At 45.7% G+C, this 288,358-nt stretch overlaps 2 protein-coding genes across 9 annotated transcripts in view; both read right to left on the bottom strand.

Annotated features, from left to right (window-relative positions):
• Nucleotides 1-26,553, bottom strand: part of MND1 (meiotic nuclear divisions 1) — a 205,729-nt gene extending 179,176 nt beyond the window's left edge. Inside the window, exons 1-4 of one of the 3 annotated variants that reach the window (XM_073576387.1) lie at nucleotides 26,310-26,553; nucleotides 20,692-20,757; nucleotides 11,964-12,018; nucleotides 9,053-9,201 (exon numbers count right to left, since the gene is read on the bottom strand). In XM_073576387.1, the coding sequence (XP_073432488.1) occupies nucleotides 9,053-9,201; nucleotides 11,964-12,018; nucleotides 20,692-20,757; nucleotides 26,310-26,312 (273 nt within the window). In that variant the 5' untranslated portion in view covers nucleotides 26,313-26,553. Of the gene's footprint in view, nucleotides 1-9,052; nucleotides 9,202-11,963; nucleotides 12,022-20,691; nucleotides 20,758-26,309 lie in introns of all 3 variants that reach the window. The other 2 variants (XM_073576386.1, XM_073576388.1) reach the window with 2 other exon arrangements.
• A 51,600-nt stretch (nucleotides 26,554-78,153) lies between these two features.
• TRIM2 (tripartite motif containing 2) lies at nucleotides 78,154-283,550 on the bottom strand. Of its 6 annotated transcripts, none has more exons than XM_073576382.1 (12): nucleotides 283,336-283,550; nucleotides 140,429-140,607; nucleotides 139,506-139,743; nucleotides 134,212-134,363; nucleotides 133,700-133,880; nucleotides 132,153-132,876; nucleotides 119,612-119,715; nucleotides 97,625-97,792; nucleotides 95,249-95,417; nucleotides 94,835-94,905; nucleotides 90,289-90,429; nucleotides 78,154-78,903 (listed from the first exon to the last, which is right to left on the bottom strand). In XM_073576382.1, the coding sequence occupies exons 2-12, from the start codon at nucleotides 140,560-140,562 to the stop codon at nucleotides 78,751-78,753; spliced, it is 2,235 nt and encodes a 744-aa protein (XP_073432483.1). In that variant the 5' UTR covers nucleotides 140,563-140,607; nucleotides 283,336-283,550; the 3' UTR covers nucleotides 78,154-78,750. The 6 variants fall into 6 exon arrangements, with proteins under 6 accessions (XP_073432483.1, XP_073432485.1, XP_073432481.1 ...); XM_073576384.1 differs by lacking the exon at nucleotides 283,336-283,550 and adding an exon at nucleotides 190,926-191,030; XM_073576380.1 differs by lacking the exon at nucleotides 283,336-283,550 and adding an exon at nucleotides 163,751-164,095.
• Nucleotides 283,551-288,358: the final 4,808 nt, after the last annotated feature.

Here is a 288,358-nt window from a genome sequence, read left to right as displayed (position 1 = left end):
TGCTTTCAGATGAGGTAGCAAAAACCTGCTGATAGATTCCCTTTAAGACCTGTTCATTTGGGAAGAGGCCTTGTGGATCCGCCTTACAAGATAAGCCATAATAGTTTTAGCCAGTGTTATACAGATCAAAGGCTGGGAGAAATGAAACACTACCTACACCCCTTGCAGTGAACATGGAATTGAAGCAGGTTATTTGATTGAAAGCGGATATGGAGTGTGTTTACAGATTAATTAACAAGTAGCTGACAGTTGTTGCAAGGGAAGACTTTGACTGTGTGCATCCTCATTACCAAAGAGATGCTACTCAAGATGAAGATACCTGAACTAAGGCAGCCAGCACAGCTCCATATTAGAGACCTCACATAACAATGGAAGTACAATATTTTCCCATTGATAGATCCATGATCAGGGAGAATATTAGCACCTGTGGGATTCAGTTGCAAAAGTTTTGGTAGCTGGCAACCCACTGGAACACAATATCTCCCTGAAGTATGGATAGATCATACCCATGTATGGTATGCATAGAAAGCTTGAAGGATGTGTGGCAAGAAGACTGCTATATTGTTTCTCTAGGTCTAGAAGGTTCTTGGGGGAAATTATGACCGACAGCAAAGGATGGCCTAAAACTGGAGTAAAGTTGAACCTAATCAGCCGTCCCCAGCCTAATCCCCCTATTACCTAAGCTGAGGGAGGATGCGGAGTCTGGTACACCCTTTTCTTAACATAGTCTACCAAATATCAGTCAGACCTCAGGAGAAGTAATGAGCATTGCAGATTTGGCCATATTTCCTGCAGCGTTCTCCTCTGCCAGAAGCTCTCACAAAGCATATTCTTAAGATGCATCTTTATTTTTTCCCCTTTTATTTTATACTATTTTTGCCTGTATGTCTTTTTGTTATTTCATCTTTTGGAATCTTTCTAAGCATTGTACTTTTTTTGTATATTAAATCTAAAATGTAAGAAATGTGTTCCTTGCTGCCCTAAATGTACCCACAAACCCTGGAGAGGGCGAGAATAGCTTGGTTGTGTTACTCGCTATATGCCAGAGTTCAAGAAGAGTACGCATCAAGTGCGTGGGAAAGCTGGGTGGCGCCTGTACTAATGTGTCACCCAGTGCAGGCGTCTCGCTGCCCTATCAAAGGCGAGTGGTGTCATCGAATAGTGTGGTCTGGATGTGAGAACTGGCTGTGGGGCGCGCTCAGCTCATTGTTAGCCTATTGTGATAGGTGAGCAGACGAGTGTGGGAAGCGGAGTCCCCCTTTACAGTAGTATCTGAGGCACATGTGTCATGAGTGAGTGGTGTTCATGACACATTGGTGGCAGAGTCAGTGGTGTTCATGACAGCCAGGAACAAGTTAGAAAAAGTCAGACATTCAAAATCACTTTTTTAGCAGACACGTCTTCAGTCAGTCATCACATAACTTCAACTGGAATATAAGACCACGTTCACACTTTCAGTATTTGGTCAGTATTTACATCAGTATTACTAAGGAAAACCAGGAATGGAACAGTCAGAGGAAAAGTATAATAGAAACACGTCACCACTTCTGTATTTATCACCTACTCCTGGTTTTCGCTTCCAAACACTGAGGTAAAAATCTCAGCAAATACTTAGGGTGTGAACGTGGCCTTAATTTGCTCTTAGTTTTAGGGTACGTTCACATGGTCAGCAAACGCTGCGGTTTGGACACTGCATACTAGTGCAGCGTCCAAACCGCAGCATCCAGATGTTACAGCATAGGGATAGATTTCAAGAAATCCCATATCCACTATGCGTCCACAGACGGCCCCGGTTTACCTGCGGAGACGGACATGCGGCGCGTCTTTCCAGACCGCGACATATCTATTTATGTTGTGGAGACGCGAGGCTCTGCAAGAAAAACGTCACCCATAAATTGGATTGGACGCACTGAATCTGCACAATTCAATGAACATATGCGGAATCACCAGCTTTCAATAGACGGCAGCGCTTTGGACGCAGTGAACATGTGCTGCGTCTAAAGCACTGCAAATTACTGACCGTGTTGACATAGCCTTAGAGCGGATCTGTCCTCAGATTTCACAATGAAAACTTTATACCTTATAAAATAGACTCTAAGACATGATGAGGTTGTGTGCCTACTGTAAAGCATGTCAGAGTGGCCACATAATCCTTTTTAAAGGTTTTTTTCTCCCCATATTTAAATGAGCAAATTTACATCCAACTTGAGCTGTCTAATTTAAAGTAAGTACACCAGTCTCATTGAGTAACACTTTAAAAGAAAAAAAAAGTAGTCTGGTGACAGATCTGCTTTAAATTTTATTTTTAATAGATTTAAAAGAAACTATCATTCTGGGAGAGACTAAGCATAAGGTTTTTCCTTCTTTGGAAACAGTTAAAGCTTAGTGACATGCATATCGCACCATTCAGTGCTCTGTTCAACTGAGGAGCCATAACAGATAGGACAGATCATCTGGGTACGAAAGTCGTAGTTACTCACCGGTTAACGGTGTTTTTCGGAGACCATGACAGCACCACCTGAGAGAGGGGATCCGCCCTCCAGGAACAGGAAATCCTACAGATACATAAGGGCGGCACCTCTCCCACGCATCAGTTGGTTTACAGAGCACAAGAGGACTACAAAGGTTAATAGCAAAATTTATATACAATACTCTTACATGACTATTAATTACCCGTGTACATATAAGAGGAAGAAGTGCACACCCAAATTAAACTAAAGGGAGGGAATATACGGGTGCTGTCATGGACTCTGAAAAATACCGTTAACCGGTGAGTAACTACGACTTTATTCGGTCGTCCATGACAGCACCACCTGAGAGAATTACAGAGAGTAATAATTACTTTAGGGAGGGACTACAGCCTGCAGAACCCTGACACCAAAGGAGAGGTCTGAGGAAGCACCCAGGTCTAGTCTATAATGGTTGTAGAAGGTGCTCGGAGAGGACCAAGTAGCTGCCTTACATATCTGGTCGATCGAGACCTCCGATCTCTCTGCCCAAGAGGTTGCCATGGCCCTGGTGGAATGCGCCCTCCGCTTGCCAGGGGCCGGTTTGCCTTTTGAGGTGTATGCCAATGAAATGGCCTCCCTAATCCACCTCGCTAGCGAGCTTTTTGAAGCCCTAAGGCCCTTTCTAGTGCTCTGATAGGAAATAAACAAGGCATTATCTTTTTTCCAGGGTCGGTAACTGCCAGGTACTCTAGGAGACACCTCCTAACGTCTAGCATGTGCAATTTCCTTTCCTTATCGTTCGTGGGATTAGGGAGGAAGGATGAAAGAACTATCTCCTAAGTTTTATGGAAACTGGAGGCTACTTTAGGCAGGTATGCTGGATCAGGTGTAAGAATTACCCTGTCGTCCCTGAATTGTATGTAAGGAGGAAGTCTAGATAATGCCTGGATGTCACTAACTCTCCGGGCTGATGTCAACGCTACCAGGAGAGCCACTTTAAGGGACAGGTTTTTTGTGGAAGCTGATGAAATAGGCTCAAACGGGGCCTCTGTCATGGCCGTAAGGACTAGGTTTAGATCCCATGGCATAAATTTATTTTTCACTACCGGTCTGGACCTGCCTGTTACTTTAATAAACCTATTGATTCAATAGTTACTGGCGATGTTGCAGTTGAAAAGCGCCCCTAGAGCCAACACCTGTACCTTAAGGGTGCTGGTGGAGAGTCCCATGTCCAGACCTCTTTGTAAGAACTCTAAGATCTGTGCTATGGGAGTGGACTGCCCAGCTACTACCCCTGAGCCCTGAAGGAATCTTTTCCAGATCCTAACGTAGATTTTGGTTGTAATCGGTTTCCTGCTTTTGAGCAGGGTGTTAATTAGGGCCAGTGAGAAAACTTTCTCCTTTAGTACTGCCCGTTCAAAATCCACGCCGTCAGATATAGGCCAGCTACCTGAGGATGGTAAACTGGGCCGTGGGATAGGTGGTCTGGGATGTTTGGTAGGACCCAAGGGTCGGACACCGACATGGTCCTGAGGCATGAGAACCATGCCCTCCTGGGCCAAAACGGGGCGATCACTATAATCCTTGCTTTGTACTTCCTGACCTTCCTCATCACCAGGGGTAGAAGAGCCAGGGGAGGGAAGGCGTATGCTAGCCCGAAGTCCCATTTGACCAGAAGAGCATCTACTGCCAGAGGATTCTCCCTGGGATTTAGAGAGCAGAACCGAGGCACCTTCCTGTTCTCTCTGGTGGCGAAGAGGTCCACTTCTGGCTGCCCCCATTTTTCTACGATTCGGTCGAAGATGGACGTATTCAAGGACCATTCCCCTGCTTTAGAAGGTTGCGGCTTAGTTAGTCTGCTGTGGTGTTTTCTTTTCCTTTTATGTGCAAAGCTGTTAAAGACAGGAGATGTTGCTCTGCCCATTGGAACAGCCGTTCTGCTACCTCCATCAGGGGCCTGGAACGAGTCCCACCTTGGTGGTTGATGTAAGCCACGGTGACCTGATTGTCGGAGAATATTCGAACATGGTGACCCTATAGATACACAAAAAGGTTTTTGACTGCCTGCTCTACGGCTGTTCGCTCTTTCAGGTTGGAGGACATTCCCAACTGATGGCATTCCCACAGGTCCTGGATCAAGATTTCCCCCATGTGGGCCCCCCAACCTGTAGGGCTTGCGTCTGTGGTGACTACCCGGGTTACATTATATTCCCAGGGCACCCCTCTGGCTAGATTATTCTCGTCTAGCCACCACTCAGGGGATCTCAAGGTATGTTGGGACAGAGTCAACTGGCCTTCTAGATAACCGCCCAGGATCTTTTGATGGCGTAAAACCTCGCCCTGTAGAACCCTTGTATGGAACTGGGCCCATCGGACCGCGGGAATGCAGGATGAGAGAGAACCCAGGAGGGACATTGCTTTCCTGAGAGACATGGTAGGGCTATTGGAGGCGTTCAAGACCTGCTGACGTAGGCAAACTAATTTTTCGGGTGGAAGACGACACTCCTGATTCTGCGAGTCTAGGGTTAAGCCCAAGAACTGCTGGACCTTCATGGGCTGTAGGCAGGACTTCTTAATGTTTAATAGTCACCCTAACCGCTCCAGAGCTGATTTCGCTTTTTGCAATTGATCCAGACAATGGACAGCTGTTTTGCCTACAATAAGGAAGTCATCCAGGTAAGGGATTACTAGGATGTTTGCTTCCCGCAGATGGGCCATAACCTCTGCTATAACTTTAGTGAACACCCGGGGGGCGACTGCTATACCAAAGGGAAGTGCGACATATTGAAAATGCTGTAACGACCCCTGTAAATGAACTGCCACTCTAAGGAAACACTGATGAGATGCATAGATGGGTATATGGTAATAAGCATCTTTTAAATCCAACACACAATAAAAAAAATTTCAAACAGTAATTTTATTGTGGAACTGATCGTTTCCATTTTGAAAGGTCGAATGACCAGGTATCTGTTGAGTGCCTTCAAATTGATTATGGTCCTGTAAGAATTATCTGGTTTACGGACCAAAAACAGGGGGGAGTAGAAGCTTTCGCCCTTCTCCGCCTCTGGTACCTTTATCAGTACTCCTTTCTGACATAGGTCAACAACTTCGGTCTCTAGGACAGTCTGTTCCGCCAGGGAAGACCTGAGCGGGGTGACCCTAAAACTGTTCTGGGGGACACAGGCAAATTCTAGCTTTAGGCCTGAGGCTATCAACCCCAGGATCCAGTTACTGCTTGAGATCCGCGACCAGGCTTGGCAGAAGGCCGATAGTCTACCTCCCACCGGCCGAGAAAATCTCTTCCTAGCAAAGGGACGTCTATAGGAAGGGGTGGGCAGGGAAGGGAATTTCTTTTTATCGTCGCCAGCCTTCTCCAGGAGTTTATCTAGGACGGGTCCGAATAGATATTCCCCCTCACACGAGATGGAGCAAAGCCGGGATCTGGCCTGGATATCCCCGGGCCAGCATTTCAGCCATATAGCCCGTCGGGCTGCATTTGATAGCCCTGCGGCCTTGGCCGCCATTCTTGCAGAATCTGCCGAAGCGTCGGCTAAAAAGGCTGCCGCATCCTGGATGGTAGGTAGGGTTTTCAAGATAGATTCCCTCCAGGCTCTGTCCTCTAACTGCATTTCCAGCTGGTCAGGCCAGACCATCATAGATCTGGCTGTGCAGGTAGCTGCTACTGCCGGTCTCAGGGCGTCAGCTGACATTTCCCATGTGCCTTTCAAGTAGGAGTCCGCCTTTTTATCCAGCGGATCCTTTAAAGAGATCATGTCATCAAAGGGGATAGCGGATTTTTTGGACGCCTTAGCCACTGCTGCATCCAATTTCGGGGCTGTCCCATTTATTTACCACGGGGTCCTCAAAGGGATATCGCCGTTTAAAAGCTGGTGGTAGGGAGCCTTTCCTTTCTGGTTTCCTCCATTCCCTATTAATCAAATTTTGGGCCTTGTCGTTTAACGGGAACGACTTACGTTTCCTGGGGTCTAAATCCCCGAACATTAGGTCCTGCGCTGACCGTTCTGGTTTTGTATCCATTACCCCCATGGTAGCCCTGACTGCCTTGACTAGTTTGTCCACTTGTTCCAGACCTAGGCAGAAATGACTGGCGTCTTCCTCTGAAGAGGACGCAGACGTGGAGGGCTTCTGAGGAGTCTTCATTTCCTCTAGGGTCAGCTGAGAGCCTGACCCTGAGAAACTTGCTCTCTTTCTCTTCCTAGATGACTCCCCCTGGGGTACGGATTTTAGGGCTTTAACCTCCATCCTGATAATTTCCCTTAGACTTGTAGCGAAGTCAGGGGTTTCTTCCGCCACCCACAGGAGGGGGGACAGAGTAAGGAAGTATGCCTGGTAATTTTTTGGGACTACGCCCCCCCCCTTTTTTTTTTTTTTTTTTTACCGTCTGCATGACTGGCACAGCCTTTTAGGGTAGGCATCCGGCAAGGGGCATTTGCAAAGGGCGCATTCCCTGTTTTTTGCCTTGCCAGCGCATTTCTTCCCCTATAGGAGGAAAACATAAGGGGGACACTGCATCAGGGCACATTCACGAAGCTCTTACTCTGAGCAGAAGGCGTAGGTACCGGATCAAGGGGGGGGGGGGGGGGCCAGCTGGATCCTCCAGCCTGGAGGAACTTCTATGGCCGGATTGTCCAGTTCGTTTTTTCTTTTGCTGGGAGCTGGTTTGGGACCTCTCTGAGGTACATTCCTGCTCTCAGTCCAACTGGGCCACGGGAGCCTCCGGCTCGTTCATTCCTGCACCTGAGCTGAAGCCGCTCTGCAGTGCTTCTGTGCCCTTTTCTTCCCCCTGGCAAACCGGGTTCACAGGTGTCATGGCCAGGGGCTGATTCTCGCCCCCCCCTTTCCCTCCGACGTCCATGGGTACTTCCCCCCGTGCGCAGCCCCCGCCGCTCTGTCGGGATGAAAAAGCTGGCCAGCATCCGAATTCCGGTCTGGCGCTACTTGCCCTGCCCCCTGCCAACCGCGTCACTTCCGGTCTAAGGGGACGCGCAGGCCACCAGCGCCATGGCGGCGCCCGACCCCGCACAGTGCTCCACACATGCCACCGAGGCACAGCCACACGCCCAGACCGCACCAGCAGGACCAAGGACCGGGGTCCAGGGGGAGGATCCATACTTACCCGCCGGCGCCGGCCCAGGAGACGGGCATCCGCCGGACCCCGCTCCCACCTGCCCCGCACACTGACATGGAACCCTACCTGGGCCACCGTGGCGCTACCAGGGGACTCCGCACTGCCCGAGGTAGGAGACCCCCCCGCTACCTGAGTCGGACAGCCGGCCTGGGGATTCCTTCATCCATGATGGCATGATCTGTAGGGAATCCTGTCCTCCAGGAACAGGAAACCAACTGATGCGTGGGAGAGGTGCCGTCCTTATGTATCTGTAGGATTTCCTGTTCCTGGAGGGCGAATCCCCTCTCTCAGGGGGTGCTGTCATGCACGACCGAATAAACACTGTGTAATATACAGTGTATACTGTGACAAAAATGCAACGTTTGACCAAACAATTAGACTTTCTGATGACTTGTGTGCTTTTTGTAACTAAAGTATTTCAGAATGACAGCATAATCCTTTTTGACAATTTTTTTTTGGTTATTTCAGTCTACACTTCACATGAATGAAAACAGTCTTTAAAAACTTGTTGCACAAATGAATATGCTGCTAGTGTAGTATACTCCAAACTCTATGTATCACAAGTCTACAAATAAAATGTACAACAAAGAAAAGGAGAATCAGAAACCTGAGAATATGTCATGTCGGAAAGGGAAAGTGAACAGTACCTTTCTGATACAAGCTGTACAGGGTCGCTTTAAGATTTCTGAAGATACATTTGTGTACACTTAGCTCAAAACTACAAAGTAAACACAAATGTGTAACGGCACCACAGTCATACAGTACAACAATCACTTGGTACGACACACATTATTTGAAGTCGCTCACAGTTTAAGGCTGGAGTCACACCAACCATTAAAAAAAATCGGTGCGATTTTAACGGTACGAAATTGCACAAAGATTTCTTGTCCAGGGATCCGTCTGTCATCCCATTTTCCAGCGATGAACCGATTTTATTCGCATCTAAGCATCAAATTGACATCCAATGTCAATGCCTGATGCTCTTTCCTGTTGACCTGGAGAAGTCTTGCGATTTAATCGCAAGTCACACGTGTGGTGCGTTTTCAATGTGATTTTTAATCGCATCCATAGACTTGCATTGGCGAATCCGATCCGAAAATCGGTGACAATCGCAGCATGCTGCGATTGTCTCGGTCCGAGGAACGGATCCGATAAAAAAACGCATGATGGGAGCAGCACCACTGAATAACATTGGGACGAATGCAATGCGATTTTTTTATCGCATTGCATTCGTCCGATTTTATCGCTAGTGTGACTCCGGCCTAAGAAAATAAATTGCTTCTTAAATATTAAAAATGATTTAAAAAAAACCAAAACACATTACATGTGGAAACAAATATGTTGGTGCAGGCAGTGTGAATGTGTCTCAACACAGTGCTTCCTTAATGTACAATAAAGGAGAACCCAAAAAAAGTCCACAATCTGTGCAGAATATGTCATACGTCAGAATTACCTGGCTTTCCAACATCTCCAGTTTTCGCTTTCGCGCATGAAGAGCCTTGCTGGGAAAGGCCCAAAAATAATTGGAAGTTCCAATGCGCTCCGAATCTACCATTCCATCATCCACCAGGCTTTGCAGGACATCCTTCACGGACATGGAAGCTGTCACCAATCATAAATCTATTAGCCAGGGACATGTATACAGGAAGTAATGCTAATGCAGCCCACTGACTGATATCTCCGCATGGCTTTATTATCCCACCTACGACATATCATAGTGCATTTTATGCATTGAATAAATTCTATTACACACGAAAAATAGGTTGGGTTCATGCATTTTAATGGAGCAGTTTATGCCAGTTTGTCGCCCATAAGATCCCAAAAGTCACAAAATGCACAAAAACTCACTTTTTTACACAACACTGGGCAAAAGCTGGGAGAGTGGGAGGAAGAGTACCATCTATGCCCGTACATAGGAGGTGGAGAATTAATTTTGTGACCTTCGGACAATCTAAAAGTGTGCAAGATGCATAAAATGCATAAACCTTTCCAATAAATTTGGCACAATTTACCCCATTGTTCCTTATTACTGGCTTGGCACATGAACTATCAGTCTTAATAAATATGCCCCACATATTTTTGGGGAAAAACACCACTGCAGTGTTTGATACAGTTTTGGAGCTACAGTCAGAAGTGGATCCAGCAAGAAGCAAAAATGTTCATCCTTCCTCTAATTTCTATTCTTTTTAAACACACTCTGGCCTTTGGATTAAAAACAGCATCAAAAAGTACAGTGATATCTTTCCTACCAACCTAAAGTAGTCATATGCAGATTCGCATGCGGCTTTGGTGCAGAAATTTCACTTGGAATCTTATATTGTGTTGTAAGTGGCTCTGTTCCCCAAAATCACAACACAAACTGCATACATTGTTAAATAGGCTGTAAAACCTAATGAGGTTGGACATGTACTGTAAAGCATGGGTGAATGGCAGCATAATCCTTTTAAAATACACACACACACAGGTGCTTCTCAGAAAATTAGAATATCATCAAAAAGTTGATTTATTTCAGTTCTTCAACACAAAAAGTGAAACTCATATTATAGAGTCATTACAAACAGAGCGATCTATTTCAAGTGTTTATTTCTGTTAATGCTGATGATTATGGCTTACAGCCAGTGAAAACCCAAAAGTCATTATCTCAGTAAATTAGAATAATTAACAAAAAACACCTGCAAAGGCTTCCTAAGCGGTTAGAAAAGTCCCTTAATCTGTTTAAGTAGGTTCCACAATCATGGGGAAGACTGCCGAGTTGACAGATGTCCAGAAGGCAGTCATTGACACACTCCAAAAGGAGGGTAACCCACAAAAGGTCATTGCTAAAGAAACTGGACTGTTGCTCAGTGGTCTAAGGAGTTGTTTTCAGATGAAAGTAAATTTTATATTACATTTGAAAATCAAGGTCCCAGAGTCGGGAGGAAGAGTGGAGAGGCACAAAATCTAAGGTGCTTGAGGTCTAGTGTGAAGTTCCCACAATCAGTGATGGTTTTGGGAGCCATGTCATCTGCTGGCGTAGGTCCACTGCGTTTTATCAAGACCAAAGTCAGTGTAGCCGTCTACCAGAAAATATTAGAGCACTTCATGCTTCCCTCTGCTGACAAGCTTTTTGGAGATGGAAATTTCATTCTCCGGCAGGACTTGGCACCTGTCCACACTGCCAAAAGTACCAATACCTGGTATAAAAACAACAGTATCACAGTGCTTGATTGGCCAGCAAACTCTCCTGACCTTAACCTTAAAGAGAATCAATGGGGTATTGTAAAGAGGAAGATGAGAGACACTAGACCCAACAATGCAGACGAGCTGAAGGCTGCTATCAAAGCATCCTGGGCGTCCATAACACCTCAGTAGTGCCAAAAGCTGATCGCCTCCATGTCACGCCACATTGATGCAGTAATTGATGCAAAAAGAGCCCCGACCAAGTACTGAGTGCATTTACTGAGCATAAATTTTAGTAGGCCAACATTTCGTATTTTAAAATAATTTTTCAAGCTGGTGTTATAAAGTATTCTAATTTACTGAGATAATGACTTTTGGGGTATCATTGGCTGTAAGCCACAATCATCAACATTAACAGAAATAAACACTTGGAAGTAGATCACTCTGTTTGTAATGACTCTATATAATATACGAGTTTCACTTTTTGTATTGAAGAACTGAAATAAATTAACTTTTTGATGATATTCTAATTTTGTGAGAAGCACCAGTATATGTAAGGGAGTCAGAAGGCATAGTAGTCAGCAGTATGTGTAGTCTACTGCTCTATTAAGCGCACACAAGCGACTTTCGGTCCTTTTACGGTGTGTGAAGAAAATGCACTGCAAACAAGCAATTTGTTTGACGAAATCTGTAAATCTGTGTGTGAAAAAAAAATTGCGCATGCACAAGTTTCTTCTGTGTGTGCAGGATGAGATACGTCCACTCAAGTCAATAGGTGCGCAAATCAATAAATAATCGGACGCTGTTAAAAAGTGGATTGCATATGGATTGCACAGGGATGACAAGTGTGAAAAAATATCACCCGTGTTTTGCAGATGAAACTGACAATTTTTTATATTCTTGTGTGAACATAGCCAGCGTGTAATCCAAATTCTGAAACGGTTATATGCCCATTTTGACCTTAGTCTTCATCTATACCAGTACCCTACATCTTCCCACTGACCACTTGAATCTTTTGAATCTTGGTTTTAATAATTCTAGTTGGAATAAACAATCACATGTAATATAATCTGAAACTTATTTTTTATAATCAGTATTTAAAAATGGGAGATTCAGAAAACCAGCCTTCAAACTCTCACACTTCATAGGCAAAGAGTACACCCACAAGTGACATAAAAACAGTAGAACAATGTCCATTTACTTACTAATTCCCTTCTGCTTTGGGGCAATTTTTTCCAGGTCCTTCAGTTGGAATACATCCTTCTAGCAGAAAAAAAACATAATGGACAAACATAGGAGTAAATTGCACATTTTTGTCTAGTCTAGTGTACCAACACACATATAGCACATCTGCACAACAAGGCTCCGTGCATAGCATGCCGCCATATCATGCTCAGCGCTGGCCAGTATTACAGCGCGGCTGGGGAGTATACAACCATGATTAGGAGGAATTACAGAGAGACACAGAAGTGTCTAGGTGCCCTAATATAAAATTAAGCACATGAGGCCTAGAGCAATGATCACCAGCACTGTAATGCTATAACACTGCGTCTTTGCAAAGTGTTTTTTTATGCACATTAAGAGTTGCTTTTTATAGCATCAGCAAAAGCTAGATTTCAGAAATCTCATGCACACGCTTGTTTTTAGTTTCCGATGTATACAAATATCAAAAGACTGACCGTCACTTCCTAAACAGATAACAGGTGAGTACGGTGATTACTATGAGTAGCCATCTCCATATATAACAAATAAGGTAGAGCTCTGTAGCAGTATAGCGTGCAAACATGAAATATACGAGAGGAGTCCTCACAAGATAGGTCACAGCAGAGAGAATCGCCTTATTGCGGCTGCTGGGTACACATGAATTGGCCACTTTATGAGCTAAGTATTCTCAATTTTTCTCATTTTCTAGTGCAGTAATGCAATTCAAATTTCATATATTTAATGTTTGCATGCTATAGCGCTACTTTACTTGAATTTTATTTCCTGACTGAAATGGAAAGGTGAAATGTTTTTTGTTTTTTTTTTTTTAAATCTGCAGTATGTCCATTCTTTCAGTGTTTTTTTTTAACCATAGAAAGCAAAGTGCAAAAACGCTCACGGGGAGAGCGCAGCTGATCACGTCGGGTGTCAGCTGATTATCACAGCTGACACCCGGCACTATGTGTCAGGGGCGGTCACGTTAACCCCGGCACACTGCGATCAAACATGATCGCAGTGTAACTGGGGTTTAGGGAAGCATCAGGAGGGGGCTCCCTCCGTGCTTACCTGAGACCCCCACAGTAGCACGATGTGCAGCGCTGCTGCGGGGGTCTCCTTCCCTGAAGGTCCCCGAATCCAAAATGGCGGCGGGGACCTTCGGGGGCCTGCAGGGCTCAGCGGCTTCCTCATGCCTGCAAAGCGCCAGCATGAGGAAGCCTGCAGCACTGCCTGTGACAGATCGCTGATCTGTCACAGCGATCTGTGATGTGACAGATCAGCGATCTGTCACATGACAGTTATGTCCCCCCTGGGACATTGTAATAAAGTTAAAAAAAAAAAAAAAAAAAAATCGCTAATTAAAAAAAATAAATATTCCCCAATAAATTCATTTTTTGAAAATAAAAAAAAACAAAACAATAAAAGTACACATATTTGGTATCGCCGCGTAACGACCCGCTCTATAAAACAGTCCCACAAGTTAACCCCTTTATTGAACCCCTTAAAAAATAAAAAACGAAGCAAAAAATAAAGCTTTATCATCATATCGCCGAACAAAAAGTGCAATAACGCGCAATCAAAAGACGGATATAAATAACCATGGTACCGCTGAAAACGTCATCTTGTCCCGCAAAAAACGAGTCGCCACACAGCGTCATCAGCGAAAAAATAAAAAAGTTATAGCTCGCAGAATAAAGCGATGCAAAAACAATTTTTTATATAAAATTGTTTTCATTGCATAAAAGCGCCAAAACATAAAAAAAGACATAAATGAGGTATCGCTGTAACCGTACTGACCCGAAGAATAAAACCGCTTTATCAATTTTACAGCACGCGGAATGGTGTAAACGTACCCCCCCAAAAGAAATTCATGAAACGCTGGTTTTTGTTCATTCTGCGTCCCAAAAATCGGAATAAAAAGCGATCAAAAAGTGTCACGTGCCCAAAAATGGTACCATTAAAAACGTCAACTCGTCCCGCAAAAAATAAGACTTCACATGACTTGGTGGGTCAAAATATGGAAAAATTATAGCTCTCAAAATGTGGTGATGCAAAAACTATTTTTACAATAAAAAGCGTCTTTTAGCGTGCGACAGCTGCCAAAAATAAAAACCCGCCATAAATAGTAAATCAAGCCCCCCCGTTTTCACCCCTTTAGTTAGGGAAAAATAATAAGAAAAAAAAAAAAATGTATTTATTTCCATTTTCCCATTAGGGCTAGGGGTGTGTTGGGGTTAGGGATGGAGTTAGAATTGGGGGGGTTTCCACATCAGGAGCTTTCCAAATGCGACATGGCGTCCGATCTCAATTCCAGCCAAAAACGTCAAATGGCTCTGCTTCCCTTCCGAGCTCTGCCATGCGCCCAAATAGTGGTTTACCCCCACATATGGGGTATCAGCGTACTCAGGACAAATTGCACAATAACTTTTGGGGTCCTGTTACTCTTGGAAAAATAACAATTGGGGGTGAAAAGATCATTTTTGTGGAAAAAGTATTAAGTTACGTACCGGTAACGGTATTTTTCGGAAGCCCATGACAGCACCACGAGAGAGGGGATCTGCCCTTTAGGAACAGGAAACCTACAGATACAAAAAGGGCGGCACCTCTCCCACGCATCAGTTGGTTTACAGAGCTTGAGAGGCTACCATGGTTAGTACACTACATATAATATATACAACCTATCTACCCTATATAGCAGAAATATATATATATTTTTTTACACCATCTCCCACATACCGTAAATTGTGGACAATCTTCTAAAGGAGTGCACCCCTATATGTGAACAAGGGAGGGAACTAAGGGTGCTGTCATGGGCTTCCGAAAAATACCGTTACCGGTACGTAACTTAATACTTTATTCGGACTCCCATGACAGCACCACGAGAGAATTACAGAGATGTAAACTAATTTAGGGCGGGACTACAGCCTGCAGCACCCTTAGCCCGAAGGTGAGATCTGAAGAGGCACCCATATCTAATCGATAGTGGTTAAAAAAGGTGGAAGGAGATGACCAGGTGGCCGCCTTACATATCTGATCAATTGACACTCCAGATCTTTCTGCCCAAGATGATGCCATGGCACGAGTGGAATGCGCCCTCAGGTTCTGCGGAGCCGGACCTCCACCTGCTGTGTAGGCAAGAGAGATAGCCTCCCTAATCCACCTCGCTAATGTGCGTTTTGATACCCTACAACCTTTCCTGGGACCTTGGAAGGATAGGAATAATGCATTCTCCTTCTTCCAAGGATCCGTGGCTGCTAAATATTTAAGTAAGCATCTCCTAATATCTAATGCCTGAAGTTTTTGCTCCTTAGGGTTGGTCGGATTAGGGAGGAAGGAAGGCAGAACTATCTCTTGTGTCCTGTGAAATTGTGATGCTACCTTGGGAAGGTATGCTGGATCTGGCCTTAGGATTACTCTATCCTGTAAGAACTCTGTGTAAGGGGGCAATCTGGAAAGTGCCTGTATGTCGCTCACTCTACGTGCGGATGTTATCGCCACTAGAAAAGCTGCCTTAAGAGATATAATCTTTAATGAGGCCGAATCCAGAGGTTCAAATGGTTTTTCTGTCAAGGCCGTAAGGACTAAATTTAAGTCCCAAGGTACACATCTGTCTTTGTGTATGGGTCTCGATCTAGCCGCTGCTTTGATGAACCTTGCTACCCAATAGTTATTGGCAATATCACATGCAAACAAGGCCCCTAAGGCTGAAACTTGTACTTTTAATGTACTTGTGGAGAGACCCAATTCGAGACCCTTCTGGAGAAATTCCAGAATATGTTTCGTGGGAATTCCGTCTCTGGCGTCAAACTGAAGGGTGGACAGGAATCGCTTCCAGGTCCTAGCATAAATGTTAGTGGTAGTCAATTTCCTGCTTTTTAGGAGGGTATCAATTAACTTCTTGGAGAACACTCTATCCTCTAACAGTGACCTTTCAAAGACCACGCCGTCAAATGGAGTCTCGCTACTTGTGCGTGGCTGACTGGCCCCTGGTAGAGGAGATCCGGAAGGTTCGGCAGCACCCAGGGATCGCATACAGACATGGTCCTCAACCATGCAAACCAGGTCCTCCTGGGCCAAAAGGGGGCAATTAATATGACTCTTGCCCGATCTTCCCTGATCTTCCTTACTACCAGAGGTAGAAGATTTAATGGCGGGAAGGCGTATGCCAGAGAAAAGTTCCATCTTATCAGGAGGGCGTCCACTGCTAGTGGATTTTCCCTGGGATTCAGAGAGCAGAACGATTTTTCTTTTCTGTTTTTTCTGGTGGCAAGGAGGTCTACCTCTGGCCGACCCCATCTGCGGACAATCTGGTGGTAAATATCCCTGTTCAAAGCCCATTCTCCTTGCTTTAGAGCCTTGCGGCTTAGAAAGTCTGCCTTTACGTTGTCTTTCCCTCTGATGTGGAGCGCCGTCAAAGATAGAAAACTTCCCTCTGCTATTTGAAGGAGACGTTCTGTTGTCCGCATCAGGGCGTCGGAGCGGGTTCCACCTTGGTGGTTGATATATGCTACCGCTACCTGGTTGTCCGAGAGTATCCTCACGTGATGGCCCTGTAGGTACATAATGAGTTTTTTGACTGCCTGCTCTATCGCCAATAGCTCTCTTTGGTTGGATGAGATCTCCGTATCCGAATCCCACTGTCCCTGTACCACTATGTCCCCCATATGGGCCCCCCAACCGAAGGGACTAGCGTCTGTGGTTATAACACGGGTTATCTGCGTTATCCAGGGCACCCCTGAGGCTAGGTTCTCATCATCGAGCCACCATCTAAGCGATGTGACAGTCGAGGGGCTTAGCAACAGTTGACCTTGTAAGGAGTGTCTTAAGGCCCTGCTATTAAATAGGACATCCTTCTGAAGGGCTCTAGTATGGAATTCTGCATGGATAGGTACATGATAGTACGCATCTTTCAAATCTATGACTGCCATAAAACACCCTTTAAACAATATTTTTATTGTCGTATTGATGGACTCCATCTTAAAAGTACGGTTCACCAAAAACTTATTAAGGAAACGTAAGTTAATGATCGTTCTAAATGTCTTATCAGGTTTTTGGATCAGGAATAAGGGAGAGTAGAACCCTTTTCCTCTCTCAGCTTCCGGAACCTCTATCAAGACGTTTTTCTGGCATAGGCTCAAGACCTCCGCTTCTAAAGCTGCTTGTTCAAGGGGTGAAGATCTTAAAGGAGTGGATTTAAAGGTATCCCACGGGACCTGGGTAAACTCCAATCTAAGCCCGGTGGATATTACATTGCGCACCCAGTCACTATTTGTAATCTGTGACCATGCCGGAAGGAAGGATGATAGTCTACCTCCCACGGGAATTGCTAGTCATTGATTCTGTCTCTTTTGATCTCTAGACGAGCGTCTAAACATGTAGCCCGTACCTCTTCTCCTTCTATCTTCCCATCTGGGACGGTCTCTAGTAGGCGAAGAATTGGGCCTTCTCCCCAGACGGAATCTCCTTCTACCAAATGGGCGTCGGTAGGATGTAGGCCAGAGATTTGGGAATTTTTTCTTGTCGTCCCCAGCCTTCTCAAGCAGTTCGTCCAGGACTGCGCCGAACAAATATTCCCCCTCACACGGAATAGTACAAAGCTTCGCCCAGGGCTCTACGAGCCGCATTAGAGAGACCTGCTGCTCTGGCTGCCATTCTTACTGCATCCGCCGAGGCATCTGCTAGGAAGGCTGCTCCCTCTTGGATTGTTGGTAGGGCCCCAAGAATTGTTTGTCTTGACGTACCCTGTTTTAATTGTGACTCCAACTGGTCCAACCAGACCATCATGGACCTGGCTGTGCATGTTGACGCCACTGCTGGTCTTAAGGAACCGGCTGCCATCTCCCAAGTATTCTTAAGGAAGGTGTCTGCCTTCCTGTCTAGGGGATCTTTAAGGGATCCCATGTCCTCAAAAGGCAGCGAGGATCTTTTCGATGCCTTTGCAATGGCCGCATCTAATTTGGGGGCCTTGTCCCAAGTATTTACTGCCGGATCGTCGAAGGGATATCTGCGTTTGAGGGCTGGTGGTAGCGACCCTCTTTTATCCGTTTTTTTCCACTCTCTGTGGATTAGATCCTGGATCTTCTGATTTAACGGGAAGACTCTATGCTTCCTCTGCTCCAGCCCCCTGAACATGACATCCTGCATGGATAATTGGGGCTTAGGCTCCTCCACTTCCATTGTCCCTCTGACTGCTTTGACCAGCTTGTCTACCCGGTCAAGAGGCAGACAAAACCGCCCAGAGTCCTCTTCTTCTGAGGAGGACGAGGGAGATGAAGCCTGGGAGTCTCTACTTCTCCTCCATTCTGCCGAGGAATCGGACTCCACCGGGACCCCGCCCTTTATAGTTTCCGGCTGGGACAGTGACTTTAGGGTTTCCTTCATTTCTGCCCTAACAATGTCTCTCAAACTCGCTGCTACCGCGGGCGACTCTTCCGCCACTGTCTGCTGAATACAGGGGGGGCACAATCTTTTGGGGCATGAGTCCGGTAATGGGCATGCACAGAGTGCGCATTCCCTGTGTTTAGTTTTACCTGAAGCCTTCTTCCCCTAGAATAAAGCACAGAAGGGGGGCCCAGTCACTGAGTGAACTTTCACGAAGATCACTTACCAGCGCCACAATCAAGTACCGGAGGATGAGGGGGATTCTTCTCAGACGATGCTCCTGTCTGCTTAGAGGAGCTTTTATGGCTGGACTGGTCATTTCGTCCCGCACGTTCACTGTCACGTGACTCTTTCTTTTTCTGCTTGACCTGCCGAAGGTCATCCAGGGGCGGCAGAGATGTTTGTCGCTGCTGCCGTCGTTGCTGCTGCTGCTGACGACGCTGCCGCTGCTGCTCCTGCTCGCTCTCCATTACTGCTCGCAATAATGTGGCCAAGGCAAGGCACCCTGCCCGGGTCCTGCCTATATACCCCTCCTCCGGACAGCAGTATGCGTGCCGCGCCCCTCCCCCCCTAATAGGGCTCCCTTCCCCAGCTGGCGCCGCACCGGGCCGGAGAGCCGACGCTCATCGGCGCTTGCGATGGGCGCCGCCATCTTGTTTTTTTCGCGCATGCGCAGTGGCGCCGCCGACCCGGAAGCACCTCCTCCGGCCGCCCCTGACGTCACCGCGACCCCGCCCGACCAGAAGTCACGCGGGACGCCCGGGAGCTTCGGGATACCGCGCTCCCCGGTCGCAGCGTCCCCCGCAGCGCGCCAGCCACCGCACCAGCGCCGCCGGATCCGGGGGCCCCCGGGGGGAAACATACTCACCGGCGGCGGCCTTTATTCTGGAGTCGGACATCCTCCGGACGCCGCTCCCTGCTGACTACGCCACCGCCGTGCTACCCATCCTGGGCCACCGTGGCGTCTTCCAGGGATCCGCACCAGGCCGAGGTAGGAGACCCCCCCGCTACCTGTATCGGCCGGCCGGCCTGGGATCCTGGTCTTCTGTAGGATCCCGTCCCTTCAGGAACAGGAAACCAACTGATGCGTGGGAGAGGTGCCGCCCTTTTTGTATCTGTAGGTTTCCTGTTCCTAAAGGGCAGATCCCCTCTCTCGTGGTGCTGTCATGGGAGTCCGAATAAAATATGATTTTTTTAATTGTACAGCTGTACGTTATAAACTTCTGTGAAGCCCTTGGGGGTTCAAAGTGCTCACCACATATCTAGATAAGTTCCTTGGGGGGTCTAGTTTCCAAAATGGGGTCACTTGTGGGGGGGTTTCCACTGTTTAGGCACATCAGGAGCTCTCCAAACTTGACATGGCATCCGATCTGAAGTCCAGCCAATTTTGCAGTGAAAAAGTCAAACGGTGCTCCTTCCCTTCCGAGCTCTGACATGCGCCCAAACAGTGGTTTCCCCCCCACATATCAGGTATCCGCGTACTCAGGACAAATTGCACAATAACTTTTGCAGTCCAATTTCTCCTGTTACCCTTGGTAAAATAAAAAAATTGAATCTGAATTAATTTTTTTTGTGAAAAAAAGTTAAATGTTCATTTTTTTAAGCATTCAAAAAATTCCTGTGAATCACCTGAAGGGTTAATAAACTTCTTGAATGTGGTTTTGAGCACCTTGAGGGGTGTAGTTTTTAGAATGGTGTCACTTTTGTGTATTTTCTATCATATAGACCCCTCAAAGTGACTTCAAATGTGATGTGGTCCCTAAAAATAAAATGGTGTTGTAAAAATGAGAAAACTTTTAACCCTTATAACTTCCTAATAAAAAAAATTTGTCTCCACAATTGTGCTGATGTAAAGTAAACATGTGGGAAATGTTATTTATTAACTATTTTGTGTCACATAACTCTCTGGTTTAAGGGCATAAAAACTCAAAGTTTGAAAATTGCAAAATTTTCAAAATTTTCCGTTTTTTTCATAAATAAATGCAAGTTATAGCGCAGAAATTTTAACACTAAAGTGAAGAAAACTATGTCACGAGAAAACAAACTCAGAATCGCCTTCATCCGTTGAAGCGTTCCTGAGTTATTACCTCATAAAGGGACAGTGGTCAGAATTGTAAAAATTGCCCCGGGAGTTAACGTGCAAAATACCCTTGCTAGTAAATAGGTTAATAACTCTGCAAAAGACCTCTCTGGGGTATGTGCAGACAGGCATCTTTTTTCTGAGTTTTTGGAGCAGAAACTGTTAGGAAACTGGACTTTATTTTTGGAGGACTTGAAAAATTTCTGCTCAGAAAACTCAAAGCCTTATACAGCACAGCTGAATTTCTCACACACAACCACAACAAAACTTACAGATTCAAAAAATATTTCCATCATCTTAGTCCTTTTCTCTTCAACACTAAGTCCTCTTTTCTTAGACTGAAAGAAAACAAAATACCATATTTATTAGCAAATCCGTCACTACAGACTATTATACAAGGCACATCAAAGGCTCAGGAGAGGAAGCTGCTGGTGATTAGGGCTGTGCAGCCATCTGCCCTGCCACAGATCATATGCCAGGGAAGATAACATCACTGGCACAGTTCTGGGAGCATTATAGCCAACACTGATACAGGGGCATCATTTAATGGGCGCCTGAGTGTGGCACTGATACATGGGCACCAGCGCTACAGCATTGACACCAGGACATCAGGGTTACAGCACTGATATTGGGGGCTGGGGAGCAGCACTGATACATGAGCGTCGGGCTTACAGAACTGATACCTGAGCACCAGGGAGTGGCACTGATAAATTGGCGTTTTGATTACAGCACTGCTATTGGGGTGCTGGTGAGCGGCACTGATACATGGGTGCAGGGGTTACAGCACTGATATGGGGCGCCGGGGAACAGCACTGATACATGGGCCCCAAGGAGCAGCACTGATATAGTGGGGAAAATAAGTATTTGATACACTGAAGTTTTCCCACTTACAAAGAATGGGGGGGTCTGTAATTATTATTGCAGGCACACCAACTGTGAGAGAAAGGATCTAAAAATAAAAACCAGAAAAATCACATTGTATGATTTGTAAATATTAAATAGCATTTTATTGCATGAGATAAGTATTTGATCACCTACCAACCAGCAAGAATTCTGGCTATCACAGACCTGTTAGTTTTTCTTTAAGAAGCCCTCCTCCTATTATCTGTATTAATTGCAAATGTTTGAACTTGTTACCTGTATAAAAGACACCTGTCCTCACACTCAATCACACTCCAACCTCTCTACCATGGCCAAGACAAAAGAGCTGTCTAAGGATACTAGGGACAGAACTATAGACCTGCAGAAGGCTGGGATGGGCTATAGGACGGACAATAGGCAAGCAACTAGGTGAGAAGGCAAAAACCGTTGGCACAATTATTAGAAAATGGAAGAAACACAAGATGACTCAAGCTTCCTTGGTCTAAGGCTGCATGCAGGATCTTGCCCTGTGGTGTAAGGATGATTCTGGGAAAGGTCAGAAATGAGCCCAGAACTACACAGGAGGACCTGGTCAATGACCTGAAGAGCGCTGTGACCACAGACTTAAATATTACCATTAGAAACACATCCCGCTGACATGGATTCAAATCCTGCAGTGCACGCAAGGTACCCATGCTCATGCCAGCACATGGCCAGGCCTGTCTGACGTTCACTAATGACCATCTGGATGATCCAGAGGAGGCAAGAGAGAAGGTCATTTGGTCAGATGAGATCAAAACAGAACTTTTTGGCATTAACTAACTTCACGCGACAAGTTTGGAGGAAGAAGGATAAGTCCAACACCAAGAACACTGTCCCCACCATGAAGCATGGGGGGGAAAACAATACTTTGGTGGTGCTTTTCTGCAAAAAGGACAGGAGGACTGCACCGTACTGAAGGGAGGATGGATAGGGTCATGTATCACGAGATTTTGGCCAATAACCTCCTTCCCTCAGTAAGACCATTGAAGATGGATCGTGGCTTGGTCTTCTTGAATGACAATGATTCAAAAAACACAGTCAGGGTAACTATGGAGTGACTCCGCAAGAAGCATTTCATGGGTCCGGAGTAGCCTAGCCAGTCTCCAGATCTGAACCCAATAGAAAATCTTGGGAGGGAGCTGAAACTCAATATGGCCCAGAAACAGCTCCGAAACCTGAAATATCTGGAGAAGATCTGTATGGAGGAGGGGGCCAAAATCCCTGCTGCAGTGTGTGTAAACTTAGTCAAGAACTACAGGAAACATCTGACCTCTATGATTGCAAACAAAGGTTTCTGGACCAAATATTAATTTCTGTTTCTCTATTGTATTAAATACTTATTTCATGCTATAAAATGCAAGTTAATTATGTAAAATCATACAATGTGATTTTCTATTTTTTATTTTTAGATTTTGTCTCTCACAGGTGAAGTGTACCTATGATAAAAATTACAGACCTCTCCATTCTTTGTAGGTGGGAAAATGTGCAAAATCGGCAGTGTAACAAATACTTATTTACCCCACTGTACATGGGCGTTGGGGTACATCACTGATATATGGGCGTCCAGGAGCGGCACTGATACATGCATGCTGGGGTTACAGCACTGATCCTTTGGCGCAAGGGAGCAGCATTGATACATGGGCACCAGGGTATTATGGCTAACACTGATACAGGGCATCAATACATGGGTGCCGGAGTGTGGCACTGATATCTGGGCGTCCAGGCACAGCATTGATACATGGGCACCAGGGCATTATGGCTAACACTGATACAATGCATCAATACATGGGTCCTGGAGTGTGGCACTGATCTATGGGCATCCAACCGATACATGGGCAGCGGGAAGCGGCACTGATACTTGGACGTCCGCGAGTGGCACTGATACATAATGATGGAGTTACATCACTGACCCATCAGCACTGGATTGATACATGGGCATCAGGGCTTACACTGATACAGGGCATCATTACATGGGTGCCGGAGTGTGGCACTGATACTTGGGCAGCGGGAAGCGGCACTGATACCTGGGCGTCTGGGAGCGGCACTGATACATAATGATGGGGTTACAGCACTGACCCATCAGCCTGGATTGATACCTGGGCATCATGGCTAACACTGATACAGGACATCAATACATGGGTCACGGAGTGTGGCACTGATACATGGGCATCAGGGAATTATGGCTAAGGCCTGTTTCACATTTCCGTTTTTAGGCGTCAGTCATAATCCGTCAACCACTCCACATACCAGACCCCTGCCCTTCCCTAAAACCTTCCTCTCCAACATCACTGAAGGAGAGCTTACTCATCTCCTTTCCAAATCACGCCTCACCACCTGTGCACTTGACCCCATCCCTTCCCACCTGCTCCCCAACCTCAACATGATCATTCCAGCCCTAACCTATCTCTTCAACCTATCCCCAACTTCTGGTACCTTCCCCTCTGCCTTCAAACATGCCACCATAACACCCATCCTCAAAAAAAATCAAACCTTGACCCAACTGCTATGCCCAGCTATCGCCCCATATCACGGCTCCCTTTTGCTTCCAAACTCCTTGAACAGGATTGTCCATGCTCAACTTTCCTCCCACCTCTCATCTAACTCCCTCCTTGACATCTTGCAATCTGGCTTCCGCCCCCACCACTCTACTGAAACTGCCCTGACCAAAATTACTAATGACTTACTCACAGCCAAAACTAACAGACAGTTCTCCATCCTCCTCCTTCTCGACCTGTCCTCTGCCTTTGACACAGTTGACCACTGCCTACTGCTACAGATTCTTTCTTCCCTTGGCATCAAAGACCTTGCCCTGTCCTGGATTTCCTCATACCTTTCTGGCCGCAAATCTAGCATTTCCCACTCCCACACTTCCTCCTCATCCGACCCCCTCTCTGTTGGAGTCCCCCAAGGCTCTGTCCTGGGGCCCCTACTTTTTTCAATCTATCCTCTTGGCCTAGGACAACTCAAAGTCCCATGGCTTCCAGTACCACCTGTATGCGGACGACACTCAGATCTACCTCTCTGGCCCAGATGTCACCTCTCTGTTGTCCAGAATCCCGGAGTGTCTATCAGCCATATCCTCCTTTTTCACCTCTCGCTTCCTAAAACTCAATGTAGACAAAACTGAACTCATTATCTTTCCTCCATCTCACGTATCTTCCCTACCTGATCTATCTATTATGGTAAACGGCATCAAGCTCTCTCCCGCAACTGAAATCCGCTGCCTCGGAGTAACTCTCGACTTTGCCCTGTCCTTCAAACCACATGTCCAATCTCTTGCCACCTCCTGTTGCCTCCAACTCAAAAATATTCCCAGAATCCGTCCCTTCCTCAGCCCTCAATCTACTAAAACTCTTGTACATACCCTCATCATCTCCCGCCTTGACTACTGCAACCCTCTCCTCTGTGGTCTCCCTGCTAACTCTCTTGCACCACTCCAGTCTGTCCTCAACTCTGCTGCCCGACTAATCCACCTCTCTCCTCGCTACTCCCCTGTCTCTCATCTCTGCAAATCCCTCCACTGGCTCCCAATTCACCAACGAATCCAGTTCAAACTACTAATACTGACCTACAAAGCCATCCACAACCTTTCCCCTCCCTATATCTCTGAACTAATCTCCCAATATCTTCCCTCACGTAATCTTCAGGCTGTGTGCACACGCTGCGGATTAGGTGCGGATTCATCCGCGCAGATTTTGTAAAATCCGCAGGTCAAAAGACCTGCGGTTTTACCTGCGGATTGCTCTGCGGTTTTTCATCTCCTCAATGGAGGAGATGGCAAACCGCAGGGGAATCCGCAGAAAGAATTGACATGTCAATTCTTTCTGCGGATTGAAAACCGCAGATAATCCGCGCGGAAAATTCCGCACCGTCTGCACTGCGGTTTTTGATTCCCATAGGGAATCATGCTACTGTACACCGCAGCAAAAACTGCTGCAGGTCCGCAGCGGCCAAAACCGCTGCGGAACCGCAGCAAAATCCGCAGCGTGTGCACACAGCCTCAATCCTCCCAAGACCTCCTACTCTCCTCCACACTTATTTGTTCCTCACACAACCGCCTCCAAGATTTCTCCCGAATATCCCCTATCCTCTGGAATTCCATGCCTCAACACGTCCGATTATCCACCACCCTCGGATCCTTCAAACAGAACCTGAAAACCCATCTTTTCTGGAAAGCTTACAGCCTGCAATAACCATTCTGCCGCCTCACCACCGCCTGAGCTGTTGCCTCATCCCTACCAGAGCTGCTGCACCCCCGACCTTGTCTCTTCCCCACTATCCCATAGAATGCAAGTCCGCAAGGACAGGGTCCTCTCCCCTCTGCACCCGTCTGTCATTGTAAATTTGTTTACTGTTAACGATATCTATAATTTTGTATGTAACCCCCTTCTCATGTACAGCACCATGGAATTAATGGCGCTATATACTGTAAATCTAATATATAAAGCTCAATGTATGTGTGTATGTCCGGGATAGGCATCTGCACCGTCGCAGCTACAGCCACAAAATTTGGCACAGTCGCACGTCTGGACCCCGAGAGCGTCCTAAGCTATGTTGTGAGGCAAAATTTTAACCCCGCGCGTTCCAATTCACCGAACATTCCAAAGACATAATGATAGGGAATTTAGATTGTGAGCCCCATTGGGGACAGGGATGATAATGTGTGCAAACTGTAAAGCGCTGCGGAATATGTTAGCTCTATATAAAAATAAAGATTATTATTTATTTAAATCCGTCAGATCCGTTTTTTTCCCCAAATGGCGGATTGTGACTGACGCCTGCAAATGGAAGTGTGAAACAGCCCCAACACTGACACAGGACATCAATCCATGGGGGCCGGACACTGATACCAGGGCACACAGGTAGGAATTGCTTGCTGCTCCCTACAATGTAGTTGGATGTACTAGTCGCTGTGGGTGACCGCTCTGCTCTGGCAATTTGTGGAAATGACAGAAGTTGTAGGCGGGAAACTACCTCACACACTCACCATGCTGCCAGCAGTCACTCCTATCACTTATTAGCCGGGGAGTCACTGCCGAGAACACTGACGGAGGGGCGGCGGCCGGGGGACCACACTGCTGGGTGGGCACTACACGACGTCACACCAGGGAACAACCGAGAACACCGAAAACACGGGCACTGATGACATCACGATCACATGACCTGTACCACGTGACCGAGAGCCGACGAATTCATAGTCAGAGCCGGTGATACAAAAAGAGAGAAAAGCCCGAGACGATTAGGAAGTATAAGCAATTGTCACACGGACATACATCGCCCCCTACAGCTTATCTTATGTAACAACACCTCCATTTATTATTAGCCATCCCACCTCACATCCACTACACACCATCCACCGTATACACCTCACATCCACTACACACCATCCGCCGTATACACCTCACATCCACTACACACCATCCGCCGTATACACCTCACATCCACTACACACCATCCACCATATATACACCTCACATCATCCACCATATACACCTCACATCCACTACACACCATCCGCCGTATACACCTCACATCCACTACACACCATCCGCCGTATACACCTCACATCCACTACACACCATCCGCCGTATACACCTCACATCCACTACACACCATCCGCCGTATACACCTCACATCCACTACACACCATCCACCATATATACACCTCACATCATCCACCATATACACCTCACATCCACTACACACCATCCGCCGTATATACACCTCACATCCACTACACACCATCCACCGTATACACCTCACATCCACTACACACCATCCGCCGTATACACCTCACATCCACTACACACCATCCGCCATATACACCTCACATCCACTACACACCATCCGCCATATACACCTCACATCCACTACACACCATCCACCGTGTATACACCTCACATCCACTACACACCATCCACCGTGTATACACCTCACATCCACTACACACCATCCACCGTGTATACACCTCACATCCACTACACACAGTCCGCCGTATACACCTCACATCCACTACACACCATCTGCCGTATACACCTCACATCCACTACACACCATCCACCATATATACACCTCACATCCACTACACACCATCCGCCGTATACACCGTGTATACACCTCACATCCACTACACACCATCCACCGTGTATACACCTCACATCCACTACACACCATCTGCCGTTTACACCTCACATCCACTACACACCATCTGCCGTATACACCTCACATCCACTACACACCATCCACCATATATACACCTCACATCCACTACACACCATCCACCGTGTACACCTCACATCCACTACACACCATCCACCGTGTATACACCTCACATCCACTACACACCATCCACCGTGTATACACCTCACATCCACTACACACCATCCACCGTGTATACACCTCACATCCACTACACACGATCCGCCATATACACCTCACATCCACTACACACCATCCGTGTATACACCTCACATCCACTACACACCATCCGCCGTATACACCTCACATCCACTACACACCATCCGCCATATATACATCTCACATCCACTACACACCATCTACCGTGTATACACCTCACATCCACTACACACCATCCGCCATATACACCTCACATCCACTACACACCATCCGCCGTATACTGTACACCTCACATTCACTATACACCATCCGCCATATACACCTCACATCCACTACACACCATCCGCCGTATACACCTCATATCATCCACCTATACACCTCACATCCACTACACACCATCCGCCATATACACCTCACATCCACTACACTCCATCCGCCATATACACACGTGGTTAAAATTGTTGGTACCCCTCGTTTAATGACAGAAGAACCCACAATGGTCACTAAAATAACTTGAATCTGACAAAAGTAATAATACAGTCATATGTTAACGTTTGGGCACCCCTATTAATGTTTACCTTTTTTCTTTATAACAAAGCCACCTCCCTGCAGGACCCTGCGGCTATCTTGTTGTCGGGGGTCTCCATGGAGACCATCAGAATAACATGTCCCTTTTGTCACATTATTTTCAGGAGTACCATCATTTCTGTCCAGGTCTATTTCACAAGTTTTAGTTTTTATTTAAATTGTGTAGCAGCATGGTTGAAATGCAATGTCTGACTTTCATTTGTTCATTTTCATAGAGTTTTTATTTACAGTCATATGTTAAAGTTTGGGCACCCCTATTAATGTTAACCTTTTTTCTTTATAACAATTTTGGTTTTTGCAACAGCTATTTCAGTTTCATATATCTAATAACTGATGGACTCAGTTATATTTCTGGATTCAAATGAGGTTTATTGTACTAACAGAAAATGTGCAATCTGCATTTAAACAAAATTTGACCGGTGCAAAAGTATGGGCACCTCAACATAAAAGTGACATTAATATTTTGTAGATCCTCCTTTTGCAAAAATAACAGCCTCTAGTCGCTTCCTTTAGCTATTAATGAGTTCCTGGATCCTGGATGAAGGTCTTTGTGACCATTCCTCTTTACAAAACAATTCCAGTTAAGTTTGATGGTGGCCGAGCATGGACAGCCTGCTTCAAATTATCCCACAGATGTTCAATGATATTCAGGTCTGGGGACTGGGATGGCCATTCCAGAACATTGTAATTGTTCCTCTGCATGAATGCCTGAGTAGATTTGGAGCGGTGTTTTGGATCATTGTCTTGCTGAAATATCCATCCCCTGCGTAACTTCAACTTCGTCACTGATTCTTGCACATTATTGTCAAGAATCTGCTGATACTGAGTTGAATCCATGCGACCCTCAACTTTAACAAGATTCCCGGTGCCGGCATTGGCCACACAGCCCCAAAGCATGATGGAACCTCCACCAAATTTTACTGTGGGTAGCAAGTGTTTTTCTTGGAATGCTGTGTTTTTTAGCCTCCATGCATAACACCTTTTTGTATGACCAAACAACTCAATCTTTGTTTCATCAGTCCACAGGACCTTCTTCCAAAATGTAACTGGCTTGTCCTAATGTGCTTTTGCATACCTCAGGCGACTCTGTTTGTGGCGTGCTTGCAGAAACGGCTTCTTTCGCATCACTCTCCCATACAGCTTCTCCTTGTGCAAAGTGCGCTGTATTGTTGACCGATGCACAGTGACACCATCTGCAGCAAGATGATGCTGCAGGTCTTTGGAGGTGGTCTGTGGATTGTCCTTGACTGTTCTCACCATTCTTCTTCTCTGCCTTTCTGATATTTTTCTTGGCCTGCCACTTCTGGGCTTAACAAGAACTGTACCTGTGTTCTTCCATTTCCTTACTATGTTCCTCACAGTGGAAACTGACAGGTTAAATCTCTGAGGCAACTTTTTGTATCCTTCCCCTGAAAAGCTATGTTGAATAATCTTTGTTTTCAGATCATTTGAGAGTTGTTTTGAGGAGCCCATGATGCCACTCTTCATAGGAGAATCAAATAGGAGAACTACTTGCAAGTGGCCACCTTAAATACCTTTTCTCATGAGTTGATACACCTGGCTATGAAGTTCAAAGCTCAATGAGGTTACAAAACCAATTTAGTGCTTCAGGAAGTCAGTAAAAAGTAGTTAGGAGTGTTCAAATCAAGAAAATGATAAGGGTGCCTATACTTTTGCACCGGTCAAATTTTGTTTAAATGCAGATTGCACATTTTCTGTTAGTACAATAAACCTCATTTGAATCCAGAAATATAACTGAGTCCATCAGTTATTAGGTATATGAAACTGAAATAGCTGTTGCAAAAACCAAAATTGTTATAAAGAAAAAAGGTTAACATTAATAGGGGTGCCCAAACTTTAACATATGACTGTAAATAAAAACTCTATGAAAATGAACAAATGAAAGTCAGACATTGCATTTCAACCATGCTGCTACACAATTTAAATAAAAACTAAAACTTGTGAAATAGACCTGGACAGAAATGATGGTACTCCTGAAAATAATGTGACAAAAGGGACATGTTATTCTGATGGTCTCCATGGAGACCCCCGACACCAAGATAGCCGCAGGGTCCTGCAGGGAGTTGGCTTGTCTACGCCTGCTAAGAGCAGGACCTGAGAAGCCTCCTTCCCTGCCTGTCAGATTGCTGATCAGATACTCAGCAGTGCTAAGAGTCAGATCAGCGATCTTACATTATATAGTAATTTTCCATACTGGGACAATGTAATAAAGTTAAAAAAGAATTATGTGTAAATATATATATATATATATATATATATATATATATATATATATATATATTTTTATTTTTTTTTTATTTTTTTTTAAATCCCCAAATAAAGAAAAAAAAATATTTTACCAAAAAATACAGTAATGTAAATTAAAAAAAATGAATTACACATATTTGGTATCGCTGAAAAAACGCGAAAAAAACATAAAAAATTATATAAATGGAGGTATCTCTGTAATCAGTCTGACCCGAAAAATGAAGCTGCCTTATCAATTTTACCACAAGTGGAATGGTACGAAAAATAAAAAAAAATCCTGAATTGCTGGTTTTTGTTCATTCTGTCTCCCAAAAACCGGAATAGAAAGCGATTAAAAATTGTCATGAGCCCAAAAATGGTACCAATAAAAACGTCAACTCGTCCCGCAAAAAACAAGCCCACACATGACTTTGTTGGCCGAAATATAAAAAAAATTATAGCTCACAAAATATGGTGATGAAAAAACTAGTTTTTGTAATTAAAAAAAACCTGCAGTGCACCCAAACAGTGGTTTTCCCCAGGCCCGGATTGACAGTCTGCTCAGGCGGGCAGATGCCCGCTGGGCCAGCGGCTCTGAGTTTCAAAATGGGTTGCTGGCCCTTTAAATTTTCTGCACGGGCCCTGGTGCGTGCCTAGGGTATGTGCAGCTCCTGAGCGCGGCCCTCGTCAGTGTGGAGAAGCAGGAGAGCTCGCACCAGGGCCTGTGCAGAAGTTTGAAAAGCCTGCCGCTGCCCTCTCCTGAAGCTTTCCCTCGGGCTTTGTTCCTTCCTGTTCCTTACCAAAAAGTTATATTTTGATCTCATCTGACCACATGACCTCTTCTCATGCCTTTGATCTCATCTGACCACATGACCTCCTCTCATGCCTCCTCTGGATCATCCAGAGGAGCATTGGCAAACTGCAAACGGGCCTAGACATGTGGTGGAGTGAGCAGGGGGAACTTGCGTTCCCTGCAAGATATTACTCCATGACGGTGTAGGGAAGTGGACTGACCCATGAACCTGTCTGCAGCAGGAGGGTAAAGGTACAGTGCGCTTGACTTGGACTGCTGTATATGAAGGTGGGAGACAGCTGGAGATAGTAAAGAATGGTGAAATACTGGGTTTGGACACTAGGGGGAGACCAAGGACAGCAGAAACAGAAGATGGTGTAGTACTATAGTTTGGCCACAAGATGGGAGCAGGGAGCAGTGAGAGAAGGGCTTAAAGGGAATCTGTCACCCTTTTATTCCCCTATTGGCTGCCGGCATAGACATGGGGGGGGGGCTTATCTACAGCATTCTGTAATGCTCTAGATAAGCCCCCGATGTAACCTGAAAGAGAAGAAAAACACGTTATATTATACTCACCGAGGTGGGCGGTCCGGTCCGACGGGTGTCGCCGTCCCGTCCGGCGCTTCCTTTCTTCATGCGATGACGTCCTCTTCTCCCGTCCTGAAGTGGCTCCTGCGCAGGTGCACTGCTCTGCCCTGTTGAGGGCAGAGCAGAATTCTGCAGTGCGCAGGCGCCGGACCTCTCCCGACGCCTGCGCACTGCAGGCTACGAAACCGCAGAGTCATGGGGGCGGAGTTATAGGAACTCTAGAGGGGAATTCCCAGGGAGGAATATATAAGAAGGGGTAGAGAGTTCCAGAAGTCAGTCCAAGGAGAGGAGCTCAGGAGAGGAGAAGACCGAAGAGAGAGGTGGACAGAGAAGAAGCTCCTGAAGGGACTGATAACAGAGACGGTCAGGGGGCTGGCCAGGAGACAGGAGAAGCCCCAGAACAGAGAAAGCCTGGGGTACCATAAACGGACGAACTCGGACAGGGGAAGCACTGTGGCCGTGGGCCTAATGGCAGCCACAGTGAAAGAACCGCGAGGGACGTCACTGTAAAGGAAAGAGAAGGTGCAAGGTACCCGGGCCTGTGTGCGGAAGTGTTGTGCAGCTGCTGTGTGGTGCTGCGGTCATCAGTGGGACGGCCAATAAAGAGGACCTGTTGAACACACTTCAGTCTCTGTCTCAAGACTGTTCTCGGCGGAAAGTGGACCACCCACCAGTCGGCGCACGTACCTACAACGGCATAGTGTGTTACTAATGGTAATGCTTGAGACTGTGATCCCAGCTCTCCTCAGGTCATTGAACAGGTTCTCCTGTGTAATTCTGGGCTGATTACTGACCTTTCTCAGAACCATCCTTACCGCATGAGGCAAGATCTTGCATGGAGCCCCACACTGAGGAAGACTGACAGTGATCTTGTGTTTCTTCCATTTTCTAATAGTTGTGCCAACAGTTGTTGCCTTCTCACCAAGCTGCTTGCCTACAGTATTGTCCTATAGCCCATCCCAGCTTTGTGCAGGTCTACAATTTTGTCGGTGGTGTCCTTAGACAGCTCTTTGGTCTTGGCCATGGTGGAGAGGTTAGAGTGTGATTGACTGAGTGTATGGACAGGTGTCTTTTATACAGGTAACAAGTTTAAACAAGCGCAATTCCTACAGGTAATGAGCGCAGAGTAGGAGTGCTAGTTAGTACTCAGTAGGTAATCAAATACAGGGGCGTATCTAGAGGGGGCAGCCGGGGCACTTGCCCTGGGCGCAGCCGGCAGGGGGCGCAGTCCGGGCCGCCTAATGCAGCGGTCCGCAATGTCCTCCCTGGCGGCTGTGTTCTGCCGCCCCCCTGGCCTGAGAGTCGGCAGTTCTCTGTGTCAGCTGTCAAGCTGACAGCTGGCGCAGAGAAGGTGCGCGTGCCGGCTCCCAGGGAACAATTGTTCTGGCATCAGTACAATTGCAGCTCTGACCGCCGGGCCAGAGCGACGTCAGTAGCGTGACATGTCATGTGATCACGCTGCTGACGTCACTCCCCGGCGCCCAGAGTGAACGCTCAGCGCTGGTGGTAAGTGTGCTCCAATGTGGAGCTGAAGAAACCACCGAAGATGGGGGGATGGGGTTAATGTGTGGGGGGTTAAGGAGTGGGGATGGGGTTAATGTGTAGTGGGGTTAATAAGTGGGGATGGGGGTTACTGTGTGGGGGGTAAAGAGTGGGGATGGGGGTTACTGTGTGGGGGGTAAAGAGTGGGGATGGGGGTTACTGTGTGGGGGGGTAAAGAGTGGGGATGGGGGTTAATGTGTGCGGGGTTAATGAGTGGGGATGGGGGTTAATGTGTGGGGGTTAATGAGTGGGGATGGGGGTTAATGTGTGGGGGGGTTAAAGAGTGGGGATGGGGGTTACTGTGTTGGGGGTTAAAGAGTGGGGATGGGGGTTACTGTGTGGGGGGTTAAAGAGTGGGGATGGGGGTTACTGTGTGGGGGTTAAAGAGTGGGGATGGGGTTAATGTGTAGTGGGGTTAATAAGGGGATGGGGGTTAATGTGTGCGGGGTTAATGAGTGGGGATGGGGGTTAATGTGTGGGGGGGTTAGAGAGTGGGGATGGGGGTTACTGTGGGGGGGTTAAAGAGTGGGGATGGGGGTTACTGTGTGGGGGGGTTAGAGTGGGGATGGGGGTTACTGTGAGGGGGTTAATGAGTGGGGATGGGGTTAATGTGTAGTGGGGTTAATAAGTGGGGATGGGGGTTACTGTGTGGGGGGGTTAATGAGTGGGGATGGGGTTAATGTGTGGGGGGTTAATGAGTGGGGATGGGGGTTAATGTGTGCGGGGTTAATGAGTGGGGATGGGGGTTAATGTGTGGGAGGTTAACATAGTAACATAGTAATTAAGGTTGAAGGGAGACATTAAGTCCATCTAGTTCAACCCATATCCTATCCTAACTTGCCCTAACATGTTGATCCAGAGGAAGGCAAAAAAAACCCATGTGGCAAACAGTAAGCTTCACATTGGGGAAAAAAATTCCTTTCAGACTCCACATACGGCAATCAGACTAGCTCCCTGGATCAACGCAACACTAAGGAAACTAGTGTATATACCCTGTAATATTATACTTTTCAAGAAAGGCATCCAGTCCCCTCTTAAATTTTAGTAGGGAATCACTCATTACAACATCATATGGCAGAGAGTTCCATAGTCTCGCTGCTCTTACAGTAAAGAATCCACGTCTGTGAGTATGCTTAAACCTTCTTTCCTCCAGACGTAGAGGATGCCCCCTTGTCCCCGTCACAGGTCTAAGAGTAAAAAGATCATTAGAAAGGTCTTGGTATTGTCCCCGCATATATTTATACATTGTAATAAGATCACCCCTAAGCCTTCGATTCTCCAAACTAAATAACCCCAAGTGTAATAACCTGTCTTGGTATTGCAGACCCCCCAGTTCCCTAATAACCTTGGTCGCTCTTCTCTGCACCCGCTCCAGTTCAGCTATGTCTTTCTTATACACCGGAGACCAGAACTGTACACAGTATTCTAAGTGTGGTCGCACTAGTGACTTATATAGAGGTAAAATTATGTTCTCCTCCTGAGCATCTATGCCTCTTTTGATGCATCCCATTATTTTATTTGCCTTTGCAGCAGCTGCCTGACACTGGCCACTAAATGTGAGTTTGTCGTCCACCCATACACCCAGGTCTTTTTCAGTGACAGTTTCGCCCAGTGTTTTACAATTAAGCACATAATTATACATCTTGTTCGTTCTACCCAAGTGCATGACCTTACCTTAATCCCCATTAAAGCTCATTTGCCATTTATCAGCCCAAGCTTCTAGTTTACATAAATCCTCCTGTAATATAAAATTGTCCTCCTTTGTATTGATTACCCTGCAGAGTTTAGTGTCATCTGCAAATATTGAAATTCTACTCTCTATTCCCCTTACAAGGTCATTAATAAATATGTTAAAAAGAAGCGGGCCCAAAACTGACCCCTGTGGTACCCCACTGCTAACCGTGACCCAGTCCGAGTGTGCTCCATTAATAACCACCCTTTGTTTCCTATCCCTGAGTCAGCTCTTAACCCACCTACACATATTTTCCCCTATCCCTAATGAGTGGGGATGGGGGTTAATGTGTGTGGGGTTACTGAGTGGGGATGGGGTTAATGTGTGGGGGGTTAATGAGTGGGGATGGGGGTTATTAAGTGGGGATGGAATTAATTTGTGGAGGGTTAATGAGTGGGGATGGAATTAATGTGTGGAGGGTTAATGAGTGGGGATGGAATTAATGTGTGGGGGGTTAATGAGTGGGGATGGGGGTTAATGTGTGGGGGATTTGGAGTGGGGGGGTACATAATGTGTTGGGGGATTTGGGAGTATGGATGGGGGTTAATGAGTGGGGATGGGGGTTATTGTTTGGGGGAGTTAATGAGTAGGGATGGGGTTAATATGTGGGGGATTTGGAGTGGGGGGGTACATAATGTGTAGGGGGATTTGGGAGTGGGGATGGGGGATACTGTGTGGGGGAGTTAAAGAGTGGGGATGGGGGTTACTGTGTGGGGGGGTTAATGAGTGGGGATGGGGTTAATGTGTAGTGGGGTTAATAAGTGGGGATGAGGGTTACTGTGTGGGGAGTAAAGAGTGGGGATGGGGGTTACTGTGTGGGGGTAAAGAGTGGGGATGGGGGTTAATGTGTGCGGGGTTAATGAGTGGGGATGGGGGTTAATGTGTGGGGGGTTAATGAGTGGGGATGGGGGTTACTGTGTGGGGGGTTAAAGAGTGGGGATGGGGTTAATGTGTAGTGGGGTTAATAAGTGGGGATGGGGGTTACTGTGTGGGGGTAAAGAGTGGGGATGGGGGTTACTGTGTGGGGGGTAAAGAGTGGGTATGGGGTTAATGTGTGGGGGGTTAATGAGTGGGGATGGGGGTTAATGTGTGCGGGGTTAATGAGTGGGAATGGGGGTTAATGTGTGGGGGGTTAATGAGTGGGGATGGGGTTAATGTGTGGGGGGGTTAAAGAGTGGGGATGGGGGTTACTGTGTGGGGGGGTTAAAGAGTGGGGATGGGGTTAATGTGTAGTGGGGTTAATGAGTGGGGATGGGGGTTAATGTGTGCGGGGTTAATGAGTGGGGATGGGGTTAATGTGTAGTGGGGTTAATAAGTGGGGATGGGGGTTACTGTGTGGGGCGTAAAGAGTGGGGATGGGGTTATTGTGTGGGGGGTTAATGAGTGGGGATGGGGGTTAATGTGTGCGGGGTTAATGAGTGGGGATGGGGGTTAATGTGTGGGGGGTTAAAGAGTGGGGATGGGGGTTACTGTGTGGGGAGTAAAGAGTGGGGATGGGGGTTACTGTGTGGGGGTAAAGAGTGGGGATGGGGGTTACTGTGTGGGGGGGTAAAGAGTGGGGATGGGGGTTAATGTGTGCGGGGTTAATGAGTGGGGATGGGGGTTAATGTGTGGGGGTTAATGAGTGGGGATGGGGGTTAATGTGTGGGGGGGTTAAAGAGTGGGGATGGGGGTTACTGTGTGGGGGGTTAAAGAGTGGGGATGGGGGTTACTGTGTGGGGGGTTAAAGAGTGGGGATGGGAGCAGGGAGCAGTGAGAGAAGGGCTTAAAGGGAATCTGTCACCCTTTTATTCCCCTATTGGCTGCCGGCATAGACATGGGGGGGGGGCTTATCTACAGCATTCTGTAATGCTGTAGATAAGCCCCCGATGTAACCTGAAAGAGAAGAAAAACACGTTATATTATACTCACCGAGGTGGGCGGTCCGGTCCGACGGGTGTCGCCGTCCCGTCCGGCGCTTCCTTTCTTCATGCGATGACGTCCTCTTCTCCCGTCCTGAAGTGGCTCCTGCGCAGGTGCACTGCTCTGCCCTGTTGAGGGCAGAGCAGAATTCTGCAGTGCGCAGGCGCCGGACCTCTCCCGACGCCTGCGCACTGCAGGCTACGAAACCGCAGAGTCATGGGGGCGGAGTTATAGGAACTCTAGAGGGGAATTCCCAGGGAGGAATATATAAGAAGGGGTAGAGAGTTCCAGAAGTCAGTCCAAGGAGAGGAGCTCAGGAGAGGAGAAGACCGAAGAGAGAGGTGGACAGAGAAGAAGCTCCTGAAGGGACTGATAACAGAGACGGTCAGGGGGCTGGCCAGGAGACAGGAGAAGCCCCAGAACAGAGAAAGCCTGGGGTACCATAAACGGACGAACTCGGACAGGGGAAGCACTGTGGCCGTGGGCCTAATGGCAGCCACAGTGAAAGAACCGCGAGGGACGTCACTGTAAAGGAAAGAGAAGGTGCAAGGTACCCGGGCCTGTGTGCGGAAGTGTTGTGCAGCTGCTGTGTGGTGCTGCGGTCATCAGTGGGACGGCCAATAAAGAGGACCTGTTGAACACACTTCAGTCTCTGTCTCAAGACTGTTCTCGGCGGAAAGTGGACCACCCACCAGTCGGCGCACGTACCTACAACGGCATAGTGTGTTACTAATGGTAATGCTTGAGACTGTGATCCCAGCTCTCCTCAGGTCATTGAACAGGTTCTCCTGTGTAATTCTGGGCTGATTACTGACCTTTCTCAGAACCATCCTTACCGCATGAGGCAAGATCTTGCATGGAGCCCCACACTGAGGAAGACTGACAGTGATCTTGTGTTTCTTCCATTTTCTAATAGTTGTGCCAACAGTTGTTGCCTTCTCACCAAGCTGCTTGCCTACAGTATTGTCCTATAGCCCATCCCAGCTTTGTGCAGGTCTACAATTTTGTCGGTGGTGTCCTTAGACAGCTCTTTGGTCTTGGCCATGGTGGAGAGGTTAGAGTGTGATTGACTGAGTGTATGGACAGGTGTCTTTTATACAGGTAACAAGTTTAAACAAGCGCAATTCCTACAGGTAATGAGCGCAGAGTAGGAGTGCTAGTTAGTACTCAGTAGGTAATCAAATACAGGGGCGTATCTAGAGGGGGCAGCCGGGGCACTTGCCCTGGGCGCAGCCGGCAGGGGGCGCAGTCCGGGCCGCCTAATGCAGCGGTCCGCAATGTCCTCCCTGGCGGCTGTGTTCTGCCGCCCCCCTGGCCTGAGAGTCGGCAGTTCTCTGTGTCAGCTGTCAAGCTGACAGCTGGCGCAGAGAAGGTGCGCGTGCCGGCTCCCAGGGAACAATTGTTCTGGCATCAGTACAATTGCAGCTCTGACCGCCGGGCCAGAGCGACGTCAGTAGCGTGACATGTCATGTGATCACGCTGCTGACGTCACTCCCCGGCGCCCAGAGTGAACGCTCAGCGCTGGTGGTAAGTGTGCTCCAATGTGGAGCTGAAGAAACCACCGAAGATGGGGGGATGGGGTTAATGTGTGGGGGGTTAAGGAGTGGGGATGGGGTTAATGTGTAGTGGGGTTAATAAGTGGGGATGGGGGTTACTGTGTGGGGGGTAAAGAGTGGGGATGGGGGTTACTGTGTGGGGGGTAAAGAGTGGGGATGGGGGTTACTGTGTGGGGGGGTAAAGAGTGGGGATGGGGGTTAATGTGTGCGGGGTTAATGAGTGGGGATGGGGGTTAATGTGTGGGGGTTAATGAGTGGGGATGGGGGTTAATGTGTGGGGGGGTTAAAGAGTGGGGATGGGGGTTACTGTGTGGGGGGTTAAAGAGTGGGGATGGGGGTTACTGTGTGGGGGGTTAAAGAGTGGGGATGGGGGTTACTGTGTGGGGGGTTAGAGTGGGGATGGGGTTAATGTGTAGTGGGGTTAATAAGTGGGGATGGGGGTTACTGTGTGGGGGTAAAGAGTGGGGATGGGGGTTACTGTGTGGGGGGTAAAGAGTGGGTATGGGGTTAATGTGTGGGGGGTTAATGAGTGGGGATGGGGGTTAATGTGTGCGGGGTTAATGAGTGGGAATGGGGGTTAATGTGTGGGGGGTTAATGAGTGGGGATGGGGTTAATGTGTGGGGGGGTTAAAGAGTGGGGATGGGGGTTACTGTGTGGGGCGTAAAGAGTGGGGATGGGGGTTACTGTGTGGGGGGTTAATGAGTGGGGATGGGGGTTAATGTGTGCGGGGTTAATGAGTGGGGATGGGGTTAATGTGTAGTGGGGTTAATAAGTGGGGATGGGGGTTACTGTGTGGGGCGTAAAGAGTGGGGATGGGGTTATTGTGTGGGGGGTTAATGAGTGGGGATGGGGGTTAATGTGTGCGGGGTTAATGAGTGGGGATGGGGGTTAATGTGTGGGGGGTTAAAGAGTGGGGATGGGGGTTACTGTGTGGGGCGGTTAAAGAGTGGGGATGGGGGTTACTGTGTGGGGGGTTAAAGAGTGGGGATGGGGGTTACTGTGTGGGGGGGTTAAAGAGTGGGGATGGGGGTTACTGTGTGTGGGGGGTTAATGAGTGGGGATGGGGTTAATGTGTAGTGGGGTTAATAAGTGGGGATGGGGGTTATTGTGTGTGGGGTTAATGAGTGGGGATGGGGGTTAATGTGTGGGGCGGTTAGAGAGTGGGGATGGGGGTTACTGTGGGGGGGTTAAAGAGTGGGGATGGGGGTTACTGTGTGGGGGGGTTAGAGTGGAGATGGGGTTACTGTGTGGGGGTTAATGAGTGGGGATGGGGTTAATGTGTAGTGGGGTTAATAAGTGGGGATGGGGGTTACTGTGTGTGGGGGTTAATGAGTGGGGATGGGGTTAATGTGTGGGGGGTTAATGAGTGGGGATGGGGGTTAATGTGTGCAGGGTTAGTGAGTGGGGATGGGGGTTAATGTGTTGGGGTTAATGAGTGGGGATGGGGGTTAATGTGTGTGGGGTTAATGAGTGGGGATGGGGTTAATGTGTGGGGGGTTAATGAGTGGGGATGGGGGTTAATGTGTGTTGGGGTTAATGAGTGGGGATGGGGGTTACTGTGTGGGGGGTTAAAGAGTGGGGATGGGGGTTACTGTGTGGGGGGGTTAAAGAGTGGGGATGGGGGTTACTGTGTGTGGGGGGTTAATGAGTGGGGATGGGGTTAATGTGTAGTGGGGTTAATAAGTGGGGATGGGGTTATTGTGTGTGGGGTTAATGAGTGGGGATGGGGGTTAATGTGTGGGGTGGTTAGAGAGTGGGGATGGGGGTTACTGTGGGGGGGTTAAAGAGTGGGGATGGGGGTTACTGTGTGGGGGGGTTAGAGTGGAGATGGGGTTACTGTGTGGGGGGTTAATGAGTGGGGATGGGGTTAATGTGTAATGGGGTTAATAAGTGGGGATGGGGGTTACTGTGTGTGGGGGTTAATGAGTGGGGATGGGGTTAATGTGTGGGGGGTTAATGAGTGGGGATGGGGGTTAATGTGTGCAGGGTTAGTGAGTGGGGATGGGGGTTAATGTGTTGGGGTTAATGAGTGGGATGGGGGTTAATGTGTGTGGGGTTAATGAGTGGGGATGGGGTTAATGTGTGGGGGGTTAATGAGTGGGGATGGGGGTTAATGTGTGGGGGGTTAATGAGTGGGGATGGGGTTAATGTGTGGGGGGTTAATGAGTGGGGATGGGGGTTAATGTGTGGGGGGTTAATGAGTGGGGATGAGGGTTAATGTATGGGGGGTAAATGAGTGGGGATGGGGGTTATTAAGTGGGGATGGAATTAATTTGTGGAGGGTTAATGAGTGGGGATGGAATTAATGTGTGGGGGGTTAATGAGTGGGGATGGGGGTTAATGTGTGGGGGATTTGGAGTGGGGGGATACATAATGTGTTGGGGGATTTGGGAGTATGGACGGGGGGTTAATGAGTGGGGATGGAATTAATGAGTTGGGATGGGGGTTATTGTTTGGGGGGGTTAATGAGTAGGGATGGGGTTAATATGTGGGGGATTTGGAGTGGGGGGTACATAATGTGTGGGGGGGTTTGGGAGTGGGGATGGGGGGTTATTTAATGTGTGAGGGATTTGGAGTGTGGATGGGGGTATTTAATGTGTTTGAGGGATTTGGAGTGGGGAAGGGGGGATTTAATGTGTGTGGGGAGATTTGAGGACACAGAGTATGTATGAGTAAACAGTATGGGGGTTGGGTGCAGACAGTATGGGGAGCGAACGGGTTAATGTATGTGGACACAGTATCGGGAGTCAGGGGTATGTGTGCGGGGGTAAATATATGATGAGACAGTATGGTGAACAGAGGGATGTTAGAGGAGGGAGGGGAATAGTGTGAGGTGACAGTATATTGCAGATATTTTTATTTAGGGGTATTATAATGACACTTCTATCTTTAAGGGGATCGTGTGGAGATTTGCTGCAGAAGACCAGAGAAGATGGAAGTCTGCAGAGATGGCTGTGGATGAGAAAACTCATCATGGGGTCTGGACAAGAAGAAGAAAAGGAGAACGACTCCAGAGACGACGTCATCTATAAGGTACCTGGATGTAAATGTTATTTGTGATACTGACTTATTCTCATGTTTTTATTTGTTAGGAACATTAAAGGGGTTGTCCAGGTTTGTACAGAGTCTGCAGTCATTCTATGTGACTGCAGACTTCTGAATTCTCACAGTGCTCACTGAACGCTGTCAGGATTCTCTCGTGCCGGTAATTTACATACATGCAGTCACATGCTGACTAGACATGTGTGCCCTCACTCAATGAAAATGAACGGAGCAAGGCCGGGCACGTCTAGTCGGAATGTGGCCAGAGGTATATAAATCACATGCTTGTGCTGACATGACTGTACAAGGGAGAATCCTAAAAGTGTGCAGTGCATTCGTTGTGAGAATTCAGAAGCTGCAATGTCAGGACTCAGCTCTGCAGGTTCCAGTAGTCATCACACGGACACTTCACTCATATGCGATTTTCATACCTGACAACGAGCTTCTCTTCCTGCTTTCAGTTTTTTACTGAACATTGAGAGCATTAGGGAGAGCAGCTCGTGGGTACATGGCTAAGTGTGCAAGTCGCATATGTACTTGGTGGGGGGGCGCCGAACCAAATTCTTGCCCCGGGTGCCAGGAAGCCTAGATACGCCTCTGATCAAATACATATTTCATGTTATAAAATGCAATTTAATTATTTAACCTCTTAACCAGAGGTATTTTTGGTTTTACATTTTCCCCTTCTTCTCAGAGCCATAACTTTTTTATTTTTTTGGTCAAAATGGCTATGTGAGGGCTTCTTTTTTGGGGGGACGAGTTGTACTTTTGAACAACACTATTGGTTTTACCATGTTGTGTATTCGAAAACGGGAAAAAAATTCCAAGTACAGTGAAATTGCAAAAAAAAGTGCAATCCCACAGTTTGTTTTTTTTACCCATATTCGCTAAGGGTATGTGCACATGTGCGGAATTGCTGCGGAAAATTCAGCGGCAATTCCACAACTCCCTGCTGCGAGAAATTTGTGGGAAATCCACATGAGGAATTCCCCCATAGGGCCTATGGGGAGTGCATTATGCTATATAGTGTCCTATGAGGAGTACATTATACTATAAAGAGGCCTATGGGAAGTCCATTATACTATATAGAAGCCTATGGAGAGTGCATTATACTATATATGTCACGGTATGTCTGGTTCTGCGTGACGCGACCCGACGATCGGTTGGTCACAAAACCACAAGACAGACAAGGGGACACCGGGGAAACAATTATAACGGCAGGCCCTATAATAGGGAAGGGGGAAGTGGACACCTCCTGCACTCCCTAAGGAAGAGCCCTGAACTCTCCTCACGTTCCCTATACAGGTTCTTTCAACCTGTCGTCGATCACCAGGATACCTCAGTCCCTCACTTGCCCTGTGTAATGAATGGAAGCGGAGGCAGAGATGGTGAAGTTCCCATTCATTTTTTATTTTTAAAGTGGAACCTCGGGACCACAGTCCGGGGGGCTCCGAAGGGGGCGTTACTAGTGAGCCCCGGGTACCCGTAAGTAAAGCCCCTCGAACAGGGCCAGAATGGAATACCCGGAGGACACAGGTGCTACCTCCAGTTAGACCCCGAACACGTGGCAGCTATCCCAGCGGGACCAAAAGGGATAACAGTTAGTTACAGCAGAGTCCGTAATGATACGGGTCCTGGATCCGGGTAGTTGGTAAGGAGTCGGTTCCAGTAACCTTCACACAATCCTTGGACTCGGATGGCTGTTGGCGGAACGAGATGGCTTTCGCCCAGATGGTTGCAGATATAACCAGGAAGCACAGGATACTGATACTCTGTGGAGACAGATAGCATTAGACAATGCACAGAGACTGCAGACACAGCACAGACAGATTAGTATGAGAACCGGAAGTAGCAATGATTGATACTCGTTGCTCCGGCGCTCTCCCTCTGGAGGAGAGGCCAGAAATAGCAGCCTGTGCGCTGCCATTGGAGAATTGCATTTTTTGAAAAATGCACGCCGTCCCTTTAAGAAGGCAGGAGAGCAGGCGGGTGGGCCCTAATAGCTCTAGTTACAGATAAGCCGACAGGATGCCAGGAGGTGGAGGCCGGAGGGAGGCCTGCATGCGGAGCAGCAGCATGGGACCCAGAGGAGGCCAGCTGCCGCCTAAGGACAGCGTGCGTGGCTGGAGGTGAGTGCCCAGAACGGAGGGCAGCGGCAGACCTGGGCGCAGCGCCAGGACGGGGACCGGGTGTAACACCCTGCACCTATCCCTTACTAGGGAACTGGCAAGTGCGGACACTGGTCCTCACCGCTGTACTAGTAAAACACCAGGGAAAACAACAGACAGGGAAAAACAAACAACTTAGCTTTCTCTGCTGCCAATGCTCCTGAGGCAGCAGAGTACGGCACCCAGACACAGCTTCCAGTAGAAACACCAAGGCTCCAGATAAGCTGCAACAGCACTGCTCCAAATAGGTCCTCTCTTCTCAAAGGTTGGTTAGTGAATGACCAGTATTACCAACAGGGAGCAGCAGCAGCAGCTGACGACCTTTTATAGGAAAGAGGGGGGAGGTCACCACCTGCTGACTAATTAAACATGTAGTAACACCAGCGGCCTCCGGGGGCAAAAACCCAGCAGCTGACTAACTACAGTTGTAGTAACACCAGCGGCCACCGGGGGCCAAACTCCATATTAACCCCCGAGGCAAGAAGGAAAGAGGTTCATATAAGAGAGTCCAGACTCTGCCACAGATCTGAAAATGGATCGCGACAATATAGAGATTTATGGGGAGTGCTTTATACTATATGGAGTCCTATGGGGAGTGAATTATACTATATGGAGGCGTATGGGAAGTGCATTATACTATATGGGGCCCATGGGGAGTGCATTATACTATAGACCCTATATACTATATACCCCCAGAGCCATTCCTCCCGACTTCCCAGCCCTCCACCTCCAAAACCAACTTCTCCACCATTACAGAAGATCGACTCTCCACTCTACTCTCAAGATCACATCTCACCACCTGTGCACTTGACCCGATCCCATCCCACTTCATCCCAAACCTCACCACAGTCTTCATCCCAACCCTAACCCATCTCTTCAACCTATTACTAACAACTGGTGTTTTCCCCTCAAGCTTTAACCCCTTCACCCCCAAGGGTGGTTTGCACGTTCATGACCGGGCCAATTTTTACAATTCTGACCACTGTACCTTTATGAGGTCATAACTCTGGAACGCTTCTATGGATCCCGGTGATTCTGACATTGTTTTCTCGTGACATATTGTACTTCATGTTAGTGGTAAAATTTCATTCAAATAACTTGCGTTTGTGAAAAAAACGGAAATTTGGCAAAAATTTTGAAAATTTCGCAATTTTCCAACTTTGAATTTTTATGCCCTTAAATCACAGAGATACGGCACACAAAAAACTTGATAACTAAGATTTCCCACATGTTTACTTTACATCAGCACAATTTTGGAACCAAAATTTTTTTTTGTTAGGAAGTTATAAGGGTTAAAAGTTGACCAGCGATTTCTCATTTTTACAACACCATTTTATTTTTAGGACCACATCACATTTGAAGCCACTTTGAGGGGTCTATATGATAGAAAATACCCAAAAGTGACACCATTCTAAAAACTGCACCCCTTAAGGTGCTCAAAACCACATTCAAGAAGTTTATTAACCCTTTAGGTGTGTCACAGGAATTTTTTTGAATATTTAAAAAAAAAAAATGAACATCTAACTTTTTTTCACAAAAAAAATACTTCAGGTTCAATTTTTTTTTATTTTACCAAGGGTAACAGGAGAAATTGGACTGCAAAAGTTATTGTGCAATTTGTCCTGAGTACGCTGATACCTGATTTGTGGGGGGGAACGACTGTTTCGGCGCATGGCAGAGCTCAGAATGGAAGGAGCGCCGTTTGACTTTTTCAATGCAAAATTGGCTGGAATTCAGATCGGACGCCATGTCACGTTTGGAGAGTCCCTGATGTACCTAAACAGTGGAAACCCCCTACAAGTGACCCCATTTTGGAAACTAGACCCCCCAAGGAACTTATCTAGATATGTGGTGAGAACTTTGAACCCACAAGGGCTTTACAGAAGTTTATAACGTACAGCGGTACAATTAAAAAATCATATTTTTTCCACAAAAATGATCTTTTCACCCCAATTTTTATTTTCCCAAGGGTAACAGGACCCTAAAAGTTATTGTGCAATTTGTCCTGAGTATGTTGATACCCCACATGTGGGGGTAAACCACTATTTGGGCGCATGGCAGAGCTCGGAAGGGAAGCAGCGCCATTTGACGTTTTTGGCTGGAATTGAGATCGGACATCATGTCGCGATTGGAAAACCCCTGATGTACCAAAACAGTGGAAACCCCCCACAAATGACACCATTTTGGAAACTAGACCCCCTAAGGAACTTATCTAGATGTGTGGTGAGCACTTTGAACCCCCCAGTGCTTCACAGAAGTTTATAACGCCCGGGCGTGAAAATAAAAAATTCGTATTTTTTCCCCAAACATGATCTTTTAGTCACCATTTTTTTTATTTTCCCAAGGGTAACAGGAGAAATTGGACCCCAAAAGTTGTTGTCCTATTTGTCCTGAGTAAGCTGACACCCCATATGTGGGAGAAAACTACTGTATGGACACACGTCAGGGCTCGGAAGGGAAGTAGTGACGTTTTGGAATGCAGACATTGATGGAATGGTCTGCGGGTGTCATGTTGCCTTTGGAGAGCCCCTAATGTACCTAAACAGTGGAAACCCCCCACAAATGACCCCATTTTGAAAACTAGACCCCCTAAGGAACTTATCTAGATGTGAGGTGAGCACTTTGAACCCCCAAGGGCTTCACAGAAGTTTATAATGCCAGGGCATGAAAATAAAAAAATCGTATTTTTTCCACAAACATGATCAATTAGTCCCCATTTTTTTTATTTTCCCAAGGGTAACAGGAGAAATTGAACCCCAAAAGTTGTTGTCCAATTTGTCATGAGTACGCTGACACCCCATATGTGGGAGAAAACTACTGTATGGACACACGTCAGGGCTCGGAAGGGAAGTAGTGACGTTTTGGAATGCAGACTTTGATGGAATGGTCTGCGGGTGTCATGTGCGTTTGGAGAGCCCCTGATGTAGCTAAACTATTGAAACTCCCAACAAGTGACCCCATTTTGGACACTAGACCCCCCCCCCATGGAACTTATCTAGATATGTGGTGAGCACTTTGAACCCCCAAGTGCTTCACAGAAGTTTATAACGCTCGGACGTGAAAATAAAAAAATCATTTTTTTCCACAAAAATGATATTTTTGCCCCCAATTTTTTTTTTTCCTAAGGGTAACAGGAGAAATTGGACCCCAAAAATTGTTTTGCAATTTGTCCTGAGTAGGCTGATACCCTACATGTGGGGGTAAAACACTGTTTGGGCGCATGGCAGAGCTTGGAAGGGAAGGAGCACCATTTGACTTTTTCAACTCAGAATTGGCTGGAATTGAGATCAGACGCAATGTTGCATTTGGAGAGCCCCTGATGTGCCCAAACAGTGGAAACCCCCAATTCTAACTCCAACACACCCCTAACCCTAATCTCAGCCCTAACCCTAACCCTAGCGGAAAAATGGAAATAAATACATTTTTTTAATTTTATTATTTTTCCCTAACTAAGGGGGTGATAACGGGGGGTTTGATTTACTATTTATGGCGGTTTTTATTTTTGGCAGCTGTCGCATGCTAAAAGACGCTTTTTATTGTAAAAATAGTTTTTGCATCACCACATATTGAGAGCTATAATTTTTCCGTATTTTGACCCACCGAGTCATGTGAGGTGTTATTTTTTGTGGGACGAGTTGACGTTTTTATTGGTACCATTTTCGGGCACGTGACATTTTTTGATCGCCTTTTATTCTGATTTTTGGGACGCAGAATGAACAAAAACCAGCGTTTCATGAATTTCTTTTGGGGGAGTGCGTTTACACCGTTCCGCGTGTGGTAAAATTGATAAAGCGGTTTTATTCTTCGGGTCAGTCCGTGACCGCCCCTGACACATAGTGCCGGGTGTCAGCTGTGATAATCAGCTGACACCCGGCCGCGATCAGCGGCGCTCACCACGTGGGCGCCGCTGATCGCGGTAGACGTACTATCCTGTCCATGGGCATAGGGGCCCGGGTCACATGGACGGGATAGTACGTCGGATGTCAGGAAGGGGTTAAACATGCCTCCATCACACCTATCCTCAAAAAGCCCTCTCTTGACCCATCCTCTGTATCTAGCTATCGCCCTATATCACTTCTCCGCTATGCCTCCAAGCTACTGGAACAACACGTCTACCTTGAACTGTCCTCCCCTCTCTCTTCTTGCTCCCTCTTCGACCTCTTACAATCTGGCTTCCAGTCACACCACTCCACTGAAACTGCCCTTACTAAGGTCACTAATGACCTCTTAACCGCCAAGAGCAAGCGACACTACTCTGTCCTCCGCCTGGACCTGTCGGCTGCCTTTGACACAGTGGACCATTCCCTATTATTACAGACCCTCTCATCCCTTGGCATCACAGACTTGGCCCTATCCTGGATCTCATCATACCTAACAGACTGGACATTCAGTGTCTCCCACTCACACGCCACCTCCTTACCTCGCCCCCTATCTGTCGGAGTCCCACAAGGTTCAGTCCTAGGACCCCTGCTCTTCTCCATTTACACCTTTGGCCTGGGACATGGCTTTCAGTATCATCTCTATGCTGATGACACACAGATCTACATCTCTGGACCAGATATCACCTCCCTACTAACCAGAATCCCTCAATGTCTGTCCACTATTTCATCCTTCTTCTCCGCTAGATTTCTGAAACTTAACATGGACAAAACAGAATTCATCATCTTTCCCCCATCTCACATGACCCCCCCAACGAACCTATCCATTACAGTAAATGGCTGCCCACTCTCCCCAGTCCCACAAGCTCGCTGCCTCGGGGTAATCCTTGACGCTGATCTCTCCTTCAAACCACATATCCAAGCCCTTTCCACTTCCTGCTGACTTCAACTCAAAAATATTTCACGAATCCGTTCATTTCGCAACCAAAAATCTGCAAATACCCTAGTCCATGCCCTCATCACCCCGCCTTGACTACTGCAACCTCCTGCTCTGTGGCCTCCCCTCGAACACTCTCGCACCCCTCCAATCTATTCTAAACTCTGCTGCCCGACTAATCCACCTGTCCCCCCGCTATTCCCCAGCTTCTCCCCTCTGTCAATCCCTTCACTGGCTCCCCATTGCAAAGAGACTCCAGTACAAAACCCTAACATACAAAGCCATCCACAACCTGTCTCCTCCATACATCTGTGACCTCGTCTCTCGGTACTTTCCTGCATGCAACCTCCGATCCTCACAAGATCTCCTTCTCTACTCCCCTCTTATCTCCTCTTCCCACAATCGCATACAAGATTTCTCTTGCGCATCACCCCTACTCTGGAACTCTCTACCACAACATCTCACCTACCATCGAAACCTTCAAAAAGAGCTTGAAGACCCAACTCTTCCGACATGCCTATAACCTGCAGTAACCACCAATCGACCAAACCGCTGCATGACCAGCTCTACCGTCGCCTACTGTATTCTAACCCATCCCTTGTAGATTGTGAGCCTTTGCGGGCAGGGCCCTCTCTCCTCCTGTACCAGTTATGACTTGTATTGTTTAACATTATTGTACTTGTTTTTATTATGTATACCCCTCCTTACATGTAAAGCGCCATTGAATAAATGGCGCTATAAAAATAAATAATAATAATAGAGTGTCCTATGAGGAGTACATTATGCTATATAGAAGCCTATGGAGAGTGTATTATACTATATAGAGATCTATGGAGAGTGTATTATACAATATAGAGATCTATGGGGAGTTCATTATACTATATGGAGGCCTATGGGGAGTGCATTATACTATATGGAGGCCTATGGGGAGTGCATCATATTATATAGAGGACTATGAGGAATGCATTTTACAATATGGAGGCCTATGGGGAAAATATACTATACAGAGGTTTATAGGGAGTGCATTATACTGTATGGAGGCTTATGGACTGTGTATCATACTATATAAAGGCCTATGGGAAATGCATTATACTATATGGAGAAATATGGGGAATGCATTATACTATATAGAAGAATATGGGGAGTGCAATATACTGTATAGAGGCCTATGGAGAGTTCATTATACTGTATAAAGGCCTATGGAAAGTGTATTATACTATGTAGGGGCCTTTGTAGCGTGTATTTTACTGTACAGAAGCCTATGAGGAGAGTATTATACTTTATGGAGAACTATGGGGAGTGCTTTATACTATATGGAGGACTATGGGGAGTGCATTTTACTATATAGAGGCCTATGGGAGTGCATTATACTATGCATTAAGGCCTATGTGCAGAAGCCTATAGGGAGTACATTATAAAATATGGAGACCTATGGGGAGTGCATTATACAATATGGAGGCCTATGGGGAGAGCATTATGTGTGTGTATGTGTGTATCATCGACAATGTCGTCAAAATGGTTCCCATGGTGACGATGATGTCATAATAGGTTGCAATGGTGACAGTTATGTCATAATAGGTTGCCATGGCGGCGATGATGTCAGAATGGTTGCCATGGAGAAGATGTCATAATGGGTATATGGGCACGGAACTATGGGATGAAGGATGTGTGATGGGTATAAGGGCACGGGACTATGGGATGGAGGATATATATGATGGGTATATGGATACTGGACTATGGGATGGAGGATATGCATGATGGGTATATGGATACTGGACTATGGGATGGAGGATATGCATGATGGGTATATGGATACTGGACTAAGGGATAGAAGATATGTATGATGGGTATATGGATACTGGACTATGGGATGGAGGATCTGCATGATGGGTATATGGATACTGGACTATGGGATGGAGGATATGTATGATGGGTATATGGATACTGGACTATGGGATGGAGGATATGCATGATGGGTATATGGATACTGGACTATGGGATGGGGGATATGCATGATGGGTATATGGGTACTGGACTATGGGATGCAGTATATGTATGGTGGGTATATAGATACTGGACTATGGGATGGAGGATATGCATGATGGGAATATGGGCACTGGACTATGGGATGGAGGATATGTATGATGGGTATATGGATACTGGACTAAGGGATAGAGGATATGTATGATGGGTATATGGATACTGGACTATGGTGTGGAGGATATGCATGATGGGAATATGGGCACTGGACTATGGGATGGAGGATCTGCATGATGGGTATATGGGCACTGGACTATGGGATGGAGGATATGCGTGATGGGTATATGGGCACGGGACTATGACATGGAGGATATGTATTATGGGTATATGGGCACGGGACTATTGGATGGAGGATAATCATTATATTTTGTTATAACTAAGTTAGTTACTGTGCCTAGGCAACGCCGGGCTCTTCAGCTAGTTATACTATATGGAGGCAATTTAGGGGGCTATCATACAGTGTGGGGATTACAGTGAGGGGGCCATCATACGATGTTGGAGCTAATGTGGGGTACTTGTACAGTGTGATGGCCATCTACAGTCATCAAACAGTTTGGGGGCAACTAAGGAGTCAGTATACTGTGTGGGGGCATTATACTGTGTATAGGAGAGCATCATACTGTGATTAGGTGAGTTGTATAGGGGGAGACTCCTAACATTATTAAGTGTTAAGTGAGCACTTGTTATAGGGGCACTCTGGTTATTGTGACTGTCAAAGGGATACACAAAGGGAATTATTACTTTCTAGGGGCAAAAGTGGGCACTGTTTTCTAGGGCACTTGCATATGGCATTAATATATTTTAGATGTTTGTTTTACCATCTAGAGGCCACACAGTACCACATAGTATGTATAGTTATAGGGAAACATATGGCGGCAGCAGCGGCTCAGTACTGGGGTATCAGCAGGATAAGGAGTTTGTGCAGGTTGAGGATAGAGGGGTCGATGCCTAAAATGTGAGAAATCAAATGTGTTTGTTGTAATTGTAAGGCAGCCAGGGTGGTAGTCGTGGTAACAGGCTGTACGGTTCCCACATCCTGGCGCCCCACAGATGAACTACAATGTCTCTCCTGCTGTGTGTGTAGTAGAACACTCACGACAATCGCTGAAGTTGTCTGTCATTCCAGCTTCAGATCCACGGTTCTCACAAAAAGCTTCAGAGTCACAGTCCTTTTCAAACAGTTCAACTTTACTAATACAAAGGGCACTCATCACTTTAGCAGCACGATTCACACAGAGCCACATATCCTGCGCTTTCCCTTCCTTCCGGGCAGACTCTATTCTTCCTGTAATCCCCCTCTCTTTTCTCCCGGCAATCCCTGCCATCTCTTTGGACAATCTGTGTCCTATCCGTGCTTTCCTTTTACCTGCTGTCCCGGCAGCCTCCTTGGACAGTCCATGTCCCATCTGTGCCTTCCACGTCACCAGCTCCCTGTCAGCCCCTCGGCCGGTCCCAATTGGGAAAGGTGCCAGGAACGCCATTCTCAGCTGCTTCCGCCCCGGTCTTGGACCCTGGATCCATCCTGAGTTTGATTCTGTTGAGCTGGTACCTGACTGTACTACTCTCCAGCCTGGGGCCCCTTCCTGCCGCAGCAGCTTTATCCCCATGTCCTGCAACCGTCTGCTCACTGCTTCTCACACACCCTGCCCTGGTTAGTCTAGAAAAAATATGTGAATTGTCATGCTCCTTTATGATATGGATTGGCTTTCCTTACAAATGCTATCAGATACTTCTGCAGATATTTTTTTTGACCTATGTCTATTTTATTTATATTATCTTTAGAGTTTTATCTGCATAATGGTATGACACTATACACAGTAAATACTTAAGATAGATATGTACAGTGTTATCTATATATATATATATATAAATAAAGCTGAGTGTGTGTGTATGTATCGATGATGTCATAATAGGTTGCCATGGCGACGATCATGTCAGAATGGTTGCCATGGCGACAATCATGTCAGAATGGTTGCCATGGCGAAGATGTCATAATGGGTATATGGGATGGAGGATGTGTGATGGGTATATGGGCACGGGACTATGGGATGGAGGATATGTATGATGGGAATATGGGCACTGGACTATGGGATGGAGGATATGTATGAAGGGTATATGGGCACGGGACTATGGGATGGCGGATATGTATGATGGGTATATGGGCACGGGACTATGCAATGGTGGATATGTATCATGGGTATATGGGCACTGGACTATGGGATGGAGGATATGTATGATGGGTATATGGACACTGGACTATGGGATGGAGGAAATGTATGATGGGTATATGGGCACGGGACTATGGGTTATAGGATATGTATGATGGGTGTATGGGTAAGGAACTATGGGATGGAAGATAATCATTATAATTTGTTATAACTAACCACAGTTAGTTACTATGCCCAGGCAACGCCGGGTTCTTCAGCTAGTGATATTATATTTTTGGGCATAAAGGTATTCACATAATTTTTTCTGGCTAACACGGTACCACAACATAATTGTATTGCTTAATAAAATTCTTTACATTTTTCTAGTCCTGCTCATCATTACTGGCACCCCTTTTTTCATAGACTGTACAATATCTTCAGAAATAAATGGAAATGTACCACAGTTATATCCTTAGGATTTTTTAACTAGTGGTCCAAAGTAATACAATAATAAAACATTGTTTTTCAACTTACTGTACATGTTGCAATTTCAAAGAAGAAACAGAATGAACAGCATGTGCAGCAATAAGGCACCCCTAATTAATACTTGGTTGCACACCCTTTGGCATTGATGACAGACTCCAAATGTTTCTTGTAGCCATATATAAGCTTCTTCAATACAAAAAGGGTGGGGGAACAAGAGGCGCAATAGTGCCCTATCACTAGTGACACTACGATGTGAGTGGTGTAATGCAGTTCCACTCACCTATTCCAGTTGTGTGACCCACAACTGGCTTGAAGACATAACACAGTATCAGCTGCTACAGGACCTCCACCGACCACTCCAAAGTGGAAAAACTGCCAGAGAATATGGGAAGCAAGATGTGCCACAGTCCGCGCTGCTGAATCCACAAAATCACCTGGGATGCAAGATGTAGTAACAAAGTACTTCTTTATTCCTTCCTACGCGTTTCGGCGCCCTTCCTGGCACCTTCCTCACTTTGTTGAGGTAACATTTCATTGCTGGCCATTCTAGAGCAGTCCATTTTTTCTTTTTCAACCATCCCTGTGTACTTTAGGTTGTGTGCTTTGGGTCATTGCCTTGCTAGAGGACCCATGATATTCAACTCAAACCACTGGGTACGACACTTAATTCTAAAGTCTCTTGCTAGTTCTCTGATTTCATGATTCCTGTGATACGGTCAAGGTTTTCACTACGAGACACAGCAACCTAACCCCACAGCATTATGGATCCTCTACCATGCTTAACTGTTGGTGGTATGTTCTTTTACTTATAAGTTTAATTGCACCATCTGTAAACAAACTTGCATTGTACTGCTAAAAGCTCTTTTTGTTTCATCTGTCCACAGAACATTTTCCCAGAATGATTGTGGTTTGTCAAGGTACTCTTTGACATAGATCAGTTATTCCTTTTTCGTCTTTTCTTCAGCAATGGTTTCTTCCTTGGCCATCGCACATAAAGCTCTGCTAGGTTTAGTGTGCGGTCTATAGTATTTGTTGAAATTATAACCCTAGACTGTTCCAGGTTGGCCTTCAAGTTTTTGGATATTTGACGTGTTGTTTTTTCCACCATTCGCACCAACCTTCGAAAACATCTATTTAAATTTTTCTCTTTCCCCACGTCCAGGGAGGTTCTTGACAGGTTACATGTTTGGCAAACTTCTTAATAATATTGCACATTGTTGAAACTGGGATACCAAGGTCTTTGGAGATGGCCTTATACCTTTTGAAAGTCTTGTGTTTGCTAATAATAGCAGTTCTGATGTCCTCAGACAGCTCCTTTGTCTTCTCCACTGTGACAATGGAACAGGGCCTAATAAGTGGCTTTATAAAACACAGGCTCACCAACAATTAATGATGGGTGTTTCTCATTTGTGATTTACCATAGGCAAGTCAAAATATGTTTCCATACTAATTTAATGTAAAGGTTGCCAATACCAGTGTCACAGCAAGCTTTAGGTTTATCTATTTTTCCCTCCCATTGTTTTTGTTTTAAATTCTTGTTCACCATTTTCTCTTTTGTATTTTACACGATTGCTCTATACAAAAAATCTGTTTCACTCGATTCATTTTTTAGGAGATATTCCACATTTTGTACTAATTGTTATTGGCACCCAAGAAGTTTGAGTAGGACTGTATAAGGTTCTCTGTGTACAATCTTTTGTAGATCTTAAGGCCCTGTCACACTAAGCGATATCGCTAGCAATATCGCTGTAACGTCACTGGTTTTGTGACGCAGCAGCGATATTGCTAGCGATATCACTATGTGTGATGCTTACCTCCGACCGGCTCCCCCGCTGATTATCGCTGATCGCGCGAGAATGGCCTGGGCCGTTTCTCGTCGTCAGCTTCCTGCTGGGCTTCCTGTGGCGCCGACGAGCGACGCGTGGACGCGGGCGGGAGGACGTCAGGATCGCCTCGCCTGACAGGTAAGTAGCGACCCCCGTCCCCTGCTATGTCGCTGGTGAGATCTGCCTGTGTGGCAGCTCACTAGCGACCACTTAGCGATGCACCAGCGTTCCATATCGTTGTGCATGTTACACCATTGTAGGCATTTACTACAGGCCGCCTGTGCAAGCTGAAGATATGGATGAACTCTTTATGCATCAAATGGCCAAGTTCTCCAAAAAATATGACATAGTTGTCATGGGAGATTTCAACTATCCAGACATTTGTTGGGAATCTCTCTCAGGCAAAACTAACAGGTCAAGGAAATTCTTATCCTCTCTTGCTGACAACTTTATCTTCCAAAAGGTAAAGGAGAAAACAAGGGGAACTGCTACCTTGGATCTAATCCTTATAAACAGGGAGGAAATGGTTGAGGAGGTAAAAGTGGCTGGGACCCTAGGAGGTAGCGACCATGCTATTTTAGAATTTTGGATAACTAGAGGCGGAAGACCTGTGAAGACTCAAACGTCAAGGTTAGATTTCAGAAAGGCAGATTTTAAGGGATTCAGAAAGAGAATTGGAGGGATCCAATGGCTGGATATCCTTAAAGACAAAAATGTCCAGGAAGGATGGGAAATCTTGAAAAATGAAGTTCTCAAAGCACAGTTGTTAACAATTCCGAAAAGAGGGAAGAATAGGAAGCATTTAAGGAAACCAGGATGGATGAACACAGAACTTAAGCACATGCTAAAAAGGAAGCAAAAAATGTTTATAAAATGGAAAGGAGGCATATCTAAAGAAGAATATAATGCTGTCTGCAGAACCTGCAAGGCACAAATCAGATTAGCTAAAGCTGAAAATGAATTGAGGCTTGCAAGAGATGTCCAAAGCAATAATAAAGGATTTTGGGGATATGTCAAAAGTAAAAGAAAAGTCAAAGATGCTATAGGATTTTTACAGGATGAAAATGATGAAATGGTAAGACAGGATGTTGAGAAGGCTGAACTTTTAAATTCCTATTTTGCATCTGTTTTCTCTCAGAAAGGAAATGTAACATCAACTGTTATTCACTGTCCTATTAAGGGAATAGAAGAATCCAGGATATCTATAAACAGAAAGATAGTGAGGAAACACTTAGCTAACCTAAATGTATTCAAGTCTCCAGGTCCAGATGAATTACACCCCAGAGTACTGAAGGAGATAGCAGAAGAAATTTTTGAACCCCTCTCCATAATCTTTGAAAATTCTTGGAGAACAGGAGAAGTGCCAGAAGACTGGAGAAGAGCAAATGTTTTTCCTATCTTCAAAAAGGGGAAGAAGGTGGACCCAGGCAACTATAGGCCGGTGAGTCTGACTTCTATACCAGGAAAGATCTTTGAACAAATTATTAAACAACATGTATGTCAGTACCTGGATAAGAATGAAGTGATTAAACAGAGTCAGCATGGGTTTGTAACTAATAAGTCATGTCAGACTAATTTAATTTCCTTCTATGATGGTATTACTGATTGGGTGGATCAAGGAAATGCTGTAGATATAGTATATCTTGACTTCAGCAAAGCATTTGACAAAGTCTCTCATACAATCCTTATTGAAAAAATGACTAAGTATGGAATGGACAAGGCAACTGTTAGGTGGATTCATAACTGGCTTAGTGATCGGACCCAAAGAGTGGTCGTAAATGGCTGCACATCCAGTTGGAAGAATGTCTCAAGTGGGGTACCACAGGGCTCTGTCCTGGGCCCTGTATTGTTCAACATCTTTATCAACGATTTAGATGAAGGAATTGAGGGTAAACTGATTAAATTTGCTGATGACACAAAGCTAGGAGGGATAGCTAATACTAGAGAAGAGAGAGAGAGGATTCAAAAAGATTTAAATAAACTGGAGAAGTGGGCAGCAACTAACAGAATGGTTTTTAACAGGGAGAAATGCAAAGTACTACATCTGGGCAATAAAAATGATAAAAGCATATATAGAATGGGAGGAATAGGGCTAAGTGACAGCACATGTGAAAAAGACTTGGGTATACTAATAGATCACAGACTGAATATGAGTCAACAGTGTGATGCAGCAGCAAAAAAGGCAAATGCAATTCTAGGATGTATTAACAGAAGCATACAGTCTAGATCACGTGAAGTCATTATTTCCCTCTACTCCTCTTTGGTCAGACCTCATCTGGAATATTGTGTCCAATTTTGGGCACCACATTTTAAAAAAGACATCAACAAACTGGAGCAAGTTCAGAAAAGAGCGACCAGAATGGTGACCGGTCTGCAAACCCTGTCTTATGAGGAAAGGTTGCAGGATTTGGGAATGTTTAGTTTGCAAAAGAGAAGACTGAGAGGAGACTTAATAGCTGTCTACAAATATCTAAAGGGCTGTCACATTGTAGAAGGATCAACTTTATTCTCATTTGCACAAGGAAAGACTAGAAGCAATGGGATGAAGCTGAATGGGAGGAGACACAGATTAGATATTAGAAAAAACTTTTTGACAGTTAGAGTGATCAATGAGTGGAACAGGCTGCCACGAGAAGTGGTGAGTTCTCCTTCAATGGAAGTCTTCAAACAGAGGCTGGACAGACATCTAACTGGGATGATTTAGCGAATCCTGCTTTGAGCAGGGGGTTGGACCAGATGGCCCAGGAGGTCCCTTCCAACTCTACGATTCTATGATTCTATGATTTAATTGTGACAGTACCTTAAGTCACGTTCTGTGTCTATTGTTTTCTGAGCAATGTTTTTGTCATTTATGACTGTCAAGATTATAGTTTGTGTAATGTAAATTGTGTATTTAACCCTTAAAGACCACCGATACGCATAAAAACGCCAGTTGTTAAGGGGACTTATTCCATCATCAGTGTTTTGAAACGGCGATCGGGAATAAGTCTATAATGCGGCCCAGTGGCTGAAATTCCCGCATGTGACAACTGTATATCATAGAATAATTGAATTTTAGAGTTGGAAGGGACCTCCAGAGTCATTGCGTCCAACACACTGCTCAGTGTAGCGCAGGATTCACTAAACCATCTCAGACAGATATCTGTCCATCCTCTGTTTGAATACTTCCATTGAAGGAGAACTCACCACCTCTCGTGACAGCCTGTTCCACTCATTGATCACCCTCAAAGTCAAAAAGTTTTTTCTAATACCTAACCTGTATCTTTTCCCTTTCAGTTTCATTCCATTGCTTCTCGTGTTTCCATGTGCAAATATTCACTTACAGTGGTTCTACAGTGAAAACAAGTGCGGATTATAAGACGCACTTTTTCCCCCAAAATTTATAATGCGGATATACCTTACCGGCCGCGGTGGAGCAGGGTCGCTGATGGAGGATGAAAGAGTGTAGCCTTGCTGCAGGCTAGGATGAGGGAGTGCTAGGATGAGGGAGTGTTCGGATGTGCAGTGCTGAGATCTCATCTCCCAAGATCTTGGTACCAAAATCTCCATCTGCGCATGCGTTGCCCCGGCAGCCATTTTCCCCAGAGTCCACCGCATAGGAAACAATGGAACTGCGGGGGCTCTGGCCTTTCACAAAATGTCGGCAGAGCCCCCGCACCACCGGAGACACCGTGCAGCAGCGGGCACCTGCAGTGGCGTGCCACACATCGGTACACCCTCTCATTCCAGCCTGTGGCCTGCAGCAACGCTCCATTCTTGCATCCTCCAGCGGCGACCCTGCTTCACCGCAGCCACCACCCCCGGTAAGCAATAAGACGCATTGGTTTATAAGATGCACCACCATTTTATTAAAAATAGTTTTTTTCCTATTTTTCTCCTCAAAATTTGGGGTGCATCTTATAATCCGGAGTGTTTTATAATCCGCAAAATACTTTAATCACCAATCCTAAGGCTACGTTCACACATTCAGTATTTGGTCAGTATTTTACCTCAGTATTTGTAAACCAAAACCAGGAGTGGGTGATAAATACAGAAGGGGTGATGATGTGTTTCTATTATACTTTTCCTATGATTGTTCCTCTCCTGGTTTTGACTTAAATACTGATGTAAAATATTGACCAGATATTGAATGTGTGAACGTGGCCAAAGGATAAGTGATAATAAATGATTTATTTGTTGGGGGCCCGACTGCTGGGACCTGCACCGATCTGCAGCCTTTAATCCCCATTAGAATGGAGCAGCATGTACGACCACAGATTCGTTTATTCTATAATTGGCTGCACTTGGCTTTTTCTGGAAGCCCCCAACGAGGATGAATGGAGCTGCGGTCAGACATCCAACATCTGCTGCTCCATTTTAAAATGGGGATAAAAGTTCCCCATTCTTTCAATCAGTGCAGTTTCCAATGGTTGGATCCCACCGATCAATAAGTTATCACCTACCTAACTTGTGGATCCATGATAATTTGTTTTCATCAAAGAACCCTTTAATGCAAACTACCATAATTATACATCCCAGTTATGGTGTGCGCACAGTAGACGTGCAGGCGCCTGTGTTTTACAGTCAACCCTCCACTATAGCAGGGTTAATGGCTAACAGATATTTGCATATAGCTATAGGGTGGACCCCATTCACGTCAGTCTGACACTGCCTGTAAAGGTTCTCATCAGTGATGTTCTCGCTGATCGCAGTCATTCACTTTCTCTTCCATTCGGCCCAGAAAGTCATGATCACGTCTTCCATTTATAACTTATTCCTTCAAAATGTAACACAGAAACATCTTTGGCTCTTTTTTTTTCCAGGACTCTCCTCACATTCCACCTCTACACAAAACACATAGTGCTATGACCAGTCCCCTACACCAGGGGTCTCAAACGCGACTGGGTATATGGCGTGCACATAAAAAAATTCGAATTTGATGGGTCACATTCTTTGCAAGATGAGATGATATTTTTAGTGCTATTTTTTTCTATACAGCATTTGATTTTCACATTTTTGGCTTGCAATGTATTTAATGTCCTTAAATGGCATTAACCGTATGGGTTATGGTGCAATTTTATAACTTGGGTCATTACAGATGTGGCGATAACAAACGTTCACTTTTCCGTTTACTTTAGTTTGTACATAAAACAGCATTTTTAGTGGCGATAGTTTTCAAGCATTTTTTTTTCTTTTCTTGTCCCCCAATTGGCATCATACAGTAATAGTCTTACAATTATCACCATATAGTAATTCTGGCCAACATCTTGTAGCAATTTCCCCCATCCTGGTCACCATCTTAGAGTAATGTCCCTCAGCCTGATCCCCATCTTGCAGTAAATGTCCCCCAGCCTGGAACCCTTCTTTCAGTAATGGTCTCCCAGCATGTTCCGCATTTTGCATTAATGGTCCACCAGGCTGGTCCACATCTTGCACTCTTCAGCTGTTCACAAAAAAAAAAAAAACCTGTCACAATCACGCGCGGCTGGACACAGCTCCCCCAGCAGGGCGGATTTAGATGACACGCGTGACCCTGGATACACCGCCTCCAGTGGGGCGAATTTAAATAAGACGTGCAGCTGGATACGCCGCCTCCAACAGGCGAATTTAGGTAATACACGTAACGCATCAATCTGGAAACCCCGCCTCCAGTAAGGCGAATTTAAATAAGGGAAACCTGGGTAACAATAACAATGGTGGCCCTGCGATAGGGAGTAGGGACGTGGAGACATACCTGCACTCCCCTGAGTCAATGTCTCAACAGTCCTAATGTTCCCTAGGCCGGTTCAGCACCGGGCTTGTCATGGGAAGCCTAGGTAACTTTAGGCTGAAACCCCGGGGCCCCTGCGGTGTCCCTCAGACTAGGGGAAACCCTGTCTGTCCCTCAACCCAGGGTTTACACTGAAGGTGTGCCTGCCTGGGCCTCCACCCTGTCCTTGCCTCCTGTCCAGCCCTAAGCTGAACCCACCACCCTCCACCCAGTGAGGAGACCAAACACCAGACCCCACAAATAAGTATGGACAGGGATAACGGAAATGCACCACACCGCGTACACACAAGGAATACAGTAATGTTCAAGGGCAACCAAATAATACAACACAGGGAGGCAAAATGGCAACAATGGAATATACTACACCAGCAAACGTATGCTCCTTAAACCACCACTCCAGACCGGTATCGCTTAGCACAAGGCAAGAGCTATAGTCGGCGACGCCCATAGTCACACAGGTCAATTTAAAGACAGAGGGCGTGGCTAAGCCCTCAGCCAGAATGACAACATGGTTAACCCAATCCAAGCCGGATCAGAAGATCAACCAGCGCCGCTGAGAACCATGTGGTAGGATGGGGTATTACCGCTGTCTGCCGGACACCCTGGTGTGAACAGTGTCCGACATGACAGTACCCCGCCTTCTACGAGGGACCCCAGGAACCTCACAATGTCGAGGACCCGGCTTGTCCGGATGGCGGCGATGAAACACTGTAATCAGTCGGTCCGCATGTATGTCCGAGGCCGGCACCCAAGTCCTCTCCTCAGGACCATAGCCACGCCAGTGGACCAGGTACTGTAGGGTGCGACGCACTACCCGAGAGTCAACCACCTTGGACACCTCAAACTCCAACGTGCCATCCACCAAGACGGGAGGTGGTGGCACGGGAGAAACATCAACAGCACCCACGACTTTCTTAAGTAACGCCTTGTGAAACACATTATGTATCCTGTATACGGCCGGTAACTCTAAACGAAATGCCACAGGGTTGATAATTGCGGAGATCCTAAATGGACCAATGAACCTGGGCCCCAACTTAAGCGATGGTATTTTGTTTGATGTTCCTAGTAGACAACCACACCCAATCACCCACACACAGGTCCGGACCAGGCACACGTCTACCGTCAGCCACACGTTTATACCTAGAACCTACATTCAGCAAGCGCTGCTTTACTCTCCTCCAAACGGATAACAATTGTGCTCCCAACTGGTCCTCCTCAGGGACGCCCGCAGAGCTCCCTTGGCGCAAGGTACAGAATTGGGGATGTTGACCATAAACACAAAAGAAAGGAGATTCCCCAGACGATTCCTGATAATGATTGTTTATCGCGAATTCAGCCAGAGGAAGAAATGCCGACCACTCTTCCTGATTGTCAGACACAAAACAGCGTAAGTATTGTTCCAGGTTTTGGTTCATACGCTCAGTCTGCCCATTCGACTGAGGATGGAAAGCCGATGAATGAGACAATTTAATCCCTAGGCGTGAACAAAAAGCTCTCCAAAATTTTGCCACAAATTGTGTACCTCTATCAGATACAATGTCAGACGGGACACCATGAAGTCTGACCACCTCGCGAATAAATACCTGAGCAAGGGTCTTCGCATTGGGCAAAGATGGCAAAGCAACGAAATGCGACATTTTAGAGAACCGATCAACTATTACCAGAATGACCGTGTTCCCAGCCGAGGAGGGCAAATCCGTAATGAAATCCATGGAAATCTCAGTCCATGGCTTACTGGGCACAAGGAGAGGATGCAATGTGCCAGCAGGACGGGAGCGTGGTGTCTTGGCCCGTGCGCACGTGGTACAGGCTGACACATATGAGGCCACGTCCTGCTGGATTTTGGGCCACCAAAAACGACACGATACAAGTTCCAGAGTTCCCTTAACTCCTGGGTGACCCGCCAGGACAGTATCGTGATGTTCCCCTAACACTTTTAAGCATAGGTGTAGTGGCACAAATGATTTATTAGGAGGCAGATCCGGCGGTACCTCCTCCTGAGCATCAGCAATCTCTGCCTCAACCACTGTCGTGAGAGCCGAGACCACAACTCCCTTTTGGAGGATAGGCACCGGATCCTCACGTGGCTCTTCACCCGGAAAACATCTGGACAAGGCGTCCGCCTTAGTATTCTTAGAACCTGGTCGGTATGTCACAAAAAAATTGAACCGGGTGAAGAATAACGCCCAGCGAGCCTGTCTGGGGGACAGGCGTTTAGCAGACTCTAAATAAAGCAGATTCTTATGGTCTGTTATAACAGTAATCTGATGGACAGCCCCCTCCAAGAAGTGTCGCCATTCCTCAAATGCCAACTTGATGGCCAACAATTCCCTGTTACCAATATCGTAATTACGCTCGGCCGGCGACAGTTTCTTGGAGAAGTAGGCACACGGATGCAATTCGCCCAAGGATGGACCCTGAGACAGTACCGCCCCCACTCCAACCTCAGATGCATCCACCTCCACGGTAAATGGTAGGGAGACATCAGGCTGAACCAGGATGGGAGCTGAAGCAAAACTGTTTTTGACGAATTCAAACGCGCGGACAGCATCCTCAGACCAGTCAGAAAAATTGGTACCTTTTTTAGTCATGTCGGTGAGCGGCTTAGCAATCATAGAAAAATTCTTAATAAATTTCCTATAATAGTTGGAAAAGCCCAGGAATCGCTGAAGCGCCTTGAGATTATCAGGCCGATCCCACTGCAGCACCGCTTGCACCTTAGCGGTGTCCATTTTAAACCCTGAGGCGGAAATTACATAACCCAAAAAAGGTAATTCTTGGACGACAAATACACATTTCTCAAGCTTGGCATAGAGCTTGTTTTCCCTGAGCAACTGCCTAACATGCTCTATGTGTGCATCACGGTCGCGTGAGTAAATAAGAATGTCATCAAGGTATATAATAACAAATTTCCCCAAGAGATGAGAAAAGACATCATATATGAAATGTTGAAATACTGCTGGCGCGCCTGTCAACCCAAATGGCATCACCAAATTCTCAAAATGACCCTCAGGGGTATTAAATGCTGTCTTCCATTAATCATATTTTGGCATAGGTGGTTTCCTTCATTGGAGACTGCCCTTCCCGTGGTTGTTCCTTCCCGGTGAAAGACCTGGCTAGTCATTGCTTGCGTTGAGAAACATGTGATGGTGTCTCCGCGGCTTCTGTTTTGCATGTTTTACATATTTCCCATAAGGGATGGGGGCAGTGCTCTAGAATCACTGCGTTGAGAAACACGTGATGGTGTCTCCGCAGTGTTGGATGTTGATCTCCATGAGGTCAATCATCCTCATTTTTCACAGTCTTCTACTAGGCATTGCTCCTACTAGCCAGTTTCCTACTCCACACTGATGAGGGGCAAATACCCCGAAACAGCTGTCTCTGGATGGATACCATGTTTTGGCATAGGTGGTTTCCTTCATTGGAGACTGCCCTTCCCGTGGTTGTTCCTTCCCGGTGAAAGACCTGGCTAGTCATTGCTTGCGTTGAGAAACATGTGATGGTGTCTCCGCGGCTTCTGTTTTGCATGTTTTCCATTCATCCCCTTGACGGACTCTTATGAGATTGTACGCCCCCCTGAGGTCAAGCTTGGAAAACCATTTGGCACCAGACACCTGGTTGAACAAATCGGGTATCAGTGGCATCGGGTAGGGGTCACGAACCGTAATCTGGTTGAGTTCCCTGAAATCCAGACACGGGCGTAATCCGCCATCTTTCTTCTTGACAAAGAAGAACCCCGCCGCCAATGTGGATGATGAAGGCCTGATGTGCCCTTTGCTTAGACTTTCTGCAATGTATTCTTTGAGAGCTTGCCTCTCAGGACCTGAGATATTAAACATCTTGGCTTTTGGTAACTTGGCCCCCGGTTTTAACCTAATGGCACAGTCATAGGGTCGGTGCGGTGGCAGCGCTGAACAACCTCTTTCAGAAAATACATCAGCAAAGTCCAGCAGTGGCTCCGGAATGCTGGGAGTCACAGCGGAGATACACGTGGCCAGACAACTCTCCTGGCAGTATCTGCACCACTGAATTATGTCCTGGGTTTTCCAATCAATCACCGGATTGTGCATAGACAACCATGGAAACCCCAGAACTACCTGAGCAGGTAAATTACTGAGCACCTTACACATTACCCGCTCAGAGTGTAGGACCCCAATGTGGAGTTTTACATCAGCCACAAACTCTTTCATCTCCCCTTGTGAGAGAGGGGAGGCATTGATGGTAACCTCCCGGATAGGATTAGGCAGCGTCTCCACCTTAAATCCCGCAGTACGCGCAAACTTTTCATCAATGAGATTAGCGGCTGAACCACTATCTACAAATACAGTAATCGACAGCTCTTGGCCCCCGATAACTACCTCGGCAGGGAGCATACACTGGGAGACCACCACGGAGGATATGCAAAGGCTCAGACTAGACTCCTCCAAACCCTCTGAGCCTAGCAGTTTTCCGCCGGCACGTCTTTCTTAGGTACCTGGGGGCAAGCATTAATAAAATGTCCTTTTTTGCCACAAAAAAACAGACCCCTTGCTTTCTGGGCAAGGGACATTTATGCTTGTTATTATGTGTATGTGATATACCAGCGATCTGCAGATCTGCATAGGTTCCACGGATTCACCCGAGGCAACCTCACCAGAGACTGCCCCTCCCCCCACAGGCAACGTCTCCTGCGACCTCTGACGAAAGCGGCGATCAATGCGTACTACAAGCACCATAGCAGCCTCCAGAGAAGCGGGAGTCTCATACATTAGCAGAGCTTGTTTAACCCTTTCAGAAACCCCATGCAAAAATTGACTCCTTAGTGCAGGGTCATTCCATTGCGTGTCCACAGCCCAGCGACGAAATTCCGTACAATAATCCTCCGCCAGTCGCTCACCCTGGAGTAGAGAGCGTATTTTAGACTCTGCTAACGCCAGTCTGTCAGGATCGTCATAGATTAAACCCAGAGCAGAAAAAAAAAAAAAAGGTCTACGGACTCAAATGCAGTTGAATCAGAAGGTAGTGAAAAGGCCCATGCTTGTGGATCACCACCCAGCAAGGAAACTACCAAGCCCACACGCTGAGCCTCATTTCCTGAGGAGAGTGGATGCATGCGAAAATACAATTTGCAGGATTCACGAAATACAAAGAACTTACAGCGATCACCAGAAAAATCGTTCAGGGAGAGGTAACTTAGGTTCAGCTGCCCTGACTGCTGCCTCAGTTTACACAGCAGGAACTGACAGGCCTTGATGCTGGACCGCCCCCCTCAGTTCAGTGACCTGTATGGAGAAAGCCTCCAGCTGCTTGGTTATGGAGACTATAGGATCCATGGTAAATAATTCCTTTTTTTTTTTCTCTTCTTTTTGGGCCGACTATAATGTCCGGGCTTGTCATGGGAAGCCTAGGTAACTTTAGGCTGAAACCCCGGGCCCCTGCGGTGTCCCTCAGACTAGGGGAAACCCTGTCTGTCCCTCAACCCAGGGTTTACACTGAAGGTGTGCCTGCCTGGGCCTCCACCCTGTCCTTGCCTCCTGTCCAGCCCTAAGCTGAACCCACCACCCTCCACCCAGTGAGGAGACCAAACACCAGACCCCACAAATAAGTATGGACAGGGATAACGGAAATGCACCACACCGCGTACACACAGGGGAATACAGTAATGTGCAAGGGCTACCAAATAATACAACACAGGGAGCCAAAATGGCAACAATGGAATATACTACACCAGCAGCCGTATGCTCCTTAGACCACCACTCCAGACCGGTATCGCTTAGCACAAGGCAAGAGCTATAGTCGGCGACGCCCATAGTCACACAGGTCAATTTAAAGACAGAGGGCGTGGCTAAGCCCTCAGCCAGAATGACAACCTGGTTAACCCAATCCAAGCCGGATCAGAAGATCAACCAGCGCCGCTGAGAACCATGTGGTAGGATGGGGTATTACCGCTGTCTGCCGGACACCCTGGTGCGAACAATGTCCGACATGACAGGGCTACGATCAGGAACCTCAAAACCCTGACTCGCCCTGCACCTAAACCCTCACTAGGGAATTGGTCGGTGCGGAAACTAATCCCACCACTGCACTAAAAACACATAAGGAAAAATGACAATACAGGGGAACACCACTTAGCTTTGCTCTGTTGCTTACGCTCCCAGCAACAGAGCCACCACCTGCGTGCATCTTTTCCTCCAACCGGATCCATCACCATAGTGCAGCCTTGGAGCAAACAGAGTCCACCACCTATGTGCAGCTGTCCATTAACAGAGTCCCGAAAATGAGTCCAGCTTCTGCCAAAAAGTCCAGCTTTCAGCAACTAAGTCCAGCATGCTGAGTGCAACTCTACACCATAGTCGCCACTCCACCAAGCCATGCAAGCACTTCCTGCTGACACCATAACTGCGACTCCACCACGCCATGCCAGCCCTTCTTGCAGACACCATAATTGAACTCCACCAATCCATGCCAGCACCCCTTGCAGACACCATCTCTGACTCCACCAATCCACTCTAGGACTCTCTCTGAGCTGCCCGTGACTTTCCTCTAGCTCAATCCTTCACCCAGGCTTGCTTGCAAATGAAGACCTATCACCAACAGCGATTGATACACCTGACACTCTAGCATTCACACCTGTTACTTAATCACATGCACAAACTAAGGTAACCTAAGTGCAATGACCCTAATGGCCACCGGGGGGAAACTACAACTGAAATCACCACAGTGCAATAATCCTAATGGCCACCGGGGACAAACCCACACTTTGGCACACAGCCAAAGGAAAAAAAGGTTGCTTTGTGCATTTAAACTGTCAGATCCACTTCGGATCATGACAAAACCTCAGCCGTTAACCCCTTAGTGTGCTGGAGCATTTTGCCCCAGGTTCACGTCTCTGAAGCAAACAACCTCAGTGATACACATCTCCCCTCCAGTACTTTGCCAGTGACTGTGTCATGTCCCCCACATAGTATTATTGTCACCACAGCCCACCGAAAAAAAATGTAATACCCAATTTATCTGTCCACAGTCTCCTCTTCTATCCTGTCTTGTAGATGCAGTGACATCATTGTACCGACCAACATCCCCTGCATGGCGCCGGCCTCCAGCAGGCCAAAATTGTCCCGCGGCCTGCTGGTGTAAGGGACAGAGCTGTTAACAGTACCGGCGTCTTGTTGATGTGGCCCATGGCCGGACCAGCAGATCGGACCTGCCCATTCCTGTCAGTAAACCCTTTTTCACATGTTGAGAACAAAAGCGGTTGTTTGGTTTACGAAACGATGTAATAGAAACTACCGTAAATAATCTTAAATTAGCAGTGGCAGATCCAAATATTCAACCTCAGTAGAAGAGATTTGGTGAGTCAGATGGATATTCCAGTCAATAAAATTGACCTACAAATCCATCGAACCTGGTTATCAAGTTGATGCTTAGCATCTGTGATGTACACATCACTGGCCCTTTTTCTGGGCCCCTTGATCATGAAGACATTTCTTTTAAAGGCTGTAATAGCTCTTTTGTGATGTTCTGCACTCTCATTTGATCTAATCTGTGATCCCTGACATTTTGCTTAGGATCTGCCTTTTGTTTTCTTCCAATAATTCAGGCACACTATACAGAAATCATTAGTTACAATCCAAATATTTATTGACTGTTTGTGTTATATCACACAGGAATATCAGAAGTAAATGGACAATTTGTTGCAAGAATATTTCATCTTTATACAAATTCATGTAGTTTAAAAGGAGCCATGAAAGAAAATAAATTATATACAGATGTGTCAATTTCTACTTAATGGTGCAGGTGGCACATTAGCATCATTCTGTTGTAAGACCATATCTACAGTGAAAGATTTTCATCATCAAACCTAAGTTTTGATATCAGACTTAATACATCCCTCTTATAGATACTTATGCAGTCTTTCCAGCATTATGCACTTTGACGAGAAGGTAAGGAGATGCCTTTTGACTACAGATACTATTAAAAGGATCCCAAATCTACTCCATCCCCTCCTCCTCTTCACAAATATGTACGCATTGACGAGTTTGTACATAGTAGTGTGAGCATACAGCAGAGCACTCATTTGGGGGACTTCGGATCCCCACACTAGTTGGGATTCTTAAAGATAAATATTTAGCACTGACAAATGACAAACCTTCTATGGAAAACTCCCTTTAAGATTACATAAAACTGCTAACAAAATAGCTGCCTATAGAAGTGACAGCACTAACAAAGATGGCCATATACCTTGTATAGATGATGTTCTCCTCTACGCCACCATAAACATCCATACTTGGATTATCATTGTGTATATGGTTCAAGACAAAGACGTCTGATCGTACCCATCAGGTAGCTTTAAAAGGAATATGTCAGCAGGTTTTTGCTACGTCAAAGAAGAGCAGCCTGATGTAGGCAAAATGACCCTGAATCCAACAATGTACCGCTTAGTTTACTGGGTGCAGTGGTTCTGACAAAATCAGAGTTATTAGATTTAGCAAAGCAGCAGAGCTGAGAAAGCTAACCCCACCCACACCAGGTTCTGTATGTACACAGCTATAGATAGTGAGCTGGTTATCAAAAATTGGGGCGGAGTCGGACCAAAACCTGCGACACCCATCGGACCGGACCGCACTGGACCCCCCACTCACCCGGGTGAGTATAATAAAACTTATTTTTTCTTATCTTGCAGGTCGGACTGGGGGCTTATCTACAGCATTCTATAATGCTGTAGATGAGCCCTGAAAGGCAGTGGCCGTAACTTATATTGATCAAAACTGCTGATAGGTTCCCTTTAAAGTCCCCAACAACTCATGCCTGGTTTACGGGATCTGGCCATCTTCAGTGCTCCTGCACTTCTGTAATGTTGCAGAAGCAAAGCTGCTTGTGCTAGCTGCCTCGGAAAGCACACAGTGCAGGCCATCAGCTTATCCATATTTCCTACCTCAACCATTAGGAGCAGACAAGCAAGACGTAAGAGAGGTAAAGGAGCAGTGCGGTCCTGTCAATAAGATTCAAAGTGAGACAACCCCTTTAAGAGAGGCATAACATGATATGCTTTGCATGAAGGGTTTCTTTCATTCACATGATGCCCCTAAACGTAAAAATAATATAGATAAATAAATGATCAAAACTTCTAAGTATCTAATCTTATGGAGCTGTTCACTTTAAAATTTTAACATAAGCAAGACATAAAACATGGTCTATAATACAACAAATCTTAGCAATCCTTGTAATAATCTGATAAATAAGTTAGGTCATTTTCTCTTATGAATTTTAACTATTTGATAGGTTTTAACATAGACGATATTAAAGTGCATTTTTAATATACTGCGCAAAATGATCAGGCACAAATTTTGTATTGTATATATCATAAATAATATACATGACATTTAAAAACGGTACAGCGCCTCATGATATACCATAAAACCCCACTTAGGTCTTTGGAATTATAAAGCATTAGGAAATGTGCTAAACTGGAAATATTTCATGTGGCGTTTTACTTAGCAGGAGAAAATTATGACATTAGGGTAAAATCAGGCCCTGTATTGGATTAAAAACACATGTGACATGCACAAATGTGAACAAGTCGGTCGGACAGTGTTCATACCACCCACTGACTGAAACACAAAAAGAAAACACAGAATGACAAATGTGCAGAAATAACCTGCAGGAACAAATATGACAGTAGTCAGCAAGTGCTGGTAAAAACATGGCAACAAATACAGGGTATTTAGTCGATACTTTTTTTGCAAAAAAAATGTATACCAAGCTACTCCACCTCGTCAAGGTAACCCTTAATGGAGCAGTCCCCATCTAATGTATTTAAAACCTGAACATATGAACAGTGTCTAAATGAACAGGATTCAGACAGGCGCTTCCTAGTATGGGCACGTGGTGTCTTACACCACGTGCCCATACTAGGAAGCGCCTGTCGGAATCCTGTTCATATGTTCAGGTTTTAAATACATTAGATAGGGACTGCTCCATTAAGGGTTACCTTGACGAGGTGGAGTAGCTTGGTATACATTTTTTTGCAAAAAAAGTATCGACTAAATACCCTGTATTTGTTGCCATCTTTTTACCAGCACTTGCTGACTACTGTCATATTTGTTACTGCAGGGTACTTCTGCACATTTGTCATTCTGTGTTTTCTTTTTGTGTTCCTGTATTGGATTAGCATGATTTTTAGGTAATTTTTAGTGACGAGAGAACGTGTTTGGATAAGGTGTTATCCAAGCATGCTTGTGTGCCAACAGCATATTCGAAAAATATGTTTGAGTCCCCGCAGCTGCATGCCTCATGGCTGTTAGGTAATTCCTGTATGTGTTACGGCTGTCGAACACCAGTGAGACATGTAGTCGTGGGGACTCCAACACATACAGTGGGGAAAAAAAGTATTTAGTCAACCACCAATTGTGCAAGTTCTCCCACTTAAAAAGATGAGAGAGGCCTGTAATTGACATCATAGGTAGACCACAACTATGAGAGGCAAAATGAGAAAACACATCCAGAAAATCACCTTGTCTGATTTGGCAAGATTTATTTTGCAAATTATGGTGGAAAATAAGTATTTGGTCATTAACAAAAGTTTATCTCAATATTTTGTTATATATCCTTTGTTGGCAGTGACAGAGGTCAAACGCTTTTTGTAAGTCTTCACTAGGTTGGCATGCACTGTTGGTGGTATGTTGGCCCATTCCTCCATGCAGATCTCCTCTAGAGCAGAGATGTTTTGGGCCTGATGCTGGGCAACACTTTTGAAATCCCTCCAAAGGTTTTCTATGGGGTTGAGATCTGGAGCATGGCTAGGCCACTCCAGGAAATTCATATGCTTCTTACGAAGCCACTCCTTTGTTGTCCTGGTGGTATGCTTTGGATTATTATCATGCTGAAAGACCCATCCATGTTTCATCTTCAATGCCCTTGCTGATGGAAGGAGGTTTTCACTCAAAATCTCACGATACATGGCCTCATTCACTCTTTCATGTACTCTTTTGGATCAGTCGTCCTGGTTCCCTTGCAGAGAAAGAGCCCCAAAGCATGATGTTGCCACCCCCATGCTTCACAGTAGGTATGGTGTTCTTTGGATGCAACTCAGCATTCTGTCTCCTCAAAACACGACAAGTTTTGCTTCTACCGAACAGTTCTACTTTGGTTTCATCAGATCATATGACATTCTCCCAATACTATTTTGTATAATCCAAATGCTCTCTAGCAAACTTCAGACGGGCCGGACATGTCCTGGCTTAAGCAGGGGGACACGTCTGGCACTGCAGGATCTGAGTCCCTGGCGGCGTAGTGTGTTACTGATGGTAGCCTTTGTTACGGTGGTCCCAGCTCTATGCCGATCATTCTTCGGGTCTCCCTGTGTGTTTCTGGGATTTTGGCTCACCATTTTTGTGATCATTGTGACCCCACGGGGTCAGATCTTGTGTGGAGCCCTAGATCAAGGGAGATTATCAGTGGTCTTGTATATGTCTTCCATTTTCTTATTATTGCTCCAACAGTTGATTTAATCAAACCAAGCTGCTTGCCTATTGCAGATTCAGTCTTCCCAGCCTGGTGCAGGGCTACAATTTTGTTTCTGGTGTTCTCTGACAGCTCTTTGGTCTTCACCATAGTGGAGTTTGGAGTGTGACTGTTTTAACTTATCAGTATAAAAGACACCTGTCCACAACCTCAAACAGGTGCCATTACTACAGGTAATGAGTGGAGGACAGAAGAGCCTCTTAAAGAAGAAGTTACAGGTCAGTGAGCCAGAAATCTTGCATGTTTTTAGGTGACCAAATACTTATTTTCCACCATAATTTGCTAAATAAATCTTGCCAAATCAGACAAGGTGATTTTCTGGATTTGTTTTCTCATTTTGACTCACATGATTGTAGTCTACCTATGATTTCAATTACAGGCCTCTCATCTTTTTAAGCGGGAGAACTTGCACAATTGGTGACAGACCAAATCCTTTTTTTCCCCCACTGTATTCAGAACACGCCAAGTCAGTTGCTTAGCACACAAGAATACTCGGACAACACCTTACCGAGCACGTTGGCTCATCGCTAGTCATTTTCTGTAAATATATGGATAGAAGCAGAGATACATTTCTTGTTAGGTCTCAACTGTGGTGTGTAATACAGTGTTTAACTCTTCACATTGTGAATGTAACCCCCAAATCCCTCCCGATTCTGCTGGCCCAAACTTTTGGCACTGCAGAATAAATGCCGATGGTGCTGCAAGTCCATTCAGGAGTATCACAGTGGTTGGAGGAATATTCCAGTGTTACTTTGCCAGTGTATAAAGGTCGTCTGTCAGCTCGGCCGACAGGACTGTTAAATATTTGAGAGCCTCATAAAATAAGAATTAAACTATTATCTCATGGATTTTCTAGATCAGACAGCTTTTATTATACTAAGGAAAGAGCTTAGGAAAAGAAAATTTCATGATGGACATGAAGTACAAAAATGTAATTAAATAGACCCAGGTATGAATGGGTTCCTACTACATATCATATACGGTACATAATTACCTGTGATAATGAGAATTAAAGTACCGAATACCAATAAAAAGCTTTAAGTGTTTGTCTAGGATTAGAGAAAAAAAAAAGTACATTGTGTCTTTATATTACAAACTCCTTTTTACTAATCCAGGAAACCTCCCAACAAATCCAGGTGATTGGCAGGGCCATAAATGCATTTACTACGGAGTGGATCAAAAGGAAATTATTGCTGAATTAATTTCCTAGTTATAGCTTTGGTTTGGCCACTAGGATCAGAAGTTTGTTTTAAAAGAAGGCTATTCTCATCTTGAGAGACCATCACCTATCTTTAGGAGCAGTGATTACTTACTGATTGATGAAGGCCCAACCACTGGGACCCCCACTGTTCCCAAGAGTAGAGTCTCTACAGACCCCAATCTGAACAAAGCAGCAACCAGACATTCATTCTGTATGGGAATGGTGAAAAAAAGCAAAGATGAATATGCATGGCTCTGCAATGCCCCTTTCTCAGGATCGGCAGGGGTCTCCGCCTGCAGAATCACATTGGTCAAGTAATTATCTATCCCATGGTTAAGTTATAACTTCTAAAAATGGGAATAACCCTTATAAGAAAACGTCTCGGTCACACAATGCAGCAGAAACCTCCGTGTGTGTGGCATTTAGGTTAGGTTCACATGTTGAGTTTTTGACGTTGCATATTTTTGAAACAATGCAATTAATCTCTTGCATAACCACTTAACGACCGCCGATACGATACGCCTTTTAACTGTGGCAGTTAAGGGTACTTATTTCTCAGCGCCGTTAAAAAGCGGCGCTGAGGAATAAGGGTATCGCGCCCTCGACGCCAGAATTGCTCCTGGGTCTCGGCTACTGGGGGTAGCCGAGACCCCAGAGAACATGATTCGGGTCAGTTTCTACCGACCCCGGTGTTTTGATCGCCGTTATTCACGGAAAAAAAATCCGATTTCACATTTATTTCTCTTTCCTCTGTTGTGATCTAGCACATCAGAGGAGAGAGAAGTGGGGTCCTCCGAGTACCCTTGGTATTTGCGATGTCCCCTGGTCCCTCTGGCTCTGTCACCCGGAGTCTCCTTCCGGGAAAAAAAAATAGAGGGTGCGTGCGCAGTGTGCCCACCAAGATCAGCCAGCCGGCATCCGGCAACAATAGGAGATTTCTCCTATTGGTTCATTTTGATCACTCTGATAGGGTCTAAAATGTAAATCAAACCCCCCTTTATCACCCCCTTATTTAGGTAAAAATAATAAAATAAAAATTTTTTTTTCCATTTTTCCGTTAGGGTTATGGTTGGGCTTATAGTTGGGTTATAGCTAGGGTCAGGGTTGGGGCTAGGGTTGGGGTTAAGGTTAGGGGTGTGTTGGGGTTAGGGCTGTGTTAGGGTTGGAGTTAGAATTGGGGGGTTTCCACTGTTTAGGCACATCAGGGGGTCTCCAAACGCAACATGGCACCCACCATTGATTCCAGCCAATTTTGCGTTCAAAAAGTCAAACTGTGCTCCCTCCCTTCGGAGCCCTGCCATGCGTCTAAACAGTGGCTTTCCCCCCACATACGGGGTATTGGATTAGTCAGGAGAAATTGCATAACAATTTTTTTGCACAAGAAAGCTTTATCAGCATGCACAAGAGACCATAAAAACACAGCAAATACACAGAAAAAAAATGCAACAAAACCTGCTTTTTGTAAGAAGCTTCTTTACTGCCAAAAGAGCAGGTTTTACCTGCAGAAAAAAGCAGCAAAAACACAGTGTGAACATAGCCTTGGAGCTTTTAATTGCAGTGCCAAACAAACTGTTCTACAGAAATGTCTTGGAACGGCTTTTAGCAGAAAAAAATAAGAATTTCCACTAGATTTTGAAAGAAGAATCATTAGGGAAAGATTTAGGATTTTGGATGCAATGTCTGACATGAGGATTACTAACGATGATGTAATCCTGCATAAACCTCCATATAACCCAGATGCTCTGGTATCGGAGAATCTCAATCAAGCAACAGTACATCAACAGTAGCATCCTAGATGGGTCTTGTATATAGAGGTTTTAAATTTTTTTCTTCATTTCTTGATCGCACTTCCAAAACAATATAAATACTGCAGTCAGCATTGGTTTTGTTGTAATAGGATGTTGTTCGATGGCTGGTATTGATGAGAGTGTGTAATAGACCATCATTTGCAATGATAAATGGCAGCTCACTTGCACCTGTATTGCTCTGCAGTCAAACTGAATGGATTAATGCAGACTATAGGGCCAGAAACTCTAAAGCTATTCACATTGTGGGGTAAGCTTTGGCACTTCTTACAAAAAAGAAAAAAAGAAAAAAAACCTCAGTTAAATATTGAGTTTTATTACAGGCAACGTCCCAAGGGAAAAAAAATACGCAAATTAGCAGTCTTAAAGAACAAAAAAAAGATTATTTTATATATATATATATATATATATATATATATATATATATATATATATATATATATATATATATATATATATATATATATATAGCCAAGTTCTGAATAGGAAAGTAGTCTATGCTATAAAATGTGACCCTACAATGAGCCAGACAACAGGACTAGCGATAAATGGGTCGTTTGTTGTGTTCTGAAATTCATGTGCTAGTAATGAAGCTTAAAGTGTACCTACCACAATTCTGTGACTGCACTTTTAGTTTAGAAAAGAATGGGCAGCCTCAGACAGGTGATTTTTCGAATATTACTTCTTAACAAAGTGTTCACAAAGATCCCTAACAATTGGCATAAAAGACGCGAATTTCCATAAAATTTTGAGTCTGAATTTTTGGAGTTGTGGGATCTCGACATACATAACCCCTCACGGTCCTCCTCAATGTGAAAGAGCTAGAAACCATGTGTTTATCAGGAGAGGTCACTCTTTGTACTAACCCAGAGCTGTTGCATACTTAGGAGTTAAGGGCCTGTCGCACTAAGCGATATCGCTAGCAATATCGCTATAACTTGTGACGTTATAGCAATATTGCTAGCGACATCGCTGTGTCTGATACTAACCTACAACCCGCTCCCCCGCTGATTATTGCTGATCGCGGGAGAACGTCCAGGACTGTTTCTCGTCGTCAGCTTCCTGCGGCACTTCCTGTGGAGAGACGAGCGACGAGCGTGGACGCGGGCGGGAGGACGCAGGATCGCCTGGTGTGACAGGTAAGTAGCGACCCCCGACCCAGCGATGTCGCTGGTGAGACCTGCCTGTGTGGCAGCTCACTAGCGACCACTTAGCGATGTACCAGCGATCCTGACCGCGTCATATCGCTGGTCGGGATCGCTGGTACATCGCTAAGTGTGACAGTACCTTTAGTAAGCGGCAGTGCTGGGATAGAGCAAAGATAACAGCAGATCTTGGTCTTTTAATTTGAGGAGGATAATGGGATGGTAGAGAGATCCTACTCTGTATGCTAGGATCCCACAACCCAAATATTTAGACCCAACATTTTGCTAGAAAGTTGGGTCCTTTGTGCTGATGTTAGAGACCTTTGTGGCCACTTTTGTTAACAGGTGATATTTAGAAAAATTGTCAGTCTGAAGCTGCCGACTTTTTTTAAGGGGTAAGCTCAAGTTATTAAATTGCTTTGGTTACGGTAATTATACAGCATGAAGATGAGCTCATTTACAATTGACTTTTGTATCTGCGTTCAGTCTCCTGCGGTGAGAGCTTTTATCTGTCATAGTGTAAAGCTGGTTTCCATGAAGCTCAGCCAGCTGTGTTGCCCAGACCCTGCAATGCTGATACATTCCAGGAGAGGAGTTAACGCCTAATATCTCGCCACCTCTCTCCAGCTCAATGATTTATACACAGCAATTAGCTGGACATCTCACTCTCTCCTGACAAATTTCTGTTATAAATCTTGCAAAATCACCAGCCCAAGGCATTGGTTTCTCCAAAAAGCAGGTCTCTTAATCTTGGCTCTCATCTCTGACTTTCCCAGAGCCATGTGTGTGTGTTCTAATGTCCTGTTTATATTACATATTCCAAAACAAAATCACAGATGGCAGAATGTGTTACAGCAGAACTTGTGCTGAGCGTTATAGTTCTACTAATACTACAGTTCTGCTACTCACCAGAAACGTTACTGAAGGAGTTGAGCCTAACCTGCCAGACACCAGAAAGTAATGAGACTGTGTAGCTCTGAGCTGCCCAAGAGACAACTTGATAATATCCCTTTAAATAAAAAGGGCAGCCTCAGACTAGTAATAAGTAAAGTTTTCTCGGACAAATATTTTTAAGCTCCATTTGAAATGCAGAATATGTTGATATCCAACTTCAACTTTTGGATTGTTAAAACCAAAGCATTCTGCTGGCCATTATAAATACCATACTAGTACTGTGTCAACCCCCTCCAGTTAAAGATTTTAACAAGTGTTTACAAAAGCCATATTATATACAAATCCGAGAACTTTTGTTACCTTTTTCTCTTTTAATATGTCATTTGACCCATTAGCACAAGTCAACACTCTTATGGCTATTAGTCCCATACAAGGCTTCACTTTACCATTCACTTTTCCACGAATTGGAATAGGAGACCCCAAAGAGTCTACGTAAGGAAGTCTTACACTGGGAAGAAAGCATGCAAAGTTTCCAGTTTATCATTTTTTTGGTATCTATGGACATCAATCAATAAGGCATAGATCCGTCGCTAATCACTGAATTGTATCCATCATAGGATGCACATTCCTCAACATTTATCTGAAGTTCTATATTTACTATTTCATATTAAAAAGATGAAAAAAGATGCATGAAATGAAACAGCATATACTTCATGATGCTTTATCAACGTACCACAAGATTAATAGAAGTGTACATAAAATGCAAATGGCCGTGGAGAGAAGACCTAGGTCATTATTACAAATGTGACAACAGTTTGTAAAGTTTTTTAAATACAGGTGTACATTTAATATGTTACATTAATGTTAAGTAAGACTAAGTTTTTTCCTATGTTTAAATACAATACCTACCAGGATACACAGAGATAAAAGACTTCTGGAGTTTAGTGCTGGGCAAATGATGCATGAGAACAACTAATGATAGAATGGGTGGCTCCACCAAGGAGCACCAGGTCCGTGAGTTCATTCCCTAAGAGGTCAAAGACCTAAGTGCACAAGATGAGCATTTTTACATTTATGTGTTCAACGTTTCCAGTAAACCGCTGATGGCATCCTATTGAAAGTTGACTTCAGTGTGCAGCAATGACGCAATCTGACACAGACACGAGCTATCGCCAAAAACGTAACCCTGATCACATGAAGATTAATGGAAAGTCATTTGGAGATCACTTCCATCCAATCTTGCTAGAAGTTCCATTGGTTTATATGGAGTCCAGTATATCCCAGAAAACGATGGCCGTCCAGTTACTGTAAGTACCGGTAAACTTTAAAACAGTGATTTCCAGAGTCTGCTACAACAACATGGCCATCTGACGTCAGAGCCAGTCCTTGTGGACCATACAGTGGGTCAGCAGAAGTGTTGATGTAAGACAAAAATGATCCGCTGCCATCAAAAACCTAAAGCCAAGAACAAAAATTATTAACTGGTGGGTAAAGTAACTTCCCAAAATCTCTACATATAAACAAATATTCAGGATTGAGAGTCCTCAGTAGTTGATACCTTTTAATGGCTAACTGAAAAGATGGTAACACATTGCAAGCTTTCGAGACTACTCAGGTCTCTTCATCAGGCTAGACTAATAAAAAATCTGAAGTCACATATTTACGCACAATACAGCCTAGAAAAAATGCAATAGATAAGACAAGTGATGTGAAGCAGAACTATCAATATGGGAGAGGGAGAAACATAAATATAAACATTGGACCAGTTCATAGATAAGGAGTCCGGATGTTTTATGGTCCTCTGATTGGGGTCTAGTTCTGTGTTGCCCCCACAAGGTTTTAAAAGGAAATTCCTTTATTGATGTAAAAAGACATAAATCCATGCGACACATTCATTCCAGCACTGAGAGTGTCAAAGTTCGTCATAAATTTGTACTCCCAAACTCGTCTCTCTCTCTCTGAGAATTGAAGTTACCTTTCAATACCAGTAATTTCATATCCACGCTGCTGTGATCAGGGATACAGAAATGTTTTGCCACAGGTAGATCCATTCTTTTTTCTCTTATTGTGTGACGATGAGCATTCATCCAAATCTGGAGGTGCTAAGGGGAGCTGCACGGAAATTACAACCTTTACTACAAAAAGATGCCCGATTAAAATCCATTTTTCCAGACCCCCCACTGCTGTGTTTTAGGCAGCCCCCAAATTTAAGAAGCATCATAGAAACCACTGGAGCCATAGGCGGAGGAGGACATGACTTGGGGATGGGTGGACCTTTACTCCTGCAGCTTTTTGGTATAGTGGTGTAGATTTTTAAGCACGAGGGATGTTGCTTTAAGAGTAAGAGGCACAGTATGTCTGTGCCTGGGGGGTTACTGTGAGGAGGGTGGGGCTTATATAGAGCAGGAAATCTGTGTCTCTCCCTCTTTCTTACACAGGATGAACAGGAGGAAGCATGTCTGCAGTGTCAGGGAGTATAATACTGGGTTATCACCTCACATGACAGATGATAGGAGCACATTCACCTCAGACATCATGTACCAGTGTAGTATCAGCTCCTACATTATGTATGGGATCAATATTACCTCAGCAATTCATGCAGCTGCCATGTCCCTCATGTGCATGCTACATTTTCCTCACAGACTGTGAGACAACTTCTGTGTGACCTCCCTGCAGACATGTTTGATATACTTCTCTGCATTCACCTCAGACATCATGTACCAGTGTAGTATCAGCTCCTACATTATGTATGGGATTAATATTACCTCAGCAATTCATGCAGCTGCCATGTCCCTCATGTGCATGCTGCATTTTTCCTCACAGACTGTGAGCTTCCGTGTGACCTCCCTGCAGACATGTTTGATATACTACTCTGCATTCACCTCAGACATGGTGTAGTGTGTACTAGGGTAGTATCAGCTCCTACATCATATCGGGGATCAAGATTACCTCAGCAATTCATTTAGCTGCCATGATCCCTGACTTATTGCAGAGGCAGCTTTTGTGTGTCCTCCCTGCAGACATTTCTGATATACCACATTACTGCTGTATTATACAGTCTTCATGAGTTCTGGGTTTATGTATGATAAGACAGAGCGGGGACACATCTGCCATTACTATGGTGGAGCTGGGCAGTCACATGTATTAGAGACACTGGTGAGAGGAGCAGTCGGGGGATGGTATATGTATGATGATGAGAGGCTGCACTTCATGTTAGTGCACTGTATACTGACCCTGCTGTGTGCGGATTATCCCCCCTTCCCAGTTATGGAGTCTGATGATCTGTATGTGATCTCATCTCTGTTACATACTGTGAGGCTGGGTGTGCAGATCCAGTGTAACCAGGTTACTCACTATATGTGGTATATGTGTAAAGGCTCTATTCCTGTGCTGTATACTTAACCTGTACCACAGGTCTGTATACATGATATCACTCCTCACTCTGATATATACGGATCATGCTGTGTATAGACATCCTGTGTCTCCAGGTCATTTTCCTGGCTGTACATATAATCTGGACATGACTTCCAGCTGCTTGATTTCTGTAGCTATTGCTGCCTTTAGTCCTCCCCCTCGTATGTTGCATGATGAGAGTGTACCCACCAAGAGCTTATTTTATATTACCTAAGGCTGGTTTCACATTAGCGCTTTTTAAGCGCACGCACGGCCGGGGGTAGCTCCGCCCCCGAGCCGGCTCTCTGCCCGGCGTGCCCGCCCCTTGCTTGTAGCGCCGCCTCCTAGCGCACAGCGGCGCCTGCGATCGGCGCACCCTATCTTTAGCATAGGGTGCGCAGATCGTGCGCAGGCCGTGCGCTAGTTGCGCTTTGACCTGCGCTGCGCACTTTTGACGGTGCGCCGTGCGCGCCAAAATCAAACTTTTCGGATTTCGGCGTGCTCGGCGCACCGTCAAAAGTGCGCAGCGCAGGTCAAAGCGCAACTAGCGCACGGCCTGCGCACGATCTGCGCACCCTATGCTAAAGATAGGGTGCGCCGATCGCAGGCGCCGCTGTGCGCTAGGAGGCGGCGCTACAAGCAAGGGGCGGGCACGCCGGGCAGAGAGCCGGCTCGGGGGCGGAGCTACCCCCGGCCGTGCGTGCGCTTAAAAAGCACTAATGTGAAACCAGCCTAAGATGGTGGATAGAACAGGCCTGAATGGATTATGTTTTATCATGTGTAAAATAAATAATCGAGGAGTAACTCGGCACATTTGAGTGTGCACTAATAACTCTGCACATGGCGGGCAGTGAGTGGGCACTAATAACTCAGCACATGGCGGGCGGTGAGGAGGCACTCCTAGTGTGAGGCTGCACATTGCTCTGGAGGACACCTCATGGGGCCAGTTTTCAGCCCTGTCTCTTGTCTATTGTATGTAGTAGGGTGACTGGGATACAGAACTTGCAGTTTTCTGCTCACACACCTATGGCTGCAGGCAGCTTATATTAGACCTACATATTTCTAACCATTTATGCGCAGCTGGTGATTAGAGTCTGTCTGTAACTGCTGTAGAGGAGCAGGCGGCTTGTCATTTATTGTTACAGCATATAACACAGCATTGCCCATCTCTGTCTATTTCTGGACCTTATGATGGGACATTTTCCATTATTAACCCGTTGTATACCTTGGTTGAAAACCTGCATGGTTTTCACCCTCACTTATCCCACATCTTGTGCGGTTGGAGGGGTCCTTGAAGTTGGTTAAATATGGTCTGGGGGATCCATTAGGATATGGTTTACTCCTTTTGGAATTCAATATGGTTCTGGACCTGGTGAAAGGTGGAGGGGAGTTTCGGCAAGAGTTTGTCGGATCCCCAGGAAATTCAAGTGAGCATTGGAACCCTTGTGGCTATGGTGCTCCCGAGCTAGTGGGGTAACGGCTGGGAGTAATTGTTGGTACATTTTATGTTTGATAATCACCAGATTTGGGAGCTTCAAGGACTCCCCCCAGCGTGTTAATGTTATTGATGCTTTGATGTTTATTTTATGTTTATTTTAATAAGAACATGAATTTAAAATTAAAAAAAAAAAAAAAAAAAAAGTTATTTGTTTTCCTTTTAGTGGGTCCTTGGAAGTTATTTATAAATTGGTCAATAGGGGTAACCATATTAAGTATGGACCTCTGGGGTGGGGTTCTTGGAGTTGACGCTGAATCAGCGAAAAGGAATTGGAAGTTAAAATTCTGGATCTGGCTTTTGGTTACGGCTCTGGACGGGTAACTCTGGACGGGGTGTTACCCGGGAGCTTTTTGTGGTTGGACTTCCCAGAACGGGATGTTTGGTGCCCTCGAGCTGGTGGTTTATGGCTGAGGGTAACGTGGATTTTTAAGTTCCTGTGTTTTTGCCAAATATTTATCCAGAATTTTTGGGGCTCCAAGAACCCTCCCCTCATGTCGTATAAGATTGTGTATTTAATACTTATTGAAAATGTTTATGCCATTTGTTAATAAACTGGCCGCTGACCACCCCTGGGTTTGGAAGGGTAACCATTTCAGGTATGGCACCCTGGTTTTGAGGGGTAATCATCTCAGGTATGGCCCCCTGGTGTGGAGGGGGTAACCATCTCTGGTATGGCCCCCTGGTGTGGAGGGTAACCATCTCGTGTATGGCCCCCTGGTGTGGAGGGGGTAACCATCTCGGGTATGGCCCCCTGGTGTGGAGGGGTGACCATCACGGTATGGCCCCCTGGTCTCCAGAAGCATTTATATTTTATAGGACCCTGTTAGGGTAAAGTCCCTGGGGTCATGGCAATCATATTTTGCATGCCTTAAGTAGAAATTGGCTCCTCTGAGCCAGGAACAGCGGCTGGAGGGGAGAAGAGAACAAGGTTGTCGTCTGGACAATGCAGTTATCTAGTGCATGAAACTGAAGAGCAATGTACCTCATCTGTGTGCCCTTGAGTCAGTGGGAGTGACTAAGGGTAAAGTAATCAAGTGCATTAACATGAAGGGCAATATGCCTATTCCCGATGCCCTTGAGCTGGTGGGAGCGGCTAAGGGTATAATCAAGTGCATTAACACAAAGGACAGTATGCCTACTCCCGGTGCCCTTGAGCCAATGGGAGCGGCTAAGGGTAAAGTAATCAAGTGCATTAACACAAAGGGCAATATGCCTATTCCCAATGCCTTTGACCCAGTTGGAGAGGTCAACAGTAAATGTTATCAAGCGCATGAAAAACAATTAACAATGGTGTGACAGTTTTATTAATAATGCCTTTGTAGACTTTTTCTGCTTTAGGTTTATTTAAATTACTACTTCCAGATATTCTGAACGTTATTTTGTGGTCGGTTATAATGTTGTTATATTGTGTATAGTTTTTAATTACTCCCCATTTATAATATCCTTCTATTGATATGTTCATCACTTTTCGGGTAGTGATAGTAAGTGGTTTAAGAAATTTTACTGAACAGCTACTGTAAATAATGGTGGTTTCTAGAACTAAAATCTGTGATTTGGTGAATTATTAGAGCTGGCTACAATACGTGCGGTATAATAGTTTTTTGAGGCATGACAGATGTCATTATACAGGTATTCAGATTGTGGCTACGACCTTAATTATGGTTTACTTTCCACATTCCCCATTATGGGATTCTCATTGCAGGATGTTTAGCATCTGCTATTTTGCTGTGGTTACCGTATTATCGATCATACCTTGGTAGCATGGCATTGATAAAATTAATCTGTCGGAGCTCTGGAATTTTAATTTTATTACTTGTGTGCACAGACTTTCCATAGCATGTAGAAATGGTTGATGACTTTGTTAGGCATGGTTGATGGGGGTCGAGTCCATTTAACCCCTTAACGACCGCCGATACGCCTTTTAACAGCGGTAATTAAGGGTACTAAAACCACAGCGCCGTTAATTCACGGCGCTGTGATTTAAGTGAATAGCGCCCCCCAGTGTCGGATTTTCTCCGGGGTCTCGGCTGCCAGGGGTAGCCGAGACTCCAGAGAACATGAATCGGTCGGCTTTTACCGACCCCCGCTTTTGCGATCGCCGTTATTAACCCTATAACGGCGACCGCAAAAAAAAAAAAAAAAGCCGCGATTTTACATTTAATTTCTCTCTCCTCTGATGTGATCGCACATCAGAGGAGAGAGAAATAGGGTCCCCGATCCCCCCCCGGTACCTCTCCGTGGCCCTCAGTCCCCTCCCGGTGGTCCCACGTCCCGCCGGCATACTCCGATGGGCGCCGCCATCTTGAAAATGGCGGGCGCATGCCCAGTGCGCCCGCCGGGAATCTGCTGGCTCCGGCTGGCAGATTCCATTCATTATTTTGATCACTATGATAAACGATCATAGTGATCAAAATAAAAAAAAAAATAGTACATAACCCCCCCCGTTTATCACTCCCTTATATAGGCCAATATAATGAAATAAAGAAAATTTTTTTTTTTCAGTTTTCCATTAGGGTTAGGTTAGGGTTAGGGCTAGGGTTAGGGCTAGGGTTAGGGTTAGGGTTGGGCTAGGGTTAGGGTTGGGCTAGGGTTGGGCTAGGGTTAGGGTTGGGCTAGGGTTAGGGTAGGGTTAGGGTTGGGCTAGGGTTGGGGTTGTGCTAGGGCTAGGGTTAGGGTCACGACTAGGGTTAGAATTAGGGTTAGGGCGAACTAGAATTAGGGTTAGAATTAGGATTAGGGATTAGGGTTGGGATTAGGGTTAGGGGTGTGTTGGGGTTAGGGTTGGAGCAAGAATTGAGGGGTTTCCACTATTTGCCAACTTTGGGGGTCTAAAAATTGGGGTCTAAAAAAATCACTTTTGTGGAAATAAAAAAAAGACTTTTTATTTTCACGGCTTTGCGTTTATAAACTTTTGTGAAGCGCTTGGGGGTTCAAAGTGCTCACCACACATCTAGATACGTTCATTAGGGGGTCTAATTTCCAAAATGGGGTCAATTGTGGGGGGTTTCCACTGTTTAGGCCCATCAGGGGCTCTGCCAGCGCAACATGATGCCCGCAGACCATTCCATCAAAGTCTGCATTCCAAAATGGCACTCCTTCCCTTCCGAGCTCTCCCATGCGCCCAAACAGTGGTTCCCCCACACATATGGGGTATCGGCGTACTCAGGACAAATCGCATAACAACTGTGCGGGTATGATTTCTCCTGTTACCCTTGTAAAAAATAAAAATTTGGGGGCGAAAAGATCATCTTTGTGGAAAAAAATAGATTTCTTATTTTCACGGCTCTACGTTATTAACTTCTGTGAAGCCCTTGGGGGTTCAAAGTGCTCACCACACATCTAGATAAGTTCCTTAATGGGTCTAGTTTCCAAAATGAGGTCACTTGTTGGAGGTTTCCACTGTTTAGGCACATTAAGGGCTCTCCGAACGCAACATGGCATCCGATCTCAATTCCAGCCAATTCTGCGTTGAAAAAGTCAAACTGCGCTCCATCCCTTGCGAGCTCTGCCGTGTGCTGAAATAGTGGTTTACCCCCACATATAGGGTATCGGCGTATTCAGGAGAAATTGTACAACAAATTTTGTGGTTGATTTTCTCTTTTAACACTTGTGAAAATAAAAAAAATTGGTTCTGAAGTAAATTTTTTGCAAAAAAAAGTTAATTAATTTTTTCCTTCCACATTGCTTTAGTTCCTGTGAAGCACTTAAAGGGTTAATAAACTTCTTGAATGTGGTTTTGAGCACCTTGAGGGGTCTAGTGTTTAGAATGGTGCCACTTTTGGGTATTTTCTGTCATGTACACCCCTCAAAATGACTTTAAATATGATGTGGTCCCTAAAAAAAATGGTTTTGTAAATTTTGTTGTAAAAATGAGAAATCGCTGGTCAACTTTTAACCCTTATAACTTCCTAACAAAAAAAAATTTTGCTTCCAAAATTGTGCTGATGTAAAGTAGACATGTGGGAAATGTTATTTATTAAGAAATTTGTGTGACACATCTCTCTGATTTGAGGGCATAAAAATTTAAAGTTTTAAAATTGCAAAATTTTCGCCATATTTCCATTTTTTTCATAAATAAACAAGACTTATCGAAGAAATTTTACCACTAATATGAAGTACAATATGTCACGAAAAAACAGTCTTAGAATCAGCGGGATCCATTAAAGCATTCCAGAGTTATAACCTCATAAAGGGACAGTGGTCAGAATTGTAAAAATTGGCCTGGTCATTAAGCTGCAAACTGGCTCTGTCGCTAAGGGGTTAAGGTGTCAAATGGCCTCTCTGGTGGCGGTTTAGGAGTCAGGTGGAAGTTGCAGGCAAGTTAAGGTGGACTCATTTTAACTAATAGAGGATGTAAAACCTCATGGTGGTGAACAGGCTCGGCTTTGGTGGCCAGCCTCAAGGACATTGTAATGGTAACGTCAATCAGGGGCGGGCACAGTGGTTAAGCACAGGAGTGAGGATAATAGGGTCATTGGTGCCCTGAAAGTTTACTAGCTCTGCTTGAATGGCCAGCCAGTGCGTGCCGCCCCTTTATGGCTGTCTGTCCTGGTTCGGTATGTCAGACAGCTGGGGATATCACAGTACTTGTGAATCCCAATGTACTAGCACTTCACCTGACTCCTACTGTGATTGTTTTAATCCTGTGATTTAAATAAAGTTGTGGCCATTTTGACAACCAAAATAATGTGTTGTGTTTTTATTCTAGTGCCTAGGTTTACTGTAGTTATGGTGGTTTTAAGATGGAGTGGGGGTCCATCCCATTTCCATAAGTCATGTCAGAAGCTCCCTGTCCTCTCCAACAGCTGCAGGAACCTTTCCTTGCAACCAGAAAAAATGTAAAACCTGTCCATTTATAATGACCACGGACAAGATAAAGATCCCCAACTCACATCAGGACTGCAAGATCCCAGGTACTTTCACCTGCATTACATCTAATGTGGTGTACTTAATTATTTGTACTAAATGTCCAACTGGGGGTCTGTATGTGGGGAAGACAGGGCAAAAACTGAGAACAAGGATGAATTCTCATCGCCACACAATAAGAGAAAAAAGAATGGATCTACCTGTGGCAAAACATTTCTGTATGCCTGATCACAGCAGCGTGGATATGAAATTACCGGTATTGAAAGGTAACTTCAATTCTCAGAGAGAGACGAGTTTGGGAGTACAAATTTATGACGAACTTTGACACTCTCAGTGCTGGAATGAATGTGTCGCATGGATTTATGTCTTTTTACATCAATTAAGGAATTTCCTTTTAAAACCGTGTGGGGGCATCACAACACAGAACTAGACCCCAATCAGAGGACAATAAAACATCCGGACTCCTTATCTATGAACTGGTCCAATGTTTATATTTATGTTTCTCCCTCTCCCATATTGATAGTTCTGCTTCACGTCACTTGTCTTATCTATTGCATTTTTTCTGTGCTGTATTGTGCATAAATATGTGACTTCAGATTTTGTATTAGTCCAGCCTGATGGAGACCTGAGTAGTCTCGAAAGCTTGCAATGTGTTACCATCTTTTCAGTTAACCATTAAAAAGGTATCAACCACTGAGGACTCTCAATTCTGAATATTTTTCTATCTACTGGCTAACACGGTACAAAAGATATACATCTTTCCTGTACATATAAACATATTGTATATATGGTATACAGCATATACTGTACATCTTTAAAAGACAACCCTCATCATTAGGGCTCATTCCCACATCTGATTTTCACAGGTTGCACTCATACCTACGATGTGCTATTGAGTTGTGCACATGTCTGATTTTTTTTCCACGGACTGACTGATCAGCGGAAAACTTTGGAGCCATGTCCAGTTTTGAGCCGAGGGTCAAGTTAAAATTGGCAATGCGAGTCAATGAAAGACATTGGAACATACTCGGATAACATTCAAGTGCACTCCAATTTTTCATAAAACTGTAAGAATGGAGAAACTTTTTTAATTTCTAGACCGTACGATAAAAATGGATCAAACTCAGATCAAATTAATTGGTCTGTTTTTTTGTATGTGGAAATATCGGATGTATGAATGAACCCTTAAATCAGGAGAAATTAGTTTAGATTTCATCTCTAGATACATTGAGGAAAACCAAACTAAATGAATTGGAGTATAAGTTGGTGTACATGCATCGTGTAGATATATACTGGTTTTTATTAAGGGGAAACGTGTAAAAGCCATCACACCAGCGACAAGGTTAATCAGACCAGTCCTAACCTCTCGCATTAAAACCTACAGTGATACAATGAGTCTAGTGGTGGTAAAAAGTTTCAATACATGAACTCCTTTAAAAAGGAAAACTGTCAAAAGGTTTTTCCTACCTCATCTGAAAGCATGATGCAGGGACAGAGACCCTGATTCCTGAGATGTATCACTTAGTTTACTTCCGCAGAAGTTGAAATAAAATCAGTTTTCTCTGCTGCAGGTGTAGCAGTGCTCAAATGCTGAGACCTGTATAACCCCGCCCATACCGATTGGCAGCTTTGCGTGTAAACTGTATATTGACAGAAAGCTGCTAATCTTTGATGGGGTGGGGTTACACAGAGCAGTTGACTAGGAGGCACGAGATAACTAGTCAATTACTGATAATCTATTGTTTATAAAACAATGGATTTTATTTAAAACAGCACACAGCCAAACCCAGTAAGTGACACATTGCTAGAATTAGGGACTCAGCCCTTACATCATGCTGCTCTCAGATTACATAGTAAAACAGATTCCATTTTTGACGCGATTGTAATGTAACTCTGGGATATTTCTAACCGATTCTTGTCCATGTAACATAAGACCAATTCTAGCATTGAAATTCAGGAAACTAAATGCAAGTTTTGAAGGTGCTCCGTACACTAAATCACTAAATACTACATGCAATGACAAAGGAAAAAAACTGCTGCTTATTTACTGGACTATGAAAAAAAAACCTGTGTGTTTGTATGAAATCAGGAGCATGTAGAAGTACCTACCCCTGCCCCATCATAGCCCTGCACAAGAGAGATATAATACAGTAATGTGCATGAGGTCTAACCAGTGACTAAAGGGGATGGGCAGAGTACGGAAACGGAGGCTCAGCCATCAGCAGCAGAGTAAGCAGTAATATCAGAGAAGGGGACACTTAGGCTGTGTGCACACGCTGAGGATTTTGCTGCGGTTCCACAGTGGTTTTGGATATTGCGGTGTACAGTACCATGATTCCCTATGGGAATCAAAAACCGCAGTGCAGACGGTGCGGAATTTTCCACGCGGATTATCTGCGGTTTTCAATCCGCAGAAAGAATTGATATGTCAATTCTTTCTGCGGATTCCGCTGCGGTTTGCCATCTCCTCCATTGAGGAGATGAAAAACTGCAGGGCAAAACCGCAGAGCAATCCGCAGGTAAAACTGCAGGTCTTTTGACCTGCAGATTTACCTGAGGATTTTACAAAATCCGCACCTAAATCCGCAGCGTGTGCACACAGCCTTATGACAACAATAACGTGCAGCCATTGTATTATTGCATGTAAGGACCTATAACGAAAGAAGCACCTTAGAAAACTACATGTGGGGAACTGGAGTCCTTGTATTTTAAGTAAATCTTGTAGCTCATTTTATTTTGCAAATTACAAGCACTTTTGCAACCACATCGTTGTCATAATGTAGGGTTCACAACTGGAACAATTATATCTTCCATGTGAATAAACCATAATCATTGCAGACCTTATGAAATATTACAAACACAAATCTAACTTTAAATTTGATTTTAAATTTGCACGGGTAAATGAGAACAGGTTAAATTAGTTTTGCATGTGTCCTGGGCAATCATTGGATTGCTTGCCCATTAGCCAGGGTTTTTCTAGATTTCCTAAAAATGTATTATCACTCAATATGCACGAGCTGTAATGGTAGGTACCATATGTAGAATCCTTTCTGAAACCCGTGGAATAATATCGGAGCTCTTACCTGTATTCGGCTATTTCCCCAGTCAGCTACTATTATATTTCCATTAGAATCCACAGCCACTCCAGTTGGTGCATTAAACTGACCATTGCCTTCTCCATTTGATCCAAACTTCAGGATAAACTCACCATCTTGATTAAATACCTGTAGGTGAATCAGAAAAATGTCACCAAGAAGTCACAGGTCCAAGCTGGTAAACTTTAGTATTCACTCTCAATCTAGTAGTTTGCGAGTATGGTGTAATAACGCGCAGTGTTCTGTACCCCCAGCACATGTATTTAAACTATGAATATTTAACAATTTTTGTTTTAATGTGTTATTACACATAGGAGATCTCAACCTAATGGTTTAGCGAAAATTGCTGTAGAATTATACAGTAGAAGCACCTGAAATCCAAGTATTTTACTTACTACAAACCGTGGCAGAGCGCCTGCACTTTGTAAACGCACCGATATGAATCGTAAAGCGCTGCGGAATATGTTGGCGCTATATAAATAAAGATTATTATTACATTATATAATCTCATCCACAGACTGCAGAATGTGTCTGTTCGGTTGTTGACCTGCGGTGTAGATTGAAGTCTGAAGCATTTTAATTTCTGCTGCAGATTTTCACATCAGATTTTATCTTTCGAAGCAATAATACTGCAGCAAAATCCATGCTAGAGACAAACTTCAGACCCTTTTAGGGAAAGAAACCATACTAAATTTACCAGGGACTGTCAAACACAGATCATTCTTCCCACAATATAAAATATTTGTATACTGCAAACTGCTCTGATAGTACAAACTGTACAGAAATATGTTACTCATTACGTTTCCATTCTTTTCAGTACATCAAGACCAACGTTGTACATGGCAGTCTTAAGAAGGGGTTGTGTCGAAGTCAGTGGTGCCCGATTCATAAAAAAGCACACACTTCTTAATGAATCAGGTGCATCTGAAGAGTGGCGTGTACCTCCGTGTGCCTCGACACAAGTCTGGTGCAAAATTTCCAGCGTAACGTATGTGCTAGTCATGAATTAGACGACGCTCCGGCATGATGCCCCATTTCCGTTTCCATACCACCCCAACGAGAAGACACCAAAAGTCCCAACATTGTTGAGCAACATATCAAAAAGCGTTTTACAATAATTTTCTGCCAAAAACACTTAAAATATAAACTCTGATTCATCAATCTATAATCTCATCAATCTATAATCTCAACTATTTTTATTTTTTTATTTTTATTTATTGGCATGGCTGCAGACTACAATAAATATCATACATACAGTACATCTGCAAAGCAGCCGTAAATACAAACAGTTGGAAATTTTAATCAAGACCATTAACATCCAGTATTCACAATAAAAACAGTTACAAAACATGGCCTAAATTCCCAATTTCCAGTTTTTATTAATTCTCTCATAGCCTCACACCCCCTAATTGGGATCTAAGGAGCCAGGGACCCAAGGGGATGACCTCCTTTCCATACACCCAGCTACCGAGATGGAGATGCTCTTCATCGTCATTGTTGGTTGAGGCCACATGGAGGACAGAAGTACCCTCCCTATCAGAGGAGGATTGAAGCAAGGACTAGACATCTCCCACAATATGTTTCACTGGCAATTAATAGCCAGCTAGTCCAAATGTCTACAGTACATCAATGCTACCTGACTCCTAGCAGGTTATATAACATGGGCAGATCCACCAGTGCAGATTGCCATAGGTGTGGGCAAGAGGCAGCAGATTTTATACACCTGATGTGGTATTGCTCTCCTATTACACTTTTGGAAAGAGGTTCTAGCTATCCTCATCAAGACCATACAATCTTCTGTACAACTCTGCCTTAAAGGGGTGGTCCAAAGGCAAAATATTTTTCTTTTAAACTCCCTATTTAGTCCCATAATCTAAGCTCTTTTCTGATATACTTGCTTTAAAAATGCCCTACTATTCCCCAACTACACTGTCTTAACTGCTTTTGTATTTTTTTTTCCTACTTCCTGTCTGTTGAAGATTTGTTTGAGTATCCCCAGTGCATGCTGGAATACTCAAACTAAGCAACAACAGAGGGCAGAGTCACAGCCTCTGTCCCCTCCCTGAAACAAAGCATCATCAGTGTCGCTCATTTCAGGGGCTGTGCGGTCCCCGATTGTCTCCGAGGTGTAATGTCTCCCCCCCCCCCGCCTCGTAGAATGAGAGCAGTGTCTGGTCTGTTGTCTGCTTAGATGAATAGCAATAAACCGGCAGCAGAGCGGTGTCACTATGCCCGGTGTGCAGGAGGACTAGCACCGCCCCCAGGGGGCAGGATGGGGGGGGCTGCACAAGGGGGAGACACTCTGGGACCAGACACTGAAACGAGCGTTACTGATGCACCCTGATGATGTTTTGTGTGAGTATCCCAGTATGTACCATAGATATGCAAAGAAATAATAACTGGACAGGAAGTAAGAAAAAAAATACAAAAAGCAGTTAGACTGTGTAGTTAGGTAATAGTATGAAATTATTAAAGCAAGTATATTAGAAAAAAACTTGGACCACCCCGTTAAGGTGTGTTTATTAGGAATCCTTGATGCGGGGACCTGGCCTCACTACCTTTGCTCTCTACTCAGGGAATCATTCTTTTTGGCTCACAAGGTTATCGCCATGATATGGATCGATAGAAGGACACCACGAATTTGGTAAATACTGCTGCTTCCTATGAGAGGGCGGTACATACAAATAGACATTGTCCTCAAAAATGTGATAAGGTATGGAAGCCTTCGTTTGATTCCCCTTTGACTAACATTAATCCCCAGGTGATGAGGAGTGTTGTCTCATGATAAAGGGTGTGATATTTGGTGCAGGACATGGGAATCTTATGGTTTTGGTTGAGATATTACACCAACGGTATGTTATGGGCAAGGTTAACTTTGTCAAACAGTATTAATGAGCAATGAGAAATGCTGTTTGTTCTATGATGTAACCTTGCTGTGTTGTATGATCTTCAATAAAACGAGTTTAAAAAAAAAATGGTTACAAAAGCGTATATTTAAAAAAATAATAATTTTATTGTGGTAGTCAAACAAGTCTCCAAAATTCATATGTGAGATCATTCAGCTTTTTTAGAGCAATCAGCACAAAAAGTACCAATTCACCACTTGTATTGTATGTTGACAAGGCACAGATGTGCCATAGGAAAGTTAAGGTTTTCTGTAATACGTGCCTTCAATGATTCATTGTGGCTTGGCCCTCATGAAGAGGTTTGAAAACCTTGAAGAGGGTTGACATAAACCTCACTCATGCTTCACCTTTGTGTGTGAAGGTACCTCGGGCAGTGCGATTGTGAACCACCATATTTTCCTCATTTATTGGGTTGTATCCCATTGGTGGTAGCAGCCCTTACATGCTTCTATAGAAGTTGTGACTTTCAAAACCCTATCAGGTGAGCGTAACTAAAATATTTTACACCACTTTGCTACCAGTTAAGACCCTATTTGCCCTTTTTGTTTCTCCAGTTCCATTGTGAATACTAGGCACCTACCCCACAGATGTTTGGTGGGTCAGTAAGTATCCGACTTATTAACATTTTGCACCGCCTTTATCATGGGGACCTGCTGCATCCTGTTGTGCATGTGTATGGATATGGTACTGCATGTATGGCTGCTATTTTTTCATTGACGTATTTCATGCAATCATGGTAACTCCATACCCCCAAACAGAAAGGGGGACTTTGAAAAATTTTGGGCCATACCCAAAGTCACGATTTCATTCTTCTCTGGCCACAAAGAATATTATAAAGTGATGAACAACCCCTTTAAAGCTGCATTTACAATACCACTAACCATTCCGTTGTCCATTATAGGACAGCTAGGGATGGATTAATCAGCCAAGCCTATAATGAGCTCCATCAATTTTCTGCTCAGATGTCAATCGTATTTCCAACCAAAGTTCTTGTTCTTTTAGGTCCATGCTCAAGCCGTCTGCTTAGCAATAATCTGCCCTCACACTACAGAATGTCACAACTCCGAAAACACCACAATATGCTGCGGACCATGGGCAGAGAGGAGCATCTTAAAAGGAGCTGTATTCACAGGTAACTCCTTAGAAGATGCTGACCATAGCGCAGCAATGCCTAGCTTAAAGGAGGAGTTACAAGGGGTGGCCGGGACCAGGACATTGCCTTGAGTGGCTGGGACAGCAGAGCAAAGACCAAAATCTGGGATGGTTTGGAACTATGGGTAAAGGCCCCGTCTCATATAGCGAGATCGCTAATGCGCAACAGCGATCTCGCTACATGTGACACGCAGCAGCGACCGGCCCCCATGATGGATATCACTGATCGTGCAAGAATGTCCTGGGCCATTTTTTCGGCATTGGCGTCCCGCTGGCCAGCATGCATCGCTATGTTTGATCGCTGGATGGTTGCTGCGTCGCTGAAGAGATCGGCCTGTTTGGCAGCTTACTAGCTATCATTTAGCGACGCACCAGCGATCCCTACCAGGTCGTATCATTGTCGGGATCGCTGGTGCATCGCCATATGAAACGGGACCCTAAGTCACAAATAGCAGAGCTTGGTAAACATACATTACCTTAACTGAATGGTTATGGAAGTCAGTCACAATGATTTCATTATTGCTATTGACAGCAGCAAAGTGGGGTCCTGGAGAAGTGGAGAATGAGATAGATTGTTAACATCCTGCACACACAATTATAGTAGCAGTCCTATACAATGTGATTGATTTACTAACGTTCAGGTATATGGAGCACTTTTGGCAGTTAATACACAAGACATGAAACATTCTGCAAGAAAACCAGCTACGACCTAAGGTAATCGGTCTTGGTGCTGGAGGGACCCAGAGGTTGGCCCGCCACCAGTCAGATTAAGAGGTCATATCCTAGCAATATGCCTCAACATTATCAGACTGATACAATGAAATAAAATGGAAGTCATCATAAGAGTGTACAGCAGATGAAAGTAGAGCTAGATACTACTCCAGGCATACCTGCAAACTGCTTGTCTCCATTTCCTCGGCTTCCAAACCTGGTTACTATTTTACCATTTGGCTGAAAGATGAACACACAACATGCCTTGTTGTCGACTACAATGATGTGTCCATTGCGATCAACTGATACTCCTTTGGGACCCATCAATTTTCCTGATCCAATTTTTGTCTGTTAAGTAAATGCAGAACCATCAACACAAGGAAACAAGAGTTTCTGCTTCTTTATAAGAGAGCAGTGCCTTTACAGGGAAGCGGTCGGCAGGATTTCACCCCTAAACTAGTTACATGAACATGTAGCTTTTCTAAAGACAAGTCCAGCAATATATTTACATGGCCAGTCTGTTCCTCCATTACAGATAAATCAGCTTTTGAATGTATATGCAAATGAGACAGTAGAGTTGAAGCCTCTGACACTATTCCCCACCCTGCGCCGCCCCTTCTTGGGTGACTTATTGGCTATCTTGCATGAAGTCACACAGAACAGAGGCAGTCAAGCAGGACGAGGCGGCGTTGGGCAGGGAATAGAGCTCGAGTGACAAAGGCTTCAGAATTACAAATCGTTTTTCAGCCTTATTTGCATATCAAGTAAAACACTGATTTTTCAGAAATGGAGGAATGGACGGTCTACATAAAAGTGCTGGACTGGTCTTTGAATGAGCTATAAGAACTTATAAAATAGTTTAGGTTGTGAAATTCTAGTGACATATTCCCTTTAAGGACTTCTTGACATATTGGCACAATTGATCTATACAAGAGTCCCATAGACTCAACATGAAAACCAATTGCTTTACATAGGAAACAGAGCGTGACAGCCAAATACATGAAGTTTACATCATTAAGGGGGTTGTAAATTAGAAAAATGCCATTCTTGTCTTAGGGATGTGTCTGATATTGTGGTTCGACAACATTCATCTAAGTAAGAATACGCTGCAGTGCTAGACGTTGTCTATGGGCAGGAGGAATGCTGTTACTGGAAAAAAGCTGAATTTTTTATGGTCTTTAAAATAAGCTATAGCCAAGATTATAAAGTAGAAGCTTTACATGATAAATGATCGATCTACAAAAAAGTAATGATTGAGATTAGGTTTAATAAGAACCTGTGAGGTCAGAATTTCCTATCCAGATAAATGCAGGGTAGACGGGGGGGGTCATAATAAACATCCAGATCATGTCTAGCATTAAGCGATGAATGAAGAACATAAAAATTGCACTTTCCAAGAGAGGGTACAGCGGTTCTCTAATCATGCCCACTGTTCAGTTGATCGATGTCCCATGCAGCACAAGTTTAAGATGAGTGGTCCAACAATCAAATGAGCAATGGGCATGATTAGAGAATAGCTGATCAGTGCTGTGCCCTGTCCGATCGACTGCAACAAACCGGGGTTCAGTGAGATATTGTTGTTTTATCCTTTCACTGCGGAAGGCGACCTACACAGAAATGATCTGGATGCTAGTTATAACCCCCAGCCTGCTCTGCCTTTTTCTAGATGGGTAATCCTGGCCTGACAGGTTCCCTTTACACTATTAAGGACAATGACGGACTGCACACTTCTTAACGTATAAATATGTTCTGCTTTAAAACAGTGCAGAAGAATATTTGCTTAAAAGGGGGAACAGGTCACCAGGTTTTTCCAATATGACTAGAGATGAGCGAATATGTTTGTAAAAAGATCACAGAATCCGAATGGGCCATAAACCAGATCCAGACCAGAAGACGCTTGTTGGACCGGAACGTCCCGTAGGAGAGTATAATGAAAAGTCTTTTTTTTGTGTTGCTTTGCCAAGTGGGAACAGATATACAGCACAGGGCTTAAAGGTCCTGGCCTTACGTCACACGGGACAAATCTGGTGACAGGCTCCCTTTAAAAGAATGGCGCATGTAGATCTGCACGGTTATGAATGCAAGCGTGCAGGTTTACATTGCATCACCCATCACTTCTCATATGCACTTCTTATAAAATGTGTTAGTAAGAAAGCTATGCAATACACAGTTCAGTGGGACTAAGTGCATGGACAGCTTTCCCATCACTTGGGGAACGATTATTGTATATAAATAGATATTATATTTTGTCCATTCTGCTAACCCAAAATTATCAAAGAAAAAAAAAAATGTCATTTAGGCTCTGTTCACACTTGCATTTTGCTATGCAGTTGTAATAATTTGTGTGGATCGGTTTCCAAATTAATGCAAACTGAAGCAGAAGTGCGCCACTGGTTATGATGGGGCCCGACTGATCTTGGTTGTGTGCAGAAAAAAAAGAACTCAAAATCGTAGGTGTGAACAGAGTCTTTCGGTAACATCTTGTTGTGCTTACGCTCCCACAAGCTTCAGCAAGTGCAATAAATATGATGTCACTAAAACTATAGACAGTTTACCTTGAACTTGCCATCACTGGAAAATATGCTGACCCACTTATTATCATAGTCGGCAATAATGATGTCGCCACTTGGGTGCACCGCCACTCCGGTCGGCCTCTGGAGCTGTCCTGGTGATCTTCCTCGAATGCCAAAGCGGCTTTTGAATTGGCCGTCATTTGAAAATATCTGCAATACAAGTAATAAAAAAAAAAGAACATTGCTGGCGCTTTTCTACCAAATACAAACCGATTACTACAAGGATTCTCTAGCTAATGTATCTGCTCTTCTGTGCCATGAATCTGTACATTTAAAAACAAAAAACATCCATACATATATTTTCTTGTATTTCTTGCATTTTTGGTCACATTTGCCTAACAGTTCCAGGTGGTTTTCCTCAGATACTTAGTGATCTCTCCTGTGATGGAGTCTCCGGTCTCATTATTTCAGCTTATTCTCATTGTAGCATATTGGTTTTATCTTTTCTGTATCTGGTGTTTTTTTGGCATTATTGAATAAAAAGTATTTCATTTTGTTATGTGCCGGTCCAAGCATCGTTTTTACTTCCTTGATACATTGACAGAATTGCATGAAAATCTTCAAAATGTCTGACATGGGGAAAACGTTACAGAAAATCGGGATATTATGGTGGACAACAATTCTACCCAAGAACAGATCGTGCCCCGATATAGCTGAAGAGGTGATGAGGAGGGACAAGATGTACAGTGTAAGGGTATGTGCACACGGTCAATAATCGCTGCGGGTGGGACACTGTGTACCTATGTAGCGTCCAATCCACAGCATCTAAATGTTACAGCATAGTGGATGGGATTTCAAGAAATCCCATGCCCACTCTGCGTCCAAAGATGGACATGCGGCATGTGCTTCCAGACCACAGCATGTCATTTTCTCTTGTGGAAACGCTAGTGTCCACAAGATGAATCTCACCCACAGAATGTATTGGACGCGGTGAATCCGCATGGTTCAGTGATCACATGCAGATTCACCTGCGTTCAATAAACAGCAGTGCTTTGGACACAGAACAGGTGCTGCTTCCAAACGCTGCCACTTCCAGATCGTGTGCAGCGGGTCCTATGGGGTATGTAGTTTCCCTATGGTGCACATACGAGCAGCATATTAAAAGGTTAAGTTCCCACAATGAGTTTCTGACACTGTGTATTTTCGCTGTTCAAAAAATACAGAGCATCTTATATTTCCAGCAAAGTTGATGTGATCTATGGACATTTCATACCCACTGTGATTTTTTTTTAATTTTATGCTGTGTAAAGTGACCTGTGGTGCATTTTTAAATCCACAACACGTCAATTTTTCTTGTGGGTACGCTGAGTTTTATATACGCATTTTCTCCATAGACTTGCATTAGATGCAGAAAATGTGCAGGTTAAACCCTTAGTGACCACCAATACGTCTTTTTACTGACCTGAACCCCATATAGGTGACAATCCAGCAGCTGTCGGCTGTCCACTACAGCTGACAACTTGCTGTATCACAAACGATCAGTGTTGGTACCATCCATATCTGTTTAACCCCTTAGATGCTGCTGTCAATAGTGACTATATCATTGTGGTCAACAGAGTGTGGGGGATTCCTCTTTATCCCCATCGGCACCCTGAGATCATGATTGTGTGGTCCTGATGTTTGCCATGGCAATTCACAGGAAAATAGCATCCTTAGGCTCTGTGCCCATGCTGCGTTTTTGCCGCTGCGGAAACGCTTAAAAAAGGCATTCCCATGCAATCCTATGGGATTCCGCAGTTGCTGTGCCCATGCAGCATGTCCATTATTTATGCAGAATTGAGGCGATTCCGCCCCCGTAGGATTACATTGAAATGCTCACTTTACGCATGTGGCTATGCACACCATGCGTGAAGTCAGCGCTTCATGTGCAGATGTTATCCAGGGTCTAGAGGAGAGGAGACTCCATATTCCTGTAAAAGATCGAATTAAAATAAAAAATAGGGAGACCGCTACGTCATCAGAGGTCATTCACACAATGCATTCTTGGGAACGGAAGTTGCCGCCAGCACCGATGACGACCGGAAGCCGAAAGGGGGTAAGTATATCCCTATTTTTTATTATTATTTTTAACATTCTTTTACTATAGGCAGTATGAATAGTAAAAAGCTGGTCACACTTGTCAAGCACTATGTATGACAAGTGTGACCAACCTGTCAATCACTTTTCCAAGTGACGCTTCAAATCGCTTGGAAAAGCGCTAGCATTCTGCAAGCTAAAAACCACTATGGTTACTTACCGGTAGCCGGTTTTTCCAGAACCCATGACAGCACACCTGAGAGAGGGATCCGCCCCACCAGGACATACTAAAATATAAGGGGCGGCACCTCTCCCCCGCTTCAGTTGGTTACAGAGCATTGAGAGGACTTCCCGGTTAGTCACATGTTTATCTGACACCACATCACACAATTACACCCTACTAACGTGCACACCCATACGGTGAAAAAGGGGGGGGGGGATATACGGGTGCTGTCATGGGTTCCAGAAAAACCGGCTACCGGTAAGTAACCATGGTGGTTTTCCCTTCACCCATGACAGCACACCTGAGAGATTTTTGGAGCCTTCGAACACCTTAGGGAGGGACCACCGCTTGCAGCACCTTTCTACCAAAGGTTAAGTCAGCAGAGGAGGATAGATTTAATCTATAGTGCTTAAAAAAGGTTGAGGGTGAGGCCCAGCTAGCGGCCTTACAGATTTGCTCAATCGATACCTCTGCCTTTTCAACTCAGGAGGTCGCCACGGCTCTGGTGGAATGAGCCTTGATGCCGTCAGGAATCGGAACGCCACTAGCTGAGTAGGCTACACTAATGGCCTCCCTAATCCATCAAGCAATAGTCCCTTTTGTTACTCCATAGCCCTTCCTGGCACCCTGGAAGGCTACAAATAGGGACTGACTAGTCACTGATATATACCCTAAGAGGGCTCTTTTAACATCTAGTTTGTGGAATTTCTCCTCTCCTGGGTTTTTTGGATTCTCACAGAAGGAGGGGAGGACAATCTCCTGGCTATGGTGGAAATCTGATATGACTTTCGGTAAATAAGCAGGGTCTGTTTATAGGGCAACCCTGTCCTGGTACACCTGGGTATAAGGTGGATTAACTGAGAGGGCCTGCAAGTCACTTACTCTACGGGCCAATGTAAGGGCCACTAAAATAATGGTCCTTAGGGTGAGATATTTTACTAGCAGTTGCTGAACCGGTTCGAATGGCTCTTTCGTGAGAGCTTCTAACACCAGGTTTAAATCCCATGGAGCTATTCTTGGTAATGGAATTGGTCTAGACCTATGGCAGGATTTAATGAATCTGGCTACCCATCTGTTTGCTGCTATGTTGCAGTTATATAGAGCGCCTAGTGCTGACACCTGTACTTTAAGGGTATTTACCGCTAGGCCTAGCTGTAGTCCTGCCTGTAAGAATTCCAAGATGGCCTTAATCGGGGGTTTTTGGTCTAACGGCTTCCCCAGGAACTGCAGAAACTTATTCCATGTTCTACCGTATATGTTGTTACTGCCTTTCTACTTTTCATCAGCGTAGCCACCAACCCAGGAGAGAACCCTCTATTTCTTAAAAGTGACCTTTCAAATTCCATGCCGTCAGATGGAACCCCTTGACTTGCGTGTGGAATACTGGACCCTGAGCTAGCAGGTCTGGAATCTCTGGTAGTATCCATGGATCTGAGAGGGACATAATTTGCAGTAGCGAGAACCAGGGCCTTTTCGGCCAGAACGGGGCTATTAAGATTACTCTGGCCTGATCTTCTCTTATTTTCTTCACCACTGCTGGGATTAGAGCTACTGGAGGAAAGGCGTAACCCAGTTTGAAATTCCACGGAATTTGCAAAGCGTCAACCGCCCATGGTTTTTCTTTTGGGTTCAATGAACAGAATCTGTCTGTTGCTTTTGTTGGCAAAGCGGTCTACTGCAGGCTCTCCCCAGAGTTGTACTATCTTCTGGAACACTAAGTGATTTAGGGCCCATTCTCCTTGCCTCAATGTGTTGCGGCTTAGGAAGTCGGCTTGTACGTTTTCTACACCTCTTATGTGTAGTGCCGTTAGGGAGAGTAGATGTCGTTCTGCTCTGTGAAAAGTTTCGTTGGCCTCGTCCCTCCCTAGTGGTTGATATACGCCACTGTCACTTTGTTGTCCGACATGATCCGGACATTGCGGCCTTCTAGGCTGGGAATAAAGATTTTTAAGGCTTTGTTTACTGCCCGTAGCTCTCTTAGGTTGGAGGATGCCTTTTGCTCTTGGGGTCCCCAGGGTCCCTGGGCTGCCTGTCCCCTTAGGTGCGCCCCCCACCCCGAGGAACTTGCGTTCGTCAGGATCACATCGGACACCGGTCTGTGCCATAATGTTCCTGCTACCAGGTTGGCCCTGTCTAACAACCATCTGAGAGAGTTTTTGACCTTTAAGGAAAGCTCCAGCCTTCCTTCCAAACGCCCTCTTAGCGATTTCTGTGCTGATAGGATTTTTGCCTGCAGTTGACAGGTATGAAACTGTGCCCATCTGACCGCTGGAATACAAGCTGTCAGGGTGCCTAGTAAGGACATCGCACCCCTCAGGGTCGTGAGAGGCTGGTCTAGGGCTGCCAAGGTCATATTCCTCACCTTTTCCACCTTGGCCTCTGGCAACAGACAAGTTTGTTGTTCTGAGTCCAGGATGAACCCTAGAAATATCTGCCTCTTTAGGGGTTGTAGTCTTGACTTCTTGATATTCACCATCCAGTCAAGTCTCTGTAGGGTATTTGTTACCCTTTCCACCTGCTCTGTGCAGTGATGTTCCGAGTTGCCCACTATTAGAAAATCGTCCAAGTAGGGTATTATAATTGTGTTGTGGATTTGGAGGAAGGCTGTCATCTCTGCTACGACTTTCGTAAACACTCTCGGGGCTATGGATATGCCGAATGGAAGGGCTCTGAATTGAAAATGCCTGAGGTTGCCCTGGATGTAGAGAGCTATCCTTAAGTATTTTTGGTACTCTGGATGGATCGGGATGTGGTAATAGGCATCCTTTAGATCGACTACGGCCATAAAACAATTGTGGTGTAATAGCTTTATGGCCGAAGTTACCGACTCCATTTTGAAGGTCTGGTTTTCTATCCATTGATTGAGGCCTCTGAGGTTTATAATCGTCCTGAATAATAGGTCCGATTTTTTTTTTTATTAGGAAGAGGGGTGAGTAGAACCCCCTTCTCTCCCGTCCGCTTGGGACTTCGGTCAGAACGCGTTTGTCTAGCAGACTTAAGATTTCTGACTCCAGGGCCAACTGCTCTTCTATCCCCTTCCTGACGGGGGTCACCACAAATGATGCTCTCGGCCATTGAAAAAAAAAAAAAAGGGATTTTGAGGCCTTTTATTTTTTATAATGTTTAAGATCCATGCGTTGGAAGAGATACTTTCCCAGGCCTGATAAAAGAGCATCAGTCTCCCCCCACCGGGATCCCGGCGTCATTGAGGGGATTTTTTTTTGCGGATGAAGTGGCTCCGCCGAACATAAATCCAGACTCCTTCCTTTTGTCCTCCCATCTTTTCCGATCCCCCGGAGGACGGCCCCTGTTGAATTTTCCTCTCCGAAAGGATGGCCTTCTTTGATCTCCTGGAAACCCTTCTATCACTTGCTTTTTCCAGGATGTCGTCCAAATTTTTTCCAAATAGAAATTGTCTATCACATGGAAGAGAGCACAACTTAGCCTTTGATTGTAGGTCTCCTGGACAGCCTTTAAGCCATAATGCACGCCTTGCGGCGTTTGATAATCCTGCTGCCCTCGCCGTCAGTCTCATGGAATCAGCAGAGGTGTCGGCCAGAAAAGCTGCTGCTCCATGTAGAAGATACATATCCACCAGAATTTTTTCCCTCGAAACTTTGGATGCGAGTTTTTCTTCCAGCTGCTGTTGCCAAATCATTAAGGATCGTGCTGTGCAGGTGCCGGCTATTGCCGGTTTCAATCCTCCTGCCGCTGCTTCCCATGTATGTCTTAGGTAGGAGTCTGCTTTCTTATCTAGCGGGTCTCTCAGTACCCGAGTCTTCCAGAGGCAGGGCCGATTTTTTTGGATGATCTAGACACTGCTGCGTCAATCTTTGGAACTTTGTCCCATATTTCCGTGTCCTTAGGCTCAAAGGGGTATCTCCTTTTTGAGAGGAGGAAGGAAGGCTTCCTGATCTCTCAGCTTCTTCCATTCTCTTTTAATGAGTGCCTGGATTTTCTCATTGACCGGAAAGGTGCGCTTTTTCCTTTCCTGTAAAATCCCCCCGAACATGACATCTTCTAGGGACTTAGTCGTTTTCTCCTCCTGTAGGCCCATGGTCGTCCTAATGGCTTTAAGGAGAGCATCCGTATCCTCTACCGGAAAACACGGCTTGCCCCCCCCCCCCCATATCACTATCCGAGGAGGAGGAGGACATGTGTTCGGCCTGATATTCAGCCAAGGAGGAGTCTGATGAAGAAATAGGGGAGTCTCTCCTACTCTTTTTCTTTTTCTTTAATAACACTTTAAGTGAGCCTTCCACCTCAGACCTGATGACTGATCTGAGGTTAGTTGCCAAGCTCGGCACCTCCTTCGTCATAGTTCGCTGGATACAGCTGGCGCAAAGGTCCTTTTGCCAATCTCTCGCTGGGGGCTCCGACATATGGCACACTCCCCATTTCTTTTGCTCCCTGCTTTTTTGGCTTTTCCCTAAGGAAAAATAACACACAAGAAGGACCCTATTAACATTAGTCTAGCATTCACGGAGATCACTCACCATCCAGAAAGTAGGGTACCGGACTCCGAGGCTGTGTTGGAACATGTGGCCTGTGCTCTCTCGACCTCGAGGAATCCCTCGATCTGTGGCTCGGGCGACTGCTGCTTTTGCCGCTTGAACAGCTGCCATGCTTCTGAGCGGAGGTTTGCGATGCGGGCAGAGACGGTGGAGACGGTGAATGTTCCTGATGTGACCCCATTGTATTACCTGGCCGCCCTGCCGCCCGTCCTCCTTTAAATAGGTCCGTCCGGTGAGTGATTCATCTTCCCCTCCCCCTGCGACCGCCGCCATTCTTCTTAATGCGGCTGGCGTCGCACCAGGCACCATCTTGCCGTCACGTCTGTGACGTCAGCCTGCGCGCTCCCAGGGTGCCCCGCGCCGCTGACGTCAGAAACCGCTCCGGGCTCTCCCTGTCGTGTCCGAGGGAGAAGGGTCAGGCGCGCGCAAGGGGAGGGAGGCACAGAGGAGCGCCCCGCTACAGAGGCCGCCTAGTCGCACCCGCACAAACCCGGGGCCTGCAGGAGGATCCCCGGGGACTGCGCTTCCAGGCCACCGACGGCCGGCGCTGCAGGTAAGCTGACCTGCTCTTCCCGCGCCGGGACAGCCCTGGGTCCTATTTCATCCATGACAGGCACCGCCGCTGTCAGACTGGGATTCCGTTCCAGGACAGGAACCCAAATGAAGCGGGGGAGAGGTGCCGCCCCTTATATTTCAGTAGGTTACTGTCATGGCGGGGCGGATCCCTCTCTCGGGTGTGCTGTCATGGGTGAAGGGAAAACGCTTGTGTTTTGCGGTAAAACGAATGCAAATTCCGCATGTGTTTTACCCACGGCGGGGAGTTGCGGAAATGCTGTGGACATTTCTGCAACGTGGGCCTAAATATCAAAACCAAAGCATTTTTATTTAAAACATGACACCAAGAAGAGACAAAAAAACGAAGATTCTAAAACGTGATAAAAATATGTGCAAAGAGCACACTCAAAAACGCAAAGAAAAAACACAAGTAACCTCAAGCCACACTGACAGTCACTAATCAGTTTTGCTCATAAAAGAAAAAAAAAAAAAGTTGGAGGTTTTACAAACATCTATCAAACATTGTGTGAAATACAGAGGGCACAAGGATGTCAGTGCGCTGTCTGATATTTTCATGGACCCCTAGGCTTATATTGGAGAGCTTGATCAGAGGCGCTAATCAAAATGGGACTTTTTTTTGTGGACCACTCGTTAAGCAAAAAATAGACGGACATGTAAACAGCTGTAGACTATAAAAAGGTATTTTTTCTATCAGTGAAAAACATGGATAGAACTTATACAAGTAAGGGCTCGTGCAGATGAGCGCATATGTGGCGCCCCTGAGGCTCAGCCGCCACAGAGGTACTGCACCTTAACCTATGGTGTAGTGCCCCACCATCCAGGTAAGGTGGGAACTCCTTTCCACGCTCCAACACTCACACCCCACACAACACAGTAGTTCAGCAAAGCCACATTGCGGCTCTTGCATAGAGTGTAGCGGAGCACCTTTGGTGGCTCCCTGCTTGGAACACTAAACGTGCTGGGAGGTGGGTGGAGTTAGAATCCATAAAAGAGCGGGGAGCTTGAGAAATACAGGTAAGTCCGTCAGGTCAGTGACAGGAGGTTGGAGAGAAGGAAGCCACTCGGAGAGGAGTGGGGATCCCTGGAAGAAGGGATGGAGGAAGGAGTGCTGCAGCTGCCTCAGTGATCTGAGCCAGCTGGCACAGGAAAGGAAAGGAGGAAGAAGGACATTGAACTGTAACCTAAACATCCATAGGAAAGAGAGATTAGTACGGAACGAAGGAGTAAAAGAGAACAGAGAGGACGTGGGTTAGAGGAAGGACCCTGCCTATAGGTTCTAAGCGCAAGGCCGGGGCCCGGTCCCTGAGGTTGTATGGACACTTATGGTTCTGCAGCAGACACCGGTGGAGTAGTCGCCTGTAAATGCACTACTCCCATCTAAGACTTGAGGCACAACAGCAACTTGGATAGTGAGCCGGGACTCAGGAGAAGGGAGTCCCCGAAGCAGGCTACAGCTGTCTGCCATACAAGTAGAGTTCTTGGGAATATCTGTCAGGAGGAACTCCAGCGTAAAGCCCCCATTACACACTGCGATATCACTAGCAATATCGCTGTAATGTCACCGATTTTGTGACGTTGCAGCGATATTGCTAGCGATATTGCTGCATGTGATACTTACCTCCGACCGGCTCCCCCGCTGGTTATCGCTGATCGCGCGAGAAGCTGCTGGACCATTCCTCGTCGTCCACTTCCTGCGGCGCTTCCTGCTGTGACGACGAGCGACTCGTGGAGCCGGGCGGGAGGACGCAGGATCGCGCCTCTGACAGGTAAGTAGCGACTCCCGACCCCTGCGATGTCGCTGGTGAGATCTGCCTGAGTGGCAGCTCACTAGCGACCACCTAGCGATGCACCAGCGATCCTGACCGCGTCATATCGCTGGTCGGGATCGCTGGTGAGTCGCTAGGTGTAACGGTACCCTAACTCAGTACTAGGAGATCTTCACACTTAAAGGCGCTATAGAGGAGACGTTCAGAAAGGTACATGTTGGCGGAGTGTTGGAGGGGAGCCTTCCTTCTTGCCTGGAGGTTGACTGAGTCTCTGACCCGGAGGACACGGCCTGGAGGCAGGCACCTGTGTGTACTACAGACTGAGTAAAGCGTTGGAACTACAAGCCCCGGTGTCCTCCATTCATTATTCCGCCAACACACTCAACACCGCTACATCTGTGTGCCAGCTTCCACACCGTCTGCGCCTCTCCTCATCCATTACACCTACACTGCCCTGGGGCTACAGCTCCACCTGTGGCGAGCTTCACCATCTTGGCTGCACCACACCACCAGCCCCAGAGGATCTGTATGCAGCGTCGGCCTAACATCCTACTTGCCGAATACCACAGATGGCGTCCCGAACTATTCATTTAAGCTACATTACCAACCCCGCATTGATTTGGGCGCCCAGAGCCACGGCCTGGGTCACCGGTGCTGTGACACATCCCCCTGACACCGGCCCAGTACCGAGTGCCCCCGCGGCCTTGGGAGGGCGGCCCACATATTCGCTCAGTGTTTGATCCTACAAAACAATAGATTGCACTCAGAACAATGCTAGTCTATGGGGCTGTGCACTTGTCAAATTTTTATCTTGTACAGAGAATGTCTGAGGGGAAGAAAAACCACCATGGTTACTTACCGGTAGCCGGTTTTTCCGGAACCCATGACAGCACCACCTGAGAGAGGGATCCGCCCCGCCAGGACAGGAACCTACTGAGACATAAGGGGCGGCACCTCTCCCCCGCTTCAGTTGGGTTACAGAGCATTGAGAGGACTTCCCGGTTAGTTACATGTTTAATCCAACACCACAACACTCAAAACACCCTACTAATTGTGCACACCATACAGTGAAAAAGGGGGGGAATGTACGGGTGCTGTCATGGGTTCCGGAAAAACCGGCTACCGGTAAGTAACCATGGTGGTTTTCCCTTCACCCATGACAGCACCACCTGAGAGATTTTTGGAGACTTCGAAACACCTTAGGGAGGGACCACCGCTTGCAGCACCCTTCTACCAAAGGTTAAGTCAGCAGAGGAGGATAGATTTAATCTATAGTGCTTAAAGAAGGTTGAAGGTGAGGCCCAGGTAGCGGCCTTACAAATTTGTTCGATTGATACCTCTGCCTTTTCAGCCCAGGAGGTCGCCACGGCTCTGGTGGAATGAGCCTTGATGCCGTCAGGAATCGGGATACCACTAGCTGAATAGGCTACACTAATGGCTTCCCTGATCCATCTAGCAATAGTCCCTTTTGAAACCCCATAGCCTTTCCTGGCACCCTGAAAAGCTACGAATAGGGACTGTGACCTCCTCCACTGGCTAGTGGCAGATATATATTCTACGAGAGCTCTTTTAACATCCAGACTATGGAATTTTTCCTCCCCCAGATTTTTTGGATTTTCGCAAAAGGATGGAAGAACAATTTCCTGACCCCGATGGAAATCTGACACTACCTTGGGCAGATAACTGGGGTCTGTTCTTAACACTACCCTGTCCTGAAAGACTTGCGTATAAGGAGGATTTACTGAGAGAGCCTGTAAGTCGCTTATCCTGCGGGCTGATGTGAGGGCTACTAACAGGATCGTTTTTAGGGTCAAAAACTTTAGGGGTAGCTGATGTAATGGCTCATACGGTTCTTTTGTAAGGGCTTCTAACACCAGGTTTAAATCCCAGGGGGCTATTCTAGGTATTGGAATAGGCCTAGCTCTATGGCAGGATTTAATAAATCTGGCTATCCACCTATCTGATGCCAGTTTGCAATTGTAGAGCGCCCCTAGTGCCGACACCTGAACCTTAAGTGTGTTTACTGCTAACCCCATCTGCAACCCAGATTGTAAGAACTCTAGGATGTCACTAATCGGGGGTTCTTTCCCTAACGGCTTACCCAAGAACTGTAGGAACTTATCCCATGTTCTGCCGTAGATGTTAGTAGTCACCGGTTTCCTGCTTTTTAGCAGAGTGGCCACCAGCCCAGGGGAGAACCCCCTATCTATTAAAAGCGACCTTTCAAATTCCACGCCGTCAGATGGAATCCTTTGACCTGAGCGTGCAATATTGGACCCTGAACTAGTAGGTCCGGGATTTCTGGCAGAACCCAAGGATCGGAGAGGGACATCTTCCGTAGCAGAGCGAACCAGGGCCTTTTTGGCCAAAATGGAGCTATTAGAATCACCCTGGCTTGATCGTTTCTGATTTTTCTTACCACAGTCGGGATCAGAGCTACTGGGGGGAACGCGTAAGCCAGTCTGAAGTTCCACTGGATGTGCAATGAGTCCACTGCCCATGGGTTTTCCCTTGGGTTTAGAGAGCAGAACCTTTCTGTTTGCCTGTTGTGCTTGTTTGCAAAGAGGTCTATCACCGGTTCCCCCCAAAGCTGAATTAACTTTTGAAAAATGGATCGGTTTAGCGCCCATTCTCCTTGCCTCAGGGTATTGCGACTCAGGAAATCTGCCTCTATGTTTTCTGCCCCTTTTATGTGTAGGGCTGTCACGGAGTGTAGGTGATCCTCTGCACTGCTCAGAATGTCTGTTGCTGCTTCCATTAAGGAGTGTGATCTTGTCCCTCCTTGGTGGTTGATGTATGCCACTGCTACCTTGTTGTCCGACATGATGCGTACATCTCGACCCTGGAGTAGCGGAATGAAGTGGTTTAGGGCCTTGCCCACTGCCCACAGTTCTCTCAGGTTGGAGGATGCCTTCCTTTCTTGATGTGTCCAGGAACCCTGACCTATGAGGCCCCTTAGGTGTGCCCCCCACCCCGAGGAGCTTGCATCTGTTAAAATTATATCTGTCGCCTGTCTGTCCCATGGTATTCCTAAGGTCAGATTTGTCTCGTTCAACCACCAGTTGAGAGAGTCTCTGGTTTTTAAGGAAAGCTCCAGCTTTCCTTCCAAACGCCCTCTTAGCGATCTTTGTGCTCTTAGTATCTCCCCCTGGAGTTGCCGGGTGTGAAACTGAGCCCACCTGACCGCCGGAATACAGGATGTTAGGGTACCTAGCAGGGACATTGCTTTTCTTAATGTCATACATGGTTGGTTTCGGCCCGCCAAGGCCAGATTTTGCACCTTCTCTATCTTGGACTCTGGGAGCAGACACTCTTGCCTTTCTGAGTCCAGTATAAATCCTAGGAAGGTCTGCTTCTTTAGGGGTTGTAATTTTGATTTTTTGAAATTGACTATCCACCCTAACTCTTGCAAGGTGTTGATCACCTGAGTCAGCTGTGCTGTACAGTGGTCCTCTGAACTGCCCACTATAAGAAAATCGTCCAGGTATGGTATTATGACCGTATCGTGAATCCGGAGAAAGGCTGTCACTTCCGCTATGACCTTGGTGAAGACCCTCGGGGCTATGGATATGCCAAACGGAAGAGCCCTGAACTGAAAGTGCCTTAGTGTGCCCTGAATATAAAGCGCTACCCTCAGGTATTTCTGGTAATCTGGATGGATAGGGATGTGATAATACGCATCCTTTAAATCGACTACGGCCATGAAGCAATCTTGATGTAGCAGCTTCACTGCCGTAGTTACTGATTCCATCTTGAAGGTCGGGTTCTTTATCCATAGATTGAGGCGTCTGAGATTTATGATTGTCCTGAACGACTGATCCGGTTTTTTTATTAGGAAAAGGGGTGAATAAAACCCCTTTCCTTCCTGTAAGCGTGGCACCTCGGACAGTACCCGCTTGTCTATCAGGCTCAGGATTTCTGTTTCTAAGGCCAGTTGTTCTTCGGTCATCTTCCTCATAGGTGTGATGACGACCACGGATTTTGGCTGACGAATAAAGGGGATTTTCAGGCCTTCTTTTAGGATGCTCAGAATCCAGGTGTTGGAGGAGATCTTTTCCCAGGCCTGGAAAAAGAGTGCCAATCTCGCTCCTACTGGAATACTGGCGTCACTGTGGTGACTTTTTGGAGGTGGAGGTGCCTCCACCAAACATAAACCCTGATTCTTTCTTCTTTTTATCCTCCCATCTTCTTCTGTCAGCGGGAGGACGCCCTCTATTGAATCTCCCCCTCCGAAAGGGCTGTCTCCTCTGATCCATAGGGAATCTGGGGAAGCCTTTTTTCTTATCGCCTGCTTTCTCCAGAATATCGTCCAAGTTCTTGCCGAACAGGAATCGGCCATCGCAGGGGAGAGAGCACAATTTGGCCTTGGACTGAAGGTCACCCGGACAGCCCTTAAGCCATAACGCGCGTCTAGCCGCATTTGATAGTGACGCTGCTCTGGCTGTCAATCGCATAGAGTCCGCCGAGGTATCTGCCAGAAAAGCCGCTGCCCCGTGCAAGAGATACATGTCTGATAAGATCTTCTCTCTTGGGACCCTTGACGCCAGCTTCTCTTCTAACTGCTGCAGCCAGATCATGAGGGAGCGTGCCGTGCAGGTGCCCGCTATCGCCGGCTTAAGACCTCCTGCTGTCGCTTCCCATGCGTGCCTCAAATATGAGTCCGCTTTTTTGTCTAGCGGGTCTCTAAGAACCCCTGCGTCTTCCAAGGGCAGGGCCGACCTTTTGGAAGACCTGGACACCGCTGCATCTATTTTTGGGACTTTGTCCCATATTTCCGTATCCTTGTATTCAAAGGGGTATCGTCTCTTAGAGGCGGATGGAAGGGCCCCCGATTTTTCAGGCTTTTTCCACTCCTTCTCAATAAGCGCCTGGATTTACACGTTTACTGGAAAGGTTCGTTTTTTCCTCTCCTGAAGCCCCCCAAACATGACGTCCTCTAGGGTTTTAGCCGCCCTTTCTTCCTGTAGGCCCATTGTGGTTCTAATGGCCTTTAGGAGGGCATCTGTATCTTCTACAGGGAAACATGGCTTACCCCCTGTGTCACTATCTGAGGAGTCTGAGGAGGAGGATTTTTCCGCCTGAGATGATACTGATGCGGAATCTGAGGGGGAACTAGGGAAATCCTTCCTGCTTTTTTTCCCTTTTTTCAATAAGGACTTAATTGAGCCTTCCATTTCTGACCTGAGGGCAGATATTAGATTGGCTGCGAAACTAGGCGCTTCCTCCGCCATAGTCCGCTGAATGCACGAAGCACAGAGATCTTTTTGCCAGTCTCTTGCTAGGGGAGATTTACATATAGCACAATCCCTATTGTTCTTCTTGCTTCCTGCTTTTCTGGGCCTTTCCTACAGGGTGAAGCATACAATAGAAAAACCCCCTATTAATATACTGCTGACATTCACGAAGATCACTCACCACCCGTAATCAAGGGTACCGGATTTGGAGGCTGCGTCGGAGCACCTGACCCGCGCTCTTTGGACCTTGAGGAGTGCCCCGACCTGCGGCTGGGGCGACTGCTGCTTGAATGGCTTCCATGCTTTCTGCCAGAGGGCTGTGAGGGAGGCAGGGACGCTGAACGTTCCTGCTCGGACTCCATCTTGCACCGCCGATCTACAGCTGTCTTTCTCCTTTTAAATTGCATGCCTCCGCCTGGTGAGCGTCTTCCTCCCCTCCCCCCTGCGACCGCCGGCCCAGCGCTTCAGAAGGCCAGCCGGCGTCGCACCCGGCGCCATTACACCGTCGCCTTCTGCTGACGTCAGCCGGCGCACCCAGCATTCCAAGCGCCGCTGACGTCAGCGGCCGGAAGACGCCAGCGTCTCTCCCCTACCACGGGGATCGAGATGCGGCGTGCGCGAGGGGAGGGCGGCGCGGTGGGGGCTTCCCGGAGCCACCGGGATCCCATCCACGCCCGCACGAACCCGGAGCCCCAGGGACTGCGCTTCCAGGACCCGACGGCCGGCGCTACAGGCAAGCTACCTGTTCTTCCCGCGCCGGGACGGGCCTGGGTCTTTATCTTTCTCTTCGCCCATGACAGGCACCGCCACAGTGGGATTCCTTCCAGGACAGGAACCCAACTGAAGCGGGGGAGAGGTGCCGCCCCTTATGTCTCAGTAGGTTCCTGTCCTGGCGGGGCGGATCCCTCTCTCAGGTGGTGCTGTCATGGGTGAAGGGAAAACAAAAAATTGCTGTATGCCCAAGTTTGATCTGATATTTGTATTGTACTCGGCTATGCAAGTTGTCGAGTCCATGGAAACCATAGGATGACATCAGAGCGCAGTCCGATTTCCACAGACTGACGGAGAAAAAAAATAAATATATTTTCCATTCTGTCTTCTCATCCAAGAGAATGTGGTCACACCATGATCATACTCTGATCAGAGCTTGATCTCGATGTCATTTGGATAATCGACCCGATTCTCCCGGATGGGAGGATACATGCTCATCTGCATTTGCCCTAAATCTAAAGTCTGAATGAGCCCTTATTTGTATATTGCCATCCGGTGAGTTAACCCCTTACCTACAATTGACGTAATATTCCGTCCATGTGACCATGGACCTAATTACCATGGACGGAATATTACGTCATCGCGATCAGCGGCGCCCACGTGGTGAGCGCCGCTGATCGCGGCCGAGTGTCAGCTAATTATCATAGCTGACACCCGGCACAATGTGTCAGGGGCGGTCACGGACCGCCCCCGACACGTTAACCCCTTGCACACCGCGATCAAACGCGATCGCGGTGTACCGGGGGTTAAAGGGAAGCATCGGCAGGGAGGGGGCTCCCTCCGTGCTTCCCTGAGCCCCCCACGGCAGCGCAATGTGCAGCGCTGCTGCGGGGGACTCCTATCCTCCAGGCCCCCGAATCCAAGATGGCGACGGGGGCCTTCGGGGGCCTGAGGAAGCTGGCTTCCTCAGTGCCTGCAAAGCGCAGGCATGAGGAAGTCTGCAGCAGTGCCTGTGACAGATCGCTGATCTGTCACAGTGATCTGTGATGTGACAGATCAGCGATCTGTCACAGGACAGTGATGTCCCACCTGGGACAAGGTAATAAAGTAAAAAAAAAAAAAAAAAAAGTGTTAAAAATAATTTAAAAAAAATCGCTAAATAAATTAGTTAAAAAAAAAAAAATATTCCCCAATAAATCCATTTTTTGAAAATAAAAAAAAAACAAAACAATAAAAGTACACATATTTGGTATCGCCGCGTCCGTAATGACCTTCCCTATAAAACCGTCCCATTAGTTAACCCCTTTAGCGAACCCCTTAAAAAATAAAAATAAAAAACGAAGCAAAAAATAATGATTTATTATCATACCACCGAACAAAAAGTGCAATAACGCGCGATCAAAAAGACGCATATAAATATCCATGGTACCGCTGAAAACGTCATCTTGTCCCGCAAAAAACGAGCCACCATACAGCATCATCCGCAAAAAAATAAAAAAGTTATAGCTCGCAGAATAAAGCGATACAAAAATAATTATTTTTTATATAAAATTGTTTTCATTGCAAAAAACCGACAAAACATAAAAAAACGACCTAAATGAGGTATCGCTGTAACCGTACTGACCCGAAGAATAAAAACGCGTTATCAATTTTACCGCACGCGGAACGGTGTAAACGCACCCCCCAAAAGAAATTCATGAAAAGCTGGTTTTTGTTCATTCTGCATCCCAAAAATCGGAATAAAAAGCGATCAAAAAATGTCACGTGCCCGAAAATGGTACCAATAAAAACGTCAACTCGTCCCGCAAAAAATAAGACCTCACATGACTCGGTGGGTCAAAATATGGAAAAATTATAGCTCACAATATGTGGTGATGCAAAAACTATTTTTACAATAAAAAGCGTCTTTTAGCGTATGACAGCCGCCAAACATAAAAACCACCATAAATCGTAAATCAAACCCCCCGTTATCACCCCCTTAGTTAGAGAAAAATAATAAAACTAAAAGAAAATGTATTTATTTCCATTTTCCCGCTAGGGTTAGGGTAGGGTTAGGGCTAGGGTTAGGGCTAGGGTTAGGGCTAGGGTTAAGGCTAGGGTTAGGGTTAGGGCTAGGGTTAGGGTTAGGGCTAGGGTTAGGGCTAGGGTTAGGGTTAGGGATAGGGTTAGGGCTAGGGCTCAGATTAGGGTTAGGGGTGTGTTGAGGTTAGGGTTGGAGTTATAATTGGGGGTTTCCACTGTTTGGGCACATCAGGTGCTCTCCAAAGGCAACATGGCGTCTGATCTCAATTCCAGCCAATTCTGCGTTGAAAAAGTCAAATGGTGCTCCTTCCCTTCCAAGCTCTGCCATGTGCCCAAACAGTGTTTTACCCCCACATGTAGGGTATCAGCCTACTCAGGACAAATTACAAAACAACTTTTGGGGTCCAATTTCTCCTGTTACCCTTAGGAAAATAAAAAACTGGGGGCAAAAATATAATTTTGCGGAAAAAAATGTTTTTTTTATTTTCACGCCCAGGCGTTATAAACTTCTGTGAAGCACTTGGGGGTTCAAAGTGCTCTCCACACATCTAGATAAGCTCCGTGGGGGGTCTAGTTTCCAAAATGGGGTCACTTGTGGGGAGTTTCAATAGTTTAGGTACATCAGGGGCTCTCCAAACGCACATGACACCCGCATACCAATCCATCAAAGTCTGCATTCCAAAACGTCACTACTTCCCTTCCGAGCCCCGACGTGTGCCCATACAGTAGTTTTCTCCCACATATGAGGTATCAGCGTACTCAGGACAAATTGGACAACAACTTTTGGGGTCCAATTTCTCCTGTTACCCTTGGGAAAATAAAAAAATGGGGACTAAAAGATCATGTTTGTGGAAAAAATACGATTTTTTTATTTTCACGCCCGGTCGTTATAAACTTCTGTGAAGCACTGGGGGGGTTCAAAGTGCTCACCACACATCTAGATAAGTTCATTAGGGGGTCTAGTTTCCAAAATGGGGTCACTTGTGGGGGGTTTCCACTGTTTAGGTACATCAGGGGCTCTCCAAACGCAACATGACACCCGCAGACCATTCCATCAAAGTCTGCATTCCAAAACGTCACTACTTCCCTTCCGAGCCCCGACGTGTGCCCATACAGTAGTTTTCTCCCACATATGAGGTATCAGCGTACTCAGGACAAATTGGACAACAACTTTTGGGGTCCAATTTCTCCTGTTACCCTTGGGAAAATAAAAAAATGGGGACTAAAAGATCATGTTTGTGGAAAAAATACGATTTTTTTATTTTCACGCCCGGTCGTTATAAACTTCTGTGAAGCACTGGGGGGGTTCAAAGTGCTCACCACACATCTAGATAAGTTCATTAGGGGGTCTAGTTTCCAAAATGGGGTCACTTGTGGGGGGTTTCCACTGTTTAGGTACATCAGGGGGTCTCCAAACGCAACATGACACCCGCAGACCATTCCATCTAAGTCTGCATTCCAAAACGTCACTACTTCCCTTCCGAGCCCCGACGTGTGCCCATACAGTAGTTTTCTCCCACATATGAGGTATCAGCGTACTCAGGACAAATTGGACAACAACTTTTGGGGTCCAATTTCTCCTGTTACCCTTGGGAAAATAAAAAAATGGGGACTAAAAGATCATGTTTGTGGAAAAAATACGATTTTTTTATTTTCACGCCCGGACGTTATAAACTTCAGTGAAGCACTGGGGGGTTCAAAGTGCTCACCACACATCTAGATAAGTTCCTTGGGGGGTCTAGTTTCCAAAATGGTGTCATTTGTGGGGGGTTTCTACTGTTTTGGTACATCAGGGGCTTTCCTAATGCGACATGGTGTCCGATCTCAATTCCAGCCAAAAACGTCAAATGGCGCTGCTTCCCTTCCGAGCTCTGCCATACGCCCAAATAGTGGTTTACACCCACATGTGGGGTATCAGCGTACTCAGGATAAATTGCACAATATCTTTTAGGGTCCTGTTACTTTTGGAAAAATAAGAATTGAGGGTGAAAAGATCATTTTTGTGGAAAAAATATGATTTTTTAATTGTACTGCTGTACGTTATAAACTTCTGTGAAGCCCTTGGGGGTTCAAAGTTCTCACCACACATCTAGATAAGTTCCTTGGGGGGTCTAGATTCCAAAATGGTGTCATTTGTGGGGGGTTTCCACTGTTTTGGTACATCAGGGGTTTTCCAATCGCGACATGGTGTCCGATCTCAATTCTAGCCAAAAACGTCAAATGGCGCTGCTTCCCTTCCGAGCTCTGCTATGCGCCCAAATAGTCATTTACACCCACATATGGGGTATCAGCGTACTCAGGACAAATTGCACAAAAACTTTTAGGGTCCTGTTACCCTTGGAAAAATAAAAATTGTGGGTGAAAAGATCATTTTTGTGGAAAAAATATGATTTTTTAATTGTACCGCTGTACGTTATAAACTTCTGTGAAGCCCTTGTGGGTTCAAAGTTCTCACCACATATCTAGATAAGTTCCTTGGGGGGTCTAGTTTCCAAAATGGGGTCACTTGGGGGGGTTTCCACTGTTTAGGTACATCAGGGGCTCGCCAAACGTGACATGGCGTCCGATCTGAATTCCAGCCAATTTTGCATTGAAAAAGTCAAACGGCGCTCCTTCCATTCTGAGCTCTGCCATGCGCCGAAACAGTGGTTCCCCCCCACATATCAGGTATCAGCGTAGTCAGGACAAATTGCACAATAACTTTTGCAGTCCAATTTCTCCTGTTACCCTTGGTAAAATAAAGAAAATTGAACCTGAAGTATTTTTTTTGTGAAAAAAAAGTTAAATGTTCATTTTTTTTTAATATTCAAAAAATTCCTGTGACGCACCTAAAGGGTTAATAAACTTCTTGAATGTGGTTTTAAGCACCTTGAGGGGTGCAGTTTTTAGAATGGTGTCACTTTTGGGTATTTTCTATCATATAGACCCCTCAAAGTGGCTTCAAATGTGAAGTGGTCCCTAAAAATAAAATGGTGTTGCAAAAATGAGAAATCGCTGGTCAAATTTTAACCCTTATAACTTCCTAGCAAAAAAAAATTTTGGTTGCAAAATTGTGCTGATGTAAAGTAAACATGTGGGAAATGTTATGTATTAAGTTTTTTGTGTGCCGTATCGCTGTGATTTAAGGGCATAAAAATTCAAAGTTGGAAAATTGCGAAATTTTCAAAATTTTCGCCAAATTTCCGTTTTTTTCACAAATAAACGCAAGTTATTTGAATGCAATTTTACCACGAACATGAAGTACAATATGTCACGAGAAAACAATGTCAGAATCACCAGGATCCATGAAAGCGTTCCAGAGTTATGACCTCATAAAGGTACAGTGGTCAGAATTGTAAAAATTGGCCCGGTAGTTAACGTGCAAACCACCCTTGGTAGTGAAGGGGTTAAAGTTGTACATAACTTCTTCATATGTGCACTTCCACATAAATAATGGAGTAAATAATTATAGTGACTCTTCTGTGTAACGTGGTTAGAGATATATTCAAGGTAAAAGCAACAATCCACAGAAACTAGTGAACTACAATGATTTGCGCAGTGAGATCCTAACCATTCCTGCAATGTCCGCAGCCAAATAAACAGTGGAAATTTCCACCCTATGCTGAGATCAGAATCTGCAATGAGTCCCTATCCTGCGGCATTACAGCGGAGCGACATCTGCAATAATGAGCAAACAGTGCGACATACAGGCCATAAATCAGCGGCTGGACTGAAGCTAAAACCAATGCAAAGACTAACAAGCGGATGGTTTTCTCATGTAGAATTTCACAGCTCCTGGTTCCACCACCGCTGTGCACTGACATTGGAGGCTCCCATACCCCACAGTGTCAGTGGGATCCACCAACTATCTAATGGGTATGGGGTCCTCCTAGCTCTTCCCCGCACATTCATGTGTTTGGCGTCAGCCAAGAGACCTCCATGGAGTAATGTCTGTTAAACACAGCAGTATCAGACCAATTGCCCCTGAACGGAGACCACTTTACTCTCCCCCCTACAGACAATGTAGCAAGGGAAAAAAAAATCAGGCATTTTGGATGTAAAATATTCAAACTTTTCTTCATTGGGGAAACAAATTAAAGAGGACTCGTCATCAGGTCAAAAGTGGCCAGTTTTTGCTCCAATTTTATGCCTGCCGGCTCTCCTGAGTATTCCAGTGGAGGTTTTTGTTTTTCTTTTTATACCCACCATGTGGTTAAAGCGATGTAGGCCTCTTCCTCTTTGTGCTAATTTCTATGTTCTTTATCAAGGAGAATTGAGGGGGCTTAAAGGACTATCTGGGGATGTGTCTTTAGGCTGCCCTGCATTATTACCTGTAAGAGACACCCCCGTGGTAAAGACAAGAAAAAGTTACGCTAACTAAAAAAGCCCATATCTCTAGATCTATATGACAGCTTGAGAAATAATCGAAAACAAACGCTCCAGGGGGAACACCACAGCTCAATTCACTGTGTCTGCTGCTGGGTACTGCAGATCAGCTCCAAATCATTGCTGTAAAAACTAATCTGCAGGAATCAGCAGCGGGCACTACACAATCTACAGAGCTGTTGTAGGTCACTCCATACATTGCTTACATTTGGCCACCAGAACGGATATATGCTGTTCTTTGGGGGGGTTACGAGTGTTGGGTCCCACTGAGACTAATGGTAGGTCATCAATATAAAATTATTGGAAAACCAAATTAATCCATATTTAGCTGGATCTAGCAAGGTTCTGCAAATATATATTTCTTCTGTATGGGCAGCATATTGCATTATCCCCCCATCTGTCCTCTCTGCTATTTCTCTTCCATCCTGGAGATCAAAGCTGGGAGGAAAATTGACATGTTGCTCCAGTCAATACTACGAGAGGACATATAGGAATGCAGAGTTCTTTTTTAAAAATAAATAAAAAAATAAAAAAAAACACACCTGAACACATTGGTTGTTGCTATCCGCAATCAATATCTTGCCATTGGTAGATGCAGCAACCCCTTGAAGATTAGTAAATTCACCCTTATTTCTCCCTTTTGTACCTAAAAGTGACAGAGAAAACAAAAATGTGGTAAAGTAACTGTAAAAACTTATTACAAATAATTTTCTCTACTATATACCTTTACAAGTTAAAGACAACATACAACTTTAGGAGGGGATATCCAAATGAGCCATTTATGAGAAGTTATATTGTTGTGCAGAAGATGAAAAGAAAAAAAAAAAAAAACCACTTTCACACAGGGCCCTGTAGGTTTGGATTTCTTTTTCCCTTAATAATCATAAAATGTTAGCGCTAGAAGGGACCTCCTGGGTCATCATGTCCAACCCCCTGCTCAATGCAGGATTCACTAAACCATCTCAGACAGATGTCTGTCCAGCCTCTGTTTGAAGACTTCCATTGAAGGAGAACTCACCACCTCTCAAGGCAGCCTGTTCCACTCATTGATCACCCTGTCAAAAAGATCCCTAATATCTAATCTGTATCTTCTCCCTTTCATTTTCCTTTCCCTTTCCATGAGAAACCACCATGGTTACTTACCGGTAGCCGGTTTTTCCGGAACCCATGACAGCACCACCTGAGAGAGGGATCCGCCCCGCCAGGACAGGAACCTACTGAGATATAAGGTGCGGCACCTCTCCCCCGCTTCAGTTGGTTACAGAGCATGAGAGGACTTCCCGGTTAGTCACACGTTAATCCAACACCACATCACACAAATGCACCCTACTAATCGTGCATACTCATACGGTGAAAAAGGGGGGGAATATATGGGTGCTGTCATGGGTTCCGGAAAAACCGGCTACCGGTAAGTAACCATGGTGGTTTTCCCTTCACCCATGACAGCACACATGAGAGATTTTTGGAGACTTCGAAACACCTTAGGGAGGGACCACCGCTTGTAGCACCCTCCTACCAAAGGTTAAGTCAGCAGAGGAGGATAGATTTAATCTATAGTGCTTAAAGAAGGTTGAAGGTGAGGCCCAGGTAGCGGCCTTACAAATTTGTTCAATCGATACCTCTGCCTTTTCAGCCCAGGAGGTCGCCACGGCTGTGGTGTAATGAGCCTTGATGCCGTCAGGAATCGGAACGCCACTAGCTGAGTAGGCTACACTAATGGCCTTCTGGCAATAGTGCCCTTTGAAACCCCATAGCCTTTCCTGGCACCCTGAAAAGCTATGAAAAGGGACTAGGACCTCCTCCACTGGCTAGTGACAGATATATATTCTAGCAGGGCTCTCTTAACGTCCAAATTATGGAATTTTTCCTCCCCTGGGTTCTTTGGATTTTCGCAAAAGGACGGAAGGATAATGTCCTGACTTAGATGGAAATCTGATACTACCTTACGTAGATAAGTGGGGTCTGTTTTTAATACCACCCTGTCCTGAAAAAATTGTGCATAGGGTGGATTCACTGAGAGAGCCTGCAAGTGTCTTACTCTATGGGCCGATGTAAGGGCCACTAAAATGATCGTTTTTAGGGTGAGATATTTTAAGGGTAGTTGTTGTAGGGGCTCATATGGTTGTTTTGTAAGGGCCTCTAGTACCAGGTTTAAATCCCAAGGGGCTATCCTAGGTATTGGGATAGGTTTAGACCTATGGCAGGATTTAATAAATCTGGCTACCCATCTATTTGCTGCCAAGTTGCAGTTATAGAGCGCACCTAGTGCAGATACCTGAACTTTAAGTGTGTTTACTGCTAATTCCAGCTGCAATCCTGATTGTAAAAATTCCAAGATGGCACTAATCGGGGGTTCTTGTTCTAACGGCTTACCTAGGAATTGCAGGAATTTATTCCAAGTTCTGCCGTAGATATTAGTAGTCACCGGCTTCCTACTCTTTAGCAGGGTGGCCACCAACCCAGGAGAGAACCCTCTATCCATTAGCAGCGACCTCTCAAATTCCACGCAGTCAGATGGAATCCCTTGACCTGAGCGTGGAATATTGGACCTTGAGCTAGTAGGTCTGAGATTTCTGGCAGAACCCAGGGATCTGAGAGGGACATCATTCGTAGCAGAGCGAACCAGGGCCCTTTTGGCCAAAATGGGGCTATTAGGATTACCTTGGCTTGATCGTTCTTGATCTTGCAGACTAATGTTGGGATCAGGGCCACTGGGGGGAAACGCATAGGCTAGTCTGAAATCCCACGGAATTTGTAATGAGTCCACTGCCCATGGTTCTTCTCTTGGGTTCAGTGAGCAAAACCTCTCTACTTGCCTGTTGTATTTGTTGGCAAAGAGGTCTATCACTGGTTTCCCCCAAAGCTGTTATTTTTTGAAAAACGGACCGATTTAGGGCCCATTCTCCTTGCCTCAGAGTATTGCGGCTCAGGAAATCGGCCTCTATTTTCTGCCCCCTTTATATGCAAGGCTGTTAGGGAGTGTAGGTGCTGTTCTGCTCTGTAAAAAATGTCGCTCGCTGCCTCCATCAGGGAGTGTGATCTTGTACCCCCTTGGTGGTTGATGTACGCCACCGTTACTTTGTTGTCCGACATGATCCGGACATTGCAGCCCCTGAGTAGGGGAATAAAGTGACTTAGGGCTTTGTTCATTGCCCACAGTTCTCTCAGGTTGGAAGATGCGTCCATCTCTCGAGGCCTCCAATAACCCTGGGCTACGTGACCCCTCTAGGTGTGCCCCCCACCCCGAGGAGCTCGCGTCTGTCAGTATTATATCGGTCGTCTGTCTGTCCCATGGCATTCCTGAAGCCAAGTTTGTCCTGTCTAGCCAACAGTTGAGAGAGTCTCTGACCTCTAAGGAAAAGCTCCAGTCTTCCTTCTAAACACCCTCTCAGCGATCTTTGTGCTGATAGAACCTCCCCCTGAAACTGTCGGGTGTGAAATTGAGCCCACCTGACCGCCGGAATACAGGACGTCAGGGTACCTAGTACAGACATCGCGTTCCTCAATGTCATGTGAGGTTGGTCTCGGGCAGCCAAGGTCACCTTCTACACCTTTTCTATCTTGGTATCCGGTAGCAGACAAACTTGCTGCCCTGACTCCAGGATAAATCCTAGAAAGGTCTATTTTTTTTAGGGGCTGTAGTCTCGACTTTTTGAAATTTATCATCCACCCTAGTTCCAGTAGAGTGTCAGTCACCCGGCTCAACTGTGTCGTACAGTGGTCTTCTGAGCTGCCCACTATTAGGAAATCGTCCAAATAGGGTATTATGACCGTGTCGTGAATTTGGATGAAAGCTGTCATCTCCGCTACAACCTTGGTAAAGACCCTTGGGGCTATGGATATGCCAAATGGAAGATCCCGGAATTGGAAATGCCTGAGCAAGCCCTGGATATAGAGAGCCACTCTCAAGTATTTTTGATAACCTGGATGGATGGGGATGTGATAGTATGGATCCTTTAAATTGACTACGGCCATAAAACAATCTTGGTGTAGTAGCTTTATGGCTGTAGCTACCGATTCCATCTTGAAAGTCTGATTTTTTATCCACCGATTGAGGCCTCTGAGGTTTATGATTGTCCTGAATGACTGATCTGTTTTTTTTTTATCAGAAAGAGGGGGGAATAGAACCCCGTTCCCTCTTGTATGTTCGGTGTTCGGGACTTCGGAAAGGACCTGCTTGTCTACCAGGCTCAAGATTTCTGATTCTAAGGCTAGCTGTTCTTCTATCGCCTTTCTGATAGGGGTAATGACAAACGTTGCTTTTGGCTGGGAAATGAAGGGGATCTTCAGACCTTCTCTTATGATGCATAGGATCCAGGTATTGGAAGAGATCTTTCCCCAGGCCTGAGAAAATAGCGCTAATCTCCCCCCTACCGGAGTGCTGGCGTCATTGTGGGGATTTTTTTGAAGTGGAGGTGCCTCCACCAAACATAAATCCGGACTCCTTTTTCCTTTTATCTTCTCATCTTCTATCCGCCGGAGGACGACCTCTGTGGAATCTTAATCTTCCTCTCCGAAAGGGCGGCCTTCTCTGGTCTGCTGGGAATCTGGGAAAGCCTTTCTTCCTATCACTTGCTTTCTCCAAGATATCATCTAGATTTTTCCCTAATAAAAAACGACCATCGCATGGGAGAGAGCATAGTTTAGCTTTAGACTGTAGGTCGCCAGGACAGCCTTTAAGCCACAACGCACGTCTGGCGGCATTTGATAATCCTGCCGCTTTGGCTGTCAACCTCATGGAGTCCGCCGAGGTGTCTGCCAAAAAAGCTGCTGTCCCGTGCAGAAGATGCATATCTGCCAGAATTTTATCTCTTGGGACCTTTGACACTAGTCTCTCTTCTAACTGCTGCAGCCAAATCATTAGGGAGCGTGCCGTGCAGGTGCCAGTTATTGCCGACTTCAATCCTCCTGCTGCTGCTTACCATGCATGCCTTAGATAGAGACCTGCTAAACAAAAAAGCGGATTCCTAAGAACCCCTGAGTCTTCCAAGGGCAGAGCCGATTTCTTGGAAGACCTGGACACCGCTGCGTCGATCTTTGGGACTTTGTCCCATATCTCTGTGTCATAGAATCATAGAATCAGAGTTGGAAGGGACCTCCTGGGCCATCTGGTCCAACCCCCTGCTCAAAGCAGGATTCGCTAAATCATCCCAGTCAGAAGTCTGTCCAGCCTCTGTTTGAAGACTTCCATTGAAGGAGAACTCACCACTTCTCGTGGCAGCCTGTTCCACTCATTGATCACTCTGTCAAAAAGTTTTTTCTAATATCTAATCTGTGTCTCCTCCCATTCAGTTTCATCCCATTGCTTCTAGTCTTTCCTTGTGCAAATGAGAATAAAGTTGATCCTTCTACAATGTGACAGCCCTTTAGATATTTGTAGACAGCTATTAAGTCTCCTCTCAGTCTTCTCTTTTGCAAACTAAACATTCCCAAATCCTGCAACCTTTCCTCATAAGACAGGGTTTGCAGACCGGTCACCATTCTGGTCGCTCTTTTCTGAACTTGCTCCAGTTTGTTGATGTCTTTTTTAAAATGTGGTGCCCAAAACTGGACACAATATTCCAGATGAGGTCTGACCAAAGAGGAGTAGAGGGAAATAATGACTTCACGTGATCTAGACTGTATGCTTCTGTTAATACATCCTAGAATTGCATTTGCCTTTTTTGCTGCTGCATCACACTGTTGACTCATATTCAGTCTGTGATCTATTAGTATACCCAAGTCTTTTTCACATGTGCTGTCACTTAGCCCTATTCCTCCCATTCTGTATATGCTTTTTTCATTTTTATTGCCCAGAAGTAGTACTTTGCATTTCTCCCTGTTAAAAACCATTCTGTTAGTTGCTGCCCACTTCTCCAGTTTATTTATATCTTTTTGAATCCTCTCTCTCTCTTCTCTAGTATTAGCTATCCCTCCTAGCTTTGTGTCATCAGCAAATTTAATCAGTTTACCCTCAATTCCTTCATCTAAATCATTGATAAAGATGTTGAACAATACAGGGCCCAGGACAGAGCCCTGTGGTACCCCACTTGAGACATTCTTCCAACTGGATGTGCAGCCATTTACGACCACTCTTTGGGTCCGATCACTAAGCCAGTTATGAATCCACCTAACAGTTGCCTTGTCCATTCCATACTTAGTCATTTTTTCAATAAGGATTGTATGAGAGACTTTGTCAAATGCTTTGCTGAAGTCAAGATATACTATATCTACAGCATTTCCTTGATCCACCCAATCAGTGATTCCGTCATAGAAGGAAATTAAGTTAGTCTGACATGACTTATTAGTTACAAACCCATGCTGACTCTGTTTAATCACTTCATTCTTATCCAGGTACTGACATACATGTTGTTTAATAATTTGTTCAAAGATCTTTCCTGGTATAGAAGTCAGACTCACCGGCCTATAGTTGCCTGGGTCCACCTTCTTCCCCTTTTTGAAGATAGGAACAACATTTGCTCTTCTCCAGTCTTCTGGCACTTCTCCTGTTCTCCAAGAATTTTCAAAGATTATGGAGAGGGGTTCAAAAATTTCTTCTGCTATCTCCTTCAGTACTCTGGGGTGTAATTCATCTGGACCTGGAGACTTGAATTCATTTAGGTTAGCTAAGTGTTTCCTCACTAACTTTCTGTTTATAGATATCCTGGATTCTTCTATTCCCTTAATAGGACAGTGAAGAACAGTTGATGTTACATTTCCTTTCTGAGAGAAAACAGATGCAAAATAGGAATTTAAAAATTCAGCCTTCTCAACATCCTGTCTTACCATTTCATCATTTTCATCCTGTAAAAATCCTATAGCATCTTTGACTTTTCTTTTACTTTTGACATATCCCCAAAATCCTTTATTGCTTTTAACATCTCTTGCAAGCCTCAATTCATTTTCAGCTTTATATAATCTGATTTGTGCCCTGCAGGTTCTGCAGACAGCATTATATTCTTCTTTAGATATGCCTCCCTCTTTCCATTTTATAAACATTTTTTTCTTCCTTTTTAGCATGTGCTCAAGTTCTGTGTTCATCCATCCTGGTTTCCTTAAATGCTTCCTATTCTTCCCTCTTTTCGGAATTGTTAACAACTGTGCTTTGAGAATATCATTTTTCAAGATTTCCCATCCTTCCTGGACATTTTTGTCTTTAAGGATATCCAGCCATTGGATCCCTCCAATTCTCTTTCTGAATCCCTTAAAATCTGCCTTTCTGAAATCTAACCTTGACGTCTGAGTCTTCACAGGTCTTCCGCCTCTAGTTATCCAAAATTCAAAAATAGCATGGTTGCTACCTCCTAGGGTCCCAGCCACTTTTACCTCCTCAACCATTTCCTCCCTGTTTATAAGGATTAGATCCAAGGTAGCAGTTCCCCTTGTTTTCTCCCCTACCTTCTGGAAGATAAAGTGGTCAGCAAGAGAGGATAAGAATTTCCTTGACCTGTTAGTTTTGCCTGAGAGAGATTCCCAACAAATGTCTGGATAGTTGAAATCTCCCATGACAACTATGTCATATTTTTTGGAGAACTTGGCCATTTGATGCATAAAGAGTTCATCCATATATTTAGCTTGCACAGGCGGCCTGTAGTAAATGCCTACAATGGCGTCCTTTCCATTGTTCTGTCCTTGTATTCTTACCCAAACAGTTTGCACAGAACTCCCAGTCTCTGAAGCTTCAATCTCTGTGCAGATATACGCGTTTCTAACATACAATGTGACACCTCCTCCTCGTTTATCAAGTCTGTTTCTTGCAAATAAGTTGTATCCTTCTAGCCTTGTATTCCAATCATGTGTATCATCCCACCAAGTTTCAGTGATTCCAATGACATCATATTTCTTTTCCTGTGTTAGTAGTTCCAATTCTCCTTGTTTGTTGCCCATGCTTTGTGCATTAGTATAGAAACATTTTAGTTTGTGATTGGTTTCTCTTTCTCCAATATTTTTATTAATTAGATTCTTTTGTCTTTGTTCTTCCTTTTCACTTCTAATAGCAGAGTTCTCAATAGCATTTGACAGGTGTATAGCTTTTTCTGGTCTTTTGCTTCCCTTCCCATGTTGTTCTAGTTTAAAGCTCTCCTTACAAGTGTAGCAAGGCGACTTCCAAATACATGTTTTCCAATCTTCGTAAGGTGCACCCCATCTCTAGCAAGTAGTCCATCGTATAAGTAGTTCACTCCGTGATCCAGAAATCCAAATCGTTGCTGACGGCACCATCGACGTAGCCAGTTGTTCACCTGCAGAATCTTATTCCACCTCCTTGTTCCATGGCCATCCACTGGGAGGATGGAAGAGAAGACCACCTGCGCTCCCAGTTCTTTCACTTTCTTGCCTAAGTCTTCAAAGTCTCTGCAGATGGTTTCCAGGTCGTCATTTGTCCCCACATGTAGTAGCAGGAATGGGTATTCATCTGTAGGTCTGAAGAGTCCTGATATCCTGTCAGACCCATCTTTAATTTTTGCACCTGGAAGACAGCACATTTCTCTTGAAGTTATATCCGGTCTGCAGATAGCGACCTCTGTTCCTCTCAACAGGGAATCCCCCATGACCACCACTCTCCGTTTCTTCTTCACAACATTTTTCTTTCTCCATCCAGGAGGACTCTGAAGGCGTACAAGGTTGCTGTTTGTTGGCAAAGTCTTATCCTGATGTATTTCTTCATCGTTTTCCTGCGTGAGAGCCTGGTACTGGTTTATGAGCAGTATGGGTGCTGACTGCCTCCTGATCCTCCTGCTTCTCTGGGTCACATGTCTCCATTCCTCTGTTTCTTCAGGTGCACTTCGAATTTCTTCTCTTTCTGTAACATGAAGAGATAATTCTGGTCTGTCCAAGAACTCTTCACCTTCCTTAATGATCTTCAACGTAGCTAACCTCTCTTCGAGATTTTGCAACTTTTCCTCCAACAGGGACACAAGCTTGCATTTGTGGCATGTGAATTTTGGCTTTTCCACTGGTAAGTCTGTGAACATGTAGCAAGAAATGCAGCTCAACAAATGGCTCCTGGCATCTTCCATATTGAGATTTCTTAAAAACAATGAAAGATGAGCCAAAATTTTCCGATTTTCCGATTTCCTCTTTTCAGCTGCAACGGCCAAAACCCAGTGATCGTTGAGCTCGCGGAGACTCTTCACTTATCCCAGAAGGCACTGGGAATATGCAAATGATCTCAAGACTCTTCCCCTGGTTTTCCGATTTTCTCTTTTCAGCTGCAACGGCCAAAACCTAGTGATCGCTGAGCTCGCGGAGACTCTTCACTTATCCCAGAAGGCACTGGGAATATGCAAATGATCTCCTCAAGACTCTTCCCCTGGGAAGGGTTACCGTCTCTTAGAGGAGGAGGGAAGAGCCCCAGATCTCTCGGGTTTCCTCCATTCTCTCTCGATTAGTGCCTGGACCTTTTCATTAACTGGAAAGGTCCGTTTTTTCCTCTAATGTAATCCCCCAAACATGACATCCTCTAGGGATTTAGCCGATTTTTCTTCCTGTAGGCCCATCTTTGCCCTGATGGCCTTAAGGAAAGCATCCGTGTCTTCTACCGGAAAACATGGCTTACCCCCCGTGTCACTGTCTGAGGAATATGAGGATGGGCGTTCGGTGTGAGACAAGGCCGAAGAGGAGCTTGACGGGGATCTAGGGGGATTTTTCTACCTTTTTTCCCTTTTTTCAATAAGTTCTTAATTGAACCTTCCATCTCTGACCTAATGGCCGATATAAGGTTGGCTGCGAAACTAGGCACCTCTTCTGCCATGGTTCGCTGGATGCAATTGGCGCAGAGGTCTTTCTGCCAGTCTTTTGCTAGAGGGCTTTTACTTATGGCACACTCCCTATTGTTCTTCTTACTCCCCGCTTTCTTGGGCTTTTCCGGACTCGGAGGCTGTGTCGGAGCACGTGATCTGTGCTCTCTGGATCTTGAGGAGTCCCCCGACCTGCGGCTGGGGCAACTGCTACTTGAGCGGCTTCCATGCTTGCAGCCGGAGGGCTGTGAGAGAGGCAGAGTCGGTGGAGACGGCGATCGCTCCTGCTCAGTCTCCATGTTTGACCCCCGCCATGCCGCTCTCCTTGTTTAAATAACCGCCTCCGTCCCTGGTGGGTGTCCCCTCCCCTCCCCCCTGCGACCACTTCAGAAAAGCCGGCCGGCGTCACACCCGGCGCCATGACACTGTCGCCTAGCTGACGTCAGTCGGCACGCTCGTGATACTCTGCGCCGCTGACGTCAGCGGCTGGAAGACGCCCGCGGCTCTCCCCCGCTAGGTGCTCTGGGAGAGCGAGACCGTGGGCCCGTGCGGGGGGAGGGCGGCGCAGTGGAGCCTCCAGGAGCCGCCACATACGCCCACACGAACCCAGAGCACGAGGGGTCACCGGGGACTGCGCATCCAGGACCCCACGGCTGGCGCTACAGGCGAGACCCCTGTTCTTCCCGCACCGGGACGGGCCTGGGACCATTCGCCCATGATAGGCACCGCTGATAGTGGGATTCCCTTCCAGGACAGGAACCCAGTTGAAGCGGGGGAGAGGTGCCACCCCTAATATCTCAGTAGGTTCCTGTCCTGGAGAGGCAGATCCCTCTCTCAGGTGTGCTGTCATGGGTGAAGGGAAAAAAGAGAATAAGGATGATCCCTCTACACTGTGACATCCCTTCAGATATTTGTAAACAGCTATTAAGTTTTCTTAGCCTTTTTGGCAAGCTAAACATTCCCATATGCTTTAACTGTTCCTCGTAGGACATAGTTTGCAGCCCGCTCACCATCCTGGTAACTCTTCTCTTAACTTATTCCAGTTTTTCAATGTCTTTTTAAAAATGTGGTGTCCACAATTTTATAGATGAGGCCTGATCAAGGAGGAGTAGAGGGGGATAATAAAGACCTTCATTTAAAAAGTGCATTTTGTTTTTACTTGTGTTATCTTTGTCTAATATTAAATGTTTTAAATCACCAAATTTAAAGTGTGACAAACATGCAGAAGAATAGGAACTCAGGAAAGAGGCAAACACTTTTACACATCACTGTGTGTGTGATAATATATTTACATTATAAACACAAACGCATCTGGTCCTTAGAAGGTGTTAAGAAGTAGGTAAATAACCTCAGGATTCCAAAATCATGTGACAAATTATATTGTGTCATTAATTATCAAAACTAAGTCAAAATGCAGAAGTAGTGTGAAAAGTACACTGTTACTACTTCCATAGGAAATAAAGATATTAAATAGCACCTAGATACAGCTAATCAAATACCCTTGATGAACTGTTCATCAGCAAATGTGACCACTTCTATAAAAGAAATAGTTTTGGAAGTTGCTGGTCTGGAGCATTCAGATGTGTATTAACACAATTCCAAAGAGGAAAGACATCAGCAATGATCTTAGAGAAACAATTGTTGCAGCTCATTATTCTGAGATTGGTTATAAGGGTTTGGCATAAAAAATTTGAATTCATCATTCTTCAGTGAGAAAGAAGATACATAAGCACAAGTGAAAAAACATCAAAACAATTGCCATTTTTTCCAGGAGTGGATGACCATGCAAATTCTTCAAGGCCAAACCATGCAATGCTCAGAGAAATTGCAAAAAGAAGAAGGAAAAAAAAAAAAAAGAGCTACAGCTCAGACTCTAAAGGCCTCAGTTAGCAAGCTAAATGTTCAAGTGCATTACAGTACAATTAAATAATCTGAACAACTATGGCTTGTTTGAAAAGGTCAGCAGAAAAACTCTTCTTTCCAAAAAGAACATGGCAGCAAGGTAAATGTTTATAAAGTTGCATATCAACAAACCACAAGACTTCTGGAACGCAATGTTGTTTGGACAGAAGAGACAGAAATTGAGATGTCTGGCCATAATGCCCTGCACAAACATTTTGTAAAGACACAACACAGAATATTATCACAAATGTGTCGCAATAATTGTCAAGGTTGGTCAAGGAGGGGTGATGATTTGAGCGTGTCTTGCAGACACGGGACCTGGGCAACTTGCAGTTATTGAGTCAACCATGAACTCCTCCGTATAGTAAAGTATTCCAGCAAAATATGTGAGGCCATCTAACCAAAAGCTAAAACTTGACTGACACTGGGTCATGTAACAGGACAATGATCCCAAGCACACCAGCAAACCTACGTCAGGATGACTGACTAAGAGCAGAATCAAGGTGTGGCAATGGCCCAGTCACAGTCCAGACCTCAACCCAACTGAAATTGCTGGAACCTTAAGAGAGCTGTGCATAAATGAATGCCAACAAACCTCAATGAACTTAAAGGGAATCAGTCAGCAGGTTTTGTTATGTAATCTGAAAGAAGCATGATGTAGGGACGGAGACCATGATTCCAGTGACACAATACTTCATTTACTGGGTGAAGCAGTTATAAAAGAGTCTCAGTTTTCTCTGTTGCAGATTTAACAGAGCTGTTTACAATGTACACAGAAAGCTGACAATCAGTGGTGTGGCAGGGATATACATGGTTAAAGTGACAGAAATCTGCTAATAAGTGGTGCAGGCATGGATGGACTACAGAGCATGAGGCAGCTTGTCCTGTTGTGATAATCTCCTGCTGATAAAACACTGGCTATATTGAAACAACAAAACACTGCTCAGCAAGTGGCTCATCACTAATCAAGGTGTCTGCTCCTACATCATGGTGCTCTCAGATTACAAAGCAAAAACATGCTTAAAAGATTCCTTTATTTAAATGAACCACTCTGTAGAATTTACTAGAAATTAAAGAACTGAGCATTACATCTTACATGCGGTCTAAAATCAGCCAAAATACACTATTCTGCTTTTACATTTGTTTGACATGGATCAGGTGATCCTGGATTTAAAAACTTTGTTTTCTTATGCAGTAAATTTTTTTATTAAAATCTACAGTACTTTGATAGTTCCGCTCATGCTCGTAAATATAACCAAATAGTGGAATAGTCTTATAGAACCCGGCCATGTAAGCAAAGGACCACACGGGTTAGAAGAGCTGCGGGTTTTACCTGCAGATATTGCTACTGTGGTTGCATTTTCAGTTACATAATTCTACATTGCTCATGACACCCTTCACTCCAACAAGGTAAATTTTACATAATACCTAAATGTAATTATTCTAAAGGGCACATGTCACTTACCTACTCTGAATATTAAGTCATCCTCTATAGGGTTCTCTTTCCTCTTCCCGGTGCTGTACATACTCGCTGGCCTCTTCACTGCCTTCTGTTTGACGTGTCCACTGCCAGGAGACTTCACTCTCCTCTTCACCCCCTCTGTTGTGGGGGACACATCGGCCGACTTCACCACCTTCAGTTTAAACGGGCTTCCTTTAATATGCTGATCGTAAAGCCTCAGAGACAGAGTAAAGTCACCTTCCTTTGGAATTGTAAACAAATATTCATAGGTGCCATTTTTATTGTCTAGAATCTCCCCGTCCGTGACACTGCCATCGGGCGTGAAAAGCTCCGCTGAGATATAGGCGCTCCCAGTCTTGCACAGTTCACCATCCTTGTCCTTTGTAGTAATTGTAACAGACATAGGCTGGCCCACCACACTCTGTCTCAGACCTTCCCCGGTGGCCACCGTTTCAGAAGCCACAGCGTTTGTGGTCAGTATAGTTCCAAGATTGTGAATAGACTTTTTCAAACCTTCAGTTTCCACAATGAAGTCCAGTTGGTCATTCTCATGAGGATGTAACGGGAAAACCTGCTCCGCCAATTCATTTAGCTTATCGCTCATCTGTTTCTTCACTAGTAAGACCTCCGTCTCCGTCCCATGGTTAAGTGCTTGTGCTGTGAAAGTGCTACAACTCTTAATACTATCCTGCCCTTCGATTAATGTGTCTAGCTGGGCCTGGAGGACCTAAGAACAAAGTGCAGAATGCAGTAGTTAATTATTTGACTAGTCAGAAACACCCATCACTAACACATACATGCTGTTACATGTGACTGGCCACTACCAGACAAGACTCTTCACTGATCAAGAGTTACAGATTATATACAAAACTTAGATACGTGGACAAAATAAAGCTGGCCACACACTTCTAATAGTTGAACAGCTCGATAGGTCATCAGCTGAAGCCCATCTCCACCATCTCTATACACATGCACACTCAGTACAGCTTGACCGATGTTATTTTAGTGGGGAGAAGAAAATGAGCTGCTATTAGGCTAATTTCTCTTAACATTTGACATTGGGGAGTCAGGACACATTTTAGATGTCCCCTCTGCCTGAAATCACGTAGCACAGAGGCCATCAGTCAAGCTGGAGGCTAAGGTGCTGGTCAGGGAATAGAGCTGGAATGGCAGAGGCCTCAGATCTACAAATAGGTGTTCAGCCTTATTTGCATATTAAATCAAACCCCGATTTTCTCAATAACTGAGGAATGGACTGGCCATATAAAAGTATTGCAAGGCTAGGCATGCGCATATAAATCATTTTGGGGGTGAAATCCTACTCACATGGCATCCGCTGGATGTTTTCCAGGTCTTATGCATAGCCAGCAGGCACCTTTCATCTGTCCTTTTAATTAGAACAGGACGCATGCAAGATGCAATGCTCGTTGTGCGCGACACCTGGAAAGTGGCCACCAGACAGGTCAGTAGCACCCGCAAAAGTGAGAAGAGCAGGTTAACCCTTTAACGGATTTTACACTCATACAACTTCATTAAAATGAGTAACATGCCTTATGCTTCAGCCCATAGTTCACTTCTAGCTCCATAAGTAAGACGCTTTTCCGGACATTTAGGGTTTTCTGCAAGTCCTCAAAGGTGGAGTGAATTTCATCCACTATGCTGGACTTCTGTGCCGCGAGCTGATTGATGATTTCTGATACAACCTGTAATGCCGAGTCTATTTCTGGTAATCTGAAATCATGGAAAGAAATGTAATAATAAAATAAAGAGGTATACATATATCTAGTAACCAATACATACAAGCCAGCCATGGAGAAATAGGAAATTCCAGAAAGTAGAGGTACGGTATGCATTTCTCTCTCTTGCACAGCCATGGTCTACAATGTCAGTGACAGAGTTAAATTGTGACTTACATCCAATTATTTACAATGTAATGGTAATTGCTTTTGGCAAGAAATGCATTTATATATGGCCAGGAACCAAGACCCAATGCTCCAATTAATGCCATCATGCTGCCGAGCACGATACGAAAAAGCAGGCCTTCTCCGAAAGGAACAGATACCTCTTCTTGACGGCATCCAGCTGAGCCTGCAGCGCTGCCTTATGTTGCTCCACCACATCTTTGAGGGGCACAGTCGGGTGCTCGGCGTGCTCCCCTCCAGTACAGTCTTGGCACATAGCAGTCTCACAGGACTGGCAGTAAAATTCCATAACCTGCGGCAAAGAGAACCAAGTGGAAAAATATTTACTATTCTTAACCCTAAAAAAAAAAATCAACACGCAGTTCTGACAGCAATGAAGTTCCCACATCAAATCTACATCGATCTAATGTAACAAATACGGAAGCTCAGATTTTACAGAAATCCTTTTTTCCCACTGCAATACATTTTTCTTTCTATAGTCCAACCAAAAAAGAACTGAACAACAAATAAATCATCAATAGCAATAATACACAACAGCTAGCAGGCATGAAGGGAAAATTAAATGGCCATTGGAATAAAGTGACCACTATTAACGGAAATGTGTCATTAGAAATTACCTATTGCTAAAACATACATTTATCATAATATTTACCCAGTGGCCAGTTCGAAAATTGCGAGAAAAAAAAAAATAATCTAAGTCTTGCAATTTTCAAACTGGTCACTGGGTCTTTTTAGACTCCGACTTATGTTCTTTCAGAAAATACTCATGTATATTAACAGCAATAGACCCTATCTTTTGCACTGTGGCATCTAATGAACATGTGCAAAGGTCATTGCAAATGGAGGGGGAGCAGGGTCAACTATGACATTAAGTTTTGCGAACGGTGGATCTTTTGTAGTGATGAGCAAACGCGCTCCGATGCCAACAGTGTCTTTGCCGTGCTCGAAAAATATGTTGGGAGTCCCCGTGGCTGCATGTCTCGCGGCTGTCCGACAACCACAATAGATGCCAAGATTACACTTGGTTAGCACATGAGCATGGTCAGATAACACATTATCCAAGCACGTTGGCTCATCACTAAACCTTTATCAGCTGTGTATAGAGGTGTATATCATCACTATCCTGTCTGTGAGGAGTCACAAATACTCCCAGTGACCAGTATAAAAATGTAAAGCATTTTTTTTTAAATACGGATTTTGGATTGCCAATGGTTTAAAATATTTTTGTAAAAAAAAATAAAAATTACATATATCATACACTCACTTCAAATAAAACCTGATTTAAATGATAAGTCCAATAGGTCATATTCTGATTAAAAGTTACCTTTAAAATTACAGAGCACCTAGATATATGGCTCATCAACTAGTTTTCTTCCATCATGGAATTACAGAAGCTGCAACCATGATAATAACTGTACAGTGGGTACAGAAAGTATTCAGACCCCTTTAAATTTTTCACTCCGTTTCATTTCAGCCATTTGGTAAATTCAAAAAAGTTCAATTTTTTTCTCATTAATGTACACTCTGCACCTCATCTCGGCTGAAAAGCAACAGAAATGTAGAAATTTTTGCAAATTTATTAAAAAAGAAAAAAACTGAAATATCACATGGTTATAAGTATTCAGACCCTTTGCTCAGTATTGAGTAGAAGCACCCTTTTGAGCTAGTACAGCCATGAGTCTTCTTGGAAATGATGCAACAAGTTTTTCACCGCTGGATTTGGGGATCCTCTGCCATTCTTCCTTGCAGATCCTCTCTAGTTCCATCAGGTTGGATGGTGAACGTTGGTAGACAGCCATTTTAAGATATTTCCAGAGATGCTCAGTTGGGTTTAGTTCAGGATTCTGGCTGGGCCAGTCAAGAATGGTCACAGAGTTGTTCTGAAGCCACTCCTTTGTTATTTTAGCTGTGTGCTTTGGGTCATTGTCTTGTTGGAAGGTGAACCTTTGGCGAAGTCTTAGGTCCAGAGCACTCTGGAAGAGGTTTTCATCCATGATCTCTCTGTACTTGGCTGCATTCATGTTTCCTTCAATAGCAACCAGTTGTCCTGTCCCTGCAGCTGAACAATAGCATTATGCTCTCACCACCATGTTTCACTGCTGGGATTGTATTGAGCTAGTGATGAGCAGTGCCTGGTTTTCTGCACACATACCGCTTAGAATAATCACCAAAAAGTTCTAATCTTCATCTCATCAGACCAGAGAATCTTATTTCTCATAGTCTGGGATTCCTTCGTGTGTTTTTTAGCAAACTCTATGCAGGCTTTCATATGTCTTGCACTGATGAGAGGCTTCCATTCAGCCACTCTGCCATAAAGGCCCAACTGGTGGAGGCCTGCAGTGATAGCCAACGTTGTGGAACTTTCTCCCATCTTCCTACTGCATCTGTAGAGCTCAGCCACTGTGATCTTGGGGTTCTTCTTTACCTCTCTCACCAAGGCTCTTCTCCCACGATTGCTCAGTTTGGCTGGACGGCCAGGTCTAGGAAGACTTCTGGTGGTCCCAAACTTTTTCCATTTAAGGATTATGGAGGCCACTGTGCTCTTACGAAGCTTGAGTTCTGCAGAAATTCTTTTGTAACCTTGGCCAAATCTGTGCCTTGCCACAATTCTGTCTGAGCTCCTTGGCCACTTCCTTTGACCTCATGATTCTCAATTGGTCTGACATGCACTGTGAGCTGTGAAGTCATATACAGACAGGTGTGTGACTTTACAAATCAAGTCCTATCAGTTTAATTAAACACAGCTGGACGCCAAAGAAGGAGTAGAACAATCTCAAGGAGTATCACAAGGAAATGGACAGCATGTGACAAATATGAGTGTCTGAGCAAAGGGTCTGAATACTTATGACCATGTGATATTTCAGTTTTTCTTTTTTAATAAATTTGCAAAAATGTCTACATTTGTTTTGTTCAGTCAAGATGGGGTGCAGAGTGTACATTAATGAGAAAAAAAAAAAAATGAACTTTTTTGAATTTACCAAATGGCTGCAATGAAACAAAGAGTGAAAAATTTAAAAGGGGTCTGAATACTTTCCGTACCCACTGTAGCTCACCTATCTCTAGCTACTTGCAGAACCATTTATGTAGATATCCGGTTTAATGGTCCTAAAAATTCAAATTGATTCTTGCCAATTCTTCCTCCATAGGAGACATACATAATGAGACTGCTCAGAGAATCATGACCCTGGTTAGGATATTATAATACCCTGAAGTCTAATAATATTTACATGCACTAGTTACTTTTTACTTCTGCAGTTGGATCTAATGAGTAACCACAGCTGCTGGGACCCGTCCAAGGCTCCAACGCTGTAAACATGAAACACTAGAATTAGCATTTTGTTAATAATTAAAAGGTCAAATAGATTAGGTGGGTTCAAGTAACAAGATTGTACAGATGACAAGCAGAATTACTTGTGATCCTATTTAATCGGCTCCTTTCACTTCCTTCTGCTCATTGTCCATTCACTGGACACTACAGACAGGAATCCAGACATGCAGAACACAAGCTACATTTCATACAGTCCATTGCAACCCATTTAAGTGGAAAGATAACAGTTACCGAGCCAGTAATATCGCAAATTGGAAATCTTCAAAGAATTACTAAAGATCAGTTATCAAACGATCAATTATTACCATCACCATAAAGTCCGTTAATTACCGTGAATGACTGTTCCTAGTAACAGGCTGATGATCACCCGACTAATGGGCAAAATGTTGGGGGAAAAATTTTTTTTTTTTTTAGCAAATCAAAAAGATAAATCATCCTTCACATGTAGCCGGTTGGCGGTCATATATACGGTATGTTGCTCATGACTCGGATGTCGGTGGTTTTCACATACATGTTCTATCCATGGATTTCACTGATAGGAGACGTACTCATTATATATTGATATGTTCACATATCCATCTTTTTTTTTGTGGACTGAGTATCTGCAAAAAATAAAAATCAAGGAAACCGGGCCGTCTATTGGTCCGAGAAAATCACAGACAGCACACAATACAGATGACAGTGTACGATCCGTGTGCTGTCCATGATTAACATTATAACAGATAGGAGAAGCTTTGTCATGTATTCATTTTTCATACGTGAAAATCACTGACAGTAAGAACTGGCACTGGTGCATTTTTTTTGTGTGAAACATCTCAGACGCCTGAATGAGGCCTTAGGATGCAATCAGATGGTCCAATCTCAGCCCATTAACAAGCACTGATTGACTTGTATGTAGCCAATCATCGCTCATCTACTAGCCTGTTTACACGAGCTGAGAACCGCTGAGAATGATCGTCCTGTCCCGATACAACACGTTACCGGCAGCACATCCTCCGCTTATATGGGGCAAAGTGCTGCTGATAAAAATGGTTTCCAATCAGTTGGTGAAGTGTTTTATTCATTTGTCCAGTGATTACCAGCATGTTTATATGGGACGGTAAATCGGAATCCAGTATTCCTACAAATGCTTGATCACCATATACCTTTTTTTTGCCCTCAAAATGCTGCGGCCACTTGTTACATAACTGTAGAAAAAAATTACAATATAAACCAAAAAACGCCACTAAATGGAACGCAATGATGCATTTAAGACGTTATTTATGCAGCTCAATTTTACTTTTCCAATTAAATGTACCAGAAACAAATGGGGAAGATTTACTAAGGGCAGAGAACTAGAATCTGGGATTGAAATGCACCAAAAACTGACAGCTTGGACTTGTGATGATGTATTTAGTTCATAAAGGATTAGGCTACTTTTACACTTGCCGCTGTTTTTGCGGCCCGGTTTTGCAAAAAAGTTTGCAAATCGCCGTGTTTTTTTTCCCCAATACTATGTAAATGGTATTGGGAAAAAAAACGACGGTCCGCAAAACCGGAAGTGACAGTGCGCCGCAAAAACAAACTTGACTTTCAATGGGGGTCGTGTCCATACACCGTGAAAAAGATGGAGCAAGCTCGATTTTTTATCACGGCCGTACAGCACACGGCGCGCCCTGGAATTTTTGCGGGCCGATTTTGCGGCTCCATAGAAATGCATTGGGGGGGGGCGCAAAATCGGTCCGCAAAAACACGGCAAGTGTAAAACCAGCCTTACTCAGACTGGAAACACTTCTCGGCTGTGATGAGGACATGTTTTCTGGCTCTGGATATAATCTGGAATGTTTTATCCACTGGCAGCAATGCTTCCATTTACTTGAATTGGACAACACTTGAATCATCTGCACTTTACAGGTAGACGGAACTATAAACACTGATGAGGCCGCAGCGCTATCAGGAGTGCCAGCCGGAGCCCCTTTAAACAGCTAATCGTGATGGTGCCGAGGATAGCTGCACTGGGAGGATCCATCTCACCTTTGTACAGGAACAAGTGCATCATTGCCCCAGACACAAATCATACATAACATGTAAAAAGTCGTCAATCCAATCATACAGAAAATTTCTTACATTTCCATCGTGATTTGGACAGGACAAAGGTTTTCCAGCAGCAACAGCATTCACTGTCTCCAAAATGGAGGACTCTTCTATACCATTATCTGGACTCCGCTGCAGCACGTCCATCAGGTTAGTGATGAAGAAGTTATTCTGTAGCGCAGACACACCCTTCTCGGGGAGAATCGAGGTCTGGCGGCAGACTGGGCACGAGAGGGTCAAGCTGTGAGCTGGAATGTAATTCTGCAAACACCTGGAATGTCATAGAAAGAACACCACAATCATTACACATTGTCCAGAATCCAGGCAACAGGGACACTACCTCCAAATACTCTCACAGCAGAGTTCACTTTATCAACATAAGGCGTATAATAATAAACCAGGGGATAATTAGATCCAGGATAAACTAAGGAAAATAACCATCAAGATCACAGGTCAGCAGGACGCCTGAGTACACACCTCTTTCTACACAAATGCTTGTCAGCAGAAGTATGCCAGTGACTATGACCAGCTCAGAAGTCCTGCATAACTTCGCCGATTCCTTTTATTATGAGATGGATCCTAAGAGTGGACCCCCCACCGGTGAGCTGAACAACTGGGTGCCATTCTGATAGTTTCACAGATTTATAGACTTGGAATGGCAACTTTTATCCGATACCGATCAATATCGGACAAGGCTACTTGATTTTGTGTAGGCCACTTGGTCTGAGAGGGAAAATAAAAGGAGATGTGAACTTCCATAGACTATCATAGGTATAAGTGCTAGCCGTGAAAAATATGGCGAGCACTAATACCAGAAAAACTGACCTGAGAATGAGCCCCTAACCTGTAACTATTGACAATGTCTAATGTTTAGTATGATAATTCTACAAGTCTGAAGTATATCTGAAATTAGCAAGAATAGTAAAGATCAAAAGAAAAAGCATCAGGTCATTTACCTCTCACAAAATGTGTGGAGACAAGGAAGTACTTTGGGATTTTTGTATCGGTCGAGGCATATACTGCAGATCAGAAACTGCTTGTCAATCTGGCGCACCACAGGGCTAGGGATATTGGAACCTTCACTGGCCATCCTAGACCACTGACATGTGGGTTACGTTCCCTTCCACCTTGCACACTAAAAGGAGAAAAAAAAATCATATTACATAAAAGCAAACATCTCGTTTGGGCACCAACAATGAACACATGGAAAATGAGAAATTCACAATATCGCAAATTGTGCCTTCACATGTGCTGGAATCAGTAATGCCTGACATCATCATAATGCAAAATCACCACACATGGAAAATGAGCAAGGTTAACAAATAACGCCATGTTTATTTAGGACTCCTTATTTTTAGTGCCGTTTTGCATAAAACGTGCACATTATCACAGCACAGCCTGTCTGTCCCAATAGATACTACAGAGTAGCAATCGGCACGAAGGTGTGCAAAAACACATTGATAATGCAAAGGCGGCAACTTTCTGCCCGTCAACTGTGAGGTTCTCATTCATGGTCATTCATGTTCATTAGATTCCCCGATCAATATTTTAGCTGTGATTTATGGTTTGCAAAGTCATTAGTGTTGATCGAGCAGTGACGTGGTCAGGTGATCGGTCCTCGAATCAAGCACATCGGACACTCGGATATACTCGACAAGCGAGCATAATGGAAGTGAATGGCAAACTCGAGCATTTTTCTGGAGGACAGAAAAATGCTCTCTCTCTGCACCCGGCTCAGATAATTTACGTACGGGGATCAGAACCCTCAAACACCACACAATGCCCAGCACTGCTTGCTGCTCGATCGAGTATCAGTGCCAAGCACGTTCGCCCATTACTAAAAGTTACTTTCTGAAGATACACTGTTTAAAATGTGTTCTATGACTTTGGGCCACTGGGGGTGTGTGTGTGTGTGTGTGTGTGTGTGTGTGTGTATACACACACACACACACACACACACACACACACACACAGTACAGACCAAAAGTTTGGACACACCTCATTCAAAGAGTTTTCTTTATTTTCATAACTATGAAAATTGTAGATTCACTCAGAAGGCATCAAAACTATGAACTAACACATGTGGAATTATATAATTAACAAAAAAGTGTGAAACAACTGAAAATATGTCTTATATACTAGGTTCTTCAAAGTAGCCACCTTTTGCTTTGATTACTGCTTTGCACACTCTTGGCATTCTCTTGATGAGCTTCAAGAGGTAGTCACTGGAAATGGTCTTCCAACAGTCTTGAAGGAGTTCCCAGAGATGCTTAGCACTTGTTGGCCCTTTTGCCTTCACTCTGCGGTCCAGCTCACCCCAAACCATCTCGATTGGGTTCCAGTCTGGTGACTGTGGAGGCCAGGTCATCTGACGTAACACCCCATCACTCTCCTTCTTGGTCAAATAACCCTTACACAGCCTGGAGGTGTGTTTGGTGTCATTGTCCTGTTGAAAAATAAATGATGGTCCAACTAAACACAAACCGGATGGAATAGCATGCCGCTGCAAGATGCTGTGGTAGCCCAACATTGTCACCAGCAAAACACACCTACACCATCTCCTCCATGCTTCACAGTGGGAACCAGGCATGTAGAGTCCATCCATTCACCTTTTCTGCGTCGCACAAAGACACAGTGGTTGGAACCAAAGATCTCAAATTTGGACTCATCAGACCAAAGCACAGATTTCCATTGGTCTAATGTCCATTCCTTGTGTTCTTTAGCCCAAACAAGTCTCTTCTGCTTTTTGCCTGTCCTTAGCAGTGGTTTCCCAGCAGCTATTTTACCATGAAGGCCTGCTGGACAGTCTCCTCTTAACAGTTGTTGTAGAGATGTGTCTGCTGCTAGAACTCTGTGTGGCATTGACCTGGTCTCTAATCTGAGCTGCTGATAACATGCGATTTCTGAGGCTGGTGACTCGGATGAACTTATCCTCAGCAGCAGAGGTGACTCTTGGTCTTCCTTTCCTGGGGCAGTCCTCATGTGAGCCAGTTTCTTTGTAGCGCTTGATGGTTTTTGCCACTGTGACACTTTCAAAGTTTTCCCAATTTTTCGCACTGACTGACCTTCATTTCTTAAAGTAATGATGGCCACTCGTTTTTCTTTATTTAGCTGCTTTTTTCTTGCCATAATACAAATTCTAACAGTCTATTCAGGAGGACTATCAGCTGTGTATCCACCAGACTTCTGCACAACACAACTGATGGTCCCAACCTCATTTATAAGGCAAGAAATCCCACTTATTAAACCTGACAGGGCACACCTGTGAAGTGAAGACCATTTTCTGTGACTACCTCTTGAAGCTCATCGAGAATGCCAAGAGTGTGCAAAGCAGTAATCAAAGCAAAAGGTGGCTACTTTGAAGAACCTAGAATATAAGACATATTTTCAGTTGTTTCACACTTTTTTGTTAATTATATAATTCCACATGTGTTAATTCACAGTTCTGATGACTTCAGAGTGAATCTACAGTTTTCATAGGCATGAAAATGAAGAAAACTCTTTGAATGAGAAAATGTGTCCAAACTTTTGGTCTGAACTATATATATATATATATATTTTATTTTTTTTTTGGGGGGGGGGGGGGGTTTCGACCCCCTGGAACTTTTCAACCTTTTCCAACATTCATGCTTCAAACATAAAGATGCCAAATGTAAATTTTTGGTGAAGAATCAACAAGTGGGACACAATTGTGAAGTTAAATGAAATTTATTGGTCATTTAAAATTTTTGTGGAAATTCAAAAACTGAAAGGTGGGGCGTGCAATATTATTCATCCCCTTTAACTTAATACTTTGTTGCGCCACCTTTTACTGCGATTACAGCTGCAAGTCACTTGGGGTATGTCTCTATCAGTTTTGTACATTGAGAGACTGAAATTCTTGCCCATTCTTCCTTGGCAAACAGCTCGAGCTCAGTGAGGTTTGATGGAGATCGTTTGTGAACAGCAGTTTTGAGCTCTTTCCACAGATTCTCGATTGGATTCAGGTCTGGACTTTGACTTGGCCAGTCTAACACCTGGATACGTTTATTTGTGAACCATTCCATTGTAGATTTTGCTTTATGTTTGGGATCATTGTCTTGTTGGAAGACAAATCTCCGTCCCAGTCTCAGGTCTTTTGCAGACTCCAACAGGTTTTCTTCAAGAATGATCCTGTGTTTGGCTCCCATCCATCTTCCCATCAATTTTAACCATCTTCCCTGTCCCTGCTGAAGAAAAGCAGGCCCAAACCATGATGCTGCCACCACCATGTTTGACAGTGGGGATGGTGTGTTCAGGGTGATGAGCTGTGTTGCCTTTACGCCAAACATATCATTTGGCATTGTTGCCAAAAAGTTCGATTTTGGTTTCATCTGACCAGAGAACCTTCTTCCACATGTTTGGTGTGTCTCACAGGTGGCTTGTTGCAAACTTTAAATGACACTTTTTATGGATATCTTTCAGAAATAGCTTTCTTCTTGCCGCTCTTCCATAAAGGCCAGATTTGTGCAGTGTTTGACTGATTGTTGTCCCATGGACAGACTGTCACACCTCAGCTGTAGATCTCTGCAGTTCATCCAGAGTGATCATGGGCTTCTTAGCTGCATCTCTAATCAGTCTCTCCTTGTTTGAGATGAAAGTTTAGAGGGACGGCCGGGTCTTGGTAGATTTGCAGTGGTATGATACTCCTTCCATTTCAATGATCGCTTGCACAGTGCTCCTTGGGATGTTTAAAGTTTTGGAAATCATTTTGTATCCAAATCCAGCTTTAAACTTCTTCACAACAGTATCACGGACCTGCCTGTTGTGTTCCTTCGTCTTCATGATGCTCTCAGTGCTTCAAACAGAACCCTGAGGCCATCACAGAGTAGGTGCATTTATACGGAGACTTGATTGCACACAGGTGGATTATATTTATCATCATTAGTCATTTAGGACAACATTGGATCATTCAGAGATCCATAATGAACTTCTGGAGTGAGTTTGCTGCACTGAAAGTAAAGGGGCCGAATAATGTTGCACGCCCCAACTTTCAGTTTTTGACTTTCCACAAAAATTTAAAATAACCAATAAATTTAATTCAACTTCACAATTGTGTCCCACTTGTTGTTGATTCTTCACCAAAAATTTACATTTGGTATCTTTATGTTTGACGCATGATATGTGGGAAAAGGTTGAAAAGTTCCAGGGGGCCGAATACTTTCGCAAGGCACTGTATATATATCAAAATTAAAAACAAAGTCTTACATTTTCTGCATCAGATATTGAATGAATATACAGTTATAAACAGTTACAAAGATAAGGGGCAAAAAGGCTACATAATAGAAGGACTGATGGCATAAGTTTTTTCACATCCTTACTACACTGTCAGTATATTTTTGTGCATTTATTACAGCCCAATTACTATTCCAGTCTGTGATTATTATTATTCTACTTGTCATTTCAGAAGTCCAATTCTCAATACATGGGATGAGTAAGACGGGTTATATTCTGGAGTATAGAAACATAACCTGGATATTTGAGTAGATAAATGGCGATCAAAACAAAGTCACAAGTTGTTCTCCATAGTCATCCCTCCCACATATATTAGTTGTTCTTTCATTTGCAGGCAGGTTGCCATTTCCAGCCACTGAAACTATGAAAAGTTCATTATACTCATTATACCCTTATATAAAGGGAAAACTTGTTCCCCCTCCAACCACACAGAGTAACTGTCGTAGAAATGACAATGCCTGCCTGTGGCCAGACGGACTTAGAAAGATCTAAAGTCATTTCAATGGAAGCACCCAGGAAAAACCAAGACGTAAGCAAAGAACACAAGTGCAGATTGCCGTCTAAATACCAATTTCTACAGAGAAATGGTGATCTAAAGAATTTTCTAACCAACATGTCAAATGTAATCTAGAAATTTAGAAAAAATAAATAAAAGTTAGATATTAAAGTTATTACATTGCCAAATTTAGAAACACTAGCGTGGATACGTATCGGGAATATTTTCATGGTCATAATATAGTAAAAAAAAAATTGAAAATGGGCCTCCAAACAATGTTACATGTAGTGCTGTGACTCTTCAGTGTAAGATCACAGTAGAACAATAAGTACCATTTCACTTTTCTTTCATTTAGATAGCAGGAATAGTGTTGCACGCTGTGCTATTTTTCTGCCAAATGTGGCAGACCCTGAGGCAGTGAATGGTTGAGTAAAGATGAATAGCCAGTTATTTTGGACTCTCCTGAATACTGTAGTTCAACTCCATGTTGTGTCACATACTGTAGTTCTTTGCTTTTATCAGTTATCCATTTATATAAAATATTACCCAAATAGCAGTCCCCTACAATGAGAAACCAGGGCCTACATGGATACTCTGTCCGTCATGGTGTCACTCCTGAAAAAGTTTTAGGCTGGCCATACACATGATAAATTTGTGCCGCAACTAACGATTTTGAACATCCATCCGATATATTGTGATTTCTACACAATAGAAAAGACAACTACATGGCCAACTTTTGCCTATGTTCATACACTGTTGAATCACTGGGACAAAACAAATTATTGGCGAATCATATACTGATGAAAATTAAACTTTTAAACATAGTATTAAAATGGATGAAAATTAAAGAAAAATCTACATGTTAATACTGTTCCTCAAGGATCGGTTCTAGGCCCCCTCCTCTTCTCCTTGTACACTGCCCCTATTGGTCAAACAATCAGTAGATTTGGTTTCCAGTACCATCTCTATGCTGATGACACCCAATTATACGCTTCTTCTCCTGACATCACGCCAGCCTTTCTAGAAAACACTGGCGATTGTCTAAACGCTGTGTCTAATATCATGTCCTCACTATATCTGAAACTGAACCTGTCAAAGACTGAACTCCTGGTGTTTCCTCCCGCTACTAATGCACCTATACCCAACATTGCTATTTCTGTGTGTGGTTCCACTATTACTCCCCAGCAACATGCCCGCTGTCTTGGGGTCATACTTGATTCCGAGCTTTCCTTTGCCCCCACATTCGATCACTGGCTCGCTCTTGTCATCTGCACCTCAAAAACATTTCTAGAATTCGACCTTTTCTTACTTTTGACTCTGCAAAAACTCTTACTGTTTCTCTTATTCATTCTCGTCTCGACTATTGTAACTCTCTTCTAATCGGTCTCCCTCTTACCAAACTCTCCCCTCTCCAATCTGTCTTGAATGCTGCAGCCAGGATCATATTCCTCACCAATCGTTACACCGATGCCTCTACCTTGTGCCAGTCATTACACTGGCTACCCATCCACTCCAGAATTCAGTATAAACTTATTACCCTCACCCACAAAGCCCTCCATGGCTCAGCACCACCCTACATCTCCTCCCTTGTTTCAGTATACCACCCTACCCGCGCCCTCCATTCTGCTGATGACCTGAGGTTAGTATCCTCAATAGTCAGAACCTCCCACTCCCGTCTCCAAGACTTTACACGTGCCGCGCCAATTCTTTGGAATGCACTTCCCAGGTCAATACGATTAGTCCCCAATCCCCACAATTTTAAGCGTGTCCTGAAAACGCATTTATTCAGACTGGCCTATCGCCTCAACACATTAACCTAACCTATCCCTGTGTGGCAGAGCCAAAAGTTTTACCATAACCAGGTTCCCAGCATCATGTTCCCACATGCTTTATGCATCCATTAGCCCTCTGTGTCTGTACTGTTACACACTTAACATTATGGCTGGTCCATACAATCAGAGCAACTGTTACCACCCACCTTTCGTCTCTACCTCTTTCCTCATAGACTGTAAGCTTGCGAGCAGGGCCCTCACTCCTCTTGTTATTTGTTATAATCTACTGTATGTGATTATTGTTATGCTGTAATGTCTATTGTCTGTACAAATCCCCTCTGAAATGTAAAGTGCTGCGGAATATGTCGGCGCTATAAAAATAAAATTTATTATTATATTATTATTATTACTGTACTTTTCACAAAAGTCTGCAGTCACTATGTAGACTTGTGAATCCTCTCAAACCATGCCAGCAGCAACAAGTGGTCATGTGACCACAAGTATGAAATATGCGTACTTCCAGACACATTCCAATTAGACGTGCGTGTCAACGCACAATACAAGTCAATTGAGCGAGGCCACACATGTCTAGTTAGAATGTGGCTGGAAGTAGGCATATTGCACACTTTTGGTCACATAACCACTCATTCTCTCAGAGTGACCACAGACTTTCGTGATAAATCTGGATAACCCTTTTAAAGGGAATTTGTCAGTAGAGTCAACTCTCCTAAGCAGTCTATATGGACATACAAGTCATAGAAAGTTGAACACAATGATACCTTGTTATCTGTGATCTGATGCCTTACTCCAGAGAAATCAACATTGGTGTTATTATGTAAATGAACTGTTAAGATCTATGGGCCGGACACTGATCTGCATGAGAATCTGCCTCCAGAGCTTATTTTTAATGAAAGAAGGCTTTAGCAGTTTGAAACATTTAGATCAGGAGAGCAGACTGTCAGCCACTACATGAAAAAAAGTTGCTATGATTAAGGGTCAAATATGATCCGAAACGCGTAAGCCTACACATGCTTTTATCATCATTGGAATTGCATTTTTTAATTATGGATTAAATAAAGGCTTTTCTTAATTTTTTCACATTGTGTGCTGGAACTATAAAAAAAACTTTTTTTTCATTGAGCATTTCTCCCAGATGGGGATGGATCCACTCCGTGCACCGAGATTATGGAAAGGAGGACTGGGCAGGCTGAACCAGGTGAGCTGAAGATCTATCCTACATTGTTTGTCAGCCACTACATGTCTCAGTAACGCCACCGTTCATTTAAAATAATCTCTGGAGGCAGAGTCTCATGCAGACAAGTGTCCGGCCCATAAATCTTAACCGTTCATTTACATATTAGGATAAATATGGATTTCTCAGGAATAAAATATCATATCAAGATATAATGTTATTCCATTTTCTATGACCTACATGCCCATACAGACGACTTAGGTGGGTTGATGCTGTTTACAGATTCTTTTTAAAAGGAACCCACAGCTTCCCAAGGCCTCTCAAACCGCCACCATTTGTTGCTACGAAGATAACTTTACTAACAATCCCATTTTATCGTCTTATTGATTTCTTCATATGCCAAAAATCAATGTATAACTGCGGTGGCGATAAGCTAATAAGTAGGCGACTAGTAGTGGGGGTGTTTTCCCCAGACTAATCACGTTATCCCTGGGGATGTACAGTTCGCTGATGAAGTCAGGGTGTGAACACCAAGCTTACTGTGCAGAGTCAGGAAGGCGGAAAATAATAAAAGAACTGGTGGTGACGCCATTGTTGCACGTCACTCACACCCACAAAGGATTAATAAAATTATCATTCTGGGTAAAAACGCACCCACAACCAGTCATGCAGTAGTGAGCATATCACCAAATTTATAAAAGTGATTTTTGGCATATGCAGTAATCAATAAGAAAGTATGCTTGAAGGATTTGATGGTACCAAAGCACTCATGCTAGCAGGTTGAGGGGCCTGGGGAATCTGTCATGTTCCCATTAACTTGGGTCAACTAGCCACTCCAGTCCTTGAGCGATTCGGTTTAGTCTCTAGGATCTCACTAGCACTAAACTAAAGTTTGGACCTTATAGTAGTAGTCAACCAAAACTTGTATGAATTGTTTAGTTTATTACTATGGAATGTGAGATTTTGTCTGTGAACTTACCCTTTCAACTGTATAGTAAAAATTGCTACAGTATATGTTGGTGTTATATAGAATTACAAATATTATACCACTGACAAATTGTTGATGTACCCTGTAATCTACATTGCTTTAGTTCAATGCCTCACCCAAAATGACAAGCACCTACATTATCATTTTGATTGTATAGCAATAAGGCTTACGTTTCAAACAGATAGCACATGCATACCCCATCCACGTTACATCTGTGTGCCATCTATTAATGACATTGGCCATGTGAATTCAGCCTTATGAAGAGACGCCAATATTTATGTACCGTGCATTTGTATTGATAACCGGATGACAATAGCGCGTGCAGAATGGTCACATTAAGAAGTGGTGCAGAGGTGTTTCTCTTTGATGTGTCATATAGCCATGACATTCACAAATGCCAAAACATGTGTTCAGCAAATATCCCATGACCCATATACTGTATACCAGTCATACAATTGAATAGAAAAAGGAGATTGGGAGACCATTCTTTTGTGATGACCTACTTCTGTGAGACTGCACACAGTCAGAGCTGTACTCCAAATAAAGCACAGATGTCATGAAAACATATCAGATAGTGTAATTTTATAAAACCATACAAAGATTTGTTCCATCTCATTAGGCCTTCGGTTGCTGAGTGCAGCCTTCCTTCTGCTAAACTGAGATATGCAGGCTCCTGACTTCTGGGACACCAAAGCAGCCATCTAAACCACTGAACCAAGACAAGTGAATCTCCTAAATAATTACATTCTATGTCAATTTTCCAAAACGTGAATTACAAATTTGTTTAAATTCCATTCTCCCATCTCATTTATTCTGTTACATAAAGGATCCTCCCCTCGCTCAGCTCTTCCCGGCAGTTAACAGTAAAACCCCCATATGAATTAGATAGCTGTCGAAAGAACTGAGCCATCTCCACGGAGTCTTCCACAAAAAAAAAAAAAAAAAACCACTTGGCTCAGCCGGAGCAGGCAGTCCTGTGTTCTCTATGACAGAGATAAGGATCAGCCATTGGAAAGAGTCCATAGGCCTTCATACATATTAAACTGTCACCAGATCCGCTCATTATTGTAGCAACCCAGCCGGCATTACTGCATGGCCTCCCATCCCCCACACACCAACTTACTCACTGCTCCAGGCCTTACTGTGAGTTCTGTCTGCTGCCGGCTCCATGCTGTGTGCCTCTTGCTTCCTGCCTGCTCTCTGCATGCTTCCTGGCTGTGTGCATAGAGGGGCGGCGCCGGCATTCTCTGGTTCTTATGGAATCAGTGTGTACCTGCCTAATGTGCTCCCGGCCAATCACCAAGAGGCCTCTAGTATTTAGGACAGCTCCACCCAGTTGAAACTGCCTGAGCAACACCTTTACTCAGGTGTCTTGTAATTGAGTTGCCAGGTCCTGTCCTGTGTTTCGCCTTCCCTGGAGGCTTGATTCCTAGTCCTGTATCTTGTACCTGTCTGTCTGCTCTACAGGAGGCAGAATATCCTGGTCTCTGTGTCCTTGTTCCTAGCCTTGCCTTGTACCTGTCCGTCCGCCCTCCAAGAGGCAGAATATCCTGGTATCTGTTCCTAGCCTTGCACCTGTCCTTGCTGCCCTCCAGGAGGCAGAATATCCTCGTCTCTGTGTGTTTGTTCCTGTACCTTGTCTCTCAGTCTCCTTGTCTGTGGCTCCTTTCCCTGTTGTGTCTTTCCTTGTGTCCTCTCCATCTGCCTGTGCTCTGCACTCTCGCGGATCTGCTTTGTTCTGCTTCTGCAGAACCTCTTGCTGCTAACTGCAGCTCCTCTCCGCAGCCTTGCGGTTCTTCTCCAGTGTGAATAGGTCCAAACCTGTTCCCTCTTACCTGTCTATATTTCCATCCTTCCCGTACCAGTACCTGCACTCCTGTGTGAAAGTCTCTACTTATTCCATGTACAACTGCTTCCTGCCAGAGTCCCTGTGCCTTCCCAGTCAGCCGTGCCCGTCGTGCTCACCTGCCTGCCTTGTCAGTCGCACCTGTCCTAGCATTCTGTTCCCCAGTGGGATCAGCAGCCACAGCCAGACCCCACCCTGGAGAGGCACCTGGCAGCTACCTGCCGCACAAGCCTGACCTCACCATCAGAGGCTCCAGTAAAGACCGAGCTAGCTGCATTAGTTACGTCCCTTCCAGCATAGTCTGGTCTGTGGCACAGTGGGTCCACAACCCCCTCGCACGCGCCAATTTGGCAAGGCTCGAGCGTGACAGTTATCAAAGGGTTTGAGTAACTTTAGACTTACGGTATATGTTTGGCGCCTTAAAAGGGATTATCATGGTGATCAATTCTCCCAAACCACTTATACTGCCATGTAGTTTCTTGAATGAAAAGCCAATCTATACATTTATAAAATCCACCACGTGATAAACTAAAATATCCATGTTATCTTTTAAGGGAAGGTGGTGGGTAAGTTAATCATGACAGATTCTCCATACAGTAAAAGCATTCATTTTCATTTCTCACCGAGAACAGAAACATGTCTAATTAATATAGCATTTACATTAATAAAGGGGTATTCAACTAGTTTTCGTGAAGTTCCACTTAGCTGAAAATGTATTAAAGTTAAAAGCCTAAGCTGAATGCCAAAAGCGAAGAAGCCTGGTTAGTAACCATTTCTAAAAATCAAAATGTATTTTTGTTACTGGGAAAATCAAAACCAAACCCCAAAAATCATTCAGACTTGAATCTATATTCCAAAAGTGATTCAGACCTTAGATCAGACACCTAAAATTCATTAGTAGTGCATGTGAGGGGTCTCAGCCACACCACAGCCGTCACACAAATCTAAAGTTTATGGGTCCGGTCCGGCAGAATTCTGGAGTAAAACAAGTTGCAACATTTTTGAGAGGTTTGAAGTTGCACAAAAACTTTTGTGACTTGAAATTTTTAAACCAATCATGGCCACCTCTGCCAAAAAGAGTAGAAAAAGGCATGGCGAATCCCGGCCCGATGCATCTAATTCATTATGAGCCACATACCACTCATTGAATTAAGTGCATTCTACTCCAGCGCTGCCTTAAAGAAGCATTCCCATTAAGTTTTGTTGTTTTTTTTTTCAATAATTCTGTATATATGTGCATGTGATGTAGTTTGAATATTAATATACTCACCTACCGCCGCCTTCTATGGGATCCAGCGCCATTCTGTTCCTTTCAGTGGTCTTACAGCTCACTATTCGAGAGTCGGAAATCTTTTACAATGTAAGCCTCTGGAGCCCGTCCTGATGCTCCTATATTATAAAAGCCTTTTCTGAGTCACACAGAGCGGTGACGTCACTCAGAAGAGGAGCAGAACGATGCTGGATCTAAGAGAAGGTGAAGGTATGCGAGTATATTAATACACGATCACCAACTTTAATTTCTTTTTTTTTACTTTTTCTGTACAGCTCAAAAACACCATGGACAGAATATTTTTTATGGACATATTGTAAAACCATAATAAATCATTATGATTAAATGTGACATGTCTACAGCCATAATTCTGATATGAAGACATCAGCTGCATTCACTGTAAAGTGATAATTACAGTCAAAATATTATGTACAAGTTTTCACAGCTTTAAAAGAAATCATGGACGCCTTCAATTTTTTTTCTTTTATGGACTGGGTAAAAAAGTGCCCTATTTTTATGGACTGCCATGGAATTTCTGGACGTTTGGCAATCCAGTATTAGTACACTGAAATGTGAACATATACACAGATGTAATGGGAAAACAAAACAGAAGTCGTAATCCATTTCTATTTGGTTTTCATAAAAGCCAAGGACTTCTCCAGAACCATCAGTGATGGCGGAAATAAACAATTTCTTCCTATTTGGGTTTCAGTAGAAATCAATACTGGTCGTTACTAAATGATAAAAGGGAAGGAGTTTTTAAAGGGAATCTGTCACCTAGATTTCACCGACAAAATATTAATATGTGCATGTCGCACGTATTGCTCGACTTGTCTTTAAAAGAGTTAAATGCACATATAAATAGTTTGGAGTGAAATCCTGCTGACAGATTCTCTTTAATAAATATATGTAGCATTTTTTTTAATTTGTGTGTTATTTTTAAATTAATGGAAATATTACAATTTAACTTGCCCACAGTAAATGGCTTCCCCTCTACTGAACATCTCCGGGAAAGAACATAAAAAGTTCAAAAGTCCTGAAGATAAAAGCAAAGTAGAAATTTGTATTCTGAAGAGCGGCCTTGTGTGCTCTATATTCATTTAGGGAATAAAAAGCAGCATAGCGGCTATTTAGTCATGGCGAGCCTGGAATCCGGCTACTGAAATACAGCCGACGAGCTCACATTTCTACCCACAGAAGGTTATTCATTGACTGAATAGTGAAAAATAAAAGGGCATATTACATTTTATTGTATAATAATCCCCAAGAAGGACATGAAAACTGCAGTATTTTTGGTTACTCCAGTATTCTTTTGAACTTTTCTTAAACAACTAATGACCCCTACTTCACTGTTGGGCACCAGAGCTCATCTTCTTTGAGGGACAGTGGCATAGCATGGGTAGTCAGTCCTTTGGGCAAGGCAAGTATTTTGTGCCCCCTACCCCAAGAACCTTTACCATTCCAAGTACCGTACCTTCCACCTTAGTCTGAGTGCCCAAAATCCAGAACTAGCAGCACTTTGGATGTTCGATGCATCCAAAGCGCTGCCTTAAATTGAGCCCAGGTGATTCCTCATGTGTTCTCTGAACCGTGCGGATTTACCGCGTCCAATACATTCTATTGATGCAATATTTCTCCGCAAGAGATATCGATGTGCTGCGGTCTCAAAAGACTCGCCGCATGTCCGTCTCTGCAGGTGATCCGCGGGCGTCTGTGGACGCAGAGTGGGCATAGGATTTCTTGAAATCCCATCCACTATTCAGTAACATCTGGCCACTACGGGTTTGATACTGTATAAGAACCCAGGGTCCAACTCGCAGCAATTCCAGATCGTGGTCACATACCCTTAATCCCCAAGCACATTTTTTTTTTTAAAAATAGTAATGCAAAGCATAATGAAAATTAAACAATGGAGAGAGCCAGATTCTCACACATGGCCTTCACCTTTCTTAAGTGCTAACTGGGGGTAAAGGGGACTTCCATTATTTACATGGGTTTAGGACCCACTATCTTAGGTAGTTATGGCATATAACTGATTGATTATGGGGTCCATGTGGATTCCCCCCCCCCCTTTCTAAAATCTGACAAAAAGGATCCCAGTGGGGTCCCTTTGTTTTTGTTTCCATTACTAATGCAGCAGAACCTTTTTGCACATGAATTCCGGTTGTCTTGCCAGTTCCTCAGAATGTTGGCCCAGAGATGTCTGGCAGTGGCTCTCTCAGAAAAAAACAGGAGTTCTCAGAAAAGTTAGCACTCCTATATATAGGAGAGACAGGCAAAATAGTTGCTGGCTGAAGTCACATTATGAGAGGTTTAAGGGCAACCCATCACCAGCAAAATCTCTAATAACCAGCAGTTATGGGCTTAATCTGCAGGTTAGTAGCGTTACTAACCCGCCCGGCACCTGCACGTAACCAAACGATGTGGGGAGAGAATGAGCTTTATTCCCCTGGCCACAATGCAGAACCAATGTCAGTCAGTGCTGTTGGTGCGGTTACAGCAGCTCTGACTGAACCAGTGTCGGCGCCACTTCCATGACTGAAACCAAATGCTGCCGAAAGAATAAAGTTGATTTTCTCCCTGAAGCATTCGGCTAAGTACGGGTGCCAGACAGGTTAGTAACGCTACTAACCTGCAAATTAACGGCATTTTTTGCTGACGACAGGTTTCCTTTAAGGCAATACAAATTTACATGTTAATTAAAATTGCAGCCTTCACACACTATACGGTACGTAGACCGCTCCTGTGATTCCTAGACAGATTGCTCTGCATAAGACATGGATAAATGCAACAGACAGAGATTGCTTTTGCTGGTGTCCATCCACGGATAAAATTCAGCTCTGCCAGAGATTCACTGGGAGAGAGAAGGGATCTAATTTTATGAATTACACAAACCCATCTGTTACACATATAAGGGTCATTTAAAGGTGTATCATTGCCATCTGGAATCAGAAGCACACTGCACAATTCTGTGCACATGTATTCCTGCACTTCCAGTGTACAGTAATCATCTACAGAAAGCCATCTCTGACCTTTGCCGCATTTCTAGGTACTGTTACTATCATGGTCATATTATGTATTGGTGAAGGATGAATCACATTAAATAGGTTGTCCAACCCCGAAATCCCAAAACAATTTTAAAGCTAATCTGTGCTGTAATGCGATATGCAACACCCCAATAAATGTTGTTTTTTAGTTTCTGCCTTTTGTTCCTCCTGAATTTCACTTTATTCCCTGCACGTCTACCAAACTTGACAGCTCCCTATGGTTTATCTAATATTACAGCCAGAGCTGGCCCCGCCTCGCCTCAGTGTCCAGCACTGGCCTCTGCTCACTCATTGGTTGCCAATAGTGATGAGCGCGTATGCTCGTTACTCGAGATTTCCGAGCATGCTTGGGTGGTCTCCGAGTATTTTGGCGTGCTCGGAGATTTAGTTTGTGTCGCCACAGCTGCACGATTTGTGGCTGCACGATTTGCGGCTGCTAGACAGCCTGAATACATGTGGGCATTTCCTAACAAACAGGCAAAATCCCCAAATGTATTCAGGCTGTCCAGCAGCCACAAATCATGTAGCTGCCGCGACACAAACTAAATCTCCGAGCACGTCCAAAATACTCAGAGGACACCCGAGTAACGTGCATACTAACTTTTCACTAGCTGTCAGTAATCTGCCTAGCAGTGACCTCTCATCAATCCAGTATTGGAAATAACAGCACTATCTGGTCTGTTGAAAGTAGCACAATCACTACACTTCACATCCATAGTGGTGACAGAGCTTCATTTGTTACCACATCACATCCCCAGTGGTGACAGAGCTTCACATGTCTCCACATCACATCCACAGTGATGACAGAGCTTCACATGTCCCCACATCACATCCACAGTGGTGACAGAGCTTCACATGTCTCCACATCACATCCACAGTGGTGACAGAGCTTCACATGTCTCCACATCACATCCACAGTGGTGACAGAGCTTCACATGTCTCCACATCACATCCACAGTGGTGACAGAGCTTCACATGTCCCCACATCACATCCACAGTGGTGACAGAGCTTCACATGTCTCCACATCACATCCACAGTGGTGACAGAGCTTCACATGTCCCCACATCACATCCACAGTGGTGACAGAGCTTCACATGTCTCCACATCACATCCACAGTGGTGACAGAGCTTCACATGTCCCCACATCACATCCCCAGTGGTGACAGAGCTTCACATGTCTCCACATCACATCCACAGTGATGACAGAGCTTCACATGTCCCCACATCACATCCACAGTGGTGACAGAGCTTCACATGTCCCCACATCACATCCACAGTGGTGACAGAGCTTGACATGTCCCCACATCACATCCACAGTGGTGACAGAGCTTCACATGAGGACACATAACATATGAGTACTGTAAAGAGTCTATAATGATGTGTGTATATATCTACATATATACCACTTTTTATGGAGAGAGACTGGGATTTAATACAATTTAGGGAATCTGTCAACTGAAAAAATGCTATTAACCTGCAGATATGGGGTTAATCTGCTTGTTAATAATGTTCTGAACCTGTCCGGCGCCGTCACTTACAGCTCTGCTGCCTGGAGGAAATTAACTTTATTCCTCCCAGCAACTTTCCAGTTTCAGGCACGGGCTCAGTCACCAGCACTAGATGCAGCTGTCAGTGAGGGAGGCGCTGTTACAGCCACCGCTCTCTATGCACAGAATGGAGACTGAAACTGCACCAGAGTCGCCCACATGACTGTAACCAGAACGTTACTGTGAGGAATAAGTTACCGTAATTAATTTCCATCCGGCAGTGGAGCTCCAAGTGTCGGTGCTGGGCAGGTTCAGAACACCTTACTAACCTAGATATGGGGTTAATCTGTGGGTTGAGTTTTTTCACGTGAAAGGTTCGCTTTAAAAGGTAAAAAAAAAAATAAAGTGTGCAAGGGTCAGGACAACTTCATTTATTGTTGGTTAATTTACCTGTAGTTAAAATTTCCAACCAAAGTTGAAAAGACGGCTTTGCCATAATCCATTCATCTTTGTTCAATAAGTTGGCTTGTTCAAGCCGTGTAGTATAGGCTTCACTAAGGGCAGGGTACATGTAATGTATATGCTCTCAACTGAGAGAATCGGGTCTATTATGCAAATCAGAGCTTGATCATAGCATGACCTGATTCTCTCCGTTCTGTCAGTCCGTGGAAATCTGACTGCACACAAATGTCATCGGAGTGCAGTCCAGTGTTTTCCATGGACTCTTTGGTTGAGTGCGATCTGAATATCGAATCAAACTAGGACATGGTACAGCCCCATAGAATAACACTGGCCCGAGTGCGATCTGATGTTTTGTCAGATTGCACTTGGACTGATAATACAGTAGTCTGCACAAACCCTAAAGGTGGAAGTATAAGCTCTAAATTCTGCCTCTTATGACCACTTTAGCTTTTCTCAAAACAGTAAAGGGTCACCTTTTTGTGTCATCAATGACAACCCTTCAACCCTACTGCAGTAGTTCCTTAAAGGTGTGATCTTTTGTAAGGATGGCTGGCAGCCTCCATACAATGTCCCAGCCCCTGGGGAGCAAGTCCACCAGTGACACAGAGCGCGGCATGGCCTGAGATCATCAAGTCCAATATGGTCCACATTTACAACCCCATTTGGCAAGATGTCACTTGTAAGGATATAGTCTATGTGCAGCCAACTACTGGTAGATTTTCTGTAATCTGGGTTTCTAATTCTCTAAGCAACCGGCATATGGTCGCAAACACCCTAAAGACAATCCTATCAGAGGGAAGCAAGGAAGGAGAGTAACTTGAAAGCCTTTTCTATCCTCAATAGGAGAAAGAACTGTGTTTAGATCTCCTCTTGCTGTCAGGATACGCTGGGAGTTGTAGTTTCAAAGCAGCTGGCGCATGGAAGGTTGCCGATCATCCCTGATCTAGATTCTTAGAAATCCCATTAACAATGTGACATCTGGCCACTGCCTATGGCAAACACAATCAGGTTTAGAGTGGATCCGATAGAGAGCGAGGATAATAGAAAGACTTAGGCCATCTTCCAACTCGGCAGATTTTGATGCATATTTCACCCTTTGAAACAAAGAAAAATCATTGGCTGAATAGGACATTCACTGGAATGGGATGTAAATTACAGAACTCAGAAATGTCCACTAATTACAGTATATACCGTAACTGCGGGTGTTCCGCTTTATACATTGCTTACATAAGTCTTCAACCGAAGCGGATGTCAGCTGATTGGTGGGGGATCAAGCGCCCCCACCAATCTCATAATGATGACTTATCCTATGGACATGGAAGCAGGTTACTAGGATGCTACACAGACAAGAACAAGGCAGAAGTAACCAGCTTAATGGGTCGCCCCGTCGCTGGCTTCACCCAGGGTTGTGGGGTACTCGATACCGGGCTGGTGTCAGGGGGATGATGTGTCACAGCAGCGGTGACCCAGTCCGTGGCCCTGGGCCCCAATATCAATGGCGGTGGTGTTTGGTTGTAATGTAAAGTTCGTGACGCCACCTGTGGTATTTGGCAAGTAAGATGGTAAGCCAGCGCTGCTTGCAGATCCACTGGGACTGATGGTGTGATGCAGCTAAGATGGTGTAGCTCCCCACAGGTGGAGCTGTAGTCCCAGGGCAGTGTATAGGTGCGATGGAGTAGTAGGGGCACAGAATGGTGTAGATGTTGATACCCCCAATGTAGCGGTGCTGATGCGGGAATGAATGGAGGACACCAGGGCTTGCAGTTTCAAAGCTTTACTCACAGTTCGTAGTGCACACAGGTGCCCACTTCGGTACCGTGCCCTCCGGGACAGAGGCCCAGCCAACCTCCAGGCAAGATATGGCTCTCCCCGCCAGCACCCCTCCAACATGTGCCTTTGCTGAACGACTCCTCTATAGCGCCTATTGGTGTGAAGAGCTCCAGCACCTTGGTTCTCTGAAGTTCCTCCTGTCAGATGTTCCTAACAACTCTCTCACTTGTATGACAGACAGCTGTAGCCTGCTTCGGGGACTCCCTTCTGCTGAATCCCGGCTCTCTATCCGTTTCGCTGTTGTGTCCCAAGTCTTGGATGGGAGTAGTGCATTTACAGCCAACTACTCCACCGGTGTCTGCTGCAGAACCATAAGTGTCCATACAACCTCGGGGACCGGGCCCCGGCCGTGCGCCGAGAACCTATAGGCAGGGTTCCTATCCAACCCACTCCTCCTCTCTGTTCTCCTTCCACTTCGTTCCGTACTTGTCTCTCTCTCTCTTATGGAAATGCAGGTTACAGTTCTACGTCTCTCTCTCTCTCGTTCTTCCAGGGACCCTCACTCCTGTCTGAGTGGCTTCCGTCCCGACTGACCTTCTGTCAGCCTGTCCTAACTCTTTCTGACAGCCCCCTAAGGGACTGACCTTGACTCCCCTCTGGGAGACTGACCTGTAATTCTATCTTTCCCAGTCTTTTTATACTAACTCCATCCACCTCCCAGCACATCTCGTGTTACGAAGCAGGGTTCCACGAAGGGTGCTCTGCTACCCCCAGCCTGAAGCTGCTAAGTGTCCCTGCTGAACTATCCTGTGTGTGGGATGCAGCTGTTCGAGTGTGGCAGGGAGTTCCCACCTTACCTGGATGGTGGGGCACTACACCTTAGGAGAAGGTGCAGTACCTCTGTGGCGACCGAGCCTCAGGGGTGCCACACTAACACGGATATACAGTAAGGAGAGGGGAATTTTGTAGCAAGCAAATTATTCAAGTATAGAATATTAAGAGTATACAAAATTAGCATAGATGGCAATCAGCACACAATAACACTTGCTGCAGTAATCATCCTCTTTGTCATAGTGCGACATTCACTACAATAAGAACACCACTAAAATGGTTCTCCAACACGGCTCACTTAAGTTCAGGCCCCAACGAGGGTCACCGATGTTTCCCGCTAGGCCGCAAGTCCTTCTATCAAAGTCAAATAAAGCTCTATGGGCCCTTCTCATACTGTCTATCCCCGTCATGTCTGCTGCACAGCACCAGACCAAACCCTGTAGCGTACTTTAACATTGGAAGCAACGGACGTCTACTTCTCAATTGTGGTCCGCATCCGGTCCTTGGTGCTTGACCTGTGACCGTCGTCTATTGGACCAGGATGGACAAGTGCTGAGCCTCGGATCTTCAATGGTGCAGTCTGGTTCATGGGTCTTGACTGCTGACGACAGTACCCCACTCACTAACTCACAACGCCCTGCTGGTTTAGCCCTCCAAGCACATACCAGCGTCTTGGCCGTGACGTCACTCTCCGCACACGTCCTGCTGGTTTCACTTATTGGCCCCAATCAGCTTCCCGCCTTGTCACTACGGCCTTTTATAATCGGAGAGCTGATTCACAGATGTCACCTGACACAGTGCTCCTTCTAGACCTGTCCTTCCCGAAACCCTCTGCCCTTCTCTTGGCTCCATTTGAGCAATAGATGGTGATTTCCAATCACAAATACTGCACAATGCTGGGGAATCTTATCTTCCACGTCACAGCCTCTTACAGAGAGGCCACAGAAGTGTTGATCATGGACTAACTCATTAATTTACAGAAGTTTCTACAACAAAATCTGTCTTGCGTGAATCCTCCCTTATGCTACCTTCATACAACCATTTGTATGGCATTAAGAAATTTATACAAAGAGGAACAAAGATAAAAGACAAAAAAAAAAAAAATAATAATTCTAAGGCCTCTTTTACACATCAGTATTTTTGATCAGTATTTCATCAGTAATTGTATGCCAAAACCAGGAGTGTCTCCAAAATAAGGAACAGGAGTCAGTCTTTCAATTATATTTTTTTCTCGGTAAGTTCCATTCCTGGCTTTGGCATCCAAAACTGATGCAAAATACTGACGTGTGAATGAGCCTTAAGGCTGGGTATGAGAGGGGAGTTGGAGAACGGAGAATAAAACCAAAATGATAATGCACTGGCTTGCACACCGATTATTGGATCAGTTGATCAGAACGGTTTGTTGAACACTTGAACATCAAACAGACTGTATATACGTTTTTCTGAACGAGCCCTAATTCTGGAGTCTACCCCCACCAGATTTCCCCGCAAACCATTAGGAATCCAAATCAAAGTTAAAATGAGTAACATGAAGATTTTGATGTGGATTTTGTAGCAGATTCACTATAGATTTCACCTATGCTTTAAAGGAGTAAAATCCAGTGTGGAATTATTTAGGGGTATGTGTGACACGAAGCCCTTTTCAAGCAGATTCCATCTAAAAAAAGCATAGCAGAAAATGAATATAGTGCACAGCAACGTTAAAAAGGTATTGCAGTGCACATGTTCAGCCCCTAGCCACTAAATTGAAAAACAAAGCAGGGATGCTGGCAGCAGAGCAATCGTGAAAAATGACAGCGAAGCCACTTCAGGAAAAATATTGCCGGTGTTTTCCTGAATCAGCTTGCCTAGAAAAACAAGGCCGAATGAAGACGTCATGCACACATACCCTAAAAGAGGAAAAACCTTCAGAAATGCTACCTTTTTGGAGTCTTAGTTCCTTACTAATTTTTGAAAGTTGTTTAGAAGAGACATTTTTTTTGTACCGTATATTTCACACAGTGCTTTGAACTTTTGACTAGACAGTGCCAAGTTTGGAGCATGTTCTACTGCAAAGTACATATCTATTTTATGCAGAGTTTTTCAAAATTTCATCTGCAAAAATAAAAACTCAACAAAATGCATTTTCTTTGATATGAATAGGAAGAGTATTCAAAGAGGTTTTAATGCTGATTTGAGTAGATCCAGTTAAAAAAATCCTCCTAAAAAACTGTGTGTGATTTTTGTAGGTGTTTAAGGAGTGGACACAAAACTGCTCACGAAAAAAAAGTCTTCCTACTTGTTTCTAGGGAAAAATGACTTGCTGTTTCTGTTTAGGCTTTTGAATGTCTTTGAAATGCTTCAGACGTTCAAAAATGCTTCAAACTAGGCAAAGTCCAATCAAAAGGCTGCAAAAAAAACCACAAGAAAAAAAACCCAGCAAAAACACTTGAAAAACTGTTCCAGGAAAATAAAAAAATAAAAAAACTCCTTAAAGAACAAGCAATTCCTGAAGCAATGTCACTAGAAAATGTGTGTTTTTTTTTATCAGACTCAGAAAGATTCAGTGTGAACATACCCTTAGGGTGAATTCCCATGACTGTATTGTAGGCCTCATTCAGCCATCCCGTCCTTTTCTCATGGACACAACATGTGCCCATTATAATCGGTGGGGCTACTCACAGAGACGGGTGGGTTTTTTCTGGCATCCCAGATGAAAGGGGCCAATACAAGTCTTCGGGCCCGTATTTAACATTGCAAAGTACAGGAGATGGTCGGTATCAAACCGTCAAAACAGACACACAAATCAAACACTCATCCCAAACACAGATGACACCAGCACCATTTTCTCATGTGTGCGTTTAAACACGGACGTGTGAACGAGGCCTTAAAGTCAGTTATGAGGCCAGAATGCCCACAGTTCTTCGGACCTGGACTCCCAGCTTCATAAGCACACATGAGGCTGTTAGTGGAGGTCTGGAGGGCTATGGCAGTGAACCGTACCCAGACTGTAGAATATAATCGTGACTGCACCTTTGGGGGGGGTGCAGCTGAAATTTCCGTTTATCGCGTTCAGGTGCATGCAAAGACCGACTAGACAAATCGACATTCACTGGACAGAGTCCAATTTAGCTTCTGTTCAGAAATATATTTTGGCTTTCTGTCTTTTTTTTGGCTTGGCATCCATCACAGCCTTCTTTCCTACCGTATGCGCTAAATGGAAGGAGAAAAAAATGCAGTGTGAAAAAAGCCTCCGAATGCAATACTCCACATGGTAAAGGCCCAAATAGCTCCTGGCGTTTAATGGGTTAAGGAGCACACATTTTAAGACATCTATGCAATACTGGAATTTCAGTCCAACGTTGCTTTACAAATCCCAATAAACCTTATTAATGCTACATCAATATTATGTAATACAAACATAATGTGTACCCAAAGAAATTCCGCAGGCTTCCCGGGGAATGCAGTGGAGCTGCCAAGAGCTTGTCATCTTGGGTAGGCCAGCTGCCTCCCACCCAAGCACATCACTGAGTCAGGATCCCAAGGTCAGGGGGCTGCTCTCACCATTCATTTCCAAGCTATTGTGACTAGGGAGGCTTCCAACAATCCCCTGTGCCTCCAGATTCAAGACAGGCAATTAAAAGAGGGAGGGGTGGCAGTCCCCGGTGAGGCCGCTTTTTGTTTGCAATGTTTCATAAAAATAAACCATATAGAAAATCCATCCCCGTACGTCCATACATCCACTCCCTCCACGGTATGGTCGGATGAAGGCTTTTACGCCCCCCCATCTACACATATCTCTATTAGACCAGACAGGCAGGTGCACTGACGAAAAACCCATTATCTATTAAAATTGCAATGTCACCCAAAAATCAGTAACCTACCCATCGTCGCAGAGAAATGCAGCCGTCAGCAATCAGCCAGTGCAGCAATCCTATCGGACATACGCCGTATGGAGAATCCCAGGGGATTCAGCATAACTATTGGGGCTACAAGAGACGCAGAGATGGGGCAGGGAAAAAGAATCACAGTACCAAAGCCATGTCCATAGCGGGGGACTCCATTAACGAGAGAGGTATAGCAGTGACGTACAGGGAAAACGAAGCCGCTGGAAGATAGACAGCAGATGTGTCGTCATCGGGTGAGGAGGGAAGAAAAAAAAATCAGTTCTGGGTCATCGATTCCATGGGAGTCCCCTCTAGGCTTCCTCGGTCTTGATTCAGATCATCTTTTACCTTTGGATGCTGGTACAGAAAGACTGCAGCAGCCTATGCAAAGCATTGTGGGATAGGGATGCAGCAGGCAGGAGAGAGGAGATTCGCTGTTTCCCACCCTTCAGCATCAATCAGCTGAGTGAGGGAGATGGGTGGGCTAGCCAGGGACGGGGAGGGGGCCATTACAGGATCAGCACAAGGAGCTGAGTCAAGGAACAATACCCACACAAGTTCACCTAAAGGAACACATTTTAGAAGCTACAAGCCACACAAAGAACGCTTAAAAAAAAGGATTGAAACGGTCCAGCGGCAGCAGATCTATCACAGATGGCAAGCTTTGAAACCATTAAGGCTACGTTCACACAAAGAGTTTTTGATGCTGCATATTTCCGCTGTGTCAAAAACGCAGTGTCTTACATTTCCAGCAAAGTGGACGGAATTTATAGAAATCTCCTGCCCCTGTGCTTCTTCTTAATGCAGCGTAAACTGCCTGCGCCCGCGTTTCTTATCCGCAGCATGTCAATTTCTCCTGCGGGTACGCTGAGTTCCCGCACAGATTTTCCCCATAGACTTACATTGGATGAGGTAAAAAAAACGCAATGCATTTTGAGTGCGTTCCTAAGAAAGCGCATTAAAACACTGCACGTAATCCGCACATAAGGGTATGTGCCCACGATCAGGAACAGTAGTATTTTGGACACAACGGATTTTCGCTGCATCTAAAAAGCTGCGTTCTAATTACCGCCCTTGTGTTTAGTACATGCGGATTTACAGGATGTGATGACATTATACTGTTCAAAATACACAGCGTCTGCTACAGAAACCGACATGCTGCGGCCAATAATCCCGCACCGTGGCTGAGTTTATGCAGGGTAAGTAGGAGCACAGTGGTCCTGGGATGTCTATAAATCAATAGATTTGTATCAATAAAGATTTGTTAAAGCCAAATACCAGGATGTATCAATAACAAAGCAGCTTTATTTAAAGCAAAACACCCCAAAAAGAGACAAAAACGTGACAAAAACGCATAGTAAAGAAAGACACACAACAACGCCAATAGGAACCTAATTTAAATAATAGGTGAAGAAATCTGGAATTTAACCTGAGGTATAAGATTATAAAATCACGGCCCAGCAATTAAGACTTCATTCAGACATCTGTATATGTCAGTCTGAGTATTGATGCTGATTTTCAGACTGGCCACAAGTCTCCTGACCCAAACGCAACAGCCTCATAGACTGTCACTCCTGATCTCATTATAGAAGCAGGTCACACACACCAAATTGCCACTAAAATGCAGATTTCCCCCTATGCATGGCACAGGGTCACATCCCTGGTGAAAGTCTGCAGCGTAAGGTCAAATAAAGACAGCCATCTATCACGGTCTGAGAGCAGAATTTCATCAGGGATGTGACCCTTTAAAATCTTTAGTGGAAAATTTGGATGTGTGACCTGTTTCTAAAATGTCTGGGGCTACAGAGTGACTATGGCCACAACACAGGCTAGGCAGACAAGGATCACTGTATGCTGTTGCTACACTGCAGCGAAAGGAAAGTGGATGGGTGTGTGCACACGCTGCTGATTCTGCTGCGGATCCGCAGCGGTTTTGGCCCTGCGGATCCGCAGCAGTTTTTGCTGCGGTGTACAGTACCATTATATTCTATGGAAATCAAAAACCGCAGTACACAAAGTGCAGATTTGCTGCGGTTTTAAAACCGCAGCATGTCACTTCTTTGTGCGGAATCCGCAGCGGTTTTACACCTGCTCCATTGTAGAGGTGTCAAACTGCAGGGCTAAACCGCAGACTAATCCGCAAATAAACCACAGGTCTTTTGACCTGCGGATTTTGCAGAATCCGCAGCGTGTGCACACACCCAAAGGGGTTGCATTGTCACCTCTATGATACGACGACCAGTCAGTCACAAAAAGATGGAACCGGTTTTGTGACTAGCTTGTCGCGGTTGTGCCTGTGCGTCGCACTGTGGCCCCTATTCAGCTGCAGGATACTGTCACAGCGTCATCGGTCATGTCTCAAATGATTCAAGATGTACAGCTATACATGTATGTTATATATAGCTTCACAGCTGTTATAAAGGGAATATATTCTCATATTCTCTTTCTTCACAGCTGTTATGAGGGCACATATTCGCATATCTTCCGTGGCTGGCCATAAAGCCATGTTCCCCCAGAGATTGGTGCATAAAACAGATAATAAAGTGAAGGTGAATGGCAGATATATGCATATCACTTATATTGGTTTGTTTTTGGGCATAACTGAGTATCTGGGGCTTTTTGCATTGTGTAAACTTCCACCAATACATATAGACAAAGTCAATGCAATGGCGAAAATAAAATCCTTCACACAAATGTCTAAACATTTATATAGTCAATTAAAAATATATATATGAAATTTGTTTATAGTGAATAATTTCAGCGCAACTATTTATATCTAAAGCAGAATCTAAAGGGCCGCGCTGGTTTAATGACTTATTAGAAGGAGTAATCGGAGAGTTCATGAATAAGATCTTTGCAGTCATTTTACAGAGCAGAATTTATTCATTAATAAATGGGGTTTTTTTGCATCTGATTTGGTGTAATCTCTTTTAATACATCCCTATGAAGGTCACTGACTACTTCTATAGTCCTGAAATTGAAATATGTAGCTACTATAGGTGGTTTTCTGACCTGTGCTTGTCAGGCACATTGCGCATGAACTGAGGAGAATCTATATTGCGCCTGACGGAGGGTTAAATACACCAAGACCCCCACAATAATGTGTGCCAGGTGGAAAAAACTACATTGAAACAAAATCGTGATAGGCTTTCTTTGCTCAAATACTGTAGGTCAAACACCTGCAATTCATGCCAGCCAACTGCTCTTCCTCCAGACTTCCAATACACATGCACACTCAGATTGCCTGAGCATGCATACACTTTAAATAAGGGGGTGAGGATAAGTTTCTGCCAAGCCTTGTCAGCAGAATATTTCCATAATAATCTTTTTTAATAATCTTTATTTTTAAATAGCGCTAACATATTCCGCAGCGCTTTACAGTTTGCACACATTTTCATCACTGTCCCCGATGGGGGCTCACAATCTAAATCAGAACAGTTCAACATGTCCAGTCCTTCCATCATTGGGGGGAGTACTGCAAGGCTCCCATACATAAAAGATAATTGGCTGGTTTCGATTTTGTTGCTGATATGATTATGGGATTTAGGGTAGGGCTACATGGCAAAAATCGCAGATCTAGTGATTTCCCATGGTGTTGTATTGTGTCCTGCAACTGCGACACAGAGTTGCACATGTGTAGAAAGTCGAACGTAACTCACATAGACTTCGATGCAATTCACTTGTGATTGTGGCTTCCATGCAACGTATCTGTGATTTGACCGTTTACAGCAAAATCACAACTCTAAACCAACTTGTAGAGAAGTTGCACAGACATAATTGTTCGTGTGACACGTGTTGTAGTGTAGCCCTAAACTAATGAAAACACAGCCAAGAGTAAAGAATGAGTTAAGGTGAACCTGTCATCAGGATTTTGCAAAGTAAACCACAGGCATTGTCACGTTGACGCTGTTTGGCCGGGGCCCCACTAGCCAATCCCATCCGATGTGAGAGCATCAGATGCGATATGCTAATGACCCTCAGTTCCTTCTCTGCTGGGAGCCGAGAGTCAGTGCTCTGTGCTCTGATCATCTGACATGAGAGAATCACAACACAGCTGGGGAGGAGGCTAAGAAATTAATTTCTTCATCTCCTCAGCTGCCAGCGTAGGCGGGAATCGCGCTGCACTCGGGTGATATCCGAGTGCAGTGCGATGTTTCACACACACTCATAAACTTATATCGGTGAGTAAGATCTGAATTTGTCATGCAATCGTGATCCAATCGGAGTAGGAAAAAAAATCGCCATTGAGAACCGAACAATAGGATTAAATTGGTATGAATGCAATGCAATATAATTTATTCGTCTGATTTAATCGCAAGTGGGAGCGAGCCCTTACAATGGCTAAAATGATACCTGGGTTGAAGAAATCCGTCTTGTAGTTGTTGTTTGATCTTTACTTGCAGTTTTCAGTTAATGAGATTCTCGTGCTTTGGGGTGGCCTGTGGGTGTGACTTTTTTGGTGATTTGGCTCTATGTCATCCTTGAGGACTTAATTGACAGGTCAGTGAACCTTCAGTGACCTGCTTCCTATTTTAAATAACTGCACTTGTGAGGTCAATATTGCAGTTTAAAAAAAAAAAATGGCACGCAATAGCATCTATCCCTTGCTGATAGATGCTACTGTGCATGTGCTGCCACTATTTTGCTGGAGCCAAAAAATGTTTCGCTCCAACAAAACGTCGCCGTCAGCTGGACCATTTTGCAGTAGTTAATTTTTTTTTTTTTTTTTTAACACCACAATATTAACTGCACAATCACAGTATTTAAGATAGGAGGCAGGTCATTGAAGGTTCACCTACCTATCATTTAAGCTCACAAGGGTGACAATGAGCCAAAGCACCAAAAAAAGATTCGCCCACAGGCCACCCCGAAGCATGAGAATCCTCATTAACTAAAAACTGCAAACAAAGATTACAACAACCACAAGACGGATTTCTTCAAAACAAGCTATCAATTTAATCAGTATATCGGCGCCAACCTGACAATGCTTGTAGCATAACTTAGCAAAATCTTGATGATAGGTTCGCTTTAAACAAAAAAAAAATAAAAATCCTACAATGTCACTACAAAGTTCACCTCCTGTAGTAATCAGTTGCCATACATCATTCACATAACCACTGCAGCCAATCACAACCATGATATGTGATTATCGGCTAGGTAGGCTAGGAGAAAGTGTTTTTCCCAGAAAACTGGTGTAAAACACTTTTAAAACTAATTAAATGTTTTAACAATGCCGAATTGTGCAAATGTTTGGTGATTTTTGGCATTATCACAGAAGTTTGAAGAAGCGCCATCAAAATGAGTACAGCTAGGGAGGGATAGGGAGTGGCTATGCAAACTCATCAAATATAATGTAGGCATTATGTACACCCAAAAAACTACCAGTAGAATTTCTGGTGAGGAGCATGATAAGCATTGAGGAGCATTGAGAAGATAATGAATTTTCATTAAGTGGTCTTTTAATGAATTCTAAGACATGGACCATCAGGAGGGTAATACATGGCATTATCATGCATTTATATTCCTCTCCAGAAGGGTTAAATAGCAGGAAAGGTTCCTGTCAAGTTTTTCCCGCTATTGCATAGAGGGAATAGAAAGTAAGGATTGGCTATACCTATTAGGCCGGTTTCACACGTCAGTGGCTCCGGTACATGCAGTGATAGTTTTGTCACGTACCGGAGACACTGACACACGTAGACACATTAACATGAATGGTTCTCTGCACATGTCAGCGTGTTTTCACGGACACATGGTCCGTGTGCAAAACACGGAGACATGTCAGTGTTTGTGGGAGCGCGCGGTCCGCAAAACGTGCTGAACACGGCACACGGAGAACAGTTCACACTGTCCTCTGTGTTAACGAATGGCAGCAGGGGCTGAAGTGGCTACTGTAAGGGCTGTTCCCCTGCGGCTGGTGCTGAGCGCGGCTGTTATTCTTCTCTCCTGCTCTGCCGGCAACAGCGAGCAGGAGAGAAAGAATGAATGAAAACCCGATGTGGAGTTCCCCCTCCGTTTGTGAACCAACCCGGCAAAACTCACAGCTGGGGGCTGCTATTCTCAGGCTGGTAAGTGTAGTATTTTATACTTTGATTTACTAATTTATACATTAACAAACCCACTTTTCTTGGTACTCTGGGTTGAAGTTCCCCTTTCTTTTTGTGATTTACTACAGGGCAAGTGGGAAGAACCCGACAAAGCTCCAGAATAGGTGCATCTAATAGATGCGCCTTTTCTGGGCAGCTGCGGGCTGCTGTTATTAGGCTGGGGGGGGGCAAGATCAATGGCCCCTTACCAGCCTGAGAATAGCAGCCCCCAGCTGTGAGTTTTGCCGGGTTGGTTCACAAACCCAAGATGGGTTTTCATTCATTCTTTCTCTCCTGTTCGCTGTTGCCGGCAGAGCAGGAGAGAAGAATCATAGCGGCGTTCAGCACCAGCCGCCGGGGAACAGCGCTTACTGTAGCGCTTCTTCCCAGGCAGCCGTCTGTGTGGTCCTGATGTGGCACATGTGCGGCACACGGTTGCCACACGGATGTACCACGTATCCACACGGATAGCTCTGGTACCGTTTTTTCCGGTACCGGAATTATCTGGACGTGTTAGACTGCCCTTAGGCAGTCAGCGGCACTGATAGGGCAAATTATTAGTAAATATGGGGAGCTTAAGTCATAAGAGGGCTGCGCCCCCGGGTCTTTGGCAGTCTTCCTTCGATGCAATATCAGAAGTGTTGCCCACTCTCCCTCCCTATTGATTTTGTATTTGTCACAGCGTGTGGGTCAGTCGTACATGGAACTGAATGGACAAGGGGTATTGTAAAAGGTAAACGGGCTTGAGCTTTGACTAAGCCGAGGTTTTGGCTATAAGTAGATTATTGCATGATTTGTTTTATGGCTATCTACCTGTTAAAGGTTTCAAAGGCCATGGTCAAACTTTTTCCACTAGGTCAAAGTGTTCTGTTTATTTACTATGTATCTTTGGATTAGGCCGGGGTCACACTAAGGCCTCTTTCACACTTCAGTTTTTTGTGTCAGTTAAAATCCGCCAAAAAGGTGGACAAGCGGATCCGTTCTTAACTGATGTGAACGGATGCCATAGGATCCGTTTTTTGACGGATCCGCAAAATGAGGAAGGAACCGCTGGCCGGGGAGAGAGAGAGGAGAGAGAGAGAGACACCTGGTGCGTATTTCTCGCAAGTCACATGTGTGGTCCGTGTGTAATCCGTATTTTTTGCACACCCATAGACTTGCATTGGCGTACCTACGGCCGTAATACGCTGACAATCGCAGCATGCTGAGATTGGCACGGACCGTAGAATACAGATGAGAAATATACGGCTGGTGGGAGGGACCTCATAGAGAATCATTGGTCCGTGTCTAATGCGTGCTTTTAGCGCCTCTCACTCGGCCGTATTCCTCGCCAGTGTGACCCCGGCCTAAGGGTAATATGCTGTGTAATGCCATATGGCTAATCGTACTCCAGAGAGCCGTTCATTAAAACTGGTGTAGGCAACGCCAATCATAATCACTTGGCCCCATATTGTTTGCCGCTCGTATATGCTGAGGAGTTATGCGCCTGACAATGGCCACTTTCAGGATGGATGCCAAGCCAAACCATCCGTCCACCTCGAGACCCATGGTATTCATTTCTTTGCCATTGCTGCCTGTATAATGAAACAACAAAACACTTAGGCAAACTGCTATAAAAAATGGTCAAAATTCATGGAGTTTTTTTACTAGTAAAAAAAATAACATTGAAAAAAAATTAGGGAAGAATCACTGCAGGACTTACCCATGTCAAGGACATTATTTTCTGCCATGAACTTTGGCCAAACTAAACAAAAGTACAGATTCTAAGGTTTCTGTTATGTGCACCGTGAGAAAGCGCTGAGTGTACAGCTGATGTTAGACAGCTACATAAAAATGTCATCTAAACAAAAGGGTCAAATGCTTGACATTTATGTTTGTCCATGCAAGTGGAATCCCAGCCAGAAAGCTACAGCAATTGCTTATTTTAGGTAAAATATGGCCATGTCCATCAGGCTCTATTGACCATGGAGTATTATGGCTCTGACTGAGAGCTGTATATTTAGCACCACAACTGGGAAAAAAACATTCCTCATGTGGTGGTGTAGGTAGGTCCCTTTTTCCACCGCAGACTTGAGACAGAGGCTGATGTGCGTTCAACAGGTCCTCTTTATTGGCCGTCCTCTCAACGACCCACAGCACCTGCTCGACTCCGCACACAGGCCCGGGTACCTTCACTTCCTTTCTTTTCCTAATTGACGTCCCTCACGACTCTTTCACTGTGGCTGCCCTAGGCATACCACCACAGCGCTTCACCCGTCTGATTCCGTCCGTTTGTGGTACCCCAGGCTGTCTCTGTTCTGCGGCTCCTCCTGTCAGGGCCACCCCCCTGTCTTCCTCCTCAGTCCCTGCTGGAGCTTGTTCTCTGTCCGTCTCCTCCTTCTGTCTCTTCTTCCTTTAAGCTCCTCTCCCCGGACTGACTCTTCTGGAACTCTCTACAACTATTTATTCCCCTCCCTGGGAATTCCCCTCTAGAGCTCCTGTAACCCCGCCCCCCATGACTGTGTGGTTTCCTAGCCTTAAGCTGATGTAAAGCCCTTTTCTCAGTGCTCTCTGCTCCCATCTTGTGGCCAAACTGCAGTACTACACCTGCTTCTGTTTCTGCTGTCCTTGGCCTCCCCCTAGTGGCAAAACCCAGTACTTCACCATCCTTCTCCTCTGTCTAGCTATCTCCCACCTTCTTATACAACAGTCCATGTCCAGCACATTGTACATTAACTCTCCTGCTGCAGACAGGTCCATAGGTCAGTCCACTTCCCCTACAGTGGGCTCATTTAGTGTTCGCCATGTGATGGATGCAGGACTGCTGTAATTCTCAGAAATATGAGAAAATATCTAGTCTTACACCAATGTCCCACAGTTGCAGAAGAACATCAGCATACAGTAGGTGCCTCAACCCGTCCTGGTAAGGAGCCTATCTTTACTCCAAAATTATGATCACCAGAGAGTATGGTGTCCTTGTACTTTGTACAGTTACGAGGTTCACGAACTCCTTGCTGGTTTATGGACTCGTGTTGCATGAGATGTTAATGTTCAGTCTATGTAGGTCACAGTTACTTTTTAATTGGCAGCAAATAAGAATATAAATCCCAGATAGATTTCTAGCCTTGAAGAGCTTTTTAGGAAGTCGTACTGTGGGATGCTTAATTATTCATTGACATTGCTCCTGCAAAATGGATTACAGCAATTTGGTTTTGTTTTAGAAGATAAGTGTAAGTAGGCATACCATGTTATCTACAGGGAAACAGCAGAAGGAGTGACTTCACAGTGCTCTTTATCAGCAAAAATATTGAAAACCATGTCTTGTGTACCTGTATATTGCACAACCAACATAATCGGTCGCCTCCAACAGAAAAACACATTACGGTATATGGGAATGCAGTTTTTCTATTTGAGGAGGTTAATGGCCAGGTCTGGTCACTGCTCCTCCATCAGCAGTCAGAATAGGAGATCTGGTAATACTTATGTATTAGTAAGTGCCAATAAAGATAAAGTAACCAATCCCTTTAAGTAGTAATGCCACAATTACAACTTATTACCACAGTATTGATAGTAGGTATCTGATCACTAGAGTTTACATTGTTGGAACCTCCACAATCCAGTGAATACGATGACCAAAGCCATTGAGCTGAGATCTCACTCTGTGCATGCGACACCTTCAGCGCCATTTCCATGACGACCGCTGGAGGTCAATCTACGCATGCGCTGGCACCATTTTCATGAAGATCGCCACTAGCGAGAGCGCTGCCCACAGTTAGGATGGCGCCAGCCCAAAATTTAAATGAATGCATGATGATGAATTCAACAGAGGAGGCGGAGTGGCATGGCTGAGCCCTCTGAGCCAAACACCCTACCCACAGTTCCGCCCACAAGTTCTGCCCCAAAGGACCAAGGAAACTGAAATTTATCATGATTTATTGAGAACCAGGCTGCAGATTTTTACAGGAAAGCAATGTATTGAATCAGTATTACAGCCCCATTCTGCCCATACCTTTAGTTTAACATGGATGATCCTGATGACAAGTTCTCTTTAGGCCCCCTTCATATGTCAGTGTCTCCGATACGTGTGGTGATAGTTTTCACACATACCGGAGACACTTGCACATCTAGACCCATTTAAGTGAATGAGTATGCGGAAGGTCAGTGTGTTTCGACGGATCGTGTATCCGTGGGCAAAATGGCTGACATGTCCGTTTTTCAGCAGCAGCAGGGGCTGCAAAACATCCTGCACACGTGCACACTGATGACACATGGATGTAGCACTGGTCGTGCTGATCCCCGGAGCTGGGTGCTGGAGGAAGCTCACATCATTATCCCCTTCTTGCACTGAGATCAGCAAGAGCAGGGGAAATTGAAATAATGCATAGCGTCCCACGCCGTAATCCATCTGTGCCGGGTATTGAGGTGCGAGACTCGTGCGAGACTCGTGCGAGTTCCTTGCAAGTCTGACCCCGGCCTTAAGGTGAGTATAATGTGATTTTTTTATTTTATTCTTAATTTTACACTCTGTGTAGATAGTGGGGACTGAATACAACTCTCAATAGTGTCCCCTGCTATCCCTGATCGCAGGGAGAGTAGGTGACAATGATGTGAGCTGCTTCCATCACCCGTCAACTGAGAACAGAGCGAACTGTGCCAGCATTTCTCAGGTGCCGGTTCGTGTGATATTGATGCAGCACACGGTTGTCACACGTCTGTCAAATGTATGAAATACACAGACACGGATATCTCAGGTACTGTTTTCTCCAGTATCAGAAATATCAGGAGGTGTGAAGGAGGCCTGGGTGAGTATAATCTAAAGCCACCGTCAAACATAGCGAGATCGCTGCTGAGTCACAAGAATGCTGTAGATAAGCCCTGATGGCGGTGCAGCTGATACTCGAAAAATGGGGTGACAGATTCCCTTTAATGTTATGCATGATCTACACAAATCCATTGAAAAAGAAAGTGAAATCATTATAATGGGTAAAATAAAAATAAAAAACTAAAATAATGTTGTTGTATAAGTGTAAGCACCCTCTTATAATTAAGGATTTGGTTGATTTCAGAAATAGTCAAGCACCTTTAAACTCATGTAAAATATTAGTCAGTACATAGCTGCTATCATTTACAGTTATTCTGAATAACCCTACATAAAGTTTAGCTTTTCTAGTAGGATTTTCCTGACATTTTTCTTAGTTGCATTTTACAGAAAAAGTCATGACCCATAAACTGCTTTCAACACAGCAAAGGGATCTCATTGTTGAAAGTTATCAGTCAGTAGAAGGGTACAAAATTTTTTCCAAGGCATTATATATACCATGGAAGATAGTCATCAAAAAGTGGTTTTAAATTTGCCACAATAATAATAATAACAATAATGAAATCCCTGTGTAGACTTGTGATCTCCACTGTATGTTGAGGTTTTCCATGAAAAATAAGGATCATTTCTATTTTGCAACTCAAATGTTAAATGCAACAGAGGTCAAGTAGAGCAATAAAAACAATATGATGTAGAAGATAATTGGCCATAAAAGTGACAAGCAAATAATGATGGAAGCAGTCATTTACATGGTTAAGCCGGTTAGTGACACAGATGCGATCTGTGGATGTTGAATAACATTATGTCCATTACATGAATAAAGAAGTGGTTGGTAATTTGCATAATACTATAAACCTGTCTCTTTAATCCATGCAATAAAACTTTACAAGGATGGATGTAAATGTAGCTCATCACTTTAGAGAACAGCCAGTGCTCCATTTACCGTACATATAGTCACATTCCTAGTGCTACATAATATACAGTATTTATCCCATCTGATGGGAAAAACAGCCCTTAATCTAATCTTTCTTGTCAATGTGACGGAAATAATGGTGTAAGGGCCCCGTCACACATAGCGACTCACCAGCGATCCCGACAACGATATCAACGTGTCATGATCGCTGGTGAGCTGTCAAACAGAGAGCTTCACCAGTGATCAGGACCAGCGACGCTGAGCGCGCGGCGTCGCTATGTACTTTAGTTACAAGTGCGCTGATGCAGGGAGCTGGTAACTAAGGTACACATCGGGTTTCTAAGGGACGTGCGTCACTTAGAAACCCAATGTGTACCTTAGTTACCAGCTCCCTGCATCAGCGCACTTGTAACTAAGGTACACAGAGGGTTTCTAAGCACAGCGCAGTGCTTAGAAACCCTGCATTTACCTTAGTTACCAGCTGATGGCTGGTCTCCCACCTGTCACATGCAGCGATGCGTGCTGGCCAGCGGGAGACCAGCGACCAAAAAAATGTCCAGGGCTTTCCTACAGCGATCAGCGATACCGGCAGGGGGGCCGGTCGCTGATCGCTGTCACACACAGCGATCTCGCTGATGAGATCGCTGTTACGTCACAAAACTTGTGACTCACCAGTGATCTCGCTAGCGAGATCGCTATGTGTGACGGGGCCCTAACCTAAGGGTAGGTGGACATGACATCCTTGAAAAAGCTCAAAAGTGAAAATCAGCATTTCTATATAAAATTCTCAGTGGATCACAAACACTGGTTTGTTTTACCAAACTGATCCACAGGCTACTGAATTTTTTCACACAGACATTGATCTTCGGTGTGGAATTTTAAATCCACAGCATGTAATTTTCTCGCTATTGCAGTGGATCGGTACACAGCCAAAGACTTGTTGTTTTAATGTCATAGCTCTAACATTCACTTTCATTCTCTTACCTTTACTCAATATGTCTAATGTGCACAACATACGGTAAACGTATTTGGGATCTGTATGGAAAAAGGACATAAACTCGTATTTAACCTCTTCACTACCCAGCGATTTTCCTTTTTTTTTTGCATTTTAATTTTTTTCCTCCCTTTCTTTCAAGAGCCTTTTCATAGCTTTTTTTTATTTTTCTGGCCATATAGCCATATGAGGGCTTTCTTTTTTTTTTGTGAGACGAGTTGTACTTTTGAATGACACCATTCATTTCATCATATATTGTACTGAAAAACAGGAACAAAAATTTAAAGTGCATTGAGATTGCCAAAAAAGTGCAAATTCACAATTGTTTTGTTTGTTTTTTTTATTTACCATGTTTGCTGTATGGTAAAACTGACCTGGCAGTATGATTCCCCAGGTCAGTATGAGTACGCAGATACCAAACATGTATAGTTTTTGTTCTATTTAGGTGGTGAAAAAAAGTTCAAAAATGTGTAAAAAAAAATTGTTTGTGCCGTTTTCCAAGACCCATAATGTTGTCATTTTTCCAGATCTGGTGCTCGGTGATGGTTTATTTTTGTGCCTTGAGCTGATGCTTTTATTGATACCATTTTGAGGTAGATACAAAGTTTTATCACCTCTTACTGAATAGTACTGCAAAGCTGCAGCAGCCAAAAAAAGTTGATGTTTCAATTCCGTTTCCCGTTACACCGTTTACCAATCGGAATAATTCATGTTATATTTTGATAGATCGAACATTTCTGAACACAGTGTTAACAAATACCGTATTTTGCGGATTATAAGACGCTCGGGATTATAAGACGCACCCCAAATTTTGAGGAGAAAAATAGGAAAAAAATTTGTTTTAATAAAATGGTGGTGCTTCTTATAATCCATGCGTCTTATTGCTTACCGGGGGTGGTGGTTGTGGTGAAGCAGGTCCCAGGGTCGCTGCTGGAGGAGGCAGGAGTGGGGTGATGCTCCAGGCCGCAGGCTGGAATGAGGGGGTGTCCGATGTGCAGAGCGCTGGTGCAGGTGTCCGGTGCTGTGGGAGTGTCCGGACACCCCAGTAGCACTGACGGACACCCCAGCAGCACGGCCGGGCACCCCCTCATCCCAGCCTGCAGAAACGGTACGAGTAAGGTATATACGCATTATAAGACGCACCCCCAATTCCCCGCCAAATTTTGGGGGGAAAAAAGGATGTCTTATAATCCATAAAATACGGTATGTGTTTTTTTATTGTTTTATTTTCGATGGGGCAAAAAGGGTGGTGATTTGAACTTTTGTGTTTTTATTTTTTCATATTTTTAGAAACTGTTTTTAAACTTTTTCTTAATAGTCCCCTTAGGAGACTTGAAGCTGTGATCATCCGTTCGACTATGCTACACAGCACAGCTATGTATAGCAGAAATCACAATCTCCTATGAACCGGCGTTCACAGGAGGATCATAATGACAGGCACAGGGGTATTCAGAAGACCTTCAGCGATAATAACAACCCATTGGCGCCCCATGATCATGAGACAAGGGCGCCCATGGGCTGGATTTGTGATGCACTTCTAGCTGGTTAATTCCTGCTGTCAGTGAGGGAAAAGATGTATTCTCAGTGTGCGAGTCCACATCAAAGGTAGGGACACTACCTTCGACATACATGTACATCAAAGGTCGTGAAAGGGTTAATGTTAATATGTGACTACATTACTTCAATATACAGTCTTTGCATACAAAAGACAATTAAAAATTGCAGAATGTTGCTTCTCCTCCCATGGAATTAAAGCAAATTTGTCAGTAGTTTTTTGATGGAATCAGGCTCTCTGCCCCCTACATCATGCTGCTCTCAGATTACATAGCAAAAACCTGATGACAAATATTTTAAAGGGATTTTCCACTACGATGATATTGATCACTTCCCCTTAGAACAGGTCATCAACATCAGATGGGTGGAGGTCCAACACTTGTCACCTGTACCAATCAACAGTCACCAGCTCCAGCAAGATGTAAACTGTGTTCAGAGCAGAACAGTGGATGCTCCCAGACCAGATACTGCAGCTAAGCTCCTATTCATTTCAATACTTTGTGTTCCATTAGGTCATCCTTCGCACAGAACCCCTGCCAAGCTGTGTCTCCCTCTCCGTCTTTGTATTAAACCCACCTCTCCAAACCCCACCCCTGTCACTAATTCCCTACACTTAAGCCCCCCGTCTCACATAGCGAGATCACTGAAACGTCACAGATTTTGTGACGCAACAGCGACCTCGCCAGAGATCTCGCTACGTGTGACACATAGCGGCGACCGGCCCCCCCGCTGGATATCGTTGATCGTGCTCAAATGTCCTAGGCCATTTTTTTGTCGTCGGCGCGCTGTTTGACGCCAATGAGCGACCTTGTTGGCGACGCAGAACTCAGGGACTCAGGCGGGAGTCGTCAGAAAAGCAGCTGTGTGACAAGGTCCTAACTACCGCCGAGGTCGTTATAGGGATTGCCGGATCGTTGCTGCGTCGTTGAAGAGATCTGTCTGTTTGGCAGCTTACTAGCGACCATGTAGCGACGCACCAGCAATCCTTACCAGGTGGTATCGTTGTCGGAATCGCTGGAACGTCGCTATGTGTAACAGGACCCTAAGGCTGTTGTCAGACAGCGAGTGTGAGTGTGATGCGAGAAACTCGCGCGAGTATCTCGCATCGATACCCGGCACGGCCGCCGGCACTCGGGACCAGAGTGTGCAGCTTCATGTATTTCTATGCAGCTGAATTATCTGGTCCGAGTGCTGGCGGAAGTGCCCGGTATTGATGCGAGTTTCTCGCATCACACTCGCAAGTCTGACCCCGGCCTTACAGTGACACACATATGGGATAGTGGCCTGACAGATTTGATTACCCCTCTCCATGGAAGCCCTTGATTATTAATTATTATTTTTAATCATGCAGAAATGTATTGGATCTGTTAGATCTCTGTGGTCGTAGTCCTAATATGTGTTGGTGCATTCAATATCCTCATGCTGGAAGTGGTGAGGACCTGAGAAACAGAGAGGTAACTATTTAGAGGGTGTTTCATTCAAGGTCTGATTTAGGGATGTGGTTTGGAGTCTCAATGAATCTTAACATTTGGTCTGGGGACTAATCTTGGTGCTCCCTGAGTCCAGGTGTGTACAGTGGGTGAGGGATTTAACAAATGTCACAAACAGCTAGCACTGCATCTTGGCATGAGATGGCACTCTGTACAGGCAGCAGCCTTAGTGCCAATTTTTGCACCCCCTAAACCTCACAGAGCCCTGCCACTTAATATAAACCCCTGCCACTTAATCTATACCCCTGCCAGTTTATGTTTCAACTTCCCAAACACCTTGGGAGTAGGTGTTAGAATTTAAGGCCTCATGGGGAGTAGGCTCCTAGATTTTGTGACCTCTTGGGTAGTAGGCGCCTAGACTTTGGCCTCATGAGAAGTAAATGTCTAGACTTTGTAGCCTCATGGGGAGTAGTCACCTAGAATTTGTGGCCTCATTGGGAGTAGTCGTCTAGACTTTGTAGCCTCATGGGGAGTAGGTACCAGGACTTTGTGGCCTCATGGGGAGTAGGTGTGGGAAGAAGGGCCCCTGCCGAGTGTCCGGGCCGGAACCAAGGGGACCGTCACCTAGGTTCCGGGGGAAACTGTTCCCGGGGGACAGAGTTCAGGGACGGACTGTGAAGATGGACAGATGGGCTGGGGAGGAGCCAGTATAAAAGGGGCGGGGAGCGCTAGTCACGATGAGTCAGCAGACCGGGATAGAAGCAGCAGGAGCCTGTGGGAGCGACTGAGAGCCTAAGCGACTCACCAGAGCCAGGAGAGACGTTCACCTAGGACATCAGAGGGACGGCGCCCAGACAACCGTCCGAGAGCCGCTGCCCCGCTACAACTCGCGGCCGTTGCCGCCTCGCCCCAGACCGCGTCTGCCGCCTGCTCCAGCCCGTGGCTGCGGCCCATCTCCCGCCACCCGCAGCCACCCTGCTCTCACCTGTGGCCGCGACGAGTCAAGTGCCGCCGGCGGCCACTACTGTCCCGCTCCAGTCCGTGACAAGGGCTGGGCCGTTGCTCGCCGCGGATTCCCCGTCGCAGCTGTTAGCTGCACAGGTGGCCTGCCTATCGCCACCCCGCATCGCTGCCGCTTGCCCCAGTCCGGGGGCTGCGGCCCATCCGTCCAAGGACTCCTCCGGGGCCTGTGGTGCCGCGGTGTCACCGGAGCATCAGAACACTCGAAGACTACGTCAACTCTTCAGCAGCTGGGCCCAGTGGCTGTTACGCTTAAGAATCACCGTCCAGAACGCCGAGGGACGTCAGGACGGCTAAGTTGATTATATAGTTAAGGAACCGTAGTAGGCCATACTGCGGCCCTATAGTGACCGGCTTTCGCCGGATGTAGTCGTGTTCTACTCTGTTCGTGTTTGCTTGTATTGAGCCCCTGCGAGGGCAACTCTGGTTACCCCTTTGGTTGGTCAGGCTACGACTGAGGACAGTTTCCTCTAGGCCTATAAAGGTTATTACTAAAAGCACTAAACCGTCTCGCGCCTCGTCACTGCGTCCTGCGTACCTGCTAGTACCACATTTGGCGTAGTCGGCAGGATGCAGTCTCCGAGCACAGACGGTGGTGCGGTCGACCAGAGCGGGGTTGTGGGTGCTGCCGATAATGGGGACCTCCGCTCCAGCATCTCTCTGGGGGCCATGCTAAGTAACTTACCCCGGTTTTCTGGTTCCAATACACTGTTGTGGAGCTGGACAGAGCGCATGCGGGGCCTCTTCCGCATGCATCCTATGACCCCCGATTTAGAGGCTGAGGTGGCCCTCATGGCGCTAGATGGGGAAGCCCGGAGGTCAGTGATGTTGAGACCCCCGGGACACCGCAGCACCTTTGCCAGGGTCTTGCAGATTCTGGAAGAAACCCACGGGGATCCAACAAACGTGGGAGAGTTGAGGACCCGGTTGTTCAGTCGGATGCAGGGGGAGGGAGAGACCATCACCCAGTATATGAACGCCCTCCAGGAGCTATACACAGCCATAGAGCGGAAGGATGGTGTAGGGGTAGGGCCCATAGACATTACCCTGCGTGACCTGTTAGTGACTGGACTCCGGGACCCGTTAATCAAGCAAGCATTGCGGGAGCAGATCCGACTGAACCCACGCATAGCTTTCTCTGAGGTGGGGAGTCAGGCTCGGGTATGAGAGCAGGAGCAGGGGGTGATGGTTCCCGTGGGGAAGGCCCGGAGCATGGAGGCTTCCGTAGACGTTGTCGGAGAGTCTCAGTGGATTGAGGAAATGAGACAAGAGCTGAAGAGTATCCGGGGTGAGCTGGCCGAAGTGAAGAAGAGAACGGAGCCCGCGCCCGGCCGGCTTGGCCACAATCCCGGGCCCTGGGGGCCTCGCAATACCCGGGGTGGCCGGGTCTCACCGCCCAGGTGTTATGAGTGTGGAGAACTGGACCACCTCGCACGAGAGTGTCCGCGGCGTGGAAGATACCCACCCCAGCGGACATTAAACTAGAGGGCTCCGGGCATGGGGGATGCCGCTCGGAGCTGGAAGCCACAACAAGGGGTGGTGGAAGTCCCGAAGATCTGGTCGCTAAGTGCCCAATAATGTGGGCCAAAATCGAGGGTCGTGCTGTACGGTGCCTAGTGGATACGGGGTCGCAAGTAACGACCATGCCGGCAACATACTTTCGGCAGCATTTCCCGGAAGCGGCAAGCCCCCAGTGGGGGCCCATGATACTAGTAGCCGCGAACCAACCGCCAGTACCTGTCGCCGGAGTGGTGTGGCTCCAGATGACGCTGTGTGGTAAATCCCTCGGCCGCTGGGGAGTGGTCCTAACCCAAGGAGAAACTAACGACCACCATCCAGTTATCTTGGGCATGAACATACTACGGGAGTTCGGCAATCTACTCCTCAACGATCCCACGCAGGAGACCCTGAGCCAGTGGGGTTCTCGCACGGCCCAAGGGCAGGTCTTCCAGCGGTTGGTGCGGGAGGCGTGAGTGCTCCAGGAGTGCCAAGAGGGTGAGGCGCTGGGCAAGGTCATCGCATCGGTGGCCCCCCCTCGTGCTTCCTCCAGGGCAGACGGTAGTGGCCCTGCCGATCCGCGCCCCGATGCCACTGGAGGGCGTGGAGGTGCAGGTGGAACCATGCTACTCTGAGCGCCTGCACCCTGGCATACTGGTAGCCCACTCCCTGGCCATGGTGCGGGAAGGAACTGTCCTGGTGCGTTGTGTCAACCTGGAAGAACAAAATATTGCCTTGAAGCCCCAGGCCGAAATGGCCAAATTAGTAAGGCCTTTGGAGGAGATGTAGCCGGACCCCGCGGTCCAGTTGCAGGTGCAGCCCAAAGATCCTTGGGCAGTAACGGTACGAACCCTACAGACTGCCGTATCCTCGACCCAGGAGAAAGGTCGACCCATCCTGGAGAGAATGCGGGCCGAACTTTTCGGCCTAGCGCCAGCCCAACTGCTCCAGGTAGAGACACTTTTCAGACAATATTACGGTGTCTTCACCAGTCATGAGAATGACTTTGGTTGTACCACGGCCATCACGCATGGGATCCCCACGGCAGGAGCGGCCCCCATCCGGGAGCAATATTGGCAAATACCACCGCAGCTATACCAGGAAGTAAAAACCCTATTCGCTCAAATGCTTCAGAAGGGGGTCATACGAGAAAGCCAGAGCCCCTGGGCGGCCCCCATTGTACTGGTTCGCAAAAAAGATGGCACTCTGCGTTTTTGTGTGGATTACCGAAAGTTGAACGCCTGCATCATCAAGTCTCTGTCCGCCTTGGGGAACGCAACGTACTTCTCGACTCAAAACCTGGCCAGTGGGTACTGGCAGGTGCTGATGTCGGAGGAAGACAGAGCCAAGATGGCATTTATCCTTCTCATGGGACTGTTCGAGTTTAATCGGATGCCGTTCGGGCTGGCCAACGACCCGGGAACCTTCCAGCGGTTGATGGAGCAGTGTCTGGGAGACCTCAACTTTGAAGCCACGCTGATATATCTGGACGATATCATCACCTATTCCGCCACGTTCCAGGACCACCTGCGGCGGTTGGGGCAGGTGCTCGGCCGGCTGCAGAAGTATGGGTTGAAGCTAAAGCCCCAGAAATGCCACCTGTTCCACACCCAGATCGAGTATCTGGGGCATACTGTCTCGGCGGTGTCAGACCATCCCGGGAAAAGGTTGCTCCCATCCAGGGGTGGCCTACCCCCGAGACGGTGAAAGACATGCGGGCCTTCTTGGGGTTGGCCGGCTACTACCGTCGGTTTGTGAAGAATTTTGCACGCCGAGCCAGAGCCCTGCAGGACCTGCTGAAGGGGACTCCAGCCGGGGTGAATGAACGGAAGGTCCAGTAGCAACAACCGCAAGAGGATGCGTTTCAAGATCTCAAAGCTGCACTCTCGGAAGCCCCGATATTGGCGTATGCAGTTTTCTCGCAACCGTTCATCCTGCATACCGATGGGAGCCTCCAGGGACTAGGAGCTGTGTTGTCACAGGTGCAGGATGGCCAAGAGAAAGTGATCGCCTATGGTAGACGGTCGCTGCATGACTCTGAACGTAACCCGAACAATTACAGCTCCTTTAAGCTCGAGCTACTTGCGGTAGTGTGGGCAATGACGGAGCTGTTCGCAGAGCATCTGGCGGGCTCCGAGGTGGTGGTGCAGACTGATAACAACCCACTAGCCCATTTGGAGAATGCCAAACTGGGGGCCCTGGAACAGCGGTGGGTGGCTCGGATGGCCAAGTTCAACTACAAGATCATCTACAAAAGAGGGTGCTGAAAACGTGCACGCTGACGCGCTCCCCAGAATCCGACACACCACCCCAGGGAGGAATCAAGACGACGAATTAGGAGAAGAGACGCCGTTCGCCCTCACCACCGCCGCGCTTACAGCCAATGCGCAAGAAGCGCTTCATCCGGGACACTTAGGGGGAATGCTGGAACAGCCCGGCGACAAGTGGATCCAGCAGCAACAGGAAGATGGAGAAATTGGACTCCTGCGCCGATGGGTGACCACCGGCAAATTGTCCACTGGCTCACAGAGACAGACTTTGACCCAGGATATGTTGCTGATGTTGCGCCAGTGGGAGAAACTAGTCATCAAGAAGGGACTTTTATATCGAAAAGCCGTGTCACGAACAACGTCTGCTACAATATGGCAGGTGATCGTGCCCGGAATCTATCTCAGCCAACTGGCTCGGGAAGCCCAGTAAAAGGGGGCTCACTTTGGTGCTCAAAAGACTTTGCAATGGTTGTAGCAGATAGTGTACCATCCACGCTTGCACGCTGCTGTGGAAGAAGTTTGTCGCACCTGCCGCCCGTGCAAGCTCACTAAAGACAATTGTAACATCAGCTCCCCTCGAGCTCCTCACGGTGGACTATCTGACCATAGGTCCTGCTTACCAGGGGTACGAACATTGTCTCGTTATGGTGGATCATTTCACCAAGTTCGCCGTGGTCACCCCCACCCGAGACCAGACAGCGAAGTCGGCCGCCTATGCGATTTGCAAAAACTTTATCCAAGTGTACGGCTGCCCGCAACGAATACATTCGGACCAAGGAGCGTGCTTCCTAGGAAGAGTCAAGGAAGAACTACATCATCTCTACGGTATCGATAAGTCTTGGACTACACCATACCACCCGCAGGGAAACGGAGCCTGCGAACAATTCAATCAGACACTAATCCAAATGTTGCGTACCCTGGAGAACAACCGAAAGGCCCGCTGGCCTGAATACATCCCTGAGCTGGTGTGGGTATATAATAACCGGGTGCACCAGGTGACTGGTTACACCCCCTACTCATTGCTGTTTGGACGGGAAGGCAAAGGAATCACAGAAGTGGAGTTAAACCCGGAGGAACCCCAACCCTGGACCGGAGTATCCTCGTGGGTCCGAAACCACCGGCACCGGCTGCAGACCCTCCACCGAATCGTCCATACAAAACTCCGGGAACTAGAACACCCGGGGGGAGCGCTGCCCCCACCAATTGACTTCCAGACTTCGGATCAGGTACTCATACTAGATCAACGCCCCCAAAACAAGTTATAACCACGGTGGGAGGAGAACCCGTACCGAGTGTTGCGCCGGATAAGCCCCGATGGGCCTGTGTATGAAATACAATCCGAAGGAAACGACGCACCTCTCACTCGTGTGGTGCACTGGAACGTGTTACGGCCTTGTGCGTCCACTGATCCTATTATTATTATTATTATTTATTATTATAGCGCCATTTATTCCATGGCGCTTTACATGTGAGGAGGGGTATACATAATACATACAAGTACAGTAATCTTAAACAATGCAAGTCACGACTGGTACAGGATGAGAGAGGACCCTGCCCGCGAGGGCTCACAATCTACAACGGGATGGGTGAGGATACAGTAGGCGAGGGTAGAGCTGGTCGTGCAGCGGTTTGGTGGATCGGTGGTTACTGCAAGTTGTAGGCTTGTCGGAAGAGGTAGGTCTTCAAGTTCTTTTTGAAGGTTTCCATGGTAGGTGAGAGTCTGAAATGTTGTGGTAGAGAGTTCCAGAGTAGAGTGGATGCGCGGGAGAAATCTTGCATGCGATTGTGGGAAGAGGAGATAAGAGGGGAGTACAGAAGGAGATCTTGTGAGGATCGGAGGTTTCGTGCAGGTAAGTATGGGGAGACTAGGTCACAGATGTACGGAGGACTCAGGTTGTGGATGGCTTTGTATGTCATGGTTAGGGTTTTGAACTGGAGTCTTTGGGCAATTGGGAGCCAGTGCAGGGATTGACAGAGGGGAGAGGCCGGGGAATAGCGGGGGGACAGGTGGATTAGTCGGGCAGCAGAGTTAAGAATAGATTGGAGGGGTGCGAGAGTGTTAGAGGGGAGGCCACAGAGCAGGAGGTTGCAGTAGTCAAGGCGGGAGATGATGAGGGCATGGACTAGGGTTTTTGCAGATTCTTGGTTGAGGAATGTACGGATCCGTGAAATATTTTTGAGTTGAAGTCGGCAGGAAGCGGCAAGGGCTTGGATATGTGGTTTGAAAGAGAGATCAGTGTCAAGGATAACCCTGAGGCAGCGAGCTTGTGGGATTGGAGAGAGTGGGCAGCCGTTTACTTTAATGGATAGGTCTGTTGGGGGGGTCACGTGAGATGGGCGAAAGATGACTAATTCTGTTTTGTCCATATTAAGTTTTAGAAATCTAGCGGAGAAGAAGGATGAAATAGCAGACAGACATTGAGGGATTCTGTTTAGTAGGGAGGTGATATCTGGTCCAGAGATGTTGATCTGTGTGTCATCAGCATAGAGATGATTCTGAAAGCCATGAGATTCTATGAGCTGTCCGAAGCCGAAGGTGTAAATGGAGAAGAGCAGGGGCCCTAGGACTGAACCTTGCGGGACTCCGACGGATAGGGGGCGCGGTGAGGAGGTGGTGTGCGAATGGGAGACGCTGAATGGCCGGTCTGCTAGGTATGACGCAATCCAAGATAGGGCCAAGTCTGTGATACCAAGAGATGAGAGGGTCTGTAGTAATAGGGAATGGTCCACTGTGTCAAAGGCAGAGGACAGATCCAGGAGGAGGAGGACAGAGTAGTGTCGCTTGGCCTTGGCGGCTAGTAGGTCATTGTTGACCTTAGTTAGGGCAGTTTCAGTGGAGTGGTGTTGCCGGAAGCCGGATTGCAAGTGGTCAAGGAGGGAGCAAGAAGAGAGGTGGGAGGATAGTTCAAGATGGACGTGTTGTTCCAGTAGTTTTGAGGCATAGGGGAGAAGTGATATAGGGCGATAGCTAGATACAGAGGATGGGTCAAGAGAGGGCTTTTTGAGGATAGGTGTGATTGAGGCATGTTTAAAGCTTGAGGGGAACACACCAGTTGTTAGTGATAGGTTGAAGAGATGGGTTAGGGTTGGGATGAAGACTGTGGTGAGGTTTGGGATGAAGTGGGATGGGATCGGGTCAAGTGCACAGGTAGTGAGATGTGATCTTGAGAGTAGAGTGGAGAGTCGATCTTCTGTAATGGTGGAGAAGTTGGTTTTGGGGGAGGAGGGCAGGGCAGGTAGGAGAAAGGGCACTGGGGGTTGTTGACCAAAACTGTCTCTGATGTTATCAATCTTCTCCTTGAAAAATGAGGCAAAGTCTTCAGCTGAGATGAGTGGAGAGGGAGGAGGTGCTGGGGGGCGGAGGAGAGAATTGAAGGTGTTGAATAACTGTTTAGGGTTGTGAGACAGGGAGGATATGAGAGATGAGAAGTAGGTTTGTTTTGCTGCAGCGAATGTGGCCTTGAAAGTAGTGAGGGACTGTTTGAATGTGATGGAGTCCTCATTGGAATGGGATTTTTTCCATCTCCGCTCAGCAGCCCTGGAAGCCCGCCTCAGTTCTTTGGTCAGACTGGTGTGCCAGGGCTGTCTGTTGATTTTGCGAGTTTTGGTATGTTTGAGAGGGGCAACTGATTCCAAAGCTACAGCTATTGTGGTGTTACATAGAGCGGCAGTGGCATCCACATTGTGTAGGGAACTTATGTCTGTAAGAGGGAGGAGGGATTCAGACAGTGAATGTAGATCGAGGTGTTGTGAAGATTTCTGCGAGGGTGTGCGAGTTTTTGAGGTGGGGACCTGAACTGATCCCTCAGGTCCCCGACCCCCCGCCCACGGTCTGGGACCTGGACGATGAACAGGACTCCCCAACCGCATCCGCGGGTCACACAAGTAGTGACACTACAGTGGACTCGGGCATCCCACCAGACTCGACTATCCTACCACCATTCACCACCCAGAAGACTCCACCATACCGAACTCCGACGCTCCAAGCGATCAACAGCTGGCAAACCCCCTGAACGTTACGAAAAGGACCAGTTCGTATGGCGACAAGGACTGTCGTCTCGAAAGACTAACCCGAGTCTACCAAAACCCTCGCCCGAGGACTGGCGAGCATACAGGACGGGGGAGTGTAGGAAGAAGGGCACCCGTCGAGTGTCCGGGCCAGAACCAAGGGGACCATCACCTAGGTTCCTGGGGAAACTGTTCCCGGGGGACAGAGTTCAGGGACGGACTGTGAAGATGGACAGATGGGCTGGGGGAGGAGCCAGTATAAAAGGGGCGGGGAGCGCTAGTCACGATGAGGCAGCAGACAGGGACAGAAGCAGCAGGAGCCCGTGGGAGCGACTGAGAGCCAAAGCGACTCACCTGAGCCAGGAGACGTTCACCTAGGACATCAGAGGGACGGCGCCCAGACGTCCGTCCGACAGCTGCTTCCCCGCTGCAACTCACGGCCATTGCTGCCTCGCCCCAGCCCGCGGCTGCCTGCCCGCGGTCGCTCGTGGCCGTTGCCGCCTCGCTCCAGCCCGCGGCTGTGTCCCGTCTCCCGCCACTCGCAGCCACCCTGCTCTCACCCGTGGCCGCGGCAAGTCCAGTGCCATCGGCGGCCACTACTGTCCCGCTCCAGTCCGTGGCAAGGGCTGGGCCATTGCTCGCTGCGCATTCCCCGTCGCATCGTTGCTGCTTGCCCCAGTCCAGGGGCTGTGGCCCATCCGTCCAAGGACTCCTCCGGGGCCGGTGGTGCCCCGGTGTCACTGGAGCGTCAAAACGCTCGAAGACTACGTCAACTCTTCAGCAGCTGGGCCCAGTCGTGTTCTACTCTGTTCGTGTTTGCTTGTATTGAGCCCCTGCGAGGGCAACTCTTGTTACCCTTTTGGTTGGTCAGGCTACAACTGAGGACAGTTTCCTCTAGGCCTATAAAGGTTATTACTAAAAGCACTAAACCATCTTGCGCCTCGTCACTGCGTCCTGCGTACCTGCTAGTACCACATAGGTGTCTAGACTTTGTGGCCTCATGGGAACTAGGAGCCTAGACTTTGTGGCCTAATAGGGAGTAGTCACCTAGACTTTGTGGCTTCATGGGGAGTAGCTGCCTAGACTTTGTGGCCTCATTGGGAGTAGTGACCTAGACTTTGTGGCCTCATGGGGAGTAGGTGCCTAGACTTTGTGGCCTCATGGGGAGTAGGTGCCTAGACTTTGTGGCCTCATGGGGAGTTGTCGTCTAGACTTTGTGACCTCATGGGGAGTAGGTACCAGGACTTTGTGGTCTCATGGGGAGTAGGTGTCTAGACTTTGTGGCCTCATGGGAACTAGGAGCCTAGACTTTGTGGCCTCATGGGGAGTAGTCGCCTAGACTTTGTGGCTTTATGGGGAGTAGTCACCTAGACTTTGTGGCCTCATGGGGAGTAGTCACCTAGACTTTGTGGCCTCATGGGGAGTAGTTACCTAGACCTTGTGGCCTCATGGGGAGTAGTCACCTAGACTTTGTGGCCTCATTGGGAGTAGGTGCCTAGACTTTGTGGCCTCATGGGGAGTAGTCACCTAGACTTTGTGGCCTCATGGGGAGTAGTCACCTAAACTTTGTGGCCTCATGGGGAGTAGATGCCTAGACTTTGTGGCCTCATGGGGAGTAGTCACCTAGACTTTTTGGCCTCATGGGGAGTAGGTGCCTTGACTTTGTGGCTTCATGGGAACTAGGTGCCTAGACTTTGTGACCTAATTGGGAGTTGTCGTCTAAACTTTGTGACCTCATGTGGAGTAGGTACCAGGACTTTGTGGTCTCATGGGAACTAGGAGCCTAGACTTTGTGGCCTCATGGGGAGTAGTCGCCTAGACTTTGTGGCTTCATGGGAAGTAGGTGCCTAGACATTGTGGCCTCATCGGGAGTTGTCGTCTAGACTTTGTGGCCTCATGGGGAGTAGGTACCAGGACTTTGTGGCCTCATGGGGAGTAGGTGTCTAGACTTTGTGGCCCCATGGGAACTAGGAGCCTAGACTTTGTGGCTTCATGGGAACTAGGTGCCTAAACTTTGGGGCCTCATGGGGCCCAGTAATTTTCAATGGCAAACTTGCTAAGACCTGACAAACAGCCTGGATATACACTTTGGTTCTGTAGACTATGTAGTAATGCAGAAGAAAGTTAAGTGTGAACTCAGTTTTGTGAATTCAGAATAACAACGCAATATGTAAAAGACAAGTTGACTTTCTGCACGCAATAACAGAACAGTGATACCACAACGACCATAAACAAACTGTTGACGTCAGGGGAGAGGATACAGCCTCAGATAGATAACAAAGAGCTGTCATGTCCTCGTCTTCCAGACATTTGCCTCACTTCCTGAGCCTTACTCCAGCATCGCCTCCTGCAGTCACAGCACGGATTGCTGAATGTCACAGGAAACGGTACAATGCTTTTATCTGGCCGCCTTATAGCATGTGAAATCTATAAGTAGACCCACAGTGGAGCACCACACCCTGCTGACAGCTCTGAGCTGCCATGAAAAAATACTGTGTTCAAGCATGTCAAAAATATAATCAACCAAGAAAACAAAGGCATTCCTGAGAGTACCCACAAAACATGCCCCATCCCAGCGGGGCTAGTAATCACTGCTCTCACTCACCTGGTGACACAACACAGGGGTGTCAGCTGTCCCCCCAGACAGGGTCTTGTTTACATGCAGGCTCCCACGATGGCGAGAAGTCCTGCCTCTGTGTGTCCCTGTCTAGATTTGTCATCTGTGATGTAGCACATACTTCTTCCAGTGACATGGGAGGCTGAGCTCATATCAACTGCTTGCATATTAAAAAGAGCTGACAAATTCCCTCCTACCTTGCCTTAACATTTTCAGTGCCAGTTTCTGAAGGAAGAGCAAAAAGATTATCCGTCATTCCCCTTGGCTCATTACAGCTGCAATAAGTCATGTGTTTTCTAGCCTGAACTATGTAATGTAATTATTATGTCAGCCCCCAGCACAGGCAAACAGAGAAAGCAGAAACATGTGTGGACTATAGCTAAGGGAACAGGAAGTACGTATCCCCTAGAACGTCAACTAGAAGAAAATAGGACTTAGCCTATTAATTATCAAAACTTCTTAGATTGGTTTGCTTCATTTATTGCTGATGTTTTTCAATACACAGAATTTAGGCTGTAAGGCTGGTATCACACATGCGAGAAAGACGGACGAGTCTCGTAAATTAATACCCGACACTGCCGCCGGCACTCGGATCGGAGCGTGCGGCCGCATAGGAATACATGGAGCTGCAGGCTCCGCTCCCGGGTGCCGGCGGCAATGCGAGACTCGGCCGTGTTTCTCGCATGTGTGTTCCCGGCCTTAGAGTGGTATTCTCATTGTAAACAAACATAGCATATGATTATCAACAGGATCCAAAGTACTATAAATGTGTGGTTGGTGCTGGTCTCGGAGGACTCAGCTTCTGTTCCCAAATTTACTGTTGCCATAATCTTTACAGATTTCATTAGAGAGACCTTCTACATTGATGTCTAAGGAAAAGAGAGTTACGGGATTGTCTTTTGGAACCTTCACATACTGTATCGGGCATTTATGGAATAACCTCTATTAACACCATAAATATTTGCAGGGGTATTCCAATAGGTAAAAGTTATCAGGACTGGTGATATATTCAGACCGATGGAGATCTGACTTCAGGGAGCCCCCCAATCACCAGAATGATAATTTTATCCCAGTTTGGCCAGAGACACTCTAGCGATTTTAAAATCGGTCTGATTTTGTTCCTGAAAAATAGGAGGAGTGTCATGCGTTTTTCATTCGGGTACAATCTGATTTTTAACACCTAGCATCCGATTTAGGACTCATACTCACTTGCGAGAGACTCGCATTATTCTCGTGCAAGTCTCTCACGTGAAAACCTGGCACTGACGCCAGAACTCGGACCGGAGCGTGCGTCTACATGTATTTCTATGCAGCCGCTCGCTCTGTTCCAACTGCCGGCGTCAGTGCCAGGTTTTCATGCGTGTCTCTCGCAAGTGAGTATGAGCCCTCAGATGCGAATGCAGTGCGATTGCTGTACAATTTTAACATCAGCTTTTACATAGAGAAATTCTCTACGTCATTTACACATCATTTTCAAAGGAAATATAGATAGATCAAAAGCCGGCAATTCATCTGCCACGTGCAGTAAAATCACTGCAGGAGCCGAGAGGATAGAAGTGATGGATTACATACAGTAAATACAAATAGAATTGGTAGATATATAGATGTCAGTGACAAATACAATTAGTGCAGTGTGTGTGCAGCTTACTGTACGTGTATTTCTTAAATTATTATTTTTCTGAAAAAAATGGCTTTGGCTCCCGTGTAATTTTCTTAACGGCTGGGGGCAGATGTTTATAGCCTAGGAAGGGGGTAATACCCATGAATCTTCCCAGGCTATTAATATCAGCTCACAGCTGTATACTTAGCCTTTACTGGCTATTAAAATGGGGGAGCCCCACAAAAAAATGACGTAAGGTCCCCCTATAATCAATAACAAAAAAGGCTAGACAGACAGCTGAGGGGTAATATTAATAACGTAGGAAGAGGCCATGGATATTGCCCCACCGCAGGCCAAAAACATCAACTCTCAGCAGCCCTAGAAAAGGCCCATCTATAAGATATGCCAATTCTAGCACTTAGCCTCACTCTTCACACTTGCGCTGGGGCAGTGGCAAGTGGAGTAATAGTTGAGGGTTGATGTCACCATTGTAGTGTCAGATGAGATCAAGCCCAGAGGTTAGTAATGGAGAGGCATCTACTGTATATGTGCAGGAACATGGTCTGATCAAACCACATCTTCTGGGCAAGGGAGGAAGCAAAACAAAGTATACAGACAGGACAGCACGGGATCACAGCTGATTTTGGGAGTAAAACATTTCACTGACTGTATTTAGTCAATATTTTAACCTCAAAGAAAGAATCAGTTGTGATCACCTGCTGTAATGTCTGTATAATCTTTTGCTTCCTTTCCAATACACTGGGGCACATTTATAAGACTACTAGCTGAAGAGCCCGGCGTGGCCTGGGCATAGTAACCAACTGTGGTTAGTTATAACAAATTATAATGATTATATTGCATATAAAAACCGTGCATCTAATCCTATCCTGTATGTGATACTTACTGCTGAGCCATGTATCTATGTATCTAATCCTATTCTGTGTGATACTGTCTGCTGAGCCGTGTATCTATGTATCTAATCCTATTCTGTGTGATACTGTCTGCTGAGCCATGTATCTAATACTATTCTGTGTGATACCGTGTGCTGAGCCGTGTATCTAATCCTTTCCTGTGTGATACTGACTGCTGAGCAGTGTATCTAATCCAATCCTGTGTGATACTGACTGCTGAGCCCTGTATCTAATCCTATCCTGTGTGATACTGACTGCTGAGCTGTGTATCTAATCCTGTTCTGTGTGATACTGACTGCTGAGCCATGTGTCTAATCCTGTCCTGTGTGATACTGACTGCTGAGCTGTGTATCTAATCCTATCCTGTGTGATACTGACTGCTGAGCCGTGTATCTAATCCTATCCTGTGTGATACTGACTGCTGAGCTGTGTATCTAATCCTATCCTGTGTGATACTGACTGCTGAGCCCTGTATCTAATCCTATCCTGTGTGATACTGACTGCTGAGCTGTGTATCTAATCCTGTCCTGTGTGATACTGACTGCTGAGCCATGTGTCTAATCCTGTCCTGTGTGATACTGACTGCTGAGCTGTGTATCTAATCCTATCCTGTGTGATACTGACTGCTGAGCCGTGTATCTAATCCTATCCTGTGTGATACTGGGCTCCCCCTGCAGTCTGTGTCAGAGGGTGGTCTGTGGTGGCACGGTAATATATTGTTATTTCCAGCTTTACAGAAGGACGATAACACCATAGAAATGATATTAATAATAGGCCTCAGTTACCACAACTGTCTACAAAGAAAACTGTTGCTGATAGCAACCAATCACAGCTCATTTTTCATCTTTTAAACAGCTCTGGGACAGCGTGGCGAGATTTGAGTGGCAACTTTTGTGTTTCGACTTTTATGTGACGAGGTTGGTGTATGTGTGGTGAAATGTGTGCTGAGGGTGGTATACGTGTTGAAGCACGTGGTAGTGTGTGGCGCATTTTGTGTGTGTGTTCATATCCCCGTGTGTGGTGAGTATTCCATGTCAGGGCCCCACCTTAGCAACTGTACGGTATATACTCTTTGGCGCCATCGCTCTCATTCTTTAAGTCCCCCTTGTTCACATCTGGCAGCTGTCAATTTGCCTCCAACACTTTTCCTTTCACTTTTTCCCCATTATGTAGTAGATAGGGGCAAAATTGTTTGGTGAATTGGAACGCGCGGGGTTAAAATTTCGCCTCACAACATAGCCTATGACGCTCTCGGGGTCCAGACGTGTGACTGTGCAACATTTTGTGGCTGTAGCTACGACGGTGCAGATGCCAATACATACATACACCTTTTCCTCATTATGTAGATAGGGGCAAAATTGTTTGGTGAATTGGAACGCGCGGGGTTAAAATTTTGTCTCACAACATAGCCTATGACGCTCTTGGGGTCCAGACGTGTGACTGTGCAAAATTTTGTGACTGTAGCTACAACGGTGCAGATGACAATACATACACTTTTTCCCCATTATGTAGATAGGGGCAAAATTGCTTGGTGAATTGGAGCGCACGAGGTTAAAATTTTGCCTCACAACATAGCCTATGACGCTCTCGGGGTCCAGACGTGTGACTGTGCCAAATTTTGTGGCTGTAGCTGCGACGGTGCGGATGCCAATCCCGGACATATATACATACTGTACATACATACATACACACCCACATTGAGCTTTATATATTAGGACTGCAGAGACTTGTGTGTCGCAATCTGTGCCTTCCCACCTCCCACCAATCCCCTAATAACAAAACACCGACAAGTATGGATGGGTTGAACAGGTCGGTCACAGTTTATTAATATATGGCATGCCAAGTGATTCCACAGAAGAAGAAAATGCTAAATTTTACACTCCATTTGGCTGTTAGTGGATGTAAGTATACTGACTGGCCTTTCAGCAGAAGCACCCCCATTTAAAGAGGTTGTCCACTCCTTCTACAATGTCTGAATGGCCGATGTCCAACACCCGGAACCTCCTCCCGATCCGCTGTTATCGGTGGCCAGGGCCGCCATCAGGACATTACTGCCCTGACTGGCGTATGGGGTCCGGTGGGCAGAGGTGGCCCGCATCGGGCCCCGTCTCATCTGCTCACCGGGCCCCTACCGGCACGCTAAACCGGGCCCTTAGCAGCTCTGCGCTGCAGCAGCTGAACGCTATTGACATGCGGACCTGTCGGCCCGCACGTCAATAGTTAGCAGCCGCCAGTCAATCGGAGGCTGGCAGCTGACGTCAGCCGCAGCGCGCCCGTCGCCGGCGTCTGACTTCACGTGCAGTTGGCGGCGAGTGCGCGCTTCAGCAGCGTGGAGGGAGCGCGAGCGTCGCTGCTGGAGTGCGGCCAGGTAAGGAAGAACTTTTTTTTTTTTTTAATTGAAAGCGGCGATCCGAGGGGCCTGGGGCAGAATGCTGGACATGAAGGGGCAGATTGCTGGACATGATGGCAGAATGCTGGACATGATGGGGCAGATTGCTGGACATGATGGGGCAGAATGCGGGACATGATGGGGCAGAATGCTGGACATAATGGGGGCAGAATGCTGGACATAATGGGGGCAGATTGCAGACATAATTGGGGCAGAATGCTGGACACGATGGGGCAGATTGCTGGACATGATGGTGCAGAATGCTGGACATAATGGGGCAGAATGCTGGACATGATGGAGCAGAATGCTGGACATGATGGGGCAGATTGCTGGACATGATGGGGCAGATTGCTGGACATGATGAGGCAGATTGCTGGACATAATGGGGGCAGAATGCTGGACATGATGGGGCAGATTGCTGGACATGATGGGGCAGATTGCTGGACATAATGGCGGCAGAATGCTGGACATGATGGGGCAGAATGCTGGACATGATGGGGCAGAATGCTGGATATGATGAGGCAGATTGCTGGACATGATGGGGCAGATTGCTGGACATGATGGCAGAATGCTGGACATGATGGGGTAGATTGCTGGACATGATGGGGCAGATTGCTGGACATGATGGGGCAGATTGCTGGACATGATGGGGGCAGATTGCTGGACATGATGGGGGCAGATTGCTGGACATGATGGGGCAGATTGCTGGACATGGGGCAGAATGCTGGACATGATGGGGCAGATTGCTGGACATGATGGGGGCAGAATGCTGAACATGATGGGGACAGAATGCTGGACATAATGGGGGCAGAATGCTGGACATAATGGGGGCAGATTGCAGACATAATTGGGGCAGAATGCTGGACACGATGGGGCAGATTGCTGGACATGATGGGGCAGAATGCTGGACATGATGGGGCAGAATGCTGGACATGATGGAGCAGAATGCTGGACATGATGGTGCAGATTGCTGGACATGATGGGGCAGATTGCTGGACAGGATGAGGCAGATTGCTGGACATAATGGGGGCAGAATGCTGGACATGAAGGGGCAGATTGCTGGACATGAAGGGGCAGATTGCTGGACATGATGGGCCAGATTGCTGGACATAATGGCGGCAGAATGCTGGACATGATGGGGCAGAATGCTGGACATGATGGGGCAGAATGCTGGATATGATGAGGCAGATTGCTGGACATGATGGGGCAGATTGCTGGACATGATGGCAGAATGCTGGACATGATGGGGTAGATTGCTGGACATGATGGGGCAGATTGCTGGACATGATGGGGCAGATTGCTGGACATGATGGGGGCAGATTGCTGGACATGATGGGGCAGATTGCTGGACATGATGGGGCAGATTGCTGGACATGGGGCAGAATGCTGGACATGGGGCAGAATGCTGAACATGATGGGGCAGATTGCTGGACATGATGGGGGCAGAATGCTGGACATGATGGGGCAGAATGCTGGACATGATGGGGGCAGAATGCTGGACATGATGGGGGCAGAATGCTGGACATGATGGGGGCAGATTTCAGACATAATGGGGGCAGAATGCTGGACATGATGGCAGAATGCTGGACATGATGGGTCAGATTGCAGACATAATGGGGGCAGAATGCTGGACATGATGTGGAAGAATGCTGAACATGATGTGGCAGATTGCTGAACACGATGGGGCAGATTGCAGGACATGATGGGGCAGATTGCTGGACATGATGGGGCAGATTGCTGGACATGATGGGGCAGATTGCTGGACATGATGGGGGCAGATTGCTGGACATGATGGGGCAGAATTCTGGACATGATGGGGGCAGAATGCTGGACATAATGGGGCAGAATGCTGGACATGATGGGGGCAGAATGTAGATATGGGGGCAGAATGCAAGACATGATGGGGGCAGAATGTGACAGTGAGACACAGGAGGGGGCATAATGGACACAGGGCAGAATGTGACAGTGAGACACAGGAGGTGGCAGAATGTGGCAGTAAGACACAGGAGGGGGCAGAATGTGGCAGTAAGACACAGGAAGGGTGCAGGATCATGGGGCAGGATGGATACGATGGAGACAGATGGTAAGATCATATGGGGCACAATGGATACTCATGAGGGCGGGATGGGAGAACATATGGCTTATGCCAGGAATGAGACACACGGGAGCCAGAATGGGGAATATTATTACCATAGGGGCTAATTAAGGGAAATTATTACTGCAGTGATGTCTTTATTTTATTTTTTGAGTATACTGTTTTAAATGAGGGGATGGTCCTGTTACTGTGTAGAGTGACACTACGTCGCCTTTTTTTCTTCATGTGATGTAATGTAGAAGTTGGGAAGAAAATAAGTAATGTATTCTGCAAGAGACGTGTCCTGGCTGGAAGACGTGATGGCGGTCTGTGCTGGATGAAAGATGAAAAGCAAAGATGAAGGACTTCACCTAGAGACATCACTGTTGAGTTAGTGTGTTACCTATACACTGACACTATATACTGTTTACTATATACAGAGGTCCTGTGTATAATGTCACCAGTGATCACTGTGTTACCTGTACATTATATACAGAGCTCCTGTGTATAATGTCATTGATCACTGTATTACCTGTACACAGACACTGCATACCAAGTATAGATCTCCTGTGTACAATGGCACTTATGGTGATGGTATTGTGTTTTTTTATTACTGATCAGCATTGTAGTATTCAGTCACTATGTGGTGGTAATATGTGGTCTGGACATGGTGTTGTGGTATTTGTCCCTTGTATGTGCTATTATTTGGTCACTTTGTGGTGGTAATATGTGGTCTGGTCATGGTGTGGTGGTATTTGTTCCTTGTATTTGATATTATTCACTCACTATTGTAGTAATATGTGGTCTGGTCATGGTGTGGCGGTATTTGTTCCTTGTATGTAGTATTATAGGTCGCTATGTGGTGGTAATACGTGGTCTGGACATGGTGCGATGGTATTTGTCCCTTGTATGTGATATTATTGATCATTTTAAAAATTGAAAAATAAATAAAAATATACTGCACCTAAATTGTATTGCATATTTAAACAAATAATTAATAGGTTACAGTAGAGTAGGGCTCGGCCAAAAGAGTCTACAGTGTTGTGATGGCGGCTTAAAAAATCTTTTGTCCAAAGCAAAAGCTGCCGGTTATATGTGTGATCTGGTGATGGGAACTGTTAATGTGTGATAGGTGAGAAGTGGAGTTTTTCCAAGAGAGCGGTGAGACTGTCGACAGTTTGAGGAGTGGAGGCGGGGCTGGGGTGGAGCCTGGGCGGAGTCTAAAGGGGGCCTGAAAATTTTGCCAGTGTGGGGCCCCGAAATTCCTAGTGGCAGCCCTGTCGGTGGCGTCGGCAACTGGCCAAAAGTACATACTTGTGGAACTGGCTGCCTACTTGTATTGGCCGGGGCTTGTTACTGCACATCCGCCTCCTATTGAAGTGTTGTACCCTGTGGCAGCCACTACAAGTAGATGACCAAGCTCTGCAAGTAAGTACTTCTGGCTAGTGGCACCAATAACAGTTGATTGGCGGGATAAGGATAGGGTATGAATGTAAAAGTCCTGGACAACCTCTTTAAGGCTGTATAGTATGAGCATCGGCCTGTTTTCAATTAGTCAAAACATCATAACAATATTTTACTTTTTGTTTAATAAGGGCGACGGGTTGTCCTATGATAACTGAAAACTGGTATGCCCAACAAATCTATGTGCAAACAAGCTCAAAATAAGCTACGACCACTTGGTGCCATAATTTGAAAGAAATCAGTAATAGAAATGAAGCACCCTCGCCCTTTTGGTCTGCGAAGTGTCAGACCCCCACTGATCAAACATTTATCACCTTCTCAGGATAGGTCACCAAAGTTTAAGCTGTGAAAAACCTACTTAATTGTAGTAATTACAGAATCGGCTCCCATGGCTGCTGAAATGTGATAAATACTGCTAAGAGGCATTCACACTTCCTTTAACACACACATTAGTAACCATAAATCTCACCCTCTTTTATGGCCTAGCGAGGTCAAAGAAAATTCCTTGGCCAAGGCTACAAAATACTATAAAAAAGCAGAAGTGGGTGCTTTCCAGTAATTGAGGCCTCAAAAAATGTATATTATTGACTTAAAAAACCCTCATACCATCTTTGTACAGTTTGAGAACATTCATTGTCTATGGCAGGGATGTTAAACTTAAATACACGAAGGGACAAAATTAAAAGTTTGGACAAAGTAGCGGGCCAACCTTGATATTTATTTAAAAAAATGTCTACAATTGAGGAACTTTTACCTTATAATCAAGTAACATGAACCTTTTTATATGGAAACAAAACAAAGCACATTTTAATTAATACATCTTAGCATATTCGAATAATACTTTGTAATATGACATGTAAGAGCAGCAAAAACAATATGGCACAATGACCCAATTTAAATAAGTAATAACAAAGGATAAAAAACCTTGAGTAATGCAGATAAACTATATATATGAAAATGAGTGTATGTATATCTTTTATTTTTATATAGCGTTAACATATTCCGCAGCGCTTTGTACTTCCTGGCGCCGCTGGAGTGGCAGCCTGTTACAGTTGCTCCTTCTTTGATCTCCTTTTTTCTCTATTTTTTCTATTTTTCCTTTCTCTTTTTTATTGTTACTCCAAAGGACATTGCACTATGGAAAACCATAAGAGGACCTGGACCTTTGATGGACTTTTTACCTTGTTTTTACTTGGATCTATTGTGTTGGGAAATCCAGGAACTGAAAAAGACCCTATTGTCTACTCCAGAGAAGCTATACTGCTGCTTAGGGACACAGCAAGGCAGCATGCTGCTAATAGACCAGAGGACATTCCACCAGAAATAAGGAACACTAAGAGAAGAGGTTGCAGAGCTGGAGCCCTCAGGAAAGCTAGAAGAAGGCGCTATAGACCTGCTCTTCCCTCCGTCATTATGGGCAATGTGAGATCACTCAGGAATAAGATGGACGAACTGTCGGCGCTGACCAGACATCATCGGGAATTAAGGGAGTGCAGCATGTTGCTGTTTACAGAGACCTGGCTCACCGAAGGTACTCCGGACACTGTTGTCTCGTTGGATGGCTTTAAACTCATTCGCGCAGACAGGACAAGGGAGAGCGGTAAGAGGAAAGGCGGAGGGCTGGCGATATTTGTGAATGATAGATGGTGTGACTCTAGGCATATCGTGGTCAAGGAGCAAACATGCTGTAAGGACATTGAGCAATTAGCTGTGGGCATGAGACCTTTTTATTTACCGAGGGAACTATCGCATGTAATCATGATAGCGGCATATGTCCCCCCTTCTGCGAAAGCTGATGCCGCCACTGAGGTCCTACAATCCACAGTGAGCATGATGCAGTCCCTTCACCCCCAAGCACTCCTTCTGGTTTCGGGAGACTTCAATCATGTGTCTCCAGCATCCATACTACCCTGTTGCACACAGTATGTTACCTGCCTCACTAGAGACAACAAAACATTGGACTTGTTCTTTGCCAATGTGAGAGGGGCCTATGCCTCGTCAGCCCTACCGCCCCTTGGAAGATCGGATCACAACCTAGTGCACCTCCAACCCGTGTACAAGCCACTTGTACAGAGAGAACCTGCTGTCACTCGCATAGTGAGGATATGGACTGAGGAGAGTGATGATGCTCTGAGAGACTGCTTTGAAACAACCACTTGGGAAGTGCTGCAAGATTCCTATGGTGATGACATGGATGGTCTCACACACTGTATAACGGACTACATTAATTTCTGTGTAGACAACACGGTACCCACAAAAGTAGTGAGGTGCTTCTCTAACAACAAACCATGGATCAGCCCCGGAATAAAGGCTCTTCTCAAAAAGAAGAAGTTGGCCTTCAGATCAGGTGACAAGGGCAGGCTGCGAGAGGTGCAGAAAGATCTGAAGAATCTAATCAGGCAGGGAAAGGCTAATTATAAGAGAAAAATTGAACTGAAACTGTCACAGAAAAGGATCCATGAAGTCTGGGAGGGTCTAAAGTCTATATCTGGGCATAGACAGACTGTCTCCAGGATGGTTGTAGATAAAGAGGGGCTTAATGAACTTAATCTATTCTTTAACAGATTTAATCACACACTGGCTGCTCCTGCCCCTGCATACCATTCACACCTCTCTGCTACAATAACCTCACCCCCTGCTGCAACTTGTCAACTGAGCCAGGGTCTGTTCGTCACAAGTACCCAGGTTGCAAAAGAACTGAATAAGATCAAAGTTTTGAAGGCTGCAGGTCCTGATGGCATCAGTGCAAGACTAATCAAAACATGCGGGCACCAGCTGAGTGAGATCATTACATATCTGTTCAATATGAGCCTGAGGATAGGTATAGTACCACAACTGTGGAAATTATCGTGTGTGGTACCGGTTCCGAAGAAACCTTATCCGAAAGACCTTAATGACTATAAACCTGTAGCATTGACATCACACCTGATGAAGGTATTAGAGAGATTGGTTCTCACACATCTCCGTCCTCTAGTGAGCTCGGATATGGACCCTCTCCAGTTTGCCTACAGGCCGGGCATTGGTGTGGATGATGCCATTATCCATCTTCTAGATAGGACTCTCTCTCACCTGGAGAAACCTGGGAACACTGTGAGAATAATGTTCCTCGATTTCTCTAGTGCTTTTAACACCATACAGCCAGGTCTACTGAGAGACAAGCTGGGCCTTGTTGGTGTGGACCTCCAACTCTCCACCTGGATCCTTAACTACCTCACGAACCGGCCTCAGTTTGTAAAGGTTCGGGACAGTGTGTCAGACACGGTGATCTGCAATACAGGGGCACCTCAAGGTACAGTTCTTGCCCCTTTTCTCTTCACACTGTACACTGCGGATTTTAGGTGCAACCCATCTAGCTGCTACTTGCAGAAGTATTCTGATGACTCTGCAATAGTAGGCCTCATCACAGGAGGTGATGAAAGAGAGTACAGAGACACTAACCAAGCTTTTGTGGAGTGGTGTCAGAGGAACCACCTTAGGATTAATTCCGGGAAGACCAAGGAATTGGTGGTGGACTTTCGCAAGGGCAAAAATCCACCAGTAGTGGTGAACATTCAGGGAAATGACATTGAGATAGTCGAGACCTATAAGTACCTTGGTGTGATCCTCAATAATAAGCTTGACTGGGACCATCACTTGGATGCAGTGTACAGGAAGAGCCAAAGCAGGCTTTATCTGCTCAGAAGAATGAGAGCCTTCGGAGTTAGAGGGGCACTCCTTGCATCCTTCTTCAACTCTGTTGTGGCATCAGTCATCTTCTTTGGTGTGGCGTGCTGGGGTAGTGGCATATCAACCAGGGATAGGAATAGGCTGGACAAACTGATTAGAAGGGCCAGCTCTGTCCTGGGATGCCCCCTTGATCCAGTTCAGGAAGTAGGCGACAGGAGGTTACTGGCCAAGGTGAGCTACATGGTGCAGAATGATTCCCATCCCATGCATGAGACCGTGACAAAGATGTGCAGTACTGTCAGTGACCGGCTACTTCATCCTAAATGTGAGAGGGAGCGCTATCGAAAGTCCTTCCTTCCTGCTGCAGTTAGGCTGTATAACCAGCACTGTCCAAAATGGAGAATGACCCAAACAGTGAAATGATAGATCCAAAAGTTGTGACAGTCCGGTTACATTTTTTATTTTTTTTTTCCCCCCCGTATATGTACCTACCTACTGTCAATGTAATGCCTTTATGCATCTGTATCTGTACTTGTTCCTGCCTTGCTACTGTAATGCTCTGAATTTCCCCATGGTGGGATGATTAAAGGATTATCTTATCTTATATTCCGCAGCGCTTTACAGTTTGCACACATTATCATCACTGTCCCCGATGGGGCTCACAATCTAAATTCCCTATCAGTATGTCTTTGGAATGTGGGAGGAAAACGGAGTACCCGGAGGAAACCCACGCAAACACGGGGAGAACATACAAACTCCTTGCAGATATATATATACGGTATATGGGCACAGGACTATCGGATGGAGGATGTGTGATGGGTATATGGGCATGGGACTATGGGATGGAGGATATGTATGAAGAGTATATGGGCACGGGACTATGGGATGGAGGATATGTATGATGGGTATATGGGCATGGGACTATGGGATGGAGGCTATGTGTGATGGGCATATGGGCACGGGATTATGGGATGGTACATATGTATGATGGGTATATGGGCACTCGACTATGGGATGGAGGATGTGTGATGGGTATATGGGCATTTGACTATAGGATGGAGGATATGTATGAGGAGTATATGGGCACTGGACTATCGGATGGAGGATTTGTGATGGGTATATGGGCACAACACTATGGGATGGAGGATGTGTGATGGGTACATGGGCACTGGACTATGGGAAAGAGCAGTGGTCCCCAACCTTTTTTGCACCAGGGACCGGTTTCAAGCAAGACCATTCTTCCATGGCCCGGCAGGGCGGGGATGGAGGTGTGGCAGGGGCGGGGCTTTGGTCATAAGGGGGCAGGGCTATGGACGCGGTTGTAGTGTAGCAGTGCATACTTATAATTAAATAACATTTATAATGTGACTCAACTCACCATAGGTTTTGAATGAGTGCTCCATCACCCCCATCCTTGCCTGCTCCATCACCCCATCATTGCCTGCTCCATCACCCCATCACTCCCTTCTCCCCATCACTGCCATCTCTCCATCATTGCCTTCACCCCATCACTGCCGTCTCTCCATCATTGCCTTCACCCCATCACTGCCGTCTCTCCATCATTGCCTTCACCCCATCACTCCCTTCTCCCCATCATTGCCTTCACCCCATCACTGACGTCTCTCCATCACTCCCATCAATGCCTTCTCTCCATCACCCCCATCATGGCCTTCTCCCATTACCCCCTCATGGCCTTCTCCCATCACCCCAGGTATCATGGCCTTCTCTCCCCATCACGGTCTTCTCCTCATGTCCCCATCTCCTCCAGGGCCAGGCTCCACCTACACAAACACAGACAAACACACACACACACAGACATACATGTACACAGACAGACATACATACACACACCACCTCTCACCTGTCTGCAGCATCGCCCGCGCTTCCTCGCTCTGACACAGCAGCGGCGCGCTCCTCTCTGTGTCAGTCAGAGACAGGATGTGCGGGCGGCGGGCAGGAAGCTGGACGGGTCCTTGCAGCTCCGCTCCTGCTATTCCCTCTTGCAGGCAGCGGAGCTGCTTGATCGCTCCCTGGCTGCCGCTACACATGAGGGCAGTTTAAGAATTGCTGCGCGCCGCCCCAGCCCCCGCTACGCCACTGACCGCCCCTGGCGCCCCTTGTGTCCGCGGACCGGCAAGGGCACTGCAGCGGCCCGATGCTGGGCCGCGGACCGGCGGTTGGGGAGCACTGGGATAGAGGATATGTATGATGGGTATATGGACATGGGAATATGGGATGGAGGATATGTATGATGGGTATATGAGCATGGGACTATGGGATGGAGGATATGTATGATGTGTATATGGGCACGGGACTATGAGATGAAGGATGTGTGATGGTATATGGGCACTCGACTATGGGATCGAGGATATGTATGATGGGTATATGGGCATGGGACTATGGGATGGAGGATATGTATCATGGGTATATGGGCATGGGACTATGGGATGGAGGATGTGTATAATGGGTATATGGGCAGCACGGGACTGTGGGATGGAGGATGTGTGATGGGTATATGGGCACTGGACTATGGGATGGAGGATAATCATTATAATTTGTTATAACTAACCACAGTTAGTTACTATGCCCGGGCAACACTGAGCTCTTCAGCTAGTAAAGTGTAATGCCAATAAAAGTGCCCAAAACACAGTAAGACACCCCCACAGGACCCTCCACATGCACGGTATGATGACACTAGTGTACCGCCCTCCCTCAAACCACCCGGCAAAGTATGATAACCCCATCATAGTATGATTCCCCAACTGTAATCCACACACAGTACAATGGACCCCACACAATACAACATACAGTAGAATGGGCTCTGTATAGCCTTCTTAATGGCCCCACATAGACCTCCATACAGTAAAATGGGTCTTGTATTGCCTTAAATACAGCATAATGGCCCCACAGAGTCCTCCATATAGTAAAATAGGCCCTGAATTCCCTTTCATACAGTATAATTGCCCCACATAATGCTATGTACAGTATAATAGCCCCACGTACTCCTCCATACAGAGTAATGGTTTTCGGGATCAGTGGGGGGGTCTCAGTAGTTGAACCCTCAGGGATTGGGAAGTTATCCCCTATCCCATGGTTATAACTTCCAAACTTGAGAGTACCCATTTAATAAGTTATGCCCCCGCCTACTTTAAATGGTCAAATATTGACTTAAAAGTGTTCCAATCTGAGAATGGTGGCGCATATACTCTGCAGTCTAGGCAAACACCATGCAGATATGTGCTCTCTTTGATATGTAATATGCTAAAAATATCTCTCTCATCGATAATATAATATTAAATGTTTTTTAAGGTATTGGACTACCCCTTTAAGAATGGAGAACATTCATATTTTACAGGAACATCAAACAGACTAACGTTAAACTGGTTCCTCTCAGCACTCTGGGGGACACTTTAGGGTCATAACACGTTCTACTACATATTTTACATTTCCTGTACTGATAATTCACAGTGCAGCGATGTGTAAGACAAAAATCCAGCTTCATCACCCTTTGTTTATTATTAGGACAAATTAAATTTAAAACTCACTATAAATTTGAGGCAAGTCTTTACAGGGACACTGTCCACTTTTATTATTTTCTTTAAAGGTGTGGACCGGAACTTAAAATGTCTTTTCTAAATACCTTTCTTGACGGTTTTGTGTGCATACCAAAATCACAAACAGTAACTTCTGATCATGTGACCCAAATATTATTTGTATTATCCACTGTCGCTAAAAATTGAACAGAAACTTTACAGTTAATAAAGGGCCTACAAATTGGGTGTATGTTTAGGCCTATTCAGGACTGCTAGTAAATTCAAGGTGCACAAAACACAGCACCATGAATTCACAGGAATACTTGGGACAGTTGATCATTGTATTGCAGTGTAAAAAGACATAGTGCACTCGGTACAGGTATAAACACAGGTTTATTTATTAATATATACACACAATAAAAATATTTTACATCATTTGCTCTTGCCAATCCACCCGTCCTGCATCTGAGATGAAGTACGCCGCAAATTGGTCCCTCATTTGGCCAACTTCAACGGATGACCTGAGAGGGTGCTGAGTGAATTCAGGCAATGGGTTTGCAGCTAGTTCATCTAGTTCAAAGTTTGGGTGTTCTTTAACCATCACAAAATTATGTAGAACCACACAGGCCTTCACCACCTCATCCACTGTTTCCAGTTTAAGATTAATGGCTGTGCTGAGAATGCGCCATCTGGAGACAAGAATCCCAAAAGCACACTCTACAGTTCTTCTGGCCCTTGTCAGCCTGCAATTAAAGATTTTTTGGTGTGGTCCAAGTCACAGCTGGAGTAGGGTTTCAGGAGGTTTTGGCACATCTGGAATGCCTCATCCCCAACCATTACAAAGGGCTGTGGCGGAGCTTCGGTGTGGGGAAGAGGCCGTGGCATGGGGAAGTTAAATTGGTTGCCATACAACCTCCGGCTCATGTCCGAGTTCTTAAAAGCCTGGGAGTCATTCCCACGGCCAAATGTACCAATGTCCACTGCAACAAACATACATCCGGCATCCGCAATGGCCATGAGTACTGTTGAAAAGTACTTTTTGTAGTTATAGTACTCTGGTCCAGTTCTTTTGGGTTTGATTATCCGGATGTGTTTTCCATCAACAGCTCCCAAACAGTTGGGGAAATTGCAGACTGTCCAGAATTTGTCAGCAATTTCCATCCACTTTTCAGCGGTGGGCAGGGGCATAAATTCTGGACAAAGAACGTTCCACAAAGCCCGGCAGGTGTCCGCAACAATTCCCGACAAGGTGGAAATTCCAATCCTGTACTGAAAGTGGAGTGAAGATAGGGTCTCTCCAGTCGCAAGGAATCTGCGAAACAGACAAAGAAGTAAAATTAATCTTTCTGTATATTGTTTTACAACAATAAGAAAAAAAATTGGACATAGCATACACAGAATTCTGCCAGGTTTTGAAAAGTACATGTCACAACAAAGGAAAATATTATGCAGGCATTGGTTGGTAAATATAACGTACCGTAATGTGACCAGGAGCCGGTCCTCAGGAGGAATCGCACGACGGAGCTGTGTCTCCTGTCTCCGGATGCATGGTTCAACACGAGCAAGTAAATCCCTGAAGGTTTGTTGGGACATCCGTGTGTAATCACTAAATTTCTCCGGGTTTGCCTGGAGCTCGCTGTAGAGGGTGTGGTACGCTCCCCGGCTCTCCCGGAGTTCAATAATCGGATGTATCCACAAACGCTGTCGCTGCCGTCTTCGCTGTCTCTCTCTCTCCCTTTGTTGATGGCAAGCTAATGCATAAGCCTGAGCCATCGCGATGTCCAGATCCAAGTTGAAGTGAAAACTCTTCCAGCGCAGATCCATGTTGTCCAGAGGAAAAGCAAGCAAATGTGAAAAATTCATCTGTACACAGGGTCTATATAAAGAATTTCCATTACACACGCCCCCTGATGTCCCATTGGTGTTGTCTGTTGCAATAATTTTTCTAGAATTTTCCTACTTTTGAAACTATCTTTTGCGCAAAAAAAAGCACACGCATGGAAAACGCTAGAAAACGCATAGAAACGCTGCGTTTTTTTGGCTTAACGCGCACGATGAGGCGACAAAAAAAGCAGCGTTTAAAAGCGTTTGATGTACGCAAGACACGCAGCGCAAAAAAACGCTAGTGTGAAATTAGCCTAATCCCCTTTAGAGACATCCTGAATATTGCAATGGTTAGACTGAAATGAACAGGTGCCCCCAACACATTTCTATAGGAGGGTGTTTTGTATGTTTTTTTCCTAGCAGGGGTTATTTACTACTAAACTGAACTGAGCTGAAAGAGAGCGCTAGGGGACTGTCTCTTCTAGCTCTAACGGAATGTCAATGCTACAGCTAATCATTGGCTGCTGACTGGCTGCAGAGGTCCCATGACTCTCCCTTCCAGAAAAATTGAGGAGACAGAAGGGGACTTAGGTAGAAGCATGAACCAATAGTAAAAGTCTAGTAGGCAGCAGTTTCTCGGATCTATTCAGAACTGCCATAGCAGGGACTATAGAGAGCCGGAGAGAGGTGGTACCCACGTCTAATTGGCATTTAGTCCATAAAATTGTGTGAATATGGTATAAATATCTCTCATGATACAACCTCTCCAAGGTGACCACAAATGTGTTCGCCATTCCTGCGGTCCCATATATATAAGTTAGTCACCCTCCTAATATAAGTGGCGGTGTTTCCATTTAATGTTTTATTTGCCAGTAGGTATGACTGTGTTACTGTTGATTTTTCATAAAACTCTGGCCTCAGCATTATTTATATCGCAGGTACAGTCGAGAGCTTGGTAAAATCTGGGTGTGGGAATTTGTAGTTTTGCAGCTCTGGGGGCGGCTGATCATCCAAGCTCCAGGTTCCGTGTCAGTGGCCAATTTGTTCTTTGGTCCCGGACGCCTGAGACACAATCCGGCATTAAGAGCTGCATTTCAGAATTTGGCTTCATAGCTAAACGTCCAAACGGGTAGAGCTGAAACACTAGTGTCATTCACTTGTTCAGTGACTGGAACAGAGAGAACCAAGTTTCTAGAGTATTCCTCAGATGAATTGAGCTTCTTTTCAGACATTCACATGAGTTATGCGGTATTGTTTCCATGAGAACAATATGTGCAGATTAGTAACCTGGTCTTTTCAGAGAGTAGGGGAAGAAAAGCAAGCAAACAAAATCTTCTCTATGTAAGAAAGGTATAAAGTACAGGAAGTCATTACCACCTACTGCATATAAAAGATGGATAGCAGTAATATCTCTTCTAAATCACCGCTTTACTCTTAGCCAGTTCTTTGGAAGCACCTCTCCCCCAAGTTTCATAACTTTCTTAATAATTGAGATATTGGAAGGCAGTAATAACCTGATGACTTTGGATGCTCTGTACTGCACTAGCAGTTTTGGATACTGAACAAGTCTAGTACGTGTGTACCATTAATTAGAGTAGTCAAAGCAGAAACCTCAGCACCACAAAAAAGAAAATGGGACTGTAGGTCTTGCTGCTGTGTTATTTACAATGTCATGTAAAAGTTTGGACACCCCTGGTCAAAATTACTATTGTTGTGAACTGTTCAGCAAAGAAGATGAAATGATCTCTAAAAGGCCTAAACTTAAAGATGACATATATTTACTTTGTATTTTAGGGAAAAATATATATATTTTCATATTTTACATTTTAAAAATTACAAAAGGCAAATGCTTGGGCACCCTGCGTGGTTAGCACCCCCTTTAGAAAGTATCACAGCTTGTAGATGCTTTTTATAGTCAGACAAGAGTCCTTCAATTCTTGTTTGAGGGATTTACATCCATTCTTCCATGGAAAATTCATCCAGTTCTGTGAGATTCCTGGGTCGTCTTGCATGCACTGCTATTTTGAGGTCTAGCCACAGATTTTCAATAAAGTTCAGATCAGGGAACTGTGAGGGCTACTGTAAAACCTTCAGCTTGCACCTTTTGAGGTAGTCTATTGTGGATTTTGATGTGTGTTTATGATCATTATCCATTTGTAGAAGCCATCCTCTTTTCAACTTCAGCTTTTTTTTTTTACAGATGGTGAAATGCTCCCCATGCCATTGGCTACAACAGAACCCCAAAAGTATGATTGATCCACCCCCATGCTTTATGGTTGAGGTTTCTACTTGTTTAGTCTGGACCACAAGTCCCTTCCTTGAGCACAATATAATTAAAAGGATGGTGCTGCTGGTCTTTCTCCTTCATCTAATTAATTAGAACAGGACCTGGGTGTCATAAGGATGCTTCAGCAAATATACCATCTAGCATGCAGTGGCATCTTTGGATACCTCATGTCAAATCAAGTGGAAAGTACTGTATGCATACACAACTTCCTCAAAGAACTCAGTTCAGTTATTTCTGTACTCCTGTTGGTAATAATTTGATATTCTCTACCATGGGTCTGGCACTAAGCTAAAAAGAAACACCTGTTCTGGGATTTCTCTGATCTTTTTGCTCCATTGTTCCCCCACTGTTTCAACAGTCAGTCACTTGAATATCAGATAGTTGGCGTCCTGTTGCTGCTCTCTGCAGTAAATTTTGTTGCGTTTTCCTCCTCTGCTGTTCCACCTCTGCTGCACTGGTCATAGCTGTTCCAGCTCTGCTACATCGGTCACTGTCAGAACAAGGCTCCAAAGATTTACATTGTAAAAGTGACTTGCATCTTACACATAACGCCCAGTGTGAACCTACATGTAGTAATAGCCATCACTTGACCCAAAAAAGGATGAGAGAAGTGCTGGGAACCATTGAAGACGGCGATCAGTGAGTATATTAATTCACCTACGCTACATTATATGCACATTTAAATAGATTTAGCTAATAAACATTTTCATAGGAGTGCTTATGGATCCAGAGAGATTTGTTACGCTGAATCCACCCCAGGGTTTAGTGTGAGGACCATACGTCCCAAATGGCCTAGAGCAAGAGAAACATTTTAGAATCATTTTAGAATTTGGGGAGCTGTCCAGCTGTCGTGGAGATTCTGGGGTATATCCCAACTTTAACCTGTCTTATTACGTTACATGCCACAACCTTCTTTTTCTCTTGGACAACGTATACACATCACAGTCTGGACCATAGCAGTTTATTGGGCCTTAGAATAGATCAGTTCAGAACTTATCTATAATTGGTCATGTCTGTGAGCCCTATATTGCAGATAACTAGTTTCTTCTATGGTATCTGTCATCATAATATGCCAAAAGAAGAATTAAGTGCAGCTCCCTCATCATCAATACAACAGATCAGAGTCTGCCGTATTCTTTCTGAGCAATTTTTATGTGCCGCTTTGTTTTCTGCCCTCTAAATAGCATTACTTCCAGAATCTACAGAATGGCCAAATTCAGAATATATAGAAGGTACTTTGAGTATTGTTATGTCTTCTTTATCACTTTACTTATACATATAGTAATGATCTGAACATCCCAAGTTTGCAGGTCAGCAGATAGACATTTTTTGCCAATCACTACCGAATGATGCAAGTGTTTTATCAAACAAAATATAACTACAATAACCTATCAACTACTGGATACATTACAGAATATTTATTTATTGAAAGGTCAAACAGCAAACACTTTCCCACCATTTCTCAACCCACAATGTATCTATTGTAGCCTTGAATCATAAATCTTATCGTCACATTCTTCTAGGCTAGCGGCATTATTCAGACCGTACAATCTGGAATTAGATGGTCAATTTAGGCTCCGTAGATACAAAGAACATTACGGCATCACTTCTTTCACGAAATTCAGTGCACAAGCGAATGAATAAACTATTGAAAGAAGGGGAAAAACAGGTGACCTTTAAATTAAGACTGCCCATGGAAAACTAGTAGCTGACATTAAGGGATATGCAACTTGGTTGCTCTGTATGAAATCAGTTACTGCTAATTAGACACGCACATCATTACTGATAGGCTGAAAGGCCACTTTCATATTACCGTACCTTACAAAGCCTGAAATGACATAAATAGAAAATAGTAGGAAGCAGTGAATAGCAGAAACCTTATTCTATGTATTTGAAAAAAATCTTCAATAGTATTTTTCATTTATAGAAGTTTTGGAGGATAAATAGATGACAAGCTATATATATATATATATATATATATTGTCAGGATTGATGCCAAGGTTAATGTAAGTACAGAAAATGCCACAGCTCTACAGGGACGCATATCCCACACTAGATCACAGCGTAAAATCATCTGCAATATATACACCGGTGGATCATGTGCACATAGAAGACTCTTAATAATATATATATATATATAATGCAATAGGATATATCACATGTGAGCATGCAATGTTATGCTCAGGCTTCTAACATAAACAACATCCCAATGTGTTTCAGTGAGTGCGTGCCATTAACAGATACAATAAATTGCTTTGGAGCGCAAATTTTAGGAAATGATCCTCTGTTCTTCTACTGATAAGCTAACCTGCGACTTGGAACCGTAGGAAGGCAACGCGATAGCAGTGTAACCTATACTAGTGCCAATAATCACTCTAACCCAGCTTTTCCAGAAAAAAATATAACCAAATAGGGACTGAATAAAAGTTTGAATAGCTGAATAATTCAAGGGTTGTTTTTTTTTGGTGTTGTTATTATTCACTTTGTGGCACACGCCGCTCACCCACTCGTACGTCACATGTATATATCATTGATATCGATGGACACTCCATCCACACATGCTGGTATGCCATGCTGTAAGTGATAATCGGACATTAAAGCCTAGTACTCAGGAAGCCCCCCACCCAGCCCCGGCATCAGCAATATCACAGAAATGGGTGACAATAAGGCGCATAAAGCACAACACATCGCAGTAACCTACAGAATATGTAGGAAGAGCAGCAGTATAAATAGTGCAGTACCAGCTGCTGGAGGGAACTATGAATGGAAAGTCAGCTCAGTGGAGAACAATGCATTGGGTGGCTGCACAGTTACTCACTGGTACTCCATGGCTTCATCCTATCATGTGCAGCTCAGACACCAAGTGATGGCAGTCCTGTGAAAGATCAGCCCCAATGGCCTCATTCAGCTGCAGAGTGAAAGGCTCCTCTCAGCACAAACACAGGCAGCTTGTCAGCTCCAGAGAGGGCGGAGGGAGGTGCAGGGGCTGAGGGAGTGTCACCAGTGATCAGGGCCTACCCTCTGCCTGGTGCCATAGCCGGAGATCCAGTCTCCAGAACCTGGAATGGTCACCAACCTCCACTAATAATGAGCAGTGCCATCAATTGCTGAATAGGCTGTCACATAGAAATCTTGTTCTAACACTCTGGTGTTCATCAGATAATTTACACAAAGTCATAGATATTTTCTAATGCTTCCTGGTAGAGAATATATTGGGTTTGGTGGCACCACACAGGGGCACACATGGCATGGCAATGCTGCTTCAGCACCAAAAGTAAAGAAAACACTGCCACCTGTACAAAAAAGTTCCAAAGGTTTTCCACACCCAGACACAAACCGACACATTGTAGGAATTCACTTCCTCTGGTAGAAATTAGAAAGCGTTCACACAGGAAATGCAGTTTTGGACCCAACACGTGCAGTTTTTATTACTTTCCACAGATTGCACAGCACCAACACAACAAAATCATAAACATAATCCCTAACCTTGTCCAGGCATTAACTAACCCAGGGGTAGGCAATTAATTTTCCCGAGGGACCTCATGAGAGACCATGACTGTTGTGGAGGGCCGAACCAATAGCTTGAAATTAATTCTACTCAATATTAATTTATTAATATTAATTGTATCACTTAATATTGAGCAGAATTAAGTATGCTAACACCCCCCCCTATATATCTTTGAACCCCCCACAGCCCCTTCTATCAACATGAGCCTCACACAGCCTTATACATATGCAGCATGAGCCCCACACAGTCTCCCTATATTTCGCATGAGCCCCAAGCAGCCTCCCTATATACAGCATGAGCCCCACACAGCCTCCCTATATACTGCATGAGGCCCCACACAGCCTCCCCATGTACTGCATGAGCCCCAGTTTCCCCATATACTACATGAGGCCCCACACAGCCTCCCCATATACTGCGTCAGCCCCACACTGCCTTCTTACATACAGCATGAGCCCCACTGTCCCTCCTCATACCGAATGACGCCCCACACAGCCTCCCATATACTGCATGAGGCCCCCACACCCTGCCCATATATTGCATGAGCCCCACACAGCCTTCCTATATACTGCATGAACCCCACACAGCCTTCCCATATACTGCATGACAGTATACAGCCTTCCCATAGCCTCACCATGTGCAGCATGTCACCCCCATTGCCTCCCCATGGGCAGCATGATACCCCCATAGCCTCCCCCTGTGCAGCATGACACTCCCATAGCCTCTCCGTGTGCTGCATGTCACCTCCATAGAATCCCCATGTGCTGTACATCACCCCCATAGAACCCCCATGTTCACCCCCGTAGAATCACCATGTTCACCCCCCTAGAATCCCCATGTTCACCCCCCTAGAATCCCCATTTCACCCCCCTAGAATCCCCATGTTCACCCCATATAATCCCCATGTTTACCCCCATAGAATCCCCATGTTCACCCCCATAGAATCCCCATGTTCACCCCCCATAGAATCCCCATGTTCACCTCCATAGAATCACCATGTTCACCCCATAGAATCCCCATGTTTACCCCCATAGAATCCCCATGTTCATAGACATGAAAAGAAAAAAGAACACCACATACTCACCTCGGTCGCGTTCCCAGGCACCCTGCTTCTGCTTCTGTTGCTGTCTCCGATGCGCTGACTCTCCGGCGGTACACAGCTGACGCGATGAAATTACATCATCGCGTCCGCTGTTTCACACGCTGATTGGTGGAGGAAGTGGCCGGAGGCCCCTCCTCCACCACTGCTGACTTCGGGAGACAACGGAGACAGCGAACGGGCCGGACTGATACAGCCAGAGGGACGGATGTGGCCCGCGGCTGCACTTTGCCCAGGTCTGAACTAAACAGAACAGAACTGGCTACTCATACATGGCTGAACTAGCCCCAGCTCTGTCACACAAAACAGCTATAGTCCAAAGCAACCACTGATACTTGTGCTTCTCTGCATATGGTGTAGACTCTTCTCAGAGAGTGGGGTTCTTGCCTCTCTTCAGCATCAAGACACATCCAGTCTGGTGCCCACGGTCCGAGCATTCACAAGCTAACACATTTGCCTCTGCTATAACCAGCAGACTGACTGACCGCACAGTCATTCCATTCACAGAGCTCCCCCAGCGTGTCTGTCTCTCAGTTATAGCTCACATCTTGACTGGTCTCACAATGAATCTACTTTCTGCGTCTTAGAGAAACCAGGGAAGTACTTCTAATCAAGCACTGCAGAGTTGGAATTTAACCCTGTCCTTTCCAGCTATGCTACAACAGAGAATCCTCACAGTGTGCAGAATGTGAGAATTGTAGCCTAAGGCCGGACAACCCCTTTAAGAACCTTTTTCAGAGTGAACAAGAACAAGGAGTCTTGGAAGTGATGATATGGCCCTCACAGAGCCCTGACAACATTATCGAGTCTGTCTGGTATTACGTGAAGAGACAGAAGGATTTGCACAAGCGACACCCACAAAAGATCTGTGGTTAGTTCTACAAGATGCTTGGAACAACTTCCTTGCCTGTACCTAGAAGAACTCATGCTTTGATACTGATTTGAAGACAAACAGAGCTCACACCAAATATTGGCTTAATTTAGATTTTAATTTTGTTCATTCAAAATTGATAAAAAATAAACATTTCCATTTCTATTTTTCACACCTGTCTAAAACTTTTGCACAGCACTATACACACACTCATGTATGCCTCCATGACAGACCATGATTACGGGTCAGTCAGTTTATCGCATTTTCTATGCTTCCTCTTACAGATCCGGTCCATCTACTTTTCCTCTGTCTCCTGAGGCATTATTTGAAAGTCATTGGGACACATGTGTCAATAATGTTGTCAAAACAGTATACTGGGCATTTTCATGCATAATTGCTAACAGTCAAGAATTTCCCAGCATTATCTGAGGACAAAAAGGGGTGGGGCTTATGTAAACTCCACCCAAAGATGTTCATTGGACAGAAAAAAACTCTTACTTTTGCAATGGTGAAGTTGGTAACTATGATCACACATTTATTTCCCTCATTGTTTCACATAATAAGCTGCTGCCAGACACCTCTGCTACTGCTTTTTTTTGCAGTGGAAAAAAAGGATTTAGTACCCTAAAATCCAACATGTCTGATCCTTCTTTCTCAAGACATCTGCTATCAAGGAAGGACTGAGATACCACTATACACCTTTAACCAGTCTGACTGAAATTGGTGAGATCAGCCGAGTTGGCTCTAATGTGTGTTGGCCCTGTAGGACTCAGCCAGTGCAGTAGTCGTGGCAGAGTCTAGTGGGCTTTGCATGCCCTGGCCTCCTTCTACATAAATAGGTTGCCTCGTGTTCTGCATGGCACGATCTGTACTCACGGTGCTGGTAGAGTCCTCTCCGTCTCACTGGTGTCCTGTAACCACAGATTTCTGCTGAATAAACATAAAGTCCAGCACAAATCTTAACTGAACATCTTTTATTGCTTCACGACACAGCACATCCTGTTCTGAAACGGCATTTCGTTCACAGTTCATGCAGCACATCCCTTCGTCTTTCCCTTCTCTCTTCCCCGAGTCACTTAGCGACTGCACAGGATAGCACGTCCTAGACGGCCCCTCAGAGTCCTCCATCTTCAGCGTCACCTCAGTAAAGCCCTCCCCTGCTTGTTCCACCCCGGTCAGGAGAGGTTCAGCCCAGGAGGTGATCTGCCACATTAGGAGTAACCTTTCTGCACACTTCTGCTGTGACCTCTCTGTGTTTCTCTGTTTCCTTCCTTTGTGTTGCTGCTCTGTCTGTTGGAGCTGCTGCCGTATGATCTTTTCCCCTGAACCCTGAATAGCTGGGCACGTACTTCAATGTTGCGGGTTATCTATTCCATACATGGGCACTTAAGCCCGTCTGAACCCTATGGGCTCCTAGCTCCTTCTGCTCTAAATCCAGGAAGATCCCTTCCTCTAACCTATGTGACCCCTCCTACATTAACTATCTACACTACTGAACTCTTGTACTATACTATGCCCACTAATATATCACCATCTAGTGGCCAGTTACAAATGCTGCACTCTCCCTGTATACTACACATATAGGAATATTATTTACACATTTTAACATCATTGTGAATCAACGTTATATATATACACATATAAACATACACTATACATTGGAATATGTTTAGGGGTTCAGGATGACTTCCCTAACCCTACTACATTCCCATAAAAATCACATTTTTATAAGGGAGGTGTCAATTTTGGAATATTAATAAACATTAATAATGAAATACATTTATGCCGTGGTTGTTACTGGAAAACTCAAATTGCACCACTTATACATTCACATAAGGAGCTTAGCCCATATAAAAATTACGCCTGTAGTATAGATTTCACTACTTTAGTTTTATTTAAAAACCATTTAAAGGCAGATGTAGATGCAGTGGCGGTGGGCACGTGTGAGCATTATTCACCCCCTCAATTAGAATCCTCATAGGCGGCTAGCGTGACTGAATGCTCACTTCCCCAGATCGAGTGCTTCCTGAATTCAATGAACAGGTTTGCATCTGTGCACTGATACTGCAGGTGCAGAACAGGCACGCACACAGTGTCAGTACAGGCACGCTCTCATCCCTCTGTCCTTTCTGCAGGGACCACGCACTACCATGTGATCCGGTGAGCAGCGAATGGGCGCTGCAGAAAGGAGAAGGCATCCACACTGCCACTGTCCTTGGCCCCTGACGCGCGCTCATCCTCTGTCAGGAACACACAGTAGCAGGCAGCCAGTGCAGACACACTAACATTGCAGGAGCAGATTATACCCTCATACACGCTGTGTCACTGCAGGTATGCTCTCATCTCGCTCTCCTGTCAGCAGTAGCATCTTTCTGCATACATTATCTTATAGTAGTGGGCAGCCATAAGAGAGTGATGAGAGCAGGCATGCCCTGACAATGTGTATGGAGTCAGAACAGTGCACCGAGCGCTTAGCCACGCCAAGGGTGCACCGAGGAGCCCTCATTTACATATGTAATAAAACTTTTTTTTATATAAAACTAAAGTAACAAAATCTATACTAAAGATATGATAATTATAGGGGCTAAGTCCCCTATATAAATGTATAGGTGGTTTCATTTGAGTTTTGGGGGTGGCAGACTCCCTTGAAATGTCTGAAGTGGGAAAACCCTTTTTCAATTGATACAGAACATTTTTCATATGCACTTATGTGTATAATTTCATAAATATGCACAATTTGCATTTTGTAAATTCACGTTATGGGTTAAGCATCTAATCTTCCTAGTGGCCTGAGACTATCTTAGATGCCAGAGACAGCAGGAACTGACTGCCGGTTGTTCACCATCTCATTTGCCCACGCAATACAATAAGCTGAATGTGTGCAACCTGTCAGTTTCTTTTCTCAGTAGCTGTATTGTACTTATCAGCTCCGCGCATTCAGATCCCAAAGCTATATCAGCAAAGCACACTCCACTGAAGCCTATTGCATAAACTATGCCTTTTATTCCGGGCCTGGAAGATAATGGTGTTATGTACAACAATCGATGAATTTGGGAAAATGTTCAGATCATTTACACCTTATCCAGCAAAGTGAATTCTTACTTATGATGTCAGCACACAAGTTTCCAGAGGAGAATTATATAAACTGTATTTTTTTACATTCTTTAACATTATTAGGAAGCTCCTATTGACATTGTGGTAGTAATATGAAGTTTATTTATTTTACTCTCTTATATAGCGCCGTTATTCCCATAGAGCTTTACATACGTTATAATCACTGTCCCCATTGGGGCTCACAATCTAGATCCCTCATCACTATGTCTTTAGAGAGTGAGTGGAACCTGAAGGAAACACATGCAAACACTGGGAGAACATACAGTTGGTTGTTACGTTTCCAACCATAACAAAGCAGGGCTACCCCCAAGTCTTCCATGGATCCATAATTTACCCACTATCTAAAGTATATGATTACTTAAAGGGTTATTTCTATGATACCTCAGGATAGGGCCTAACTTACTAATCCCTACGGGTCCATCCCCTTGGACCCAATACTATCCTAAGAATAAGACTCTAGATCTAAGGAACCATGCTATGCAAAGCCATGTATTGATAGGAGTGGAGATGTGCATGCTCAATCAATTATTGTCTATGAATCTGCCAAAAATAGATGAAGACAGCTCCCAGTGTTCAGACCCCCAGTGATCAGCAAGTTCATCCTGTCCTACAGTACATGATAATTTACTAATTTATGAACAACCCTTGAGGTCTCCTTAGATAGGACAATTTATATTCATAAATGAATACTGTGTCACAGGGTTACCGTGACAGTTTGGAGCCAGAAGACCGCAGCGTCTGATTGCTCCTACTCTGGGACTGAGAAGAAGCACTTCTTCATTTTAAATGTGTTTCTTCTGGCAGAACAGGGGTTAATCAGACATGTTGAAAACCCCAGTGCTTTTCACTTTATAATCTGGGCTCTGTTACCAATACTTGTCAGAGCTAGCATTTGCTGCATGGCTGATGGTGGGAGAGAAGCACATATGAGAAGAAGCAAGTTTCTCGCATCACACTCGCAAGTGTGACCCCGGCCTTATAGATAGAGACTGTTGGGACACAGAATAGCAGGGTAATATCAGATTTCGTTTAAGTGGTCAATCTCGCCCAGCATTTATCTATCATTAGCGATCTGGTCAAAAGAAAACAGAGCTGGCTGCTCCTGTTGACAGCTCCTCCTGGGACAGGGTGTCTGGTCACAAATCACCAATATAGAGATCTACCTATCACTCACTACGTGTGTTCTGAATTCACATCTTAGATTTTTTGGATATCTGCACTCATTGCATAGTTCTAATTTTTTTCAGATCATTGCACCAAAATGCTCTATTTAATTCAGGTATTATTACTGTATTTTAACACCAGGTTTCATACCTATAATTGATCATCAGATTAATTAAAAAAGTATGGAAACGGTCAACTCCTTAATACAACAAAACCTAACCTTTACATGTGCTTTTATATATTAATAAATAATTATACATTTTTTTGCACAAAAAACTGTTTTTGTGTGATTTTTTTGGAAAAAAAACACCTTTGAAATTAAAAACACCTTTGAAATTGGGCATTTTTGTGAACTCGTGGCATTATTACTGTATTTCAGATTTTTGCTAGCGATATCCTATTCCTAGACGATAAATTAGTTGAAAAAAAAAAAACACTGCTCTTCAACAGACAAATTACCATGCACATAATTAGGCCGGCGTGTACACTTTTGTGTATTACAGTCTATTACTAATGGCATATTTACTGCTTTAATAACTCAGCTCAATATTGTGTTCTATAAATTGTACATCTCTAATAAATGTTTTCACATAAAGCGCAGGCTATTCCATTAGACCACAGGGATGTGCTATTTTCATGTGAAAGTGTCTGTGGAAACATTCAGGAAACTGTTAGCGACATAAAAGGAACTTTAAATCATTGTTATGAAAAAAGTAAAATAAACATGTCGACCTTCAAAAAAGAGAGCTTCCTTTTCTTCAAGCACCAAAAATGTAGAATAAAAAATATAGCCAAAATAATTAAAATGTAATATGTAAAAAACATGTAGTATATACAGTTATGGCCAAAAGTATTGGCACCCTTGAAATTGTTCCACAAAAATGAAGTATTTCTCCCAGAAAATTATTATAATTACACATGTATTGTTATACACATGTTTATTTCCGTTGTGTGTATTGGAACAACACCCCAAAAAACAGAGAGGAATAGGCAAACTGGACATAATTTCAAAGAAAACCCCCAAAATGGGCAATACAAAATTGTTGGCACCTTTCCAATATTGTGGGTAAGCATCTTTGTTTCAAGCTAGTGATGATCGTTAAAACTCATCAGTGGCAAGTATCATATGTGGGAAATATAAAAAGCACACCTGAAATCAGATAAAAAGAGAAAGGTTGACTCAATCTTTGCATTGCGTGTCTGTGTGCCACACTAAGCATGGAGAACAAAAAGAGGAGAACTGTCTGAACACTTGAGAACTAAAATTGTTGAAAAATATCCACAATCTCAAGGTTCCAAGATCACCTCCAGAGATCTTGATGTTCCTTTATCCTTTGCAACATAATCAAGAAGTTTACAACCCATGGCACTGTAGCTAAACTCCCTGGATTTGAACGGCAGAGAAAAATCGAAGAAAGATCGCAACGCAGGATAGTCCGAATGGTGGACAAGCAGCCCCAATCAAGTTCCAAAGAAATTCAAGCTGTCCTGCAGGCTCAGGGTGAATCAGTGTCAGCGCAAAATATCCATTGATATTTGAATGAAATTAAACATTATGGCAGAAGTTAGAAGGTCCCCACTGCTGACACACAGACATAAAAAAGCTAGACTGCAGTTTACCAGAATGTACTGTGACAGGGTCACTGGCACGATATGTGAGGGGAGATATGTGTCACGGAGACTGCTTTCCTCCATGATCTAGAAACCCATAAGTTTCTTTTCAGCATGGTATGTGCTGAAGGACTCAAGCGGCCATGTTATGGGCGGGTTTTTAGGTGAGTAGGTAAGAGATGGGCGGGACGCCTACTCACCATATTTCCACCTCAAGGGTGTGGCAGGGGAAATAAATGTCCAGCCAGTTTTTTTTCTGTGGTCTGTGTTGTGTAGAGGCAAGGAAGCCCTAGACTGATGCTCTTGAGAGAGCTGCCATATGTGTTGGCCCAGAAGTGATGGGCAGGACTGGTGATGAACTTTTTATTTCCTTTTGAGCCAGAAAGGCTGTTTTTCTGTTACCATTTTTGTGGTTTATGATACAATAAACCACCCAGAGATTTTAACCCACATGTGCCTGTGTCTACCTCAAGGAGAAGCTACGTAAGCCAACCTGCCACACTACGTAAGCCAAAACCTTTCTGGGGAAGCAACTTGTGGACAGATTACACCAAGATAGAGCTTTTTGGCAAAGCACATCACTCTACTGTTCGCCAAAAATAGATTGAGGACTTCAAAGAAAAGAACAGAGCACCTACAGTCAAATATGGTGGAGATTCAAAGATGTAAACGGGTTGTTTTGCTGCCTCTGACACTGGATGCCTTAAGTGTGGGCAAGGCAATATGAAATCTGAAGACTATCAAAGGAGTTTTGGACGTGATGTACTGCCCAGTGTGAGAAAGCTGGGTTTGCATCCTAGATTATGGGTTTTCCAGCAGGACAATAACCTCCAAATATTCTTCAAGCAGCAACCAGAAATGGAAGGAAACAAAGCGCCTGAGAGTTCTGAAGTGGCCAGCAATGGGTCCGGATCTAAATCCCATTTAACACCTGTGGAGAGATCTTAAAATTGCTGTTCGGAGAAGACACCCTTCAAATATGAGAGACCTGGCCCAGTTTGCAAAAGAAGAGTGGTCCAAAATTCCAGTTGTGAGGTGTAAGAAACTAAATCAAAACATAGGTTACCCCTTTAAGCACTTGAATCAAAAAGACAAATGACCACAATTACAGATATGATATATATCTTACCTAAAAAACAGTGCTAGGACCACTGGACATATATAGTTCAGCTCCAAAAAGACATGGAGAGCATATAGAGAAAAAAGGGGTGCACAAAGAACTATTCACCAAAAGCGAATACTTTATTGAAATATCATATGCATTAACAATATAAAATCATTAAAAAGCAGGAAAAACCAAAAAGATATTCAAGTGGTGTGCCAAAGTGCAGCACCACCGCCATTACAGGAATGTAGTAGTGAAAAGACAGCAAGTATATTGTTTATGGCATAAGCAGGTAATCCTGTTAGGATATTGTAGACCCAGTGTAAACATAGTGTCATGTCGGACACTGTTCGCACCAGGGTGTCCGGCAGACAGCGGTAATACCCCATCCTACCACTTGGTTCTCAGCGGCGCTGGTTGGCCTTCTGATCCGGCTTGGATTGGGTTAACCAGGTTGCCATTCTGGCTGAGGGCTTAGCCACGCCCTCTGTCTTTAAATTGTCCTGCTTGACTATGGGCGTCGCCGACTATAGCGCTTGCCTTGTACAAGCGATACCGGTCTGGAGTGGTGGTCTAAGGAGCATACGGTTTCTGGTGTAGTATATTCCGTTGTTGCCATTTTGCCCCGTGTTGTTTTTTTTGGTTGCCCTTGCACATTATTGTATTCTCTTGTGTGTACGTGGTGTGGTGCGTTTCCTTTATCCCTGTCCATACTTATTTGTGGGGTCTGGTGTTTGGTCTCCTCACTGGGTGGAGGGTGGTGGGTTCAGCTTAGGGCTGGACAGGAGACAAGGACAGGGTGGAGGCCCAGGCATGCACACCTTCAGTGTAAACCCTGGGTTGAGGGACAGACAGGGTTCCCCTAGTCTGAGGGACACTGCAGGGGCCCCGGGGTTTCAGTCTAAAGTTACATAGGCTTCCCATGACATTATAGTCGGCCCCCCCCAAAAAAAAGAAGGATTATTTACCATGGATCCTATAGTCTCCATAACCAAGCAGCTGGAGGCTCTGTCCATACATGTCACTGAACTGAGGGGGGAGGTCCAGCTACAAGGCCTGTCAGTTCCTGCTGTGCAAACTGAGGCAGCAGTCAAGGCAGCTGAACCCAAGTTACCTCTTCCTGAGCGATTTTCTGGTGATCGCTGTAAGTTCGTTGTATTTCGTGAATCCTGCAAATTGTATTTTCGTATGCGTCCACTCTCCTCAGGAAATGAGGCTCAGCGTGTGGGCTTGGTAATTTCCTTGTTGAGTGGTGATCCTCAAGCATGGGCCTTTTCACTACCTTCTGATTCACCTGCATTCGAGTCCGTAGACTTTTTTTTTCTGCTCTTGGTTTAATCTATGACGATCCTGACAGACTGGGGTTAGCAGAGTCTAAAATACGCTCTCTACTCCAGGGTGAGCGACTGGCGGAGGATTATTGTACGGAATTTCGTCGCTGGGCTGTGGACACTCAATAGAATGACCCTGCACTAAGGAGTCAATTTTTGCATGGGGTTTCTGGAAGGGTTAAACAAGCTCTGCTAATGTATGAGACTCCCGCCTCTCTGGAGGCTGCTATGGTGCTTGTAGTACGCATTGATCGCTGCTTTCGTCAGAGGTCGCAGGAGACACTGCCTGTGGGGGGGGCAGTCTCTGGTGAGGTTGCCTCGGGTGAATCCGTGGAACCTATGCAGATCGCTGGTATATCACATACACATAATAACAAGCATAAATGTCCCTTGCCCAGAAAGCAAGGGGTCTGTTTTTTTTGTGGCAAAAAAGGACATTTTATTAATGCTTGCCCCCTGGTACCTAAGAAAGACGTGCCAGCGGAAGACTGCTAGGCTCAGAGAGTTTGGAGGAGTCTAGTCTGAGCCTTTGCATATCCTCCGTGGTGGTCTCCCAGTGTATGCTCCCTGCCAAGGTAGTAATCAGGGGCCAAGAGCTGTCGATTACCGTATTTGTAGATAGTGGTTCAGCCGCTAATCTCATTGATGAAAAGTTTGCACGTACAGCGGGATTTAAGGTGGAGACGCTGCCTAATCCTATCCGGGTGGTTACCATCAATGCCTCCCCTCTCTCACAAGGGGAGATTAAAGAGTTTGTGGCTGATGTAAAACTCCACATTGGGGTTCTACACTCTGAGCGGGTAACATGTAAGGTGCTCAGTAATTTACCTGCTCAGGTAGTTCTGGGGTTTCCATGGTTGTCTATGCACAATCCGGTGATTGATTGGAAAACACAGGACATAATCCAGTGGAGCAGATATTGCCAGGAGAGTTGTCTGGCCACGTGTATCTCCGCTGTGACTCCCAGCATCCTGGAGCCACTGCTGGACTTTGCTGATATATTTTCTGAAAGAGGTTGTTCAGAGCTGCCACCGCACCGACCCTATGACTGTGCTATTAGGTTAAAACTGGGGGCCAAGTTACCGAAAGCCAGGATGTTTAATATCTCAGGTCCTGAGAGGCAAGCTCTCAAAGAATACATTACAGAAAGTCTAAGCAAAGGGCACATCAGGCCTTCATCATCTCCATTGGCGGCGGGGTTCTTCTTTGTCAAGAAGAAAGATGGCGGATTACGCCCGTGTTTGGATTTCAGGGAACTCAAGCAGAATACGGTTCGTGACCCATACCCGATGTCACTGATACCCGATTTGTTCAATCAGGTGTCTGGTGCCAAATGGTTTTCCAAGCTTGACCTCAGGGGGGCGTATAATCTCATAAGAGTCCGTCAAGGGGATGAATGGAAGACGGCATTTATTACCCCTGAGGGTCATTTTGAGAATTTGGTGATGCCATTTGGATTGACGAGTGCGCCAGCAGTATTTCACCATTTCATAAATGATGTCTTTTCTCATTTCTTGGGGAAATTTGTTATTATATACCTTGATGACATTCTTATTTACTCACGCGACTGTGATGCACACATAGAGCATGTTAGGCAGGTATTGCAGTTGCTCAGGGAGAACAAGCTCTATGCCAAGCTTGAGAAATGTGTATTTGTCGTCCAAGAATTACCTTTTTTGGGTTACGTAATTTCCGCCTCAGGGTTTAAAATGGACACAGCTAAGGTGCAAACGGTGCTGCAGTGGGAACGGCCTGATAATCTCAAGGCGCTTCAGCGATCCCTGGGCTTTTCCAACTATTATAGGAAATTTATTAAGAATTTTTCTATGATTGCTAAACCGCTCACCGACATGACTAAAAAAGGTACCAATTTTTCTGACTGGTCTGAGGCTGCTGTGCGTGCGTTTGAATTCCTCAAAAACAGTTTTGCTTCAGCTCCCATCCTGGTTCAGCCTGATGTCTCCCTACCATTTACCGTGGAGGTGGATGCATCTGAGGTTGGAGTGGGGACGGTACTGTCTCAGGGTCCATCCTTGGGCAAATTGCATCCGTGTGCCTACTTCTCCAAGAAGCTGTCGCCTGCCGAGCGTAATTACGATATTGGTAACAGGGAATTGTTGGCCATCAAGTTGGCATTTGAGGAATGGCGACACTTCTTGGAGGGGGCTGTCCATCAGATTACTGTTATAACAGACCATAAAAATCTGCTCTATTTAGAGTCTGCTAAACGCCTGTCCCCCAGACAGGCTCGCTGGGCGTTATTCTTCACCCGGTTCAATTTTTTTGTGACATACCGACCAGGTTCTAAGAATACTAAGGCGGACGCCTTGTCCAGATGTTTTCCGGGTGCAGAGCCACGTGAGGATCCGGTGCCGATCCTCCAAAAAGGAGTTGTGGTCTCGGCTCTCACGACAGAAGTTGAGGCAGAGATTGCTGAGGCTCAGGAGGAGGTACCGCCGGATCTGCCTCCTAATAAATCGTTTGTGCCACTACACCTACGCTTAAAGGTGTTAGGGGAACATCACGATACTGTCCTGGCGGGCCACCCAGGGGTTAAGGGCACTCAGGAACTTGTATCACGTCGTTTTTGGTGGCCCAAAATCCGGCAGGACGTGGCCTCATATGTGTCAGCCTGTACCATGTGCGCATGGGCCAAGACACCACGCTCCCATCCTGCTGGCACGTTGCATCCTCTCAGTGTGCCCAGTAAGCCATGGACTGAGATTTAAATGGATTTCATTACGGATTTGCCCTTCTTGGCTGGGAACACGGTCATTCTGGTAATAGTTGATCGGTTCTCTAAAATGTCGTATTTCGTTGCTTTGCCATCTTTGCCCAATGCGAAGACCCTTGCTCAGGTATTTATTCGCGAGGTGGTCAGACTTCATGGTGTCCCATCTAACATTGTATCTGATAGAGGTACACAGTTTGTGGCAAAATTTTGGAGAGCTTTTTGTTCACGCCTAGGGATTAAATTGTCTCATTCATCGGCTTTCCATCCGCAATCGAATGGGCAGACTGAGCGTATGAACCAAAACCTGGAACAATACTTACGCTGTTTTGTGTCTGACAATCAGGAAGAGTGGTCGGCGTTTCTTCCTCTGGCTGAATTCGCGATAAACAATCATTGTCAGGAATCGTCTGGGGAATCTCCTTTCTTTTGTGTTTATGGTCAACATCCCCAATTATGTACCTTGCGCCAAGGGGGCTCTGCGGGCGTCCCTGAGGAGAACCAGTTGGGAGCACAATTGTCATCCGTTTGGAGGAGAGTAAAGCAGCGCTTGCTGAATGTAGGTTCTAGGTACAAACGTGTGGCTCACAGTAGACGTGTACCAGGTCCGGACCTGTGTGTGGGTGATTGGGTGTGGTTTCTACAAGGAACATCAAACTCAAAATACCATCGCTTAAGTTGGGTCCCAGGTTCATTGGTCCGTTTAGGATCTCCGCAATTATCAACCCTGTGGCATTCCGTTTGGAGTTACCTGCCGTATACAAGATACATAATGTGTTTCACAAGGCGTTACTTAAGAAAGTCGTGGGTGCTGTTGATGCTTCTCCCGTGCCACCATCTCCCATCTTGGTGGATGGCACGTTGGAGTTTGAGGTGTCCAAGGTGGTTGACTCTCGGGTAGTGCATCGCACTCTACAGTACCTGGTTCACTGGCGTGGCTATGGTCCTGAGGAGAGGACTTGGGTGCCAGCTTCGGACGTACATGCGGACCGACTGATTACAGTGTTTCATCGCCGCCATCCGGACAAGCTGGGTCCTCGACATTGTGAGGTTCCTGGGGTCCCTCGTAGAAGGTGGGGTACTGTCATGTCGGACACTGTTCGCACCAGGGTGTCCGGCAGACAGCGGTAATACCCCATCCTACCACTTGGTTCTCAGCGGCGCTGGTTGGTCTTCTGATCCGGCTTGGATTGGGTTAACCAGGTTGTCATTCTGGCTGAGGGCTTAGCCACGCCCTCTGTCTTTAAATTGTCCTGCTTGACTATGGGCGTCGCCGACTATAGCTCTTGCCTTGTGCTAGCGATACCGGGCTGGAGTGGTGGTCTAAGGAGCATACGGTTTCTGGTGTAGTATATTCCGTTGTTGCCATTTTGCCCCCCTGTGTTGTATTTTTTGGTTGCCCTTGCACATTATTGTATTCTCTTGTGTGTATGTGTGTGGTGCGTTTCCTTTATCCCTGTCCATACTTATTTGTGGGGTCTGGTGTTTGGTCTCCTCACTGGGTGGAGGGTGGTGGGTTCAGCGTAGGGCTGGACAGGAGACAAGGACAGGGTGGAGGCCCAGGCAGGCACACCTTCAGTGTAAACCCTGGGTTGAGGGACAGACAGGGATTTTCCCCTAGTTAGAGGGACACCGCAGGGGCCCCGGGGTTTCAGTCTAAAGTAACATAGGCTTCCCATGACACATAGACTAAAGTGTAAATCGCTATGCTGTAAAGTAAAGAGACATAACTACCCTGACATCGGCGACCGTGACCGCCGATGCCCCTTCAGCGGCGGTGCCCACTGCAGCGTCTCCTCATCTGCACTCCCCCGTCCACGTGTATGCCCGCTCTGCCTTCCGCCCTGCTGCGGGCACACGCGCCGGTCTTAGGTCGCGGGCGCTCGTCCTCCCTCTCTCTTCCTCTGGTGGAGGGCGTCGCTGAGGGGCGGGGCTGGAGGACATACTTCCTGGCTCTAGGATATTTCAGGCGTCCTCCCTATGAGGAGGGCGCCTGGTGATCGTGTGGTACCCCTGCACCTTTCTGGCCGCTACAGTTCCACTGTAGTTCTCACTTCACGTGCATTCCTTGTCACCCGTTTGTTCCGCCTCTGTCCTTGTTCCTGTGCCGTCCTCCTTGCCTGCCTTTCCCCTGCTCTGTCCGTGCGTTCCCCAGTGTCTTCCCTGTCTGTTGGTTGTGTATGAGCCTCTCCGCCAGTCTCTCTGTACCCTTCCCTGCTGTTTCTATTGCTCCTCCTTCCCGCCCAGGAACTCCTGCTCTAGTTCCTTTAGTTCCATCTGTCTCCCATAGCCTTGCTGTCCTTCGAGCCGTCCCTCTTAGTTTCAGCTGTCGCGCTTCTGTCCCCTGTGGTCCTGCCCCAAACGATCCCTGTATAGGGGTCGGTCTTCACCTGGCGTGCTCGCCCCAGGGGCTCCAGATCCGCGATCCAGAGGGTCCACTCTCGGACGTAACCTGCTCCTAATCGTCACAGTATCACCAGGCCATGGACCTCGCCGATGCCGCGGCTGCTAAACTGAAGGAGCTGCTTTTCTTATGAGAGAATCAGACCCGGATAATGTCCTTCATGAAATCCATGGATACCCGGCTCTCCGCCCTGCAAACCACTGACCCAGGGCATGCTCCCCTCTTAGCCAGCCTCCAGCAGGAGCTCGCGCAGCAGCGCGATGCACAATCTCACATTTTGGGTTATATGGCGTCCGTTGACGATCAACTGCTTGCTTTGCAGTCCTCTGCGGCCGCTTCTACCCAAGCCCGGGATGCTGTTTCATTTCCACCCCCCCGCCTGGGAAAGCCTCCCAGGTATAGCGGGGACCCTAAGTTATGTAGGAGCTTTTTAAACCAGTGCAGACTGCACTTTGAGCTTCTGCCCCAACAATACCCCACAGATCGCACCAAAGTGGCGTTTATAGTGTCCCATCTCGAGGGAGAGGTGCTGGCTTGGGTGAATCCTTTATGGGAGAGGGAGGATCCCGTGGTTTCCAGTATCCAGAATTTTTTGGAGACATTCCGCAAGGTGTTTGATGAACCCGGGCGCCTAGCTTCCACTACGGAGGCCCTTTTTAACCTTTGCCAGGGATCCCTGACGGTAGGGCAATACGCCATCCGCTTTCGGACCCTGTCTTCGGAGCTGGGGTGGAATAATGAAGCTCTTGTGGGTGCCTTCTGGAGAGGCCTTTCTAGTAAAACCAAGGACGAGCTTGCCGGGCGAGACACACCCACCACCCTGGAAGATCTCATCTCTCTGGCTACTCGTGTTGATCTGCGCTTTTTGGAACGCGCCAGAGAGAAAAGGCCCTTTAGGTTGTATCAAGCTCCTATTCCGTGTTCTTCCGCACCTCCTATTAGCTCCGCTCCCGAGCCCATGCAGATAGATCGTATCAAGCTCTCCGAGCAACGGCGCAGGGAGAGGATGACAAATGGACTCTGTTTGTACTGCGGTGGAGCCAACCACTTCGTACGCACCTGTCCTGAGAAGCCTCCACCTAGGCCAGGTAAGAGAGGACCTCCTAGGTGATCATAATTCCTCCCTACCACTTACTCTTTCAGCTCTGATTATTACAGGTTGGGGGCGTGGATCTGTGGAGGCGTATGTGGACTCGGGCGCAGCAGGTAATTTCATTCACCAAAAAGAGGTTGACAAACTCCAGATTCCGGTGGTCTTCCTAAGAAATCCGCGTGCAATCACCTCCATCGATGGAAAACCTCTACCCGAACTCATCACCACGGTTACCGCCGAAATTGACCTGCAAATTGATGCACTCCACCTCGAGAGAATAGCCTTCTACGTCCTGCTTCAGTTGTCCCATGCTGTTTTTCTAGGGTTACCCTGGCTCAGGCTGCATGAGCCAGTTATCGACTGGTGCTCTGGAGAGATCTTGCGCTGGGGGCACTCCTGTCATGAACGCTGTCTGTGGGCCCTAGTTCGTCCTCATTCTCTGCCTAGGCCAGTCGATCTCCCGGGCCTTCCTGCACCATATCACGCAAACGCCGATGTTTTCAGCAAGAAGGAAGCGGAGTCTCTGCCACCACATCAGTCCTATGACTGCCCTATCGACCTGATTCCCGGAGCTGTTCCTCCCAGAGGAAGAACGTATCTTCTCTCCACAGCAGAGACCACGGCTATGATGGTATACATACAAGAAAACCTGGCAAAGGGGTTTATTCGGAAATCCTCATCCCCTGCGGGTGCGGGTTTTTTCTTTGTCCGGAAAAAGGATGGATCACTGCGACCATGCATTGATTACCGGGGCCTGAACAACATCACCGTTAAGAATCGATATCCGCTCCCGCTGATTCCAGAACTCTTCGACCGGTTGAGAGGGGCTCGGATCTTCACGAAGTTGGATCTGCGGGGAGCCTACAATCTGATCCGGATTCGCGCAGGGGATGAGTGGAAGAAGGCTTTCAATACCCGTGATGGGCATTATGAGTATCTAGTCATGCCATTCGGTCTCTGCAATGCTCCGGCTGTGTTTCAGGAATTCGTTAATGAGGTGTTCCGGGATCTACTCTACTCCTGCGTGGTGGTGTACTTAGATGATATTCTCATCTTCTCGCCCGATCTGCTCTCTCATCGGAGGAGCGTGCGCATGGTCCTGCATCGTCTTCGAGAGAATCAACTCTACGCCAAAATTGAAAAATGCCTCTTTGAGCAAACATCGTTACCCTTCTTGGGATATATCGTCACAGATTCCGGCCTGAAGATGGATCCAGAGAAACTCTCTGCAGTACTCAAGTGGCCTCGTCCCGTTGGTGTAAAAGCCATCCAGCGTTTCCTCGGATTCGCTAACTATTACCGACAATTTGTGCCTCATTTTTCTACAATTACCAAACCCATCACGGCCCTGACCCGTAAAGGGACAAAGTCAAACAGCTGGTCCCCCGAAGCTGAAGACGCCTTCCTTGCTCTGAAACGTTCTTTTGCATCAGCACCAATCTTACATCGTCCGGTAGCCAGCAGGCCCTTCGTCTTAGAGGTGGATGCCTCTTCCACCGGAGCTGGAGCGGTTCTGTCCCAGCAGGCCTCTTCTGGACATCTGGTGCCTTGTGGGTTTTTTTCAAAAACCTTTTCGCCTGCGGAGTGCAATTACTCCATTGGAGATCGGGAATTGCTAGCCATTTAGATGGCCTTGGTGGAGTGGCGATATTTACTCGAAGGGGCAGTACACCCTTTCATCATCTTCACGGACCACAAGAATTTGGCCTACCTGCAGTCCGCCCAAAGACTCAATTCCCGGCAAGCCAGATGGGCTCTGTAGTTTTCCCGTTTTGATTTTAAGCTTCACTTCTGACCTGGCAATAAGAACATCAAAGCGGATGCACTTTCCAGGTCTTTGTAGTCGCCAGAGAGGGATCCATCGTACATTATCGAGCCTGCTAAAGTTATCACCGTGGCTCCTGTGAATTTCTCTACTCCTCCACCAGGCAAAACCTTCGTTCCTCAAGACAAACGTTCGGAGGTGCTGCGCTGGGGGGCATTCCTCCAAAGTTGCTGGGCACGTTGGGACTAAGAAGACCTTATTGCTGCTTTCCTGTTATTACTGGTGGCCCGCCCTTCGCCAGGATGTTATGGACTATGTCGCCTCGTGCACGACCTGTGCCCAGAACAAGGTTGCAAGGACTCTGCCCTCCGGACTTCTTCACCCTTTACCAGTTCCAGAAACTCCTTGGCAGCAAATTGCTATGGATTTTGTGACTGATCTCCCCCGCTCAGCTGGATGTACCACCATCTTAGTCGTAGCAGATCGCTTCTCCAAGATGGCCCATTTCATTCCCTTACCCGGACTGCCGTCAGCCCCGAGGTTGGCCGAGATCTTCATCCACCAGATCTTCAGGCTGCATGGTCTTCCTCAGCGGATCGTGTCGGATCGAGGGGTCCAGTTTATCTCTCGATTCTGGAGGGCTCTCTGTCGACTTATGGGTACATCTCTCGATTTTTCCTCTGCATATCATTCTCAGACCAACGGGCAAGTGGAGCGAATTAATCAATTATTGACTACCTTCTTACGTCACTTTTCCAACGCCCATCAAGACAATTGGGTCTCTCTCCTACCCTGGGCTGAATTTTCGCATAATAACCATCCCAGCGAATCAACCGCCAAATCACCATTTTTTGTGGTAACAGGTCAGAATCCTGGTATTCCGCTGCCCTTTTCCACGTCATCAGGAGTTCCCGCAGCAGATACTCTTGCCAAGGGATTTTCGCAAATTTGGAAGGAAACCAGGGAGGCGCTCGAGAATGCCAGTGCCCGAATTAAGAAACATGCGGACAAGAGACGGAAGGATGTTCCTCCGTACCATCCTGGTGACAAAGTCTGGCCTTCAACCAAACATATCCGCCTGAAAGTCCCTTCTTACAAGTTAAGTCCCTGATACATCGGGCCTTTTGAAGTGATTAGACGCATTAATGAAGTGGCTTATAAACTGAGGTTGCCTGCTTCGCTCCGGGTTCCTAACGCCTTCCATGTCTCGCTCCTGAAACCTGTGATTCTGAATCAGTTCCAACCAGCTTCCACTGCCTCTCCTTCACCAATTGGCTCGGATGACATCTTTGAAGTAAAAGACATTTTGGCCATGAAAAAAGTCAGGGGAAAAACTCTTTTTCTTATCGATTGTAGGGGTTTTGGTCCCGAGGAGAGGTCCTGGGAGCCTCGAGAGAATGTCAATGCCACTCTTATCATGAAAAGATTTCTGGCCAACCTCAGAAGGGGAGGACGTAAGGAGGGGGGTACTGTGACGTCGGCGGCCGTGACCGCCGATGCCCCTTCAGCAGCGGCTCCCGCCGCAGCGTCTCCTCACCTGCTCGCCCCCGTCCACGTGCACGCCCGCTCTGCCTTCCACCCTGCTGCGGGCACGCGGCGGCCTTAGGTCGCGGGCGAGCGTCCTCCCTCTCTCTTCCTCTGGTGGGGGGGGCGTCACTAAGGGGCGGGGCTGGAGGATGTACTTCCTGGCTCTATGATATTTCAGGCGTCCTCCCTATGAGGAGGGCGCCTGGTGATCGTGTGGTACCCCTGCACCTTTCTGGCCGCTACAGTTCCACTGTAGTTCTCACTTCACGTGCATTCCTTATCACCCGTTTTTCCGCCTCTGTCCTTGTTCCTGTGCCGTCCTCCTTGCCTGCCTTTGCCCTGCTCTGTCCGTGCATTCCCCAGTGTCTTCCCTGTCTGTCGGTTGTGTATGAGCCTCTCCGCCAGTCTCTCTGTACCTTTCCCTGCTGTTTCTATTGCTCCTCCTTCCGGCCCAGGAACTCCTGCTCCAGTTCCTTTAGTTCCATCTGTCTCCCATAGCCTTGCTGGCCTTCGAGCCGTCCCTCTTGGTTCCGGCTGTCGCGCTTCTGTCCCCTGTGGTCCTGCCCCAAACGATCCCTGTATAGGGGTCGGCCTTCACCTGGCGTGCTCGCCCCAGGGGCTCCAGATCCGCGATCCAGAGGGTCCACTCTCGGACGTAACCTGCTCCTAATCGTCATAACTACCTGTATAACAGCGATGGTGCCACTTCCCCAACGCATGTTTCAGCGGCGTGCCTTCCTCAGGGTGAAGTCAATGTATTGCCCAGTGTGGGAAAGCTGAGTTTGCATCCTAAATTATGGGTTTTCCAGCAGGACAATGACCCCCAAACATCCCTCAAGCACAAACCAGAAATGGAAAGAAACAAATAGCTGGAGAGTTCTGAAGTGGCCAGCAATGGGCCCGCATCTAAATCTCATTTAACAACCATGGAGAGATCTTAAAATTGCTGTTTGGAGAAGGCATCCTTCAAATATGAGCGACCTGGAGCAATTGTAGGGTTTAAGAAGCTTACTGATGGTAATAGGAAGTGGCTATTTATTCTAAAGGGAGTACAACCAAATATTAAGATGATGGTGCCAACAATGTTGTCTGGCCCATTTTGGGGGTTTTGTGTGAAATTACTGTATTTTTCGTATTATAAGACACTCTGGATTATAAGACGCACCCCAAATTTTGAGATGCTTCTTATAATCCATGCGTCTTATTGCTTACTGGGGGGGGGGGTGGCTGCGGTGAAGAGGGGTCCCAGGGTCGCTGCTGGAGGATGCAGGAGTGGGGTGATGCTGCAGGCCGCAGGCTGGGATGAGGGGGTGTACGATGTGCAGTGCGCCGCCGCAGGTGTCCAGTGCTGCACATGTCCAGCGCTGCGGATGTCCCCGGCGGTGCTGCTGGGGTGCCCGGCGCTGCTGCCTGGGGTGTCCGGTGCTGCTGCCCGGGGTGTCCGCCGCTGCTGGGGGGCTCTGCTGACATTTTGTGAAAGGCCAGAGTTCCCCGTAGTTCCGTGGTTCCCTGTGGGGGGCGGTGCATACATAGATGAAGATCTCGGCACCAAGATCTCGGGAGGTGAGATTTCAGCGCTGATCTTGATGCCGAGATCTCCATCTGCGCATGCGCCGCCCCCAGCTGCCATTTTCCCGGAGTCCACCGCACAGGAAACCACGGAACTGCGGGGGGCTCTGGACTTTCACGAAATGTTGGCAAAGCCCCCCCGCAGCGGTGGACACCCCAGGCAGCAGCAACGGATACCCCGGGCAGCATCACCGAGCACCCCCTCATCCCAGCATGCAGCAATGGTACCGGTAAGGTATATACGCATTATGATATACACCCCCATTTCCCCCACAAATTTTTTGGGGAAAAAGTGCGTCTTATAACGCGTAAAATACGGTATGTCAAATTTGCTTTTTTTTCAGGTTTTTTTTGGGTTGTTCCAAAACACACAAAAGAAATAAACATGTATAACAAAACATATGTAATTTCTTCATTTTCTGGAACAATTTCAAGGGTTCCAAAACTTTTGGCCATGTCTGTAAGTGGAAAGTGAGACCAGTGGATCCATAGGCAAGAAAAGGGTGTGATCCACTTGATCTGTAGATGAATAGTACACACTACCATGTTCCTACATCTGTAGCACATCTGTCACTACTGTGCTAATTGCCCTGACAGATTATAATCAACCTGTAATTGCGAGTCACAGGAATAATAATGTATTTCTATGCAGCCGCATGCTCCGCTCCCGAGTGCTGGCAGCAGATTAAGATTCGAGACTTGTCCGAGTTTCTCGCATATGTTGGCATTACACACGCATTTAAGGCCAGGTACACATAGCGTTAAACAAGCCCTATCAACGCATAGCATTGACAGGCTGTGTTAATGCTATAGCATAACAGTGACATGCTATGACCGCTAGCGCTGATGAATCATCAGCGCTAGCTGTGACGGAGCCTCAGACGCTGCAGGCTGCGTCCGAGGCTCAGTCAGTGCTTAACGGCACATCGTGAACGTGTGCCGCTTTACGGCATACGTCGCGATGCGCTAGTTAATGGGAGGCTATGGCAGCGTTAATGGACTGCGTTACACTGTGTTATACCGTGATGTAACGCAGTCCATTAAACGGACTGCCATAGCGCAGTGGGAACGCGGCCTTAGCGTGTTTTTTTCCTTCCAAAATAAACATGAACTTCAAGCTTTTCCATAGCATAAAATGGTCCAGCTAAAACCTCATTGTATGTAGTGTATTTTACACTTCACTGTCATGTAACATCTACCTACGAGATTACTTGGCATGAAAAAGCATTTTTATCATTACATAACATTTGTGAGAAATGGTAAAAACTCCAGTTATTAAGTATTATGGAAATTGCTTAGAAATTAAAATCTCTTTCTAATGTTGTGAATATTCTGTAAAAAATGGCTTTCTACAGAAAGTCTATGTATACCCTAGCCTTAGGCTTCGTTCACACGTCCGTGTTGCATGTATGTGTTGTATTAGTTTTTTTTCACAGATACAACACATACTCATTTAATCTTTGGTGCTATTCACATGTCCATGTTTTTTTTCACAAGCCCTGTATCCATGGAAAACTCATGGAGGCATGACTTTTTTTCTGGTATCACGGATGAAAATTGCCAATACAAGTCTATGGATCTGTAGGGGGGAGAGTTTCCGCGTGTGACCGGGCCGGAACCAAGGGGGCTGTCACCAAGGTTCCAAAGGGAACTGTTTCCGGCGGACATAATTAGAGGACGGACCAGAGACCGTTCTAGAAGGAGTGGGGGCGGAACAGTTATAAAAGGAACATAGAACGCCTGCCCGCTGCCACCCGCGGCCGCCACTGCCTGACCCCAGCCTGCAGCTGCGGTCTGCCCGCTACTACCCGCAGCCGTCACTGCATTACTCTGTTCAGCAGCTGCGGCCTGCCCGCAGACCGCCACCGCCCGACTCCAGCCTGCGGCTGCGGCCTGCCCTCTGCCACCTGCGGCTGCCACAGCCCGACTCCAGCCTGAGGCTGCGGCCTGCCCGCTGCCACCCCTGGTCGCCACTGCCCCAACGCCAGCAGGGGGCACTCGACGGAGCGGGAGAGAAAGAGCTGGAAGACTAGGTGGCACCAGAGAGCCGGAAGGAGTCAGCATCTGCCAGGGAGATTGGACGGGGACTCACCGGTATCAGGGAGAGGACAGCACCAAGCAGCACAGCAGAGTGACACCAACCGGACGCCCGCGGTTGCGCTTCAGACACCGAGACCCGTGACACCACGGCCCCGACCACGGCTGCGGCCTGCCCACTGCCGCCCGCGGCCGCCACTGCCCGATCCCAGCCTGCGGCTGCGGCCTGCCCGCTGCCACCCGCGGCCGCCACTGCCCGACTCCAGCTGGCGGCTGCGGTCTGCCCACTGCCACCCGCAGCCGCCACTGCCCGACTCCAGCCTGCGGCTGCGGCCTGCCCACTGCCGCCGCTGCCCCACTCCATTCCGCGGCTGCGGCCTGTGCGCTGCCATCCGCGGCCGCCTCTGCTACGGTCAGCACTGCGGCTGCGGCCCGGACGCTGCACCCCGCGGTGGCCACTGACCCATTCCAGCCCGCCGCTATGGCCCATACGTTCAGGCCCACAACCGCCACCATCTTGTCTCTGTCAGGAGGCCCAATGCTGAGAGACTCTCCTGGGGCCTGTTGTGCCCCCTCTACACCTGGGCGTAGGAACGCCAGAATCCTGCGTCAGCTCCTCGTCGGCTGGGCCCTGCGGCTGAGACGCCGAACGGACACTTCCTGGACAACAGCTCTGCAGGACGTCTGAGAAGGATAAGTGACACTTCGTCGTTAGCTAATTATAGTTCCTGGACTCCTAGTTGGCCATATCGCGGCCATATAGTTACTGGCCCCGACCAGGTAGTTAATATCGTGTTATCTCTGTATATTGTTGTTTGAAACCCTGCAAAGAAAACTATTGTCAGCTTACCAAAATAACTCACATTTTAAAGTTGAATTTAAGGTTGCTCCGTCTCCGTCTTGTCACTGCATCCTGCGTACCTGCGACTACCACAGATCCATGAAAAACATGTACAGAACATGGATGGCATCTATGTGCTGTCCATATTTAATGTTGCAAAGGATAGAAGAAGCTTAGTAATTCATTTATTTATTTATCCATCCATTAACCCCTTTACTCCCAAGGGTGGTTTGCATGTTAATGCCCGGACCAATTTTTACAATTCTGACCACTGTCCCTTTATGAGGTAATAACTCTGAAACGCTTCCATGGATCCCGGTTATTCTGACATTGTTTTCTCGTGACATATTGTACTTCATGTTAGCGGTAAAATTTCATTCATATAACTTGCGCTTATCCGTGAAAAAAAATTTGGCGAAAATTTTGAAAATTTCGCAATTTTCCAACTTTGAATTTTTATGCTCTTAAATCACAGAGATATGGCACTCAAAAAACTTATTAAGTAACATTTCCCACATGTTTACTTTACATCAGCACAATTTGGGAACCAAAATTTTTGTTAGGAAGTTATAAGGGTTAAAAGTTGACCAGCGATTTCTCATTTTTACAACACCATTTTACTTTTAGGGACCACATCACATTTGAAGTCACTTTGAGGGGTCTATAAAACCAGATTCAAGAAGTTTATTGACCCTTCAGGTGCTTCACAGGAATTTTTTGAATGTTTAAAAAAAAAGTCTTAGTTACTCACCGGTTAACGGTATTTTTCGGAGTCCATGACAGCACCACCTGAGAGAGGGGATCCGCCCTTCAGGAACAGGAAACCTACAGATACAAAAGGGCGGCACCTCTCCCACGCATCAGTTGGATTACAGAGCACAGAGGACCACAATGGTTAATAGCATAACTTATATACAATACTATACACGACTATTTAAATTACCCGTGTACGTATAAGAGGAAGGAGTGCACACCCAAAATAGACTAAAAGGGAGGGAATATACGGGTGCTGTCATGGACTCCGAAAAATACCGTTAACCGGTGAGTAACTAAGACTTTATCGGTCGTCCATGACAGCACCACCTGAGAGAATTACAGAGAGTAATAACTATTTAGGGAGGGACTACAGCCTGCAGTACCCTTATACCAAAAGAGAGGTCTGTGGAAGCACCCAGGTCTAGCCTATAATGACTATAAAAGGTGCTCGGAGAGGACCAAGTAGCCGCCTTACATATCTGGTCGATGGAGACTTCTGATCTCTCGGCTCACGAGGTCGCCATGGCTCTGGTGGAATGCGCCCTCAGCTTCCCAGGTGGCGACCTGCCTTTTGAAGTGTATGCTACAGAAATTGCTTCTCTAATCCACCTGGCTAGTGTATTTTTTGACACTCTACAACCTTTCCTAGGGCCTTGGTGGGAAATAAATAGGGCATTATCTTTCTTCCAAGGATCGGTAGCTGCCAGATATTCTATGAGGCATTTCCTAACATCCAGGGTATGTAGTTTTTCTTCCTTCTCATTAGCTGGATTAGGGAGGAAGGATGGAAGGACTATTTCCTGAGTCCTATGAAAGTTAGAAACCACTTTAGGTAAGTACGCCGGATCAGGTCTGATTATTACCCGTCCTAACCTGTATATAAGGAGGACGCCTAAATAATGCCTGGATGTCGCTTACTCTGCGAGCTGAGGTTAGAGCTACCAGGAAGGCTACTTTGAGTGACAGATTTTTAATGGAAGCTGATGAAATAGGTTCGAATGGAGCTTCCGTCATGGCCGTAAGGACTAGATTCAAGTCCCATGGCATGAATCTATCCTTCACTACTGGCCTGGACCTACCTGCTGCCTTAATGAACCTACTGATCCAGTAATTACCTGCGATGTTGCAGCTAAAGAGAGCCCCCAAAGCTGATACTTGTACTTTAAGAGTACTAGTGGAAAGTCCCATATCCAGACCTTTCTGAAGAAACTCTAAGATCTGATTTATTGGAGTTGAACCCCCAGCAACTATTTCAGAGCGCTGCAGGAACTTCTTCCAAATTCTAGCATAGATCTTGGTAGTAATGGCTTTCCTATTCTTAAGTAGGGTGTTAATCAAGTCTGGGGAGAAGTCTTTTTCTTTTAAGAGTGCCCGCTCAAACTCCACACCGTCAGATGTAGGCCAGCCACCTGAGGGTGGAAGACTGGGCCATGGGATAGGAGATCCGGGATGTCCGGAAGAACCCAAGGATCGGACACCGACATGGTCCTGAGGCATGAGAACCATGCCCTCCTGGGCAAAAATGGAGCAATGACTATGACCCTTGCTCTGTCTCTCTTGATTTTTCTCAACACCAAGGGTAGTAGCGATAGGGGAGGGAAGGCGTATGCTAGCCTGAAGTCCCGCTTTATCAGAAAGGCATCTACCGCCAGGGGGTTCTCTCTGGGATTTAGGGAGCAGAATAGTCTTAATTTCCTGTTTTCCTTGGTGGCGAAGAGATCTACCTCTGGCTGTCTCCATTTTTGTATAATCAGGTCGAAGATCGAATTGTTTAGGGACCATTCTCCTTGTTTTAGTAGGTTGCGGCATTTATGTCAACAGGACAAGGGATTCCCAGCCAGTCTCCCATGCCGGTACTGGCCCGGCCTCAAGCTGCTTAACGGCTGCGCTCTGACGAGGGCATGCACATTCAGCTTTAGAATGGCTGTTCTGCTAGTTGGAACAACCGTTCTGCCACATTCCTCAGGGGTTTGGAACGAGTCCCACCTTGGTGGTTGACATAAGCCACTGTGACCGGATTGTCGGAGAACACTCGCACATGATGGCCCTGCAGATACATAAGTAACTTCTTAGCTGCCTGCTCTACTGCTGTCAGTTGTTTTCAAATTAGATGACATTTTTATCTGGTGATGGTCCCATAGGCCCTGGACTAGGACTTCACCCATATGAGCCCCCCAACCGGAAGGGCTAGCATCCGTAGTGACTATGGGGGATATGTCACACTCCCAGGGAACCCCTCTGGACAAATTATCCTTTTCTAGCCACCACTCTAGGGACTCCCTTGTGCTTCGGGACAAGTTAGCTGGCCCTCCAAGTAACCTCCAAGGATTTTTTGATGCCGTAAGACCTCCCCTGTAGTGTTCTTAAATGAAACTGGGCCCACTGGACCGCCGGATACAGGAGGAAAGGGAACCCAGAAGGGACATGGCTTTCCTGAGGGACATGGTGGGGTTATTGGCAGCGTTTAGGATCTGATAGTGTAGGCGAACAAGCTTCTCCGGAGGCAGCCTGTTTCTCAGAATCTAGAATCAGGCCTAAAAATTGCTGAATTCTCATCGGCTGTAACCGAGATTTTTTGATATTAAGCAGCCAACCTAACCGCTCTAGGGCCGACATTGCCCTCTGTAGCTGTTCCTTACAATGTTTTGCCGTTTTCCCTATAATCAGGAAGTCATCTAAGTAGGGGACTACTAGAATGTTAGATTCACGTAGATAGGCCATAACTTCCGCCACCACTTTCGTAAACACCCGGGGAGCGACTGCCACCCCAAAGGGGAGGGCCGCATATTGGAAATGTTCAACTGACCCATTTAACTGAACCGCTACTCTGAGGAAGCGCTGATGGGCTGTATGAATGGGTATATGGTAGTATGCATCTTTTAAATCTAGCACCACCATAAAGCAGTTTTGAAACAACAACAACTTTATTGTTGAATTGATTGTTTCCATTTTGAACGGCCGTATAACCAAGAAATCGTTTGAGGGACTTGAGATTAATTATAGTCCTAAAGGAGCCGTCTGGCTTGTGGACCAGGAACAGAGGGGAGTAGAAACCTTTCCCCCTTTCTCCCTCTGGAACCATAGTCAGGACTTTCTTGTGGCAAAGCTCATGAACCTCGGCCTCCAGGGCAGCTTGTTCTGATGTGGAAGACCTGAGAGGGGTGACCTTAAATCGATCTAGGGGAACCCGGGTGAACTCTAGTCGTAAACCCGCAGCTATCACCCCCAGTATCCAGTTGCTGCTAGAGATCAGCGACCAGGCTGGGTAGAAGGCAGCTAGTCTCCCCCCACAGCATCTAGTCATTGGGGCGGTTTTTTAGTGTCACGTGATGGACATTCCTGGCGCCCCCCTCCTCCGAACATGAAACCTGTACCTCTCCTTCTTTTGTCGTCCCATCTGCCCTGCTCTCTGGACGGCCTTCTATGGAAATATCCTTTCCTGGTGAAGGGGCGTCTATAAGAAGGATTCGGGAGGCTGGGGAACTTCTTTTTATCGTTCCCGGCTTTCTCTAAAAGTTCGTCCAGGACGGGGCCAAACAGATATTCCCCTCATATGGAATGGAGCAGAGTCGTGACCTGGCCTGGATATCTCCTGGCCAGCATTTTAACCAGAGGGCCCTTCGAGCTGCGTTTGATAACCCAGCTGATCTAGCCGCCATCCTTGCCGAGTCTGCTGAGGCATCAGCCAAGAAAGCCGCAGCACTCTGGATGATCGGTAGAGTTTTCCGACTGGATGCTCTTGGGGCTCCGTCCTTCAGATGGGAATCTAGTTGATCTAGCCAGACCATCACGGATCTGGCTATACAAGTGGCAGCTATCGCTGGTCTTAGGGCGCCTGCTGACATCTCCCATGTTCCCTTTAGAAAGGAATCCGCTTTTTTATCCAGCGGGTCTTTTAAGGAGGCCATATCATCGAACGGTATGGAGGACTTTTTGGAGGCTTTGGCTACTGCCGCGTCCAGCTTAGGGGCCTTATCCCATCTGTTTACCACTGGGTCATCAAATGGGTACCTCCGTTTGAAGGCAGGTGGTAAGGAGCCCCTTTTTTCGGGTCTCTTCCATTCCCTTTCTATCAGGCTCTGGACCTTATCATTTAATGGAAAAGCTTTGTGTTTCCTGGGATCTAGACCTCCGAACATTACCTGTGCCGAAAGCTCTGGCTTTGAGTCTGCTACTGCCATGGTGGACCTTATTGCTTTAACTAGCTTGTCCATCTGGTCTAATGGGAAGCAGAATCGGCTTGAGTCTTCATCCGAAGAGGATGAAGTGGAGGCCGGGGAATCCGAGGAGTAATTGTTCCTAGGGGCAGCTGAAGACTCCGACCCTGAGAAACTAAATTCTCTCCCCCTAGAAGAGTCCCTTTTAGATAGGGCTTTCATCTCTGTCCCTGTAAGGATGGGGGAGAGTGCAAGGGTCTGTCAGTCTATGCCTGGGCCCTGGTCCCCTTCCAACCCCTACCGTCTGTCGCACACATGGCTGACATAGTCTTTTGGGGTGGCCGTCTGGTAAGGGGCAACTACAGAGCGCACATTCCCCGTGCTTCTGTTTTACCGTAGCTTTCCTCCCCTGCGAAACCAGCATAAGGGAACACTGCATCAGGGTACATTCACGGAGATCTCTTACCCATGCAGATGAGGCAGGTACCGGATCACGGAGCGAGGCAGGGGGAATCCTTTAGACTGGAGGAACTTCTGCGGCTCTGCTCACTCGTCTGCTTCCACTCGTATGAGGCTTCACCGAGGCCTCCTTCTGTGGGTGCTCCTGCACGTCCTGCTGCTCTATGGGGGTTCTGTCATCCATCGCTGGGCCTTCAGAAGCACCCCGGCAGCATCACCTCCTGCCCTTTAAGGCCTCCCAGTATCCGGTCAGCAGGGCACTGGCGCGGCACCTCCCCCAGGAACCCTCCCGCGACCTTCCCCCGCATGAACCGTCCCCCCCACCGCCTCGGGTACCGCGCGTCCCCCCGGATCGCCGCGCACACTAGGAAGGCGGCCGGCACCCGACTTCCGGTTTTGGCGTTCCCGGCCCCGCCCCTTCCACCGCGTCACTTCCGCCGCGCTTCAGAGGCCGCGGGAGCGCGCGGAAAGGAGCCGGCACGGCGCCCCCGGCTCCGGTATGCCCGCCGTCCCCATGCGCGCCAGCCTGCGCTTGGCGACCGGACGCAACCGCCGACCCGGCCGGAGGGGGTTTGAGACCGGACCCCGGGGGAAAACGCATCAGGAGGGGCCTGCATACATACCTGGTGCCCGCATTCTGGAGACGGCTGTCCACCGGACCCTTTGCTCCGCCTGCTCTAACCACTGCCGTGGCGACCTACCCGGCCCCACCGTGGCGCTTCCAGGTACCCCGAGCTTGACCGAGGTAGGAGATCCCCCCGCTACCTGAGTCGGTCAGCCGGCCTGGGAATCCCTCGACGACTCCATGATGGACGATCTGAAGGAAGTCCCGTCCTCTAGGAACAGGAAACCAACTGATGCGTGGGAGAGGTGCCGCCCTTTTGTATCTGTAGGTTTCCTGTTCCTGAAGGGCGGATCCCCTCTCTCAGGTGGTGCTGTCATGGACGACCGATAAAATGAACATTTAACTTTTTTTCACAAAAAAAATTACTTGGACTGCAAAAGTTATTGTGCAATTTGTCCTGAGTACGCTGATACCTGATATGTGGGGGGTAACCACTGTTTCGGAGCATGGCGGAGCTTAGAAGGGAAGGAGCGCGGTTTGACTTTTTCACTGCAAAATTGGCTGGAATTCAGATCGGATGCCATGTCACATTTGGAGAGCTCCTGATGTGTCTAAACAGTGGAAACCCCCCACAAGTGACCCCATTTTGGAAACTAGACTCCCTAAGGAACTTATCTAGATATGTGGTGAGCACTTTGAATCCCCAAGGGCTTCACAGAAGTTTATAACGTGCAGCCGTACAATTAAAAAATCATATTTTTTCCACAAAAATGATCTTTTCACCCTCAATTTTTATTTTCCCAAGGGTAACAGGACCGAAAAAGTTATTGTGCAATTTGTCCTGAGTACGCTGATACCCCACATGTGGGGGTAAACCACTATTTGGGCGCATGGCAGAGCTCGGAAGGGAAACAGCGCCATTTGACTTTTTTGGCTGGAATTGAGATCAGACGCCATGTCGCGTTTGGAAAACCCCTGATGTGCCAAAACAGTGGAAACCCCCCAATTCTAACTCCAACCCTAACCCCAACACACCCCTAACCCTAATCTCAGCCCTAACCCTAGCCCTAACCCTAACCCTAATGGGAAAATGGAAATAAATACATTTTTTTTTTAATTTTATTATTTTTCCATAATTAAGAGGACGATAACGGGGGGTTTGATTTACTATTTATGGCGGCTTTTTATATTTGGCAGTTGTCGCATGCTAAAAGACGCTTTTTATTATAAAAATAGTTTTTGCATCACTACATTTTGAGAGCTATAATTTTTCCATATTTTGACCCACCGAGTCATGTGAGGTCTTATCACTGATGACACACTGATGGTAACAACGAACACACGGACCAAACACTAATGAAACACTGATGGTAAAAATGGACACATGGACCAAACACTGATAACACACTGATGGTAAAAATGGACACACAGACCAAACACCGATGACACACTGATCCAAAACACTGGTGACACAGATACCATTTTTTTATGAGTGTGTGAATGAGGCCTTAAAGAGTTGATCAGGTCTGAAAGAAAAAGAATTGGAGAAGATGCTTATGGTTTGTAGTTTGGCAGATCAGTGATGTTCTGTACTTACACATGATTGCCGGAGCCTATCGCTGACTGCAGAATGATGCATGACTGACGGCAGCAGTTATGTCAGTGGAGCATACAAAGATCAGCATGGACCAAGCTACAAGTAGAAATTAACAGGTTTGATTATTTTAGCCAATATGGCTAGTGGATGTTATTCCTTAAAGGGATTTTTCCATCCTAGAATGGACGTCCCACTATAAAAAGTTGTAGTAAATACAGTTCAGTTAATATTAAGTGTTAAAGTAGTTTGCCCATATTATGTTGGATCACCCCTTCTGTATCTATCACCCACTCCTGGTTTTGGCTCACAAATACTGAGGTAAAAAACTCCCCAAATACTCAACGTGTGGCCTTAGTGTTAAATATTAAAGGCTTTTCCATTTTCCATCTGATGAAACTTATTAATGAAAGGGATCAGACAGGTTAATAATAATTTAAAAAATGATACTGACTCTCATGCATCCCTCACAAGTCTGTTCTCGGCTATACCCATCCCCCGCTGATCTGTGCTTTCTAATCTCATCCTTAACACATCAGTAATAGCCACACATGCCTACTTGGTCAATCATTGGTGCAGTTTTGATCCACATCAGCTAGTGAATGGCTGAACTGGGATTTCTGCTGTTTCTAGGAATTAATCAAAAAAGAATTGGCCGGAGCTGAGCCTCCCCTGCCCCCCCCAAGGAGGCATAGGCGGAGGCCAGCATGACGGGGGGGTGGTCGGCTACCAGGGGGAGTACCCTGGAGTTGGGGGAGTATATAGAGGAGGGGTGTGGGTGTCCCCTTCCTCTTTGGATCCGGTCCCCCCAAGAAGAAGTCCCGCCCTCCCTCCCTTTGTGTTCTTGGTGTGTCGTTGGTTATTTTTATTTTGGGTCATGGCGGTTTCGAGAGGGGGGGGGGAGTCCTTGAAGTCGGTAAAAATTGGGTTTGGAGACTCAGTGTCTAGGGTCTCCTTCGTTAAACAGGTATCTTGGGGGTGACCTGGTGAAAGGTGGTGGGGGAGTTTCCGGCCTTAGTGGCGGATCCCCGAGTAGCTTAGTGGACAAGATATATCGGTGTTGGTGCTCCCGAGCCAGTGGGGTATCGGCTGGGAGCAATCATGAGGGGTTTTTGTCCACAGCAATTTTTGGGGTTATTCACCAAGATCTTGGGGCTTCAAGGACTCCTTCTCAGGTTCATGTTATTGTTAATGTGATTTATGATTCACTGTTTGTGTTTTTGGTGTTTATAATAAAGGCTGCTGTGGCCAAAAGAAATTCCGAGTCTCCGTGTTCTGTGGTGGGGATTATTGGAGGTGATGCGGGGGGAGGTTTGGTGACAGGGTGAGATTTGTTCCCACGCCTGTCTGATGGCAACTCGACACTACCAACGTCATGTCAAACAGCAGCGAGCAGGTAGATGCCAGATCAGGCCTGCAGTGGATCGGTGAGGTTGTGTGACATTTATTATTCCTCTGAATACTTTTAGTAACTTATTTAATCAGATAGAAAATCAAAATCCCTTTAAGACAAGCCTTTGAAGTTACTAACCAAATTTTTTCCTTGCATACTGCAAAATAAGACTCCACGTTCTTTCTGGCGTGTTTTCCTTTGCATTGTTTAGGCATGTAGCATTTTCAAAACTTCTTTAATTAGAGTCTTACATAACAATAAGGAATTATAAATATTTTTTTCAGAATACCTGCTTTCTAATACAGCCAGATGAGAACTGAATTAAAGTGTTTTCTTCTGTAACCATAATGGTACTATCCTACACCAGGAATTTGTGAGATTAGTCATAGAAAAGCCTTTATACACACGTTTTTGTGTATATTAGGGGAGCAAATTAGGAATGTTAAATGTTGATAGTCACAGGCTTCATGCATGCAGTTGAGCGTGCATTGCAGCGGAGAGAGCGGTACAATGTGAGCAATGTGTGCGCGCTCCCACCACTACGCCTGTGACAACCAGGAGCTTCAGGATCATACACAGATGACAATGAATGAAGCTGGGGACCACACCAGGGGAGCTGGCAGGTATAGAATTCCCACGGACATCAGCGTGACGTGTTGGGGCTGTGCAGCCCACCAATCAAAATTAGTTGGGTATGTATAGTGTCCATAGGACTGTGACTGCAGGGATATCCAGCATTACTTATATAACTGGAAGCCGAGGAGGTAGGTAAACATACAAAGTTTTTTTAATTGTATACTTGGAAGTTCAGCTTTAGAAATAAATGTTAGGGATGCATTTCTCAGATCCTACACGGCAACCTCCATGAAACTTACCTTCTTCTCGCCTATCTCCTACAAACTGGTTCAGTGCCAAGGCTGCTGTAATTGTAAGGAGGTGACAGTGTCCGTCAGGTGTCTTCCACCCCTGTGGTCGCTGTACACATGTAACACGTGCAGCATCTTGTTTTTCGTTAATGTACTGTTGCTGTATTATTTATGTACGGTAATGTGGATGTATGTGATATGTGTTATGTATAGAAGTAGGGATAAAATAGAGGTTAGCATAAGACAATAGTGGGCAGGCTTTTACTGGCCCACAGGAGAGCAGGAGAATCCTCCGGTGGGTCCCTGTGGAAGAGTAGGAAACCACCCTCTTATATGAGCAGTACTTAGCACTATATACTTGAATCCTTATGTACAGACAATGGCGGCATCTTATTCATTTATCAATCTACACAGTTCATGGTTATAGAAATTTGTGATTGATGATAGTGTCACATTTGCAGGAAGCTGAAAAGGGGGGGACGGGAGTTGGTTACTGGTGGGTCATTGGCACCCCAGGCCGACACTGATAGTGGGATTACTTTAGTGGGGCACATTAGTGATAGAGAATAGGATTATTTGCTTAGGTTTAGTTAGCACAGGAGTTTTCCAGTAGGGAGGTGCTACAGAGCAGTGCAGCATAGAGCAGTGGGATATAGAGAGGGACTTCCTGGTTAGGTCTCAGTGCAGTCAGGATGTAGAAGTGAACAGTCATAGTCTGCCAGCCGTGGGGATAAAGCTGCTAAGGTAGGAAGGGGTCCCAGGCTGAGGAACGTGCTAGCGGTCACCACCTTCAGAGGAAACCAATTCCAAGAGGGTCCGGGTGCCTACTGTTGGGATTAGGCACAACTGAGATGGCAAACCGTCTAACTTCTCCTACTGAGACCGGTTGAGGGGAGTGGGAAGGAGCTGGTGGACCCAAAGGCACGGGCGATGCAGTCAGGACAAGGACTATCCAAACGGGCCGGGATGGCCAGACGAGACAGAGATTGTCAAGTTGGACAGGGATTGTCCAGGGGGGCGGAGATGGCCAGGAGAAAAGGAGACTGCCATAGAAAGCGTCAAGACTGCCATTGCAAAGGAACTGTGCTGCTTTTGTAATGGAAACTGTTGTGAAGTCTCTCTCTGGCTTCCCTCTGGTAATTACTGAAGGTAGTGGAGCTGGTCAGATTGACAGAAGGGTTGCGAGTTCTCTTTCTGGACTCCCTCTGGTGGTTACTGGAGGTAGTGGAGCTGATCTGATTGACAGAGGCTTGCCACCTGATAATGAGGAAGACGATTGGAGATCTGGGGTCTCTGATTGGGATTTAAGACAGCTGACTCCCCCTATCCCGGCTGGTGATTTTCTTCCTGTGCCTTCTGAGGTCTGATGTCTCCTGCTCTTTACCTGCATCGTTCAGCTAAGTGGTTCATTTTCTATTCTGTTTGCATTTGATCTGGTTTTGTCTATTTCTGCTTTGTGCGGGTCAGCCAGCTCCGGCTGGGGCTGTGCTGAATCACCGCCCATATGTTACTGCATGTGCCAGTTTGTTTTGTCCCCTGTTATATTGGTCTCTTTTTGCTTTGCTTTCAGAATATACCAGAGTGCTGATACAGTGGGGGCGAAGTCGTGCGACTTCAGTGTTTTTTGTGCATCAGACATGTTGGACTTTTTGCAGGGTTTTTTGCATGATTGCAGTGTCTTTCCTTTCCTTTCCTGCCTAGTCAGTGTGGGCCCCATCGTTTGCTCAGTCTATTTTTCTGCCTGCGTTTGTGTTTTCATTTTGTTTCATCAACAATATATGTTTGGGGGCTATCTATTCCATTGGGGTTTGCTCCGGGGCAGTTTAGATTTCCCCTTTCTTGCTTTAGGCTTAGTTAGCTCTCTGCCTGTGCCGAGGCATCTAGGATCATCGTAGGTACGCTCCACGGCTACTGCTAGTTGTGTGGACAGGATCAGGGGTCTGCAATCCGCTTAGTTACCAACCTCTCTGGTTTTCTGTGGCTTTGCATGGGCCTGCTATCCTCCTCGGTGACCCATTCATAACAAGAAACCCTGTCCATTAAGTGTAGTTGAGTTGCTGAGCATGGATATGGAGTTTGGAGTGATTTGTGAGATCCGTGGATCTGAAGTCGGAGTGACAGATGACGAGAGGACTCCAGCAACTGAAGTGAGTGTCCTGCTGCGCACACTACACACACAGCAGGAGGGACATTATATTTTATCTGTGGGGTGCCACTATGTGGGAACACTACAGTTCACTGCCAAGACTACCACCCTGGCTGCCTTAAGGAATCACAGGACTGTAATAACTAGCACAAACTCCACCGTCTCAAAAAGGCTTAGGCCTCATTCAGGTGTCCATGATTTTTATCGTATGTAAAAACACGGACCCTTGTTCATCAGTGTTTTTCATCCAAGTTGCATAAGTGTTTGGTCAGCATGTTATATTTTGCCATCCGTATTTCATCAGTAATTAGCTGATGGAAAAAAAAAATACACTACAGTGTTAATCACCAACAGCACACAGATATCACGATGTAAAGCAATCTGGGTGCTGTCCATGATTTTCGTGGTCCCATAGATTTAGGCCACATTCACACATTCAGTATTTGGTTAGTATTTTACATCAGTATTTGTAAGCCAAAATCAGGAGTGGAATAATTGGAGGAAAAATGGAAACATATAATCACTTCTGTTTTTTTTGCCCACTCCTGGTTTTGGCTTATAAATACTGAACGTGTGAACATGGCCTCATATGGGTAAATTTGATCCATTACTTGGAAAAAATCTCAGAGACATGTCTGTTTCTGATCCAAGTCCTCTCCTACTCTGTTACATTTGAAAATGCAGAGTGAAGATAAAGTTACTATACAACTTATTTTTGCTCATTTGAATTAGCTCATTGAGATACATACACATCATAAGAGGTTTTTAGTGGATCACTGAAGGTACACATTGGTATTATTGGAAGGTTATTATTCTTGGAAAACATTCACCTGCTATATTATCTACAAATAGGGATATTATTACAGATCTGTATTCTGCTACAAATTTTACCAAATACTTTTTTGGTAAGAAAAATATTTTGCATGACTGTGATATAAATAATCCCCTAGGTCTGCCAGCAGCATTATACATTCCATAAAATTGTTCCATGGAAAAATACACATCATCCTATAAGCAAACAAACCCTACAGTGCCTGATAAAAAAGTAAATTTGAGTTGTGCAAAAAAAAAAAAAATCCATTGGTTCTTAACACCAAAAGTCGGATCCTTAAGAGATAAAGTAATATTTTATCAAAGAAGTTTGCAAGAGCATCATTTGCATACATTACAGTAGTTTATCTTGGAAGGTAGAGTATCCAGCTAATGCAGAACTGTGCTCATATGATGCAGAATGGAGTGCGCAGACTACAGTTGCTGTGATTCTGCATTGCAGGTCTTAGAGCGCCAGAGTGGAACATCACTGCTCATAATGACGTTGTAGCAAATGTGGCTCTGCAGCGAGGCCTGCTCCAGCCTGTATACTGCTGTAATATACATTTACATTTTCTCTGTCTCTTCTTTATTTACTAGCTGATTTTTCATACATGTATAATTTTCTGGTAATTCTGATATGTTTCAGAGCGTGCTACAACAATGGTGACCCAGTAATATCACAACAGATCACAAATAGTGATGTGCGAACGTGTTTGGATATCGTGTGATCCAAACATGCTTGGGTGTTATTCGAGTATCCCAGGCGTGATCGTATATTATATTTGAGTCACCGTGGCTGCATGTTTTTGTGGCGGTTAGACAGCCTCAATACATGTAATATATCCAAGTGGAAAAAGAAGTCACACCTTGGGAATAACCAAGCAGTATCCAGAAAATGGTTACAATTCCTATAAATTATTGCCTAGGGCATTTCTCATATAAACCATATATGCCTGTTTAATTAATTCCCACAACAATCTAAATGTGTTTTCCACATCGTAACATCCAGCAAATAGTTTAAGGTAAAATACCCAGTCCAACTAGAATCAATATATACGCAAGTTATTTACTAGACTGAGAAGAGTAAAGTGTGTGACCGTGGTGGTTGTGAGCCCCTGCGCCCCGACGCCCGTTTCGCCCGCTTGCTTCTTCCGGGGGCGTTTTTCCACTTGGATATATTACATGTACAGCAATAAATTCAGGTTTTGTATAGGCTATTTTGACCTTTTTTTATAGGCTATTTTGACCTTTTTTGTGGTTGGTGTACCCTATTGGGGTTTGTTGTTATGTACAAGTAGCATATTTATGGATTTTATTATGTTCCAAAATAAAATAATTTATTCATTTGGGTCTACCTTTGTCAGTGTCTCCGGTACGTGTGATAACTGTCACCACACGTACTGGAGACACTGATGTGTGAAAGAGGACTTATAGCCCCCAAAATATGGCAAATACAATTCACTTGCAATTAAATTAAAGAACCACTTCAGTATTTTTTTTTTTTATTAAAGCACTGGGGTGGTGAGTAATAAGTAATCTTTTATCAGCGCCGCTCCATTCTGTCTCATGTAAATTATAACCTGCTGGATCGCCACTGTTTGCTGGAGCCAGAAGTCACTTTTTAATTCATATCTATGAGAACTCGTTTTGGTTGGTGACGGTGCTGGCAACGGCGGACCCCCAACCTGCACAAGCCCAGTTGCCGTTACGATCTCTGCAACTGTGATCATTACACATCTGGTCCTGGAGCTAATAATTTGGGTGTAACCGTAAGTAAGGAAATGATCACTATTCGGATGTATTTTGTCTTGCCTCTAGCATATTATATATCTCCTTATAAGGCTTCATTCACCTTTCCTTATGACTTTTTATTATAACAGGTGCCATAATGGACCCATTGTTTGATTCCAAGGATGCCGAGTGGACCTCATTGACTTCTATGTAGATTTACTGAAGTCGCTTTGTGGTTTTTACATTTTAACAAAAATATCACTGCAAGAACATTGTGAATAGAAGGTTGCTCAAAGTGTATGTTTAGTCTCAATACTATGGAGTTGGGGTGCTGGATGTCCTAAGGATAGGTCATCAATATCCTAGTCCTGGACATCCCCTTACATACATGCGATGATGGACATTACATCACATGAGGATCGGGAAGATTTTTTGCTTAATAAAGTTTTAAATGTTCACTACTGTTTATAAAAACTTTCCATAAATTGATAGTACAATCGAATATCCCAAAATGCTGTAATACATCTGCTCATCAAAAATGAACAAACTGAATGAATTCAGATACCTATGCACAGTCTGTTGAAGAGGAGCTGTTCCCAGAAATGCGTCACTAGAAATCTAAATCAAGGAGAACTTTTTATTACATTAGACATCTCCATAGTGTATAGTTTGTAACACGCACAATCCATTACTTTATTCAGGATCACCCAAAAGGTGTTTTTTTTTCTAAAACCTAAACCTTCTTCAAGATCTATGAGTGCAACACTGGTTCCATTTACCTATTAGACTAGGTAGGAATGCTGCACTTGGACACCTGGCAGTAGCAAACATCCCACCACTCCCTCCTTATCTGGGAGATAAATGTGATAAAATGCGTGAATGTCATGATCCATACAGGGGTTGGAGTCCTGTTTTCCCTTTTTCCCAGTCTGTTCATGAAGAGGTTAACCTTTCTCAGCCTCAATCTGGGTTCTGGTTTGCTATTTATGTCCGCTGCTTCCTGCAGGCTATGTCAGTTATAGTTTTGACTAGGGCTGCTGTAGCTGACTCTGATTGCTCTGCTTTGTCCTCCTGCATTTGCTGGCTGAACCCGTGTCTCTATTTTCCCCCCATTCCCGTTTTGACTCAGTGTTCCCCTTTAGTGTATTGACCTCCCGGTTCTGACTTGGCTTGTATCCTGACTTGCTTCTGTCTTTTGTCTTTTGGCTTATGCGCTCCTGACCACTACAGACCTTCTCGGCTTGCCTCTGACCCTGAGTTTGTTTATTTCTCTTTGTACTGCGCTACAGTGTGTTGCTTGACTCGACTTGTCTGACTATCTGCTGCCACCTGTGGTAGCCAGGCTGCTGCTTGCAAGCCTGCGTCAAAAATGCAGTTTTTCTTTTTTAATAAATTTGCAAGAATTTCTACATTTCTGTTTCTTTTTCAGCAAAGTGTACATTAATGAGAAAAAAATGACCTTTTTTGAATTTACCAAATGTCTGCAATGAAACAAAGAGTGAACAATTTAAAGGGGTCTGAATACTTTCCGTACCCACTGTATATTTTCTAGGAGGCAATATTACCATCTATAAGGCACAAAGGAGGCATTATTATCATGTAAGGAGTACAGTGGTGGGTATTATTAAGTGAGGCAGTAAGAGGAGCACTGTCATTATGCCAAACAGCAGGTGCAGTAATAGGGACACATATAGCAGCAACGGCTCAGTATTAGGGTATCAGCAGGATGAGGAGTTTGTGCAGGCAGGGAATAGATGAGGACTGTACTGGAAATGTGAGAACTCAAATGTGTCTTTGTTGTAATCTCAGCAGATGAGTCCTGACTGGGAGAAGTTGTCATGTTGGTCTGGGCCAGATGGAAAAGTAACTACATTTTCTGTAAGAGATTATATATAACTACTACTGTAATCAAGTGAATATTCTGCAGGACTGGCATCTACTACTATATGTCTCCATATGGCAATAATATCACTGTGCCATCATAGTTGTAATTAGTGTTACTGGTTAGGGGCTCTCTCAGATGTTTTGTCCCCCCTGAGCTGAATCCCTAGCTACGCCTCTGCACTGTACTCTTTTCTGTTATTATTGTACACACAGGACACATCATCACTGAGGTCTAATAGGTTATTTGTGAATAAATCCATATTAAAGAAAAGACTAATGTTGAAAGTGTTTTCAAAATCAGCTCCAAGTAGAGTGTTTTAAAGTCTGGATCCCCCCAATGAAACCCCTGTAAATGCAAATTTGCTACATTTCAAGCACTAAATGCAAATGGAAATAATGAATACAGATAGATGATTTCCCTTTCTAGCTTATCTGGTTGTTGAGCTTTAGGGGAGATCAACCTTCTGTGAAATTATGAACATTAGCATTATCTTAAATCTGTGACCTAATTCCATGGTGATTCTCATTCCATGTTTCTGTTGCTTTATTCTCGGTTTCCCATAGCATATGTTTCATCTATGTCCCTATTGGTCTCAGCATTGTGGTGCAGTCAGACTGTAGCAGACAGAAAGCTTCAGGGCATACAACAGAAAAACTCATTGTTTTTCCATAAAGCCTTCTCAGAATTCCTTAACTTTTTACTTCCTTTGTCCACAGCCTGTACAGACAGAACAGCAGTGTGTGTTTTATATTTGCTGTAATGGCTGGTAGATAATAATTAGAAAAGTGGCAAACTAATAATTCAGTAAAAACCAAGTTTACACATCTGGCGGGTAATGAAGGAGCCTGGAAACGTAGGTTCTTATGGTACAATGTGTTACCAACTAAATTGTACATGCCTCTTAATGCATTTGATGTGCCTGAAAAGCGTTGTGTGCCTCCATGTGCCCTAAGAAATGCAGCCACTCATCATGAACTTGACAAGCGGGGATGCCATGACCCTCTGACCAGCTCTGCACAGTTTTTCGGAGCTGAGCTAAAATGGCGTGAGACAGCCAAAAGTCGGAAAATTTTAGAGAAGATTGTAACAAATTTGTGCGACTTTTGAAAGCTTTTTATGCCAGAATTTTGGCGTAAAAGTGTTAATGAAAGAGGATGATGTGAAGACTGCTTAGGCTACTTTCAGACTAGCATACTGAGGCACAGCGCAGGGCCGCCGCTAAACCCCGCCCCCGGCCGCACCTCCTCCGGTCAGCTCCTCCTATGATCGCATGACGCTGCATGTGACCTTTTGGCGCTGCGTCGAGCACACAAAAATGCAACAGAGTGCGTTTTTGTGCGCTCGTCGCAGCGCTGGCAAAATCATACCAGCGCACGTCCAGCGTACCCAACACTAAATATAGGGTACGCTGATCACATGCAGTGTCATGCGATCATAGGAGCTGACCGGAGGAGGCGCGGCCGGGGGCGGGGCTTAGCGGCAGCCCTGCGCTGCGCCTCAGTACGCTAATTAGATATACATTCCCCTACTAATAGGAAATAGCAAAACTCACAGAACTATAAGCACAAAAGAATCCCACAATTCAATTAAGAAGTGGAAGTCAGAGAGTTTTTGAAGCTAAAATCACATAATTTTATTAAATCAAAAAATAAAATACAAAGTATATACACCTTAATGGCCAGGGGTGTACAAAAACAACATAGTCAGACTATTTATGCGACTTAATCAACTGAGGAAGCCTGTCATGTCGGACGCTGTTCACACCACAGCATCCGGCAGGCAGAGGTAGTTCCACCTCCAGCCACTATAGCCTCAGTGGCGCCGGCCTGATCTTCAGGCTCTCGGGGGTTAATCCTGCTGGAGACCAGGTTGGATGGTTAGTCACGCCCACGGTCTTTAAATAGTCATGCTGGCCTATGGGCGTCGCCGATTATAGCTTGTGTTTCATACCAAGTGGTTCCGGTCTGGAGTGGAGGTGTTCAAGAGAGAGAGATTCATATCTGGTGTCGTATGATCCGTCGTTATCCTTTCTCCTTCCCATATTTGTGTTTAGTTGTGCCCTGTTCACATTACTGTTTATTCCTGTGTGTGTGCGGCGCAGTGCAGTTTAAGTTCTCCCTGTCTGTCATTATTTGTGTGGGAGCTTTGGTGGTGACTTCTCACTGGGTGGAGGGTGGAGGGTTAAGTGCAGGGCTGAGCAGGAGATAAGGAAAGGTCGGAGGCTCAGGCATTTGCACCTTCAGCAAAAACCCTGGGTTGAGGGTCAGACAGGGTTTCCCCTAGTAAAGGGACACCACAGGGGCCCCAGGTCTTTCAGCCTTAGTTGAACTTAGCCCCCGTGACATTATAATCGGCCCACATTTTTCAGGAGTCCATGGATCCATTAGATTCCATAACCCGCCAGTTGGCGGCGCTGTCCATACAGGTCTCCGAGTTGAATGGGGCAGTTCAGCAGCAGGGCCTGGTAGTAGCAAAGGTGCAAACGGCATCTGCAGGTATCGGTGCAGAGCCGAAGTTTCCGCTGCCAGAACGATTTTCAGGCGATCGCAGCAAATTTGTCGTATTTCGGGAGGCCTGCAAATTATACTTCCGCATGCGGCCAATATCCTCAGGTAATGAGGCCCAGCGAGTAGGGCTGGTGTTGTCATTACTGAGTGGTGACCCCCAAGCATGGGCATTTTCCTTACCACCTGACTCTGCTACATTTCATTCGGTCGATAATGTTTTTTCTGCCCTCGGGCTCATTTACGATGACCCTGACCGACTGGCTCTAGCGGAATCTAAAATCCGCGCCCTCCGCCAGGGGGAGCGCTTGGCAGAAGACTATTGTTCGGAATTTCGCCGCTGGGCTGTAGACACACAGTGGAATGACCCAGCACTGCGGAGCCAGTTTATTCATGGGGTATCAGGGAGGGTGAAACAAGCCCTCCTGATGTATGAGACTCCGGCATCATTGGAGTCTGCCATGAGTTTGGTGATACGTATTGATCGCCGTTTTCGTCAGGGGGCACAGGAGACGCTACCTCTGGGGGAAAACAGAGGTGCAGGTGTGGTTGAAGTAGATGAGTCCCCTGAACCTATGCAGATTGCTGGCGTGGCACAGGTTCGGCCTCGCGCTCCGGGAGTCCGGAAGTCCGGAGCATGTTTCTACTGTGGTAAAGGTGGTCATTATGTTAACGTTTGCCCGGTACTACCTAAGAGGGTCACACCGGCGGAAAACTGTTAAGCTCAGAGGGTATGGAGGAGACCCAACTGAGCGTATGCATATCCTCCATGATGGTATCTCAATGTATGCTCCCTGCCAAGGTTATTGTCGCCGGCAGAGAGCTACCTATATCAGTGTTTGTGGATAGCGGTTCCGCCACCAATCTCATAGATGAGGAGTTTGCACACACCGCCGGGTTTAAGATTGAAAAACTTCCTCACCCCATACAGGTGGTGACCATTAATGCTGTTCCCCTCCCTCAAGGGGAGATTACTGAGTTTGTGGCAGAGGTGAAACTCCACATTGGGGTCCTACATTCTGAGTCGGTTACATGTAGGGTCCTCCGTAATCTCCCAGCTCAAATGGTCCTGGGTTTTCCATGGCTGTCCAGGCACAACCCGGTAATTGATTGGAAAACTCAGGACATAGTACAATGGAGTGGTTTCTGCCAAGACAATTGCTTGGCCACATGTGTGTCCGCCGTGACGCCCAGCCTGCCGGAGGCTTTGCAGGATTTCGCGGATGTTTTCTCTGAGAAGGGTTGCTCAGAACTGCCTCCACATAGAGCCTATGACTGTGCTATTAGGCTAAAACCCGGGGCCAAATTACCTAAGGCCAGGATGTTTAATATTTCTGGTCCTGAGAGACAAGCTCTGAAAGACTACATCGCGGAGAGTCTGAGCAAAGGTCACATCCGGCCTTCGTCCTCGCCTGTAGCCGCGGGGTTTTTCTTCATTAAGAAGAAAGATGGGGGGTTACGCCCGTGTCTGGATTTCCGAGAGTTAAACCAGATTACTATCCGTGATCCCTACCCAATGCCGTTGATCCCGGATTTGTTCAACCAGGTAGCGGGGGCAAAATGGTTTTCCAAGCTGGACCTCAGGGGGGCGTATAACCTCATAAGGGTCCGTCAGGGGGATGAGTGGAAGACGGCGTTTAACACTCCTGAGGGTCATTTTGAGAGTCTGGTTATGCCGTTTGGGTTGACCACCGCGCCTGCCGTTTTCCAACATTTTATTAATGATGTCTTTGCTCATGTCCTGGGGAGATTTGTGATTGTATACCTGGATGATATCCTCATTTATTCTAGCGATCGGGACACTCATTTGCAGCATGTTAGGCAGGTGTTACAGTTGCTCCGGGAGAACCAGCTCTATGCTAAGCTGGAAAAATGTTTATTTTTTGTCCAGGAGTTGCCCTTTTTGGGATATATTGTGTCCGCAGCTGGTTTTAAAATGGACACCGCTAAGGTGCAAGCGGTGTTGCAATGGGAGAGGCCGGAGAGTCTGAAAGCACTCCAGCGGTTCCTGGGGTTTGCGAATTATTATAGGAAATTTATAAAACACTTTTCGACCGTCGCCAAACCGCTCACGGACATGACAAAAAAGGGTGCCGATCTGGCGAACTGGCCTGAGGTGGCTATACGTGCATTTGAGCGTCTGAAGAATAGTTTTGCTTCAGCCCCCATTCTGGTGCAACCAGACGTATCTAAACCTTTTGTGGTAGAGGTTGATGCGTCGGAGGTGGGAGTGGGGGCAGTACTGTCTCAAGGCTCGTCCTTGAGCGAGATGCATCCATGCGCCTACTTCTCCAAGAAGTTGTCGCCGGCCGAACGGAATTATGATATCGGCAACAGGGAGTTGTTGGCCATCAAACTGGCTTTTGAGGAATGGCGACACTTCTTGGAGGGGGCGGCTCACCAGGTCACAGTTATCACCGACCATAAGAATCTGCTCTACCTGGAGTCGGCCAAGCGTCTGTCTCCTAGGCAGGCTCGCTGGGCATTGTTTTTTACTCGTTTCAATTTTCTTGTGACGTACCGTCCCGGGGCTAAAAACACCAAGGCGGATGCTTTGTCTAGGTGTTTTCCGGGGGGAGAACCTCGGGAAGAGCCGGTACCCATCCTCCAGAAAGGGGTAGTGGTCTCGGCTCTCACGACTGAGGTAGAGGCGGAGATTGCCGAGGCCCAAGAGGAGGTACCACCAGGACTTCCCGCCAACAAATCATTTGTACCCCTGCATCTTCGGCCTAAGGTGTTGAAGGAACACCACGATTCGGTACTGGCTGGTCACCCAGGGGTGAAGGGCACCTTAGAGCTGGTATCGCGTCGTTTCTGGTGGCCCAAAATCCGGCAGGACGTGGTCTCGTACGTGGCAGCTTGCATCACGTGCGCTAGGGCTAAGTCACCCCGAACCCGTCCTGCTGGCACGCTACAGCCTCTGGGGGTACCCAATAGGCCATGGACAGAAATCTCCATGGATTTTATCACTGACTTGCCAGCCTCGGCAGGGAACACGGTCATCCTGGTGGTGGTTGACCGTTTTTCAAAGATGGCGCATTTTGTGGCGTTGTCCTCTTTGCCCAATGCTAAGACGTTGGCTCAGGTATTTGTGAAGGAGGTGGTCAGACTCCACGGAATACCGTCTGACATAGTATCTGATAGGGGTACGCAATTTGTGGCGAGGTTTTGGAAAGCTTTTTGCTCAAGGTTGGGGATCAAGTTGTCACATTCATCGGCGTTTCATCCACAGTCTAATGGACAAACTGAGCGCATGAACCAAAATCTTGAACAGTATTTACGATGCTTTGTGTCCGACAACCAGGAGGAGTGGTCTACTTTCCTTCCTCTGGCCGAATTCGCATTAAATAATCACCGCCAAGAGTCATCAGGAGAGTCTCCATTCTTTTGTGTGTACGGTCAACATCCTCAGTTTTGTACCTTACGTCAGGGTGACTCCGGGGGTGTCCCGGAGGAGGATCAGCTAGGAGCCCAATTGTCATCAGTCTGGAGGCGGGTGAAACAGCGTTTGTTGAGCATGAGTGCCAGGTACAAACGGGTGGCTGACAGTAGACGCGTGCCAGGTCCGGACCTGTGTGTGGGTGAATGGGTGTGGTTAGCTACGAAGAACATAAAACTCAAAATCCCTTCTTTAAAACTGGGTCCAAGGTTTATTGGGCCTTTTAGGATTTCTGCCATCATTAACCCAGTGGCTTATCGGTTGGAACTTCCCGCAGTGTACAAGATACACAACGTGTTTCACAGGGCTTTATTGAAAAAGGTGGTAGGCTCTGTGGACACAACGCCGATGCCACCTCCAGTCATGGTGGATGGCGAGTTAGAGTTCGAGGTCGCCAAGGTAGTGGACTCTCGAGTAGTACGCCGTACTCTTCAGTATTTGGTGCACTGGCGGGGGTATGGTCCAGAGGAGAGGTCTTGGGTTCCAGCCTCAGACATACATGCGGATCGGCTGGTCAGTTCTTTTCACCGTCGTCATCCGGACAAGCCGGGTCCTATGAGTCTTGAGGGCCCTGGGGTCCCTCGTAGAAGACGGGGTACTGTCATGTCGGACGCTGTTCACACCACAGCATCCGGCAGGCAGAGGTAGTTCCACCTCCAGCCACTATAGCCTCAGTGGCGCCGGCCTGATCTTCAGGCTCTCGGGGGTTAATCCTGCTGGAGACCAGGTTGGATGGTTAGTCACGCCCACGGTCTTTAAATAGTCATGCTGGCCTATGGGCGTCGCCGATTATAGCTTGTGTTTCATACCAAGTGGTTCCGGTCTGGAGTGGAGGTGTTCAAGAGAGAGAGATTCATATCTGGTGTCGTATGATCCGTCGTTATCCTTTCTCCTTCCCATATTTGTGTTTAGTTGTGCCCTGTTCACATTACTGTTTATTCCTGTGTGTGTGCGGCGCAGTGCAGTTTAAGTTCTCCCTGTCTGTCATTATTTGTGTGGGAGCTTTGGTGGTGACTTCTCACTGGGTGGAGGGTGGAGGGTTAAGTGCAGGGCTGAGCAGGAGATAAGGAAAGGTCGGAGGCTCAGGCATTTGCACCTTCAGCAAAAACCCTGGGTTGAGGGTCAGACAGGGTTTCCCCTAGTAAAGGGACACCACAGGGGCCCCAGGTCTTTCAGCCTTAGTTGAACTTAGCCCCCGTGACAAAGCCACGGCGTAACGCGCGTAGGGGCGGCAGGCCTGAGCAGCGGTTTCAATTACAACATGTAAGTGCAGTTTGATTATAAGGTCACATTCAATCTTTGGCCGTTTTTAGGCATTCATGTGAAGCATCTTACGCAGTCAGATGGGCGGTCACTATTTGTATGTATGCTTTAACTTGTCTATGGCAGCAGGAAGCATTGACATTTCATGTCAGTTTCTTAATAAGACTGCTGACCAATGTTGATTAAGTCGCATAAATAGTCTGACTATGTTGTTTTTGTACACCCCTGGCCATTAAGGTGTATATACTTTGTATTTTATTTTTTGATTTAATAAAATTATGTGATTTTAGCTTCAAAAACTCTCTGACTTCCACTTCTTAATTGAATTGTGGGATTCTTTTGTGCCTCAGTACGCTAGTCTGAAAGTAGCCATAGCTATGTTTCTTTTGTTTAAAAAGCTTGGACCTTAAAATATGTAATATATGGAAGTGACCTTTATTGACTCATTTTTGTACGAGGTGAACAATAAGACCTAGAGTTGTAGTAGTTCAGGTTACAGTCACGTGGTCATCAAATCTGCACAGAGATTTTTTAATGATCTGTCTGGTCGTATGGCATTTTTCACTACTAGGACACTGGCCATTAAAACATCTGGAGAACAGGTACTTTCAGCTGCATCACATCTAATGTGGTGTACTTAATTATTTGTACTAAATGTCCAACTGGGGGTCTGTATGTATGTGGAGGAGACGGCAAAAGCTTAGAACAAGGATGAACTCTCACCGCCACACTATAAGAGAAAAAATAATGTATCTACCTGTAGCCAAACATTTTTGTATGCTTGATCACCATGGACATGAAATTACTTGTATTAAAAGGTAACTACAAATCTCAGAAAGACAGGAGAGTCTGAGAGTATAAACTTATGGCAACCTTTAACACTCTCAGAGCAGGAATGAATGTGTCGCATTGATTTATGTCTTTTTACATCAATTAAGGAATTTGCTCCTCAGACCTTATGGGAGTATCACAACCCTGGACCAGACTGAAATCAGAGTACAATAAAACTTTCACACTCCTTGTCTATGAACTGTTCCAATATTTATGGCCACAACTGTTTATCACTCTCCCATAATGATAGTTCTACTTCACGTCACTTTGCTTTAACACATTGCCCTAGATACTTGGATAACACGTTATCCGAGCAGGTTTGCTCATCACCAATTATGGATAGAAAACAAGTCTGCAGCTATTGGGTGTCCTTTAACGAAAAATCCCACTATATTACAACATACTGTATATGACTTTGTGTTGTCAAACCTTGAAACATAATATGTAGTTGTTTCTCAGTTTTCCAGACCTCCTGCATGGATAGCAGATGTTTAGTAAAACTGATTCACCAATCCACCATTATATTGTCAATAAAGGTTGTCATTGTCACCATTCAAATCTTCATTATATCCTGTATTTTTGGCTTTAAGTGCCACTTTTAGCAAGAAACAGATTTGTTTTAAAGTCGCCACTTCTATAAGTCCACAGTCAACTGCCAGACAGCTCCATAGTTACAGTTCTAGCTACACAGTTCTCCCTTTCTCTCTTCTACCTTTTTTTTCCTGTATTTTATTGATTAAACTTGGGTGTGACCTATTGTCGGGTTCATCTCAGGCCGGTTTCACACGTCATGATATTTTCAGTACAGGAGATATCCGTGTACGTGTGTCCATTTGTCACATCCATGTGGCATCCATGTGCTATCTGTGTGTCCGTGTGTACCATCCGTGTGTGATCTGTGTGCTCTCCATGTGGATACGTACCAGAGTCTAGTATTAAAACAATGTTTCATTTTTAACCCTATGACTTTAAAAACGCACACGGACGTCATCCGTGTACAGTACGTGTTTACACAGACCCATTGACTTGTATGGGTCCGTGTGATCCGTGCAGATGAAAAGATAAGAGAAAAAATAATGGATCGACCTGTAGCCAAACATTTTTGTATGCTTGATCACGGCACCATGGACATGAAATTACTTGTATTAAAAGGTAACTTCAAATCTCAGAAAGACAGGAGAGTCTGGGAGAATAAACTTATGACAACCTTTGACACTCTCAGAGCAGGAATAAATGTGTCGCATGGATTTGTCTTTTTACATCAATTAAGGAATTTGCTCCTCAGACCTTGTAGGGGTATCACAACCCTGGACCAGACTGCAATCAGACTACAATAAAACTTTCACACTCCTTGTCTATGAACTGTTCCAATATTTATGGCCACAACTGTTTATCACTCTCCCATAATGATAGTTCTACTTCACGTCACTTGTCTTATCTATTGCATTATTTCTTTCTGTGCTGTGTTGTGTATAAATGTGATTCTTCAGATTTTGTATTATTCTATATGCCTGATGAAGACACCTGAGTAGTCTTGAAAGCTTGCAATTTGTTACCTTTTAATGGCTAACTGAAAAGATGGTATCAACCACTGAGGACTCTTAATTCTAAATATTTTTCCATGGAGAAGTCTTTAATGTTGTAAGCATTGGAACCAATTTCCATAGACAAGAAGCAATCATTTCTTTTTTAACTTTCCCTGGCTAGGAAAGATGTCAGGAGGCACATAAGCCAGGCAAATGACCACCTTGCCAACAGGAGAGCTGAGTGTCTTGTTTGAAATCTGCAGTGCACCGGCAGATACCCAGTGAGATATCCAAAGATCTTGCTCTTTGCACAAATCCAATGCTGCCGCATACGAGAGTCGTTCATTAAAAATGTTCCACTTCTATTTATCACAGGACGCTGAAACTGCACATGTGTAATAATATAAGTCTCTATAGGTTAAGTGCCAATTTGCAACTCAGAACCGATAACGTTCTTACAGGTGCTAAAGTGGTGTGAGGTTTGATAACGGACCCAGTGGAATACAGAGCATCAAGTTCCTTTACTTGAAAGGCCGCTGTCATGGTATGCCTAGGTTACTTTAGGCAAAAACCCCGGGACCCCTGCGATGTCCCTCAGACTAGGGGAACCCTGTCTGTCCCTCTACCCAGGGTTTACACTGAAGGTGTGCCTGCCTGAGCCTCCACCCTGTCCCTGTCTCCTGTCCAGCCCTAAGCTGAACCCACCACCCTCCACCCAGTGAGGGGACCAGACACCAGACCCCACAAATACGTATGGACAGGGGTAAAAGAAACACCACACCGTTAATACACAAGGGAATACAATAATGTGCAAGGGCAACCAAATATATATAACAGATTGGAGAAAGAACCACTGAGGGATATACTGCACCAGATATCAGACGCTCCAACACCACTACTGCTGACCGGTATTGCTAGCACTAGGCTAAAGCTATAGTCGGCGATGCCCATAGTCAGGACGAACTATTTAAAGACCAAGGGCGTGGCCCAGCCCTCAGCCAGCATGACAACCTGGTTAACCCTATCCCGACTGGAACAGAATACCCAACAGGGTATTACCGCTGTCTGCCGGACACCCTGGTGTGAACAGTGTCCGACATGACAGTACCCCGCCTTCTACGAGGGACCTCCGGAACCTCACCATGACGAGGACCTGGCTTGTCCGGATGGCGACGATGGAACATAGTAACCAGTCGATCAGCATGAATGTCAGAGGCCGGCACCCATGTCCTCTCCTCAGGACCATAGCCACGCCAGTGGACCAGGTACTGTAGAGTGCGACGCACAACCCTAGAGTCCACCACTTTGGACACCTCAAATTCCAACGCGCCATCCACCAAGACGGGAGGTGGTGGCCCGGGGGAACCATCCACCAAACCCACGACCTTCTTTAGCAATGCTTTGTGAAATACATTATGAATCTTATACACAGCCGGCAACTCCAAACGAAATGCCACTGGGTTGATCACTGCGGAGATTCTAAATGGGCCAATGAACCTGGGACCCAACTTAAGTGACGGTATCTTGAGCTTAATGTTCCTAGTAGATAACCACACCCAATCACCCACACACAGGTCCGGACCTGGCACACGTCTGCAGTCAGCCACCCGTTTGTACCTGGAACCCACCTTCAACAAGCGCTGCTTGACTCTCTTCCAAACAGACGACAATTGAGCTCCCAACTGGTCCTCTTCAGGGACGCCAACTGAGCACCCCTGACGCAAGGTGCAAAATTGAGGATGTTGACCATACACACAAAAAAAAGGAGATTCCCCAGACGATTCCTGGCAATGGTTGTTTATTGCAAATTCTGCCAGAGGAAGAAACGCTGACCACTCTTCCTGATTGTCGGAAATAAAGCAGCGCAAGTATTGCTCCAGGTTTTGGTTCCTCCGCTCAGTCTGTCCATTCGACTGAGGGTGGAAAGCCGATGAATGAGATAATTTGATTCCAAGGCGAGAACAAAAAGCTCTCCAAAACTTTGCCACAAACTGCGTACCTCGATCAGACACAATGTCAGACGGGACACCATGAAGTCTGACCACCTCGCGAATAAATATCTGAGCAAGAGTCTTAGCATTGGGCAAAGACGGTAAAGCAATGAAATGTGACATTTTGGAGAACCTATCAACAATTACCAAAATGACCGAGTTCCCTGCCGAGGCGGGCAAGTCAGTAATAAAATCCATGGAAATCTCAGTCCATGGCTTACTGGGCACCCCGAGAGGCTGCAAGCTACCAGCGGGACGGGAACGAGGAGTCTTGGCCCGTGCGCACGTGGTACAGGCAGCCACATATGAGGCCACATCCTGCCGGATTTTAGGCCACCAAAAACGACGCGATACCAGTTCCAGAGTGCTCTTAACCCCTGGATGACCTGCCAGTACCGTGTCGTGATGTTCGCCCAACACTCTAGAGCGTAGATGTAGTGGCACAAAAGATTTATTAGCAGGCAACCCCGGCGGTACCACCTCCTGAGCCTCCGCAATTTCTGCCTCAATCTCAGTCGTGATGGCAGATACCACCACACCCTTTTGGAGAATAGGCACCGGCTCTTCACATAACTCTCCACCAGGAAAACACCTGGATAAAGCGTCTGCCTTAACATTCTTCGACCCAGGTCGATAGGTAACAATGAAGTTGAACCGGGTGAAGAATAATGCCCAGCGAGCCTGTCTGGAGGACAGGCGCTTAGCAGATTCTAAATAAAGCAAATTCTTATGGTCGGTTATCACAGTAATCTGATGAACAGCCCCCTCCAAGAAGTGTCGCCACTCCTCAAATGCCAATTTGATGGCCAATAGTTCCCTGTTGCCAATATCATAATTACGCTCCGCAGGCGACAGCTTCTTGGAGAAGAAGGCACACGGATGCAACTTGGCCCAAGAAGGGCCCTGAGACAGTACAGCCCCCACTCCAACCTCCGACGCATGCACCTCCACGACCAACGGTAAGGAGACATCGGGCTGCACCAGAATGGGCGCTGAGGCAAAACTATTCTTGAGGAATTCAAACGCCTGTACCGCAGGCTCAGACCAGTCAGAAAAGTCGGTACCCTTCTTAGTCATGTCAGTCAGTGGTTTGGCAATCATAGAGAAGTTCTTAATAAATTTCCTATAGTAATTGGAGAAGCCAAGAAATCGCTGAAGCGCCTTAAGATTATCAGGCCGATCCCAATGTAGTACCGCCTGCACCTTTGCGGTGTCCATCTTAAAACCTGAGGCGGAGATTATATAACCCAAGAACGGTAGCTCCTGTACGAAAAACACACATTTTTCAAGCTTGACATAGAGCCTGTTCTCTCTGAGCAACTGCAGAACCTGTCTAACATGCTCTATATGTGTATCATGGTCGCGAGAGAAAATGAGGATGTCGTCAAGATAAATTATAACAAACCTCCCCAACAACTGAGAGAAGACATCATTAATGAAGTGTTGAAAGACCGCCGGTGCCATAGTCAACCCAAATGGCATTACCAAACTCTCAAAGTGACCCTCAGGGGTATTGAACGCTGTCTTCCACTCATCCCCCTGACGGACTCTTATAAGATTGTACGCCCCCCTGAGGTCCAGTTTGGAGAACCACCTGGCACCAACCACTTGGTTGAATAAATCGGGTATAAGTGGCATAGGGTAAGGATCACGGACCGTAATCTGGTTGAGTTCTCTGAAATCCAGACACGGGCGTAAACCGCCGTCCTTCTTTTTAACAAAGAAGAAGCCAGCAGCCAGAGGAGAAGAGGAAGGTCTAATATGACCCTTGCTCAGGCTATCCGCAATGTATTCCTTGAGAGCTAGCCTCTCGGGACCTGAGATATTAAACATTCTAGCTTTAGGTAACTTGGCCCCTGGTTTCAACCTAATAGCACAGTCATAGGGGCGATGCGGTGGTAGTTCCGAACAACCCTTCTCAGAAAATACATCCGCATAATCCAGCAACGGCTCCGGGATACTGGGGGTCAAAGCGGAAATACATGTAGCCAGGCACCTCTCCTGACACTCCGTGCTCCACTGAATTATGTCCTGGGTCTTCCAATCAATAACAGGATTATGCATTGACAACCATGGAAAGCCCAGAACCATCTGAGCCGGTAAGTTACTAAGCACCTTACAAGTTACCCGCTCTGAGTGTAATACTCCGATGTGGAGTTGTATATCCAACACACACTCTGTGATCTCCCCTTGAGACAACGGGGAAGCATTGATGGTAACCACCCGGATGGGGTTCGGCAATTTCTCCACCGGAAATCCCGCTGTATGCGCGAACCTCTCATCAAAGAGATTGGCAGCTGAGCCACTATCAATAAATACTGTAATAGAGAGCATTTGCCCCCCAAGTACCACCCTAGCAGGGAGCATACACTGGGAAACCATGACGGAGGATACACAAAGGCTCAGACTAGACTCCTCCAAACCCTCTGAGCCTATCAGTTTTCCGCCGGCGCGCCCTTCTTAGGTACCAGGGGGCAAGCGTTAATAAAATGTCCTCCTTTGCCACAAAAAAAACAGAGCCCCTGCCTTCTGTGCCAAGGACGTTTAGGCTTGTTACTCGGTGACTGTGCTATACCAGCGATCTGCATGGGTTCCACGGATTCACCCGCGGCAACCTCACCGACCACTCCCCCACCTCCCGGAGGCAACGAAACCAGCGCCCCCTGACGGAGACGTCGGTCTATGCGTACTACAAGTGCCATCGCAGCCTCCAGAGAGGCGGGAGTCTCGTACATTAGGAGAGTCTGTTTAACCCTTCCAGAAACTCCATGCAAAAATTGACTTCTAAGCGCAGGGTCATTCCACTGCGTGTCCACCGCCCAGCGCCGGAATTCCGTGCAGTAATCCTCAGCTGGTCGATCACCCTGTAGCAGTGAGCGTATCTTAGACTCTGCTAAGTTTAATCTATCCGGATCGTCATAGATCAAACCCAGAGCAGAGAAAAAAAAATCTACAGATTCAAATGCCTGTGAGTCTGAAGGGAGTGAAAAGGCCCAGGCCTGTGGGTCACCACTCAGCAAAGAAATCACCAAGCCCACGCGTTGAGCCTCATTACCTGAGGAATGTGGACGCATACGGAAATACAATTTGCATGATTCACGAAACACCGTGAACTTACCACGATCACCAGCAAATCGTTCAGGAAGGGGAAACTTGGGCTCAGCTGCCCTGGCTGCAGCCTCAGCAGGTACTGCAGGAGCTGACAGGCCTTGTTGCTGGACCGCCCCCCTGAGTTCAGTGACCTGTATGGATAGAGCCTCCAGCTGCTTGGTTAGGGAAAGTATAGGATCCATAGTAAGTAACCCCTATATTCCCTATCTATACTTCTTTTTTTCTTTTTTTTTTTTCTCTCACTTTATAATTTGGGCCGACTATAATGTCATGGTATGCCTAGGTTACTTTAGGCAAAAACCCCGGGACCCCTGCGATGTCCCTCAGACTAGGGGAACCCTGTCTGTCCCTCTACCCAGGGTTTACACTGAAGGTGTGCCTGCCTGAGCCTCCACCCTGTCCCTGTCTCCTGTCCAGCCCTAAGCTGAACCCACCACCCTCCACCCAGTGAGGGGACCAGACACCAGACCCCACAAATACGTATGGACAGGGGTAAAAGAAACACCACACCGTTAATACACAAGGGAATACAATAATGTGCAAGGGCAACCAAATATATATATAACAGATTGGAGAAAGAACCACTGAGGGATATACTGCACCAGATATCAGACGCTCCAACACCACTACTGCTGACCGGTATTGCTAGCACTAGGCTAAAGCTATAGTCGGCGACGCCCATAGTCAGGACGAACTATTTAAAGACCAAGGGCGTGGCCCAGCCCTCAGCCAGCATGACAACCTGGTTAACCCTATCCCGACTGGAACAGAATACCCAACAGGGTATTACCGCTGTCTGCCGGACACCCTGGTGTGAACAGTGTCTGACATGACAGCCGCACACCAAAGGAGACGTTTGATGAGGTGAAAGCGGTTTATGGTGATGATTCCCCATCATACGATGTAGTCAAGAACTGGCATTGTCAATTCAAATGTAGTCAGACTTCGGTACAAACAGCTCCAATTCCAGGGTGACCCCACTCTATTGATGAACACACAATACAGCAAATGGAGGTCGCCATTTTGGAAAATCACCGTGTAACCATTTGCCACCTAGCCCAAAATATCAAAATTAGTGTTAGGTCCGTGGAAAAAATCATCCAAGACTATCTTCACATGCATAAGGTATACGCTCGCTGGGTTAACCGGCTGCTCACACCTTTCCAGAAGCAATAACGAGTCAAATGCTATCAGGCTCTATTGAAGATGTGCCATGGAAACCAGGAGGACTTTTTCAACAGACTGAAAGCTGGGTCCATCACTATGATCCTGAGACTAAAGTCCAGTCAATGCAATGGAAGTATCATGACTCACTGCCTCAAAAGAAGGCACATGCCCAAACCTCGGCAGGCAAGGTCATGCTCACAGTATGAAAGGTTTCCGGATGTTCCATTGAGCCTGTTTTGCCCTCGTCCAAGATGTAGTCTGGTACTTCGCCCTGTCCTTGAACTTCCTGTCAGTCCTGTTATTTAAGTCAGGGTCAGGAAAGACTCCTTGCCTGAGTATTTTGCTGCTGGTGGCTTCTGAGTTCCCTCCTGACTTGCTTCTGGAGTTCCTACTGCTGCTCGTTTACTCTGTGTTCTACTTCATCATTTCCGGCTGCCTTCAGTCCCTTGTGCTGCTTCCTGATCCTGGCTGTGCTTAACAACTGGCCAGACTTCTAAAGAGTGGAGTTACACATCTCTGGAACTGCTGTGGTCCGTAAAACTTTTTGATATTACCGTATATACTCGCGTAGAAGCCGAGATTTTCAGCCCATTTTTTGGGGCTGAAAGTCCCCCTCTCGGCTTATACGCGAGTTATATATGCCAGGGGTTGGTGGGGGAGGGGGAGTGGGGGTGTCAGATCATACTTACCCCCCCTGGCATGTCTCTGCAGCCTCCCCTTCTCCCACGGTCTCAGGCGTCTTCCTCCAGCAGTCACATGGTACCGCTCATTAAAGTCATGAATATGCGCAGTACCACGTGACCGCTGAAGGAAGGAATAGCTGCTGGAGAGAAGCAGGGGGCTGCAGAGACCGTGTCAGGAGGGGGTAAGTATATGCAATATTCACCAGTCCCCGGTCCACCGCTGCGCACCGCTCTGTCTGCCGGGTCCTCTGTCAGTGATGTTCAGGCAGTAGAGGGTGCAATGACGTGGTAAGTGCATGCCCTCTGCTGCCTGTACGTCACTGACAGAGGACCCGGCAGACAGAGTGGTGTGCAGCGGTGAACCGGGGACAGGAGAATATCTCTGGTGCCGGGGCCTGTCCCCCATAGATCGCCGGTGTCCTCCTCAGGACACTGGCACCTGGCCCCCAGCGACAATAGGTGAGTATGCCATTTTTTTCTTTTAATTTGCAGCAGCAGCGGCACCATATGGGGGCATAATCTATGGAGAATTTTATGGGAGCATAATGTATGCAGCATCTTATGGGGGCATAATCTATGGAGCATCTTATGGGGGCATAATCTATGGAGCATCTCATGGGGCATAATCTATGGAGCATCTTATGGGGCAGCATATGGGGCATAATCTATGGAGCATATTATCGGGGAATAATCTATGGAGCATCTTATGGGGCAAAATCTATGGTGCATCTTATGGGGCTTAATCTATAGAGCATCTTATGGGGCAGCATATGGGGCATAATCTATGGAGCATTTTATGGGGCATAATCTATGGAACATCTTATAGGGCCATAACCTTTATGGAGCAGCATATGGGGCATATTATTCTATGGAGCATCTTATGGGGCCATTATTAACCTTTGTGCAGCATTATGTGGGGTGTATTTTGTATGGAGCATCTTATGGGGGCCATCATGAACTGTATGAAGCATTATATGGGGCTCCTGATTCAATATGGATATTCAAAAACATTTAACCTACTGATGTCTCAATTAATTTTACTTTTATTGGTATCTATTTTTTTTTTAATTTACCAGTAGCTGCTGCATTTTCCACCCTAGGCTTATACGCGAGTCAATAAGTTTTCCCAGTTTTTGTGGCAAAATTAGAGCTGTTGGCTTATACTCAGATCGGCATATACATGGGTATATATGGTATTACAGTTGTGGCCAAAAGTATTGACACCCCTGCAATTCTGTCAGATAATACTCAGTTTCTTCCTGAAAATGATTGCAAACACAAATTCTTTGGTATGATTATCTTCATTTAATTTGTCTTAAATGAAAAAACACAAAAGGAATTGTCCTAAAGCCAAATTGGATATAATTCCACACCAAACATAAAAAAGAGGGTGGACAAAAGTATTGGCACTGTTCGAAAAATCATGTGATACTTCTCTAATTTGTGTAATTAACAGCACCTGTAACTTACCTGTGGCACCTAACAGGTGTTGGCAATAACTAAATCACACTTGCAGCCAGTTGACATGGATTAAAGTTGACTCAACCTCTGTCCTGTGTCCTTGTGTGTACCACATTGAGTATGGAGAAAAGAAGACCAAAGAACTGTCTGAGGACTTGAGAAACCAAATTGTGAGGAAGCATGAGCAATCTCAAGGCTACAAGTCCATCTCCAAAGACCTGAATATTCCTGTGTCTACCGTGCGCAATGTCATCAAGAAGTTTAAAGCCCATGGCACTGTGGCTAACCTCCCTAGATGTGGATGGAAAAGAAAAAATTGACAAGAGATTTCACCGCAAGATTGTGCGGATGTTGGATAAAGAACCTCGACTAACATCCAAACAAGTTCAAGCTGCCCTGCAGTCCGAGGGTACAACAGTGTCAACCCTTACTATCCGTCGGCGTCTGAATGAAAAAGGACTGTATGGTAGGTGACCCAGGAAGACCCCACTTCTTACCCCGAGACATAAAAAAGCCAGGCTGGAGTTTGCCAAAACTTACCTGAAAAAGCCTAAAACGTTTTGGAAGAATGTTCTCTGGTCAGATGAGACAAAAGTAGAGCTTTTTGGGCAAAGGCATCAACATAGAGTTTACAGGAGAAAAAAAGAGGCATTCAAAGAAAAGAACACAGTCCCTACAGTCAAACATGGTGGAGGTTCCCTGATGTTTTGGGGTTGCTTTGCTGCCTCTGGCACTGGACTGCTTGACCGTGTGCATGGCATTATGAAGTCTGAAGACTACCAACAAATTTTGCAGCATAATGTAGGGCCCAGTGTGAGAAAGTTGGGTCTCCCTCAGAGGTCATGGGTCTTCCAGTAGGACAATGACCCAAAACACACTTCAAAAAGCACTAGAAAATGGTTTGAGAGAAAGCACTGGAGACTTCTAAGGTGGCCAGCAATGAGTCCAGACCTGAATCCCATAGAACACCTGTGGAGAGATCTAAAAATGGCATTTTGGAGAAGGCTCCCTTCAAATATCAGGGACCTGGAGCAGTTTTCCAAAGAAGAATGGTCTAAAATTCCAGCAGAGCATTGTAAGAAACTCATTGATGGTTACCGGAAGCGGTTGGTCGCAGTTATTTTGGCTAAAGGTTGTGCAACCAAGTATTAGGCTGAGGGTGCCAATACTTTTGTCTGGCCCATTTTTGGAGTTTTGTGTGAAATGATCAATGTTTTGCTTTTTGCTTCATTCTCTTTTTTTGTTTTTTCATTTAAGACAAATTAAATGAAGATAATATTACCAAAGAATTTGTGTTTGCAATCATTTTCAGGAAGAAACTGAGTATTATCTGACAGAATTGCAGGGGTGTCAATACTTTTGGCCACAACTGTATGTCCTGATCATTAACTCCTGGACTGTGTCTGTGCGGTTGTGGTGCTGGACTTTAGTGGGACTTTTTCAGCCCTAAAGCAAGTACACTGGAAAACCTTCTCCTTGTGGTTCACCATCTTCATATTACTGGACTACCATGAAAGGTGTCGGCTTCACTGTTTGCGTATTTCTGGACTACCAAGCATAAGTGCAGATCGCACTCTTACTGCATTTAATTTGTGGACTTGCTTACAATAGCGGTCGCACTCCGCTAGCATAGCTGCTGAACATTTCCGTTTCGTGATGTTTTGCACTTCGCTGCAAACTCAGTAATTCCTCTGTTAGTTTATGTTTACTTTTGCTTTGTTAATACAGTTTGTTTGTCTCAACTTTGGTCTCAGATTCATTTATTCTACACAATCAGATTCCATAGAACCTTTATATATATTACACAGTATTTTGGGACCAGCATGGAGTAGTATTGATGGATTTCCTAGCAAAGGGTACCATGCTCACTAGGGAATACTATGCTTTACTGCTGCGGAAATTGCGGGAGGCCATCAAAACCAAGAGACGTGGCCTGCTCACCAAAGGTGTCCACCTTCTGCAAAACAATGCCCCAGTTCACAACTCACTTCTTGCCAAAATAGAAGCATACTCCTGTGGCTTGGCAATTCTACCGCATTGCCCTTATTCGCCCAACCACACACCACGAGAAGTCCTCCACTTTCCAACAATGAAGTTATTTTTGAAGGGCAAGCATTTTCCAGATGATGAGACTTTGATTTCCGAAGTCACAACGTGGCTTTTGGAGAAACCAGTCGACTTTTACAAGCAAGGTGTTTACAGTTGCTTAGAGAGATGGGAGAAGTGTGTGTCCCTAGGTGGCACCTATGTAGAGAAGGACTAATAACTGTGCCAAGTTTCATCGCTCTCAGTCCACAAGAAGTGGGTCAGGGGAATTCTTTAATGAATGCCTCTCGTACTTCACTATAAGCTGTTACTGAAGGCCAATTGCTGTAATGATGCTACCGTTTAGTAACTAATTAGTAAAGTACAGTATGTGACAGCACAGGAATAGTGCAGAGAGCGAGAGCTCGCAAGACGATCTTTCACTGCTAGAGGGTCTTTGGAGGGCTGTGGGATCCCATTTTACATACCAGGATCCTACAACCTTTGAAGTGAAGTTCACACCCGATTTTGGTAAAAAGTTAGGCCCTTTTGTGGGGCATTAGGAGCACTTATGAGCAGTTTTGACACAAAATTATATTTAATGAAGTCACCATTCTGTGGCTGCACACTCTTATTTAATAAAAAGGGCAGCCATAGACTAGTTGTAGGTGCTCTTTAAAAAGGACATGTCACCGGGTCATATTTAGTTCATTTATTCTTGCTGCTTCCCTGAGTATTCTGTTTTGTTGTTTTGTTTTATTCAAATCCGCTTAGACGGGGCCACAGATATAAGCTTCTTTATTTTATGCTAATTTTTATGATTTTTACAAGGGGGCATAGCTCATGAGATCTTTTCAAGGGGTTGTCTGGTCCAAATCAATAAGTGTGCAGTAACTCGCTCCATACACTTCTGAGCCAAGACTCCCTCCAAGTGTATGGAGAGTAAGGCTGTGTCCACTAGCCGGGGAGTATGTCTGTATAACTCATACATACCCTCCATTCTCAACTCAGAAACTGGCATGTGCTGGGGGAATTCATAAGTCTGCAGTCACACAGAGTGACTGCAGACTTATTAATTTGAACCGGACAACCCCTTAAAGCATCAGACTCTTGATAAAGACCATAAAAATTTAGTACTACATAAAAAGACCCATATCTCTAAAATTGTATGGCAAATTTAAAGAAATACAAATTAAAAAAAAACAAGCAAAAAAATAGAATAGTCAGGGGGAATAAAATAAGAACAAAGACTGGTCATTTCAACCAGGTGACAAGTCCTCTTCAAGGATTATTGGCTTCAATATATTTTACATAAAACCTCGGCGCTGGATCTAGTTGTTCTCATTGTTTGTATTTTATGACGTCACATTATATTGTCATCAATAGTTGCGCACAAAAAATGATACTCTTAGCTGGGCGTATAAGGTTTCTCCCTCTTCTTTGTATTTCATTTCATTCTATTCTTTGTATAACAACATGTCTACACCTTAATAAATCATTGCTGTAAAATAACAAACAAACAAAAGAAAAATCTTTTCCATTACTTAAAAGCCTTTCTGCATTTCTCAATATGATTCAAGAACATGCTTCTATAACTCCTGTTCATGACTCGGGTATCTGTGACATTTGGACAGATGTCACTTCATCCGTTTGTTCCGACAGCCCTCTTGTGGACAAGACGAATAATGATTCCCAAACCACATAAAACTAGTGCAATACGGCAACAAGTGTTGCACGACTGCAATTGTCAGATTGGTCGTGCAGCCAAAAAATATGGGCAACTTGTCTGTAAATTGCTGTTCCACAACTTTTTTAAGCCATCATTTTTCTGTAAAACATCATCAAGATCGCAGACACAAGATATGTGACTTGCCCAAGTCTATGGCAAGTGAGATACACACAACTTGTAACCAGTGTCAGAAATTCTAACACTTTTGGGGACAATTGTGTTTCTCTTGTATATAAAAGTCCAGGCAGTATTGGAGTCCTAAAGACCCATTTTTCCATTTTAAGTGCGCCTAGTGGGTAATACAATCTTTTAACTTCACGTGGAACCAGCGTGAAAACCTATTTACCTATAACTCCATAAAAACTAAAAGCCTACAGTAGTAGAGTTTTACTAGCCCAAAAGGCAGCCATATTCATGGCTCTGTAGAAAATGAAGCCATAATACAGCCATGTGCATGAGCCCTTACAGTCACCCTGTGATACTTATTTTCTCTGCATGCAGCATTTTCAAGTGATCCACCACATTCGGGACTCTAAGAAGGAACCATACAGCCTACAATAACCCACCTCACCATCACCGAAGCTGCTGCAACCCAACCCCCCAAGCTACTGTCACCTTCCCCACTATCATGTAGACTGTAAGTCCGCAAAGGCAGGGCATTCTCCTTTCTGTACCAGTCTGTCATTGTTAGCTTATTAGTGTATTTTGTATTTATAGCCACTTCTTATGTAAAGTGGGTCGCCCTCCCAGGGCTGTGGGGTAATCGGTACCGGGCCCAATGAGCCTCAATGGGAGATGTCACGGCAGCTGTGGCCCGGCCCGTGGCCTGGGCGCCCATGTAAAAGGGGGGTTGTTTCAGTGTGCTTGTGGTAAGGGGGGTTGTTTCAGTGTGCTTGTGGTAGTGAAAGTTTATCAGTAATTCGTGACGCCACCTGTGGTGTTCGGCAATGGGGATGTAAGCTGACACTGCAGACAGACCCTCTGGGACAGATGGTGTGGTGCAGCAATGATGCTATAGCCCTCCACAGGCAGGGCTGTAGTCCCAGGGCAGTGTAGGTGAGGTGACACGCAGATGGTGTAGTGTCAGGCGCAGAGGATGCTGCAGTGCTGGGCAAGTTGGCGCAGGAATGAGTCGAGGACACCAGGGCATGTAGTTCCCAAAGCTTTACTCACAGTCTCTTGTACAAACAGGTGCCTGCCTCCGTGCCGTGTCCTCCGGGTCAGGGACTCAGTCAACCTCCAGGCCAGATGAAGTACTCCTTTCCAACACCCCGCCAACATGTGTCTTTCTGAACGTCTCCTCTTATAGCGCCTTTAAGTGAAGTACTCCTAGTACTGAGTTACACTGGAGTGCCTCCTGTCCGATGTTCCTATGAACTCTACTTGTACGGCAGACAGCTGTAGCCTGCTTCGGGGACTCCTTGCTACTAAGTCCCGGCTCACTATCCAGTTGCTGTTGTGCCCCCATGTCTTGTGTGGGAATAAAGTGGTCACTACTTCTATTCCTCCGGTGTCTGCTGCAGGACCATTAGTATCCATACAACCTCGGGGACCGGGCCCCGGTCTTGCGCTTAAAACTTCTAGGAAGGGTGCTCTTCTAACCCACGTCCTCTGTTCTCTCTTACTCTTCACGTTCCATAGTAATCTTTCCTTCTATGGAGAATCAGGCTTTCAGGCTACGTTGCTCTTTCTCTTCCTCTCCCGTGCCAGCAGACCCAGGTCACTGGGATCCGCTGCAGCACCTCCATCCATCCATCCCTCTCTCCGGGGATCTTCTCTCCAACTCTCTAACCAACTGACCTCTAATCCTAAACTCTTCCTGCTCCTTGTAATGTAAACTAAACCCACCCACCTCCCAGCACGTTTCGTGTTCCAAGCAGGGAGCCACCAATGGGTGCTTTGCTATACTCCAAGCAGGTGCTTTGTGGTGTGGGGTGCAGGTTTTGGAGTGTGGTCAGGAGTCTCCACCTTACCTGGATGGTGGGATACTACACCTCAGGAGGAGGTGCAGTACCTCTGTGGCGAAGGAGCCTCAGGGGTGCCACATAAAGCACCATGGAATCGACGGTGCTCCAAAAATAAATAATAACAATTAATTTAGCATGGTACTCAGAACATCCAGGTCTCAGCAGATGTTTTCACTGTAGGACTAGCTGAACGGTATGGGTGGTGTTAGATCGTGGGAATATAAATGAAAGGTTGTCTATGTAATGTATGGGTGGGGCAGGTCTGAGCTATTCTCCGATCCAACTCACTCGGGGGTGTGGGGGGACCCCTTTCTATGACTTTCAAATGTCTGAGCAGAACATAAGGAAATGTCAAGGTTTTATCTGTAAAGTGAACCTGACATCTGATACATACTTTCCAATCCGTGGGCAGCATGTATCAGGCACAGGCTGTATGATATCAGCCAGGTATGTTTGACTCTGAAACCTTGTGGCATTTCAAAGAAAAACCTTTTTAGTAGCCGGCGGGGACTGAGCCGCACTGTAGACTAGTCGTAGGGGTGGGTCCCCAGTGGCGTCTTATCGCTCGATGCCAGAGACTAATAGGTCTCTACCTACATGTGTGTCAAGCCAGGGTAGAGGGTGGGGAGAAGTTGCTGAGCACCCACCTGTCCGACTAGTCTGCTGTGCAGCTCGGTCCCCAGCGACTATTACAAGTATATTTTTCTCTGAAACACCGCAGCGATTCATTGTCAGACATACATGGCTCAGATCATACAGCCAGTGCCAGACATATATCAGATGTCAGGTTCACTTTAATATAGCATTACCTACACTACTTACTATATAAAAACAACATTGTGGTGCTAAAACAGGAATTCTATGATCCCCCCTTAGACAAAGCAAGAAATTAACTGAAGCCAAGTACATATCATGAAAAGCTTTCTTATGTTCAGAGAATATAATATTCCCTTTGAGACTTGTGACATCATAGGCAGATTTACTAGCCATCAGGAGGCGAAATGTAATACCACAGCATTACAATAACAGATCAATAAAAACATTGACAGTTGTATATATTATGTACACACTTATACAAGTTATACATTACATAGGTCTACTCTGTTTATTGAGGAAATATTTGATGGTATAATTATTAAAGCCCTTAAAACTCTTATTCCTGCAGAAACATATAGCAACTATCTACATAGGTGATAAATACTGGATGAGGGGTGGTCTGACTTGTGAAACCCCTGCAGATTGCTGCTTTGCTGTTTCCAGGAGGCCACGTCTAGGTAGGGCTTGAATGCATTAGCTGTAGACTTTGTCTTATTGGCTCATTCAAAGCCTGTGGCAGGAAAAGCTGCGTTCTACGCAACTCTTACATGAGAGCTTTAGGCTTTGAGTAGAGTTTTAGAGTCCATGCCTGAAATTTGCCATGGACCCCAACCAAAACCTAGCTTTTTTTGTACTAAACTGACCAACTACCTGATCTAAACAAGCAATAACCATAAACTTCCATTAGAAAAAGAAATATTAACATCATTTTTTTTTTACGTTCAATGGTAGCCTACATTTCTTATTACTCCAAGAAAGGTATTTAGGCAAAAACATGTCAGCCGGATTCCAAAACTATGCACTTTTACAATAGAAGCCTTTGAGAAATATATAGCATATACGCTTTATGGACAAAAGTATTGGGTATTGGGACACACATCTTCGTTTGGTGCCATAGCAAATGTGTATAAAATCCAGCTCCTCACCACGCAGTCAGCCATTACAAAGATTTCTTAACGAACTGGTGCCCAAAAGAACTAATTGAATTTAAGTGAGATCCTGTATAAGGAGCCACCATTATCACTAGTCACTTCATGTAATTTCTTCCCACCTAAATATTCCATGATCAATTGTGAGTGGTATTATTGAAAAGTGGAAGCGTTCAGGAACCGCAGGAACTCGGCCATGAAGTGAAGACCATATAAAGTTACAGAGCAGGGTCACTGAGTGCTGAGGAGCACAGTGCATAAATGTCACCACTGCTCTGCTGATTCAATAACTGCACGGATGCAAAACTGCCCTAGAATTTAAGGTGTATCCGCAGTTTTCATTTTTATTTCATTAATCAATAACACACATGAAAATATGCAACTTTGTAATGGGCAGAATGGTGGCTCGGTGGGTAGCATTGTTGCTTTTCAGCACTTACCTCGGTCATTATCAAAATTCTCAATTCTAAAACAAAATCTGTAGTCACTGAGGACAGACTTTCCCTTTACATTACTGAGCTAGGAGATGAGCTGCTACTGATAAGAGTGGGGAACCTCGGCCCAAGGGCTATTCATGGCCTTCGATGACCTTTTATCCAGCCCTCGGGCAGATTCACAGAGACTGCAGTGCTTAGGCCACTAGATGTATTTTGTTGACCGCTGGCTCATTTATTTTTATCTTGCTCTGTGAGCAGGCACACACAGTGTGCATTACTAAACGCTGAGGCGCATGCAATGAAAGATTACATCCTGACATCAGTGCCAGCGTCAGGGCGTACTTTGTGGGCGGAATTAGTGCGTGATTTGTACGGCCCACAAAGAATGGTATAAATATCCAAATGGGCCCTGGCAGAAAAAAGATTCCCCACATCTATGATAAGGTTTTATGGAGGAGGGAGGAGCTTGAGACAAAGCTCCTCCCCCTCCTATCTACATATAATCTTATCAGTAGCGCCTGCCATCTCCTATCTCAGTAATGGGAAGGTCTGTCCTCACTGACTACAGATTTTACCTCAGAATTGAGAACTTTGATAATGACTGATCAATTCTGGCAGAGAAAGAAGCAGATTTATCTTATAAGATATATTACAAAGTTGCTTATTTTCATGTGAACTATAGATTTATGAAATAAAAATGAAAACAAAGGTTATACTTTAACGTCAGTATGAGAGTTGTGCATCGGGAACTTCATGACGAGTTTCTACAGCTAAACAGCTGCATTGAAGCCTTACATCACCAATCACACCCCCCGATGTGGGTGGATGCTGGCATGACAATGGGTTCTAGGGAGGTGGGGTAAACATTAGGCAAGGGGTGGGCCAGGGATTATGGGTTTTTAGAGACAGGAAGAGGAGGGATTTATCATTATCCTGTTCTCAGTGGTCAGTAACAATCCCGCCGACTCTCTCTAAAATACTAATAGTAGGGATTGATTATACTTTGAGACAATTTTAGGCCATGGTGGCTATTCAAGGTTGGGGGTCCTTAAAGTTAGTTCTAAATTGGTCTGGGGGATTCATTAGGATATGGATTCCAGAATTGGAAAAGATGGTCTTTGGTCTGGTGATTTTGGGGAAGACATGCCGCAATGGAATGTCGGGTCACAGGAAGTTTAAACGTGGAATGGAACCCTTTGGATTATGGTGCTCCTGAACCAGTGGGGGAACGACTGGGAGAAATAATTTTGGTGTATGGTTTCTGTTTTTGGTAATCACCAGATTTTGGTGTTTCAAGGACCCCATCATTATTATGTATGATACGTCTGAATTGATTATCTGTTTGTTTCAATAAAGGCTGCTGTGGCCAAATTATCCAAACTCCTGTGTTAGTCCTCTTTCACACTTCAGTTTTTTGTTTCAGTTATAATCCGCCAAAAAGGCGGAAAAGCGGATCCGTTCCTAACTGATGTGAACGGATGGCACAGGATCCTTATTTTGACGGATCTGGAGAATGAAGATTTTTTAAAGGAACCGCTGGCCGGGAAGGAGAGAGAGAGAGAGAGAGAGAGAGCGCTGTAAGGTTTAGTGGAGGAGGGATAATGCTATGGGCTTGTTATTCGCGGGTTTGGTATTGGCCCCTTAGTTGCAGTGAAGGGACAGCTTAATATTTCAGCATACAAATACATTTTGGATAATGGCCTGCAAAGAGCCATGACCTCAACCCCACCAATCACCTTTTGGGTGAACTAGAACAGATATTAGTGAGCCAGGTCTTCTTGCCCTACATCAGTGATATGCTCTTCTGAAAGAATGGACAACAATTCCCTCAGAAACACTCGAAAATCAGGTAGAAAGCCTTTCCAGAACACACAGTGGAGGTTATTCTAGCTGAAAAGTGGTGATCAACTCCATATTCACGCCTATGCATTTAATATGGGATGCCATAAAACCCAGCAGGTGTAATATATAGGTGTACCAATACTTTTGTCCATATAGTGTATCAGTATTTTTTAATCAAGACAAGAATGTGTTGTGAACAAAGCCTTAACATTTCAGAAATGTCCATTGTGAATGAGAGTAATTCTGAAATTTGCAATCTGAAAAATGTGACTACAGACTAAATAGCAAAATAACTCTGTTCTGCACCCCTGAAACTTTGAGATACTCCTTGAACCTGTCTGGATTTTCCCAGTGAACGCAAGTCATCAAAGGCTGAAGGTTACACAAGGCAAATCAACCATGTACGTCTAGACAAGGTAAAACAAACCAAAAACTGCAGCAAAATAAGAAGTACTAAGCATTGGCGTCCACAGGCCACAAGGTCATACAGACGCAGGCGGACCACCTTGAGAACACGACTCGCTGATTGAGGACAATGCACATAGATACAATAGTCATCAAACCTACAAATAAAGCTACAACGCTTACAAAGCCCCATTCATACAGAAATTCCTTAAAAAATCCATTACAATAGATACAGATGGCCATAGACTCTTTTTTTTTTTTGCATTTCTTCCTGCAGTTTGCAAATACCTTGTTATTAACCATATCCTTGCCACACATCCTATCAGTGCATGCAGGATACATAAAGCAATGAAATTCTCAGCTGTGATATGTGAAATACATTGATCACTCACATTTAGGAGACACAGAGATCCAGTGGCTGCTCCAGAAAAAGAAGAGAGAGTTGATTTAGCTGATTTAGAGCTGTGTCTTTCTCCTGGTGAATGGAAGACTGCAGTCTGGTTCCTGCTCACTTTCTCTGTGCTAAGCCCTGCATGCTGCCTGCATCCTCTGCATCTGTGAGATGTGACCTCCCTGCTGCCTCAGGGTTTCACACACTCATCTTATGTGATGCGCAGCAATGTTCTCCACCACCTCCTGCCTGCAAATGGTGACATCAGGGGGAATAATAATGATGGGATCTATCAGAGCTCCTGAGCTGCAGGCTACAGAAAGCTGCTGCATCCGAGATAACATCAGTGACATTCTGCTGAGTGTCTGATATTTCCATTTGCCTCATTTTATCCACCCAAATGCCATTGTTTCCTGCATTGTAATATCCCCCACTAGAACTCTATGTGACATGACATTCAGAATTGTGTTTAAATAACATTGAGAGGCTTTTACTCACTGCATCTTGTATGATATGTGCCCTTTTCATTTAGAGTGCAAGTTCTTTTTACCTCCATTCCCGCTAAACTCAAGCTATATAGTGTATGTGCTAAATGTACTTCACACTGGTGTGATTAATGAATTATCCCTGCCATTAAGGATCTTTACATAGTATAAATTTACAGAAAACTCTAAAGCCCCCGTTACACACTGCGATATCGCTAGCAATATCACTGTAAAGTCACCGATTTTGTGACGTTACAGCGATATTGCTAGCGATATCGCTGCATGTGATACTTACCTCCGACCGGCTCCCCCGCTGGTAATCGCTGATCGCGCGAGAAGCTGCTGGACCATTCCTCGTCGGCCACTTCCTGCTGGGCTTCCTGCTGTGATGACGAGCGACGCGTGGAGCCAGGGGGGGAGGACGCAGGATCGCCGCGTCTGACAGGTAAGTTGCGATCCCTGTCCCCAGCGATGTCGCTGGTGAGATCTGCCTGTGTGGCAGCTCACTAGCGACCACCTAGCGATACACCAGCGATCCTGACCGCGTCATATCGCTGGTCGGGATCGCTGGTGCATCGCTAGGTGTAACGGTACCCTAAGACTACATTCTCCTGAAGAGTGTTTGATGTTACAGATTTTCTGCACCTGTTTACCTGGTTTCTGTAGTTGTAGTGGTTATCACGTCTGCCTTAGGGTACCGTTACACTTAGCGATGTACCAGCGATCCCAACCACGATATGACCCGGTCAGGATCGCTAGTGCATCGCTAAGTGGTCACTAGTGAGCTGCCAAACAGGCAGATCTCACCAGGCAGATCCACGCGTTGCTTGTCGCCACAGCAGGAAGCCCAGCAGGAAGTGGCCGACGAGAAACGGGCCAGGACGTTCTCGCGCGATCAGAGAGGTATCACACATAGCGATATCGCTAGCAATATCGCTGCAGCGTCACAAAACTAGTGACGTTATAGCGATATTGCTAGCGATATCGCTTAGTGTAACAGGCCCTTTACACATGAATAGTCCTCAGTTTGAAACTGGGCAGAAACACAGTATTTCTCTTCAATAGAAGTCTTCCAACAGAGGCTGGACAGACATCTGTCTGAGATGGTTTAGTGAATCCTGCTTTGAACAGGGGGTTTGACCAGATGACCCAGGAGGTCCCTTCTAACTCTACGATTCTATTATTCTATGATTCTTTCGTTTTTGGGCCTTGCTAACTATGTTACTATTTACAGTTATTAGGTTCTGTAGAAGGACGTAGATCTGGGGATTTATTCTGATGGAATATAGGCTGAACTGGATGGACAAATGTGTTTTTTCGGCCTTGCTAACTGTCACGGGGTCCTTCTCTGGTATCACACAATCAACAGAGCAAGCGAAGAGTGAACAATTCCAAGCCCTTTCTTCAGGCAAAAATACAAAAAAAGGTCCATATTCAGTCCACCACACAAAGGATAAGACAGTCCAGAATAAGAATGCAGTCCAGTATCAGGATAAAATGTCCAGGGAAACGAGATTCCAAAACTCTAGCACCAGAGAATAAAATGGGTCCTTCTCTCTCTGAAGTGCTGTCTGAACACGATCCTGTCCACACCGGAACTGACTTGTCCAGCTGCTGTTCTCCCCACCCCCTTCCTTGTCCAGGGGTAGTCAAACAAGTTGGCAAGATTTCTTGGCCACCCAGAGGAGAACAAAGGGCCTTAGGGATTAATGCACTACAGGGGGTCATCAAGAGACAGACACAGTGAGGCTGTAGACTTACAATGTAATAAGAAAAACACTATGAAAATAACTGAAATAGAAAAATAGGAATATACAAAAAATGATATCCACATAACATATCACACCATCACACTAACTATGTTACTTGCTAACTATGTTACTAATAAGTAAAATAGGTTACTTTCAATTTTTCAAAAATATTTAGCATAAAATACCAAATCTCATCGTGGGAATGTAGGCTTAACCTGTTTTCGGGCACTCACTCTTCTTGGTACGTGTTGTATTATGTTACTCTAATGTCTGATTTTGTCTGTACTTGTCCCCTCTGAATTGCAAAGTGCTACGCTATAGAAATAAATAAATTATATTACCATTATTTTAAGGAATGATCTGTTATAGGTGGACTTATTAAGGCTTTGTTCACATATGTGGCAAAGATTTGTAGCAAAGGAAGTCTGCTTATGTGTCATGTCGGACACTGTTCGCACCAGGGTGTCCGGCAGACAGCGGTAATACCCCATCCTACCACATGGTTCTCAGCGGCGCTGGTTGGTCTTCTGATCCGGCTTGGATTGGGTTAACCAGGCTGTCATTCTGGCTGAGGGCATAGCCACGCCCTCTGTCTTTAAATTGCCCTGTGTGACTATGGGCGTCGCCGACTATAGCTCTTGCCTTGTGCTAAGCGATACCGGTCTGGAGTGGTGGTCTAAGGAGCATACGGTTGCTGGTGTAGTATATTCCATTGTTGCCATTTTGCCTCCCTGTGTTGTATTATTTGGTTGCCCTTGCAAATTACTGTATTCCCCTGTGTGTACGCGGTGTGGTGCATTTCCGTTATCCCTGTCCATACTCTTTGTGGGGTCTGGTGCTTGGTCTCCTCACTGGGTGGAGGGTGGTGGGTTCAGCTTAGGGCTGGACAGGAGACAAGGACAGGGTGGAGGCCCAGGCAGGCACACCTTCAGTGTAAACCCTGGGTTGAGGGGCAGACAGGGTTTCCCCTAGTCTGAGGGACACAGCAGGGGCCCCGGGGTTTCAGCCTAAAGTTACCTAGGCTTCCCATGACATTATGTTTTATAAAATGTTTATTCCGTCTCAATTATGTATATTATATGAAGTGTAAGTGAATGAAAACTCTTAATGATCGTTGTCTTTTCCAGTTGACTGCGACCTCTTCTAGCCCAAATGATCCGAAATCAGACTATCATCTGACACAGGGGGTTTATGTGGGGACCGCAAGTCACTTTATTGATGTATGTCTATGGATCCTCATTCTCTGTCTCAGACTTGGACCTCATTCAGACATCCGTAATTTCTCACGCACGCAAAATAAAAAAAACGATCTGAGTGTCATCAGTATTTTTCAGCCAATTTTCATCAACTTTTCGACATGTCTCCGTGATTTTCTTTTGTCAACACACACGTGAACAGCTTCATGGATTATTGTAGCCATGTGTCCCAACCATGAAACCATAGAGAGAACACGTGCGTGAAAAAAAGGGATGTCTGAACGAGCCCTTATGCTGGAAAAACAGCCATCGCCCAACACAGTAGATGCTCTGTGAGCCGCCAAAGCTGCAGAGCAGTCATGTGGGACCGGAGTGGTGCAGGAAACCAGAAAAGACGGCAATGGATAAATATTTTAATACTTAGGCCTCTTTCACACTTCCGTTTTTGACAATCAGTCAAGATCCGCCAAATTTGAAAAAAAACGGATCCGCCATTTTTCTTTGCGGATCCGTTTTTTTCCCCATTGACTTTCATTATTGGTGGATCCTGACTGATTGCCGTCCGTTGCATCCGTTTTTGTGAGGATCCGCCACAATGTTAGTGTCCGTCAACATCCTCTAAGATTTCCAAACGGAGCTTGCAACGTTTTTTTGGCCGGCGGATCCTCCAGACACTGAATTAACCCCAAATTCTGTCTGGGTGCCGGACAAAAACAAAAATTCTCTCTCTCCCTCTCTCTGCGCAACAATACAACTACATATGTGACAATGAAATACTTTCTTACAAGATGTCACCTAATTACAGGAGATGTTTTATTACAGCAATGATGCCTGGATGAGTAGCATGAAGAACAATGTCTGTGCGGCCATATACCACATCCCATGATCAGGTTTCTGTCACCTGGACAAAATTTTCAGTAAATCATAGTATGGTAGCAGGATCCATTAAATCATCCCAGACAGATGTCTGTCCAGCCTCTGTTTGAAAACTTCCATGGAAGGAGAATTCACCACCTCTCGTGGCAGCCTGTTCCACTCATTGATCACCCTGTCAAAAAGTTTTCTCTCATATCTAATCTGTGTCTCCTCCCATTCAGTTTCATGCCATTGCTATTAGTCTTTCCTTGTGCAAATGAGAATAAAGATCATCTTTCTACAATGTGACAGCCCTTGAGATATTTGTAGACAGCTATTAAGTCTCCTCTCAGTCTACTTTTTTGCAAGCTAAACCTTCCCAAATCCTGTAACCGCTCCTCATAGGACATGGTTTGCAGACCGGTCACGATTCTGGTCGCTCTTCTCTGAACTTGCTCCAGTTTGTTGATGTCTTTTTTGAAATGTGGTGCCCAAAACTGCACACAGTATTCCAGATGAAGTCTGACCAAAGAGGAGTAGAGGGCAATAATGACTTCACGTGATCTAGACTGTATGCTTCTTTTAATACATCCTAGAATTGTATTTGACTTTTTTTGCTGTTGCATCACACTGTTGACTCATGTTTAGTTTATGATCTATTAGTGTACTCAAGTCTTTTTTACATGTGCTGTTGCTTAGCCCTATTCCTCCCATTCTGTATATGCTATTTTCATTTT

This window comes from Dendrobates tinctorius, unplaced genomic scaffold, assembly GCF_039654945.1.
Source record: "Dendrobates tinctorius isolate UK_male_01 unplaced genomic scaffold, ASM3965494v1 ptg000008l, whole genome shotgun sequence".
NCBI classification, from domain to species: Eukaryota; Metazoa; Chordata; class Amphibia; order Anura; family Dendrobatidae; genus Dendrobates; species Dendrobates tinctorius.
Note: the sequence above shows the minus strand (reverse complement) of the source record. Positions and strands in the feature narration are given on the sequence as shown.

Bases quoted from the DNA above. Each gene is read 5' to 3' on its own strand.
- TRIM2 (XM_073576382.1), bottom strand. From the start codon at position 140,562: ATGGCCAGTGAAGGTTCCAATATCCCTAGCCCTGTGGTGCGCCAGATT. The intron at 119,716-132,152 runs GTAAGTGACATG...TGTCACTTTTAG, and splicing joins TGACTTAATATTCAGAGTAG to GTACAAAAGGGAGAAATAAG. The intron at 97,793-119,611 runs GTGTGTTTTTTT...CTTGTATTGCAG, and splicing joins GCAACAACCAATGTGTTCAG to ATATTTTCAAATGACGGCCA.